This window comes from Pyxicephalus adspersus, chromosome Z (genome assembly GCF_032062135.1).
Source record: "Pyxicephalus adspersus chromosome Z, UCB_Pads_2.0, whole genome shotgun sequence".
In the NCBI taxonomy this organism is placed as follows: domain Eukaryota; kingdom Metazoa; phylum Chordata; class Amphibia; order Anura; family Pyxicephalidae; genus Pyxicephalus; species Pyxicephalus adspersus.
Genome location: NC_092871.1, coordinates 77,014,496 through 77,302,853, shown reverse-complemented (window position 1 = coordinate 77,302,853; position 288,358 = coordinate 77,014,496). Strand labels below are relative to the sequence as shown.

Sequence of the window (288,358 nt, the reverse complement as noted above, 5' to 3'; positions counted from 1 at the left end):
TCATTTGAGTATGAATTTGTTCTTGTGGGCAGCATGAACCTTTATATGAGGCATACTATGATAGGACATTAAAATGTACCAGAAATGGTATTGGAGTACAGAACACTCCATCCCTTTGTATCCTTACTGTGTTCTTTTTTTAATGATTTATTTATAACATAACTGTTTTCTGCAGTAACCATAAAAACATCAAAGGATGATGAAAGTCTTCCTCCCACACACCCAGCCTGTCCGTATTGCAAGAGTAAAAATGGATCTGATAATGCTCCAAGAACTGGTAATTTTATTTTAGGATCTAGAAATGTACATCTTGCTTGCTATAGAAAGAGGTTTCATAAGAGATTAGTAAATGTGCATCTGTTCTAGAATGAGATTATTTGTTGTCTGTAATTATATTATTACAAAAGTCATAAATGTACAAAAGAAAACTAAAGGATATTTTACAAAAGGATAAATATATCATTTTTTTAAAAAGGTAAAGGTTGGTGAGCAAAGGTGAGCGGGGTTTAGGCGTACAAATTACTTATGAGCAAGAACTGATATAAAAGGGACTAAGTAGATGTTGCTGAACTTAGATCACATATATATATATATATATATATATATATATATATATATATATATATAATTACTTATAATGAAGAGCTATAGGAATGCCTGAATGGAAGTTGGCAAGCAGAGGTTAGCAGAAACTGTAAAAGTTGAGCAGAGGTTTAAGCAGTATAAATAAGGGAGCATACAGATATAGGAGGGGGGCTCAAAAAGGGTTGGGGAGCAGAGGTGAACGGGGATCAGGGAGTATAAATCACTTCTAAGGAGAGATATAAGAGAGAAAAGGTTGTGGAGCAGAGAAAAACAGGGTTTACTGATTAATATTTACTGAAAAGCCAGACTTCAGCTAAAGGAAGGACTAAATAGAGGTTGGTAAGCAGAGGTTACCAGGGTTTAGGGAGTATAAATTAATGATCAAGGACATTACATAGGTATAAGTAGGGTGCAGATATTAGTTAGGGTTTAATAGAGGATGTTGTACCAGAGGTGAGATGGGATCTGAAGTATAATTTAATTATAAGGAACAGTACAGCTTTAAGAGGATTGGGGAACAGAGATGAGCAGGGATCCAAGATTAATAATTACTTATTAGGGATAGTGTAATCTGTGATGCGGTGGTGAATGGAAATTGCTGGGCAGAGGTAAACATTTATTAGAGAAGTTCCCCAAAACAGGACACCAATCAATTTTTTTCATGTTTGTGTTTGTTAAAGAAGAACTCCAAATTCATCCATTTTATTGAAAACAAATGTTATCTTTGCTGAGATGTTATTGATGTTGGTTTCATAGTGCTTTAAAATACAACTGCTGCTATGAAACAAGAAAAATGCTGTTTATTGATTTTGAAGCAATTTCACGATCAATTGTACCTCAGCAGATGTAAGTATTGTTAATATATCCATTCATTAAAAAGCTGAACTTTAGGATCATGCATACATGCATACATGCATACATACATAATAAAAAAAATTCAGTTGCACTGTGGTGGGGAAAAAAATTAATGCATTTTTTTTTGGCCTGGAACATATAGGAATGAAAATGAGAAGATTTTGACACAACACAAAATGCACAGCAAAACGGGAATGAGCTGTAAACAGAAATTGATTCTGTAGTGGTTTTGTGTGACTAGCTATGCAGGGACACCTACAGGCAATATTGTAAATTACATATGGATGAAAGTGCATTAACCTCCCTAGCTGTCTAATTCCCTCCAAACATCCATCCAAAAAGCAGTACAATTTTTTGCATGGAAATTTATTTTTCATTGTAGGCTGTAATTCTTAGGCATAACTCACTGATATTTAATACTTTTAATAATAAACTTTAAAAAACAAAACACAAAAATCTGTTAAAAAAAAAACATGTAATGTAACTTTACAGTAGCTTGTATACTACATATAATATAATTATATATATATTTTATGAATACTTCTTTGTACTGGACTCAATACAGCTATTTTGTATTGAATCCAATACAAAGTTATTTGAATTTCCCGCCGATCCTCCCGCCCGCAGCGACGCATGTACTGACGTCACCGGGCAACCCCCGTACATCTCGTCCCTGCAAAACGGGTGTCGGCGCTCGTTTTGAAGTGTTACCACCTTGTGCCGCACTCTCCACAGTATAAAAAATAGAACCTGTATTTAGGAAAACAAAAGCTGTCACTGCTGACCTTCTTTTAAAAAAATTAATAGTCGGATGTCTCTAGCTTGAATGTTTTTTTTTTTCAAAATCACTCACAGAAACTGGAACAGCATAACAACCAGGCAACTAGCATTTCCAAAAAGAGACCATACTGGCAGCCAATGCATTTCTGTCAGCTTCCTTTATTAAATAGATTTTACATCCAGAGTCCCCTAAAAGGAAAAAAGTGCTTGAACACAACAACTCAATAAAATATTAGTTTTGAATGGACTGATTCTTGAAAGCAAACCTTGCATGAAAAGGTCCACAATTGTATATATTACCAGTATATTTATATATATATATATATATATATATATATATATCTTTTTTCAATATTTTTTTCTGATTTCTTTTTCCTACAGGAATAATTAATGGTGAAAACAAGCATCATCGAAGGCACCAACATTACCAGCACTGGTATATGAGTCATCCACCTCCAGTCAACTACTTACCCAGTCCACTGGTGCCTTACAGCCCTCCTGTCATGTAAGTTATTCATTTCATGACTGATCACAGTGCCATGACAATCACAATGACATTTAAAAAACCTTTTACATGCACTCTTTTGTACATGCTGTTCTTTATCACAAAGCAGCATGTGGTAAACTATTTTAAGATTGAAAACTTCTTACTTCAGCTTCTAGAAAAGGTTTGGAAAATATCACTGTTCCAGCTCCTGCTGGGTTTGCTTTTAGGTATGAATCTTTTTAATTTAAATTTTATCTACATCAGAACTAAGTTTTTTTTTCCGTACATGTATCTGTATCTGTAAGTGTAGAAGTTGTTTCACAGGCCAGCTGTAATAAAGCAGTAATGCAGGAGGACAGTCCACTTTGCTCATGCAGCAAGTGTCATATTTTGGACAATTCTGTCATTTTAAAAATAGTATTGTTTAAGAGCAAAAACTGAAGTTGCCAAAAATCTCTTGAACCTCCTCAAAAAAGGGGTTAAGCTTTGTGCTCATCATCATGTTACATCATACCAATTCACAATCCACCCAACAACAGAACCCTTATTCACCACCTAGGATCCCACATTCGAGAGATCACAGGTCGTGAGAATTATCCTCTATGAAAAAGATGGGCTCTTAGTATACACAGTTTGGGATCTATGATGTACATCATAGGAATTTATTTCCAGTATTCTTTGCTATTTGTCTACACTCAATTTCTCTTGTCTTGTAGCAGTATATAATCTGCAGTGTGAGATACCAAAGGCACTGCCAGTCTGAGAACCATAATGAGACAGGGATAGCATGAGCAAATCATTCTGTACCGAATTTCAAATTACACTGGCAGCTTGCTAACAGGAAGAGAGAATAGAAGGATAGACAGCTTATCAATGTATTGCCACATTACCAATCCAAAAGATATGGGCAGCACGGTGGCTCAGGGGTTAGCACTCCGGCCTTTGCAGCACTAGGTCCCAGGTTCAATTACCAGCTAGGACATTATCTGCATGGAGTTTGCAGGTTCTCCCCGTGTCTGCGTGGGTTTCCTCCGGGTACTCTGGTTTCCTCCCACATCCCAAAAACATGCAGTTAGGTTAACTGGCTTCCCCCTAACAATTGACCTTAGACTACATTAATCACATATGACTATGGTAGGGAAATTAGATTGTGAGCTCCTTTGAGGGACAGTTAGTGACACGACTATGGACTTTGTACAGCGCTGCGTAATATGATGGTGCTATATAAATACTGTACAATAATAATAATATGGTGATACATTGTCAGTATAAAAAATGAGGGGGGTGAGGTGAGCAAGCTGCACTCCTTAACATGCACTTGCTGCTGGAGTGGAAGAAGTTTGGTAATAAAGCAAAACTAAACCCAAGGACAATATTGTAGTATATTGTAGCTCACCAGTTCTTGGATGTGATGACCAAAAATAAACATATTTATGTCCAGCCTGGGTAGCAACCATGGCTTCCTCTATAGATAGTGGGGAGTACACAGCAGAAGCTGTGTTATTTACAAGATCACCAGTTAAAAATAAAGGAAAAAAGTGCTAACCTAAGAACTACAACTCTAAGGAACTGGGAAGCTGCAGTATATTACATTTTAATTTTTTTGCTTAGATGTGCAAAAAACTATACTCAGCCATCCTGCCCTGGGCCTTCAGGTCTCAGTAGACCAGCAATTCTTGAACACCTAATCCAGAATTTTAGATTTTTCAGGCTAATCCCATTCATTCAAAACTTTCCTTTCAGTTTTTCTCTGCCACGTCAGCTTTCTCATGACCATTGAGAAGAAACTTCTGTTAGGAAAGGAGCAAAAAAATCTGTGGGTGGATGAGACTGACTTGATTTTTTCACTGGTACTAGTTATCTAACCAAGTTCATTAAATGTATTTCAATGTGTTTTGTATATGTACTGACCAGTCTTTCCTCTCTTCAGATACAGCACTCCACCTGGCATTTATGTTCCCGTTGGGTATAATGTTGCTGACATGCGGTCTTCATTCTCTGTGGCTCCTTTCCCTAATTCAGACATCTTAGAACTGGATGACTTAAGCTACCCTTTGAGCCGGGCATTAGAGGCAGCCAAAAAACTGAAAACAACCAGCAAACGAATGTGCCAATCTCTGACCACAGAACTCAGCATGCAACGTAGTGTTCGCACTTCCTGTCTCTTCTGAGAATCAGAAGATTCCTACATAAATATTAATTTGCACAATCCTGAATAATAGCTGTGAATGAATATTGTAGCTGGAGTTATTTCCTTAAAGGGTACCTTTGTGTGTTTTTCAGATAAAGCCCCGGTGCAGTAAGTTACTGATTTACTATAGAAAGCATTCCTCTTGCCATAAGCTAGTACTGTGCGCTGGAAATAAATACAGAAGGGACAGGTGCCAGGACAAAGATGGAAGGTGGCAGATTTTGTTCCAGTCCATCACTCTCTTTGAATCTTACACAAACCATAACCCTCTTCATCCTAACATCAGCACCTTTCCTTTTTCTGCAGGGTCTGACAATGCCCTACATATATAGGACACCTTCACATGCAGTGGATTCTTTTGTGACAAAAATGTATATCCATGCCTTTTTTGAGCCACCCATTAGAGAGATCTTGTATTCAAATGTAATGTTAAGGAAATTCTGTCAGGTCTCCAAAAGGGACTTTGTGTCCTGGTCAAAGCAACCATGTAAGCTGCACCTCCCAGACCCCAGGGTTTGTGCGAGTCAGTTTTGAACTTAAGTTAGTCAACGTCTTTAGCTTTAAAGACCATTGCAGGGCTGGCAGGTTAACTTCAGGATAACAAATTTCTATGCAATTTAGTTAGGGTTTGTTAAAGCGCACAGGGATTTGCTACACTGTGCTGTCCAATGCTGCCCAGTACAGATCCATTGCAGTAGAAAACAGTATACATTCAGCTTTCCATAGGCCCATTTTCACTAGCAATCATCCCTTCCAGTGCTGCTGGCTCAAAATTTCTCCCTAGCGTTCCTAGTTCCAGTAGGGTCACTGTTGCACACTAATCGGTTAAAGACTTAGTAGTGACATAGGAGGGTCGGAGGAGGAAACTAGCATCAGAAAACACAGGTATCTGGCACACCTGGACGTAGGGAATGCCCAAGAAACAAATCAGAATGATGAGGGTTCATGTTGTCTTTAGGTCTCTCAACAGAAACACCACTTCTTCTCACATCTCTACTAAAATTCTAAGCCTGGCTGTAAGGTTGACTTACTGCAATCATTTAAGCTGATAAGACATAGAAATTGCAAAGGACTTCAGATTTTTCTGATTGTCCTAATTGTTCTTTACTTCAGATTTAGAAGACCCTAGCAACACATCAACTAGCATTTTTAGAAGTAGGTGAGTAATCCCCTCCTTCCATATTCTTCTCATAAGTGATTCCCAGTGACCACTATTTTAAATGAGCACATATAACAGCACACTGAACTACTCACCTATAATGTAATAACTTCTGGAGGGTCCAACCACTCTGACACATTTCAGACTAAATGGGCTTAGTCATAAATGGCCCTGAATGCTGCCAAATGCAGTAAATTGCAAAAAAAATGTAGTGCGGGCTTCATTTTTTAACATACACCACATGGCAAAAAAGGTTGTGTTGCAGTGCATTGGTAAGGTATGTTTAGAGTGCCATTAACAACAATTGGCATCCTAGCATACTCTGTGCTGTGCACTGCAGAACAATAGGTTAACACACATGCTTCCACATGGACATTGCATAAATGCCATGAATTAGGAACATACTCTTTCAGGAGGATTGCAGTGACATCCCCTGTATTGCTCTTTAACTTGCACATCCTGAAAATAAAGGGCTATATAAAGAACAAATATTCAGACAAGGACTCTCTTTATAAACTCTTCCAATCGATAAACATAATACCATTGTCTTAGGTACTATACAGTTTTTACAATACATTTTGGCACATTCGGTACATGGTACATTTTGGATATTTATTAGTCTAGTTTTTTTACCCTTATGATTTTTCTTTCTTAACTAAAGCACTGATCTTACTTGGATAACTAAAATGCTTTTGTATTTTTCTGTATTTATATTTTTGTATACACATTTTGGTATGATTTTTAAAAACTGTAATAATTTATGTTTGTGTGTTTGAGGAATAGATCTTACAGGAAACCTAGAGAATGCAATGAAATTTTCTTTTGGCTGCTAGAACTGTTCTATCTTTAATATTTTGAATAGGATTTGAATAGACCATTGGACCATTCTGTTGTTCTGCAGCAAAAAACATATTTTTAAATGATGACCATACAGTATGCAATATTTTCTGTAGATTAGACAATACATTCAATAAAAATCTAACAAAAATATTTTGAAAATGGGGCCACTGCTGATCGATGTTTGATCAATAAGTCAATCATTGATTAGAAAATTCCTGTTCTTTGCAAGTGTCACCATAAACCTCCCTATGACAGGCAAATAAAAATCAGCCAGGAGCATTTCCAGCAGCTGATGGTAGTGCTGCATTATTTATTACAAAACATCATTGCCTTTCTGAACAGGGGAAAGCATGATTTGCAATGTTTGATTGGGCTGGTTGATGGGTGCGTGGTGGGTATACCAAGTAAGCGATCAACATATGTCCTTTTTGATTATGTTTTTTGTTTGTCCAGTAATGAGTGACAACTTTTGTTGCCATGATGACTTTCATAATATTTAATGTATTTATTGCTAAAATGCTGCAGTTGATTTAGTTTGACTTTTCAGATTATGTGATTTTTAGTTGATATACAAATCTTACATGCACTCTCCCACTCTTCCCCATTAATAAAAGATTACACTTTTTAACTATCTGTGAATTTTTCAGGATGGCAGCTTTTACCAGGAACCATATTTGTGTGTGTGTACGATGATGCTTCCTTTTTTGTGAATGAACAAAAATTTAGAGCTATATTTTTCTCATTTGGTTCTTATTAATAAAATAAAAGTTTTTTTCAAATCATGCCTATTTTCAGTAATTGTTTCTAAAAGTAATACATTATAGAGTAAACCAGTAAACAGTAAGTGTACATTACTTGGAGTCTGATGTTAAAAGTCAAAACATCCTTTTAACACAATTAACCCTTTTTTTCCTGAACCTCATTCCCTGAAATCAGACAAAAAACTGACATCCAACAGCTTGAGCCTGTTCACATGAATGTGTTTACACATCTCAAGACTTATTACATGTGTTGGTGCTCCATGTAATTTATTTTTTTACTGGCACCCCAAACACGCCTTTCTAGTGTGCTGCAGCACCACTGTGCTTTGCTGTACACTAATCTTTAAAAGAGCATTAAGCGTGGTAGTGCACTAGGCAACCCATTTAAATATTGACTGCTCTGTCACACTTACCTCCTGCTCGCTAAAGCGCAGGCACTTCTGCGCATGCGGGCAGTTTTGAGCCCTGGCACGCCTACTCTTCCAAGTTTTATCAGTATCACCCATCCCGCTGCCAATCAGAAAATAGTCTCTTAAATAAATAAAAGCGTGAAAAGGCATACAATTTTACAGAAATAGTCATATCCAGTAACTCGAGAAAACATATAGCATGCCACGTAATGATAAATGGAAAAGAGAAATAAATTGTATACGTACATAACAAGGGAGGTGGGAAGCCCCCCTAGAAACATCATAGGCTGGGTCCAGTGCTAGGTTAAAATCACCCCCCACTATCAAAACTCCTTCTGCAAACATATCAGCAACCTCAAGAAACTCCTCCAAAAAGGACACTAGAAAATAGACTCTTAATCGCCCTTGGCTATTTAGCTAACTCGGACACAGCACTCAACGTTCGTGCAAAATGTCTCCAATAGTGCTGAGCCCTCTAGCTCTGCTGGATCATTTCCTCTACGCCTGCTGTTTAGTGCTTTCCCTGTCTAGCTCTTGTGTTAACCCCTTGTTGCCCAGACTGTTCCTTTGTGTTATTATAGTGTTCCTCTGTGTCTGTGGTAGCCCTCGTGTCACCTGTGTCTCTTTCCTGGATTTCTGGATCTTGACCCCTGGCTTTGTTCCTGACCTTTCTTGCTTGCTGCCTGCTTCAACCCCAGCCTTTTTCTTGATCATTCTCCTGCCTAGTGATTTGGTACTGTGTATCATGCTGCCCACCCTGGTGTGCTCAAGGACTGCAACCTGGCAGCAGCCAGCAATGCAACATCCTCACCACTAGAGGGGAACACCTGGTTACTGGGCCCATTCACTGGGCTCACACCATTATTGTGCTAGCTATAGCGCCCCCTAGAGGCTCTGTCTCCACAAGCATGATATGCCCTAACACAACACAAGGGGTAGCACACCACCATAAGGGAAACTTAACAAACAATTTGTGTTAAGGGAAAAATTATAACAAAACAAAAAATAACATACGTAGTAGATCTCTGCAATACATGGACAAATTCTGTATTTTATCCCCATACAGACCTCACAGGTGCAGATAAATATGTGCTGATGCGCCAGAAATTCACTCCCAAAGGGTAACTGTACTTCCAAAATAAAGTACAGATATGCATTGCCCCATCTGTATTTTGGAAATAGCAGTCCTTATCTGAGATGTGCCCCAATATAGATATACTTACTATGACCAATGTCCTTTCCATTTGCAAACAATCAATCAATGTTCTACATTCTGCTCAAGGATCCCCATAGAACACCTGCAGCTGGGTCTGCTTTCATGTAGAAAGTAGATCTGGAGCATTATTTACAAAGGAGGACTATAGCCAAGTTTCCAGTGAGATTTACTTCATTGTTGAAGTAAGAATATTTACGTCAGTGTTTTCCAACCTTTTTTGAGCCACAGCATTTTTTTTTACATTGAACAAATCCTGCGGCACACCACAAATCAAAAATGTTACAAAATGCCACTCTGTAGCTAATTCTCTTGTCACTACAGCACAGACACTCGACAATTGTAATTGGATAATTTCCCACGGTACACCTAAAGATCTCTCACACTAGTGTGCCGCAACACAGTGGTTAAAAAAGAGTGCTTCAACTAACGGCATATGCCAGATAGGGAGTGCCATTGACATTTCTTAAAACAACTACACATAAAAACGTGAGCAGGCAGAGAGAGTAAAGCCTTTTTTTCTATTTTCTTCTAATTTTTATTGGTAATCAACAAATTGACATATACATCAAAACTTTCAAATAAGGTGCATAAAATCTAGCATAAAAACATAATAAAATGTAAAGTGCACATTTACAGTGAAGTGTACAAAGAAACAATAAAAAAAGCAATAAACCACAATTATAGTCTTCACTATGTGCAGGTGAAACATAGTTAACAAGTAACCTCCAATACTGTGCAGGTAAGCACCATTTGGGTTTCATTGGTTCCCAGATTTTAGAAAATGATATCTGTTTGAAAAGAAAAAGAGTGAAAAAGGAAAGAGAGAATTATTATTATTATTATTATTATTAAACAGGATTTATATAGCACCAACATATTACGCAGCGCTGTACATTAAATAGGGATTGCAAATGACAGACTAATACAGACAGTGATAGGAGGCTGAAGAGCCGCATGTTGCAGACCCCTGCACTAGAACATTGCATCTGATCTCCTATGTTAAAAAACAAAAAAAACCAACATGTCTTATTTCAATAGACATGGAAAAGGTATTTGATAGGGTCAACTGGCAGTTCTTAGATTTAACTCTCCAACAGATCAGTCTAGGCCCCGAGCTCTGCTCTAAGATTTTGTCCCTATATGCTGCTCCTGCAGCTAGGGTACTGGTTAATGGCTACCAATCCAAAACCCTTGCTATATCCAATGGGACCAGACAGGGTTGCCCACTTTCTCTCCTCCTCTTTGCCCTGGTAATGGAACATCTGGCAGTGGCTATACGCCATAACCCCTTGAGCATACAACCCCCTACCAATCACCACAAAATGGCCCTGTATGCAGATGATATCCTTCTGTATGTGACCCAACCCCTTATCACCCTTCCTTAATTGTTCCAGGAGTTTCGTAGATTTGGCCTCCATAGTAATTTTAACTGTAATCTATCTAAAATGGAAGCCCTTAACATTAATCTACCCCAACCTCTTGCCACTCAAGTCTATATAAATTTTCCTTTTAAATTGAGCTCCACTCATAATATTTACCTGGGTATAGCAGTCCCTTCAGACCTAGCTAAACTGTATCACCTTAATTATGCTCAGGAGCCTTCAGAAAGATCTTGCTCATTGGAAAAACCTCACTATATCCTGGTACGGGAGGATGAATGTATTGAAGATGGATTCATTACCCAAATTCCGTTACATCTTCCAGTCAGTTCCCAGCTCCCCACCTAAAAGTTTTTTCACACGATTCGCTCTCTCTGCTCCAAATTCATATGGGATGGTCAAAGACCGAGAGTGAATAATGCTTCTTTTTGCAGACTTAAACATGTAGTTGGCATGGAAATACCAAACTTTATCATTCAGCAGTTTTGCTCACGAGAGTAATAGAGTAGACTCAAACTTTCTATCTTAGCTGAGCAAGACTTATCTCTATTGGACCTTAGGTCACTAGCTTGGTTGCCCTCTACAACTCCTGGACAATATTCCCTAACTCCCCTCTCATCAGAGCCACCCTAAAAATATGGCACTCAACATATGGGCATTTCTCCTTGTCAGCTTAACCATCTCCGTTTTTCAACAATCCTAGTTTGCCCATGGGACTCCATACTAAATACTTAGGGGGGCTTCTGGTTCCAGTGCCTCATGGGAGAGTAACGGAACTCAGAGGCTCCTGTTCACCCGGAGGAAAATCACGTCTCTGCTCCATCACAGCGCACTGCTGACTTGCTGAAATACTTCCCCACATACAGAACTGTGATCTGGATGGAGAAATATTTAGACAAACCATCACGAGAGGACCCTTTCATGGATGCATCAGTATCCCCTCCCAGGTGAGTACTAGACACAGCCAGACCTACTTCTGACCATGCACCCATAGCAGATGTAGTGGCAGTTGTACTTAAACCTACACTGCAAGAAGCCATAGACTCCGCAATAGGGAAAGGCATTCAATCCCTGGGACATGAAATCAGGGATTACTCCCGCAGGCTGGATGCAGTGGAGGAAAGAATCTCCTCCATGGAGGATGATGCGATTCAAACTTCAACCAGGATAATGTCACTAGAGAGTTGGGTTGGCAGTTTAATGGAGAAGCTAGATGACATGGAGAACAGGTCACGCAGGAATAACTTGAGGATTATTGGGATACCGGAAGTGGTTAAACCGAGCAAACTCTGTGCTAACACACTTCCAGATCTTTTGGGCCTGCAACAGGCTTGCATAGTAGAATGGGCACACCGCATGGGTCCACCACGCAAAGAAGGCAATGCACCTCATTCGGTGATAGTAAAATATCTGGACTATGCAAATAAGAACCCAGTTCTTCAAGCTTTTAGAGTAAACAGGAATAATTCTTTGGAGGGGGCACCCTTACATATTTTTGCGGATTACTCAGCAGAAGTCTCATGCAAAAGGAAGCAATTTCAATCCTTGTTCTCTCGGGTGTATCAACGACTGATCAGGTTTACCCTGGCCTACCTGGCAACACTACACTTGACAAGGAAGGTGAACAACCTCTTAAATCTCTGCTCAAGCTGCTGAGGATTTTGTGAAGGATCATTTGACCACCCCACAGAGAGAAATGACCCCGGCAGAAGCTGATCGAGCCTCTTCATCTGAATCCTCAACAATGCCTCCCAGAAATTAGTTCACAATCACCGAAGAAAGCAACTAAAGGAGCCTTGCTGTGGAAGACTGTCTGCCATAGGAGGGTTAAAACCCGACAAAAGAGCAGAAAAGGTGTTCCCGTCTATTATTCATTATTTAAAGCCAGTTGCTTACACATTTTTTATTATTTCTGTGCAATCTGACAGCCTGCAGACATAGAACCAGCAGATGCTACTTTGTGATACGTTACCTGATGCCCTCTGGGTGTGAGCCCGCTTTTGTGATTCCCCTTTCTACCCTGGATTATCCCACCCCTTTTGTGTTTATTTTGCTTTTGTTTTGGACATCTCTTCACAGTTATGGACATCACCTATCAAATAAGCAGATTAAAAGCTTGTGCCAAGGTTGGGACTGGGACTGCCCACACTCTCGTATTCCTGTTCCCAAGAATCTGATGGACCCTGATTTATTGACGTGCCTTACTGGGCCTCATTATACTGTGATGTCTCTAATGAATGTCTGGAGATCCTCATAGGTAGAGTCTGGAGTACAGTAGTTCATATGCATATATTCTCCTGGAATATAAGGTCCCCTAACAAGCGAATGGCGGTCCTCAGGCATCTAAAACGCCTGGGGGCTGACATTGCACAGCTTTAGGAGACACACCTGGGACAGGAAGATTTCTCCAGAATGCATAGATTATGGGTGGGCGGGGTCCTGGGATCCCCAGCTGTGGGGAGAAAGGCGGGGGTCCTGATCTTATTACCTAGAAACCTACAAAGAAACCTACCTGCTGTGCCACTACAAGATAAGGTAGTGGGGTACGCAGTGACGAGGAGGGTAGATTTGTGAAACTTCATCTCACACTGGGTGACGCCACGTACACTATCGTCAATGTGTACACCCCAAACTCCCCAGGGAACCCCTTTTTTTGTGCTGGCTGCAGAGTGGGTGGCTGGGTCTTTTTTTGATGCTATATCGTGGCTATCTTAAACAAGGGACAGGTGGATCAATTTACCTATTTCAGATGTTGAAATAAACAAGGCAACATCCCAAATGGCTAATGGCAAGGCTCCGGGCCCCAATGGCCTCACATCTGAATTTTATAAAATATTGAAGGAGGAAGTGGTAAAAGACCTGGGCCACTTATATAACCATATGTGAGAATCCAGTATATACCTACCATCCGACAGGGAATCGTATATAAAAGTCCTTCCTAAAAATGGGAAGGATCTGCGAGACCCAGCAGCATACCGGCCTATATCACTAATTAAGCTTGATGCCAAACATTTATCTAAAATCATTTGGCCAGTTTTTTACCCTGGTTAATATCTCAGGTGGGATTTGTCTGTGGTAGATCAGCCACAAACAATATGTGCAGGGTACTATATCCACAGCAGGATATAGCGATTATTAGTATCAACGCGGAAAAGGCGTTCAATACCTTGGATGTCAGATGGCTTTTCATATTGTTACAGAATATTGGAATGCAGGGCCAATTGCTCTTCTTCCTCTTCTAAAGACCATGTACAGTAACCCTCAAGCCAGGGTTCACACCCCTGGTTTTCTTTCCAAGCCTATACCACTTCAGAAGGGAATGTGGATATAGAAGGGAATGCGTCAGGGTTGTCCCCTGTCCCATTTTCTTTTTAATTTAGCACCAGAAACTTTGGTGTGACATATAGAGTCCACCCCTGAACTCCATGGTATTCGCATGAGCAAGGTAGAATTGCGCTCAGCATTTTTTGCTGATGATATATTATTATTCACCTCTGCTCTCACCACAGATCTAACTCAAATTGAGGAATTTTATTAGGAATTTGAAGGGTTAGCGGGTCTCAAGAATAACTTCACCAAAAGCGAGATATTGCCACTAACCGCATTGCAAAATAGAGATTGGTTGACCCAAAGTTGTTCAAGGTGGCTAATAAATATATATAACCTATTTAGGTATTAAGATAGGGAAAAATACCTCTTTTGTTTATAAATTGAACTATCCACCGTTGTTTCAAAAAATACAGCAGGAACTAATAATGTGGGGGAATCTGCCGCTTTATTTTTTTGGTAGATGACATTTAATAAAAATGGTCTCTTTTGCCAGGCTGTTATATCCCCTGCAAACTGTACAAATATTGCTTCCACATAGGGATACTACAATGCTACAGAAAGCTTTTACTAAATCAAACGTCCCAGAGTTTCCTTAACCAAATTGTTTTTGCCAGTGGCTGAGGGAGGGATAAGTTTTTCTAACATACGGCTCTGCAATTTATCCAGTCTGTTCCATCACGTGGATCATTGACTGGATAATGGGTGCATCTCATCACTCCAACAATAAGTTGGAAAGGGCTCTGGCCCACTCGTGGGATTTGACCACTGTTCTCCACTGTCCATTCTCCAAACTACCCACGGACATAAAACAAAATATTGTCATAAGGGACAAAATTATGACCTGGAGAAATGTAAGGAAAAAACTGGTTCTGCCCTGTGGGTTTTCAATACATTTGCTATTTTGCAGAAACCCACTCTTCCCCCAGGGCCAAGAATATAGGGCTATTCAGGACTTGGAAGAAGAGGGGGTTGTCCTAGGTGGGAGATTTCTGCATACGAGATAATGGGAAACCATATTCTTTAAGCTCCCTGATATCCAGACACAAGTTACCTTCCATGGCTGGTCACCCACTCTTTTATATTCAACTAAAAAAGTAGTGTGAGGTACACGATTTTGACAGACTACTGACGCTGTCTTCAATGTCAATATCCTATGTGTACAAAAGTCTTTAAAATTTGTAAAACAAACCTCTATCTTGTTCCAATATAAGGGAATGGCAGAGGAAGTTTAATGTCGGGCCTAATAGACAAAAGAGTGAATGGTTATCTAACAGAAAGAAAGACCACGGTTACTGGAGAGCCCCAATTCAAGATCATGCACAGGGCCCATAAAGTCTGTAGGCCATGGACTGCTGCAGCAGACCAAAACCTCAGGGAGCTTACAGGATGTCTGAAGTGCAACCGGGACATGGCTTTTATCATAGTTAAGGGGCTTGTACATATATCACTAATTTTTGGGAGAAAACGCTAAAGTTTCTAAAACAAGTAGTGGGTATACCTCTTCCACTATGCCCAGTAATGTGCATATTTAGTGATTGGTCCACAATGTGGGAGGTGGGCTTGGGGAAGTGAAGGATGGGTAGACATTAACCTATTAGCAGCAAGATGGGTCATTATGATTTAATGGATTGAATCCAAGCCTCCAACACTGGAGATGGTCAGGTCGTCTCACCTAACGATGTTCCATAGGGATATAATGGAGGCCAAACAAGGGGAAGATAAACACAAATCTAAGTTTTTGAATAAATGGTTCTGCTTCATTGACAAGGCTCTACCAAGCCCAGAAAGGGAGGAGGTTGCGTCCTACTTTCAGCACTCATACTGGTACAATTAAAATGTGATTGACAAAAACACAGCGACGTCCATGCCATAAATGGACACTAGTATCGATGAAAGGGTTGGCACCTCGCTCCCCCCACATGCGGTGATCTATGTCCAAGTAAATGGGATAGCCCGCCACTATACATAACTAGATTTAAAACAGGGAAATCGGGGACACGACTGCTCCGACTGACAGTCACGTCCAAATACAATGGCGATGGTCTAATGTATTATTGGGTATGTTTCTATTATTTAGGAGATGTCCTAAATGTGGAAACATAAAAAAAAATACTTAGGGGGATACTCAAGAGAAGACTGGCCTCAAGCCAGACAATTCCTTTTACCTAATTTTAATTTTACCCCTTTTCCCGAAGTAGGTTTGCTCTCTGTATATCCTGAGTTCTCACCTCTCCGAAGAGGGCTCTACTAGGTCATCTTCTAGCTGCTGCCCACCAGCTTATCCCACTTATTTGGAAGCAAACATCCTCACCCTCTCTAGCTCTTTAGGTATTGAAAGTAAACAAAATTATGAGCATGGAGGAAATCAGGGCTTTTGATAATGATTGTATGGACAAAATTACATCTTGTTGGGCTTGTTGGGAGCCTTACAGCACATCTTCTAAGCTGAACCTGAAACTCGGTTCCTCTTCCCATACTGGTTGCTCACCAATTCCAGTGCTATTATAGGTTTACTCAATTTGACTTAGGAAACAGTGTTCCTCTCCCTTCCCAGCTCACTCCCCCCCACCCCTGGGCTAGTACAATATGTTTAACTGTTGGCACTGTACGTAGGTTCTCACCTATTAGGATGCACCATTTGTGACAGCTGCTGGATGAAATTTAAGTTACAATTAGAAATAAAAAATTTCCCCTTAGGGTGTAAATCCACTTTATTTAGGAAAATAAATGCCCTCTGGGTGATTTCTGTACATTGCAGAGATATGAAAAGACTTTGTTGCAAATTCCTATCTTTTTTTTGTCTGAAGAAATTGCATCACCATGTCCTTGACCGATTTCTGAATGTGAGAGTCTGCTATACGTATACCCACCTGAACAGATCCTGTCCTAATGAGGAGAGCTGAAATGTCTGTATCACTTTAGCAGACAAACCTTAAGGAAGTATTCACCAAAACCTGACCTTTTTATTAACTTGTGCAGATTTGCAAGAAAATCAATAAGCCAAGCACAGAAGTAGGAAATTCCTTTTCTAGGGACATTCTGCATACAATGTGTAGAACCTCACTAAGTTGTTGTACTGTATTTTTATGTAATAAAATAGGTAAATAGGTTTTTTCCCTTTATTTTTTTTTAATATATTTGCTAACACATTGGGTTGATTCACCTAATTAAGTGAATTATCACTCTGCAGGGATATTTTCCTAAGTGAGTGAAGTTCAGCTCTGCTGTCAATCAGCTATTCAAAAACATTTTTTTCACATTTAATTGCACATAGTTGGAAATTATTTGCAAAGTGAGTTTTATTCCTGGTATCATCCAATTGGGCCTGATTTATTAAAGCTCTTCAAGACTGGAGAAGATAGGATATCACATGAGAACCTGGGTGATATAATAATAATAATACTATTATTAAAACGGGATTTATATAGCACCAACATATTACTTAACACTGTACACTAAATCATGTCCTATTATTTGGCAAGTGTTTTCAAAATCCTGCACCTTATCCATTCAAGGTTTACTAGATCTCCCAGCATTACTCATGATAGTCTATCTTCTCCAGCCTTGGAGAGCTTTGATAAATAAAGGCCCCATGTATCTGTCATAAAGAAAAAGAAAAGAAAGTAAGAACAGGATAGGGAAATCTGTGTCACAGGGATGGGTCTGCATATCCTGCTATTTTGGAGAAACATAACACTAAATTTAATAGTGTATAAAGAGAAGCCAAGGCCTCTAGAGGTATTGAAATTGAGTCTTCCAATAATGTATAAGATTCATCAGAAACTCCAGTCATACAACACAGCAAAATTCTTGGGCAAATTCCTTAATAGAGGAGACTATAGACATCTTCCAGTGTCTTGGTGTGACCACTCTTGCTGGAGAATCAAGAATCGAGCAATATTCATTTAACAAGTAAATTATGTCTTATGAGAGATTCCCAAAGTAGAAATAGGACCAGCCTCTTTGGAGATTGGATTGGCCAGGACCAGCCTCTTGGTAAATTGGATTGGTCAGGACCAGCCCCTTGGTAAATTGGATTGGCCAGGGCCAGCCCCTTGGGAAATTGGATTTGTCAGGACCAGCCCCTTGGGAAATTGGATTGGTCAGGACCAGCCTTTTGGGAGATTAGGTTGGCCAGGACCAGCCTCTTGGGAGATTGGATTGGCTGTGATTCAATGATATACAGAAAAGATGAGCTCCCAGAAGAGCTCTGTCTCTTAGCAGCTCTAACACACAAGAAGAACATATAAACATAATTTTTTTATACCAGTACGTTTTGTATACCAGTAAGGTAAGATTTTTCCTTTGAATTATTTTTTTAGCATATTAATATGTGAAAAGGTGTGTGATACAAAAAACATGTTCTTTAAGACAATGTCCACTATTCATTGTGGCCACCTATCATTAAAAAAACTACCACATTTTATGTGATGCACTTACCTGCGCCCCAAGAAGTTGTCCTTACAATAAAAGGACGGAGTAGTTTTGGTTATCTTGGTACATATTTTCCAAATGTGCATACTTGCTGTTATCATTACAAATAGGTTGTGCTCTGCATGTTTTATTGTTGACTCATTTGAAGACTGAGACATATTGTGCAAAAACACCTCAAACTGGTCAGGAACACCCAAAATCTACAAAACTACAGTATAGGCAAAATCTATAATGAAGGTTTTGCCTTTGCAATTTGTAACAACACAAACAGCATCTTTGTTTGTTTGTTTTTTTAATTGCCGCTGATCAGGAACCATGAGCGTTACTGAGTGGACTGTACAGGTGCATATCAGACTACTGGAAACTGGGACCATTGTCCAACAAAGATTTCAAGTATGCTGCAGGGAATTTTAGCAAAAGCTGCACCACACTAGAGAGACTGACACAACCTTTAGGCCAGTTCTGTCCAGCCAATTTGATCTGAACACTAATTTGGTAAAATTATCTAAAGTCAAACTGAAAATAATTCTTCCACTGTCCATTTTTTTGCATTTTTGATTATGGACAGATTAGATGTGTTGGTAAACATTAATCAAAACACACAGTTTGCCATGTTTATGACCTGAGCCAATCTAAATGGGGACTACATGTTTGGATAGTCGGAATATTGTACAATGTATGAGTATTATGAGTACAATATGTGTATGTATTGTACAATGTATGAGTTGTGTATTTTGTCTTCTAACCAAAAAGAGTTGCAGGCCCAGAAGAACTTGACACAGAACCTATGGGAAATGTCCAGGTGCAAGGCCATGATGAGGAAAAGTATGATTTGTGTAAAACACAGCTTATTGATCATTAAGTGATCACTTAATTCATGGGCCTCATACAAGTTTCTCCTATATTTAACACAACTTATAGGTATAAATATTTGTAATAATTATAAATGTATACACACTAAAGTGGTGAACACTAAGAAAGACTTCTGTCATCACAGGTGACATTATTTAATGAAGTTTAAAACCACTTTCTCTGTATTATTGTCATATAAGGGACTTTTTACATAAACACTGATTACCGTGCATCTTTAAATCTCTTTATTACTTGCAGGCAAAATGACAAACTGTTTCACAGAACAAATATTACAAGAAATAAAGGAGTGAGACTGAGGACTCCATCAACTCATCTAAAATTTAAAACTGATTTACTGTTTATTTTATATTGATTACTCACTCAGAAGTCAACCACTTCCAAAGCAGAAGAGCAAGCAAGAAGTGACTTTTTATCTTTTATGTCCACTAAAACACAAACAGTGAAGAAGATTTGAGACTTGAGATTTGAGATATGTGGTAATGTGATGTTGTCCTAGCTTCCTGTCCCCCAACAGACCAAGGAACTATAACCTCATGTCATTTTACAATTTGTATCTTCAGGATTATATTTTGTAAAAGGAACATTGCAGGTACATTCATTCAATTCCTTCTAGTGTTTTCTCATCAAGCCAGTCTGTTACATATGTGAAATTTAAATTACCCATATGAGGTCTCAGGTTGAACCCAGGCTTTTTGGTGACCTTGGTCTCACTCCTGCTTTCAATAAACATAAATATCTCTTCATATATTATATATATATATACGACAGAACTAAATTCAGACATTTAGTTCGCTACACACAGTAAGGATGCAAGCATTCATTTCCAAGAAGTGGGGCAGGACAAGCTCACTCAGATACAGAAACACGCATTTCCAGAACAGTTAACAAATCAGTAGGGAAGTCAAAAGCTTAGGAAAAACTGCAGGGGCATAAATGGTCTTGTAAGCTACATAAATATAAGCCATTTGTGTAAATGTGAACGAGGAAAGCATGTTCTAGACAGTGTAAAGACAAAAACTAAAGTGATTGAGATGCATGGCATCACCAGATTCTTACCCCATCAAAAGTTGTGCTTTTTTAATATGGGGAAAGCTACAGGCCCTAATGTCCTGCCATATTCCTGCACGTCCAGTGAAAACATATTATCAAAGTGCATTGTGGGAAAAACAAAAGTAAATATAAACTAAGCAATGTAAAGAGTAGCAATATCTGGATACAGATAACATGCTACAAAGTTCTGGCTGAAAAGCAATGCCAATAATGCAATACAGAAAACTCAAAATACGAATGCCTGATTATGCACACATCCAGGCTAATGCTGCATGTTAAATAGTCTATAATCCAAAAACACACAATCCAGAATGCACTGGGATCATTACACATTCCAGGACAAACAGACAGAATACAACCTCCACTATGCAGGGCTCACAGGAAAAAAAGGGGAGAGGTGTACAAAATGGCTGACGTTACATCCATGCCATAATGTAAAGCCTCAGTCTGAGGCCATGAATTAGCATTGGTTTAAAGGGGAGTTGGATTGAAGGGACTCCCTTTCTGCTGGTGGGGCAAAGGATAAACTGAAGATATATCTTCAGCAGCCAGTAGTCAGGTTGGGAGGGGTAAAATAAGAAGGTTTGGGGGAAAGATAGGCTACAACATCTTAGGGAGACAGGGGAAATCTAACTGCTGATTTCATCATCTGTCTTATTCATTCTCTTCAGAGCGTCCAGAAGTTTTTGAGGGGTGAGGATGTGAGTAGAGCCTGCAACACAACAGAGGAAAAAAAGAAAAGAGAATAAAGGTAGATAAGTATGCAATGATGGGGACATCTTATGTATTATCCACAGACACTATTCTTTTGCATACATGTTTCCTAAGTCAATGCATTAAAAGGTTTACCTCTGACAAAAATATTTGGATTAAAAAGCAACTGCTTCTAAATTTATACCTCCAATTTAGATTAAAGAATAATAACTTGAAACCTCTATTTTTATCAAATGCTGAGTATTTTATTTAAGGGTACAATTTTAGAACAATGTGAAAGATCAGTCCTAAGAACTGCAAAATTCAGAAAAAATAGCTTCAAAGACTTCCTCTAGGCCAATGGGCCTGATGAGGCATGTCAAATCACAGGTAAAAAAAAAATGGTTCACCGATGGTAACGAAGAGCAAGTGGGTGCCATTTTGTACAAAAAAACAGTCAACACCTTTGGAGGTCTCACATTACCTCCTCATGAATGTTTAATCAGACACTGAGACTTGGGACTGCTATAGCTTCTTCAAGTCAAAATCAAGATATCAGTACTAAAGTTCCAGAATTGGATGTTATATGAGATCTATATTAGTATAACCTGAAGTAGGGGGTTGTATACAACCCCTCAAGAGGAGCTGTTTCTTGGTGGAATTGTAAAATCACATTAGGACTGGATTTTTTGTACAAACTTATATGGTGCTCTTCGTTTTCTCTTTTTTTTAATTTAAGGGTAAATCTACCCCAATTGGTGACCAGATTAAATTACCCTGTCCAGTACAGTTCCCAGACCAGCCTACCTGCCGCAACCATTAAACAAAGATCTCCCTCCCTCTGTTTAACTCTCTATTATCTATTGCATCCTAAATTATACTATAATTCTATTTTATGTATTACCACAAGCAATTGATTGTGATCAGGGGCAGACATAGGGATGTACAATGCGTGCCAGTGCACAGAAGCCCTGGATCCTCCTATACCAACCTGGCATAGGGACTGTTGGCTACATCTGCCACTGAGACTAGTAAATTACTTTTGCAAATGATCATTGCAAGTGTATGTATTGGCCAAAAATATTTATTTTAGTTTTGGATAGAGCAGAGAAAAGTTAAATCCTCTGCTTGATTATTTTTTCTACATGTGTACCAATGGGAAAATGTATCTTTAATTCCTGTACTGTGGACACAATAGAGGTTAGAGGAAATCTCTCAGAATAAAGGGCATTGCCCCCTTTTATTAGTTTTGAATTTCCTCTTCATTTCTGTCTCAGCGACAATAGTCATTAGGATAAAATGAATGGTGAATCTCCCTAATGAGGACAGGTAAAGGTGGCATTACAGCTTGGACAGAGGGTCTTACCTTTCTCCTACACTATCCAAATATACATTAAAATTTGAAATAAAAAACTCTGCATTGAGAAACAGTTAAAAGAACCAAACCGTACACTCTAACAGTTGTCATAATTTAAAGATAAAGAACTAGTCCCAAGTAGAACAAATAGTAGCCAATCACAGGCTGCAAATGACTGATCAATATATCAAACACTTTTATTATCATTTTCATGTTAGTGGGCCAAGTATTTCATCGGAATTTGGTAAGATTTATAAATACATATATTGTTCTAATTGGGACCAAAATGTAGAACATCCTAATTAAATGTATATCACCCATAAACATACAGAAGAAATCACACAGCTTTCCCAAAATCCCCAGCATGCAATGTCCTCTTGGATGCCCCTCCCGACTCCCCCACCAGTTCAAAAACTGCCTGGGGCTCATTTAATAACATGTATTTAAGTACAACATTGACAATTTCATAGAGAAACTGGTGTAAAACGCTAAATACTGGGTCATTTCTAAAGGTCAAAGAGTGTACGTGTTGTCAATGCAACCACATTCCAGCTCGAAAATATCTGGTGCAGGTTATAAAATAGCATAAAGTATTTGATATTTGGTTGCTGTGAACAATACAGACACTTCATTCTTGCAAGATCTTTGATTATGTAGAGCCAATTGGTTATTCATCCTTCTTGCTAATGTTGTCCTTAAATCCATGGAATTGTTCCAGTGGTGTCCCACCATCCCACCCCCCATTATTAATGCTTGCTGAGCAGGAATCTGTGACATGCACAGATCCCATGAACGAGCAGTAAACGTAAAAAGTGACTCGCATGTGGAGTGGCCCAGTCCCTGCCCGGGGAGAGAAGGGGTTAACAAGACAGTTTTTTTTTTTTGGTATAATGCCAAACAATTGTTTTCAATTGATACCTTTTAAATCATCTTCATTAATATTATATTTGGAATTGATAATAATACAGCTGTACCCAACCAGGTCTTTGTCACCTAGCAGTAATTTGCAGGGGGCCCATAACTGAAAAGCAGACATTTTGTGCAGGGCCATGAGTTTGGCCTATCTATTCGCACCTAGTGGAGGATATGGAGATTTTGCCACCTCTTGCCTTGTACTTATATGTCAGTGGTTTTTTCATATAGATAAGCAGGTTCATGGCCATGCACAAAATGTGTATGTTACAGTAAATAAGTCATGGGTACACAGGTATTGGATGGACTGCTGTAACATTAACCCATTCTCCACCATAGCAAGGTAAGAGTGCGTATTTCTTGATTTGATTTGTGCATCATGACTTCATGCAACCAGTGGCAATGGTGGCCACCCTTCATGTAATTTATTGTTAAAGAGATAGTGGTGGGGCCAACAGGTGAGCCGCTTGCAGAACTATAAGCTTGAAAATGTTTGTCCCTTGATGAATATGACAAGAGGATATGGATGGATAAGGGATGAAGAGGAATATGTAATGATAGATGAGTTGTTAAGTCTTGTATTTTAAGTATGTGACAACAGCATTTTCTAGTAAATCTGGTATTTTACTTTGTTACATCTAATATTATGTCTAGATAGATACATTAAATAATAATAGATAAGTAATAACAGTAAATACAGCAATCACTATAGGCTGATGGTCCCTAGGGGCTGCTATGACCTTAATATGGGGCCTTCTGTCTCTTCTTTACTGCAGCAATACATACACCTTCATAATCTTTTTATTGGCTTTCAGTGGTTTTAATGCTCTGAATGTTGCTATATTACAAAGTATTTAGGCCTATGGCAAATTTGTGTGGGGCTTCAATAAATTTGTGTACTTTGCCCAGAAAATGATATATCTCTGAAAAGTGCCCATAGGCAATGGTACCTACAGCTGGGATGTATCATACCATCATATCATACCAGTTGAGATGTATATGGCGTACAGTTTTTAGCCTTCAAATAAACAAACAGCAGAAGGCATTATTGGCATAATGAAGCATGTGTCATTGAGCTCTGATTTGGAGTCAGCACCCTGAGCTAAGCTAAGTAGCTTTTCCATATAATTATTATTACCACATGCATTTGTTTATTCTCGAGATTTTTAATCATCAAGATGAGTGCAAAATGCATCAATTTTGTGAGCATTTTTAACATTTTATTATGACTACATTTTTACAGAAAACTTTTCTTTGCTACAAGGCTAAAGAACTAAGACTGGTTGAGAAAGCTATTGCGGATAAGGCACCAGGTCTACTGTAAATGCTTTGCACATCCTTTAAAATAAAAGAAAATTTTGAAAGCCTGAGAAACGTGTATTGGCCTTTCACCTAATAGATGGCTATCTGTTTTAAACACTAAATACAAGTCATCTAATGACAAGGAATGTCAGAAGACATTCCTTGTCATTAGATTTCCGGCACAGGTCTGCATCTATGGTAGATTATATCTAGACTGATATCAATACAAATTAAATCAGGAGTGTGTGCTGAATATGCATAACATATGGTCAAATACCTTATGTATGGCCAAGATATCAGTAATCACACTGCATCTTAGCATCCATACCATGTCTATGGTCAACTTTTAAACTTTGGGGTATATAGAGAAACCATTGCTGAAAGAAATGTTAATTGCTTTTGATGGCTTCCTTCTGAAAAATGCTGCTAAGATGTCATGTTGATCCTCTGAGGTACAGAAATGTGCCAGACCAAATGTTAAGGGATTTTGCAGAAAATATTATATTCTGTTCATCAGAGCCAAAATTTGCTGGTAACAGCCTCAGTCCTAAATAGGTAAAAATTATAACCTTACTATTACCTATTAAATATTGAATCCGTTCATGTTGGTACCATCCCGACTTCTACAAGCAATTTTAAGGTCTGATAAAAAGCCTCCAAAATGTCTTGGATTGTTATTTTGACATTTTATAAAATAAACATTTTATGGTCCCCCAGCATTTGGTTTGGCGTGTTTTTGGTACTCAGGGATTCCCTAGAGGCCTCTTTATATCTTGACTGGTAATCTATATTTGGATTCAGAGCTGCCTATATTACCTCATAATAATCCTCTATCTGTCTCTGTGACTTTATACAACATGTATAAATAAACAAACACTACTTTAAAGATAAGGGTCACCATAAAAGTCACACAACTAGCATCTTTAGAAGGGGTCAGCCATGTTAATAAACACCGTTGCTTCAGCCTAGGATTTCTTTATTCTAAATAATAAATACGAATTTGGATGTTGATGATTTGATGTCCAGAAGAAGTGTGGAAAAGATGAACAATCATGATGGATATAGGATGATGAAGGAAAAACTGACATCAGTCAGGGGAAGGAATGTAATGATGAAGAAAATGTTACACAGGGTCATAATACAACAACAGAAAATAAAGTTGAGTCATATATTGATCATGGGGTGACATGATCAGCTAGAGACAACAGGACACATTTTCAATTTTTCCTAGAATGAAATTTACAACAGAAATAAAAACCAGCAAGCATTTTCCTATTGTTAAAACGAGAGAAATGAATCAGTGACATCCGAGCTGAGGGTGAGTGGGGCAGAGATATCCACAAAGGGTGGGGGTTTGGGGGTTATTAAAGTCTCTCTTTACTTTTATTAGTCCCAGCTCGTTAGACCTCACTCCATGATGGGAGACGGGTCCTCGAATGACACCCGACTGCTGTCTCGGAAGTCTGGGTGTCTGAGGTCTCCAAGAAATTTGATGGGTGTTAATATGTGAGTGGAACCTGTGAGAGAAGAGAGGGGGGCTGACAAAGGCCTAAGACGGACAGGTAGGAGCAGTACAGGGAAAAAGAGAGGGGATTGTTAAAGGGCTAATGCAGAGAATAGGCATGCGGAAGAGAGGCATGGTAAAGAAACACAAAAAAAAACAAGAAAGTAGCAAATAAAGTGGCACAGATAAGAAAGGTAATACACCAATGCTGAGGACAAAATGCAAAAATTGGCCTTACTTATAGACCAATAGCGGGAATGGTGGAATAAAACAAGGTGAGGGTAAATAAAAGAATGACAAAGAAAGAGAAAAATATTCTTAGGAAAGTTTATGAAAGTTGAGTCGGCAAGGCTGTGGTTTGTTGTTTGCACATTAAAAGAATAATAAGAACAAGCAAAGGCAAGTATGAGCAGGTATGAGGAAGCATACAGGACAATGAGCCAGGAGAATGGTGCAACGGTGAAAGAAGAAAAAGTATCTGGATGACAACTGAGATGGAAGAAGAAAAAAATTGGAATGGGGGTGCTGGGAAAAAAAAGTAGAGCGGTGGTGGAGGCAAAAAAAGGAGTTATAGGGAGGCTTGCACAAAAGCAGAACACACAAGGGAATTTAAAGAAGAAGACTGAAGAAAAAAGAATGCTGGAACAACACAGAAAGACAAGTGAAAGAAGAAGAAGCACAGGGAAGTCTGGGACTGAAGCAAAAAAGAGGCTGACACATAAAATGGGACGTAAGCGTAAGAAAGAGATGCAAGTTAGGTTGGGACAGAAGGTGTACGCAGAGAAGGTGGCTAACATAGAAGAGGAAACACAGAAAGGAAACTTAGATGGAGAAAGACAGAGGGAGGCAAAAACCAGGCAGCAAAATTGGATGTCAGATAGAAAGAGGAGATACAAAAGGGATCTGAAACAAAACAAAAAAAAACTAAGGAGGCTGAGCGAAAATGAGCAAGCAGAAATGAGGCTGAGTAAGAAGTATGAAGCAAATAGGTGGATGAATACTGAGAAGAGTGAACTAGAGGAATAAAGCACAGAGGATGATGAGAAAGTGAAATGAAACACAAGAAGGCTAAGACAGTGCCAGAGGATGAAACCTCAGCAGAGGTTGAAGAAAAAGGAGAAAGTTGCATACATTCACAAAAATGTGCCATAAATATTAATATAACTATATTCGATCATTAAGGTTATTCTTAAATACTATTATGAAACAGAAAAAAAAGAACACTTTTAGGAACCTACGAATAATTTTACTGTCCTTAACATGAAAATATGTTTTATAATTAACACTGTGTTTAAAAAAATGCTGTATCATACATAGAAAAACAGGACAGAGTCTCTTTAGAGAAAACATTCTAGATAAAAATGCCTTTGCTGCAAATAATGACATTTTTCAGAAGTTGTTAGTCCTGTGGCTCTGATGCTGACTGCTCTGCCTCATAAGTTCAGTCAATGGCTGACAAAATGATCAGTTGGATCTGTCCTATGGTTCAACTCATCCTCACCTCATAATTGTAAGGGCAGATTATAGTGCACATGTTTAATGTTTTTTGAAGGTCTATTAGTTTTCAATAGATAAATTACTGTTGGGAAATACAATCAGACTGGTCAGTGGAGAACAATATTAGTAGTGGAGCTGCTCTGAATAATCATGAAGAAACTATTTTTCCTTAATAAGCTAGAGGAATGCTAAAACCAGCAGAACATCATTAACTTCTGAAAGAAGGTGGAAATAGGAGCACATGTATTCTTTTTTATTCAAAGTGCAGAAAAAAAGTATGGTTTAAACACAGTGTGGTTTCCTTGTAATCATATTATGAAAAAAAAAATCTTTGCACATTGGTGTGAATGGAATCCTTTGAAACAGGGAATTAGGAATCAAAGAAAGAAGACTTAAAGTTCACAATGAGAAAAAAAATTCACAACATAACAGACAGAGATGCTGCACTGCATGACTTACATAAATGAAGATTTAATTGGATGTGATATAGATTAGTAGTGAAAAAAGGGAAAGCTCAGAAAAGACAGACTGACAAGAGACAGCGGAAGACAAAACTCTTAACAACAAAGACAGAAAGAGACATTAGACTTACACTTCTCTAGGGGTGAAAAAACTGTACCAAATTTAAATTTGTTTGAGAATTTTTTTTTTAACTATTTACCAATACATAAATGTGGTTGTGTTTATATACTGCTGTCAATGTTTCATCAATGTGAACATTCTCTTGTGGTAATTGTCTAGCACAGCCAATGCAAATTTCAGGAAGCATTTTATTAATTATTATTGTAGTTAACAATTTTGGCTAGTATTATAACTGAGGAAACTATGTAACAGTTTTGTCACCGCAGGAAAAATGTCGGCCTTATAAAGAAACAGTGATAGCAGACAGGCGATTTAAGATTATATTCACCAGAAACACACACATTTATTTTACAAGGCAGCACGGAGGTGCAGCTAAAATTGCCATAACACACAGCAGCTGGTCAAATTTATTGTACTGTAGTCACAGCATTTGGTAACCATTGTTGCTCTGGGTGTCAGCACTCTACTTTCTGCCTTATTAAACAACCCACACAGACTTCAATCATACAGACATAAAGGCAATTCTAACATAAATCACACTAACAAACATTGATATACATGAACACAAAACAAACACTCATTCTACGAATACAGACACACATCTCTACTGGGCTACAAAGGAAAGAGTCAACCTTGCACACAGCAGCCACTTTTCATCTGTCATCCTTCTACCAGAAGTTGAATAATGATAGATGGAATCTGATTTGCTGTGGAGGGCTACTCATACACAATACAGAAATTTGGTCTTTTAGCACACAACGCTAAAAGGCCAAACTGTACTCCCTATGAACTTAGCAGCAAAACAGATCCTGTTCTTAATTCAATCCCTCTTGCTGAACCATCTAAGGTGGCCACCTGCCTACCCCTTTGTACCCCTTTGTACCTTGTTTCAGTTTTTAACATAAAGTTCAAAGTAGAACTAAATACAACTGAATTCAGTGCTTAGCAAGGAATATGCGCAAATAATGGCCAGCAGGTATGGTAATGGGGCCTTCTTCACTGGTAATGCAGCAAAAAGAGCTCATAGCTTCTTTATAGTTGTTTATTCACTAATAAACAATGAGTTTAGTCATGAACAATGGAAAGCTAAGTTTTGATAAACTTTGATTAACTATTTTCCTACTTTCTTATCTCTGCAAAAGTATGCTTGGTATCCACCAACCAAGAGCACCTTCATGTTTGTCTAGTACACTTGGGACCTAAACTATCTTTCCTCTATTATCTTAGTTTACTGTTCTTTAGACTGGTTGTGGCACCTAATGATGGTCAGGACATCAACTTAAAGAAGCCACAAGAACAGAAATAAAATCAATCTACCAGGTAAACCTTAAAATTACATTAAAAAAAGGAGAAAGAATGAACTTTTTGTGACTGCTGAACACTGCCAACTACCTGGTAGGAAAGGTTATGCTTTGACGAGCAGCTCAGTACATCATACCAATTTACTTACACATTACATGAAACACTCAAGCTGCACCAGGCACTCATTTCAATAGTTTGTCCTGGCAGAACTTGTCTTGGTATTAAGATCTGAGTGTTACCCAAACACCTAAATCTTAGTTCACATATGTGTTTGGTATTCCTTGTTCCTAGCACCTGGAGGGATGTAACCTAAAGGGCGCTGGACTGCACCAGTTATACAAGCTTAATAAACTGTGCAAAGGACAACATTATCTCAATAAACTGGACCTTGAAAGGTTCAAAATTACTCTGGGATAAAACCAAAAGAATTTTAACAAATTATTCTTTGGTCCAGCTTTTCATTGTAGCCCCATCACACTGCATGCCAGGAGCCTTCTCTCCTGAAATAGCAGATGATGAATATATCCTATAGGAAGCCTCAAATGGGTTATACACTTCTTTTAAGAGCCCAAACACTCACACACAAATTTCTTTTAACCTTACCAAAACTATGTAATATGAAGACAAACCTAAACACTGAATGTATTTTGTATCCAATCAGACAGGCCATTTTACAACAAACGTGTTAGTAGATCTAAAGATGATTGCACAGTCAGATTACACAGAGCATAGACACATTAAAACAAACAGCAATGAATGTAAACTCACAATCAAACACACCCATAAACTGATGGATAAAGGAACATTTGGAATGAAAGAGACATATCTACACAAAATATAGGGAGTCATAAAAACACACATACAAAACATTTCAAGTACAATAGACAATTATACATAACGGAAAACAGACATGTAAATTATGATGGATACATACACACACATACGCACAGAATAAAGTATTTTTCTCCACATCCCATAAGCAGATACCAGTAAACAGCCCTCTGCATTTCGGGTAATTTATGCTTACGTCACTCACCTATAAGGACCTCCCATTTGCCATTGGCCTGAGATACCTCATATGCACAGCGCATCTCACTGAAAGCCACGCCGCCAAGGATGAAGATGATCAGACGTGGACCAGCTCGGTACTCTCCTGGAGCCTTATTCTTGTGCCAGTGTCCATAGCGGGCACTGAGGATAGAATGGTTAACAAGTTATGACATTCATATTTCCCATTACTAAGAAGAATATATTTTAGTATTGACTGTTATATAACAGCAAGGGGTATCCTGGTAAAATCATTGCCTCATTTTTTGAAATTTGTTCAGAAGCAAAAGCAATAAAACCTCACTAGGTCCTTCTTAACCTTTTAATCCAGGAGGAACCCTTTGACACCATGAGATTATCAGTTCTTACATAGCTTTCCACCATACCTGCAACTGTACCAATACACGAACTATCACACATATCATTATCTGATATAACCATACCACTAAAGGGCTGGGGTTATTCCATCATCTGAAATGATGTAAAAAAAAGTCCATAATGTCACCCATCTTTCTCCCTTTGAAGCACAGCTGGTAAGGTAAATGTAATTGCTAGCAAGACACTAGCAACTAATCGTGATTGCTCCCTGAAGGTAGACTAAGGGATTCCACCAACATCATATTATTTTATGTTTGTGCCAAGGGTTTCTGTTACTGTAACTACATAATCCCATATCTCCAATGTAATCTTCTTTTTACAATAAAAGTCATTTTTGCTTAAATTTCTCAGTTTGCATCATAAATCTGTTCATGCAAACATGTTAGTACCCAGCAAACCTATCACATCATAGCATAGCAAATCTATATTCTCTGGAGTGCAACACTTTTACAGTTAGAAAGGCAGGCAACAAAAAATACATTTAGAATACAAGTGCTTTTTCACCCCCTTTCATTCCACTCACCGGTCCCTTTATTAGGTACACCTGTTCAACTACATTCAGTATACCCTGTTTAGTATGCATTTAAGCATGCAGACATTGTCAAGAAAACTTGCTGAAGTTCAATCCAAGTATAATTGAGAAAAAATGAGATATAGGTGATTTTAAATGTAGCATGGTGTTTAGTGCAAGGAAGCTGGTCTGAGCTTTTCGGAAACTGCTAATCTTCTTGGATTTTCAGACACTAAAATCTCAATAAAGGGGAAATATCCAGTAAGTGGCAGTTCTCTGGGCGACAATGCCTGTTGATGCCAGGGTTCAGAGGGGAAGGGTCAGACTGGTTTAGGCTGATGGAAAGGCAACAGTAACCTAAATTCATATTCATTACAAATGAGGTATCTAACAGAGGATCTCTGAACACACAACATATTGAACATTGAAGTCCAGAGATCACACTGGTAGCTACTTCTATCAGCTAAGAACAGGCACTTGAGGCTACAATTTGCACAGGCTCACTAAATTGTACAAGAAAAGACTTGAAAAAAGTTGCACTAATGAGTTCTAATTTCTGCTAGAACATTTAGATAGAAGAGTCAGAATTAGGGGTCAACAACATGAAAGCATGGTCCTTCCTGTATTTTTAATTTTAGTTCAGGCTGGTGATTTAATGGTAGTGATGGGGGGCATTTTCATAGCACAATTTGGGTCCCTTAGTACTGAATGTGCATCGTATAAATGCCACAGCCTCCCTTAGTATTGTTGATGACCATGTCCATCTTCTGATGGCTACTTTCAACAAAATAACTAAAAAGGCTTGAACCTACCAACGAGGCCACTGTACTCAAATTGCCCCCACAGTCACCAGACACAATGCAATTGAGCACCTTTGGGATGTGGTAGAACTGGAGATTCACATCATGGATGTGCAGCTGACAAATCTGCAGCAACCGTGTGATGCTTTCATGATAATATAGACCAAAATCACTAAGAAATGTTTCCCGGTCTGCCTAATCTATGCCAAAAAGAATTACAACAGCTCTGAAGGGGAAGGGGGCTCAACCCAATACTAGCAAGGCACATCTAACAAAGTGGCCAGTGAGTGTAGAAGTTACTTACCATATGTTGCAAATATGTTTACATTTTGTAGTTTTTGCACTCCTTCATTATCCTGTAATGCTAAACCCAATTTTTTTTCATATACAAATTATTATTATGGACCAACCTCACAGCTGTTGTACTAAAGGAAGCAGAGGAGCGTGTAGAGATGTATGGATAGTGTTTTGTGTCCAGCTTGTCATCAATGGTATCCTGAATTAAACAGAATTACAGTAAGAAAAGGGCAAAGAAAAGAATACTGTACATAGAAAAGAATACCGTACGGACAAAACCTAAAAAATAATGAAAAAAACAACATGAAGATAAAGAAAATTAAATATTGCACATCTAAACTTGTTTCCTAAAATTTTATGGTGATTGGCACCTTCAAAACATGTGTGCTGCAACACAACACAGCACAATGAATATTGTCATCCATTGCACTGGTATTAAATGCAGAATGCTTCATTTTCAAATGTGTTATGCGTTCTGGCAATTCATGGAAACTCTTCCAATGCCATTAAGCACTATTCTACCTTTTGAATATGACCTAACTTGAGAAAAATAAGCTGATTTCTGTTAAGTGTACTAGTCTGGTTTAAATGCTGAAACACAGGTTTTAATACTTTATGGGTCACTGTACTTAGGGACTTCTTAGGTATGTATTTACTGGGGAGGTAGCAGGACCCAAAACAAGAGAATACCTGTGGCTGATGTGTGCTGCACTAATCAACAGGGCAGTGGTGTGACTATTTTTAACTTTTCAACCTGTATAGCATACTTATCCTTTAAGCATGTTTTCAATTCCTTATTTTACTAGATTGTAAGCTTGTGCAAAGTGAGCGTTTGATGTAACCCAAAGTATCCAAAGGAGCTGCTGTCAGACAGATTTAGGGTAATGAAATCCAGCAAAAGCATATATACTCACTTCCATTATATCTTTGACAACTGGAGTCCATCGAGACAACTGATAGGTTTGCTCACTGATTCTCTCCTTTCGGTCTGGTTTGCTCCTGCGGCGAAGTGTGGACTAAAGATTGAGCAAATTATTATCTTTTGTAATTATTGTAGGTTAAGTTATAGGTAAAAAAATAAAACAATTTCAATATTCTGATGTGATTTGTCTGTATTTAAAAATATTCAAAAATTATTCAGAAAAAAGCCATTGATAAAGTCATGCCCAAGTTATGCTTTTATCAATGTGAAGAAGAATCACAATGTGCAACATGCAGCATTGGTTTGTGCACGGCTTATTTATGCCCCATAGTTGGGATAGATTTGAGTCAAAGACTACGCGTTGATATACCTACATCAGTAATGATAGGAACTCCTAAATGACCCATATTGGTGATGATCTCACTGTCTTCTGGTGGAATCTGGGCATGCTGGATCAGCTTATTTAAATTCTCTTCAGTAATTCCTGATTGGGAGAGAAAAGGTACAAATTTATCCAGTTAAGTAAACTATACAGGAGACAATGGAGAATGCTGAACCAACATCAGATTTTGCAATACACATGAGAATGATCTGGCACCTTTATAAATAGGTATAAACTGCAGCAAAGAACTTAAATATGTGTTGTAGTATGTATGTTTCATAACAAATGGTTTATTATGTGAGGGTTCTTTGTTTAAAGTACTCATAAGTACACATTGATTTCAATTGACAGACCAGTATGTTGCGAGCATGTGTCTCAATCATTCCCAGGTTCTTCCCCATTCATATGGAGTCTTCTAGGAGTTTAACTGGTGTTATTCTTGTAATCTTAAATAACTATCAGCTAATGTTGTGTATTAAAGCAAAGGGACATCTGGTGTGTATGCAAGAGGTGGAACACACATTACCTGGCCATAATATGTAGGCTTGAAAAATAGGGAAAGCAAGTTGTTGTCAAGCCTTTGGACCATTGAATATTTATATTCTGGGTATGAGTGGGAAGAACACTTGCTGAGGATAGGTCACTCATTTGGGCAGAGCTAAGGGAACTGATAAAGGACAACTGTTGGTAGCTAAAAAGAGAGTCAAGTAGCCCTACAATATAGCACGTAGGACAAAGGTGTTCAGGAATAGAAATTATTCACCCTCTACACAACCACAGGGGGAACAGAAACCAGACCATTTACATGGCTGGGGTTGAAATCCAGAAAGGATCTATCCATTTTGCTGTTCTGATTGAACCCTTAAGTGAAGTACTTCTCTGCAGGAGTTTATTCCCCTGTGTGATTGTGTGAGGGTACAACGTTCTTGAAGAACCCTGGTACATTTACACATACTGTATTAATTCTGTATGCATTGCAATATTTGGCAGAGGGGAGAAAAATATGCATTACAAATATTCCCCTAGCCCTTCACTTACCATTCTTAAGGAAGATATAAAGGAGAATGATGCGAATTTTATCATATGTACTGACATTTCCATCCAGGAGAATGGGGACAATTGCCCTCATTGGATCTTTAATCTTCTCTCCCTCTGCATCTGTGCCCATAGCGAGATCCTGAGAAATAATCAGACAATAATATAGGACTGCCCTTCATCCACAACTACTACACATTGGAATAAATAGAATAATGTTATGCTAATAGCATAAAACACTGTTTTTAATTTTACTATGATTTTGGTAGTTTCCTGTAACAGGACTACAATAAAGTAGAGAAGCTGTGACTGCAAAAGAACTTATAAGTTCAGACCAGGAATGCTGACTTGATTGGTGTTTTAACTTATCAGCAATGTGTTTACATTACAATATATTATATTTAAGAAAAAAAAAATTAATTGACTAGTTTACTAATCATTAGATGTGGTAGCTACATATTTATTCTAATTTTTTAAGTTTTTTTTCTGTCCAGGGATGACAGCTCCTATTTATGTATCCGGAAAGCTGTATCATTGTTCTCTAGGTCATAATGTGTACTAAAAATACAGAACACCTCCCATTTTACTATCTTTATAATATAGGAGGGCGGTCTGTAATTTATTTTGGCAGCCATTCGTATTTCTGTCAATACAGGTTTCTCTAAAAAAGAAGAATCCATACCGACTGTTATTAAAACTTTTTGGTGTGACTCCCATTTTATTCTTGCACTGGGCTCCTGGTTGTGACACCTGAAATTTGACATTGTGTCTCACCTGTTCCACACGACAGAGTTTATCCACAGTTCCCTGGTAATGCTTCATGCAGTCCTCAGCCAGGTGTAGGTGAGTGGAATACTGCAGAGAAATCACTCTCTTTACTAATTACATAATAGCAATGCAAATGTTCACAGACAAGGCCTGACAGACCTGGAAAGTATCAGTTATCACTAAGAAGCTTTTAAAACTAAGTTATCCGCACTGATGAATCAAAAATTACCATTTCTGGCTCTAACAGAGGTAAGTTTGTCCACCAATGGAGATTTTAGGAATGTGTGGATAGGGGGAATTTGCACCCTGGTTTAATACCTAAAAGATGTTTGATTAAGTCCTGGGTAGAAATTCTTCACCATTCAGACATTATTCAGGGGGGCACCGGCATTTAGCTATTTGCTTCTGTTCAAATCTGCAACCACAATACATGGCATTGACCGACATTGCACCTCATAGATACTGTGTAACCAAATGTCTATAGTCACAAAGGAAAGTAATGCTGGAATATTTATCCGTCACTACCATAAATTGGCCTTGCCCCCAAGGTGAACAGTTCTCTTCTTGCAACTTTAGGGCTGTAAATTATATAGAATGTACTAATTGGATTAACTACATCACCTTAAATTGGGAGTAGTAGTGTTACAGTACTTTGAGAATCAGTTCCATCTACTAGCATACTAAAAAGATTGCTGTCTTCTGACTATACTACAGTATGTCCACAGATCAGATCCAGTGCAGTAGTAGTAAGTATTTTACCATGGACATGAAATGTATTTAGAGGTCATTAGTAATTTCATCTTCATCTGGGAGGAAGATTAGTAGTGTTGACTATACTATGAACATAGATCAGCGCATTAATTGAAAAGTTGCTAGTCCACTCATTTTACAATGAGCATGGAATAGATATGGTGCTATAGCAAGGAGACTGCCATAACTGTTTATTATAATTTGAACATGGATCAGTAGAACCAAGATTGCAATGATTACAATAAACATGGATCAAGTCTGGTGCAGCATTAGTGAGATTGTTCTGTTTCTGGCTGTGCAATGAGGATGGATCAAATCCGGTGCAGAAGTAGTGAGATTGCTGTCTTCTGACTGTGCTATGAGTATGGATCAGATCAGATTCAGTGCAGTATTCAAATTTCTATGTCTCATGTCTGTTCTATGAAAATGGATCAGATTTGGTGCAGTAGTAATCAGACTGCTATGTATTCTCACTGTACTGTGAGCATGGATCACATCTGATGTAGCAGTAGTGGGTCTGATATTTCCTCTGGCTGTGCTAGAGGAATGGGTCTGACCCGGTGCAACTATAAATTTCTATTTTTTACTGCACTGTTAGCATGAATCAGAAACAAATGCTGTTGTACATAGATTTGTACTGTATGTATTTTGCCTGTACTTTGGGCAAAGATCAGATTCAGTGCAGCAGCACTGAGATGTCTTAACTCGATGCTAAGAAGTGATATATTCTTTAATATTGCTGCTCACCTTGCTTAGCTCTTTCTGATACTGTGGCATCTTCTTTAGCATTTGAGAAAGATCCCTCATGGTTGTCTAGTACAGAGAGAATAAAACCCATTATCACTTCTGTGGTCATGTTAGTTACCTTGTCGTGTGATTATAAATCTGTAAGAAGAGTTAGTTACCTTGTCTCCTGTGTTCATCCTCTTACTGGAAGAAAAATCCTTCAGAGAGCGAGTCACCTCTCTAGAATTTAAATAAATGTATTATTTAAATAAGTTTAAATTCATTTAAACAAAATAGTAAATCCTACTGAGGTCTGTAAACAATGTTACTTCTCTTTTTAATAGACTATTTATTAGCATTATGTGGGGTAGTAATATTTTTCTCTTTCTCAATACCAATAACAAAGCAACATTTCCTTAACACCCAGGGCAAAATATAGAGGATGAATTTGCCCAGGGCATACAGAGACAGCAATACAAATCCGACAGGGTCTCTAAAGGCCCACACAGGTGCCAGATAAATGTCATCTATAACTAGAGATGAGCGAATTTCTCAAAAATTCGATTCGGCCGGTTCGCCAAATTTTTTGAAAAGATTCGATCCGAATTTATTTGCGGCGAATTGCGTTAAAAAACGGCTATTAACGGTAATTTCGGCTATTTCGAGGTTGCTGTGCTGTACTTCTACTATGTATTCTTGGATAAAGTTTCCCTATCCAAGAATACAGGGCACTACATGGGATGAATGGGAACCCATTCATCCCCTGTAGTGCCCTGTATTCTTGGATTGAGAAACTCTATCTAAGAATACATAGTACAGCGCTGCAACATCAATCGCTGTTGCCGTGCTTTGTTTTTACTATTTATTCTTAGATAGAGTTTCTCTATCTAAGAATACAGGTCAAGTCCCCATTCATCACTTGTAGTGCCTGGACATTGCAGTAGAACTGCAGAGGTCATCTGCAGTTCAGTTTCCCACTGTGACAAGATGTGGGAAACTGAACTGCAGATGACCTCTGCAGTTCTACTACAATCTCTGAGCACTACAGGGGATGAATGGGAAATTGTCCCCATTCATCACCTTTAGTGCCCTGTATTCTTAGATAGAGAAACTCTAAGAATACATATCAGAAGAACAGCAAGGCAACAGCGATTGCTGTTGCAGCACTGTAGTATATATTCTTAGATAGAGTTTCTCTATCTAAGAATACAGAGCTATACAGGGGATGAATGGGGACTTGTGCCCATTCATCACCTTTGGTGCCCTGTATTCTTAGATAGAGAAACTCTATCTAAGAATACATATTAGAAGCACAGCACGGCAACAGCGATTGCTGTTGCAGTGCTGTACTATATATTCTTAGATAGAGTTTCTTTATCTAAGAATACAGGGCACTAAAAGTGATGAATGGGGACAAGTCCCCATTCATCCCCTCGAGTGTCCAGAGATCGTAGTGGAATCTCTACAGTCCTGCCACGAGTAGCCGACATTTTCGGAAAAATTGTGATTTGTTACCACGAATCGCGAGGAAATTCGGATTCGTTGTGAATCAAATTTTTCCGGAAATTTTTTTTACACTTCGTCAGTGGAATTCGTCCACTTTGTCCACTTCGATTTGCTAATCTCTATTTATAACAAATGATTACCAACCCATTATCAGATATTTGTTCACTCAAAAAATTGACCAATGATGTAAACAGATGATGAGCAGATCTACAATAATTCTCTGGTGACACAATAATACAGCTATTTGGTTTGAATACTTGTCGACTAGGAATCATTCTTTCTGAAAAGCTATTATCTAGCATCTGTAGTTTGAGGGTATGTACACAGGCTAGGTTTTTGTAGTCCAAAATAATTAGTTATGGTTGTCTCCAATGAAAATTTATTAAGAGTTCAGGTGTCCCCTAACGTTGTGGTGGATGTTTTAAGTTCTCTGTGGTGTTGTATCACTAATACCAACGCCATTGAAAACTCTCTCATTGTGCTCATTGAAGAAAACAAACTGCTCACCAAAAAGAAATCGGTGTGTACTTATGCAAGAAAATACTCAGATCACCAACATCTGCCCCCCACCCGCCCCAAGTCATTGGAAAGATTTTCTTGCATGAAACCGGTCCATGGTGCAAAAACTGAATTAAAACTGTTCATTTAATGCATTTATCTGAAAACATGTAAAAGGCCCTTTATTCCTCTTTTCTCTAGAGCAGGAGTGTCAAACTCAAAAACACAGAGAGCTGAAATTAAAATTTTAGATGTCGGGGGCCAAACTTGAAAGGTATTGAAAAAATTGAGGAACTTTACTACTTCATCCATAACTAACAAAAACAAACCCCTCTACACACACTTTAGGGTTGAAAAAAAATAATTTCTATCTATCTATGCAGCCTGTGTGTTGTTCATCCTCTCACATCACAAGTTTGTCTGACACTAAATATTACACTATGCATTCTCTAATGGATTGAAACAAACACAATGCCCCTGGTAGTCAGGCACCATGTGATCATTGTCTAGGCTTTGTGTCACATGATGGGTGTACAGGAATAATGTCAACCTATTGCATGTATTAAAAATGATGATGTGGGGCGTGTCCAGCGGATGGCGGTGTAGGACGCATATCTCCTGAGCTCTCTGTTATCCCAGGGAATCCACTACACTTTTCAGCACACTATTGCCTCACTAGTACCCCCAGATGGGTCCCAAAGGAAGGGAGACCCACTGGAATAAACCCGCTGGCAGCGGGAGCGCAGCAGGCATGCTAGCCGGTTTGTTTTCTGCCAGCATCCGCTCTATAAAGGAACAGGCCGCAAAGCCACGGCCTCTAGTATATCTAGCAGCCGCAACTGAAGCAACAAGAGCGCAGCCGCATGGCAAGCTGACCAGCAGCTTCTCAACAGCTATAGCTGCTACTGGGTTTATATTAGAGACTCACATTCATACAGGTAATATCCCTAACTCCCCAGTTCAGAGCCCGACCACCCCTGCTGCTATGGAAAAGGTATCTCTCTCATCTTAGGGCTTTACCTACTAGACAAGACTTGGAGCAAAGTATAGATAGGGTGGAGGCAAGTTAGAGTTCCAGGCTATGCAGCAGTCTATACAGCAAGTTACAGATACCACGCTTACGTTACAAATAGCCTATTCTGGCCTTACTACTCAGATGGCAACTCACAGTACCATATTGGAAAGTCATGAAGCTCAACTTAATATGGTATTTCTACTCCAAGATGATGCAGAAAATCGTAACAGGCGTAATAATATCCACATAAGGGGGCTCCCAGAATCTGTCCCTAACTCGGGTCTTCATTCTGCAGTCTGTTCTACCTTTGCCTCACTGTTAGGATCACCTCCAGATGTGAACCTAGAGACTGATAGAGTCCACAGGACATTAGGACCACGGAATAAAGATCCCCAGGGACCAAGCGATGTGCTTTGCAGGATCCATATTTATAGGACTAAAGAAAAAATAATGTGCAAAGCTAGAAATGCAGAACCTATTGAATATGCAGGTGCACGCCTTCAATTGCTCTTAGATTTGTCCAAGTTTACATTGGATCAACGGCGAGCCCTTAAGCCTCTACTTGCGCTTCTGAAACTAAGAAACATACCCTATAGATGGGGCTATCCATTTCACCTAATTATATGCAAAGGGGGCAAAAATCAAATCCGTCGATCCCCTATAGATATTTCTCAGTTATTGATCGATCCACAGCTTCTTCCTGTTCTGTAACGGAATGGCCATCAGCAATGCCTTACTTACATAGAAGCCCTTCTGCTATCTCTACCTACCCTGTGCAACATCTTTCACCTTCTACATCTTGTATACCTCTAGAAGTTGCAGCAGATCATATGGCTGGCACTAGCCTTCAGCAAGAATCACCTCCTTCATGACATCTTTAAATCCTGCTGAAGACATCTTAATTTTATTTTGGACAATTGGTTCCAGTATTGGTAGATGTCTATTTTTTTGATATCTGTATAATCTTTTCTTTGGTTCCTTAATATATTCACTGACATCCTAGAAACCTGGTAGGACTATGAGTGGGCATTTCAACTGCCGATATATTGTATAAATATTATTGAGGATGCCAGTGAATAGTTGTTATGTAGTATGCCTCATCCTCTTCCCCTTCATGCTTTGGTGGGCCTAGGCTCACTGGATTCAGGTGCATGATGGGGTGGAGCTGATTAGTATATACCTACCTATTTAAATGTCCCGGAAGTTCCTTTTGGAACCTTGATTTTATCTATGTTGCTCCATATTGGAGTTTTTCTAATTTCTTGGTCTTACATTGATGCTGCTCATACGTTATATTATGCTGGTTTGATAATTTTTTCTTTTTTTGTATATATTTGATCTCACGGATTCCCCCGGGTAGTATCAGATTTGATTGCTCATTTCCTCCCACCACAGACTGACACTTTCCCCCACTTAGGTCTACCGTTTATACCTAACAGTAGCTTGGGACTTTTTGACCCCACTTTAGTTTTCACTCCACACGCGAGAAGTTAGCCCGTCTCGTCTGTCTGGTGACTCTTTTCTACTTCCCTTATCCTTGTGTTGCCACCCACTACATAAACCCAATATTTGAAATTTCGATCTCTCAACACCAAGAGCCTTAATAGTCCCAACAAACGCTCTCAATTACTATATGCCCAACACAAAGCTAGAATACGAATACTATTTTATCAGGAAACTCATTTCCAGATAAATTGGATTCCATCTCTTTGTAATAGTTATTATGCTACTTGGTTCCACAGTTCTAACCCTAATTCTAAAATGAAAGGAGCCTCTATAGCATTTCATAAATTGCTACCAGTTCAAATTATAGATACCCATTCTGACCCACAGGGCAGATATTTAATCCTTAAAATTTCCGTATGGAATAGGAAGTTTACTAACGCCTCTTTTTATGCAACTAATCAGCAACCTACAATGGCCATTACTCAATATTTGGAAATTTTAAAAGGAGTAGCTGAAGGCACTATCATAGTGGGAGGCGATTTAAACTTTGCACTTGACCCCCGGCTTGATACATTCCCTGGGAAAACCTCCATCTCCTACTCTAAATGGAATTCTTTTCGATCCAAACTGCATGAGCTTATGTTGATAGACAATTGGCGTACACTTCACCCAACCACTAGGGTCTATACTTTTTATTCCCATTTGCACTTGATGTATTCCTGCATTGACTATATATTAGTGAGTCAACCAGCAATTGATTGGCATCCAACTGCCTCTGGCAGTTTGCACCTGCTACATGTATCTCCTCTATACAGACTCCCACCGGTAACCTGACATCTATTTCCAAAGATATTTTACAGATCTTTTATAATTATTACTCTAACTTATATCAACTAAATCTGGACCCAATACCACTGTCCACTCTAGAGCAATATATGTTGGAACTGGCCCTTCCAGAACTAAATTCAGAGGCAATACCTTTTCTAGAATCTCTGTTTACTGAAAGGAGGTTAGTGCGGCGATAAAAGCAACCCCAAGTCCAGTACCTGATGGATTTATCCCTCGATTTTATAAGATACATGCTCTTTCTTTGGTTCCTTTTTTGACTAGGGTGTACTCTTCCATATCGGCTAACTCTCCTTTTCCACCACAAAGCCTTGAAGCACATATTAGTGCTATTCCTAAACCAGGCAAGGATCATACTGTATGTTGTAACTATAGACCTATATCCCTGATAAATGTGGATGTTAAATTGTTTTCTAAAATGATTGCAAATAGGTTATCTCATTATATGCCATTTTTAATTCATAAGGATCAAACAGGATTTAAATATGGGAGAGAGGCGAGGTATAATACTATTATAACTATTCTATTGTCTCAATATGCTCGTGCCACCCACACCCCTGTGTGCCTACTCTCGGTGGACGTGGAGAAAGCCTTTGACAGTTGGCAATTCCTGTGCTTTTTACTATGACAAGTAGGCCTTGGTCCCACTATGATGGCAAGAATATCAGCACTTTATTCCTTACCAAGGGCCCGAGTAAGACTTAATGGTGCTCTGTCTAATTATTTTCATATTCAGAATGGAAGAAGACAAGGGTGCCCTCTCTCCCCCATTGCTCTATGCTTTGGTAATGGAGCATCTGGCTGTTGCTTTACGCCACAACCCAGATGTTGGAGGGATAATGCTGGGTGACTCACATTATAAATTGTCATTATATGCAGATGATCTGCTTCTTTATATTTCATTGCCTCATATTGCAATTCCCACTATTTTATCAGAGTTCGAGAAATTTAGCTCCTTGAGTAACTTTAAGGTTAATCATTCAAAATCTGAGATCCTTAATATTAATCTTGATACTAGTCATATGTCATCTCTTGATTAGTCATATGTCATCTCAGAGTAAATACTTCTTTTAAAATATGCAAAGAGGCGATTAAATGTTTCGGTGTGATGATAACCTCCAATCCCTCTAATTTATTCACTTACAATTACTCCCCACTTTATAGTAAACTGCAATCTGAACTTCAGAAATACTCCTCTTTACCGTTAGGTTGGTTTGCAAGGGTCAATACTCTTAAAATGGATATTCTTCCAAAGTTATTGTACTCGTTCCAAACAGTATCAATTTTCATACCAGCCAATTATTTCCGTAAATTAAATAGTCTAGTTACATAGTAGGTTAGGTTAAAAAAAGACATCAGTCCATCAGGTTCAACCACTAGGGAAAGAAACATATCCCAGATTTAAAACCCTTTAAGACATAGTTGGTCCAGAGGAAGGCAAAAAAAACCCTGGTACAATTTGCTTCAACAGGGGAAAAAATTCCTTCGTGATTCCTTGAGGCAATCGGATGTTCCCTGGATCAACAGTCTCTGTTATTATTACTTTAAAGCCTTAATACCCAGTTATATTCTGAGCTTCTAGAAAATCATCCAGCTTTTTCTTAAAGCAATCTATAGTAGTTGCTGAAACTACTTCCTGAGGGAGCCGATTCCACATTTTCACAGCCCTTACAGTGAAGAATCCCTTCCTTACTCGGAGCTTAAACTTCTTTTCCTCCAGACGCAAAGAGAGCCCTCTTGTCCTATGTAATGCTAATCTCTCCTCAAAGCTGAGCTCCTCCATTCCTTTTATTAATTTAGTTGCCCTTCTCTGCACTCTCTCCAATTCCACAATGTCTTTTTTGTGAACTGGTGACCAAAACTGGACTGCATATTCCAGATGTGGTCTGACCAATGCTTTGTACAGGGGCAGGATTATGTCTCCTTCTCTGCAGTTTATTCTAATACAAGAAAGTACTTTACTAGCTTTACATATTGCAGCTTGGCATTGCATGCTGGTAATAAGTCTATGATCTACCAGAATCCCCAGATCCTTTTCCATTTCTGACTCCCCCAAATGTATTCCCCCTAGACAGTATGAAGCATGCATGTTGTTAGCTCCCAAGTGCATAACTTTACATTTATCTATAATAAATGTCATTTGCCACTTGGCTGCCCAATCAAACAGTACATCCAGGTCTGCTTGTAGATTATAGACATCTTGTATGGACTTAATTCCATTACATAGTTTGGTGTCATCTGCAAACATAGAAATGGTACTTTTAATCCCAAACTCATCATCATTTATAAAGATGTTAAACAGTAAAGGTCCCAACACTGAACCCTAGGGTACACCACTAATAACCTTAGACCATTCAGAGTATGAATCATTATTTACAAATCTCTGGATGCGATCTTTAAGCCAGTTCTTTATCCATTTACAGATTGACTTTTCTAAACCTATCAACCCTACCTTGCATATTAATCGTCTGTGGAGTACAGTGTCACGTGCTTTAGCAAAGTCCAAGTACACTATATCAACTGCTATTCCACTGTCTACCTGTTTACTTACTTCCTCATAAAAAGAGAGTTTTGTTTGTTTGACAACTTCTGTCTTTCTTGAAGCCATGCTGACTATCACTTATAATATTATTTTCTAGCAGAAACTCCTCTATGTGGCTCTTTATCAAACTCTCTAAGACCTTTCCAACTATGGACGTAAACTAACTGGTCTGTAGTTACCTGGTAATGACTCTGCTTCCTTTTTGAAGATAGGAACCACATTGGCCTTACGCCAATCCATCACCACCTTGCCAGTGACTAAAGAGTCTCTAAAAATTATAAATAATGGCTTTGAAATAACTGAGCTCAGCTCTTTGAGGACACATGGATGTAATCCATCAGCTCCTGTTGCTTTGTCAACCCTAATTTTTCCCAGCTGTTTCTCAATCATATCAATTCTGAGCCATTGTGACTCATTTAAGGCAGTGACTTTGCTATTATGAATTTGGACTTGAGCTCTGCCATTTTACTTTGTGTACACAGAGCTTGTGTTTAGTAAATCTGCCTTGTCTTTATCCCCAGTTACCAACCCAGCGAAATCCTTTAAGGGGCCTACATGCTCAGATCTGATCTTTTTGCTATTAATATATTTGAAACATTTTTCAAACAGTTTCAAATGATGAAGGTGATCCTTCATTTTTTTTATTTTTGGAGAGGCCTTTTCTTGTTACTTATGGCTTTTTTAACATCAGCTGTAAGCCACATAGGTTTTAAGTTTAGCCACTTAAACTTATTACCAATTGGAATATATTTTTCAGTTTGCTTTTGTAGAACAGACTTGAAACATTCCCATTTCTGTTCTGTGTTCTTTGAGGGCAATATTGTCTCCCAGTCCAAGTCACAGAGAGCCACCCTTTATAATGTAAAATTATCTCTCGTAAAATTAAATGTTTTTATCTTTCCTATTTTTGCTTCCTGTTTACAGCTTACATTAAATGAAATCATAATATGGTCACAGCTACCCAGATTCTCTTTTATATGCACATTTGTTATAAGCTCTGCATTGTTAGAAAGAACTAGGTCCAGCAGGGTATCATTTCTAGTTGGGGCTTCTATAAACTGTACCATAAAATTATCTTGTATTAAATTCACAAATTTCCTCCTTTTTACTGTTCCTGTAGTGCTATTACTCCAGTCAATGTCAGGGTAGTTGAAATCTCTCATGATTAAAACACTTCCACTTTTTGCTGCTTTTCCTATCTGTGCTAGTAATTGATTTTGTATTTCTTTCTTAGCACTAGAGGGCCTATAGTTAGCCAATTTTTAGGGCGGTCAGGACGCCCCCGGCTGGCATTATATATATTGGCTAAACCAAAGACTAAAGGAGGTGTAGGGGTTCCCCATATTATGTCCTATTATTGGGCATCAATTTTAGTGCATATGGTAAATTGGCTCCATAACAGCATTAGTTTACAGTTTACACATAAACTTGCATTGACGTGTAAAGCCTAGGAAAAAAAACTATAAAATCTTATCTAGATGGTACTGTTGTCCAGTGGATTTACATCGTATTTCCATTCAACAGTCTGATAGATGCTGGCGTTGCCATACACAAAGAGGAACATTACTCCATATATGGCCAAAAGAAAGGACCTTGAGGGCCAGTTTGGCACCCCTGCTCTAGAGGAATTACACTTAGCTAGGTCAACCAAGGAACGTTAGTAAATGCAGGGCTTTGAAAGAGTATTTAGATTAACCCTAAATGGGCAAAAGACAGTTTCAATTTTAGGTCTTATCTAGTATCTGTAGGTGAGAATACTTACTGGGAAACCTCTGCAATGTGTTTGTGACGTAATGTCACCCAAAGATCATCATCTTCATCTAGAAGGACCTCCTTGACTCGCTGTTCTCCTATACCACTTGTTTCATACCTATTAAGAGACAAATATTTTGAAGACCCAAAAGTCATTATAGAAAAGTAGGATTGTTGCTCTATAATCAGATGAAATTTTTGCCATTATGTGCATGTTACCCCCATGATTATGTGGGTTTTCTCCAGATAGACCAGATAATTTCCTCTACACTCCAAAAAATATGCAATTAGGTTTTTTGGCTCCCCAGAATTTGTCCCTGGCATGTGTGAATAGGAAATCTTAGGCTGCAGACAGATGAGTGCAATATGGATGTGTGAAAAAAAAGAATTTATTTAAAATGCCGCATGCATAGCACTATCCACTAACAAAAAGGAAGAAGCAGTGCTGTTTAAAGCGTGGCATGGGATACTTCTGCATGTTGCAGGTCTAATATATATTAATATTATTATTATTTTTAATTTATGTATTTTTGCTGTGCCTTGTAATGTAATGTGAACCTCAAAAGAAGTGTGATTCAGAGCCATGGGAATCCAAAGCAAGATCTTTAAAAACACAGTGACATTTTGTCATGGGTACATTTAGGTAAAAAAAAGTGCTGGTTCCTGGAGTTCTAAACTCCAATAAATTAGGTTTATTGTATCTGATATGTTAACTTTTTATCTTACTTATAAACATCATTCTCCACTGGCAGAAGGTCATAGCTCATGGCCTGGAAAGTGAGTTCATGCAGAACTGGGGAGGCAGGATCAAAACCACGATCCAAGATAATGAGTTGTGAACGAGCCTTGTCTGGACCCTGATATGAAAGAGAAGAGACCAAATATGATTAAATAAGTCCACCGCAATATTTTTTTTACTAGAATACCTAGCGTACACCAGGGCAGCCAAACTCAGATCAAGTTCCATGAAACCCTAAAGTTCCTCGAGTTGTGGCTGAATGGTCTCCAGTTTTATCGTAACAACATATTTCTGTATTCAGAACCATTTGGCAGTCCAGAGCACAGTACTAATGCTCTCTTTACCTGTATGTAAGGGTGGCATTCTAACCATTTTTTAGCAAAGGTTGCCTGAGTTCTGAAAATTATTTTAAGGGTTCCCCAGAATTAAAAGTCTCACCTCCCCCATTGTGGGATCATCAGCCTTGTATGCATCAAGCTTATCTTGGATCAGCTGCGCAAGCATTGCGTTATCCTTGTAATCTCTGCAGGGAAACAAAAGGAGTAATCATCTTACTTATGTAACCAACTACATTTCTATAACAAGTTGCACTACACAGGCTGTGCTACAAAAGCATCAGTCCTTTAGACATACATCTGGGTATTCTATCCTGTTCGAGTACCTATCCGGCTTTTTTTGACCCATTGTAATTCGTTTTTTTACAATGCCTTCGCAGGGGAGGTAGTGTTTGTGAACCTCTATACTGAACTTAATCCCAAAACTAATCTGTTTTTCAAGTGAATTTATAAATAGAAGCTAACCACTCAATCCCATTTAATTCATTTGCTAAATCTTTTTAGTTAACAACTACGACAGACTTTGTTTCCAGGCTGTAAAAACTAAAGGGAGCCTATCATCAGATATATTATTTCATGCATGCCAAGTAATACGTTATGAGTATTTATTACCTCTTAATGATATTTTAGCTTTTCAAAATTGTTTTTTGCACAACAGTATTTATTTTCTAGGTGTGTACTTGATCCCCCTCTCAGTATTTGACCAGCCAGTGTTACTATTTATCATACTCAGACAGCTCTGTCCCTTGATGCTTCTAAAATTGAACACCCAGTTCACTATCACACTAACATCAGTTTCCCTGCTGCTTTAACATTAGATACACTTTTAACCAGTTCCCATTAATTATCAATAATGTTTTTGAAATGATCTATTTAGGTATGTAAATGTATTCACTGATGGCAATTGTATACATGATTTGTTATCAATTAAAAATCTAAACTCCAATGATGATTTTGTTGTAAGATTTACCATTGTATGCAAAAGTAGCCAATGAACCCACTAGCAGGTATTATGTCAGTACATTCATTGTTGACCAAGAAACTTACTGTTGTTTCTCTTCAATAAAGCTTAACAAGTTTTCTTACTTTGTGTCTTAAAGCATCAGTCTCTTCTATCATAGCATATAATACAGCCCCGCTAAGGGCGTCTTTAGGACAACTCAGCAATGTTCAGTTACTGTACATAAAATTAAGATCATCAAGGATGAGGCTTCATAACCACGAGTGCTGTTTATATCTGCATTTATTTCCTTTATTCCTTTTAACTGTATATAGATATCTAGATCCACTTTGTCCTAAGTGGCATGCCTTCCCCAGACAGCACTCCTGTAATAACATACCCACGATAGCGCACAGCCGGATACTCTTTCAAGGTGGCACACAGAGTGGCAAGCTGTTCTGCAAGACGCTCCAAGATCGGGTTTTTCATCTGAGCTTTATGAGGGCTGTAGAAACTATGGAAGGAGTCTGGGTAATCCAGGGAAAACACCTAGAAGTAAAGCACAATAAAAGTCTAGTAAAAAAATATATTAATGTATACTGTATATACATTGAATGGCAAAAAGTATGTGTGCCACCCTCCATATCATTGATCCCAGGTGTTTCCAGTCAGTCAGCTTTCCTTATACTTGATCCCACCAAATTTACTTTAGCTCACTAATGCAGACACACTCTTTGGGCGTGGAACTCCATAATAATGGCCATGGTCTGGAACGTGATATTCAAGGAGCTCTCAGGTGTGGTGGTTGCTGTTAATATGACTTTACAAAACTCTGTAAACTCTGTGTTCATGTAATGAATGTCTTTTCCTTTGTAAGATGTCACTGCTTTGTTCTACTCATGTGTTTTTTTTTCACCAACCCACTCCTTTTTTATCTGGCTACTTTTCATCATCATAAATACTGGCAGAAACAGATTTCAGAGTCCAGTGGAACACTTCTAAAATAGGTCATTTTAAGGGTACCTGCTTTTGCAGTACAGCTAAATTTGTCTTAAAGCTGATCTCCATGCAAACAGCTAAATATACAGATCAAATATATAAAATGCAGTGGTTTTACTTGTGTCCTGAGATTTGCACAGCATAACTAATACGATGACATCAGTAATACATTGTTGTCCTCCATCCACCCCAAGCTTGTTGGTTGAACAGCAGAAGACTGATAAATTTAACCCACTGCTTTCTGTTCCAATCAGCTTGTCCATTGGCAACCCATTTGTATGCAGAACATCTCAATAGCTCCTAGTTCTGTTCTTCCCTTTGCCAGATTGTGAACTACTGTTTAGGGCGCCATGCTCAACCAGCAGTTTTTAGCCACCCATTTTGCATTCCTCATGGTCCTTTTATATAAATATATGTTCATTTTACCCTTGCAGTGAGAAAGGATCCCTACTGCAAGGATGATTTTGCCATTTACCTGGAGTTAAGGTGTATATATGCATGTAAAGCCTCCACTGCCCAAACCATGCCCATGTGATACTCACCTGTGACTCATAGGGAAGGAATGCAATGTTAATTTCAGTCAAGGTCTTGATAACTTTGGATGCTCGTGACTTGACCAGCTCATTAAACAGGCTGTCTGGACAGGCTGTCGGGAGAGATCATGAAAGTATTAATATAATGGCTGAAAAGAAACCAAAGGAAATATGTAAGGAGGCACCAGACTGGGGAGGAGACGGGAGGCTGATATGTTTAGTGTTAGTGATACACTTACAGTCTGTAAAGAAGACGTGTGCAGCTCTGTACTTAGAGGAAGAAGGATCTTTGAAGTCATTGATGAGGGAATGAACAGACTGCAATAAAAGGAAGGAGTGTAAGAAGAAGCAAGATGTACAAGGTGACAAAGAAGGAATAGGAGATTGCCAAAGCAATGTGCACAGGTTGTGAACTTAGCATTAAAATGAATGTATGTAGTAGTTTTGGATAAAGAATGGAAATCTTAAAACCTCTGTCAGTTTATTTTTGCTGCCTTTATATTATTGGTAAAATATTGCTTTTACTTCCTATCCCAAAGGTGCCACAGTAAGTTATAGAAAACCCTATTTCCCAGAGAGGTGTCTACACTACAGATTTCTTCTCACCTTTTCACCACTGTTTTGGGAACATTTTAATTGTTCATATTTCAGCTTATTTTCTTTTTCTGTGACAATTATTCACAGTACAAATATAGAGGTGATTAGAAACCCAGGAAGCAATTTAAGTTCAGAGTCTCCAATCCTTTCTCATTCTTTGTAAAAAGAAAAAGTTTTGCCAAGAGATACACTTTAAAAAGTCAGTAGACCAAAATATATTGATTTACATGAACGATTTCAGGGGACCGCTGTACAGAAGGTATTGACCAAACTCCTTTTGGTCAACAAGCTCCAGTCAAAGCAAGAGTCAAAGAAAAAGACTGTTGTGTTTTTATGTTTCTGTTGGGTTCTACATGCCATTATAAAATACAGTTTATTTTATATATTCAGTTGTTGTTGGAACCTTTAAAATCCATTCTTTTTTATATATAACATAACATGAATCTTATTTGGGACGTGGTACACATTAAGGTCCGGACAACCTACAATGTGGTAAAAACAGCTATTGTGGAGTTGTGTTAAACATATAGGTTCCAGCATGGTCATCCAGATTCAATCTTTCCATCCTAACGAGTCTAAAGTCTGGAAGAAACAAGCAGCCAGAAACTCTGAAATGTCTCATCACCTGTCCTGCAAACTTGTTCCAGGGTAGTGAAGCACCCTGCTTATCTACACATGTGCATGAGTAAATTACTAGACAACAAGTGTGTAACACAAGCTGAATAATAACCAACCAACAGGTATTATATGAGGTATTCTTTACATTAGCTCAGAATGACCAATTTGATAAACATGGTGATATTGGGTGTGGTGTGTGTGGGATGGGATATCTCATAATATGGGGTGTGCCATGCTACACATACCACACACTACTATCAAATATATAATATATATTTGCAATGCAACTGACTGATTTTTATTGCTCTAGATATTAACATTATCAGTGCCAAAACACTTGTTCTAAAGCTACTACCCCTGAGGAAGCCTAACTAGGCGAAACGCGTCGGGTGCAACTATCAACATGACCGTAGTGTTTTGAATTTAGGATATTACAAATATATATATGTTGGGTTGAGCTGGACTATGTCTAGGGGCCTTTTATGGCCATTCTAAGAGCTTGTGGACCATTAACTCTAGACTTGTGTGTTCAACATTAATACAGCTAAGGCTACAAAACTGTATTTCAACACTAGGCAAATTGTTTTTGTAATTCATATTTATTCTTACATCACTAATTTGTTTTGTATGGCAATTGTAATGTAATCTGTCCTTAATACCTGTGAATCGATGTATTACCAACTGTTACATTTAATACAAGTTTTCTTTTTGTGCAAAAAAACCCTGCTTTTTTCTCTCTTATTCTCATTGATCTATTGAATATTAACAGGGTTAGAACCTGAAAAAGCAATAGTCAACAAAGAAAAGAAACCACCATTAAATACATAGGGGTCTATTTATCATTTTCATCCAAGATTTACCTAAATTTACCCAAAGGGTAAATACTTTCATACTGGATTCATTTAAAAAAGCATAGGTAGAATGTAATTATATTATTTATATATATATATATATATATATATATATATATATATATATATTTATATATATATATATATATTATTTTTATTGCATAAAGCTCTAACTGCATTCAATGTAAAAAATGTTTACATTTTGGGGGAAAAACTTTTTTAAATAGGCTTATTAATGATTCAGCTAATCTATTGAATAAACTGAGAAAAGCCAGAAAAATTTTTAATCAGCTTTGAATATATTTGATTGGGGTTATCGGACTTTTACTGCTGTGTCAACTTCCTGTCCAGTGACCACAAATTAAGTGACACAGACAGCAACAAAAACCTGACCGACACAGAACTGGTACCTTTTCAGAAGGTGTGATCAGATACACTGCTTCCAGGCTGGGAAGTGGTTCTCTCCGCTTGTTAATGTCCTCAACAACTGCAACAAAAAATGATTATTCACAAAAAAATACTCACCACATTTCTTATTTTTTTTTAGAACTTTACAATATCCAAAACTATAGTCTTTTGGTAACTTGTATTAATAAATGTGCAAAAATGATCAGCTTTAGATTAAATTTAAAGAAATGCAGAGCAGTACATGTATCTTTTCCTATGATTTTTATGTACAAATTGCTGTATGTACAATAAATAGTATCCTAAATTGCTGTTTGAAATAACAACATAATAAGGTTGATTTACTAAAGGAATGCTGATCGTTCACATAGCAAAGTGAGCAAAATTTTGCCTTTGCAAGGGAAACTTAACTTTAAACATGGCATGAAGTTCTCATTCCAGCTCATTCCAAATGCTCATTCCAGCCTTCCTGTGCAAGGAAACTCTTTCTTTTCTTTCCTCTAATTGGGTATTCTTTGCCAAGTAAATTTTCACCATATTGAAACACTTATGTGAATTATCCATTGGTAAGTGAACAGCCTAAATTTCTTTAGTAAATCAATCACAATGCATCTTCGGTGCTGAAATCTCAATCAGTCATGTCAGCAGTGCCCAGCTATTTTTCTTTTGCTGGACTATAAAACACCTAACCCTCTTCTCATCCCCAAAGCATAGAGATTACCTGTGCTCCAGCAAGGGAGAACTAACCGGAATTGGCAACACAGTTTTTAGAGGCACTGTGTTGGTAATGCCAAATGGTCTCACTGTATGTGAATGTTTGGATTGTACAAATACATCCAGCTACACTCTAATGTTTGGGAACCACTTAGTGGCAATGACAAGAACAAACCTGGACCTGATTCTCACCTATGTTACATGTATTCATGAAGTTTATTGTAAAGCAGCAACTTTTATTGTTTATTGTTGGTGTTTTATCTCCAAGCCCCAACTATTTGTATATAGAATCAACCCTTTCCTATTTCTTACTTGTTATGCCTTCAGTCATTATATCAGTCATCTTGCAGCACGATGATAACATGCGTGTGCTCAGTTGGTCCACCACCAGAACCTGCAAATATACACAGAAAAATAAACATTTGAAGTTGCAAATAAATTAAAAAGTAAAAGAAAGGACGGGACAGTATGTAACCATAGACTGGGCCCCTGTTGTTTTAATGATAAATATAAAATAACATGAGCAAAAAAGGACTTTTCAAATTACTTATGGCATTTATTTCAGCTTTTCTGAGTCACTGATCCGGAACACATGGGTCAGTATTTCTGTAATTATCATTTTTCCCCAGGTCATCGACTCACAAAGTGAGGTTATGAGAGCTAGACACTTAGCATTCTTAGAAGGCCCAATATTCCTCTGCATACCCATTGTGTCCAAAAAGGTTCCATCCATACTTTAGATTTTGATTTTCTACTGTTGCTGGAATTCTGAGTCGCCATGATTAAATACTGCCCCAACCCCTTCCTAATCAGACCAAAGAAAGCTACTTGGAAGAATGGAGAAATATCATTAAGATTGAATATTCAGTCCAGCTGAATGTGACTAATCACTACTAGCTATCAGAGGTGCTACCAATGCAATGTGTAATTTTGTAATACCCCCTCCTTGTAGATTTTAAATTATGTAAAAAATGCAAAGAGAAATTGTGCTGTAAGAGAGTTGCACATTCCTAATGGCTTTCTGGCAAGCATAGAAATTAATGTCAGTGGAATCTTCAATAAACCAAAGAAATACCTGAGTAATTCAACCCAAAATGCCATCTCAAAGCTAAAATATCCACTAAACTGGCCTTTAAATGCCACTGGTTTTCATAAGGCTACTCCAGATTAGATACTACTTTTTCCATTCATCTAACAGAGGCACAGACATAAAACCTTATCAGTTAAATGCACAGGGAGAAAAATATTAAGCTCAATAGCACATATCAATCAGGTATAGCCCTGTGTCCGCTTTCAAATGATGCCATGAGACCAATGTGTGCCATATGACTTCACTGATCCTTCACTGATTCCATGGACAAGGTTTAAAAGGCCAACTAAGAAGGCTGAAAGCTAAGCTGCAGTGAACTTCCCATCTGTGAGATTAAACAGAATAATAATCTATGGGACAATACCTTCCACTCTCCTTTCTTCTTAACCTTCCTGATCACGTCATGCATGATTTCTGCAACAGAAAATTACAATTTTAGTTATACATCATAAAAATGAGCATCTAACGTCAACTTATTTTTCTATACATAATTATGTATAACAAATATAATCAGAAAAATATATAGGGTCATGGTGTAAAACCAAAAAAGGGGTTGAAGAAAGCTAGCAAAACGCGATTGGGTGATTGTTGATTCTTCAAGCCACTTTGCTTCTTGGAAATTTGGTTAGTACTGAACGGTGCACAAAACCGCACTGACCTGGTCATTGAAAAACATGGTCACTGTAAACAGCAAGTCTTTAGAAAGGTGGGGCTACACAAAAAATGTATAAAAGGATCCTCATTGGGATAGGTATGCACACAGAATGAGCAAATGTAAAATGAAAGAAGTGATGGGTGACAAGTTTTAGATTGTAAGCTCTTTTGGGCAGGGTCCTAGATTCCTCCTGTGACATTGTTTGTATCTGTTCTGTCATTTGCAACCCTTATTTAATGTACAACACACAATACCCCTTAGATAGCCCAACAGACACAGATGGGAGCACTGGTTGAATTTGACTGAGAAGCAGCGTATCAAACCAGTAAAATCCAGGGCAATCAAGATGCACAACTGCAAGCAGAATAAATTGGCAATGTAAAGTACATGCCAGCTACTAGGACTACCAGTATGTGCCAGTATTAGAACTGTGCGGACAAATAATACCGGTACAGAGAATCAATATTTAAATAAGGTTTCCAATTTCTAAATTTTTTGGTGAGGTGTCATTTTATTACTATTGGAAAGCTTTTACATACCCCCTACTGATGCAACCAAGGTGTCCAGCTTGTTTGCCCCATCAAACTGTAGATGAATCCATCATCATGGATTCTAAAACCACTGTGGCTGTGCTCAAGTCAAGTTTACTCAACTTTCCTTAAGGTGAGTTTGCACCATTGCCTATTCAGGTTTAGATTTGAGGCAAAGAAGGGTAAAGAGCAAATACTTAACTTCTTTCTGGTTACTACTAAAGCTGCGTACACACGGCAAATTTTTCTCGCCCGATAATCGGTATCGGCCAATTATCGGGCGAAAATCTGCCGTGTGTTTCATGCATCGTGCAGTCTTTTCTCGTTGGAAAGGATCGTGAAAGATCCTTTCCAACGAGAAAAATTGCAGGTGTGTACGCAGCTTAAGTGTATTATTCAGTATGTGGCAAGACAACAAATGCCATAAGCTCCAGCAACAGATCAGTGGGGGGGATAAGTGGGAGATAAGTAACCTTAAGGTAAAGTTCCTTACCCTCTTTGGTCCAAAGATAACATTTAGGCTGTATAAACAAAGTACAGGGTTGTTTTAGGCTATGTACACATGTGCAATATTTGACGTTGCAAAGGATCTTTCACGATCCTTTCCAAAGACAAACGACTGCACGATGCAAGAATGAGCACTGTACATACACCACCGTTCTGCTCTATTGAGAGGGGAGCAAGAGAAGGAGAAAGCGGCACCCCGCTGCACTCTTTCCCCTTTACTTGCATTACGATTCTTCATTGTCCAGCATCCGTGGATCTGCCAGAATTCAGACAATGGACGACAGGCACTGTATACACACCAGATTCTCATCCAATATTAGCCCTGAGCTGAACATACAGAATGGATGGAGTCTGTCCTAAAGGGTATGTTCATTTGTGGGCAGGGCAACACCAACCTTCAGTTTAATCCAAAATCTGCTTGTGTTGCAAATGTGTGAAAAGAGGCATTTTCAGAAGGTGGTAGGTAATGTCTATCAAAGCAGGTTTTTTAAAGTCCATCCTTTCTAACCGCCCTTTGCAATTAATTCTGGCACAGTTGGGCTAAACTGAGGGTTGGCCCTGTCCTGGCCACCAAAGAGCTATGACACATTTAAAAGAACTTTTGCCCATTCAGTCTGTTTTTTAACTGAGAGCTTTTGCTGGATGGCATCTACTTATTTAAAGAAAGATGGATCATTTTTTCCTGACTATTATATGATCATTATAATCATGAAATAATCATGAAATAAAAACAATGGAATACAACGCCCCATAAATAAAACAACCACAGTTAGCTACAGATTCATTGGATATATGTTAATATATGACCTCATTCCAGCACTATTAACTTTCTGTGCTTGGAAAGAAGAAGCTCAACCCTACAATTTAAACACAGCTGGGATTACTGCAGCAATGTTGTATCTATTAATTATCAGAACCAAGCACATTTAAATTCAAAAATGCAAGCTGAAAATAAGTGGAGCTGTTGAAAAGAAAAAATTATATATATATATATATATATATATATATATAGGAACCACTTGGACTAGTATATAGACTAGTATACATATTGGACTAGTAGAATTGCCCATGATTTAAAATTATTAATAATTAATTATTTGATTCAGGAGTTTGTGATCAGTTGAGTTTGTTAGATAAGAATGGTACCTGTGGGTATATGCTGTGCATTTCGACTTGCAAATTCCCAGAATATTAGCATGCATGTCTGTTTGCTTACTGGGGAAGGGAAAGAGAATTTCAATGTCTCACTGGGCTGTGACATATTCCACAATGTACTTTACTATTTTTGTATATTACAAGATTATTGGGTTCAAAACATAACAAAATAAGCTCTTCTCTGCATGGTCCACCCAGCAAAAGCTCATAATTCATAAAGACAGAGAGATGTTTTTCTTTTTTTGTTACAAATTCTGTTACAAAATTCATTGTATTTTTTTAGAGGAAATACAATCACATAATAAAAATATTTCATTAAGAGACATGGCTAAAAAACAATATTACAGAAAAGCATTCTCAGAGTTAAATTTCTATGGAAAAAACACTCCAATCACTACAGTTTTAAAAAGCATTAAATAATCAGGTAACGTCATAAACCAGAAACTGCATATTGGAAGGAAAAATAAAAAGATTTGGCTGGATCAGCCATGGAAAATAGTAAGATTCAAGATGAGACCAACATAAAAAATGGGGAAGAAAAAAAAGGGGTGCTAAAGAGGGAAAGGTAAAAGAACAGGGCAGTGAGCAAATGTGGGTAACATCAAACTGCACAAATGGATTGCTTGCTCAGAGTAAGGCTAGGTACACACGTGCAATGGTTTTGGTGCGATAATCGGCTCAGGGCTGATATTGGATGAGAATCTGGTGTGTGTACAGCGCTCGTTGTCCATCGTCCGAACCACCGTCCTGGCCAATCCACGGATGATGGACGGTGAATGATCGTAATACAAGTGAAGGGGAGAGAGCACAGTGGGGTACATAGAGCTGTATGTACAGCACTCGTTCTTGCATCCTGTAGTCGTTTGTCCTTGGAAAGGATTGTAAAAGATACTTTCAAACAACAATTGTTGAACGTGTGCACTTAACCTAAGCATTGGAAGACACAGAGCACCATAAACTTAAACCCTAAGCAAATCCACTGTAATTGACCATATATTTCTGCTAAAAATTCAGTATGTTTCTCATTGATAAACACATCATGGATAAAACATCCTTGCTAAAGTTTGCTTATCAATTCTAAAAACAGGAGTGCTTCCCATGGATTAGGTTCTAAATTGAGGTTTAGAAACAACGTAACAATATTTTGCACAGAATCTCACATTTGCAAGGAATGTTGTAGGAGGCCTTGGGGTCTTAAATGAAAATTATATTCATAAAAAAGAAGGATACAGAGATGAGCTGGCAATCTGGGATATTAAAGAAAAGTGCCAGTTCAGAAGAAGAATGCAATACAAAGCAAATACATGTGGCTGCTCAGCAAAAAATGGCCATTATGTATTAATGTTCAGTCAATATTTTGATATACAGTATTGATATTGATCAAAGGTACCCTTGCTTTATTACATTTCTTGTTAAAAAAAATACTTACATTAAATAATAAATTGTGCTTGTTCCTGAATAAATCACAATATGTCAAATGAGGGGCATAGGCACAATTTGCTTGCCATTCTTAAAGTACAAAAACACTTTTAAACTACTTTAGCAAGTTTCCAAATTAAATAATAATGTTTTCCTTTTGCATGCTTTTCCCACTAAATAAGAAACTTTTCTGGAATCCTCAACAATTTTAACAGTTTACATTTGCCCTTTCTGATGACTGACAATCCTATCCACACATCATTAGATTGTAAGCTCTTTTGGGCAGGGTCCATTTCTCCTGTGTCACTGTCTGTATCTGTTTGTCATTTGCAACCCCCATTTAATCGTACAGTGATGTGTAATATGTTCAAAGTATATGTGTAGTATATGTGTAGTATATGTGTAATATGTTCAAAGATGAACCCTAGGATAAGCAAATATTGTCTACATTCATTGTTTGGTGGATTAATGATGATTATGGTGGCTCTTCATAAAGAATAAAAGACATGGATATTGTCAGTGCAGAATATTATTCTGAATTTATTTGGGTTTATTTACGGATCTCCACACCTAAAGCCAAACATTACAGCCCCATATGTTTTCCTGCACTGGTGAACCTTGTGGTGCACAGAACAAAGGAAGACGGCCTATGCAAGTGATTAATTGCTGTGTCCTTTGAGTACAAGCTGATTAACTACTTACAATCTGTCACTGCTGAGGTTGTGAAAGGCTAATAAAACTGTGTTCTAAAGACGTGACTCCACAACAACTGTTTTTTCTGCCATAGCTTGCAACTGATGATCACGATATTTCATTATTTATGGTGATAACAAGTTCTGCAGCACATTGCAGGTCTTCTAGACCCAATCACAATCCCTGGGAGCATACAGTCTATATTTCCTACAATAGTTACACACAGGCTATGCTCATTTTAAATTGGAAGGCAGATGTCTCCCTAAGAACAATGGACGATTCCCTGAATCTTTGGAACCTGGGGCTGACATTGATGTTCTCTACTCCTCAGCCTGTGTGTATAAGGACTCTTTCTCCTAAATCTAGACATACACTATCATTTTTCACTCTCTGATACCAATGGTTTACCTATCCATCAGATTTGTGCAAAACTAGCGTTGCTGTTTTTTGAAGTCCCATCCAACGTTTGTTTTAAATTTAGCAGGGAGTGCTCCTTCAAAATCACCGGCCAATAGGAGTGCTTCTCTTTGTTTATTATAACACTGCAAATTGTAAAGAAATATGGGGGGGTATTTTTTAACAACATGTAATTGAGATCATGGATGTCTGACCGATTCCTGAAACTCAACCTGGATAAAACAGAACTCATCATCATCCCCCCTCAAATTCCAAATCCCCCCCTGACATATATCTAACTGTTAACAACACTGTTATTCGGCCCTCCCCTCAGGCACGTTGTCTTGGTGTCACCTTTGACTCGGCCCTCTCATTTACCCCCCATATTCAGAACATTTCCAGGTCCTGTCACTTTCACCTGTGCAACATCTCCAAAATCCGCCCCTACCTGTCCCCAGAGACCACCAAACTCCTTGTACATGCTCTTATCATCTCTCGCCTGGACTACTGTAACATCCTTCTCGCTGGTATTCCACTAACCCGACTCTCTCCTCTACAATCTATTATGAATGCTGCAGCCAGACTCATCCATCCTTCCCTCCGCTCCTCTTCCGCTACATCTCTTTGTAGTTCTCTTCATTGTCCTCCATTTTACCTTAGAATCAAATTCAAGCTCCTGTGCTTTGCCTTCAAATCCCTCCACAGTTATTGTCCCACTTACATTTCTGACCTGGTAAAAAAATACTCCCCCTGCCGCTCTCACCGCTCCCCCAATGACCTACTAATGACTTCCTCACTCATAACCTCATCACACGCACGGATACAAGACTTCTCTAGAGCTGCCCCAACTCTTTGGTATGGTCTTCCTCATCCTATTCGGCTTGCTCCTACTTTCTGCTCATTTAAAAGAGCGCTCAAAACCCATTTTTTCAAACTTGCCTACCCGGCTTCTTCTGTCATTTGAAACCATCACTACTTCCCACACTACATATCTCCCATCCTTTTGTGTGTGAAATTTCCCCACCTACTAGATTGTAAGCTCTTTGGGGCAGGGTCCTCTCCTCCTGTATCACTGTCTGTATTAGTCTGTCATTTGCAATCCCTATTTAATGTACAGCGCTGCGTAATATCTTGGCGCTATATAAATCCTGTTTATTAATAATAATAATAATAATAATAATATACAATGCTGGTGGTGAATAGGAAGCACTCCCTGTAGTATTCTTGTTTTTACGGTACAAAGTACAAAGCAGTACAAATCACCTTCCGTTCCTACTTGCTCAATCTGCAAAAGAACAGGCATTCCCCATCACAGAACAATCAAGAGTGCCACATTTTAATAGTTTTTTTAAAAGATTAGGTATTCAATCATTTCTAGTATCTATTTTACTAAAATGCTATAGGCCAGCTTAATGCTAAATGCCTAAAAAGAAGCATTCCTGTTTGGAAGAGCATGTTGTCCCCAAGGACTATTTAAGCACCTGTGATTACTGGGCTACATATGGCCACCCTTAAGTAGATTAGTAAACCTTAAAGATCATCTAAACCACACACGAAGAGATGATTGATATATATATATATATATATATATATATATATATATATGGAAAAAAAGCCTAAACATAGAAAGTAATAAAGCTACCATAGTGTTTTTGATTTGTTTTTTTATAACTTTTTACATTGTAACTTTTTACATTTTACTGCTGCAACCACCTCACCATATTTGTGCTAAAAAGAGAACACTAGTATCCTCCATCAGAAGCCTGTTTGATAGTGAGATAACACAGGAGCACAATTGGGAGACAATTGTAAACTTTGTCACCCTTTGAAAGGAAAGGTCTGAACTAGGTGGCAGGATAATCGGACATTATTTAAAAAAAAATAAAAAAAAAATATTTGAAATGACAAAAATAGGATTAAGTTTATGAGATTCTAGTGTGGGTTTACATACAATTTAGGTGCAAATTTATTTGACATGGCAAGCACTTTCAGATTGTATCTTCTGTGTGCAGCTGAGTAAATAAAAGCAGGCATGGTGATATATGGAGGATGACACAGCTGTCTCACATTGCTGGTCTATCATTAACTTCTGCATTTTACATAATTCTGTGAGCATATGTAAGTTTTTGCATTATTTTAAGTAATACCTACTTCTTGCTATGCTATGGTGAAACAAATGTTGCTTCCATCTCCCCTCTAATTTCTAGGCAAGCTAAATCACATGGTGTCTGGCTTTTAAAATCATTGTATTTTACTCATTTAGAGACTACTGACAGGCTACTATTTTGGGGCATGTTTAATAAATTTCACAGTTCTGTTTTTTTTTTTTGTCAACCAAATAAAACCTTGCACCAGTCTTTTATGTTTTTTTTTATTTTTAGGGTAAATTTAAAAAAATGTCCCATCCCCATCATAAAATAGCAGCAAGTAATGCCAGCCAGTATCCCTATGACAAAAAGGCAGTGGGTGTAGACCCTTTGTTATGTTGCCACAGCCCTTTAGCTTTGGGGGTGCACTTTGAGATGATCCCCCCTCCCCCCCAAAAAAAATGGTATGTGAAGCATAGGTGTCTTGCTAGCATTCGCAGTACTGACTGCAGGCCCAGATTTGGTAGTACAGCTAAGTCAAATCTTTCAGGTCCCTTCCCATGAGACTTAGCTTTGATAAATGGCATGCACATGGGTGCTCAAAGCTTACAAGTACCACCTACTCTAGGGGAGTACATTTGGGTAATGCTAGGAAAACACTATGCAAAGGATTTTTCAATTGTAGTTCCAAATTATTTCAACCTTTTCTTGCAAACTATAAGTATTTGATGGACCATCCGCTTGTTCAATATCTGATCTGCATTACAATTCCAAAACCATCATATCATATCACATCATATTTTTAAATACACTAATTTGCATTAATTGGTTTGCCGATCAATTAACATACAAAAACTTTGCACAATATACGGTTAGCTTAAGTCAAAGATGGAGAAGGATCCATGTTCTAGGGTAGATTGCAGACTTAAAGAGGAACTAAACTCAAAAACGGCCAAAACAAAAAAAAATACACTTACTTTTAATCCCACAGCGTAGTAAATCGGTCCGGAGGTCTCTTCCATCAGGTCCTGCTTCGTCCCAGTATCCATCTTCGAGCCGGTGCTCCAGTCGCCGCCATCTTCTCCTCTTCTTCCGAGTTCTTCTTACTATGTCACCCGACCCAGGCGCGAAATTGGGTGACATAGTTAGGGAAAAAACTTGCTGCTGAGATCAGCTTTTTTTAGCGCTTTTGATGAAAGGGCTTCTTCGGGCATGCGCAGAAGGAGCACCCAAGAGCCTCCGGGGAGGTATTCCGGGAGGCTTTGTGCTCCCATTCATTCTTGATCACAAATTAGGGGGCGTTGCGGCACCCTTTTTTTAAAAAAAAGACTGTTGCACTTAAAAAAAAAACCTTTATGTAAAGTGAAATTCTGAGTTTAGGTACGCTTTATTAACAGCATGCAATGTCAATTTGCAGCATCTGGAATGAGCATGATATATATATATTATTTTTTTTGCTTTCTATTGAATCAAATACAGGTATACAATTCTGTGGATGGAAGGTTCCCAATTCGTTTTTTTTTCTCTTTTGGTGAAACTTGACTGACATTTTAATAATTAGGATAACTACCTTGTTGTATATGTATGTAAAAATCTAAATTCAAGATACTGCTTTATGTGATCAAAGAGCTTTGGAACAAAAAAGAAAATATGCCCTTTATTATTCCTAACATATAGTCTTGTCTTTTAGATGTGCACACAAAGGAGATTTCTGAATTGATACATCCTCTCCTCAAACTGAAACATAAGCTTTGTGGTTCTTAAACCTTTCCCGACCACAAATATACCTACCTTAATAACTAACACTAAATCCCCAATAAACCGTTAACAACACAATCCTACATTCTGTAGATTTATATTTGGTGAAACGTATAGATTTTTTTTCTTTTTTTAGATCTTACAATGAAATACCCTTAAATCAAATCAAAGGTTAAAGCTGGTGATTCAACATACTGAGGTCTGCTCAAAAGTGAAATTAATAGCTAAAATGTGATTGCTCTGCCTGCCCTTAGATAGCAAGGTCATGCGCAGTATCAGGAGGAGCACGTGTCCAAAAAGCACTGCGTCTGTAACAAGAACATTACCCGACCAGATAACATCTAAGTTGGATTCAATAATTGAAAAACAGATTATTTACTGTGTTTGTTGGACCACGCACTGAATTAGAGGCTGTATATTTTTTAAATATATGTATTGAATGTATGCAGACAAAATATTTTTTTCTCTTGCTTGCAAAAAAATGCAAACAGCAATGCTATAGAAATAGTTTCCCCTTAGCAGCTGCCAATGAAGTCTTTATATGATATCATTTCACAATTGTGTGCCAAATTCCACCCATCAACCTAATTCATTTGCAACTTTCAGCCTAAACAGTATTATATTTAGGTCAACATTTTTCTTTAGGTCTTGCATATTTTTTTATATAGAACATGGGCTATTTAAACCACATTACCATGAGTTCCTTTACTAATGCAGACTACAAATACAATATAGTATGCTGACCACTGTTTTTTAGGAAAATCAATCTATCAATCAACTTTATATCAAAATCGATGCATGAATAATTCCTTATTGACTCCTTATAAATGATTGAAAAGAATAGTGATATACTACTATACTATAATTCCACCCAATCATTCTTGCAATGAAGCTCACCTGATGCAACTGTCAATTTACATACATAGGTTGATTTTCCATATACATTTTGATCATCATATTTTACTGACTATGAATGATATATTTATTTCTAAATTTAATTGCCCAAAAGCAATCAAGATCAAGAATAAAGTCCAAAAACCTTATTTGATGAAGTCAAAACAATTTCTGTACATTGAACAAGTATCTGTTTTTTGAAATTTGTAGATTAAATCTGTTTGGGTGCATTTTGGAGCATGTATACATAAGCTTACACTCATTCACTGAGAGATTGATTGGGTGAAATTGATTTGGGTGGATCAATGTAAATATTGATCAATTAAAAAGAATCAATACTAACGAATTAATCGTGCATCAATTGTGGTGTGTGGTAGAATGATTGATTGATTTTTGATCTATAGTTAATATTTTTATCAAACAAATTGACTGAATTGAAAATCAATGGAACTGAAGTTGATCCATTTGTCTCAGGATTCTGTTTGCCAGCTCACATCACATTTTGTTTAGATTAAAGCTATAAATCCCTTTTTAAATACTTTTTTTTATAATTCTGTGGGCTTGTAAATAAATATATATATATATATACATATTTAAATAAATATATATATATATATATATATATATATATATATAAGAACCTAAGGGACACAACTGGTCAACCCCATGTTGTATCATTTGACATTATATATTGTCCTTTTCAGGTTTTACTATTGGGTTAATTGGATTTTTAACTAGAATCAGCTATACATAGACTTGCAATGAGGACATTAGATTGTAAGCTCTGATGGTATGTAGTGCTATTTAACAAATACAATATAAATACATTAAAGCATTAAAATAATAAATTGTATCTAAACCCAAACCCTGTGAAGTTGAATATTGTTAGAAAGGCAGTATGTACACCTAACAAGGGTAGTGTTTTTAATAAAATAACAATTTAAAATTCTATTTCTGTCACTTCCTTTTCCAGGTTGACAACACCCACCCACTGCCTTACCATTCAGAATTGGCCTTGGCACCCTGATGTGCGCATTATTAATGTCCAGTAGCTCTGACATATTACGCAGCGCTGTACAAAATCCATAGTCATGTCACTAGCTGTCCCTCAAAGGAGCTCACAATCTAAAGTCCCTACCTTATTTCAATACCACAGTCTAGGGTTACATTTTTTCGGGGGGAAGCCAATTAACCTAACCCCATGTTTTTGGAATGTGGGAGAAAACGGCATTTCCTTTGCAGGACTTCACTTTTAGATGCAGGATGTGCCTAAAACCTGGTCAGGTAATGGGAGGAGGAGAAGGAGGGTGATGTCAGCGGAAGTGACATGCTCTATCAACTGACTGCGTTGTTAAAGAAAATCAAAAAAATGGTCATATATTTGCTATCTAAAGCACAAAAATCATTTGTTTTTTTTGCGATTCAAAATCATTTTGTAAATCTTATTTTTCATTTTTTTATTTATAAAAAAATTTACTTTTCTGCTTGTATTTTATTTTTTTTTATAATGAGTTTGCATATGTTCAACAGCAGTTCTACAATATTTTAAAAACAATTACAAATTACAAATACTAAAAACAATACAAATATTTTATTTAAAGGTAAAACATTACAAACACATTAGGGTTTATTTTCCAAAGGAGCCTAGGCTGTTAACATTCCATAATGAAATATCCCCTCGCATGTGACATTTCACTTAGCTTTGTAAATTAAATAAAGCTTTGCTGACTTTAACATTCAATCATGTGCAAGTAGAAATACTAATTTTGTTTAAATTTTTTTTTTATTTTTTTTAAAGAATTCCTTTTACATGATTGGGTATTCTTTGCAGCGTGCATTTTCCCCATGTTCACTATGCTACGTGAAATATCCTTTGCAAAGTAATATTTCACCTTGGTAAATCAACAGATAAGATTTATTTAATAAATCAGCCCCATTGTATAAGCTCTTTTGGAAAAAAAAATATATATGATAAATTATATCAGTATGTAGCAGCAGCATCTTCTCTGTATTGACACATATTATCTACAAAATGGCCATTAATGTGCTGCTGTCTGTTTTGGATACTTCACAATACCCTCATTAGACTCAATGAAGAATGCTGGGGGTCAGCATATGCTATATTCCTATATCCTCATAGCTGCTCCTTATGACCTCCACCTATGAATACCATAAAATTGCCTATGTAACACGCTTTCGTCACCTAATAAATTATGTACTGGGACATCTGTTCAGCATGCATCATATGTCACACTGTGTCCACCTACACAAAACACACACATATTTAACAATTCTGTTGAATGAATCCAAGTGTGTGTATTATGTATAAAATGATCAATGTATAAATATATTGTATATTATTATATACACATCTACACAAAGCTATGTACTATAAGAATGCCCTATTTTAATCTATGTATGCAACTGTACTGATGCAATGTACACGAAGATTTGTACTATACAAATGCCCTGTTAGATTATATTTATGCAACTGTACTGATACATTGTACATGAAGATTTGTACTTTAAGAATCCCCTATTAAAATATATATATGCAACTGTATTGATGCAATGTACATAAGGATATGTATTATAACAATCCCCTATTATAATTTATGTAGGCAATTGTGCTGATACAATGTACATGAAGATTTGTATTATACAAATGCCCTGTTAAAATATATGTATGCAACTGTATTGATGCAATGTACATAAGGATATGTATTATAATAATCCCCTATTATAATTTATGTAGGCAATTGTACTGATACAAAATACATGAAGATTTGTACTATATGAATGCCCCATTAAAATATATGTATGCAATTGTACTGATACAATATACATGAAGATTTGTACTATACGAATACTATGTTATATTATATGTATGCAACTGCACTGGAGATTTGTACTATACAAATGCCCTAATAAAATATATATGCAGCCATACTGATGCAATACTGATACATAAGAATATGTATTATAAGAATGCCCTATTATAATTTTTTTGTATGTAACTGTACTGATGCAATGGTCTACATCTATATATCTTTAATGCATGGCATTGCAACTATCCACATCATGTACCATCTACAACCATTTCAGAAACCAAAAATTGATGCAGAATAAGCCACCCAGGTATAAATAATTCTACCTATATCCCAACATTATCTTGCAATGTCCTCCACAGACAGAGGTTAAATAACAAAGGGCCAATTGTGACCCCTTTGTGCAGTGATTGCGATGGAAGTAATTACCCCCAGGGGGAATGGGTGAGGGGTATTGAAAGGGTTAATAGGGTGATGTGTGAAGACAGATAATAAAAATGACAAGCTATACTGATGCTGTGACTAGGAGAGGCAATATGGTGAAAAAAAGGTGGAGCTAGGGGGTTATGATTAATGATGCCAGTATGTTACTAGAAGCTGCTACTATATAGAAATACTATCATTCCTTCTTTTATTAATGGAATAAATATGCCCTGGCTGCAGATAGATAGGTGTATTGCAGAGGAAGATGGAGAAGAAAGGATGGGGTGATAGTAGGAGGGAGGAGTAGAGAGATGATTGATGTTGCAGCATGTCATGGGGTATATCTGGCTTGATTTAGGGGTGTTTGCTCAATAGATGGGGTACCAGCTAATAAATGCATTTGCTAGCATAAAGCAAAAAGACTGATGATGGCACAGAATGCAGGGATGCAGCTGGTGCATGATGCAGCCATATATCCGCAGGAGCCAGGGAGGGGTCTTATACACAGACATGCACATCACCCATAAATAGGACATTAGGGGGTTACCCCATTTTTTTATAAGCACAGGATTTATCTTACTTTCTCCCACCACTGCTTTGAGTCCGCTTGGTGCCATTCTGACCCGGTCCAAGAGCTAAATCCGATCCAGGAGCTTGCTAGAGAGGAGAGAGATCTGCTGTCAGCTGACTGCAGGGGAGAGGGAGGAGAGACTGCTCAGGGAGGAGGATGATGAGGATGATGAAGAGGAGGAGGAGAGAAGGGAGAGGATGGGGATCACATCAGCTGACCACACAAGAGGAAGAAAAAGCATCATAAAGGGAGGGGGATGCTGCAGGAGAAAGCATTAGGGTGGGGTGACATATTGGATCAGGTGTCACCAGGACCCTTCTGTCCTGCCATTTCCTTCTGTCTCCTCTTGCAGCAAATTGTCTATATTTATAAATAGATTTCTATAGGAAAAATTAAAGCTAGGTACACACAATAATTATCAAAAAACAACCAATCAACAATTATGCACGATTATATTTAAACCATCGTAGTGTGCACGATTCTGTACATGCTGTAGCGATACGATCGTTCAAATATATAGATTGCTCATATATTATAAGTTTGCTCTATTATAACTTATGTATGCAATTGTATTGATGCAATGTACATAAGGATATGTAATATAAGATTGCTCTCTTATAATTTATGTATGCAATTGTATTGTATGCAATTTCCTTCTGTCTCCTCTTGCAGCAAATTGTCTATATTTATAAATAGATTTCTATAGGAAAAATTAACGCTAGGTACACACAATAATTATCAAAAAACAACCGATCAACGATTATGCACGATTATATTTAAACCATCATATTGTGCACAATTCTGTACATGCTGTAACGGTACGATCGTTCAAATATAATCCACCAATAGTGTACACACGCTAGATACGAATATGCATGGAGTGACATGTAAAGGAGAAAGTGTATTGCAGACACATGCACCATCACAGAACGACCGTACACTGATAGCGAACGAACGTCGGCCAATTAGATCCGCCGTGACGGGCGTTCATTTCCACAATTCATTTGTGAATGATCCTTTTTTGTGAATGATTTTCGGATGATCGGTTGTATGTGTGTCGTTTTTAAAGATAAATATTGGAAGTGTGTACGCAGCTATAGACACATTCCACTGAAAACCTTTTATAGTACGCTTACACATTCACCATTACCTGTTGGCTTTACTGTGTTTAAATACAGGGGAGCCACATACCCTGATAGCAAAGAGATAACAATAAAAACAAGATACAAGCCAGGGTATTTGTTTTTTGTGGCAGTGTATTTGTTTTGGGTTTAAATACAATTTTTTTTCTCAAAACCATTTGTGAGCCCAAATCCTCTTTCTACCTAAATGTTTAACATTCACCATTACACTTCAATTCCTCAATTATCATAATGCAGAGGACTTTTCACCAGAACACCCTGCAATGGCATTCAAATGTTCATTTATTTACAAATAGCTGAAAGTCTGGTGTGTAGCATTATAAATAATGTATATTATGAAATAAATACTATATATATACATACATACATAGGAGATTTTGGATAGGTAATGCACACAATGGGCTCTAATTATAAAGCAGTTAATCTGACATGTAGGAGAATAAATTACAGCCGTTGAAACACATGGACCTGGAAGATTCTTCGCCAGGAAATCCTTCAAATTCACTTAATAGAACCTGATATGATTTGTATGTTAGCCAGGGGAGATGATACCGGAAATAATTTACACTTTATCTTGCTTTAGGAAACAAATTAGCCAGACATTTTTTTTTGTTATTTAGGGATCTGCAATTTTGTATGTTCTGTTTTGTTCTATATACAGTTTGTCTTTTTTCGGAACACACTTCTTATTTCTAAATGTTTAAATCCGAGCTCCAGGCTTATAAAAGTAAATTAAACCATTTCCACTGACCTCCAGTTAAGGTATCTATCCAATCAATCTCGACCTTCTTATAACTAACTGGTTTTGGGGGTCTCCGGCTTTATTTACTATATTCACAACTCACACTGGGAAAAATTCTTCTTACAATGCTGGCCAGTGGGAAGAATGTCACCCTTACAGATAGCCAAAAAGATCAATGGTGTCAATTAAATTGACATGAGAGGCACAAATTGTTCTTTTCTTCCAAGGGCTGGACAGGAAGCCTGGTTAAGAAACACTGCTCTAGACCAGGGATCAGCAACCTTTACTATCAAAGGAGCCATTTTGCCTCCTCTTCCACTAAAGAAAAACAGTCTGGAGCCGCAAAACATAACACAGTTTATAAACTTATAAAAGTTTTAATATTTTTTTAATTTTACCTGTTACAACAAGTGTGCATGTGTAGGCCCCCATCAGAGATCTCCCCGCAGCAGCCGAAGGGAGCCACAACAAGGAGGCTGAAGAGCCGCATGCGGCTCCAGAGCCGCAGGTTGCAGACCCCTGCTCTAGACCATAAGAGCCCTATAGCGCCCAGTGTTCTACTCTTCTAATAATATAATTAGGTAAAGTGTAATGTAATAGCTACAAATTTACAATATATACTAATACATAAAAGTAAAACCAAAACAAAATTTGTGTCCTAGATGTTCTTCCTTGTGATGTAAGGAAGGCAGCCTGTTTAGCTGTGATATTGCCAATGGTAAGTGACAGACTGTGACTGTTAGCCGGTCTCTGAAAAGAAATAATAAAACATTTTTTGTGTGGGACAGGCAGTGAAAATGTTATTTTTTAGGATAAACTCCAGCTTTACGTCAGCATTGCAACACCCTTTTTTTTTTTTTTTTTTTTTGTTAGGCACCAAATCTGTAATTTCAAAAAGAAAAAAAGTGTAAATGTACATTTAACAACATCTTCTACAAAGAGAAAATGCAGATCTTTGCTTCTGAAAATACCAACTGCTTGACAGTCAGGCTGATCCAATGGCTTCAGCAAATGACCCAGATAGCCAGAAAATATGCATTTTTCAAAAGAGCTATACAATGTCTAGGCCAAACTCAGTGGAAATCTTTGCAACATCATTTTCTCTTGGTGACTAAACATCACATCAATGTGCCAGTATACAAAATACAAACTGACAGTTTACTGAAATGTTTCACACCTTTTGCTTGGGTGTGAACTTATCAGATATCTACCCACTGTGAATAAATTGTGGGTCCCAATTGTTCTGGTTCATTGAGAATGAATAACTTTGTGACATGGCTGGCTACCCAAAGGTTAACCTGCCCCCTGTATGTCCTGCCGGTACATGCTTTGGGAGATGTTATAGACACACAAAGAAAGGAAGAGGTAGCAGCATACATGCCAAAGATAGCAGGAAAAAAAGCTGAAGCTACATTAGCTTTGAATTTGCAGCTAGTTGACCCTTGAAACTGTTCTAAAACGTATAAAAGGATTGTAAGAGTTTAGTTAAATAGACATAGCTATGTGCTATGCCCAGTAGGAGCCCTTTTATTAATAAGAGAAAAAAATTGGCGATCTCACACGTGCCCAGTGAGATCGTCCAGTTTTTTCCCAATCTACGTCACCCAATCTCGCGTCTGCGGAGTGCAGAAAAACAATGCAAGAGAGGAGAAGGTGGCGGCACCTTGCACTCCCTCTGCGCCGGGCCAGAGACGGATACCGGGACGACACAGGACCTGATGGAGGAGACCTCTCGATGGATAGACTGATCTGCGGGATTGAAGGTAAGTGTGATTTTATTGTTTTGGGTGAGTTTTGGGTTTACTTCTTCTTGGGCTTACTTGATTTTACTGCACGTGGCGAGCTTTTCACAGTGTGCATTATATTATGCAGCAAGTCAGACAAAGCCTGATTTTGATTGGAAGACATTCTGCATCATTCAGACCAGTGGTGCCCAATCCTTTTTTTATCTGTTGGCTGCTGTTGATATTAGGATACAACTCGCAGGCCACAATGCAAACAAACAAATGTAAGCAAATGTAAAGATAATTGTTTAAAACTAGAATAGTTTTAAGTTAAAATGAAATTAAATTGAAATGTTTCTAGTTACCGTAATGTACAGCAACAAATAAAAGAAATGACAAATCAAGAATCTCTGCAATGGATACTTCCAGAGAAATGCAATTCATGTGACAAATAGCCAAGGGGTACATTTTCTTACTACTACATCTTATGGGCCCTACATCTCCCCGCTCCTGAGAAATCAGGGTTCACAGAAGATAAGCGGAAAGCTATGCGTGAGAGGGTAGCACGGTATTATAGATATAGTTTTTCTTATCTTGTGATGTCACTGCAGCAGGACAATTTTATGGGGAGCAGCCACAAGAGTCCCCCACTTATGCAACATTGTATTATACCTACAGCTCCCTTTTCAGGATAAATGGAGATTCAAAGAACATAAGCGGACATTTTCACACTGCCAATATGTGTACATATACATACATACTGTACATATGTAACAGGGCACCATGGTATGGTAGGAGTGATAAAATTGTAGTGGAGGAGGGAGGGAGGGTTTACATTCCCCTTTCTCTACTGATAAAGAGAAATTTCCCTTTTCTTACAGAGAAATTGGGGTTCATAGAGAGTAAAGTGAAAGCTTTGCGTGTGACAGGGTAGCATAATATGATGTATATAACATTTTAATAGGGAAGGGGGGCAAAAGGTATTTCCTAGTGGCTCCCTCATTTCCAGTTGCCAATTTTTCTCTGTTCCAGAGAAATTGGGGTTCAGAGAAGGTAAGTGGCTAGATTTATGTAACAGGCAGCTCGCCAGTAGCTCACTTCCTCACACCGCAGGGACTGCAGGTGGCAGTGAGAGGTACTGAGCCTCTCCCCTGAGCCAGGGTTCCATGGCATGAGGAAGGGGTAACCGCACCGCAACCTCACCACCAGTCCTAAAGCAGCTTTGAAGTTATGTGAACTTTAAGGGGCACTACATCATTGCCATGAGGGTAGCCCCAGGGGGTCTCCAACATGCAAACTCAATTTGGGGACCATAGTCTTTAAATAGCCCCCTTCTTGTGAAAAAATCCCTGATTGTTGTTAGGATTTTATGCTTGTGACCCTATATCTGGCAACATATTATGTTTAGAGGGCTTACATTTAGTTTAGTAGCAGCTCTTAGGGTCCCATGTGTACCCTGAAAAATTCACATTTCTATGATAATCAGTGTAGGAGATATGAAGCTTTATACATGGAGATAATGACAGCTGCATGGACACAGACACAGCTCTCATGCTGCTGCTGGGATTATCCCACAGTACATGGAGGGCGGGTAGCAGCTCCCTCTGCTGGCAGCATGATCTTATTGGCAAACAAAGGAAATGTGAGTGCCCCATCCCGTGCAAGACAACAGAGGGAGCGAAGAGGGAATTGTGAGAGGGCCGGATAAGACAGCTCTGGCTATAGGTTGGGCACCTTTGAGTTAGACCTTTTCTCCCCAGCCTGACTGTCCCTGGTCTACCCTTTTTATTAATTGGATTTCAATTCTTTTGATTATGAAGATGCAGCATCACAGGAAGCTATATAGTAGTACCCCATCAACAATTTCCACCAGCCATTATCTTTTTGCAACGCATGGATATAGTGGTGTTGTCACTTGATCTAAAATCAAGTATTTAATCAAAAAACAGAAAAATTTATTACAAAGAACCCACATGTAACATTACTATGCTGAGCTAACCTTAATTGTTTATCATGTACTATTGTATATTTTTATTCATCATTGCACATCCATGCATCTTGGTATTTTGAAATATTGTGCGGAATATGTCCCCCTACCCCCCCCCCCCCCTTTTTTGTTGTTCTGTATTATGTATCCCCTTTAAGAATCAAAATACAATAAAATATTTGAAAAAAAAAAAGTTTTTTTTTTAATTAAATCATCATTGTAATAGGGAAGAAAAAATAAAATCAGGCAATGCAAAATGCTAGCAGCTATATACATGGGGCTTTGGAGTTTGGATTTAAGTATGTCTAAAGCTTTGTTTTTGTTATTTATTTTATTTTTATTTTTTTTTGTTCCAGTATAGAGGAAGGTTAAAACTGTTTTGTAGAAAATATGAGGAAAGATCTTCAAAGTGATGTAAATCCATTTGAAAGTTGTTACCAGACAACAACCAGTGTCTCTCATCATCAATCATTAGGTCTTCTCAGTAAGTAATATTTGGTAAATTTTTTGCACATGTAAGGTCTCCTGCCAATGGGACCCAGGTCAGAGTGATATCCAGCCTCATGGTGCCTGCATACATCTAGTCCCAGCATTACCCAACAGAGCCGGGAAGAGTGAGGCAGCAGTGTAAAGCTGCGTACACACGTCCAATAATTATTGTTGGGAACGACCGACCAACGACCGATTGGCCAAAAATAGTTCTAAAAAAAATGATCAACGACACCGACGAACGAGGATAGTCATTGGAAATGAACAACCGGCACGGCGGATATGATTGGACGACGATCATTTACCATCCATCCTGTGTACTGTCGTTCAGTGATCGTGCATGTTCTGAGCATGCGCAATGAACGAACGTTCTGTACAGGTGCTTCACTGTATTGTGTTTATGTGTGTGTATATATATATATATATATATATATATAAATAAATATCTATTCTCTTTCTCTCTCTCTCTCTCTCTCTCTCTTTATATATATATCTATATATATATATATATATATATATATATATATATATATATATCATTCAAATTATCGTCATTATCTGCATGTACAGGATCGGTGCTATACGATCATTCAAAGATATCGTGCAGGATCGTTGGTCGTTCGTTTACCAACGATAATTATTGGAAGTGTGTGCGTAGCTTAAGACTTGTCATTTTTTTCCTTTTGTCATATTCGTGTAGCGGGCAGCACGATGGCTCAGTAGTTAGCACTCTGGCCTTTTTAGCGCTAGGTCCCAGGAATGAATCTTGGCCAGGACACTGCATGGAGTTTGCAGGTTCTCTCTGTGTTTGTGGGTTTCCTTTGGGTATTCTGGTTTTCTCCCACATCCCAAAAACATGCAAACTGACCTTAGACTGTAATAAAGACACATGACTATGGCAGGGACATTAGATTGTGAGCTCCTTTAAGGGACAGCTAGTGACATGACTAAGACTATGTACAGCGCTGCTTGATATGTGGGCGCTATATAAATACTGTGTAACAATAAAAATAGTGACAAAACAGCTACAATTATTCCCTGGGATATCATCAATCTTGCAAAATTGTGCTGCTGGGAGTTGGGTTCCTACTGACCTAGACACTCCCAGAACTACATATCCCAAGATGTATGTGGACAGGCTCTTGGGAGTCAAAGCAGCAGCATTGTTTGGCTAGGAAAGAAATCAATGTGTGTGTGTGGACAGGACAGAAATATCACTGACTGAGAAGCATTGACTAAGAAGGATACATGTCAGACCTCAACAGGAGAATAAGCAGTAGTTAAAAGGAAAGGTATATATTTTCTTTAAATGATATTTGTTGAGGTTTGCACAGACAAAAATAGTACTGTAATAAAAAGGTTTATAACTGTTGAAATGACATAGTATCCATCTGACCTGTTCCACAGCAAGCACAAATATGTGCTTCTATGGAGCACTCCTGTTTAAGGGAAAAAAAAACATTGTAAGCACATTTTTTTTACCCCTTCTTATATACTTAGGGTCATTTACGACCCGTTTTCATTATTTAAATGAATATTTAAAGTACCACAAAAATTTGTTTATTGCATCAAGGTTTTTTTACTTTGTCAGGATCCTCTATGTAAACAAAATAAAACAAAATTATTCAATTTCACTAAATTATAAAATGCTGTGGTGAAAATGAATGCCTTTGTGTTGTTTATGGTCAGTTTCGACCCGGTTATAATATAAAATTGTATAACAATAATTAGTGCCAAAACTGAAATCATACACACACTAAAATCTGACTGTCAGCTCTCAGTCACAGAACATCACACTAACAGCCAGCCCTCTCCTCTGCCTCCTCTATTCAGGGCTTATCTCTCAGGCTTCTGTAGCTAAACAGACAGAACAAACAGGCATTCCAGACATAGAAGGTACTATTCAGTTAGTCTTGTTACTTGCAAAGCACACATCTCCTATTTGCAGATTGCAAAAATGCATAGAAGATATACAAAAACGTGAAATTATGGATTATATCTTGAATGAAAATAGGACAGAGGATGCAGACCAGCATAGCGATACTGATGAACAAATTTCTGAGAAACGAAGACGACGCAGAGTATCAACCAAAATTTACAGACACATCTGATGAGTTTGATGAGGAGGCCACCACTGCTGAAGCTGCTTTAATTCCTGCTGCAATATACAGATCCAAAATTGGTTACATCTGTTGGAGTTCAGTACCTCCTGATGTACATGGCAAACAAGCTGCTGAAAATGTCATCAAAATGACCCCTGGGATCACAAGGTTTGCTGTGACTAGAGTAAGTGACATCAAGACATCAAAAAAAAAGTCATAATTTCTATGACAAACCTTAGAAAAAAAAGTCCATGGGGACATGTGGAATGACATTGATGAGGAATGCCTGAATGCTTATATTGGTGTTCTTCTTCTTGCTGGAGTGTACAGATTCTGTAATGAGGTCACTCATAGTCTCTGGGACGCGTCATCAGGCAGAACAAATTTCCGGTCAACGTCACTTCCGACCTTTTGAAAGATATCAAGAGTCCTCAGATTTGACACTAGAGCTACTAGAGTAAAAGCTCACAATCTTGCTCCCATCAGGGATGTCTGGGGGAGATGGGTGCAGCTCCTTCCACTTATGTTTCACCCTAGGCCTCAGGTGACAGTAGATTAACTTTTTTGTCTCTTTCCGTGGAAAATGCTCCTTCCGGCAATACATGCCCAGTAAGCCAGGAAAATATGGAATAAAAATCTGGGCAGCCTGTGATGTAAAAACAAGCTATGTGTGGAATCTACACATTTACACCTGCAAGTGGTATCCCAGAGAAAAAACAAGGAAATTGTGTAGTCCTCAATATGAATACTGGACTGCGGGGTCACAATGTCACGTGTGACGATTTTTTTTACCAGCTATGACCTTGGACATAAACTTCTCAGGAGGAAACTTACCATGATAGGCACAATGAGAAAAAATAAACCTGAGCTGCCAATCAAAATTTTGCAGGTGAAGGGCAGGGCACTAATTTCTTCAAAATTTGCATTTACAGACACCACCACTGTTGTTTTATATTGTCCAAACCGGAAGTGTGATACCGATGTTCACTTTTCACAAAGATGCAGCAAAAGTGTCCTCAAGAACTGACAGAAAGCCCATACTTATCCTGGATTACAATAAAAACAAAAGAGGAGTGGACAACCTGGACAAGCCTAATACCACCTACACTTGTCAGTGAATGACCAGGAGATGGCCAATGGTTGTATTTTATAACATCTTAGATGTGTCTGCGTACAATGCCTTTGTGTTGTGGACCCACATCCACCTGGGGTGCAACTCAACCAAAAATAACAAGGGGAGAATGTTTCTTGAAGAGCTAGGAAATTCCCTCATTAAGGTGCACATTACGCAGAAACAGGTTCCCCGATACCCAGTCACTGCGGCCTTTGTCAGACAGCTGCAGAGCTCGCCAAGCACTCCGTCCATGTCATCAACAACACAAAGAGCATCAGCGGCATCATCCTCAGCCTGCCCTGCCTAGGCATCAACCAGCACAGCCACAACTCCATTGAATCAACCTGATTCTAAAAGAAAGAGGTGTCAGGTCTGCCCTAACAATAAGGACAGGAAGACAAACACATTGTGCTTCCACTGCAAAACATATTTATGCAAAGAACACACTAAAAGTTTCACTTTTTGTCACACATGCATCTAAACACACACAGACATGCATGTACTTGCACAAAGAATTTCAATTGTTTTGACTTACTTGATTGGTTGTTGTTTGTTAAACTTTGCAAATCTACATTTTGTATTAATACTTGTTCTGCTTTTCTATTTTTGAAAGAAAAAAAAACTTTTTTTTTGCCTTTTGTTGATGTAAATATATATGGTAAAAATTGTCCGGTACCACTTTAGATGTTACTATAGGTAATAATATTAACATAAAAAGTAATAAAAAAACAACTATTTAAGAGATGTGTTTTAATACCCCTTAGTAATAGTCTGGTAACATAACAACCTTTTATTTACTTAATATAATATAATATAATTCTCTTGAGGTCATTTTACCATTTTTTTTATTAAAAAAGAGATGTATGCTATGGAAGAAAGACCAAGGGGGTCACAACAAAAATATTAAAACCAATTTTTTCATGGATAAGCAAGCCTAACAAGGTAACCAAGAGCTAAGGAACAAATTGGATGAAAAATAATTGTGTTGAAGGAATTTATGGCGGATTTAAGACACGGGTCAAAACCGACAATTTAACATCAAGGATAGTAACAGTAAGCTAAGTATATAGGAAGGCTAATGCAGAAAGCACAGAGGATGTCCCCAAGGCAATAAAACAGACTTACCTGCGTGTTTCCAAACTTTTCTTTATTGTACACAGAGCTGCACATGCGCAGCTCATTGTATAATACTGGCATACTAGGCTGCTGGGAGTTATTGAACTCCTGTGCGCATGAGCGAGAGCTACATCATTCCTGGCCAGTCAATCAAGATTGCCAGAGACTCCAAACCTGGGAGTACACCAGGTAAAGATGTCAGCAAATGAACAAAGAGAGGCGAGTTTAGTTGAAAAATTGCAAACAGGCAGGTTTATTTCATTCCTGAAAAGATATAGTCTGTCCCTTCTGCAATAAAGAATCTATCTGCTTGCTGGACGATAAAATGAGATGATATAGGGCAGTGGTCACCAACCGGTGGTCAGTGAGAAAATTTTGGTGGCACGCGGCTCTGGCTGGTGCGCACCTGAGCGGGGTCAATAAAAGGACATGCCAGAACCACGGACCATGTCTCCCGTACAGATCGCAGGCTCAGGTATGTGGGTGGGTTGTATCTCTGGAAAGGGCAGTGCCTGTGATGGGAGAGTGGGCAGGTTCTGGCATCATGACATCACTTTCTTCCCCTTTGAGTGACACGCGCATGCATCTATCTTCACCAGTCCTGTTGAGCTTTAATAAATCAGGCCCAGCGTGTGAGGTCCAGATATCCACCAGACCCAAGAATGGTCACATATAATAAAACTCTGGCTTCCTGAGCAGCAGCATTATAAAATTAAATGCATACAAATGCTCATTTTTCAGGAATAGCTGTACACACACATAGGTACGGTTATCTTTGTTACCACCCAAAGTACATCAAAATAAATTGGACCCCCCATCTAGGATGTCTGGAAGAAACTTCCCCCAGAGTGACGTCATGATACCAGAACCCGCCCACTCCCCCATCATAGGTCTGGGCCTGCGATGGGATAGTGGGCAGGTTGTGTTTAGAAAGACACCCCACATACCACCCTGAGCCAGCGATCGGTAAGGAGGATGTGGTCCACAGCCCAACCCAGTAGGGTCCTTTTCCTGACCCCACAGGGAGTGGACCGGCCAGAGCCACAGACCACCAAGGACTTCTTTGTAAAAAAAAAAAAGTGTGGGAACGTGTGTCCACTCCTGAAAAAAGTAAGGGCACAGTGTTCCCACTCGTGCCCGCCCACCACACCCCTGGTCTGGATACAGAGATCAGAGATCCGCTGCGGCCTAGCGCCCCACCACACTGGCACTTGTGATGCAATTTCCTGTATACTCTAAAAAGGTTTAAATTACGAGGTGGGGCTTCTGTAACCAGGGAAGGGGATTCTGCTAGCCAAGGAGGGGCTATTAGCACAGCAACTGATCTGCCTCTGACATTAGAAGCTCCGCCTCCTAGCGCCTTTAGGTAGACAGGAAGTGACATCACCATTGTTTACAATTGCATCTACCAGGTGAGTTAGACCGCAGTGGCCAGGTCTCTGTATCTGAATATTCACAATTTAGTGTTTTGTTTGCACTTTGGTGGGTAAACAGATAAGCATATCTATAAATGTAAGTAAAGCTATACTCCAGGCAAACCCCTGAACACTCACAAAAATGTGTATATTACAAATGTTTTACCTACTTTTTCTGGTTTAAGTCAGGCCCAGTACACTCATACAAGAAAAGATGGACATCTGCAGCGTACACATCTGGTCATATAACCGTTTTAACCAAATCTTCATATGCACATGGACTTTTAAGGTAACTTTTCATTTATTTCACATTCTGGTACAAAGGTTTTTATTAAAATGTTAAATAAAATAATAGACAATTGTGCCATCAGTGCAAAGAATCATCAATAAAACAGTACAAAAGTATAAATCAAATATAAAACAAATAAGTACAAAACTTGTGCGATCAACACAGTGACATTGCTAGCCATTTAACAGTACAAAAAAACAAAACAATAAAAGAATATTTTTTTTTGTTTAAAAAAGATACTCACATCGTTTAACACACAATAAAAAAAGGAAAATAAACAGAACAAAAAAAGGGAGAAATAAAAAGGAAGTCATGTTGCCCCTATATGTAAGTACATTTCAAATAGGAAAAAGAGAGAAGGTTCTTGGAGATGGCAAAGTAATCCAACCACGGTTGCCAAACAGCTAAAAATTTTAATGAGTATTGTTAATAATAGCAGTAATGTTTTCATTAACCATAGTACTATTTTTACATTTCTTTACTTCTGAAAAATTCAGAGAAGTTTTCCAAGCATAAGCTATAGTTTGTTTAGTTGCCATAAATAATGTGCATAATGAGAATGGCGTTGATATTTCATGTCAACTCCATGTTTCTCCTTAAGGTAATCAAAAGTATGTATCCCTGAACAAGATAGCATAGAACATACTGTAGTAAGGTTATGTTGAATCCACCATAAATAATCTAGTTCATTCACATTCTACATCAATGTTTTAATACAATTATAATTTATTCTAACATTAAAACATGGGATATATCCTTTTGTCGTTAACAAGTATATAAACATACAAGCAAAGTCTCAATTATGCCACATTTCACAGCTTCTGTTTCTGCAGGAGTTATGAGACTGGCATCAAAAATCAAAAAATAAATCTCATCTGTTTAAAAGACCATTTGGAACATTTGCAGTGAAATGGTCAAATATTGGAATTCTTCTAATGGAGCAAAATGGGCATCAGTTGTTTCCACAGCTAACCCTGAATTTTGCTTTAATGGCATAATGGAGGAGTCAGACAGGATACATTCCTCCAACATCCCCCTATAATTAAATGTTGTCATTCTGTTTCACTATAAAGTGTTTTTTTTTTTTATAATGTAAAAATATTTTTTTTGAGGTTTAAACAGTGGTAATACATACAGGGGGGAATAATAATTGTCATACAAAAACTTCAAGTTACAACTAACAGTACATTTGCAATATACATTTAGGCGCTTAACCAAACAATTACCATCCTACAAGTCAGGTCCAAATATTAGAACTCTATAGGAGGGTCATTTTCCAGTACTCTCCCCAGGAACCTTGTGGTGTGATGGAAACAATTGTACAGTTTTATTTTTGTGGGAGAATTGAGTGTGGCAATAAAGCTCTTCCATGTTTCAAAGAAAAATTGTGTTTTTGATTCTTTATGTATGCCCATTCCATTTTAAATAACTCTTGCAATTTAACCAGAAATAGACGTATTGTTGGGGGGGGAGGGGGGTAGTATCCATCCAACAATGTAATATGGTTTTCTTGGCCACACTCCTCTAGAAAAATGACAAACCTGAACTTTCCACAATCCCAAAAATCACCCATTCAGGGGTGTAGAAGTCTAGAAGTTTATTATAGATATAATTCACTAATTGGCCCCAGAAGCGTTTATTACTCAGACATTCCCACAAGTTCTAAAAAAAAGGCTCCACATTTAAAACAGTTATCTCCATCAGAGAGGCCCATGAAATTGGCCCAATTAGGGGAAATAAAATTATTTTGTAAAAGACGAAAAAACATCTATCGGTAATGGGTCACTGGTATCGCTTTCCAGGATACTCTATACAGCTGCAAGATCTTTGCAACCGGTAGATTGGGGAAATGCTTCTGTCACTTTGCCATCCCCATTTTAGTTGTAGAATAATCGAAATCAGTTCGTAAAAAATCACTGAGTTTAGAGATAGCTTTAGAAGAAATGGGAGGAGTCAGTAGCATAGTATCTTGGCGGGATACATCGATCAAGTGGGGATAAAGTCCTGGCTACTTTTGCAGCATAGACCAGTGTTTGAATAAGTGGAAAAATACTGTTTGCCATAAAGGGGAATCTCCTTCTCAACTCCGAAAAGGAGTAAAGCCTTATGATTATTAGGATTAATCAACATCCTCAATGAGACGAGCCCCCTCGCAGCCTAATCAGCAAGTACAGGAGAGGAGAGCCCATGGGCAAATTCCCTGTTACCCTCCAGTGGGAGGAACAGAGAAGAGTGTGCATTAAGGGATTCTGCTTTACAAAAGAAACTCCATAGCTGCCATTGTGAAAAAAGTAAAGGATTGTTTTGGACCTCCACAGGGAGGAGCTCCCTATGGGTAGGTAAAATGGCCAATGGATTCCAAGGAGGGAGGACACAATGAAAAATCTACCTGTAGATTTGTGAAGAAAAAGGTGCCGTGTATCCAATCTTTTAATATGCGCAATAGTGCTGCTTGGATATATTGGGCCACATCTGGCAAATTTAAGCCTCCATTTCTCATTGTCTGTTGCAGAATTACTCCTGGCCACAATATTGTCTACCTCCCCAAATAAAGGTCCTAAACAGATAATTTATGTGTCTTAGGTCAAAAATATTGGAAGAGTTTGAAGTTAAAATAAAAGTCTTGGAAACATGTCCATTTTACTCAAAGATACCATCTTAATCAAAGTGAGGGAAGCCCAAATTTTAAAATCCTTTTTGATGGAGTTAACATCTTGCTCAAAGTTAGGATTGTAAATTTTTGCCGGATTTTTGGGGATTAGTAAACCTAGGTATCTGAAATGGGATTTTGCTCACTGAAATGGAGCTCCAAGCAGGTTTATGTTTGGGGAAAAGAAAGAGTGCCACAGTTTATAGTATATCCCGACACCTTTTGGAATACTTCAAAAGGGTGAATGATACCAGGAAGGGAGTTTTTAGGGTTTAAGATGAACAGAAGTACATCATCCGCAAATGCTATCAATTTAATTTCTGTGAGACCAAATTTTATCCCAGCAAATTTCGATCCTCCTCCATAAAGCGCAATATTTGGTCCAGGGCTAAATTAAATGGTAGTGGAGACGGGGCAGATCTGTCATGTTCCACTATTCATTAATATGGGCTGAGAGAGCTGGTTATTCACTATTAAATGTGTGGTAGGGTGAATATATAAAAATTTGGCATAAGAAAATGGGTACCAAAACCTTTATGTGCCAACAATGAGTAGTAGATAAGGCCAGTATTTTATCAAACCTTATTTCAGCATCGAGACTTAAAAGCACATGGTTTTTGTTGTATGGCAGAGCGGTGGCCGCTTTGGCTATTCTTATCCCGATAGAAGTATGTCAATTTTTAATGAATCCCAATTGATGGTTAGTTAACAATGAAGGTAACATCAGCTGTATTTGACTGGCCATAATTTTTGCCATCACTTTATAATCTGTGTTAAGCAATACAATTGACGTAAATGAGACGGGGTATTCAGCATCCTTATATGGCTTAGGCATCAATGAAGTATGAGCTTGAGTAGAGGTGGGAAATTAAATCTGGTTTTCCAAAACACCAATATATTTGTCTAACAGTAGAGGAGAAATATATGTTTCTAATGGTTTAAAGAATTCAGCTGGCAATCCATCATGACCCGTAGTTTTCCCCAGCGGGAGGGACTTGATAGTCTTTGCTACTTTGTTTCGTATTGGTGCATTAGGTTGCTCTTGTTACGATAGCGATAAGGTTGGCAATTTAGTCCATTGTAAAAAGGCCTCTATATCAGCCCCCGCCGGGGAATGTGCCGAGTAAATTTGTGTGTAGTAGTTTTCAAAAAAAGCCAGAATTTCCGCCTGGGTGGAGCATTTGGAGGGCAGAAAGATTTGCTTCCGATCTATCTACATCTGGATTTTGTGCCATATTAAAATCACCTCTGATAATTAAATTGGGGTAATCCCCAGACAAAAGCAGTTCCGAGAGTTCCGAGAAGTGAAAGAAAAATTGGGCATTAGGACCATTAGGAGCTTGAAGGTTAAGGAGTGAATAAATAGTACCTTGGATCTTCACCTTCACCAAAACATATCGGGATCTTGGATCCACTTGTGTCTCTATTAGTTGATAAGTCAGGGTTTTCCGGAAAAACTATAGCCACACCTCTTTTTTTCTTAGCATAGGAAGAAGTAATCATTTCTCAACCCAAGATTTAGGGAGACGTAAAGTGGTGGAAAGAATGCAAATGAGTAGTCACCTTGAGACGCCTAATAGGGTGAATAAGGCCTCCTACATTCCAAGAAACTGACTTGAGTTCACTCTGAACAACTGGGGGGAAGTCATACTGGATCACATAAAAGACTTTAGACACACGACCCAGGCTATCCCATCCGCACAATACATTTTGTAGTAGCAAGCACACCAAATATTCAGCAAAACAACCCAATACTAAATTGGGAGTACCAATGAAACATGACCCCTAAAACATATATCAATAATTCGCCAAATGCAATGCACTGTAAATCATTTTTCAATTTTAAGTAAATTTAGAACTGTACTATCTTTCCCTGGGTAAAGGAAGGCACTAAGCTTAAAAGACCTGAGAAAATACAAAGCAATATGTATTCATTAAAATTGTAAACATTGGAACCAATTATGATGTAGAGGCGAGTGGATCCAAGGTGGCAAGGCTTTTAAAACAGACGTATAGAAAACCCCTTGTCCACCGCCTTGTAAACAGAACCATTGTAAAGCACATGTATACCATCCTGAAAAGAATAAGGAAAAATATTCAAATTAATATTATAAACTTTTGCAAATTTTCTTGAGATTGCATAACCCACATAACATTGTAAATCCTGCATACAATCAGGTAACATTGAATCCTTAAAATCAGAGTCACAATTCATACTCTCCATCCATTGGTGATGGTGAAAGTAGTTCTTGCAGGCGCGGCAGTGCAGAGTCAGGGTCCTCCAAAATAAAAGTAGTCCCATTGACTGTGGCTTTCAATTTAGCCAGGTACAATAGGGCGAAACAGATTTTATTAGCAATAAGATATTTGCAAGCAGGAGAAAACGCCATTAGCTGTTGTGTGACTGAGGCTGATCTTGTATCCATTAATCTGTAGGGATCCAGATTTTTTGTACGCAGAAAGGTAAAGTTGTTTATCCAGGCCTGGTGTTAGAAGCATTATTTTCTGGACAAATATGGTGAATGCGCTTAAACATACGAGAAGAAAGCAGGTCCAAATGAAGCGGACGCATGAGGTCCAATGTGACAAATTTTAGCAGATCCGGGTATTTAATTATTTCCAGTATCCCCAGGAAATGTACGTTAGAGCAGCGATTACGATTCTCAAGATCCTGATATTTCTCTGCTATTGACACAAGCTGAGTGACTTGTAGAGAGATGGTGGACTGTTGTGACAGCATTTGATCTTCTAAGTCACTAACGCTCTGCTCCAGCTCAGTCATGCGTGTGGTATTACTGGAACTTTGCTGCAGGGCCAGATCAATTGAGGCTTGTAGTGTATTACATTTTTTGTCAAAGGAAGGTGAGAAAAGGTTAAAGACCCCCTGTGTTGTAGAAAAGGAGGGATGTTGTGACCCTGTTATCGCTGGTCCACCTGCAGGTATATATATGGATAATGGAAATAGATCATGTCCATGATCAGGAGTGTCATGTTCTGGAGAGCATGCCATTCCCTTAGTTTTGTTGTGTTTCCTCATGTTTTTTTGAGTTGAATGGGTCATGTACTTGTACATCCCCTGAAGTACAGTTTCTCTGAAGGGGAACAGGTGTACGTCCCTTTTTGGAGTACTGGCCAAAGAGTTGCCACAAAATATACAATGCGATGTGATGCAGTAGGGAAAGTTAAGTAAATAAAGCAGAGATGTAGGTTGGCACCAAATTAAAAGTATGGCAGGATCCTCCAGTCAGAATGACCACATGGCATCCAAAAGGCATCTCGCCGGCACAAGTGCTGTTTTGGAGGAATTTGAAAGCAGCAATAGCGATTTGGAGTCCCTTGTGAAATTGAGGGATAGTGATTCACCAGGAAATTTGTCATCAGACAGCAAAAGTGAACCATGATTCTCGACCTGAGGTCAGTGCTGTGCGCACATGGTGCTCTACTGACCTTGATGCGGACCAGACAGCACCGCCAAGATTTCCATTTACCGGCGCACCTGGGATGAAAATTGCCGCTCTTAGTGTTTGCTAACTTTTTGACATTTCTTGCTAATTTTGTTTTTTTATGCAAACATATATGCTGCTCTGTGTTTGCTAACATATTACTTGCAACCTTCACCACAATATAAAGAACATATGCTAAAATACCTTTTTTATTTTGTTTTATGCAGGTACGCTGGACAACAACAAAGTGCTCCACACCTGAGGTTTGCAAGAAGCAGAAAGTGGGAACCTGTGACCAAGGAAGACATTTGGGTGTTTTGGGGCTTGGTGGGGTATCAGGGAGTTGTGGGAAAACCTGTGCAGAAGTGGTACTGGTCCAAGAATAAAGTGATTGCCCCTCCATTCTTTGGCACAGTCATGCCAGAATACCTAAATACCTTTTCCCTCATCATGAAGTACCTGCACTTTGCAAACAATGAAGAATTTGATGAGACTACCCACCCTGCACCAAAACTCAAGAAAATTTGGGAAGTGTCCCAGATGATTCTACAAAATTTCCAGCAAACCTATGTGCCAAAAAGAAATGTCAGCATTGACGAAAGTCTAATGGCTTACAAGGGGAGGCTCAGCTACGGTAGGTGCAGTACATTACGTCAAAGAGAGCATGATTTGGTGTGAAGACCTATATGCTGTGCGAAACCTCATCTGGCTACATTTGGAATACGGTGCTGTACACTGGAAGGGATACAGTTTACCCCAGATACAGCCATTATGGATTGGCAACATCTTCAGTGCTATCCCTCATTGAGCCATTGCTAGGTCAGGACTATTGTGTCATAACTGACAATTTCTACACCTCTCCTGAGCTTTATGAGTTCTTTCTGCAACACAGAACAGATGCCTATGGAACCGTTAGGGCTAACCAGCGCAAACTGCCATCAATGTTTGCAAAAGGGAAGCTGAAGACAGGAGAAATGGTTGCCTGGCAGAAAGGCAAAATGATGGCCCTAAGATGGCGTGACAAGAAAGATGTGTGCCTGATGAGTACCGTCCATGATGCCTCCACCATTCTGGTACACACAAAACGTGGGAAAGAAGTGATGAAGCCACAGGTGGTGACTGACTACAACAACACCATGGGAGGTGTTGACAGAGCTGACCAAGCGATGACATTCTACCCAGCGATGAGGAAACAGCAAAGGAAGTACTACAAGAAGATTTTCAGGCATCTAGTTGAGCAGTGCCTATGGAATGCCTACGTTCTGTACAAAAAAAATAGTCAGAGGCCTGTAAATCATTCAGACTTAATTTTGCAAGTTTCCAAATCCATAGTCAAGAACCACCAAACATCATCAGTGGCTATGAAAAGACCTGGACGTCGTGCTTCCACCGTTGTCAACCCAGAACGCCTGACCAGTCGTCACGTCACTGAATACATCCCACCAACCCAGAAAAAGGCGGCACCTACAAGGATGTGCGTGGTTTGCTGCTCAAAGACCGATGACAGAGGAAGGAAGAAACGCAAGGAAACCAGGTTCTACTGTCCTGACTGTGATGTTGGGCTTTGTGCAGCACCCTGCTTCAAAATCTACCACACCCGGGATGTTTACTAAAAATTAAAATATTTTTTTTTCTAAAATCTGCATTTAATTTATATTATTATTTATCAATAATATTGCACCCTTGTTTGGAAAATTTCAGTGGGAAATTTTTGATAAAATAGTTTTTTTTTTTAATATTACATTGTTGTGGTCTATTATTTCTTTTTTTTTTTAATTATGAGTTATAAATATTTATTATAATATAATTTATGATTATAATATAATAAATAAATATAATTATCATACCCGGGAGTTAATCCTAAGAATTACAGGCCCAAAATATAAACAAAAATTTCTATGCAAAAAAAATAGGATCACTTTTTGCATAAAAAAACTGACAGAATTAGAACGCTAGGGGGGTTAAAGACATATGACTATGGTAGGGCCATTAGATTATGAGCTCCTTTGAGGGACAGCTAGGTATAGGTGGTGGTATAGAATCTAGTTCATACACTTAATAGAGGCTTTTGTGGAGGATTGATTGTATGTGTTGCTTCTTTGCAAACAGAAACGCTGCTTCTGTTTAAATACGTGTCTCATCTGGTAATGATGATGATATTTTCCTTAGGTAGGAAATCCATAGTTCCTCAGAATGGAGCAAAGTGTTTGTGTTTCTTATATTTAACTGCAGTACAACATTCTGTGGTGCTGTGGAGAGCTGTGGAATAGAACCATGTTGTAACCATAACAAAATGGGGGGGGGGGGTTGGATATACATGACAATTGTGTACAAAATACAGGTAAAAAGCAATAAAAAAAATAAGCAAAACAATGTGGGACTTTCAAGGCTGCAAAATTACATTGTATATATGTTTTAAAGGTTTTACAGTTTAATTAAAATTTGTACAGTAAAACAATTATATTTATTCTATCTATAAACATACATCAGCATCAACTTTCACCATTATGGTGTGATTCAGTACAAATGTGAACTCTAGTTGGTATATTTCTCTCTACGCGTTTCACAGAAAACCAGTCCACTCCCTCAGGAGATTTATTCTTATTTGCTCTCCTCTTCCTATATGGCACAGGACACACCAAAGGGGTTCCTTCATTTGGCCACAGAGCAAGGCAATGTGGGATCACCAAACAATGATATATCACAGCACTTAGCTTCCAATCTCCTATAGTACTTATATCAATAGACAGTGTAGGCATTACTGCTCAGATTATGCTTAATAAGCCAGCCGCTCGCACATCCATCTTATCATCTGAGAGATGATATCATCATCATCAAAAAGTGGAGAAGACATTCCCAAAGGTACCTTTTTTAGCCCCCAACCCCCTGAGCTATACTTACTCAGATCTTACTGCCAAGGCCAACAACATTCTTTACATTCTTTGGCCAGCTTTTTGATCTGACCTCAGTCTCACAAAGTTCAGCCGAATAGACCTCTATAATATGGGTAGATGGATAAAGATAATGCCAGACTGTAAACTGGTGGAATTTCCATTTTGATTTCTCCAAAGAGTAATGAATAAACAGCGAACACGCCTACCTTGGAGGTACTGTTACCCTTTTCTTTTAAAAATGTTTAATCATACAGGTTTACTGTTATAGCAGTCGTTCAGTAAAAGAGGAATGTAACATCAAAATTATAAAACATTCCACAAACCCAGACTGCATGAAAGTATTTAAAAATGGTGCTAATTACAGATGAACACCTTATCTTCCTTAAAGTGGGCTTTGCATGAAAAAAAAGCATGGACAGAGCTGAATAGTACCATGGGAATAAATTTTAATGCAAGGGTCCCAGGGACCCTGGCATTTGTTAAAACCCGTAGGCCATATTGTTGCCGGAGCCCCTGCCACTTACTTTTTCATTGCCACTTTGATTGCCAGTGTAACACAGAGAAAGGAGGTAAATTGTGATTTCATATGTAGGTGTCTAAATAAATTTCACTAGAAGCATATGTTTTCCTGTCCCCTGGTGCACAGAGTGCAAAACCATGTTGGAAGATAGAGAAACCCATGGTGGCTGTCCAGGGAGAAAGTCCTTCACTTACCAGCCAGAGGAGAGGGATTGAAGGGTAGGGGGAAGCATAAGAGTAATAAGCACACAGTAGGGGGAAGCACAGAAGATAAACTGCTTGGGGTTAAGGTTTTTATTGAGCTTAGATCAGTGTGTGTGTGTGATAGTGTACAGTATGTATATTAGTATGCATTTATTTTTGTATGTTAAAGGAGTGTACCTATCACTGCAGTGCCTGAAATTGCATCTCCTGCACATCCAAAACCCACTGATTTCTAGTTATGTCTTTGTATAAAACATACATAAATCCTGGGTTAGGTAGCCAAAATCTTGTAAGGAGATATTTTTGCAACATCTGCTTGGTTTGGTGTACTCTGTATTATCTTGGATTCCATTCCAACAGGATGATGTTGTCACTGGCTACACTAAAGAAAGTGAGTATATTATCTACCATTTTTCTCCTTTTTTTATGTTCTATGCAGTGATTTGGCAAGGGGGCATAATAGCAGACTACAAAAGTTTACCTTGCATTCCAATGCACAGTAACACTCCGGGAGCCTAGACTTGCTGGAGGTAGCTGAAACCCCCAATGCGTATTTGCACCAAGGCCGACAGAAGAACGAATTACAAATGCCTATTTCATTTTAAAACTAGCACAGAAAAGGTGCAGGTGCATGGGCAAGTCACATAAAATAAATACCAGCACACTTTTCTGCTAGTCCGCACCAAATATCAAATATACCTGTTTCAACATTTAGGTTAAAAGTAGCAGGGGTTATTTGAATTGCAAGTTTGCAAAATTTGGTAAACCTTTACTGATGTGTAAATACCCTTCTGCAGAATGATCAAATGGATATCAAAGTCGGATAATCCAGAGGACAACCAAGGAACAAGCCTGGAGCACAGTGGATGTCCAAGGTGGGCAGCTACAACCGTCATGCCTCAGCAGGTAACCAAGGGGTTAGTGAAACTGGTGATAACTGTGCACCTGCAAGTCACTTCACAAAGTAGGATGTAATTAGAAGCAGGTGGTGTCTGCTGTAGATAAATCAGTGCAGACAGTGCAAACGCAGTGACTTCTCTGCCATAATTACAATTCTTCCTAATGCCAAGGGGATTTACTACAACCTCATTCTGCTTTAATCCATCTCTGCATATAAACTGTCTTTTTTTTTCTAGTATCAAACAACATAACCTGTTAGTTCCATCTGTTTTCCAGCATTGTTCCTCTCCAGCACCAGCTCTTGGCCATCCAAAAACTTTTACACCAAGTGAGTTTCTGAGATTAAATTTCAACAGACAACCCTTTTATGTAAGGTAACACTTCTGTTGTTTTTATTTTTTTAGGTGCAACACCTTTTTTAAAAAAAAAGAGGGTACAGCACTGCTCCCTAATTCCCGATTGCCTAAGCAATTGAGAATGAATAGAGAGCAAAGCCTCCCAGGATACCTTCGTCACGCATCCCGGTAGGCTCTTGGGTGCTCATTCCGCACATGCCCAAGCATCTCGGGCATGCGCAGAACGAACCTTTTTTGCATGCGCAGTGAGATCGGCATTTTTTTTTTCATCCTACATCACCCGATCTCTCGCCTGGGTAGGGTGACGTGGGATGAAGAGCTATGAAGAAGAGGAGATGACAATGCCGGACCAAATGCAAGACACCTCTGGATGGGTTAGATTGCCCTGCTGGAAGTGTATTTTTTTGCACTTTTGAATTTAGTTCCTCTTTTAGGCTTATACACTGCATAAAGGGTTAGAGGCGGTAGGTTGACATATCTATCTATGGACTATCATGGGAGAAACAAACCTGGAATGGATGTCCTAAAATCATTTGCCTTTAGTTGCCAAATGTTTTCAATTCTGAACCAGATCAATCCAGGATTGCTGGATCACCCAGGTTCTCCAATGTAAGTCTATCTTCTCCAGTCCTAGAGAGCTTTGATAAATCAGAACCATAGTTTTGATGTTAACATAAGGTCATAGAAGGGGAGGGGCAGGAGGTAAAAATGGGAGAAAACCACTTAAAGAAAGGCATCTGAACCCACATGCAGGTTTTTCCTTTTTCTCATAAAACAATGAATCCGCTTTTTCCTATTTTGACGCCTTAGCCTATTGGTTTGTGAGGTCACCCTTCAGTGATGAATAGAGAGGCTCCAGTGGTGATGCAGGTAGCATAAACTGTATAAAAAGTAGCCCATATCCCTGGGTTTACCTTTCCTTTTGATGTGAAGATATCTGTACAAGAAATTCATAGTCAACTTTCTGTTTCATCCATAGTTGTCCATAGTATCTCAGGGGATCAATTGTGTCTTTGAGAGATGAAGATAGTGGGAAAGTTTGATTAATTTAGTGAAATAAAAAATAGGCATGGCTTACACCACTTAGGCAACATAAATGCTGCGTGCCTTTACTTGGGAAAACTATAAGTGGGTTATATTTATTACAGATCAACAATTACTTTTCTGCATTTTTTATAATTTTGCCTTGATATGTGCAAACCAAAGCAAGATGTTCACTTTACTACCAGGCCTAGAATCAGCTTATTCTAATCTTCTCACCTGTATTCACTGGTGGTTGGGGTATGCACTATCTCCATTAAATTCTGCATGACAAATAGGCTGTTCAGCCATATAATCCAACACCGTGACATACGGTAGAAAAAGATTCCTAAATCCCCTGCTTTTACAGGGTTTCATTTAACACTCCTGTGGGTGAGCAATATTGACAGTAATTCTGGAGCAAAAGAAAACAAGTAGGATAGAGTTCAGCATGAGCCTATTGCCCAGTATAGGCATAACACAAGATTAATCTAACACCCCTTAAATGCAATGTTTATGAGACATTGAGAAATTTTGCTGGTGTCACAAGTATAAAAAAAAGTTGACAGGGGAATGTCAAACCAGATTTCACATAGGTGGTGCTAATGCTTCATCTACTCTTGGTTTAGAGGCATTGAAAATATGAAATATGAAATATCCCAGGTTTTTATATGCATATTAAAAATTGTGACAAAATGGAAGTCAGAGAGGCACAGATCTCATCCTATCACCATTTTTTCTAGGCGTTAGTGTGCATGAAATAATAAAATGTGACACTAGAGGGAGGCAGAGCTCAGCTAGTTATTTTGCTGGTGACACAATTACTAAAGACTGGCTTCAAGCCATGGTTGCCAGGCTGCACTATATTTAGAATATTAAGCTGCTTAGTAAGAACAAAAATGATATAAACCACAAACAAGCTCTTCCTCAGCCTAACCCACATGGTTTAGTAGAAGAGACTCAAGATGCAATATTAACACAATACCTCCTTTGATCTACTGACATTCCATCAGACAGGTAGTTCAAGAGAAAATATTTTAGAGCAGTCATAGGAACCTTGTGGCTCTGCAGTATGGATATGTTTGCTGCAGACAACACATGACTGGGGTAGTGCGGTTCCCACGACCCCACTCGTTTTGTCCTTTACCCCCCCCCCCCCCTTTACTCAATCCTCCACCCCAACCAATACTTACCCCTCTCTTTATACTTACATCACCTTTTATTCCACCTTTTGCTTGCCAACCTCCCCCTTTAGCCCTAATTACCCCATCAAAACACAAACACCTTCTTGGACTTAAAATTGGCTGGCAAGCAGCCGTTTATTTATACACAACAAATATTTAACATAACATTTGCATAAATAACCATAAATACATAATAACCATAGGTGATTTTTATAACCATAAATAACATAAATAACCTTGATAACCTTTATAACTATAAATACCTATAAATAACTATAAATAACTTTGAATAATAACCTTTCATTAACCCCCAACAAATCAAAATTATTAACACCCCCCCAAACTTTTAGACTATCCTTTTAGTCTACTTTCTTGAGTTATTTACCCAGGCTGCAGGTCTTGGAAGGTAAAGCCCGCCTCCAGTTGCAACAGTTGCAACCCACCATGACCACCATTATGGCCTCTAGGCCCAACCCTGCCTCAGGGGCCCACCCAAAACAACTTAAATGGGCACTCCACCATCCAGGATGCCCCTTCACCAGCAAATTACCACAGGGCACTTACCTTCCCCCAGATCCCAACCGCCACAGCGCCCAAGGGTGACCTCTCATCCTTGAGCGCCCCTCCACACACAAAGGGCCCGTTGCACCCCATCCTGCAGGCCCAAGAACCAAATTTAGTGACTATGGCGTTCAAGTGCACGCCATCCCGGTACAGATACCGCCAAGTCTCCTCCTCCAACTCCCTATGCCTCACTACCACACCCCCATTCCTCGCCACAAATCTACCCACCTCTTGATTGACCTTGATTCTACCTCTGTTGATTCCTTCAACCGACCTTGCATTCCACCAAGTGGTCCTCCCAATTATATCCGACCACACTATCAGCATGCCAGGAAACCTGCAATCTCCAAAAATCTATTCCCACATCTTGGATCAGCTCCCTTATAGCTCAGTTCCCCAGGTCGTTACCTCTTGCATGCACCACTAACACATTGAAAGGCCTATCCAGCGCTGCAAATTTTCTGACCTCAAGAACCACCCGAACCATTCCGGCAATCTAGATCCATCTCACCATGGTTGCCGTCCACCCTGACCTCGGCTCTCCGGGCACCCCACCACACATAAGAATGTCCGAGGATCCACACCAAGCCTGATTCACCACCTGGAAGTACAAACAAACTGTGCCAGCTCATAGTTCACAACAATTAACCATCCCCTCCCAATTAACCATCTAACGCCCAATTCTTTTGATCACTGACTCCCCCACACCCCACCTTGCCGCCTCTGTGGCCGCCCCTATCCTAAAAGAATGGGATGAATAATCTTTTTTCTGCACCCCTGGCCTCCCCAAACCCTGTCGAAAAACTGCCACAAATTGAAAGCGTGACAAAAACTGCCCATTTCCATGAACCAAAAGAGGACCTTCTCCTTGCGGTCTAATCTTTAGAAATTCCTCCAATGGTTGCACCGGACAAACCCCTAAGCCATGCAAAGGAAAGAGTTCTACCAATTAACCTTTCCCAAATTGATCAGTCTTAGACTTCCTAATCCTCAAACTCACCTTGTCCGGACAGAGAACCACATCCTCTACCAAGATCCCCCCTGGTCGATCCTTGGACGGGCTCACCAGCTCTCCTACCCTCATGGCCCCAAAGAAAGCTGTAACAAAGGCAGCCCTAAACAGTAAAACTTCATATGTCCCAAAACACTTTTTTTCCATTTTCCCCACAAAACCATGTAATTCATGTAACTCAAAGGATACTGGCCTCCTACTATCCTGTACACTCTTACCCTTTATATATCCTTTAAGAGCTTGCTGCACCAGGAATGTCTTGGTTACATCTATCATCCTCCTGAACTTAAAACCAAAAGCCAAACCAGCCACCAATCTAATCACCACCGCCACTTATGCACCTTCAGCAAATTTCTTAGCAAAAAGACACAACACCCCTTGAACTTGCGACCCCTTAACATCCACTTCTAACTGTGTCTGCAATGTCATCCACTCCCTCCATACCGATTCGTATGCCCTCCAAGTCCATTAACTCACGACCGTCGAATGAACCCCCCTGATAATCCCCTGCAATCCCCCACAGATTCTTTGGGCACTGATGACCGCATTGCTCCGCCTCTGGTGCCAACACGCGAAACCTTTCCCACTCTAAACGAGACAAAGCGTCGGCCACACCATTAAAAACCCCTGGAATATGTCTTGCAAATATGAATACATTATATTCCATGCACCTAAACACCAAATGTCCCAACAACCGCACTGCAGGCCCGGATGAAATTGAAAAATTATTGCTGGCCTGCACACCCCCAGATTTTCACAGTAGAATTGAACTTTTTTGTTGGCAAACTCCCTCCCCCACAGTTCCATCGACAACACAATAGGAAACAATTCTAAAACTATCAAATTCTTAACCAAACCTTCGTCCGGCCAAACCCCCGTGCACCATTTTTCCCCAAAATAAGCCCAAAAACCAGCTCCTCCTGCTCCATCAGTAAACAACTCTAAATCCACCGCGTCAACCGGCCCTTCCAGCCACAAGGCCTTCCCATTGAACTTCTCTAAAAAGGTGTCCCACAGAGGCCCCCGGCACAGGCATGGCCTCCCTAGCCAAGGCCTCACTGCAATCAGACAGGGGGCTGCACTCACTGCCAGCCACAGCCCGCTCACCTGAACTCCACCTGTGAGATTCCTCCCTGACTTGGCGCTGCCTGGGCAGATCCACACCCGGCAGCCCGGCCAGGAGGGTCCCAAGAGTGGCTCCCATAATGGCGCTGAGTTCTGTTAAAGGGTTCTGGACTCAGGCGCACCAGGGGCCTAACCCTCCGAGGCCTAACTCTTCAAAGCTAACTGCTGAGGGACCCCCAACTGTACCTCCTACTGCTTTAGCAACCCTGGCCTGCAGCCAAGCTTCATCCTGTTAGGCCACTGCATCCCTAAGCTAACCCATTAATGTGTCAAAAGACTCTATTAGTCCTACCTGGGTACTTCCCTAATTTTCTTCTTGTAAAAACTGTGACGACTTTTGTCACAGCCCTCCTATATCTGTGCCCTTACTCCACCCCCCTTTGCCCCATTTATTTCCTCGCTGGGCAGCCCCTTACACCCCTGTCATAAAGGCCCTGCTCCTATCTTGCTATGGGCCTTTCTAATGTCTGATTAGCCATCAAGGAAATGGGAAAAAGCAAAGATATCAAATAGTTTGCATATTCATGAAACCAAAGCAATTATTACGTTTGCATTTTAAATAAAATTTAAACTTTTAGAATTACTTCTTTGGCATGCATTGTTCACTTCTACATTTACAAATGCCCTTTACATGGTTGTGATTAAATATTTAAATTATTTTCTGAATTACTGAGCCAGAATAAATATGCAGATCTTTCCAATATCACTTGCTACATGCTTGTTTCGGGTAAAAAAACAAAAACAAGCAGCTACCATTTATTAGTAGGTGTGCAATGGTAAATATTATTGTTTTATAACAGATTTCATTTAAATCTATTTAGTTAGGTATTTGTTGTAATATATTGCCTATGGCCATGAGCCTGTGGTCAGATGGCTGTGTTGCGTTAATGCATACATACTAAGTGGCTTTATGGAAAAGCAACCTATTTTGTTTGAACAAAGTGGCGCAAATGTACCACAATGCAGATCAAAACGACATAAATGAATTCAGCTTTCTAATCATTAAAATATATTTATTCTTTTTTTTAATGCAAACAGTGTACATTTCTAAATTTGTATCATCAGTCAATTATATACTATCAATCATATACTTGAGCACCCTCCACCCCCTGCTGCACATGCACAGCCGAGTGCTATCATAAGAGTCCAGGGGCAAAGGAAAAAGAGGAATTAGAGATGGTGCCAGAAAGAAAAAGGGGGCACAGAGGTGACCAAGTGGTGGGAAAGAAACAGAAGAATGCAATATATTGCTGAACTGCACTGTCTTATATGTATTATACTCTATGTAAACCTTATTATCAGTAACTTTTTTGGGTGTAATCATAGATCATGTTCCTCCCTAGGGGCCCCTTAGCATTTTTTTCCAATGCAATACACTACAAAGCACCGTTGTTTTTATATGCTAGCTGGGTCCGTGTTTTTCAAGCAGGGTTTCTTCAAAAATTGCTAGGGGGTTCTTTGAGCAATGAGCAGTTTGTGACTCTCAGGTCAGTTTAACTGACATTAACGATCTTTTAGGTTGTCTTTAAGAGTGGCATTCTTCCCACAGTCCAGCTTAAGAGGCATTCGGGCTGATTTAACCCCCTAGCGTTCTAATTCTGTTTTTTGATGCAAAAAATGATACAATTTTTTTTTCATAGAAATTTGTTGTTTATATTGTGGTATGATAATTATATTTATTTAATTATATAAAATATATTAAATTATTATAAAACACGGTAATCTGCTTTTAAATTTCCCACCCGGCCATGCCCCCTAACGTACAGACACCATTGAAACAGCCGGAATCACTTGGATCGCCGCTGGTTTGCAGGGTGCAGGTAAGAGGGGCTTTTTTTCTTACCCCGAGTGTAACTCCGCATTACTGCTTTTTGCTTTAAAAATCCACTCCGGATTACCGCTAGGAGGGTTAATAAAGCAGCACTGCAGAGAATACACTTTCATCAGTTTAGCAGGGTGATCCAGCAAACCTGGAATGGATTACTTCAAAGTTATTTGATATTTGCTAGCAAATGTTTTGAATCCTGAACCAGATCCATTCCAGGTTTCAACCAGCTTCACTGATGAAAGTGTATCTTCCCCAGCCTTGGAGAGCTTTATTAAATCAGACCCATCACATCCTCATCACACTGTGAGCTGTGGATATAGTAAATATAGCAGGGGTTCCTGGAAGACCTTAAAGGTATTTCAAGGGTTCCCCCATGTTAAAAAGGTCAAGAAACACTGAGCTAGGTGAAATGGGTGCCATTTAAACTGAATAACACCAGAACACATTTTAATGTTTTCAAGTATTTTTTTGCTTTTGTGTTAATCACTTTGCTGTTTTTTTGTGTTTTCAGCTACTTCTGTGATTCATATGATTCTGTCAGACAGAATAACAATGAGAATAGAAACCATTTTCTCTTTAATATTTTATATGTTGCAGTTTATTCTACCAATTTTCGTGTGGGATGCCAGCAATTAATATGTGTAGGGATATTTATTATCATTCTATTTGATGTAGCACCTTGCTCTGAATTTGATGCAGTAAAGTTATGTAAGATTTGCTTGGTATGTAGATGATCATCTAATTGGATATATATGGTGAAGGGTGTAACAAAATTGATTACAGGATGTAATGAACACGTTCGAAGTATAATTAAACCCTTGGCAAAACCTTGATGTCTGTTTTAATACTGATTAAATTGTAACAAGCTTTTCTAAATCAATGTGTTACCTACGTTTGTGCCTTAAAAGCTTCAGGTTATGCAGTTTCTTCTTCCAGCACCTCATGGTGGCCACATCCTACATGGCAATGCAAGCCCCCAACTGATGATGACATGGTGCCAGCTTTTCCATGGGGTTATTCCATGGACATATTTTCTAAAGGTATAAGTTTGAGACTACAGCCTGCAGACCAAAATTAAAAGCAAACAGCTTGCAGTGACAGTGCTGGTATGGTTGTCAATCTATAACACAATGTTACAATGTGTCATTGGTCACCAGGTCAAAATCAATACCAATCATTAAAAAAAGACTACTTATGCAGCTACCACATCTAGGGACTTAAGCTTATCTCTTTGTTACTCTATATGCTCTCTTTGCATTTTCCTTGCACTACATCACACCTTATTGGCTCCATTGGCTTCTTCCTCCCCTCTCTGGGCTCTGTTGCACATTTAAGCAGAAGAGGCCAACATTGGATCAAATACAGATGTTTACACTTCCATTTCAAACGTTTCATTGAATTATATAGTTTTATCAAATGACTGCAGTTTTGTGCCCTTTACATGTGCCTGTTCTGTTCAGTTTTACATTTTTCCAGTTTGGGCCTACAGACATGAAAAGTTATGTTGTGCTTTCATGTAAAGATCATGGTATTTAGTGCTGTTTGCTCATGTAAGTGTTTTTAAACAAAATATCTGGAACTCTGAACTCTGAATCTGAAACAAAATATCTGGAACTTATGAACAAAAAATTCATAAAATAAATAAAATGGACTTATATTTTAAAATGCAATTCACACAAAGTAGATTTTACATTCATTCCCAAAACACAAACGTACTGGTCTCAGAGGGTCTATAGCTGTCTTTCTCTAAAGATGGCCAAAGATTTCCTTGAACGCTACCATGTACAATTTGGGAGATGGCTGTGAAGGACAAAGGTCATTTTAGTGAAAAAGTTCACTTTATCTGATGTTAGGTTTGCATTAACCATAGTGTGAGATTCACTAAATATGGAGGCTGTTAGCACAGATTATATAATGCATGAACAACATACATAGAGCCATAAGGACATGGTGTCACAGACAGATGTATGGATGTATATTGGGATGTACTGGAAAAAAGAGAAAACCTAATGCAATAATTTTAGTGGTGTACTTATACAGCTGTCTTTGGTGTACTCACTTTGCCATAATACTTGAGTTTATATGTTACAGTCCAGATGGATATAGTAAATGATTACCTCTGCAATAACAAATACTCATGTTTGCTAAGCCCATAGAGAACTATAGTGTACAGCTGTGTGACTCTGGTAAAGCCAATATGTCCTGTCACCCCCCTCCTTCTATAATGTTTCTGGAGCCCTACCAAAATTATTATTTTCACTACCCTAATATAAAGCACTAAACAGCCCACAAAAAAACACAATTCAAAACTAGCATTTCAAGAAGCAGACTCGCTTTCCTGGAATAATAAAAGGAAAAACAGATTTAGCACACTTCTAATCTGTTAATTTGTAGGGCAGAGAAGCTTTACAACTCATTGGATATTATGACACTGAACACTCTAACAATGATGTTTCAGAGACAGTTGCAAAAGAACCAAGGTCCATTGGGTAAATTGAATTTATTGTTTACTGACCCCGAACAATGGTTACATGAATCCCAAGGAGATTGCCCAACAATGTAATTCTTTTATTCACTCATCAGTCATTTTGCTGAGAAATGTAATTTTATGACTTTATGCAACTATTTTGATGATATGTGTACAAAATATGTTTCCAATAATCCTCATAGAATAGTATGTATACCTATAGCTTTAGTCATGTATGGTAGGTAGTAAATTACATCATCTTTTGTCGCAAAGGCAAGCAGACTCCAATACATACTGTGGTTATTATTATTACACATTGTAGTTCCTAACAAACTTAAATTTGGAGAGATAGTCCCTCTTTAAGAAGCAAATACCTGCCCCCTTTTCCTCTTCTGCTGACCTTATGTTTGATATGGATATTTGTTAAAAAATAAAATATTTAGTTACTGTGAGCTTGCTTTAGAGGATTTATTTTTAAACAAAATACAAAGCAAATCTTAGTGCAGCTGGGGAACTAGATCCCTCTGTGGCTAATAATACAGTAAAACACAAAGTCCTTTTCATAAACAAAAGTCTGCTAGCTTACTTGTCAACTTTTCATCTTGAACTCCTTTCCCCCTCAAGTATTAAAAAGCTACTGATCTCTCAGCAGTCTCTTACTGATTCTCTAAAATAGAGCACCTGTACTCTTTTAGTACGACTAAGACCCGGATATAGACCGATATAGGCCAAGGAACCCTCCCAACTCGTCCTTGGTCATCTCCATGGCTCCAAAACTGGCTTATCCTAAAAGCCAACTGTCTTGCAGGCTACCATATAGTTTTTCTAGAGCCCTTAACAGACAAAGCGCCTTAGCCTGGGCACTATATACACGCCATCCAAGACCTGCCCAGCCAAGCCATGGGACACCCTGTCACGCTACCTAAAATGTCTATGAAAGCCTTATTCTGTTATCAAAAACTTCAACATATATATTCCTCAATAGCTACAGAGGATAGATGCACAATGTGTGCAATAATGACTTTGCAGACCAAGTTATCCCCTTGTAAAGGTAGCAGTAATATCATCACTGTGCTGCACATATCCTGTGCTGAAAGCAGAGCTGTTGTAGGGTTCTTTTTCAGAAAACTAAGGCATCTTACACTGTATGCTGTAATTTTTGTCACTAGAAACGATCTTTCATGATCGTTTCCAGCATAAAAGATCAATAGATGTATGAACAAGCACTGTACACACAGCACCGTTCTGTTCTATGGAGAGGGGAAGGGGGAGAATGACAGAGCAGCACCCCGGCTCTCCTTCCATCACTTGTATAGCAGTTATTTCCTCATCGGTCATTCTTGGATCTATCAAGCCGTTGTACACTTGGGTGACAGCAGCCACTGTGCACATGTCAGATTCTCACCTGAGATGGACAAGATTATATCAGGATAGAATCATCTGACATTTATTATAGATAAATGTAAAGTTATGCACTTGGGAGCTAACAACATGCATGCGTCATACTGTCTAGGGGGAATACATTGGAGGAAGCAGAAATGGAAAAGGATCTGGGGGTTCTGGTAGATCATAGACTTAATACCAGCATGCAATGCCAAGCTGCAATATCTAAAGCTAGTAAAGTACTTTCTTGTAATAAAAGAGGAATAGACTGCAGAGATGGAGACATTATCCTGCCCCTGTACAAAACATTGGTCAGACCTCACCTGGAATATATAGTCCACCTTTGGGCACCAGTTCACAAAAAGGACACACGGAGAGAGTGCAGAGAAGGGCAACTAAACTAAAAAAAGGAATGGAGGAGCTCAGCTATGAGGAGAGATTAGCTGAACTAAATCTATTAAGGGGGGATATGATCACCCTGTATAAATATATAAACGGTCCATATAGAGAACTCTCTTCCGAAATATTCACTTTGAGATCATTACAAAGAATAAAAGGGCACTCTTTGTGTCCAGTGATAAGGAAGGGATTCTTCACCGTAAGTTCTGTGAAAATGTGGAATCGGCTCCCTCAGTAAGTAGTTTCAGCAACTACTATAGATTGCTTTAAGAAAAAGCTAGATGATTTCCAGAAGTGCAGATTATAAAGTGGGATTTTTACTATGAAGTAAAGATAACAGGGACTGTTGATCCAGAGAACATCTGATTGTCTCCTGGAATTTTTTTCCCCTGTTGAAGGAAATTGTACCAGAGTTTTTTTGCCTTCCTCTAGACGAACTATGTCCATAGGGTTTTATATCTGGGATATGTTTATTTTACTAGTGGTTGAACTTGATGGATTTATGTCTTTTTTCAACCTGAAAAACTATGTACTATGTAAGTATGTGTACATAGCCATAGTTCGGGGGTGGATACAAGAGTCACTGGTCTTGACTACATTAAGTTTCTGCACAAAAAAAAAGTCTCATGCTGAAATACTGTGCATTTCTAAAAAAAAAAATCAGACCAAGCAATTTTTTTATTATTAATAAAGAGGATTTTTATAGTGCCAACATGAGGAAGACCATTCCAGAGAGTTGGGGCAGCTCCAGAAAAGTCCTGGAGCCATGCGTGTGATGAAGTTATAAGTAAGGAAGTCATTAGTAGGCCATTGGAGGAGCAGAGAGAGCAGCTAGGGGAGTATTTTTCTACCAGGTCAGAAAGGTAAGTGGGACAAGAACTGTGGAGGGATTTGAAGGCAAAGCACAGGAGCTTGAATTTGATTCTAAGGTGAAATGGAAATCAATGGAGAGAACTACAAAGAGATGCAGCAGAAGAGGAGCGGTGGGAAGGATGGAGGAGTCTGGCGGCAGCATTCATAATAGATTGTAGAGGAGAGAGTCGGGTTAGTGGAATACCAGAGAGGAGGAGGTTGCGTAGGTGAAAGTGACAAGACCTAGAAATTTTCTGAATATGGGGTAAAAATGAAGGGGAGGGCCGAATAACAGTGTTGTTAACAGTTAGGAATGTGTCAGGGGGAGATTTGGAATTTGAGGGGGGGAGATGATGAGTTCTGTTTTATCCAGGTTGAGTTTCAGGAATCGGTCAGACATCCATGATGAGATGACTGACAGGCAGCAAGAACCCTTATCCAGGACTGAGGGAGACAGGTCAGGGGTGGACAGATAAATTTGGGTGTCATCAGCATACAGATGGTACTGTATGCCAAAGGAGGATATGAGACTACCCAGAGAGGAGGTGTACAGAGAAAAGAGAACCGGTCCAAGGACTGACCCTTGGGGAACACCAACAGGGAGGAGAGTGGGCGAGAAGGAGTTACCATTGAAAGAAACTTGAAAGGAGCGGTCAGACAGATAGGAAGCAAGCCAAGAGAGAGCAGTGTCACAGATACCAATGGAGTGCATGATTTGTATTAGAAGTGGGTGTTCAACAGTGTCAGAAGAAAGATCAAGAAGGAGCAGGGAAAAGTTGCCTTGAGACTTAGCTCTGATGAGGTCATTGGCCACTTTAGTAAGGGCTGTTTTGGTGGAATGGGCAGCTTGAAATCCAGACTGGAGAGGGTCAAGGAGAGACTTGGTGCTCAGGTAATCGGAGAGTCTTTTGTTGACAGGTGCTCAAGTTTGGAAACGTATGGGAGAAGGGAGATAGGACGGTAGCTAGAAGGGTAGGGAGGGGTCTAGTGAGGGTTTCTTCAGGATAGGGAGAATTATGGCATGTTTGAACATAGAGGGGTATATACCAGTGGAAAGGGAGAGGTTGAATAGTTCAGTTAGGGTGAGGGTCAGGGAGGAGGAATGGGCACGGAGTAGATCAAAGGGAATTGGGTCAATTGGACAGGTAGTAGATGGAAATCATGGGAGAAGAGAGGGGACTTCATCCACAGTAGCAGGGCTGAGGGAGGCCAGTGATGTTTTACAGGTGGAAGGGGTGGGTATGGTTGGAGTGGCTCGGTGGGCAGAGACATCATGTCTGATTTTGTCTATTTTATCTCTGAAGGAGGTGGCAATGTTTTGGGCAGAGAAGGTAGTTGTGGGAGGAGCAGGTGTGTGATTTAGGTGGGAGACAATTGTTGAGAAGAGGCTGCGTGGATTGGAAGCTTGGGAGGAAATGACACCTGAGAAAAAATTTTGCTTGGTGACAGTGAGCTCAGTGTTAAAATTTTGTAGCTTTGCTTTGTAGTTTATGAAGTCAGCACTGAGGCCAGATTTCCTCTACTTGCACTACCTGCACGAACAGTCTTTTGTAGCTGTTGGGATTGATTGTTGTGCCAGGGATGGGGGTTAGCAGGACGTGGGTAACGGAAGGTGGCAGGAGCAACTATTTCAAAAGCCAGAAAAAGAGTATGGTTGGACCAAGTGGCAGCTGTATCCGGAGATGTGATTTTAGAGAGGGTTGGTTTAAGGGACGTGAGGCAGTTTGAGAATAGGTTGTGGTCAAGGTTACGGATATCTCTCTGCCATTGACTAGGTCTGGGATGTGGCAAAGGGGGGCAAGAGTTTGATAGGTTAAAGGTGTTAAGGTTGTGATCAGAAAGGGGAAATAGCAAGTTGTCAAGTAGGGTGAGGTTGCAAAGTTTGGAAAATACCAGGTCTAAAGTGTGTCCAGCGATGTGTGTGAGGACGTTTATGTTCTGTGTGAGTACAAAGGAGGAGGTAATGGATGGTGTATTCAAACTCCTGTACAGTGTTTGCAAATGGCTTTAAAATACTAACAACTCAGTTTCTATTGAGGCTATAAATGTGAACATTTTTCTTGTGTCTTGAACAAGTGGTACCAATTCAAGTTTATGCTGGCAGCCGGGGCGACCACATCCCATATGCCAGCAGTATTCCCAACAAAGAGCTGGTGCCATACGCACAAAAAGCGCAAAAATTATTCATCTCCAGCCCAGGATATGTTAGGGTTTATACAACAGAGACTTTTGGCCCCAGCACCACAGATCCTACAGAATCCACAGGTGAGTTGCGCTACATAAAAGATGTGTTGCAATGCAATGTAGGTGCGTTCAGGGTGTAATTGTTAAATGCCAAATGCTACAGCACACACAGTATACAGCAATAATAGACTTTGTGGTGCAGACAATCCCTTACTACTCCTTGTACAGAGATAATTGTTACAATGGAGCTTCCTCCACTCTCACATTTGTTTGACCATATCCAGAGGCAGATATTTAGTTTCATGTCAAGGACCCTCAGAAAATGAGCCTCAGCTAAAAAGTTTGCCTAAATTTGCAACCGATACTGAAACTATGGCTAAATATAGGAGAGTAAATATTTAAAAGTATCACGTTAATTATAGATCATAAATGCACTTATTTGATCATCATGTCACAATTTGTTCAATCAAGGTCATGAATGATAATAAAGTATTTGCTTAAACAATTGTATGAATTGTCTCATGAATAATTTAATGAAATGTTACAGTTCTTACATAAGATTATATCCTTGTAGATTAGGGCAGACATATTGTGATTGATTTGCTATCCATATACTATGCAATAAAATTTATGAATACATGCAGAAAAAGATGGCACATTGTCAGTTGCAAATGATCAATTAGTAAAATAATGATAAAGTAATATTGATCAAATATTAGTTATAGTTTAGTTTAGTATAGTGTATGCCTAACTCTTTTCAGATTTATGGTGGAAAAGCACACAGTTAGCAGCTCCCAGCCACATATAAACTGCAGCTATATGCGGAGTAGTGGAAAACTGCAGATCAACACATTAGAATGCATTACACGTGTGTTTGCATTAGCAGTGCAATTCTTCTACTAGTGGAGGAAAAGCAACCACATAGCCAGAAGCAATAGGCTGCTTCTAGCAACCATGTCGCAACCCCACCGTAATGTAAATAGTTTCCATCCACTTTCATATAGCTGAATGAACTCATGGCACTGGATTTGTTGTAGTACGACACTGCAGTTTACCATCAGACTGAAAGGGGCCTAAAGGCATTTTTAAATTTTAAATTTTTTAAAAAAGTTTGCACAAGACAAACAAGTTCAATTCCCAATTAAAACCATATCTAATAATTTAGTTTTAAATGAATCACAGATTGATACATTACACATTATGATTCCTAAATGTACAGAATATACAGTATACCTGTTGATCTGCCAGAATTTTAGTGATCTTCTAACCCACTATTTGAACTGACAACACACCACCTTTGAAATAATTTTCTGAAGTAATGTGCACAATTACCTTTTTATTTTTCATAAATTATTGTTTTCAGCTTTTTTCTCCCCTCTTTGCTTTTGATCAATCCCAGCTACTTTCGGCATACTTAATGTGTGTTGAACAGACACTTCTGGTCACTTCCAGGGTCAACTGTGACAAAGTAAAAAAAGTAGCACAAATTGTAGTCAGTTGTCACCCCATAGGAGGAAGTGTCTGATCAATGACCTTCATGCCATGGAAGTGAAAATGTGATCTTTAAAACTACGTAAAAAATTGAGATGTGCTCTGAAAACTAGAAGGGTGTTTGAAATAAACACATGATAGGTTAACAATGACTTCCTTACTAAATCAGCTTCATGGTTCAAAGTCAGGTGGTCATGTGCAAGATAAAAGAAGCATCGTTGAAGGTCTGAAGGAAAGAAAAGGCAAGCACCCATACTGCACCAGGTTCTTCCCCTCTTGTGTGCAATTTGAAGAGCTATATACATTATCAACCAACCTTTCTTAACCTTTTTACCATGGGGGAAGACTTGAATTAACAGCTCACTTTGTATTAGCTTGGTGGTCAGTGGGAATGCCTCCTATGTTGCTAACCAGTGGAAAAGCTGCCACCCTTACAAATAGCCTTAAAAATAATTGGTGTCACATAAACGGACCTGAGAGGTAAAAATGCTCATTGCTCAAGGAACCCCCAGCAACCTCTGGAAGAACCCTAGGGTTCCATAAAACCCTGGTAGAGAAACACTGCAATAGACATTAGACTGAACTTACTTTAACTTTTTTCAACTTTGAAATAGCAACACCCTGCTAAAAAAATATTATAGTATATCAACAATTCTAGATGTAACAATATATAATAGAATGTGAAACAGGCATCTGGTTCTTCTAGATGCTGAAGATTGTAAAGATACTAAAGGACGATGATTGTCAGAAGATTGTTGCACAATCATTTGTAATTTTTTCCAGTGACAGATAAACGAACGAGCGCAGTACACAAAGCACTGTTCTGTTCTATGGAGAGGTGGGGGAAGACTGGTCAGAAGCGCCCCGCTGTGCTCTGCTCGCTAGGAGGGAACGAGGTCATTCCTGATCGTTCAGTTATCTACCAGGGGGAGAACCACTATACAAATATCAGAATGGACGTACTCTCACATTTGTATGTAGCTTTAAACACTGTGTACTTTTAAAGCTAATCTGTGGGGTAATACTTGACTGGGGCACAGCAGAGGAAGCCATGAACTTCACCTTCCCCAATCTAACCCAACGTTCCATTAAAACAATAGTCAACACCATTTGTTGGATTAAATTGGCCATAGCAGCTCATTATACTTTTTATATACATCAACATATGTACAACACCAAACAACATTTTCAATGACAGCCTTCTATTCCACCAGCCATTGCTTTTCTTTTTAGGTCCATGAAACAATTCCTCCCATCCTAATCCTTTTTACCAAATACCTCCGCTCACTACCCAGGCCCCCAGCCACTATCACACCGCCTCGGGGACAATTAGCATATAAGCCCTTTTAACACCTAGCCCCCACAACAACCAAGTGTCGTGGAGGACCACCACCGAAAAAGAGCCCATACCCTGATTCCCTTTCTTCCCGAACCTTAACCCATTCATGGACCTAGTAAAAAACCGCCCCGCTGCTATGACAAATATCCAAGCCGTACCTCTAAAACAAGGAGGGAGGGTGGGAGTTGCTTGTTCCCAGAATAATTGCCTGCCCCACCCCTTGTGCACCTTTTTTATATCATGCCCACCACTCCTCCCTGCACCAGTAACCCCCCAATCATAAAAGGTTATTCTTTCACTTTTTTTTTGTATGTATATATATATATTATTTTTTAAATTTCCCGCACTTTCTTTTTCCAGCTCTCTCTCCCTCAAGGCCCAAGTCTTCCTCTGTTTACATGAAATGTCCTTCTTTGGGAGTCCACATTCTGAACAAATTGACATGCATACTATCTATTGGATTTTCAATGGTGGGGTCCTCTTAGGATACCAAAATAGATACAGAACTAGTAACATCAGTGCAAAGGGGACATAAGGAGAGTGGAAGATGTATTTGGATTTATAATACTAAATATATTTAGCAGAAATGGCACTGGTATAGGCACCCCTAAAGTGGATTTAGTCAAGCATAGATTTTATTTTTCACGGTAAAATAAAAACTGAAGATTGGTTGGTGGGGGTGGTTGTTTAATTTTTGCACAGAGATGGGTTTTAAGCACTATTTTAATTAGCAATTTTTTGAATAAGATCTAACTAAGCACAAACAAGTTTAAAAGTAGGTCACCAACAACAACTCAATAACTCATGTCTTGCTTGATCACATTTTTATATCACATCTCAAAGAAACTCAGGGCAATCTCTTCTGTCAGCATAGCAACAATGTAAACATGACTAATGGGCGTATGACTCATCTGATGAGGAAACCTCAATGAGACAGCAGAGTACAATGCAAAGCTTTCTTTGCCATGGGGTATTTTAGTGATGTGTGATTTGTTTCATGTAAAGTACAAAATGATCTTTTTTAACTTTTAACTTTATCAGCATATTTGCATAAAGTTGGTCAATGGCAATATGGCTATTTAATGTTTGAAGACAATCATAGGTGCATAATTGATTCAAATTTTCCTACAAAATAGCACAAAGATATAAATAATGGCAGGGATGCTGCAAGGGTGCTGAAAGACCTTGGGCAGACAAGGTTCCGACCTTGACTGAAATGCTAAAGGTCCCTGAGATTGTGTGTTACCTAAAATCAAAAAAGGGATCAAGTTAACATCAAAAATACATTCTTTGCAGATAACAGCCAAAAATTAGGCAAGTGTGTTGGTCAGTGTGGAGGTCTACCGAATGGGTTTGTCGTTTGAGGTTTTATTGACCCTTTAAGGAAATTGGGTAGGGATGTTTTTGTTCCTCATTAAATTGCTTGCTTTTCACTTTTGGATAATTTAGTAAAATTTTTTCTTCTCCTTTTCTGCTGCACCTTCCAACAATCATAACAGCAACAAACCTTTATCAACAACAGAAAACCTTCTTTCACACTTAACACCAGCTATTTGGAAAACATGACAGAGCTTTGTCATCCTGTAGCAGAAAGTGCCTGAACAGGGACCTGAGCTTATGATCCCTACATATGTAATGTGTACAAAATACTCAGCCTATGTATGTTATGATGTGGTTTAACTTCCCCTGAATTGCTATATGGGGAGAGGCATGTATAAACTTCTGTGATGTAAATAAAATGCAAAAAAAAGATTCAACTGCTGTGAAAGTCCCATGTTTTGATATTTTTGATACCATATTTGAACCCTTTGAGGGATGGTGGCAGTCTCAGCCTTGAAATCAGGCTAAACAATACCTAGGGACCTGAGCTTACAAACATATAGAAACAAATATACTTTAGTAATTACACTAACATGTTAAATGTTATATAAAATTATAATAAATGTGTTTAGATCCACTTTGTGTTTTTTTAAATGATATACATTTGCTCACATAGGGAGTCCTTATATCTTTTTTAGCCTCACTACAAGCAATTCTAATTTCTGAGATATTTTATGTATCCTAAAATATCTGAATGAATGCCTCTTTCATGTAAAAGGGAGTATCATGTTTAAATAAATAATATGTGACAAGCTTATTGCTATTCTTGTTGGTTGATACCTATATTGGATTTTATTACATTATACTCAGTATCAGTGTTTACCAATGACAGACACGCAGGTCAGGTATTCATGTAATCCTCTGCTGATGTAATATAAGGAGGATCCATCTAACACCACAACCCCAGAATAGCAGCAACACAGACAAAGGAAGCTTAGAACTGAATATTAAAGGTAGGTTTCTTGTGGATCAAGGTCAATGTGAGCTTGGTGTCCTATGTCAGAGAAGTTGATTGTTTTAGTATAAAAAAGCCAAGGAACTTGCCTGTGACCCCCTCCTTGTGCTGTGGCTCTCTTCACTAACTGTAATCCCAGTTGGTGACCAGTTACCCTTTTTTCCCTACTGCAATTGACCTGGAGTAACCCCCTCTCATACCCGAGATGTATACTGACATGAACTACACAGCCACATAATGCAAATATTTTCATAGTCTCCTAATAAATTCTTCTTTTTCCCTAACCACGCTTGATTAGTCCACTGCTACAGACCTCAATAACACTCAATAGAGATCGCCCCCTAAAAGTTTATGGCTATAACTTTAGGAAAGGGAAATCTTGGCTAGAGGCAGTCAGAATTCATAAAGGCTGCAAACTTCTGATTACCCAGACATTACACTATGACCCTTAATAGAGTTGACCCCATAGATGTCTTTGGATATTCATTGTGCAGCTATAACCCGGAGGAAAGGTAGATCTTGGCTAGAGGTGGTCAAGATTGTTGGACAGCAAACCTCTGATTCACTCAGGCATTACATTATTACCCTCAAAATCATAGGGGTGCATAAGAACAAACATGATGTCAGTGGTCCACAGGCTTAAGCAGAGCAGTCACAATTTTGCTACAAGGCCCACTGATTTCTTGTTACACCCCTGGATTCACAAAAGTATGTATCCTGGTGATGGGTGGAAGTTACTTAAACTTGGGAAAAAAGTATACCTGCACTGACTTTCCTCTGTTTTAGTAGTTTAGTGGTTAGGTTTGTATAACAGTCAGAGGTCATAAGAATTAGCTTCATTGTTAGTATTATAGCATATTGAAACATTAAGAATTTGTGAAAAGAAAAAAGAGCTTTTTAGTGGGGTTACCAGAATTACAAGTGCCAAATTAATCGAAAATACCAAGCCTTACTATTTCATACCATATACCATATTTCAACAATTTCTATTGCCTTTCCAAGGCATTTTCTCATTTTTAAACCATTCTCTGTAACCCTATATATGGTTGTGTGTCAAAATCCCAGCAGATCATTAGTTTCTTCAATACTTATACCAGCCCGCCTAGAATCACCAACCATGTCTCATTCAAAATCACCTAAATCATCTTTCTTCACCATTCTGATTCTCAGTTTGAACTTTAGCAGGTAGTCTTGATAATATCTACATGTCTAAATGCATTGAATTGCTACCATGAGATTATCCTATTAGATATTTATGTTAACAAGTATTTGAACAGGTAAAGTGGCCAGTGAATGTATATATAATAACCACCATTTTCTTTTAGTTTTCTGGAATTTAAAAGATGCTCAGAATGTTTAAAATGTAAAATAAAATAAAAAGTTGTGATTTACCCTTGTTCTTTAAGCCTCCCAGATAAACTCTTGTGCAACTGCCTTTATAAATCAGATGGTAACAACTTAAATGGAGTTTGTGCAATTAGCTTTGCATAGTCTTTGAAAAAAATATATCTGGTTCTGAATTCCCTTGAAATTAGTTTGATAAAGAACATATTTGAACAAAGCTATCCAACATGTCTGGGATAAAATAACAACAATTGGACTTAAAAAAGAAAATCAAACTTTGAATATGCTCCAAAGCACTGTTCAATCCATTATTAAATATGGAAAGCATATGGCAAAGTTGCAACTTTCCATGGAGAAGGCATCTATGAAAGTGTAGTTGTAACCAAAGTTACAGAGGGGTAATGGATATTCAGCCAACACAAGTCTGATTTGCTCCATTAACTTGTCACGGTAAAAAATATGTTGTACCTTCTGTGGTAAATGTTTCACTGAACCCAACTTTTACCAAAATGTACACATTTTTACATAGAAGTCAATTAGAAAAATGTATGTATTATGGGTAAAAGTTTATTAACACATTTTATTATTAAATACAAAGTGCAAACTGTATACATTTTGGGTAAACGGTGGGTAAATCTTGGTACAACATTTATAAATAGACCTTAATGCGTTAAGGATGCTTTGAAGATCAAATTAAAGAATCTCACTTTATTTTCGGGGAAGTTGTTCCATTACAAAATGTAGAAAGTTTGAGGTAAGGGAATGCTTACAGGTCAACTAAAGTCAAAAGTTAAAAAAGAAAGCCCATCTGCAAATAATGAAAAACAAAATAAGGCCATCCATCTTCGATGTTAAAAAGAAATTTTGACCAAGCAAAACTAACCATCTACATATTCCTATACGGTCCCCCCCACACACACACACACACACACACATGTCATCCTGGACCAACAATTGTCACCCATTTTCTGTGAGCTATGGGAGTCCTGGACACACCTCCTGGAATACATCATCACAATGGCCTATAAAGACCTCACGAACCACTAAATTTACAGGCCTTGGACCACACATGCACAGGGAGCCGTGTGTCACTCAAAGGGGAAGAAACTACCCCCATAGTGACATCATGATTCCAGAACCTGCCTACTCCCCGATCCCAGGCTGAGACCAGAGACACAACCTGCCAACCGCCTTTGAGCCTGCGATCCATACAGGAGACATGGTCTGTGGCTCTGGCCAGTGCACTCCCCAAGCGGGGTCCTTCTCCTGACCGGCTAGAGCTGCGGACCACCAAAATTTTCTCGCAGACCACAGGTTGGGGACCAATGCTGTACAGTATTCCGAACCCCCACCATCAGAGGTATGAAGTAAAACATGGCTGAACAGGTAGGAATACTGTTTTTTTTTAAATTGGAGGGGGGCCACAAGGTCTGACATCGAACTGGGAAATGCCCAAGCAATTAAAGATGCCCTTCAAATGTGCCTTTCTTAATAGCTAGTAGTGTTAATGCATAAAACAGAATAAGACAAGTGAAAAGTTGCTAGAAAATGAACCAACATTGCAGTGCTGTGCAAAGACAGTGCAGAGGACCAGTGAAACAATGCATCTTCTGCACCTCATCATGTGTTTTTACAGAACAAAAAGCACATGGCAGACATTTATGTAGCAGCGTCATATCATACAGCCGAATGCAGGGGACATATAGAGCAATGTAAAAGAAACTAAGAACACTGTTTCAACAATAGCATTCAATCTAAATCCATATTGTACTAGTATGGTTATAGTAAAATACAATATGGTTGGATGCTGAATTTTAACACTCTTACCCATATTGCTTAACAAATAATTCTATTTCTACATATAAAATTGCAAATATTGTTTTGCATATTTGCTTCTTCCTCCAGGACACAACTTCAGATTACACATTTGGATGGGGACCAGTTTCTATAATGCATATCAGTGACATCTTACCCTTGTATTAAGTATTTCTAAAACCAGACAGCAAAGAGAGAGCGATCAATGTCATTTAACTCAGTGTTTCTCAACCATGAATCTGTGGAAGCCTTGGATCCCTCCAGAAGTTACTAGGGGTTCATTGAGCAATGAGCAATTTGGGTCTCTCAGGTTTATTTAACTGACACCAATGATCATTTTGGCACTCTCTAAGGGTGACATTTTTTTACCACTGGCCAGCAGAGTAATAGGGCTTTTTCACACTGACTACCACACTAATGTCCTGTGAGTTGTAAATATATTATTTTAGAAGGTTTTCCCTATGGACTTGAAAGTTCTTTCAAAGTTGAGAAACCCTGGCCCTGATTTATTAAAGTTCTCCAAGGCTGGAGAGAATACACTTTCACCAGTGAAGCTGGGTGATCCAGCAAATTTGGAATGGATCTGGTCTGAACATTTGCTAACAAATACCTAATGACTTTTAGAAAATCCACTCCAGATTTTCTGTATCACCCAGCTTCATTGATGAAAGTGTATTCTCTCCAGCCTTGGAGAACTTTAATAAATCAGGGCCACTGTCCCAACTGAACAAATTCAGCTATTCTAGACTGCAGACTTTACAAATTACTTTGCCTCAATATCCTTCCTAGTGAGGTCCCTCTTCCACCCCTGGCCCCATGGCAGTTGCATGTACCATGTACCAGTTGCAAGTATCGTTGCACCTATTACCTGCCTACCTGCACCCATAACCTTCACTTCGGCCCAACCCCCTAAAGCTAAATATAAACACTAGATTTAGCTGGAAAATTATCTTTCGTGATTGATTCCAGTGACAATAAAATGAACAAATGCCATACAGACAGTGCTGCTCAGTTCTATGAAGAGGGGAGGATGAGCAGGAGGGGACTTTACTGTGTCCCCTGCCAGAGGAAGTCCCCCAGTAATTTGTCAGGCGGCCTCTGTGTACACATTAGATCTCGCCCAATTGTTCGTCTTGGGCGACAGTTATCTAGTGCGTGTATGTGACTTTACAAACAAACCCACTGAAAAGTGTACCCATCCATGGCCTGAGATGTGACAAGAAGCAATATCCATGTAGCCTAATAAGGTTGTCAATGACAGACATTGATGGGGTGCTTGAGACACATTGTATACCAACTGACACATAACTCACCCCAAGTTACAGTATAGTGTGCAAGAGTGCTGCACTAACAGTAACTACCCCTTCAAAATATTTATCTATGCCATCTGTGACTATTCTTTCATCAGTTAAATTGATAAAGAAGGCCAAAAAAACAATCCTAGGTCCTTTGGCCCAGGCTCAGAATATTTGATAGCATAGATCATAATGTACGATTTTGTAATTTTTCCTCTGCAAAGTTCCAAAGTTAATAAAGTGGTATTTCCAAGCCACGCCTCATAAATAATGACTGCCTGCGTTGTTGCCTTGCTGTCACCAGAAAACATGCCGCTATAGAGCTGCTTTTACTAAAAATAAATTGATCGTATGATGCAGACACAGCCGCTTGCCAGATTCCCTTATTTAGAATAATGTTTTGTAGAGAATATTAGCCTTTCCCTTTTTTACTTTTGCATTGCTTCTCATAAGACATGCTGAAATAAGGAATTTAGTGGTTGGGGCTATCCTAATGGTTACCATTAAAGGGGCTGTCTGTAAAATACTCATTTTATGAGCTGATCTGACCCCTTTTCACAGTTAGCTGTAATCAGAAAGCCAGCCCTTCATTTCAGTTATTTACCTTTGCACAAGCAGACTACAGCCAATTATTTTAAAGATAAATTTGGTGCAGCTATGAAAGACAAATATGCAGCTGTATGCATTAAACCATTACATTTACTATCATACGCACATTTTTATTGTGAGTAGTCCATAAACATAAATTTGACCTGGTATTAACCTATTTTAGTTCCTTTTCAGCAGGGCTTAAACTGGAAAATGGATAAGCAACACACACAGACAATCAATAGTGCTGCAGTGCTCATGTGCAAACAAGGAGCATGCTGATAGAAGGAAAGAGCAGAAGGGCAAGGAGACAAGCTAATTGGGCACTTCTGGAGACAAAAAAAATACAAAACTTAACTTTTCAATGTTCTTTCCAGCAACTACTGTAACAAACTGGGTCAGTAGCATTTAAATCTTCTCACAGTGTGCATTGTATCACCATTTGCTTTTATTTTAGCCGGCACTTCTGGGGTACTACTGCCATTCACAGCTAACATAGCTGCTGATAGCAGTAAAAAAAGGACAGAGCAGGACCTTGTTTTTTTAAACATAAAACACAGATTTACACATACATACAAGGAGAAATCAAATACTGAGCTTTCTCCCACTGGTCCAACCACTAGATACCCTTCTAATATAGAGAAATCACTTAAAGAAGTATTATTCAGAAACCGACTATTTCAGGAGTGCTGATTTCTGGAGCATATACACACTTGCCCCACTAAAGACCTACTGATACTGGGTCAATGCAGAGGGCAGGTTCCCAAGTAAAGCCAATGCACCTGCAAAAGCATCCAGTGAGTGACTTTGCTTTTCACGGAATACAGCTACAACCTTACTAAGGTTTGAGCGAGCAAGAATATTAAATTAGATCTTGCGGCGAATCGGGACTTTCTCACTTACCGAAAATGTAAGCGAGAACGGCCTTCTGATACGCCGAAAGGTCGAGCTCTCGTCGAACAGGAGGATTTCCGGGGCTGCATCATCAGGAGAATCCTCTGTGATCCCCGGGCACTAGAGGTTAATTTACCTCCAGTGCTCCGGGGATCGCACACTCTTCTCAATGAATGCAGCCACATCTGCAATCACTGAGAAGATGGTCAGCACAGGAGAACCTCCTGACATTGTAATAAAAGAATCTCTTACAAATTATACATTTGTATCTGTAAGAAATGTATCATTTGTAAGAGATACTTATATTACAACATCAGGAGGTTCTCCTTTGCCGGGCATCTTCTCAATGATTGCAGCTGTGGCTGCATTCATTGAGAATAGTGTGCGACCCCTGGGTCACTAGAGGTTAATTAACCTCTAGTGCCGGGATCGCAAACAGGAGGATTCCCAGGGAATCCTGTGAATCCCCTGTGAATCCTCCTTTTATAATTTCCTTGATATTCCAAAGGTTTTGCGAAACTGGTTCCCCTAAATGTTGCAGAACCATCAGAAGTTCGAGGAAATGCTTGCAAGAACGCCAGAGGCATTCTCGCTCATCCATAAACCTTAGCACTGAACGACAAATACAAGGAAAACATGTGTTGGTAATAACATAGGAAACCTCTCCAAATGGCAGGTAAGTATTTGGTTGCTCTTTTTACACTTCACATATTGTAGGCAGCTTTAGATTAGTCTGATCTAAAGTCAGTTTATTTTTTTAACATATTAATAAATACATCTGACTGGTTCTAAACTATTTAAATATAATACATCCACTGTAATTTAAATATTTGTATTTTCGTTCTTTTAAATATCAAAGCAGAAGAAGAAAGGGAAAGATGGGCTTTTAGGGCATAAGTGAAAAAAATGTATTTGTGTTTTGTTTTATATAGAGTCTAGTTTGTCCTATTTCCAACATAACACTCCTAGTCTATATGTGAGAAAACAACATGACAGAAAGTGTTGACTAAGCAATTATAAATATATATCTCTCAAAAGTTTGAGCTTATCTCATGTCCCGACACTGTTCGTCAGATTGGCTTCTTCAGGGGATTATTGAGATTGTGACAAGTGGATGCATTGAAAGTAAAATGACCAAAAAAGTTTGATGCTTAAAAACAACGGTAAAGCTGCGTACACACTGCCAATTTTTGTCGTTGGAAAGGATCTTTCACGATCCTTTCCAACGACAAGGGAGTGCACGATGCATGAACAGTGCTGTACATACAGCACCGTTTATGCTCTATGGAGAGGGGAGGGGGAGAGCGACGGAGCGGCACCCTGCTGCGCGCTCTCCCCTTCACTTTCATTACGATCGGCTGTCGTCCATCGTCCGTGGATCCGGCAGGTCGGTCGTCCGGACGATGGACGACACCGACTGTACACACGGCAGATTTTCGCCCGATAATTGGCCGATGCCGATTATCGGGCGATAAAAATCTGACGTGTGTACGTAGCTTAAGAGTATCAAGGAAATATCCACATTGGAATGGTCCTAGATCCTTGAGATTTTTAGTACTGGTGCTTGATATAAATAGGTTTATAAATCCCTGGAATATTAGGAGAATATAGAATTAGTGTAAGTAATAAGGTACTTTGAAAAAAAGGGAGTTGTTTAGATACTGGATAATGTGTGTACATCCTGGTATTTATTCATGGTTGAATGGAGGGTTAGTCCTTCACTAATAGATAATGTGCCCCTAGAGTGTAGGCAACAGATGTTGTAGTAGGATAAAATAGGTGTCACTCCTATCTAGGAAAGTGCTTTTTCGTTGGTGGTTAGTGGTAAAGGACAGGGCGCCGGCACCCAGTCTCAAGGAGATGTTCTTTTGCTAAATAATTTCAAATGGGTTTCATTAGGTCCCTAAAATCTAGTTTACAACATATAAGAAATTTCCTATTCGTCTCGTTCATTTTGTATTCCAAATGACTTTGTACCACATGCACAGTAACAACTGCAGTACGGCTTCAAGTAGTTGACCCTGTTTTTCAGCTCAAGCACTAACTTTCTGTTCCCTTTCTTCATCAGCACATAGTTTGTCTGCAGTCCAATGGGTGTTATCCATCCATTACACAGGCCCCAATGTATTTTATCTGGAGCTGATCCAGTTCTCTGTTAGTTAAAGGAGTGGATGGCATGACCAGGACATTTTTTTCTCGCAGAAGCTGTTTGTGTTTCAAAACAAATTTAATGCAGTTTTGGAAGTAGATCCTACATGGGGAAGAAACAAAAATTAAAGTACCACTATGGGCAAGCCATAGCATGAGGCCACCATGTACCCTATGCAGTACCTTCCAGATGAGGCAGATATTGGAATCCATGACACTATACCTTGCTTGTTAAACACATTTAAGCACCATTTTTTAAGGATTGCCTTAAAGCTAAACTCCAGTTTACCTGCAGCTTTGTATACCAAAGTCACTTACTCTTTTTTCGTGGCACACTGCAAGCATCTAACAATATACATATACATACAAACTTCCATAAGTCAGAGAGAGCCTATTTCCTTTCATGGCTGGAGGCGTCAGGAGGTCATCAAACACTATCTTGCATTAACCTCCCAAGCCCCTTTATTTTATTGGAAATCAGATATTCCATCATGGAGAATCAACATCACATTTGAGCTATACCAAGGTGCATTACCTGTTTGCATTACTTATGCAAATACAGCCTAAATATGCCCACTCTCCCAGAATGACATTCACCCATCAAGTAATTTTAGATATTTGCACAAATGTTCCAAATGCCAGCCAACAATATACATTGGAGACCTCTAGAGACAATGACAGAGGCAGGGTGCTGTGACTTCTACCATCAGTCATATTGTGGTGGCCTCTTCTGGAAAGAACCCTTGACCTCATATAAGTAAAGATTTACTGCAGTAAACAGCAAAACCTTTATTTCTAGTTTTGGACACGGTATAAAAAAATTAGATCAATTTTCTTTCTAGTCTGTGTCTCCAGATTACCATTATCATTATTTATCAAGAAAGTATTCTGCATTTTAGAGTTGTCACAAAAGAGGTGATGTCATACCTTCTTATAGGAATAACTGTTCTGATGACTACTGTTTAGCATGTTTAGCATGCCTAAGCAGTGTCCTAAAAGATTTACCATATATTTGGAATTCTTCCTGAAATAATAACGTGTACTTGATGCATTGATTCACTAATGCATTGAGCTACAAAAACTACAACATAGGTGTTGTTGTCTCTCAATAGAAACTGTTAATCCAGGTACGGTAACATCCAATTTTTTTTCCCTGTTGGAGTGAACCAGGGTTTTTGCTTTCCTCTGGACCAACTATGTCTATAAGGATTTTATCTGGGATATGTTTATTTCCCTAGTGGTTAAACTTGATGGAACTTATGTATTTTTGTCAGCCTATGTAGCTATAACTATGATATCACTACTGTGCTAATTACTGTATTCCCTGCTGGAGATAGAATGATACAGGAGAACCTGCAGTGTATGAGATTTCATGTTTCTGTATCATTTATCCGATGGACCTATGCTTTTTGCCCTTCTTGTTGTTTCTTAATCATTACCAATCATCAAATTACTATTTAGGGGTTGCAGCACTGGCATGCTGCAAAAAGGCTCTACTTCTACGAAGGTGCCTGTCTTTGCTTACATTTTTAGGCACCATTGCCTCCATCACAACCTGACAGTTGCACTACCTAAAATCCCAATTTTCAAATCTCAGTGTGCCCCATAGACTCCTATGATGTGTCAATGCCTGTTACAAAAGACACTCAGGAGATGGGGAACATAAATCTCTGGGGCTCAGCTGTGCAGAAATGGGCAGGCGAAATTAAAATGTTGACTGTGGAAATGTGGCTGTATGAATATTGTAACAGGTCACTGCTCTGGGATTACATTACGCCAGCCAATCACTATTGAATTTTTTCCATCACTACATTCAAATATTGATTTACTTTTTTGAATATCCCAACCTATTTTTGGGCAAAATGGCAATAATCGATTTGCCAAGGATTTTGTTTTTGGTTAGCTATCGTATTGATTTTGAACCTACTTTTTGTGTCAAGATGGTGGGTTGCATACTTGTAGTCGATTGCAAAGGTTTGATTTAAATCAGTCATATTTACTATTGTAATATTGATCAAAAACATTATCAAATGGGCCAGGGAAGGATGGTCTGCTTTTGTTCACAGGGTTTGGCAGGAAGGATAACTGTTCTTTATATAAAAATTATATTTTATTTTCGTTAAAAGAAGTGAATTTTTTTCTACAGGAAAAACATACATGGCATCCCCCTGAAAAAATTCTGGGGGATTTTGGGGTTTTAGAATGTAAAACATTGATCAATATTGCCATATAGTGATATAGAAGGTTATTATAGTCTATATATAGTATATATACTCTAATATTTTCAATGATTCATATTTGGTTTACATGGTGGTTTTAAAAATATTTGCCTGAAGCTTCTCTTTAAACATGGCAAATGGGTCAATATATTTTCAAATAAAGTTTAAAATATAGAACAATGCTTGCTGATAATACTACAATACTTAGATTGATTTTGGGTAATCAGTATACTGTGTTATCTTAGAATTATCTTGCTGTAGACTCAATGTTGTCTTCTGGTTGTCTATCTCTGCAGTGTATCTCAGTAGAAATGTAACATTACATTCTTAAAAGTCGTTAGCCAAGGCTGTGATGTCACTCATTTCTGCCCTAGGTTCTCAGACTTCATTCCTAACATTCTCCTTCGTCCATCTCATAGTATTTGTTTCTGAACTCTCTGAGCGTCACCAGCATACCTCCTACTCCATCTATATCCACCCTGTTGCTTTGACTTAACATAACAGGTTTGCTGGGGTTTTTGTAAATAAAACATTATCATAAAAATGTAATGTTTAGGAGATTAAAAACCAAAGTTGTATACTTGTACCATCATACAACATGCACACGTAACCTTTTCTGTTTTTTGTAGGCAACGTGATTCTTCCAAAGCTTATAAATTCTGTGCCCTGGAAGCACAATAAATCCTATGCTGAAAATCAAATACAGACACACATTAACTAACTTAACAAGTCCCAAGGAATTATTAGTATTATTATTTTTATTATTTATAAACAGGATTTATATAGCGCCAACATATTACACAGCGCTTTACATTAAATAGGGGTTGAAAATGACAGACTAATACAGACAGTGATACTGGAGGAGAGGACGAAGGCATCCTAAAATGTTTTATGTACTTTGGATAACTCTACCCAGAACACTTAAAAAATTCTCCTTGGTTTAATAGGTCATCCCTATTGTACACATCCAATTTCCCTCTTGATGATGATGAATGCTCGTGCCATGTTTATGGGACTGGCCTACTGCCTCTGCACAGAGGACCCGGTTATTTTGGGTTAGCTAGAAGACAAGGTGCAGAAAAGGGAAAAGGCCGGGTAGGCAATGAGGCATGTGTGACGACAGCACATAGCACAGGTAGGAGAGCTGGCTAAAGATGGAGCAGAGTTCCTCATTTAAGGACCGACCACTTCCATGCAATCTGATATTGGTATTCTGAAAGGGGCAAAAGGTATGGTTGGGCAGGGGAAGGGATAGTTGGGGGCCCATTAATCTTGTCCTAGGTACCCCAATATCTAATAAGGCTTTTCTCAATTGTCCATTTTTTGGTCTGGCGTGAGGACCTCTATGAAAAATGTAATTTTTACTACAAAAAATAGTTTTACTATGCTAAAACTTTATCTAGCCTTTGAATGATTCCATTTGTTTTTAGAAAAGCTGGTATGAAATGAAAACTAGTAGAAATAGGCAGTTGTGGTTAGTCAATTTTGTCCTATTCATTCGTCATGGTCCTTATAAATAGTAGCATGGCCAGGGTGTGTCCTTTGCCTTCACACTTTGGTCTCTAATGTGTCCCTTTTTCACATCCCAGAAAGCCGGAAAGTAATAATATAATTTAGTGCAACAAAAGCATCATTCACTTGGTGGCAAAGATATGTACTTTGAATCAGAAGAGACTGCTTAATGAAAAATGCATCAATGGAAAAGTTTAAATTATACTCAACCTACCCCTGTCATCCTGCAGCACCTAGCATGATATCCCCATCCCTCTCCATTCTTGTGAAATGCAGAGCCACCAAAAACCTTGCATGAAGATGCTCTTGCAATACACTCACGCAGGCTTGTGGGAGCTCATTTAGTTTTGGCAGCCACAGGGAGATTGTGCATCCAATTTGAGATGAAGATAGTGATCAGGCAGGTGGGTATGTTTTATTGCAGTGAGAACATTGCCTGTCTCTTTCTGCAATAAAGCCCTGCCTGGTCGCAGATTTTCACTTTAAGTGACTTCTTGAATGATTTTGCATGCTCTTCATCCCATGGCAATGTGCCTGGAAGGATCTGCCAATCTGCCATTTTTCAATAAAAAGTCATGTCTCCAACAAATGAGGAGGAGATTCCGTACATTATATGAAAGGTTGATCTCCATTCCTCAATATAACGTCATATCCCCAACAAATGAGGAGGAGATACCGTACACCATATGAAAGGTCCATCTCCATTTCTCAATAAAACCTCATGTGCCCAACAAATGAGGAGGAGATACTGTACTGAATATGAAAGGTCCATCTCCATTCCTCAATATAACGTCATGTCCTACACCATATGAAAGGTCCATCTCAATTCCTCAATATAACGTCATGTCCCCAACAAATGAGGAGGAGATACTGTACACCATATGAAAGGTCTATCTCCATTGCTCAATATAACGTTATGTCCCCAACAAATGAGGAGGAGATACTGTACACCATATGAAAGGTCTATCTCCATTGCTCAATATAACGTTATGTCTCCAACAAATGAGGAGGGGATATCATTCCTAGATACGGGCAAGGTAAAAAAAATTACTGTAAGGTCTGGTATGTTGGCAATTAGTTTTCCAAGTATTATAAATTATTGCCTTGTTTTCATGTTTTTTTTTTTATCCTTTTTTGAATCCCAGTGCTGCTGATCCTCTGCAGCCAATTTGGCTTCACAGCATTTATCAACGTGATTTCTTGTCTGATCATGACAGCAGTAGACCATGACTGTGTAATGTGAGTAGAAAACGCCACTTGTAGTCAGAAGACTACAAATCTCAAACTGCCAAAACATAGGAAATTATATTTTTAGTGATAAGAGAGTCAAATCTTTACTTTCTTAAAGTGCAACAGGCAACTTGCCACTGGTATCCATTACTTCTGTGTATGATGGGTATTGCCAGTTTGGTGCCCTGGTTTCTTTATCACAACAAGACAAAGTTGTAACACACAGCTGGGGTGCAGATATCCAGCACAACCAGAAATCATATATTAGCAGACCCTGTAGCTCATCAGAACCCAGGGACAGTCATTCTTGGCATGTACAAAAGTGAACTTACTTCACTGATCCAGTAAATATCCATAACCAGTGTTTTATTCATAAATCTGAGCATTAGGAATTGATTTTTTAGTTTATCCACATTTGGCATTTCACAAACTTAAATTGGAATTAGAGAATCGTCCACTGGAGGGCGTGTTTTATTTTAAAAATACCAGTTAGGAAAGTTGAATTCGCAAAAGTATTACAGAATATATTACTTTCAGGGACTATGTCACTAAGTAAAGTACTTGTACATAAGTGCAGAAGTTTATGTTAAAGAAACATGTTTCCCCTGAGCATAGTAGTGTCAGGATACATGTTACAGATCAACAGAAAATTTCTGCTTTATGCTATTCTCTGGTAGTTGGTGGGGAGTTTAGAGTGTTAAAAATGTTAAAAACCCATCAAAAATTATCATTACCGGTATGTGTTACATTATATATTACATGTTTTACAATAAGTTGACAAAGTTCATTTTTTATGGTCAGTCAATTGAAGAATAATTTTAATATCTGGCAAGAAATCTGCTTCCTTGCTGTGGAGGGAGGGTGGGGGGTTCAGATCGGAGCCCATCTGCACCCCCCATAACAAAGTCTAAATGATCAAAGGCTGGCTATACACCAAGCATTTACCTGAATGTTTCAGAGACATGAACATTGGGGCCCTGATTGAGACCTGGCCTGATTCACCCCAAAACAGGGTAAATCATAGAGATTGTCTTTTTTACATGGTTTTGGCTAAATCGAATCAGCAAGGCAGATTCTTGGCAGGGCTTTCCTAAAATATTCTCTGCAGCTGGTTTTCTATTCTTTGGGTAATATCTGAGGTTCCTATTATTGGGGGTACAAGAGATTTGGTAATATTATTGTTATTTATGTGTATGGTTCAAGAGCCTCAATCTAATTGGTTACTTGTTTTTTTTAGGCTTGTATGCCAACCAGCATTTCGAATTATAGCATTTAACATGACCTTCAATGACCTACTAATGACTTCCTCACCCATAACCTCATCACATGTACGGCTCCAAGACTTTTCTAGAGCTGCCCCGACTCTTTGAGTCTTCCTCCTCCTATTCTGTTTATTTAAAAGAGTTCCTGAAACCCATCTTTTCGAACTTACCTACCCGTCTGTTTCTAAAAATCGTCACTACTCACCCACCATTCCATATCTCCCCTCCTATTGTGTGATACTTCACCCACCTTCTAGATTGTAAGCTCTTTGGGGCAGAGTCCTCTCCTCCTCCTGTGTCCTGTGTCTGTCCTCTGCAACCCCTATTTAATGTACAGCGCTGCGTAATATGTTGGTGCTATATAAATCCTGTTTATTAATATTAATAATAAAAATAATTTAACATGTGTTTGTCATGTGACTGCAGTCCCTTCCTATGGTGGTACTGTTTAACTTATATGAGGGTATAAAAGATTGATTTGTGATAACTTTTAGATTTTTGAATATAATAAAGAGAGATGGTTCTGAGTCCTTAGCTTAGAGACGAGTCCATAATATGTTTTATGTTTTCAGATATAGATGTCAGTATAACAGACCATTGCTGTTTTTGTTTTACTGAACATTCAAAAGTATTGTTCTCAAATCTCATAATAGAATTTACTAATTTTCTTCTGTGCTGGCTGATAGATCATTTATTTATAAATATATGGGAAAACTCCTAGATTGTAAACTCTGCCAACTACAAGCCCATCACAAATTTAAACTGAAGCTTATTCTGCTTTTATTTGTCCTCCTTGGTTCTTCTTTCCTCGTTGTCATTGTGCTATATAAATGCCTAAATAAAATGTTGATGTTTTATTACACGTTTGATTTTATACCTATTGACACATGGCACTTGCCATAGTTAGCGAAAAACTTACCTTGAGGGCTATATTCAGATGGGCAGTGAGGTTGAAGTGTGGTTACCACTTCTCATGCCAGTGAATTGCTGCTTTGGGGGAAATGCAGCCCAATAGGGAATGAATGTTGCTGTCGATTCTGCAAATGCTGATTGTTTATGAACCAAAGTTTTAGTACAAGAGTTGGCCCTGGATTACTTGTTCTCACCTCAAGTCTAAACCTGCCCTTAGTTTGTCCTCCAGCAATGACAGATACACGTCCGCCATTGCTGCCATCCTCTCAGCCTCCTTTTATGGGCCAGCGTTTGCTTTCTTCGGCTATTGGGTGTCCATTGATGGTGCAGATAATAAATAATTCTGGCGCTGGGCTGGACTCAGCAATTTACAGCAGAAAAAATAATGATAGCAAACAACTATTTGCAGTGGAAAAAAATCTCAGGCTACTTTTTAGGCACCCATGACCCTCTATTATTGAAAAAGTCAGCGCACCGTCAGGGGTCACCGTCTGCATTTTACTGACCTTTCTAATAGGCTGTGTACACATAGCTCGATTTGTAGCTCTGATCCAATATAATGATCAATTCAAAGTGAATCTGAATTGAATTTGGAGATTAAACGCTGTGCGATGTGTATGAAAGATCATACAAATCTGACCCGGAGCTCCCACCTGTCCTTGGGTTTCCCCCCATTCCCACCCCACATGGTATGAGATGGGCAGAATATATGTGCGCTTAGTTTTTTGAACTTTTGATTCGGTGGATCTGCCACAAAAAATTGGGGGTCTCATTGATCCAAGGGACATTGTTGTATAGGGCCCGGAGGGGACAATGCGATCGGCCTGACCTATGGGGACACAAATCACCCCACTGCTCTCCCCAAATACATGTCATGGTTTCCAGGGTCCAGGCTGCTCCCTCACAGGACCCCTTCGAACCTTTAATGACCTTTTCTCCAAGGTGAGCAGAGAAATCGGAAAGATACAAAAAGTGTTTGTGGAGAGGAACAGGGAGGGGAGAGGAGCTGGAGGAGTGGAAGCTGAGGGAGGAGGCCGAGGGTGAGAGAGGAGACACGGCTGGGTGTGTCACACTGACCGAGGAGAAGCCCGACACACACACACACACAGGATCCCCACAGGAGGTACAGGCCGGGTGTCAGGGGCTGGGGAGCCTTTCTATGCTGTGTGTCACATGGCTGTGTAGTGTGTGCTGTGTGTGTATATGCTGTGTGTATTGTGTGTGTGGAGTGTGTGCTATGTATTGTGTGCTGTGTGTATGTCATGTGTGTGTATAATATGTGTGTGTATTGTGTGCTGTGTGTAGTATATGTGTGTGTTGTGTGCTTTGTGTATTATGTGTGTATTATGCATTATGTGTGTATTGTGTGTGTGGGGCGCACAGGACGGAGAGTTACTAAGTTGCCATCCCTAATCCATTCTGTACAGAGAGAGAAGGAGAGGATGAGGATGAGGAAAAGATCAGCAAAATCACAGCACAGCCAGAGAAAGGGAACTGTACACGGGGCAGGGAGAGATGAGGGAGGCCGTGTATGGGGCAAATACCCAGCAGGGAGAACAGTTGGGGCAGACAAGCAGAAACTGCAGACCAGGGGTACAGAATAAGGAGACTGGAGGCTGCAGAGAGGGCAGACAGAGGGCAATGGAGGCTGCGGAGAGGGCAGACAGAGGGCAATGGAGGCTGCGGAGAGGGCAGACAGAGGGAGAGGGGCATGGAGGCTGCGGAGAGGGCAGACAGAGGGGCATGGAGGCTGCGGAGAGGGCAGACAGAGGGGCATGGAGGCTGCGGAGAGGGCAGATAGAGGGGCATGGAAGCTGAGGATGGGGTAGATACTGAGGTGGGAGGTGAATGCTACGAATGGGGCAGGCATGGAGGCTGTAGACTGGTGGGCAGAGGGACATGGAGGCAGCAGACAAGGCAGGCAGAGGGGAAGCTGTGGCTGGGGTAGATACCTATGTGGGAAGTGGAGGCTGTGGACAGTACAGACCGAGGGGCATGGGGGATGTGGATGGGGTAGATACTGAGGTGGGTGCTGCAGGCAGAGGGGCATGGGGGATGTGGATGGGGTAGATACTGGGTGGGTGCTGCAGGCAGAGGGGCATGGGGGATGTGGATGGGGTAGATACTGAGGTGGGTGCTGCAGGCAGAGGGGCATGAAAGCTGCGACCAGGGAAGGCAATGAGAGGAGATAGAGGCTGAGAGAGGAGAATTGGGCTGTCAGGGTGTGGAGGTCAGACACATTCTGCTCTCAGTTTGTCTCTCTGGGAAGCAGCCAGACCAGTCTGCCCCCTCCTTCCCAAATCTATTACTCAGCCCAATAACAACAACTCACTTTAACCCAATACTTTGTTTTGTTGTATTCCTGTCCCGTTTTCCTGGGTCTGTGTTTGGTTTGGATAATTTATGAACACAAGTCCCTGGTTTTATGAACTGATCAAGGTTACCAATCATTTCCTGAATTTCTGAATTCCTTTCTTGATGGGAAAAGCTTTTATAAAGTCACAGGAAAGACAAAAGTAATAAATGTATGTGAGGAGATAGAGGTTATGTCACCTGTATGGGTCTGCACTTTGCAGCCTCCAGATATCAGAAGCATACTTTTGATATATTGCCTCACCCCATGGAAGCCAGCAAGCCTCCAACCATCTGTATTGGTTATATTTTGGAGAAACTAAAATCTTTATATTGATACTTGTATTCATTTACCTGCCATTTAGTTTATAAATCATAAAACTCATCTTATTCAAACTTGCCCAATTCTTTTTAAGCAACGTTCAGGTTTCCTCTGCACACTTTTCTCCATTGGCTGTCCTACAGGCAGTCCCAATGGACTCCCCTGCATTTTCTGATGGGAACCTGTGCTGTACTATTAAGAATGTAAAAGTTAGGATGACGATGGTCTTACTTTGAAGCAGTGGTAGACAAGGCACCCACAATAGTGGGTCCCTTATCAGAACTGATCTGGGGCCCTTCTGGGAGTGTCTGTTGGAATGAGTAGGGTCCAGGGCCCTTGTGCAGCTTCACATTTTGCAACTCCCAATGCCAGCCCGTTTTGACATTATTCAAAATGCTTTTCAGGCACTGTACTGTGCATACTGATCACTTCTTGGGTTAGTTTTATGAGTCACTTCTTTGCAGAGATAAACTTTAAGATGCAGAATGAATTTACAGTCCGCATTGTAAAAGTCCATGCTGCTTCCTGATCCGCTAGGACAGGTGTGTCAATCTCAAATACAAGAGGGCCGAAATTAAAAACTTAGACCAAGTCCAGGGCCAAACTTGAAATTTATTGAAAAAATTGAGGAAGTTTACTACTTCATTCATAACTAACAAAAACAAACCCCTCTGCATACACTTTAGGGTTGAAAAGACTCATTTCTATCAATCTTTGCAGCCTGTGTGTTGTACATCTTCTCACATCACAAGTTTGTCTGACACTAAATATTACACTTATGCACTCTCTAATGGATTGAAACAAACACCATGCCACTGGTAGTCAGGCACCATGTGATCATTGCCTAGGCTTTGTGTCACATGATGGGTGTACAGCAATAATGTCTTTGTATTGCATGTATTGAAAATGATGATGTGAGGTGGTAACGCGGGCAGGCAGGCCAGATGTAGTTCATTTTCGGAAGTCTTTGGGGGGACCCAAAAAAAGGACCTTGAGAGCCAGATTTGGCCCTCGGGCCAGAGTTTGACAGCCACTGCTCTAGGGCTATGTGCACACTATAATAGATGTGCTTGCTGTGTGTCAAGCTATGTATACACAAATTCACGTGTATAGCCGTACTCCAATGTCATTCACCCATTGTCCTAGTGTATTAGTGATTGAGTTCTGGTGACTGCTCAGTGTAGTGCATTCTCCAGTCATTGGAAATGATGAAAAATGATAATTTCAAGCAACAGGAATCTGTTGCATATATTACATTTTACTGCATTGCATACCACCTGCACAGTTCTCCCTTTGTGGTGCTGATTCCAGGTATTGCATTGGCCAGAAATTCCTACAGCAATGCATTGTAGCTCACAAAGTGACATCCACAGCCTGTTGCATGCCCCTTGCTTTTCCAAAAAGTACACTGAAGAATCTTCCCATGTGGTGTTCATCACACATACAAATATTCTTTGGAATTTGTATATGTTTGGGTTGCAGTGGGAGGTTGACAACAAATAGTATGCATGCTGGGACTTGTAGTTTAAGCATGACTGAAGAGATGTTGCAGAAGAATGCATAAGATAACTGCAGGCAGGTGGCTGACAATGTATTCTTAAAAGATTTTTGTTACATACACTACGTTTGCATGGTCTCTGCACGTGCTGTGAACTGTGGCCCCGACTTTATCTTTATGAAAACAATAGAGAACAATTAGGGGGAATTGATTGAATATTTTAGTCTGGCCCAACATTTTCTTTTACTCATTGATTTTTACACCTATGTAGTAAAGTACCACTGGAGAAGAAAGCATGCTGTGCTGCATTCCAGTGTGTTTGCGTGTGTGTGTGTTTTGTTTTTTGTTGTTTTTGCAATCCGTGCACTTTTTTGACATAAAGACATGCACTAAAGCAACTCCTTTCAATGTAAAAAATGTGACTTGTAGGCTCTTCAAAAGTAGACTCCTAACACCTCTTGGGCGGTGGCTGCCTGATTTTGTGCTCTTTAAGAGTTGTGATGGTTGAAGAATTCTTAGCATGTGATACAATTCTGTCTGTGACATTGTGGCCCACAAAAGCAACTTTACTGGGACAGGTGTCAGACACACTTCCAGATGTTTTTTCCACCCCATATCCCTTAAAAAAGAATAAAATTAGGCCCTGCCACCTGCAAGGGAGGTATGTGTTGAGTCACTTTAGCAATAGCCTCATTTTAAAAAAAATTTTTTTTTTAGGGGGAAGAGTTGTTTTAGGACCATTGAGATCATTGCACTCATGGAAAACACACGTTTTAAGTCACAGCAATGTGCTTTACCATAATGCATAGGTGTGCACAGTTTTGTCTTTCTGCCCATTATTGTTGAAAACACGGACACCTGAGGATATCTTGCACGTGTTCCTAGAAATTTTTTTCAGCCGGGTAGTGAGGAAGCTGTAGCTGGGTGGTCAAAAAGCTGTTATTCATTCAGAACACATGGCAGGGTAGTCAGGAGTGCTGGGCGGAACACCTGGGGAAAAGCCTCTGGGGGGATTTTATATATATATATATATATATATATATATATATATATATATATATATATATATATATATAAATTTGTAATAATTATACACAGCTTTAAAGTACAGGTATGCTACGAATATACAGAATAAGCCTTCAGTAAGGTACCAGGTATCATACAATGTCAGCAGATTCCAGTGATGTATAATCACCTGGATCCTCAAAGTACTGTATACATTATGTGCAAATACCTACTTTTGGACTATAAGTTGTGCAAAGATTTAGGCATGCTTAGCCTAAATGGAATGCTTGAGCCAGCGAGGGGCTTTAAAAAAAAAAGTCAGTCATTCTAATTAATTTGCAACAGATTTATTCTAATCTGTATTCTTTTTAAGTCACTGCTAGATAGAGCTAGAGAGATGAGCAGCACGGTGGCTCAGAGGTTAGCCCTTTGGCCTTTGCAGCGCTAGGTCCCGGGTTTGAATGTCAGCCAGAACTCTATATGCGTGGAGTTTGCTGGTTCTCCCCGTGTTTGCATGTTTTTTTTTTTTCAGGTACTTTGGTTTCTTCCCACATTCCAAAAACATGCACTTAAGTTTTTTGGCTTCCCTCAAATTGCCCTTACACTATAATAAAGACATATGACTATGGTAGGGACATTAGATTGTGAGCCCCTTTGAGGGACAGCTAGTGATATGACTATGGACTTTGTATAGCGCTGCGTAATATGTCGACGCTGTATAAATACTGTGTAATAATAAGTAAAAGTCTGATAAGGAAAACTAATGCAGCCGTCACATCTAAGGACTAAGCGGCAATGTACTAAATATTTGCTCTTGGGTTTAGATACACTTGAATTCTATCAAGTGCAGAAATAAACAAACTAAATCCTCACGGAAGGCTCTCTGATCCACTTGAATTTTGTAGCCAAACCTCTTCTCATATTTCTGTTCCTCTCTTTGTTGGAAGCCGATGCTGTTACATATTTGTGGCTACTTTCGATGGTCAATGCTTTATTTCTGTTTATGAAGTAGAGGCATGTTTCTGTACTCTAACTAAAACTGTGCTATTTCCTGTTGGCACGTCCTCATACCAGCTGTTTTTCCTATCAGTGACTTCCTTACTCTTTTTCTATTGAACGCCTCTGGTTGTGCTCTCATGCCATCTTTTTGTCTTCACTACCATGACAACTTGCGTCTCCATCGCCGTCCCTGACTGATCCCTCCTTCTTTTCTCACTCTAAAAATCGGTGCTGCCTCTAAATCTCAGCTTTCTCTTCCTTGTAGGACCTGCTGAGCTCTCTGCAAGGCCATGGGGGATGCTATATCAAGTCACCTGGATGAAAGCAGACGCCAGAACATCGCAGGTAAGGCTCCGCAACTCCGTTTACATCTATGTGTTTTTGTTCAACATTATCGGGTCCCTAGCAGAACATCTACTACCGGGTTGCTGCAGAGTATTTTTCCTGTTTGTGCGCTATCTTCAATTAAACAACATATGTCAGTGTGTGTGTGGGTGATTGTGCCTTGTAGAACATCTTTCCAGAGGGAAGGAGTGGGTGCTGGCTTATTTCATGCAGTGTTTGGCAGCCTTTGCTGCATAACAGGTGCCTACATGCACAAGGATCTCTTCTGTATTCAGGGCACTGCAATCACAGCGAAGCATTAGATTCAAAGGATTTAGATATTCAAAAAGTTTGGGTGCGTCTGGTAAAATTACATGTTTTGTTGATTTTATAGGTGAAAAGTATATGAAACCTCTCCAAGAAACTTACCTAAGCATGACGTGTTCCTGCAGATTTCAATACACACTTTGTATTTGTTTCATTTAACTATACTTTTTTAAAAGTCTTATACAGATGTCAAAGATGTAATATGTGAAACCTGACCTACAAATTTTTCTAAACTAGAAGTGTTTTTAAAGGTTGGGTGGCTTTAAGGCTCACACGGACAGTTGTGGAATGGATATAGCTGCATGCAATCGTGGCCATCTGTCAGAATATTATTATTATTAATAAACAGGATTTATATAGCGCCAACATATTACACACACATGCAGTAAATACAACCAGATGCTGCTTTGCATGATCCATGGCGGGCAGTTTACATATATCTTATAGTCACCTATCAAAACCGCCTCTGAATCTCATACTTTTTAACTGATTGGCAGTTGGCAACTGTCTGCTAAATACCCAGGAGCCTTTCGTGTGGATTTGGCATCAGAAAAAAAATGGAGACTGCAGTTTTCATAATGTATTTATATGGTGCTAACATTATGCAGCACTTTAGAGACCAAAATCATGCCACTTACTGTTCTTTAGAGGAGCTCACAGTCTAATGTCCTTGTCAGGATCAAAGTCTAATGTCCTTCACACAGTTTAAGGCTAGTTTTAGGGAACCTAATTAAACTATAAGTATGATGTGGGAGGAAACTAGAGTGGTTTGAGGAAATCTATGCAAGCTACAAACTTTGTTCAGATCCTAGATTCAAACCCAGGACCATAGTATTCCTGAGAGTCTTAGCCTCTGAGCCACTATGCTGCCACCGGGTTCTTATTTAGGGAAAGAGGAGAATAATATAAAGAACATGAATAATATAAAGAATATGTATATAGATATACATAGATATAGATCACCCCACCAGGTGATAACTCACCTTCTTCAGCTGTAGTGGATTTCTGAATTGTTTACATATTGAACTGTAAAAGTCTGGTGCCATGCTGCCTTCTCCTATGCTAGATAGTATTTTCCTGGGGATCAAGGGTGCTAACAAAGGGATGCTAAGCACATTTTAGAGAGTTTGTGAACTTGCCTTTAATTTTTTTTCTACAGTTTACTCTTTTAATTTTTACTTGGAAAAACATTAAAAGATGTGTTTTGGCAGGTAGCACATGAATTGGTAAATCCATCAATAAATGTTTTTCCGCACAGGTCTACCTGTTTAATGATAAGTGATCGTATCTCAGATCTCTCTTCTTGCTCCTAGGATCTGTGTAATATAACATACCTACCTCTCTGGAGATTTCTGCTGGCACCTCACAGTGACCCTTTAAAATTACAGACACATGTGCAGCCATAACTTTACCTACTTTGTGGTTGTAAAGTCTGTCCGCAACTTATCAAATCACTTGTCATCTCATGTCAAAGTATATTTGTAGAAATAATATGAAATGGGTAGAAACCACCTCTAGGTGCTGTATGTGCTGGCCATTCCGGTTTAATGATCAGGTTTGTGTAATAGACTTACTACGAATGCCTACACATAGCTTCAGTTTACTAATATATCATCTTTTATTTAAAAAACAACCATATATCATACAGCTTACATTGTTACATTTGTTTTATAAGTGCAAACATACATGTTGACCTGTTGGTCAGAAATTCAAAGATTAGATATCTCTAAAGGTGACTGTTTACAAAATTTCTGAATAATGGCTCTTTATATTTGTTGGGTTTTAAAAAATAAACAAAAGGGGCCTAAAGGCCATGTCATACCTGTGATCTTAGTCCTGGACACTAATTACCAGGATCAGGATGAAATTGCATGTCACCTAATTGGTGACACGTTGCTAGCAGTCATGCTCGGCAGCATTCAGGACAAAGAAGAAATTTCAAAGATTTCTGCTGGTGATGTGCAGCAACGTCATTCATCTTACATTAGCCTTACAAAATATTCTCCCAATATTTCCCAATATTTTGGTAGTTTAGAAGATTGCAGTTATTGAACTGTGTAGGAGTGTACAGTAACTTTTGTGGGAAACAAAAGGGACACATACTAATCTTGACAGGGAACTGGAAGGTGAGTGAAACTTTGGAGCAAGAAGCTACAAGAAAAGTGATAGTTCTTCAATGAGGTCATAGAGGGTCATGTAACTATCTGTTTGGTTTATGGCTGTTATTTCCTAACCAACTAAGTGATACCTTATAGAGTGGAGCGGAATAATAACTAGGTTGGATCTTTATGATGACTTAGAATTTACCCTAAAAGGAGGAACTTTTCTATTGAGCTGGAAATAGGATGGAAAAAAGAACTGCTCATGTATCTTATACTATAGCCTATATGTGACCTTGTAATAAGATGTCTGTATTTAATATATCAGCCACCTAGCGTTCTATTTATAAGGCAGTGAATCTGAAACCTATCACATTCACTGAAACATATCCTGGGGGAGACTCTTCCTTTGGGTTCAGTGGAACCCTGGTTGGAAAACACTTCCTTGGGAATAATCAGTTCTATTTAGATCTATTGGCAAAAGGTTCATGTGAGCTGCTAATCCTATCCAGCAAACATTAATATTGTGTTGTAGTCAGTCATTTGAATTATTTGCAACTGATTTACTGTAAGTCACTGATAGATAGCACCAGATAGATGGGCAGCACGGTGGCTCAGTGGTTAGCCCTCTGGCCTTTGCAGCGCTAAGTCACAGTTTTAAATCTTAGCCAGTAAACTATCTGCATGGAGTTTGCAGGTTCTCCCATGTCTGTTGGTTTCCTCCGGGTACTCTGGTTTCCTTCCACATTCCAAAAACATGCAGTTAGGTTAATTAGCTTCCCCCTAAACTGACCTTAGACTGTAATAAAGACATATGACTATGGTAGAGACATTAGATTGTGAGCTCCTTTGAGGGACAGCTGGTGACATGATTATGGACTTTGTGCAGCGCTGCGTAATATGTCAGTGATATACAAATACTGTGTGTAATCTTAGAAAGTATTTCAGTAGACAGAGGGAATGCATTGACCAGAGTCTATGCAGTGTAGCTTTCATCTTTCCCTCTTCTTGTGTCACCAGTCATATTCTGACTTCTAAGGCAGATATTATTATTATTATCGACTGTGGGAAACATCCTAGAACTGCCTCTTTTTCTCTTGTGTAAGAGACAGCAAGGCGTGTGCAATGGGTGTGTTTGGGAATAGATCTTTTGCACCACAAGCATGGGTTCTTAGATCAAGCAGGGAAGAAAATGGAGGTAGACCGGTAAACATTTAGTTTTGGGAGATGGCTCTATAGAAGTCCGTGACCGCTTACAGGTGTGGGCAAAGTTTTAGTTGGACATTTCATAGCAAATGGACGTTTTTCCACATGCCTTTTTTTTACACTATTTAGTAGGATATATATTTCACAGTTCTCTTGTAGTTCAGTATTTGTCACAGACCCTTCTATTCTTCAATAGGCAAACCTTGGCTAAGTATTTTTATTGTGGAGAATACCAGTAAACACCCAAAGGTGGGAGGCAACACCCAGAACACCCAGTTAGACAAAACAGAGCTGGGAATTGTTAGGAAGATCTCAGTCTGGGAGTATCTAACACATACATCAAACCGGAGGCTGACTAAGCCAACCAACCCCTGACTATAACTAAAATACTACTTCGGGGCGTGCCTAATAACAGGAATTTGCTTCCTGTAAAAGAGCATTTTAGTAAGTAATTTAAATAATTTGTAACCTTCAGTTGTGCCAGATTGTAGTAATATGCTAATTTTGATGAGTTTAGGATTGTCGTTGGAAATAAACGACCGTCACGGCGGATCTGATTGGGTGACGATCGTTCACTATCTATCATGTGTACAGTCGTTCAGTGATCATGCATATTTCTGGAATACACTTTCTCCTTTACACATCACTCCCTGCATCGTTCAAACGATTGTATCTAGCGTTTGTACACTATTGGGGGATTATATTTGAACGATCGTATTGTTACAGCATGTACAGAATCGTGCACAATATGATCGTTCAAATATATTCGTGCATAATTATTGATCAGTCGTAATCGTTTGCTTTCTAATGACAGTTAGCTTAGGGCTACGTACACACGTGCAATAGTTCTCGTCCGATAATCACCTCAGGGTGATATTGGACGAGAATCCGGCATGTGTACAGTGTTCATCTGAACAACCGTCCTGGCGGATTCACGGACAAGAGAGAGAGCGCATTGGGGTGCTGCTTCATCGTTCTCCTCCTCCCCTCTCCATAGAGCAGAACGGTGCTGTGGGTAAAGCGCTTGTTCATACATCATTTAGTCATTTGTTGTTGGAAACAATCATGAAAGATCAATTATAATTAATAATTAGACAATTATTACATATGTGTACCCAGCCTTACATTGCTCCCAGCGATCTCAGACGCCTCCACTGTGACAATGCGCCTCTCCGAAGATACAGTACAGTGAGTGAGTGTTGTCACCCTAACACAAGACGTGTTACTGGTTAAAAAAAGAAAAAAAGACTGTAAAAAAGAAAATTAATGCAAATCTATCACCATTAAAGCTGCAATATATTACATTTGTTAAAATGCAAGAAAAAAAAAAATAATATCTAATAAAATTGTGCTGTAAAACCACCCACATTCCTTCAGATCCTTAATGATACAGAGAAGTGACTTTGAAAACTTGCTGATGAAATCCTTTCCCAGAATGGATGTGGCTTTATTCTATTGCAGATTATGTATTGGCTATAGGAGGGTGAGAAGGGAAAAAAGCATTTAAGTACCACGTAGTCACAAAGATTTTAGAAGAAGGGAGGGGGAGACAAAGCCAGACATTTCCACGGGTTAGGGCAGGATGCAGAGGACGGAAATTCCAGGGTATGGATGGGATGGGGGAGGTGATTGTATTTGTATATACTAAATGAAAGTCTTGGGATTCCCTGCGCTGTTACCCCTTATTACATGCCATGCCAGAAAAAAACGACTAAATAAGCAGCTTGAAATTTTGTAGAACATTTGTAGAGGCAGGCATATTATAGTGAAAATTGAATATATATAAAAAAATCATTCTTGCCTATCAACTAAAAGCAGAAAGATCGAAATACTAACTGGAACAGTTTGAGAAATGAAAAAGAAATTGCTAGCTGAAGTAATATAGAGAGAACCAATCTCCATGTATGTACACACGTCAGATGATTCTTGTCCAATTATCACCTCGGGGCTAGTATCAGATGAGAATCTGTGCAGCGGCAGTCTGACGTCTTTCATGGATCTGTCTTGGCGGATCCACGAATGATGAAAGACCGTAAAACAAGTGGAGAGAGCACAGCGGGGTGCCACTTGCTCATTCTGCCTCCTCCCCTCTGCATAGAACAGGACGGTGTTGTATGTACAGTGCATTGCAGTCTTTTGTCGTTGGAAAGGATCGTGAAAGGACAAAAATCTAACGTGTGTTTGCAGCCTCTAATTCCCCCGCTACTCCCTGAGGTTCCTGCAAGCTGACCATTACAGGACACAGTAGTGACAAGCAGGTTAGGTTATGTCAGTGACTTCAATCCTTTTGAAGCCAGTGGATTAAAATATTAGACAACTAATAATTTTCCCCATGTGCCACCATTACAAAGGAACTTTCAGGTTTGCACTGCATGCTTTGTTTTCTGTAACAGTCCCAACAATACTTACCTGTCCTGCTCCGAAAATATGGCTCCATGTTGTACCCCTTACTTCTTGGAATCTGAACTATCCACAACCATTCTAAATGCTGGTGGGGTGATGAAATACAGGGTGCAACATATTCAATAATCATAAAAAAAGAAGAAAAAAAAAGTGTCCCCCTCCCCCTCCGCAGGACAGCATATTTCAAACATAAATAAGTATGTGTTCCCCTCATTCAAAATGCTATGAACCCTTGCATGGCACATGGAAGCCCCAATGCAATGTGCTTGGTCATTTCCCTGGACCTTAGCTTGTATGCAATGTCAGCCTCTGTTTCTTGTGGATCATACATGCTATTGTTTGGAAAACATGGCCTGTATTTATTTATTTTTTTAAGGACTAGGAAAAGGACTAATGTAGGACAATGTGCTACCAGTTTAAGGGTAAGCTTTACTGATATAAATAAAGAATAAAAAGTTTACATATTAGTCCTTAGAGTATTTTACTATCTGTTTTAAGATGTGGTGGCTGCATTAGTTTTCTTTTTACATGCTTTTATTTTTTACACACCTTTTCTTCATAACATAGCGGTGTTGATTAGTTCAAGTAACCTAAGTAGGGCAAATAGTAAGGTTGAGATAAAATTGCAAAGTGCACAGGACAGCCCTGGGAATCAATATTAATATTAAATAGGATTTATATAGCGCCAACAGTATGCAGCACTGTACATTAAATAGGGGTTGCAAATGACAGACAGGCACAGACAGTGACACAGGAGGAGGAGAGGACTCTGCCCCAAAGAGCTTACAATAATATTATTATTACACAGAATTTATATAGCGGCAACATATTATGCAGCGCTGTACAATAAATTGGGGATGCAAATGACAGACGGATACAGACAGTGACACAGGAGGAGAGGACCCTGCCCCGAAGAGCTACATTATTATTATTACACAGTATTTATATAGCGCCAACATATTACACAGGGCTGTCCATTAAATAGGGGTTGCAAATGACAGACAGATACAGACAGTGACACAGGAGGAGGAGAGGACCCTGCCCCAAAGAGCTTACAATCTAGGAGGTGAGGGAAGGGAGATATGGAGTGGTGGGAAGTAGGGAGGGTTTCAAAAGACAGAAGAAGACGGAATCTGTCAGGAATAATTTTTTTTACACTTATTAGGCAGTTATAAGCAAAGGTTTCCAATGATATATTTACCAGACTAAAAGGAAGCAGGAGTGACAAGTTGATGGTAAAAGTTTATCCTTCAGCATGAACCTGCTAGGACTAAAATGTCTGAACTCCTATCCTGTATTCCTGTTCTAGGTCAGTGACTTCCTAGGTTGTAGAGCCAGTATAAGAATGATAGAATCTGATAATGTTGTACCTCTTAAGGAATGCCGGTCAGAGATATTTTTATCTTGTGTCCAGTCACTACCCACATGGATTCCTTTTTGTCACAATGACGAAAATATGACTGAAGTTACTATGGAAACCTTATGAGCAAGACGGTTCTGTAGCTTTACAGGTATCTGTTGAATGTTTTGCGTTCATTCTTTTTTCTTCTTCAAAGATCCTTGTCACCTCAGTTAAAGGAAACGTAACTGATTTAAAATAATGAATGTATATATTTTTATATATCAGGAAGTTTTACAAATATTGACATTAAACTCCTTTATTTTCAATATAGTTTATCCGTCACACACTTCAGAAATTCAAGCAGAATAAAAGACTACATTACATTTTAACAATTTCACATACAGAACTAGAGTATCATATTTTATGTTATTATTAAATGTATTTATACCAGGAACAAAAAAAGTAATATATTGCTGCTTACCAAGTTTTAGTGGTAGTGATTGTATTAGTTTTTTTTATTATTATTATTATTTTCACCTGCTTATTTATAATATAACCCATTTCCTAAAATTTATTACATCCGAAGTCATAAATATGTTCATCTGCATCAGTGTTCCTCCAGAGGTTGCTAGGGGTTCCTCGACGCCAATGATCTTTTTGGGTATCTATAAAGGTGACATTCTTCTCAATATCCAGCAACACAAAAGAAATTTTTCCTATTGATCTCTGGCTTTGGATTTAGTAATTAAATTAGGAGTTCCTTTAAGCGGAACTGAACCCAAAATAAAAAAACACACTTGCCTTTAATCCCGCAGATCAGTCTTTCCATTGGGAGGTTTCTTCATTTGGGTCCCGCACCATCCTGGTGTCCATCTTCAGCCAAGCGCCAATGAAGCGCCGGGCGCTGACATCTTCTCTCCTTGCATCACCGGATTTGCAATTTTTCTTTTCATTGATGAAATGGCTCCTTCTGCACATGCCCCGATCTTTGCCAGCCAAGAGCCTCCTGGGATGGGTGACGTAGGTATCCTGATGGCGGCGAGCAAGTCAGAAAGGGGAGGTGCTGCATCCCCTTTTTTTTGGAGTTTCAAAAAAATGAACAAAATTTTTACTTTAAATAAAAGGGTTGTCTACCCTTTTATGTAAAGTAAAGATTCTGAGTTGAGGTATGCTTTGGGACCGAAAAGTTATTTCTGGGGTTTCCCCCTTGTTCAAAAGGTTAAGAATGTCAGATGTACATATTCTCCTTTTTTGGGGGGAAAATAGATGATTGCTGCTCAAGGGAGAGAACACTTAGAATGGTTTTTATTTTTCGTAGGTTTAAATAATGGGCAAAGAAACCTTATTTATATGATTAAGTATCAGGACACTAAAAGGTGTTATACAAATGTATTTTCATGGTGATCCATGGAATGGAAAACTTTTGTAAAAATGAAGCTAGACATTGAAGTAACTAAATTGTAATTGCATTGCAGCTGAATAGGTGATTCTTGCCTAGCTGATTGCCAGTTATCAGCATTTGTTCATTATTAAAGAGCTATCCTGGTTTATCTATATGCAAGACATCAGGTTAAAATGAGGGAATTAGCCGAGTTCCAAAGAGATTAAATGTTGTGCTAATTTATACATTTATCTGAATAGAAATTCAGTATAATTTAGTATGTTAAGTTGGACAAGTCTGCAAAAAAAGATTTCCTGCACATGTTGCTCTTGACCAACTGATCACACTAATTTTCTGCTTTTTGGAAGTTCCTACACACAAGCGACGATGGTTTGCCCTTCTGATCACCAGTCAGAAAGGAAGTGATTACAATTCTAATTGGATATGAGCAATCTTTCTTTCATGTGACATCATTTGGCGAATACTGATAGAAAGTTCACAAAATATCAGATCTGTCCACCTCCAAAACAAAAACCCATTATTGGCCATCCGCTGATTTCTCTTTGGACTTACTTCAGATCCTATATTTTAATTGATCCAGCAGTGTAAATTAGCTTATGTGTGTTAGGCTTTAAAACAAACTAAGTTTCAAAATCAAAGCCAGATATGACAAACACCTAAAATGATTAATATTAAAGTACAGGCTGCAAAATAAACACAGAACAGAACCAGCACTTCTGTAACCGCCATCTCCACAAACTATGTACCATGAGCTTTAAAGCAATCATATAAAAACAACCTTGATATTCCATGCATTGTGTATACAGTATACAGTAACTATTGTTCTCTGATACATCTCAGGCTGGGTGATACTGCAAGCCTGGTTTGGAATATACAATACATGTTACATTGAATTAAATGTTGGCGCACTGCATATGTGATGCAATGTAGTCCCTGTCCATTCAAAATATACCAATTCTTTTAGCCATGTAGTTCTGCACATAATCCCATTTCTTTTTATTTGCCCACACCCTTCATTTCTCTGGCACTTTCTCCCATTTCCTTTTGAACTTTTTCTTCTTATTGCCTAATTTGTGCTCGTTGAAGCAGTCTGCTTCTCCCAGACAAGCCAGAAAATACAAATATTTATACACAAGGTCTATATGTGGGCTCCAAACAGGAATGTTATCTGAACCTCACAGATTTCCAGGGACACACCTGTAGACATTTTGCAGTCAGGGACAACTTTGTTAAACAGGGACAGTCCTTGGGGTAAAGTATGTTGACATACATAATGTGGAGTCTTGTCCCTGGATGCCTGTGTTTGCAAATCTGGAAGTGGCTGCTCAATTGCTTTTCAGTCACTGGTATTGCTGATAATGCAGATTAAGTGTAAAGCTACGTACACACGTCAGATTTTTATCGCCCGATAATCGGCATCGGCCAATTATCGGGCAAAAATCTGCCGTGTGTACAGTCGGTGTCGTCCATCGTCCGGACGACCGACCTGCCGGATCCACGGACGATGGACGACAGCCGATCCTAATGAAAGGGAAGGGGGAGAGCGCGCAGCAGGGTGCTGATCCGTCGCTCTCCCCCTCCCCTCTCCATAGAGCATGAACGGTGCTGTATGTACAGCACCGTTCATTTATCGTGCACTCCCTTGTCGTTGGAAAGGATTGTGAAAGATCCTTTCCAACGACAAAAATTGGAAGTGTGTACGCAGCTTTAGTGATTCCAGTTGGTGGTGTGTTTAAGATATTGCAGATTAGAGAGATGATCCACAGATTGAGGTGATGAGGGTGATGTCATTCTTAAAATCAACCTGTTGGGTTGTAACCGTTTTGAAACCAACCCCCCTCCTTCTAAAGTACATGTATCAAAATATACCCCTTTCCCTCCCCACCTGACAAGAGAGCATTTTTTTTCTCTTAAAATCAGTAAGCCTTATATTTGTATTATTACACAGTATTGTTTAGAGCGAAAACATATTGCGCATCACTTTACAAAGTCCACAGTCATGTCACTTGCTGTCCCTCACAATCTAATGTCCCTATTATAGTCTTATGTCTTTCATACAGTCTAAGGTCAATTTTGGGTCAATCGACCTAACTGTTTTTGGAATGTGGGAGGAAACTGGAGGAAACCCACGCAAACACAGGGAGAACCTGCAAACTCCATACAGATAGTGTCCTAGCAAAGGCTAGCGCTGCAAAGGCCAGAGTGCTAACCACTGTGCCTCCATGCTGCCAATGACTCACCCAACCAAATACCTTTGGGCTAGCCCATTTTCATTTTTATTTCTAATACTGATCCATGAAAATGTTTCAGATATTTTGGAAATTGGAAATAAATTCAACAGCAGAAGAGACAGTTTTATTGTTGTAGTTTAGACTTGCTATTACATGGACATACAACATGATATTTGTTCACCCCATACTCAAAATGATGCCATGTTTTAGGACAAAACCCAACCAGGTAATCAAACTAATTGGTGTAGAAGTGTTGCCACAGAAAGTGATAGGACTACCAGTTGACAATAAAGGAGAAAAGCCAAGAAAAAGAAAACTAATGCAGCCACTGCAACTAAGGAATGGAAAACTTTAATATATTACCTTTTGTTCTCTATTAGACTTTGGAGAAAGAAGTTATAAAAGGAGTGAGTCATTTTATTTTTTCAAGGTCTTTTATTTTATAATTGAAGCTTTATAAACTGTCTTTAGGCAACGGGTGTGCGTTTTAGGCTTGAATATGGGTTAGGTATGCAGATAAACTTCAAACAGGTGACTTAACAAGCATGCAGAGGAACCTCATTTTTGCTATTAGTCACAACCTTGTCCTTGAGGTCATTACAGATTGCCGCTAGCCATTGTAACTATGTAACTAGTAAACTGCATACCTGGACTGAGAATTCAGCTCATGCTTTCTTGCTACCCGTCAGTTATTTTGCTTCATTTTAATATTGATTTTAAAATGTATACCAGATAAAGTCATCTTGCTATGGAAAAAAATTCAGGTTCACTGTATACAATTCCACACCCTTTCCTTTTAGAACTGTGGGTTATTGATCAGACATATACATGGGCATTCATGCCTTATATCCAGACACTGCTCCAGTATATGTTGGTTTCTGCCAGTGAAAAGGTTAAGCTGTGGTGCCGGTGTTTGGTGTAAACTGGTTATGTTTGTTTTGTAAGTCCTTCAGATATTTGGAGGAGGTGACGTCCTGGGACCTGCCTGTCACATGTTCCCTTGTACAGAACGTCACAATGACATCTCTGTTACATACAGAAGCCCCGTTCTGTGTATGTTTGGGGTAAGAAAAAGATGAAGACATTCAGGGGAGTGGTGGATGCACTTGGTAATAAAAGTGACTTTCACCTGGAGCTAGCAGTGAAGGTATGAGAAGAGGTGGGAGACAGCTTTTAGAGTTAGTAATATGAGAAGGTAAAACATAAAAAAAGACTTGCAGTGTACAGTAAACTAAATCCTGAAACAAGCGATTCCTTTTAGAATTTCTGCACTAATATGCCATTGGCCAGGGGAGGCGTATATACAGATTTAGACACTTGAGATCTGTCATGGAAAGAGAACATGGGTTGTAAAGTGCTCCTTTCCTGGCAATCCCTGGTCTTGCTGCTTCTATATGGCTAACTCAGAACAAGTAAGCTGCAGGTAACGTCAGAATCCCTGATCAGCATGCTTACATGTGAATGGTTGGAAGAAGTAAGTTATAGCTAAATTACACAGCAACAATTTACTGTAAAGCTAGCCTTCACCCAGCCCCTAGATGCAGAAAAATAATAACTCTGCAAAGGAGCAAAATGCTTTACTTTGCACTAAGCAGCACTGGGTAGCTTTTCTACAAAATTATTCAGTTTTTCGGCTGTGCAAGCTTACAGTTGCACCAGTGACCTGTCTTCAGCATTGACTCACTTTCCAGTCCTCAGTCACATATCCATTGCCAGTCTGCTAGTAACCATGTTCCAAACTGCAAACGCCTGGCCTACAGGGAATGCTGAGCAACTAAAAGAAAACCTTATCTAGGCTGTGACATACTTGTGGCCAAACACACCACCCAAAAATTATTGCCAGCACTAACCAATGACTTCTGTTGATATTGGTGAATTTTCCTAGGGAGCACCAATTCTCAGATATTAGGGTCCTAGTGAGCTGCTCCTGTTTTGTGTGTAGAAGTGGAAGAAACAACTAGATTGGCTGCCAATTGCAAAGATAGTGATTAACATAGAGAGAGGAAAATAGGAGAGTTGCCAATGAGACAGGGGGAATGTTAATATTATGTTTTCTGAAAGAGCCAACTTACCCAGCACTTTACACAGTTCATAGTCATGTTACTAAATGTTGCTTGGAAGAACTCATCATTTAATGCCAAGACTTTTCTAGAGCTCCTACTCTGCTTGCTCCTACTTTTTGCTCATTTAAAAGAGCCCTCAAAACTCACTTGCCTACCTGTCTTTTGAAACCGCCACTATTTCCCACCACAACATATTGTAGTGGTCTTCGGCATTGTACAGATTGTAAGCTCTTCGGGACAGGATCCGCTCTTCGGGACAGGGTCCTCCCCTCCTGTGTCACTGTCTGTCATTTGCAACCCCTATTTAATATACAGCGCTGCGTAATATGTTGGCGCTATATAAATCCTGTTTATTATAAATTATTAAACATGTGTTTGTCATGTTACTGCAGTCCGTTCCTATGGTGGTACTGTTTAACTTATGTAAGGCTTGATCTACACGGACGTTTTCCCCAGCGTTTAACCTAAGGCTTTAAAGCCCATGTATGAAATTCCCATGCATTCCAATAGGCAAATCTACACCAGGGCGTTTCCTTGAGGCACGTTTAAGAGCATTATCTATAACGTTGCTTGCAAAGTTTAAAAAATTAAAATGCGTGTTAACTCTTCTATTGATTTCAATGGGGCGTTTTCACACGTTTATAAGCACTTTAAAGGTAAACGCATTAAAAACACAGGAAAAATGTGGCATAGACGTTTTTCAGTGTTTTAAAGGCAAGCTTTAAAACGCTAATAAAAGTACATATAAATGCAGTAGGAATATTTACATGCGTTTTGAAAAATGTCTGTATAGACCCAGCCTTAGGGTGTAAAAGATTTATTTGTTCTTCATAGTCAAAGGTTAATTTTACCTAGTAGTATGCTTTTGGGTTGTGGGGTCAAGCAAATTCACAAAAAACATACAATGGGAATGCATAAAGAACATGCAAGGATAAGAAGGGCTTATATTTCCATTTTGAAGGAGGGGGAGAAGCCATCTATTAGCAGCTTGACTAAAGCTGCGTACACACGTCAGATTTTTCTCGCCCGATAATCGGCATCGGCAAGATATCGGGCAAGAATCTGGCGTGTGTACAGTTGTCGTCGTTCATCGTCCGTGGATCCGTCCTGGCGGATCCACGAACGATGAACGACGAGCGATCCCAATGCAAGGAAAGGGGGAGAGCGCGCAGCAGGGTGCCGCTTCGTCGTTCTCCCCCTCCCCTCTGCATAGAGCAGAACAGAGCTGCATGTACAGCACCGTTCATGCATCGTGTAGTCCTTTGTCGTTGGAAAGGATTGTGAAAGATCCTTTCCAACGACAAGAATTGCACGTGTGTACGCAGCTTAAGTCCTGAAGCTTCAATGTAATGAATAAACTTTGCTGAGGAACTACTGTAGTGCCGGATGAAGAGGAGTGACCTCTGGAGTAGCTATTAAGATGATTGGGAAATAAGTCCTAAAATGCTAACTATTCGTTTGGTAAACATAGGATCGGAGCAGGAATTTAGCTAGCTACTGAGAAACTATGCAAACTGCCATTGCTGAACTTTCTATTTGAAAATGCTAATTGAGTCTTTAGAGTCACTGATCCAAAACAGTTTCAATGTTATTAGTTGCTTTAGTTGTCCAGTTCAGTGACAGATTATTGAAAAGACCAGAGATGGCATTGTAAGCAGCAAGAAGCAGCCCAAGGAACCAATCAGTTGTGCTAAAGTGCATGCTAATAGTAGGAGGAAGCCAAATAATAAATGAACTTATCAGTGTGATTTTTCTGCTTTTTATTGTCCAAGTCACAGAGTGGAGTAGAGAAAAGGCACATGTAGTTGTTACTGAACTGCATGAAAGAATATATCAGATCTTCAGACAGGATTCTGCTGTGATTGGATGGACAGAAATACAAATCCTTTGCCAGGGTAACTGCTCCCCGGTATGCATTCCATCTGTGAATGTAGAGTTCACCTTTAAAGTTCCTATAGCACTGAAAGAGATGATAAATTGGACTTTTTGCAGGATTCCTATACCTCAAAGTATACTATAAATAGCAAACAAAATTTAAACACAGCACAAGGTAATATATAGTTAGTGTAATCGGGAGGGCTTTAATAATAACAGGAAATGATCTAAGGAGTGGTTGTGAGAAGGTAACAGCAAGTTTAGGGATTATTGGTTGTAATGACATTGATCTAGTGAGTGGGACATACAAAGGCATCCAGAATCGGTGTGGGAGGAAATCTAGGAAGTGATTATGGTAAAAATGATGCACTCTCAGCTCAGAGATCAATTTTTACGCTGAGATTTCGGAAGAACATTGCATTTTTTCCCCCCAGGGTTGGGTGTGCTTATTAATTGAGGGCTGTCATCATTTTAATGAGCGGGTGTGTGGTTGATTATTGGCACAGAGAGTGCTTTTCATCTCTGCCTGACAGGATTCAGGGTGGAGAGCTTATCTTGGCTCAGCGTTTATTTGTTTTCCTCATGGTCTGGTTGGGTAAGATTCCTGATCTGCTTGTATTATTCGGGCAGCTATGATAGAGGGACTCCCTAATTCTTATTCCCAGCTTTGTGGAAAGACTAGCGCAGAAAAGTGGAGCCATTGGCCACAGTATCCATTCCAATTTTACACCTACCTGTCTATGGCCAAATAAAGAGTTGTATTTAAAAATGTGAAGAGCACAAAAATATTCTGAACTTTTAAAAAACTTAATTGCCACAAAATTTTATGTTTAAAAAAAATGGGAACAGATCTTCTTTGACTAAAAGTCAAGTATTCTACCCATTAAATGGCGACTGGGAATTCTATTCACTTACCATTCTCCTCTTTTTCAAGTGGTGAACATTAATAGTCCCCATGGATCTTAAAGGGCCCTAAATCAAACATAAATAATACAAAAAAATGCTTTCCTATTGATTGGGCAGAATGTTGATTGAAAATATTTTAAATCCATTAATTGAAAATCATATTGCACCAGGGTAATACCGATTGAACAAATGGATAGTACATTGAATATAGTCGATAGAAAATAATCAGTTAGTATGTTGATCATTACATTGGTGGAAAATACCAAAGTAAAATTGCCTAGTGTATGAAATATGCATTTGTTTATATTGTGAGCTGTAGCTTTGAGGATAATATAGCTGACTAGTGTCATTGAAACCCAAAGGGCTCTATTTATAAAACATGGAATCTTACATTCCCTAGTGGGAATCAATTACTGCCGTTGAAACACATGGACCTGGAAGATTCTCCCAAGGTAATGTTTGAGAGAATATTTGTTCCCAGTTTTAAAAATAGTACCCAATCTACAAGTTTGCTGTTTGATTATTAAGGGAACTATGAACTAATAATTCAGCTAATTTAGAAAGGTGAGGTCAAAACACCTAAACAGGAGCTGGAAAGTTTCTTCCATAAGTGCTGCCTTTATAGTACAGGTTCACTTTATATCACTCTGGTCAATTAGAGCACAGAAGTAGCACTGTGTTACCACCAAGTTCTGTTTTCTGGCCCTAAATATTCTAAAGTAACAATATTCACCCATCCAGAAATAATCAGCAGAAACATTATTGTCATTACAACTTTAGTAATAAAGTTTAAATTCATTTGATCTGGAGTTCTCATTTAGGCATTATGTCATTGCCCAGCAGTAATTTTCACACCTATTTCAGGAATCTAGGAAGGCAAATCCACTGTGGCGCAACACATACATGAGCTGTTTCATCCTGTTCATTGCATATATTATCAGTGACTTGTAGAAAAGGGCAAATAAAGGGCGAAGCTGCTACAAAAAAAAAAATCCATTGCTGTCAAATGTGCACATGAAGCAGTAGACACTTGTGACTGCCTCTGCATTGCATTAGGTTGTTTGGTGCCAATTAACAGAAGCAGTGCAAATATTCTTTTTGGTTATCCAATTGTATGAAAAAAAAATAAGTAAATAGAAATTTGCATTACACACGATTGTTCCCATGCTGCAGTTTCAATTACAAGTCACCTCCACGTGACTGTACAGTAAAAGAAGCAGCGTACTTGTGAGCTAACTTCTGTCACCCATTCCTATCAGCACACTCCCTGCACTGCAGCATATCTGATTGGCTCCTGGTGCTGCTTTACACTTCCTTTCTGATCTCGCCTGCTCATACTGTATGGTAGATTGCAAGAGGCTGACACAGAGTCACATTTTAAATGTAATTATATAGTATACATGACTACAGCTACATTGGACTTAAGCTGCGTACACACTTCTAATAATTATCGTTGGAAACGAACCAATGACGCCGACGAACGAGGATTGTCATTGGAAATGAACTACGTCACAGTGGATCTGATTGGCCGACGATCCTTCACTATCTATCGTGTGATCGTGGATGTTTCTGCAATACACTTTCTCCTTTACATATCACTCCCTGCATCGTTAAAACAATTGTATCTAGCATGTGTACATTACTGGTGGATTATATTTGAACGATCATATTGTTACAGATTGTACAGAATTGTGCACAATATGATCGTTTGAATATAATCGTGCATAATCGTTGATCGGTCATAATCGTTTGTTTTCTAACAATAATTATTGGAAGTGTGTAGATAGCTTTACTCTTGGTGCTGAAACAAAACTGCACACAGTAACACTGCTCCAGAGTGAATGTCCCCAGGTAATTTATTCAGTGAGGTTTATGCTCTAGGCGTTGCTTGGTTTTCAGAAATAAAAGCACTCTGTGTAAGTTGTTCTTTTGGGCCTTGTTCATGATCTACTGCCCACAATCTATAGCAGCAGTTGCCAACCTTTCGGACCTCATGGACTACTAAATTCATCATTTTAAATCCCGTGGACCGTTAATATGAATTTTTTAACAAGATACATTTGTACAATAAGGCTGGGTCTACACGGACAGTTTTAAAAACGCATGTTAGCGTTTGTACCACGTTTATATGCCTTTTTATGCACTTTTGCAAGCGTGTTAAAGCTTGTCTTAAAACGCTAGAAACTCTTATAAACGCCGGTGACATGTTTTACCGCACTTTGTCATTATTTTGCATAAGCGTTTATAAAAGTTTAACTTTTAACCTTTTCAGGGAATGAGTACAAGGATACATAAAATCCCTTAATCATTCCCTGAAAGGATAAAAATATATGTAAAAAATACTGCGCCTGCTTTGTTTTTCTGTCTCTAGTATAGTGAGAAAAATTTCTCACAAACCACTGGTTGGCAACCACAGATCTATATCATTTCAAATAGGATTTTCTGGGGTTTATACTTGGACAAGCTAGGGTGATGTAAATTTCCAGGCTTGCCATAAACTAGGACTACCTTGTTGTTTTGCTGTTTTTACAAAAGCTGTATTTTCTTTATTTAATCTAGCTGCAATAAAACCTCATGGAAGCGATTAATTTATGGTATGCAAAGAGTTTATGCACTTTGATGCTTGTAGATAAAAGACAGAATGTCTTCAAAATGTACAAAAATGCCAACTGATACCTTTCTTCAGAATTTGTGCTGAATGTAACTGAAAGTGAAAGAATCACCTGTTCAGTCAAGCGTAATGATGTTTCACATTTATGTTTTACAGTGAACTTGTATTTTTTTCCATACGGGTTATTGGTGCAGATTGATCATTATCTTCTGGCTTCTGTTGCAGGCACTCACCTTTCCCCCGTTACTCTATTTACACACTTGAACCCTGCAAAACAGCATTTTAGGTACAGGGAAGCATGTGTCCTTGTAGGATAAGAAGCCATGCACCAGCCCTAAATGCTGTCACTTTAGGGTTGAATCATAATGTGCCACAGTTTGCTTTGGCACAAAGCACCACACAGTCTTTCTTGTTGTCCCAACATAGAAAAAAGGGCCGCATAATACTAGTGTGTTGTGGTGACACAAAGGTTTCTTTGCAGAAACACATGCATTAGCAACACACAAAACGTGTTGTTGCGCAGGGTTGCCATTTGTTCCTCATGACACGCAAAGAACAGGCATTAGTTGCTGGTGCAGTGTGCTATGTTGGGCAGACGATTTCAATGAATAGGTTACCCTAACGCAAAGCAAATCGCAATGCACAGCATTTTTTTAAAAGAAGGATGGGTAAGACTGGAAGCAAGTCATGTGTGCTGACCAACCATGTGCTGATAGGGAGAAAGTAGATGACCGAATCAAATGACCAACTGCCCACTCATCAGGCTATGGTTATTTTTCAGCTAGAACTCCACTAAGGCTACAAATAGATGATTCTTGTCCGATAATCGGCTCAGGACTGATATCAGATGAGAATTTGGCATGTGTACAGTGCTCGTCATCCCCTGTCCGAACAACCATCCTAGCGGATCCATGGACGATGAACGATCGTAATGCAGGTGAAGGGGAGAGAGAGCATCGGGGTGCCGCTCTGTCATTCTTCCTCTCCGAAACTTACTGCTTTCAATTCATTTCAACCTTGATTGGAAGTATAATATTTTTCCTTCTGTACCCAGCCTTAGATGCTACACTTTATTGGAAACCAAAGACGTGATTTTCTGTTCTGTTGGAAAACATCCCCTGGATGTGATCAAAAATTGTTATAGATGTGGGGTGCAAATGGCTGTCTGCCTATAAGATGTGGATAGTTAGATATTACTGACCTCTGAATGCTTTTCTTTAAGTCTGCTGGTCTCTAGCCTATCACCACCTATGTACATGATGATCAGGGATATTATTCACACCTCAACAGATCATACTTTTTAATGCTGGGTGCCACTTTATAAAATGGTTCTTATGGACATCCGACATGTTGATACGGGATGTTTATGTAAAAATATCCTTGCTGTGCTCATTGCTAGGCAGTCAGGTAAGGGTTACCAAACTCCAAATTATACAAGACAATGAAGACAGGTTTGGGCGTGTAACAAAAGCCTGTGGCAAACCATTCTCCTAACTGCAAAGAGACACAAAACACACCACAATGGGGTTACTTTACCATGACAAGACCATTCATCCTTATAACTTGAATAGTTTGCCTTCTGCAGTTATTTATCTGGGTTCATGTTTGCTTCTTCTCTTCTCATGCTTGAACTCTGCCCTTTGCAGGTTGGTAACTTTGGGCATGGAGCGCCTCACCAACACATATATTAGTCATAAAGTTAAATAAAACACACCTATGCTGCTAGTGTATAAATAAATGCAGGAGTTGACTTTCATCCGGAGGAGTGTTTCTCATATCTTATGTTGTGTTTTTCAATTTTGTGCACATGAGACTCAATGAGGCTGGTCCAGGTCCCTTGGATTTGATTTTAGGAGGGGATAGCCAATTTTCTTACAATTTGTTAGAAGGCAAAATCAAATGACAAAAGAATTATCACACATTGCGATTTTAGAGCTTGTTATGAAATCCCTTGTTATGAACACCCTGCTTCACTTATTGAAAACTGGAAAGCAAGGTGGTTGACCCTGTCATTATTGATAGTAGTGGTTCAGATGTAAGAAAAGGATATCACTGCATTCACATTACTCTGCCTAGAAATTGTGTTCATAGGGTGCATTCTAATCATCCAGTGAAATGGTGCATACACTGGGCAAAGCCATAAACTAATGGCCGTCTTTGTCTTTAAATTAGAACATACACCTTGAAGGGTTATTATCCTCAGCGCCTGGGCTAAGGTGCATGCATATATTTTACAATGCCATGCAACGCACTATTTGTGCCATTGGAGCTCTGTACTTATAGTAGCACATTGGATAAATGGTGGGAGTTTACTTCCAAAAAAGCTAGTTGTGTTGTTTTTTTTCAGGTTTCTCCCTTTCATTTTCACTAGGTAATCCTGTTAATAGCACACCTTTATCCCTTCGTGTCTATGCTATTTTCCTCATTGTATCAAGAGGGAAGCCATGGTTGTCACACAGACTAGACTTCAAATAAATATACCTGTGTTCCATTTGCATCACCATGGTGGACGTATTATTACTTTACACAAATAATGTTTTATGGCGTCAACAACACTGCATTTCAAAAAAATCACTATACTTGCTGAAAATGTTCTTAGCCTGAAAAGCAAAAATTGATGCAACCACCATATCTAAAGACTAGCAAGCTGCAATATAAAACATTTTTATTTTTGGGTTTGAAGATGCATTCAATTTAGATTCTTTTACAGTAATCTTCTTGCAGTATTTTCAATGAATGTTCCACGATGTTTTGCATAACTTCTGGAATGTTTCACACTTAGAATTCAGGAAGGATATAAGCGTCTTTTTATATTTTTATGATCCATAGAAACCATGGTCTTCCCCCACCTAAACACCATTTGTCAGGAAGTGACTTCACTTGATGACTAACAAAGTGACTCCTTGTGGTTCTGTGGAATGAGGAACCACAGATTGTTGTGCTGAGGAACCATGCATTCCCTCATTGTGGCTGGCAGACAGGCACTCCTTAATTCCTAGGTTTTCTGGGCATTGACTCGATAGGTTTCCTGGGAAATCCGGCTTGGTGTGTTATTATTACATTGTGTATTTGTGTTGGCGTGTCTTGTTTGTTTTGTACATCTTTGTTTATCAGTATGATTTACTGTGGTTTAGTGATCCATGCATTGGATAAAGAATGTCAGAAAAGAAATTGTTTTGCTGACCTAGCTAGTTGGCAGGCTGTTGTGTTTAAGCTTCAATCTTTCACTAACCCAGGACAAGGTATAGATACGTTAATCACTTTAATCTAACTTTTCTCTACATCTCATTTGTCACAGGTCTATTCCAGGTTAGTGACTCAAGTATTGAAGTTAGCCACAGTTTCCCATCATGCATTTATGAAGCTGAAGAAGAATTTACTTATATTACCTTCTCTGGCACTTTTTTTTCCTCTTCATTAACTTGTGAATGGCAATTAATTATGGATGTATGGATGTATTTTCCAATCCTGTTCTGTTCTGTTCAAGATTGAATGGGAGTGCACAGTCTTCCAGGATACCTACGTCACGCATCCCGGAAGGCTTTGGTTGTTCCTTCCGAGCATGCCCTAAACTCAGACATCCACAGAAAGGGCATTTTTTCTATTAAGGGAAAGAGATACCGATCTCACGTAAGCGCAGTGGGCTACGTCTTCTTCTTGGCACGTCACCCGTCACTGCACAGGTGCGAGATCGGGTGACGTGCCAAGAAGACGGAAGAGTAGATAGAAGATGTCAGTACCCAGTGCTTCCTCAGGGCCAGGAGGAAGAGGAATTCCAGGACAACTCAGGACCAGATCGCGGGAAGGACCAGTGCCATCAAGTGTGTTTTTTTTTTGTTTTCAGTTTACTTACGCTTTAAGCGGACAATAGTCCCTATTTTATGGAGAATTTCTCCCACTTTTTGCTGTATCTCCAGAAGAGATTTCTTTGTTAGACGGAGTCTGAAATGAACTAACAGGAGCTTTAACTCCTTTCCTTAGCCAAACCAAAAAAAGCAAGTTTTGGCTTTTCATTCACCTGCATTCAAATGCCTGCACAGGAGCACATTCCCTGCAGGTTTAGGAGAACCAGGGATTGCAGGGTTTTCAACCAACACTGAGCTACAAGTGCACAGCTCAGCAAAATTTGATGACAGGGCAGCCAACAGATAGCTAAGAGCATTAGGGACATCTTCTGCAATAACATTAAAGACTTCTGCCCCACTACACAAATTCCACCCCCATCTTTCCCTGCCTGAATATGGTTCTTTATGAAGAGCACGGTGCCAATTTCAGATGTTGTTTGCTTCATTGGTCTTTAGCTAGACAAGCTGGTAGGTTGGTTTACTCTGCAGCTCTCTAAACTCCAGTAATAAAGTTAAAACTACTGTATTACACCCAAGTTTGTGACCTTGATGAAATCTTGCCAAAAAAACTTGATCAGCTGGATTGTATTGAAATAGCAAATGTAATCCAAAATTTGAGGCATGCTGGGAAATTTGCTGATTAACAAAAGATGTACCCTAATTTCCATAACACCATATGGAGTTGTGGGACACCTAGTTGGATAATAGTAAGCAGATGAAGTGCAATATATGACATAGCCTACAACATATATTTAAATAAATAATACTTGTGTTTTATACAGCCTTATGCTTTAAACAAACCTTTATAGGTGGCATGTGATGGATCACCTAAAAATCTCTTATGGTTTCTTCTTGGTGACATGCTATTGTGATATGTCCTGGTTCTGGGTATGTTGGAAACAGGTCACTAAATTTTTATACTTTACAAGATAAATTTAGACCTATAGGGTCTGATTTAATAAAGCGCTCCAAGACTGAAGAGGATTTACAGTGAAGCTGGGTGGTCCAGCAAACCTGGAAGTCATTAGATATTTGTTAGCAAATGTTTTCAACCCTGGACCAGATCCATTCCAGGTTTGCTGGATTACCCAGCTTCACTGACAAAAGTGTATCCTCTCCAGCCTTGAAGATCTTCTATAAATCAGGACCATAGCGAGAGAGCAAAACCTCATACAGGCTTTTTGTGGACGTGTAGGCCTTTGTGTTTGAAATCCAAGATCCCCCCCCATTGCAGTCCTATCTATATCACACCATCAAAGTCCCCTCTGCAAAGTCAAAAAACAAAAGATTGAACAAAGAGAGCTGTATGGATGTACACATGGTAGGGAATTGCTGATTTGTTTCACAGGGGAAGGTTTTAGGCAAATGCTTTGGTATTTAAATTGTGTGTTTGGCTTCTAATTCTGTTTTTAAATGGAGTACTAGTTATTTATTACTACATTAATACATTGTATTTTTTTATTATGCAAGTTACGGTAAGTAGCTAGGTTTATATTGGTATAATCCATTTTCATTTTCTATACAGCAGAGCTCGGACTAAAAGAATCAGGGGTGCATCTAGGAGTTGAGCTTTAAACTAGTCCCGTCTGTTCCCATTAAAATGCTCTGACAACTGAGAAAACTTTTATAATAGACTGGTCAGAAGCTCATTAGAAGTTTTCTTTAAAGTGTGCAAGTTAATGCAAAAAGGATTTTCAGAATACTTTGACATTCTTCTCAAACCTCTTGAAATTCTTCTGAACTCATTGACTCACCCAAGATTTTTTGAAAATATTGCCTGAAGTAACCCTTCACAAAATGTTTGCCTACAGATAAAAAAAATACCTCTTAATTGTAGCAGTAAAGGCAGGGCAAGAAGACCTTCAGTTATGGCATTTATCTGTTTGGCTAGCTTATACTGTTTATCAGCCTCTTGACATTTTTATCCAAAGGGTAAATTTTTTAGTTTTGAAATAAACAACTTATAGTAAAACTTATAAACTTATATTGCATGCAGGCTCCCTGCTTCTGATTTTTCCCCCATTCCCCCCATTCAATGTTCTTTCTGCACCTTATCTTTGTAGGGGGGTGGCCATCTTGGCATAGGAGCAGGGCTTTGTTTCCTATGCCCCCCTGATAACCAGTGATCTGCTGACCAATGGGGAAATAATCAAACAGTAACATGGGTGCAGCTATTAGTTATTTTATTGAATTTTAATAATACTGAGTTGATTATTCCTGATTGCTTCTGAAAATGATAGTTGCTTGCCACTGAATCAGCATGACAGCTCGGCAAGTAGCATTTTCAGAGGAAGGTCAGCGGCGACAGTCTTCAATGTTTATCTAATGATAACTTTCCCATGTTGAGGAAACTGTATAGCTTTTGGTGGAGGTAAAAAAAATAGATGTTTAATGCTGTGTCATTGGTCTGTCTGTCTGATACTACTTTTTTATTTGCACTAGCTGTTAAAGAGACCCTGTCACCAACTTTAAAAATCAGGTAAGGGCTTGCAAATAAAACAAGCATTTTAAATGCTTACTTGAAGCACTTTTATTTTCCATAATTATTAGAAAAGCAAATAATAGATTGGGGAAACCTATATATCTACGTTCACATAGTACCCTTTTCCTGCATCTAACATATACTGTAGGTGTAAATACCAGTAAAAATGGTGCCCAGTCCCCCCGCCACTACATCCTCTGCATTAGCAGGAGCTCAATTCCAGAATATAATGACACCATGACAATTGGAAATAGAAAGATGTTGTAATGGTCTCTCTGGGTTTTTGTTAACAAAAATCTACATTTCATGTGGATGGAAAACAGCAAACTTTCTTTCTGAATATATCTAGTGTGCATTCGTGAACTTGACCTGATATCAGCTTTTAAGTAGTGTCTGTGGAGCAGCGGAATGTTAAGAGTGAGGGGTAATTCTAGTGGCAAATAAAGAGTAGCTACATACACATGTGGCAACAAGGAACATGTCGAGAGGAGCAAAATCGGTGTAAAGGGGGTGAACTACTTTGTACCTTGCAATTATAGACAGGAGGCAAGGAGGTGACCAAGCTCCTATGGGCAGCACGGTGGCTCAGAGGTTAGCACGGATCTAGGCCAGGACACTATTTGCATGGAGTTTTCAAGTTCTCTCTGTGTTTGTGTGGGTCTCCTCTTGGTACTCCAGTTTTCCTCCCACATTCCAAAAAACATGCAGTTAGGGTAATTGGCTTCCCCCTGAAATTGACCTTAGACTGTATTAAAGACTTATGACTATGGTAGGGACATTAGATTGTGAGCTCCTTTGTGGGACAACTAGTCATATGACTTTAACTATGTACAGCGCTCCGTAAGATGTCAGTGCTACATGAATACTGTGTAATAATAAAAATTCCTGCAGCAGAAAAAAGTCACCAGGCTGACTGTAAAGTTTGCCAGTACCATGTACCAGAACTGGATAGACATAAAGACAAATCAGGTTTGACTCCTACAGTTTATACTTTATAATTCTGTATTCGGGTGTGTTTAGCTTAAAACTTGACACATCATCAAACGCTTACCTGCCCAATGCCACCAATTACACTTCCTACATTAGACAGATATATACAGGCTTTCATTATCTGGACCATACCAAAGGCACACTGCCTGATAAAATGTGCTAAGGAGAAGCAATACCTAGACCTGGGGTCGGCAAAGTTTTATGGCCACTGGGCCATTTATGGGGTGGGCGGGAGCACACTAGGCCAGACCCGCCCTAATGGCCCCGCCCACCAACAGGGAAGGGTTTTACCTTCAGGGAGCTTTCCCTATTTACCCTGTTGGCGGAAATATCAACGCCAGCCGGGGTAAAAAAGCAACTGCAAGTGGGCGGCACCGGAGCTCCGGTGGCTCCAGAGCTCCAGCGGCTCTGGCAGTTCCTCACGCCCCCTGGCTGATCTGCCGGGTTTCCAGCCGGCATTAGGCTGGATTGGCCAGGAGCGAACTACCAGCTAGGCCGTATCTGGCATAAAGGCCGGATTTGCCGACCCCTGACCTAAACTGTCCTAAAATAATCACTTTTATGTATCCATGAACAATGTGGGAACTGTAAAGGAGTACAGTGTAAGATTTCTGCATGTTTTATACCACATAGAATCCTTGCTCTTTGCGACCTTTCAGTTACAGGTTCACATTCTTTGCATATTTGTTACACTACATCCATTTTACCTGTCTACATGCTTAAATAAATCTTGTAAGCAACTGTGTAAAATACCTTTTTACAAATACAAAATGAAATCTATACAGTCTATTAAAACTGTCTGGTTTTCAACATTCTAAAATTTAGAAATCGAGAAAACTTTATGACTGAAATACTGATTGGCTGTAAAAACATTGATTAATTTGAGTCAGTTGACAGTTATTGGGAAATGGCCACAATGTAAACATGTAAAAAAAAGTACTATAACTTCTGAAAATCTCTGATGATCATGGTAGGTGAATATACGGAAAACATGCAATGGGTTACCAACATTTGCAGATTTTGTAACCAGTTCAAAATACAGCAATACATTTTTTAAATAGAGCCGCAAAAAAAGAAGAAAAAATCGAATGTTTAATAGTGGCACACCTAATGTGCAAATAGATTATCTCTGTAAATAATAACAGTGTGTCATAGTGACAGACCTACAGGGAACTAAATTATAGAAATAAAATCCTCCAGGCAGCTGTGATTTCAAATATTCAAGCACAAAATGTCAATGCTTAGTGTTCAAAGGCAATCTGAAACATGAGTTGGGTAACAAATGCCACAATATGTGGTTAATATATAAGGATTTGTTATATTATGGGAGCAGCAAATAGGCAGTGTTAAGTATATGTGAACAACAAAGGCATAACAATAGATAAGCAATGGTAACAACAAGCAGACAAATGAGCAATTGTAACATGATATGACCAACTAGCCAAACCCTGCTGCAGCCAAAAAATAACATTAAAACCTACCCAAGCAAAAACTGCCAACTGCAACTTTTCCTATTTTCCTCAACAAACCACCTTTGGTACAGAACATTTTCAAAACTTGCTGTTTAGTCTGAAAGGGCTGCATTATTTTTCATGGTTTATCTGACTGAGATCCAAACCCTTTTTTAAATGAGACCGTTCATATATATATATAAATATATATATATATATATATATATATATATATATACATATATGTACATATTACTGCAGCTTTTTGCAAACTTGAAAGATTTATATAGCGCCAACATATTACACAGCACAACTAAAATATACGGCATACGTCAACTGTTGTAGTTGCCAGGATATTTGCAATACTTTCTGGTCAGTCTTGTGATTTACACATCCTTGCCACACTGACAGCAGGCAGACAATATTCTGCTCCAGATTTGCAGATTCCTACGGCATTTGTCTGCTCATGGGGCTATGAATGAGCATCTTTCATCACACAACTCAGGTTCCCCTTGCTTGTAACCTCTGTTTACTAAAACTGCTCTGCCTCCAGCTCTTGTTACTGAACATATCAAGGCCAATGTACCAAAACAGAGATTCTTCACTAAGTAAATCGTGTAAATGATCACCTGAATTGTGCAGTCATGTGAAAAGCAAACTCCTTTTTTCTTATGTCATCTGCACATTGTTGGGTAGTCAAATCAAGCAGAAACTTGCTTCTTTTATGATTGCTTATTGAAGTAAATATTCACACATACTGTGTGAAGATACTCAGATTTTTTTTTTTTTTAGTAAATTGGCCTTTCTTTTTTCAATGCATTGAACAATTGCATAAAGGCTTACTTACATTATAAAACTTTACATTCCCAGCCTGAAATTTGTTGTGCAGAGGATTGTGGTCAAAAAATATAAAGAATTTATGGGTACTTGTCTTTTAATCAGGAATTCAGGTCTAAAATGGAACTAAACCCACAATATTTACCTATCCCTGTTTCGTCGCAGTGTGCCACTATTTTTCTTCATCTTATATCTTCTTTATCTTTCCTGAAGGTGATTTTTGTATATTTTATAGTGCCATCATATTGTGCAGCGCAGTCCATTGTCATGTCACTAGCTGTCCCTCAAAGCGGCTCACAATCCAATGTTCCTACCATAGTCATATGTCTTTATTATAGTCTAAGGTCAATTTTTGGGGGAAGCCAATTACCCTAGCTGCATGTTTTTGGATTGTGGGAGAAAACCAGAGTACCCGAAGCAAGCACAGGAAGGACCTGCAAACTCCATGCAGATAATGTCCTGGCTGAGATTCCAACCTGGGACCTAGCGTTGCAAAGGCCGGAGTGCTAACCACTGAGCCACCATGCTGCCTATGCCAGGATGACGTAACTCCTGGGCAGGGGTGTAGAATTTTATTTAACTCTGTTATGCGCAGGAGTGGCCAGAATTGTTCGGGTTCTCTGGCAACAAACTTTGAGATGCACATCCACAAAATTTGACAGCTGGGTGGTGATCAGGTAGGTAAGAACAGTATTGCAGAAGAGACATCGCCTCTCACTTTTTGCAACAACCACCTGCCTAAATCGTAAATTTGCAAAGTGGCACTTTAGTTCCACTCTAACTGGTTCTAGGCTATTGCAGACAATATTGCAATCGTCATTGATAAATGTGATGTAACAACTTGTTACCATGTATTTTTGCTCTGATGTGCCTTAAAATATGTCCCTTTTGCAGCCTTCTATGAGTGGATTTTGCAATTAGCTGTCTTTGTTGTTTTTATGTGGTTTAAAGCCTAAGAGCCGACCATCTTTTAAACTATTTTCTATTCTATATAACTATATTCCATAGGTGAACAGTTTGCAGTTTCCATATGCTAATACCACTCCATGCTTGTTAAAATAGTTTTTTATTTTTATTTTTTAATCAGAGTTGTACTAAACATAATAGCTTTCCATTTCAATAAACAATGTTATTTAATAATGTCTCACACAGTGTTTTTGTCTTGTGTGCTTTTCAAACATGATGATTGCCAATACTGATGTATGGCCCAGACACCTTAGCTGATTGCACTAGTCTATACCTATTAAAAGGCAGCACAGCTGGAAAAATCACTGAACTGTTCTGATTTGTAAGCCATGTAGGCTTGAGAAGAATCCAAAAATGGACATGTATATTTGTTTTGTGCTGTCGGCCTGAATGTCAACACAGATTTGCAATGAAACAACACTATAACCACTAAAGTACATGCCATGCTTATGAACAGGGAGGTTCTGTCTGCTCTATAGCCCTGCACTTGTGTGTATTTCCTTCAGTGCTGCCTTCCCTGTACAGTCTGTATTCCCTGTAATCTGTCTGACCTGAAAGGTTTATATTCTCTATCTTGCTGCTGGACCTGCAACGTGTATATTCCTCATACCGCTGATGGATTCATACTATGTATATTCCCTTTCCTGCTTCTGAACTTGCATGTGTCTATCCCCTGTTCTGCTGCTTGACCTGCACCATCTATATTCCCCGCCCTGCTGCCTTACCTGCACCGTGTCCATTCCCTGCCCTGCTGCCTTACCTGCACCGTGTATATTCCCTGCACTGCTGCCTGACCTGCACTGTGCATATTCCATGCCCTGCAGCCTGCCCTGCACTGTGTCCATTCCCTGCCCTGCTGCCTGACCTGTGCAGTGTATATTCCTCACTTCGCTGTCTGACCTGCACTGTGCATATTCCCTGCCCTGCTGCCTTACCTGCACCGTGTATATTTCCTATCCTGCTGCCTGACCTGCATCGTGTATATTCCCCACCCTGCTGCCTGAGCTGCACCGTGTATATTCCCTGCCCTGCTGCCTTACCTGCACCGTGTATATTTCCTATCCTGCTGCCTGACCTGCATCGTGTATATTCCCCACCCTGCTTCCTGACCTGCACGGTGTATATTCCCTGCCCTGCTGCCTTACCTGCACGGTGTATATTCCCCACCCTGCTGCCTGACCTGCACCGTGCATATTCCCCGCCCTGCTGCCTGACCTGCACCATGTATATTCACTGCCCTGCACAGTGTATATTCCCCACCCTGCTGCCTGACCTGCACCGTGTATATTCACTGCCCTGCTGCCTGACCTGCACCATGTATATTCCCTGCCCTGCTGCCTGACCTGCACTTTGCATATTCCCCGCCCTGCTGCCTGACCTGCACCGTGTATATTCCCCGCCCTGCTGCCTGACCTGCACCGTGTATATTCACTGCCCTGCTGCCTGACCTGCACCGTGTATATTCCCTGCACTGCTGCCTGACCTGCACCGTTCCCTATCCTGCTGCTGGGCTTGCACCGTGTCCATTTCCTGTACTGCTGCCTGGCCGGCACTGTGTACATTCCTTGTTCTGTATCTTTTTTTACCATGTTCACAAAAATAGGTAGAACCAAAAAATGGAGCAAAAGAAGAAACCTTCTGACTACTGTAGTTACTATCAATATGCTTAAGGAGTAAAATAGTTGTACATGAACCTCCAAGGTAAAAATCTAGAAGCAAGGGAAAATATTAACCATTAACACTGTAAACATACAGAAAAAATATGAAAGTAATAATCGTCATTTAGCTCAATTTATATTGACGAGTAAAATTTGAATGCAATGTTATAACATAGATTAGTCTAGTAATACATCTTCATTGTTTTCTGGCATAGACCTTTTTCTTGTTGAGCTGGCTTATTTTGATATAAAAATTATTCAGTTTTATGCTTGGATTCTAATCAATCTAAAAATAAAAATCTTTGTAATAACCAGATTGCACAAAGCTAATGTATCATCAAAGCACAGTGATGTGTGTGTCTGTATTTTACATTAGTGTAGTCCTTCCTGTAGATTGGCTGGTCATGGGACTTTGAGCAGATGTCCGCATGATTCAGATGGGGATGTTGGTGAATCACACTTAGCTCGGTGAACCTCCTCCTTCCTGCTTCATTCATACCCCTTACCACAAAAAAAACATCTATCAATCTATCTAGACACTTTGAGATTTCTTCTCATTGTTCCTTTTGATTGATTTTGCAAGCAATATCACAATAGATTGGAATCAATCTTCAATCAACCACTTGTTTTGTAATTGATCTGAATTGTAATCGATTTCACCATGATATATCTAATCAAAGTATTGATAACACAAAAGGTGGGTTCTATGCCAATGCAACCAGAGAAAAAAAAATTAATACAACACAGTATTTTAACAGCGCCGGCATAATAAGCAGGGCTTTGCAAAGTCCATACTCATGTCACATCAAAGGGGCTCATAATGGCCCTACCTCAGTCATATGTCTTAAAAACAGTCCAAGGTCAATAACTAAGGTGTCTTGTAATGTGGGAGGAATCCTGTATGTCCATAGGAAACCCCCACAATTGGCAAGAACCTGCAAACTCCATGCAGATAGTGCCCTGGCGATGCAAAGGCCAGAGAGCTAACCTCTAAGCCACCATGCTGCCCTTGATTTCTTTTCAATTACCATTCTGTCAAAATATAAATGTTTGTACCATTTCTCAGGTTATTAATTATTTTTAAAGTAAGTAATCTCGATTCCAGGTAAATTTATTAAGTACAATTTAAAAGTTCATATGGGTACTAAATAGTCAAACAACTTGCCAAAAGTTTTATTTTTTTATATACTTGCCCAAGCAGAAACCTGGTCTTGAAAGTCCAATTCATTTACTTCACTACATGGGGACACATTCCTTTTCTGCTCATAGGACAGTAAAGGAGTACAGTAGTAGTAAACTATAGCTATAGTTAACTTCACTGAATATACATTCCTTCGCAGGAGATCTTTATATAGCTTTCTGCTTGAGCCAGTAGTTGTGAGTTAAAAGACTGAGCCAGGTTTTATATCTTTTTATTTTATGATCAAAATGCATTTTTTTTGCAATAACAAACTATATCTGATGCTCATAAAAACATCTTCATGAGTAAAGTATGTTGGTTGCTAAGCAGTATGGTGCATACACATGGGGGTTTGATTGGAGTTTGTCTGAACTTATTGTGTTTTGGTAAGTTTCCTGCAGCTTTTTCTTAGAATATGAAACACACTGGCAGACGAATTGATTTCTTCCTGAACTACCCAGGTATGCAAGACAATGAGCTTTTTTTCCAAGATTAATCATTGATAAGATCTGCATATTTTGATAAATAAATGCTGCAAATAAAGTAGTGTATGTAACGCACTGTGTCTGCCTTCCATAGCAGATATATTTTTTGCTTATCTTCAAAGAGGAACAAAATGTTGGAAGCTGTGCCTAAAGAGCGTAATTATTGCCTGTGGTTTCCTTGCATCTGTTTTTTCTTCTCCACTACCATGAAAAGTATTACTGTCTCTGTAAGGTAGCGAGAAAGGGTTTTGCTTCCACAGGCCAGTGATGTCCCCTTTATTTTATGACTAATGTGGGGATTATTAAACATAAGTAACAGATGTGCAGAAGGCACAGAGTGAATAAAGCTAATGGGTGATCTCAGGTTCGATTCCTGGGCAGGGCACTATCTGCATGGAGTTTGCAGGTTCCCCCTGTGTCTGCGTGAGTTTCCTCCGGGTACTCCTCCCACATCCCCAAAAAAACATGCAGTTAGGGTAATCTCCCCAAAAAATGAACTTAGACTACAATAGTGACATATGACTATAGTAGGGACATTAGTTTGTGAGCCTCATTGAGGGACAGCTAGTGACATGACTATGGACTTTGTACAGCGCTGCATAATATGATGGTGCTAAACAAACACTGTGTAATAATAAAGGCAAGATCTTTTGGAGCTTTTGGAGTTCACTCAGAAATAAACCTGCTATACTCACCCCTTTTTCCATCGCTGCCATCTTTCCTCTTCTCTTCCTGGATGCGATCTCCATACATTTGGTTCGGCCAGGTAAAGATGATGTAACTCTTATGCAGGAGTTCATTTAGTCCCAGCAAGTTTAGGCAAAACTGGGAATGCTAGGTGTCCTGGCAATCAACACTGAGTTGCCCATGCACAGCTCAGAAAATTTGACATTTTGACAGTGTGATCGGGCAGGTAAGGATTATTGCAGAACGGACAACTTTCTTGAGACTAACTTTTTCAAAGTGAAACTTTTGTTTTGCTTTCAGGTCTATTTAATTAATCAGATATGTCCAGCCTGAGGGTACACATTCCAATAATTACTACAGCTACAACTGTATAAGTGGGGGGTTTCATTGTGTTTTCACAAAACTCCAGATCAGGACATTCGAATAAAACTTGCATACTTCTAACACCAAGTAATATGGACAACCTGTATTAGTCCCTGTGAAAGTTTATACATTTTTCTCACACTGATGAGAGATGAGCTGCATATTCTACTCTTCAATGTTTCACTCTGACTGTGATTATGTTCTCATAGGAGACATTGTGAGCTCATTGCGAAAAGTTTCAATTGCAAGCAGTGCTATAAAGCTTCTTCGAGGAGTTCAAACTTTTAGATCTTTTCACACTTCTGTGTTACCATACCTCAGTGCACAACGAAACACACCTGCTCTAGCTTTGACAAGGCAGCACACAGAATAACCACATCTGTGTATTGTTGAAGGCTTTAGAGCAGGTTTGTTTTATTGTACTGTATTTGTTTGTGTTGGGTGTGCCACTTAAAATCAATGACAATGTACATATTATTATTAATAGAGCGGAAGTAAACCCAAAACAAAAAAAACACCCCTTCAATCCCGCCAAGCAGTCTGTCTGTCGGGAGGTTTCTTCCATTGGGTCCCGCCGCGTCATCCCAGTATCCGTCTTCGGCCCGGCTCAGAGGGAGTGCCGGGCGCCGACATCTTCTTTCGGGCTCTTCTTCCTGCGCCACCTGATCACGCACTGTGCAAGCACAAGAACAGGCGATATAGATGGGAAAAAAATGCCGATCTCACTGCAAATGCATGTTATGGGCAATTTTCTATTGTTGAAAAGGGCTCCTTCCGCGCATCCCTGAGTTGCTTGGGCATGCACAGAAGTAGCAGCCAAGAGCCTCTCGGGATGTTTAACGTAGATTAAAGGGGCGATGCTGCACCTTTTTTTTTAGGTTTTACTTTAAATAAAAGGGTTGTCTACCCTTCTATGTAAAGTCCAAATTTTAAGTTTAAGTGCGCTTTAAACAGGATTTTTATCCAGCGCCAACATATTACCCAGCGCTGTATATTAAATAGGGGTTGGAAATGCCAGACAGATACAGTCAGTGACACAGGAGGAGGAGAGGACCCTGCCCAGAAGAGCTTACAATCTAGGAGGTGGGGGAATAGCGCATATTACCGCACATTGCAGTAACTCCCTTTAAACATAGGTTTACAATTGTGTTTAATCAATGCAAAGGTGTAAATTGCTTCTTTAATTTATTTTCAGTTTTTAGTGTTCCCACCTATGTTTGGTTCTTGCTAATTGCATGGATGATTGTGGAAACAAATTTAAATATTTCCATTTTTAAAAGTAGAATGAAAAAAATACTTTGAATATTTGTGTTTTTATTACTTTAGCTGTCTGGTTAGTCTGTTACAGTGAATTCTGCCAAAAAAAAAAAAAAAAAAAACAAAGCTAAATATATTTGGCTATTTTTAATACATTTACACTCCTAAACATAGCCATAATGAAGGTCTTTGAATCTTCATATTGTATGGTCAACAAAATGATGAGAGCTGGCTCCGTCTGTTTAAATCTTATGTATAATTCTTTTTTTTTCTTTTATCACTGCAGTTGAACTCTCAGGATATCTAATCGTTCATTTTCAAAGTCTGGTAACCTCTAGCAAGCAATAAAGAATAATTTTTCAGCCATCTGGGTAAATAAATACGGGGTGCTATAGGCGATTGCCTTTTTCCCTTTAGGCTTTTAAAGTAAATAGACCTAAACAAGTTGATGGGTGAAAAAAAGCAACTTAAGTTTCTACATCAGCCATATACAAGAAATTTTGTTTTTTCTTTGGGAGCAATTGCATTATGGGCCTGACTTTCCGGCTTGGGTTGTGCATTTTGGGTGTCATGAGATCTTAAGGAATATTCTGCCTATTTTCATATGTCTCAGGGATATCCCTGGGGGTACACTGGTAGACCTTTGTTTTATCGCTTAGCTCCAACATAAACAGAATGAAAGATGGAACGATTTCCGCTGTCCTAGTGAAGACATCAGCAAACACATTAGTGGATTTATTTTGTTAGATGTTGTGGTTTAAAGTGAATAAAAGCAATCGGTTTTTAGGAGTTGGAAGCCAACTGTGGACAGATGTATAACATATAACAGATTGTAAACCTGTAAACATTTCATGTAAAGTCTTGTGATATCTGAAGGTCTTTCTCATGTTTCTATTAAGGGATGGAAGTACGGTACATGGGCCAAATTTTGCATTTAAGCATTACTTGCCCAGATCAGCTGAGGGGTTTGCTGTTGTAGGAGTTAGTAGGTGAGGATAATGAGCACCTCTTGGTACAAAATTACTTTTTCCTATCCCAACATAGGCAATTTATGTTTTTAACATAAACCACGTGTTGCATTTTCATGGTAATACTCACTGCATGGGTCTTGCATTACTCATACACAAACTGAATCGAGATTGCATTGTGTCCTAGTTTTGAGGTAGTTTAAAAAATGAATGCAGAAGTCTCAGCAGCAGTTTTAACGGCTAAGAGTAAATAATTGTCCCAATTATGATCTTTTCCAGTTATTTAGCCTCCTAAAGAAGTACAAGGTCACCTTAATCCTCACTTTTCTGGTAAAAGCGAGTCTTGGGACTTGGAACACTTTGCACATTACAGGTGCATATTTCATCCTTGCCAGGGAATTAAGCTATCTATATAGTTTATAAAATATAAAAGTTCTCACACGAACATATTAAATGGTGAGAAATTTACTTGTTTACAATGTACTCATGCAGGAACGAGTCTCAGCATAAATCAATAAGGTGGTGATGTACACATGGTGAAAGTTTTTTTCCAGTGTTGGCAAGAAGAAAATGAAACTCATCACAACTTGTTGAAGTTTTCCAAAAATGAAAAGCTTTTATTGGTCTGATACTCGCCCCTGCATGCTTGGATTGTACTTACTCACCAACTTTTCTATCATACATTTTACCTTGGAAAGTCTGAATCCTTTTACCACAGAAAGATTGTTTCCAACTTTGTTAATAAAAAAATAGGCTGATCAGACTGGTTGGCAGAGGTGACTCAAATCAAAAGGAGGAATATGTTTTTTTCCCTACAGGTACAGATGAATTAAAAAATATAATAAAACCTCCCAATTTAAATACCCAACTACCATAATATACATTTCCTAATTTCCCCTTCAAAGATAAATGGCTCTACAGGAGGAACTTCAATTCCTTCTTTTTTCATTTTATATTTTCCTTCCTCTCTTTGTTTCTCTGTTCCATCCTTGTGTCCTTGTGAGTGACAAAACCCTAGAATGCATCGGTTTTCATATAAGACAGACTGCTAACAGGATAATTACTGATAATTTGCAGATGACTTCCCAGACTCAGTAAAAAGGTCCACAGATCCTTAGATGCTCCTGCCAATTTATACAGAAATATCATTTGTTTAGGTCTGTCATTTTACATAAGACGTTCTGCTTTCTAGAAAATGTAAATACTTTGCTCATATAACGGCATCCCCTTGTATCCACTCTTCTTGCCTTTTCAAATTTCTTGAAAAAGTTGCAGCAAAATCTCAATGTTAAAAAAAAGTCAACAATGTTCTTCTAAAATGGCTGTAGTGAATGAGCATTGCAGAGAACATGAGCACGCAGATCACTCCACCATAATAGGATGTTTTAAAGCAGAACTATAAGGTGAACATAAGAGAACCACGTTGAATTCACATTTTTATGTTGTGCATAAATCTGTAAATCTATTAGCCTCCGATTACCCAGTCTAGCAGTACTCAAAATAGAGTTCTCCTTTATCGTTCAGTCATGGCTTTTTTGACCAAGCTTGAAGCAACATACTAGTAGCTCCTATATGACAGTCTGCACATTTCCTAGATCCTATGACTTTGTGATGGTAAATCCACCATGTGTCCTACACACCCCTTAACTTTCCCAGAACTGCAGATCATACTGAAAAGGTTTCAACAGTGGCAGTGCCTTCAGTCCAGAAAGTAGTGGGCATCGCTAGGTGTGGTCAGGTGATAAGTATCAACAATGACAATTATGATAGTCACAACCCCCATGCAACATTTTATTAACCTACTGTAGTTCAAGTAGGTGTCTCATGAAAGTGACAACCCTGCTTTGAATTCATGAACAGTGCAGAAGTATTGTCACAGGAAACTGTATCAGGTGGACATACCTGGTAGGATCAACAGGTATTTGTGAGACTTTGCAGGGTCACTATGAGCAAACTACACCAAACTCTTACCATTAGGTCCTGCAGAGTTTATATTAGTTCTACTTCAGTGCAACAAGGAAGATTAAGAAACTGGGTGAATGTTGAGCCGAGTTTTCCCCAGCCCCTTTTAGCTGGGTGCACCACCCAGAATTTTATTGTGACCCAACTCTTCAGTAACCACTCAAAAACAGCCGGGTGGTTACTGAAGAGCTGGGTCACAATACAGGGGCTGCCACCCACCTACAATTTCTTCCCACCTGGCTTAAAAATATTTCTGGATTTACCACTGTTGAGAGAGGCTGAACAGATATATGTATCTTTTTGTTGGTGATAAATTATACATACATCAATTTAAACTGTGTATTTACTTTCATATCTGGATTTATTTTTTATTTTTTTGCATTAGCCCCCCAGCATTTACCTAAAGGGACAATTACTTTTTTTAGGTGAACTGATTCTTTTTTTTTTTCTTTTTTTTTTTTTAATAAATATTCATTTGTTATATTATGTACTCATGCAACATTCATGTATGATTCAATAATGTTCCCAAGATGCATGCAATGAGCTTCTATGAGAAGACGTCTACTTTAGCAAAGATTAGGTCTCATCTTCCTTTGCATACATTCTGCATCTGAAAATGGTTCCTTGTGATAGATGAGGTCTGTGTAATGCTGCATTGTATATAATAAGATCCTTTTTACAGCAAATAGCTTAGTGGTTAGCACTCTGGCCTTTGCAGTGCTAGGTCCCAGGTGCAAATCTCGGCCAGGACACTATCTGCGTGGAGTTTCCATGTTTTCCCCGTGGCTGTGTGGGTTTCCTCCGGGTACTCCGGTTTCCTCCCACATTCCAAAAACATGCAGCTTCCCCCCAAAAAAACAAACCTTAGACTATATTAAAGACATATGACTAAAGAAGGGACATTAGATTATGAGCCCCTTTGAGGGACAGCTAGTGACATGACTATGGACTTTGTACAGCGCTGCATAATATGTTGCCAATATATAAATACTGGATAATAAAAAATCCTTTTAATTCTTGTCACCATAACTTATATAAAACCTGGGTGGGGCGTAGATGTTTGTTTCCCTGTTCTTTGAAGCTTAAGTCTGCTTTCCATATGTACAAACACTGGGGGAATTTTAGGATGTGGTTCTTGTATAAATTATATTGTCTGTGTGTGTTAATCTAGAATTTGCTTCAGACCTTCTTCTCACTCCCAGAATTGTGGTGCTAAAACTGTGACCTAAGCACAAACTTTATTTTGAATGTATCTAATTTTGCTTTGATCTACCCAAAATTATTTTTGTACCATTTATTACCAATTGAGTTATGTTTTGTATGTACAAAAGGTTTCCTAATGAACTGTATATTTTGAAGGTTTCTGTAAAATGTGTGTGAACATCTTTTGTTTTTAATGTCTTATTTCATAAATTAAGCATTTCTGCTACAAAATCTTTTTAACTGTTGTCAGCTCTGCTTGGGTTTTCCTCCACGGGACTACAGAAAACTTCACCCATATACTTTGTATTAGTTGCTATGAGTTAGTGTACTTTTGTACATTTATTTTACAAATAACCCTGTGTGCCTGTTATAATTATGATCCTTTAATAGAAACTGTCCTGTGGCCATTTACTGTTAAAAATAAATGCATGCAATTTTTGTGTCAGATACAAAATTAGATTATCTAAATTACCCAGAAAAAGCAGAGATCTCCTCAGGCATGGGATGTCCATCCATGATTACCTTCCACACAATGTGCATGTGACTTGCACGTGTAACTATAGTACAAGCGCCATATCACTTTGTGTCTTATTTGAAGAATTAAATAGCTTTTAATGTTTCCGTAGCTAGCCGATATATTGTATGAATCAGTCTGGCTGTAAAGATTATTCTTCTTTGAATTACCCTAGTTATTTACAAACGTCTGACGTCAGAAGCATGATGGTGTTGTTTGACCCAAGGGTTTTCAAAGCTTGTTTTGCATGCATTTATAATCTGAACTATTTAACAAACCATGAACATTGGATGAATGTGCATGTCCTTGTTTATGAAGAAGAAATGATGCAAGCCATGGGTGGAAGTACCATGCTTCTAGAAGCAGAAGGGGCCCCTGAAATTTAGGAGACAATATACATATGATGTGAGCCAGGGAGACATTTGGTCCCGTGCTGCTGTCACTTTGACCTGTATCCAAAACAGGGGCCCTTTGTCAACTATATCCACCACTGGACTATGCTTGAACTAATCTTGAGGTTAATGGATGATAGACCTCCATTCTCTCTGGGTCCTCTGGATCCGCCAGGTTAGCACTCTGGCCTTTGTAGCGCTAGGTCCTAGGTTTGAATCCCAGCCAGGACACTATCTGCATGGAGTTTGCAGGTTCTCCCAAGGTCTGCGTGGGTTTCCTCCAGGTACTCCAGTTTCCTCCCACATCCCAAAAACATGCAGTTAGGGTAATTGTCTTCCCCCTAGACCTTAGACTATATTAATGACATATGACTATAGTAGGGACATTAGAGTGTGAGCTCCTTTGAGGGACAGTTAGTGACATGACTATGGACTTTGTACAGCGCTGCATAATATGATGGCGCTATATAAATACTGTGTAATAATAATAATAATAATAATAAAATGATAGCATTTGACCAGGAAAATGTATTCCAATTTCTGGACAGGAAACACTGGGAGCATCTACGGATATAGGATCATTGCTTGCTATAACCAAATATGTCAAGGAGCATGCCCTTCACTAGGGCTCTCCCCAAAATTTACATAAAAATTCAATTCAAATTTTTTAGCACTCCATTTATTAAGAATGATTTTTCCTTCTGCCATTAGGCCAATTCTGTCTCTGGTGTTTCACTCTCAATAGGCAAGGTTGGTACCGTACTATAAGTTTTCAAGCTGTCCCTTTGTATGCATATCCATAGACAGGGTGACGGTAACCCTCCCCTGCCTTTTTTATTGCTTACAAAATTCCTAATATTGCAGGGGTGAGCAAGGAAAATAACCAATCCAGTCATACAATGATCAGGTTTACTCAGACTGCATGACCTTGGCACTAACTCAGTAAGAGGAAGAACCTATAGAAATAATGCTATTTATGACTTTAGAAAAAAGATTGTGATTTACCTGGAAGAGAGGTCCATTTTAGGTTCTATAGGTTGTCATATATAAAGCATTTTCAGGCCTATTGCGTCTCTCGCTTAAACGGCAACATATGTGGATATGTCACTATTTTTTAGAACCCAGGCATAGATTCCTGGGGTGTGGCACTGTAAAAAGCTGAATGTGTCACACAGATGTAAGTGCTGACTCTTCTAGATCTTGAAGATGGTGTAATCCATGCAAACTTAAAATTAACCATGTATACTATTGGCTTGTAAGCAAATCTAATTTTTACATCTGCAAAAAGCAAAAATCCAGTTTTACATTGTTGGTAATAAAACCAAAAGGAGATATGAAAGTCTCCACCAAATCTGGCTCATCAAATGTATTCTTTACATGAATGCAAGCAGTGTAAGTACATGAATTTTACTGTACAGCCTCTTGAAGTCCCTACACAGCAGAGCTAGCACTAAGGTTACGTACACACATGCAATAATTGTCCAATGACTGCACACTGCATGAACAAGCGCTGTACATACAGCACCTATGGAGAGGGAAAGGGGAGAACGGCGGAGCGGCACCCCACTGTGCACTCTTTCCTTCACTTGCATTACAGTCGTTTGTAGTCAATCGTCCATGGATCCGCCAGGACAATCGCTCGGATGACGAGCACTGTACACACGCCAGATTCTGGTTCGATGTCAGCCCTGAGACGATTATCGAACGCGAACCTTTGCACATGTGTATGTAGCCTAGGACTAAAGCTACGTAAACACGTCCAATGGTTTGTGCCCGATATTCGGCTCAGGGATGATATTGGACGAGAATCTGGCGTGTGTACAGCACCTGTCGTCCAAACGACCGTCCTGGTGGATCCACAGACGATAGACAATGAACGATCCTAATGCAAGTGAAGGAAGGGGAAGAGTGTGCAGCGGAGTGCCGCTCCGTCACTCTTCCCCTCCCCTCTGCATAGAGCAGAACGGTGCTGTATGTACAGCACTCGTTCATGCATCGTGCAGTTTTTTCACAATCCTTTGCAACGACAATAATTGCACGTATGTACCCAGCTTTGAAGAGAAGCAGCACAGGAAGGTGCATGCTGAAAATTGAAGATGCGGCGTGATAGATGAGCTCATTATTGTGTCGTTTGACCTCCACTGTCTAGTCACAGGTGGAGTTGGCCTCATGTCAATATGTATACCAGTATCTGTAGATTGAAAACTGAGTAAATGTGAGTCATGGTTGGGTTATTTGCACTGTGAGTCATGGTACATTAAAGACTGTTCATTGATAAGTAATAAACTTATCAGAGACATAGGGTGGTGGATGGCATTTATACATGAACAGTCATAGAACTATGTATTTTTAATAATCCTGAGACTGTATCTTTAGCACAATGACGCACAGAGCAAAATTACATAGTGCGATCTAGTACTTCATTATCGATGGCTACAAAATATAAAACATATTTTACAGCTTGGTAGTAAGGTAAAAGGGAAATTTAAAGGTTATTGAATAAAGCAACTGGAAGACATACCTAAACTGTGTGACCATATGGGCCCCAGCAGGGTGTAGATGCAGTAAAGAATGTTTGTGAAGTGGTGGAAAACTATGCAAAAGAATAAAATGAACTATCCACTGTGGTGTTTCTCAACCGGTATTCCTTGGAACCCTAGTGTTCTTTTAGTGGGTGATATTTTTGGCTATCTGTAAGGATGACGTTCTGCACACTTGCCAGCAATGTTAGATACATTCTTTCTACTGACCCCCACACTATTGTTCTGTGAGCTGTGGCTATTGTCAGGGGTTCCCCAAGACCTGAAAGTTTTTTTGAGGGTTCCCCTATGTTAAAAAGGTTAGCTCTACTCACTACAGAAGGGCCCTTTAGGTCCGGGAGCTAATCCTTAGCTGCAGCTTCAATTATCTACAGATTGTGCTAAGATTATAACATTCTAAATGCCAAGCTTACCATGGACATTGCTGGGGGTGTAGATATGATACAAATGTCTTCACAATCTTGAGTCATGAGTAAGGCTAGGTACACGTCAGATGATTCTCGTCTAATTATCGCTTCAGGGCTAGAATCGGACGAGAATCTGATGTGTGTACAGCGCTTATCTGACGTCATTCATGGATCTGTCCTGGCGGATCCATAAACGAGGAATAGTTGCGAATGGTTCATATCAACCTGTGGAAAAACAAATATATATATCTGTCAATGGCTGTATAACTGTGAATGCCATGCATTCATTACTTGGTATGTCTCAGACTGAAAGAGACATGGACATATTAATGTAGAGGTCCTGGGTAATTGCGTTGTTTATAGTTTACAAAGTCAAATCTACAATGAAACAAAAGAATAAAAATAAACGACATTCTGACTTTATTACATCAGCATTGTTTCCTCTTGAATAGCTAGGAATAGTTCCCAACTTTTCATCACTTAGGCCTTGCCCTTTTAGGGGTCTTTGCGTGGATTGTGTGTTTTGGAGCACAGAGGAAAGGCCTAGTTATCAATATTTACATGGAGTGGCACCAGTGGAATGTGAGTGTTTTCTGCCAGGAACTGTTTGACATTTAGCTGTGGAGGTTCTGGAAATAACACTACAGTGGTGGGAAAATCATTTAATGTGTATATATTTCTATTTGTCCCCTGCAATAAATGATTGTTTGCTGGCTCCCACAATGTCACTGGCTTATTTTCAAGAAAAGGAGAAATATGCCACAGCAGTGCTTTCTTCTGCTTTTCTCTAGATTTTCATCAGGGGTAGTAGCTTTATACAGAAATCTAGATGCCTCTTTCAGGGGTCATCGTTGGCTTAGTGATGGGAGATATAAACAGCTCATTTGCTAGGCTTTTTTTTTTTTAATGTGTGTGTTTTTAATACCAAGATTGTCCCCTTATTGGAGCTGCGATTCACATATTACTAATACATAAAACATGTCCTTTTCTCTCATTGCTGATAGATGGGAGGTATCTAACGCTATGTACACACGTGCAATAATTCTTGTCGAATGACTAACGACAGATCAACTATTATCACATTTATTTGAACAATCGTATAGTGCACGATTCTGTACAAGCTGTAATGATAGGATATTCAAATATAATCCACCAATAATGTACACAGACGATTCAGGAAGTGACGTGTATTGGAGGAAGTGATGTTCATGAAATAACGGTGTGTGTGTGTATATATATTTATATATATATATATATATATATATATATATATATATACACACATATATTTATTTATTTATAAAGAAATATATACACATACACAGTTATGATGCCTTTGTGTGTTGCAACGTTCGCGGTGCATGCATCCTTCGCAGCACAATCCACGATCACTGCATTGTAGATATCAAACTATTGTCGCCCAAACAGATATGCCAGGATGGTCGTTTGTTTCCAGCGACATTCATCGGTGTTGGCCGGTTAATAATTATCGACCGATCAGTCAATAATCGTTCGTTTTTTAACAACAATTATTTCATATCTGTATGTAGTTTAACACATCATGTGTTGTCAAACATTTTACTAGCGATAGTAATATCACCTATTACAATGCCAGGTTCAGAAGCACTAAGGCTTTGTCTACACGGATGATTTCCACAGCGTTTAACCTGAAGCTTTTGAAGCCCGTGTTTGAAATTCCCATGCATTCCAATGGGCTAATCTACACATTGCTTGCAACGTTTAAAAAAATTTTAACTGCTGGGTTAGTGCTGGAAAACGCCAAAAAATGCAGGTAAAAGCTTCCATTGATTTTTTGATGTTTTTAAGCACTTAAAACATAAGCGCGTTAAAAACTTGGGAAGACGCAAAAAATAAATCAGAAAACTGCGGCATAGGCTTTTTCCAGCATTTTAAAGGAAAGCTTAAAAATGCTAATAAAAATGCATAAAAACTCAAATAAATAAAATGAGAACGTTTACATGCGATTTTAAAAAATGTCCTTGTAGACCCAGCCTAAGATGCCTCGGTTTAGGAATATGCCTAAAAAGAGGCTTCAGATGTCCGACTGTTTACATTGTAATACTTTCATCCTGCAAAAAAAATTCACCTATTACCATTTGTATCCAAACTGGAAAAAATTATAAATCCAGATTTACAAGATCAAAAACCAGGTGAGCAAGTCTGAACCAAGAATAAACAAATTCATAAATCAGTCCTTCCCCTTGCTGATACTAGGTCCAATTCGGGTACTTGTTCCACATACACCATTTGCATTTGTCAGCAGCAGAGTTTAATTCTGCTTTATTGAATAACGATCTGCGTTATTTGGGTATTTTGCATTGGCCTAAACCTCAGCATTTAAAGTCCCGCATTTCAAATATTTGAATCTTTTTTAAAAGGTATTGCATAACTGCTTGGGTGTATATGACACATTGTGTGCAAAGTAATAAAATCCTGGAAGTCTTTCAGCTGTTCATGGGAAGCGATGAGTCACAAAGGTTTTAGTTAGTATTGTCTTTCTTTTCTGAAATCATCAGTGATGGCCAGCACTGTGTGGACAGGAAAAGGAACAGAACACCTGTAGTGAGTTCCAGTACGCGGATGATACCAGTCAGCAGTGCACATTGCATGGACCTGAGTCGCTTAGCTGCTCACAGGATTAGCGTGTTTCTGCATACATGAGACAAAAAATAATCCCCTGTGAGCTCTACTCACACATCATTACAGACTTCACATTCAGTGATTATTCAGTTTATTCTAGACTGTAATTACAGGCATATGAACACAAGTGTCAATAATGTTCCCTTCCTCAACTTCCAATAAGTCCATCAATTTGCAGCAATTTTTTTCCTACCATAAACTAGTTTATCATTTTTAATTTAGCTGCCCTGACTCACCCGTGTGTTATTTGGATAGAACCCACAGTGACAGCTTTATAATGTAAGGCCAAAAGCTATGGCACCCAGCAGAAACCACTGGAATTAGGGTCACACATATCCAAAGATGGACCCCAGTATGTCAGAGCCTGCAGTTTGCGTGCCTCTGTGATGTACCACCAATTAGCTACATAAAATTCTTTTGGCTGCACAGACACAGCATACAGACTGCTCCTATTCAGGACCCAGACACTACCACATTTTCTAAACTTAATATTGTTACACTTGAAACACATGAACATAAAATGATACCCTAATATTTGATGGATAAAATATACAGGAACGGGGACCTTCTGGCATAAACATGCATAAATAAGCACCACATGTGCTCTTTTATTTACCCTCCATACAACTACTGTCTGGCCATAGCACCTTGCAAAACCCTGTCTTCTTAGATACTGAACTATACTACATCAAAAACCGTCCAAACCATAAAATGTCCAAACCATACCCCTGAGGAAGCCAATCCAGGCGAAACGCATTGGGTCAAAACAGACAAACATGGTTACAATCATATGAAGTTTTATGTATAGTTTGGATATCCTAAATCCATGACAACATAATAGGCCTGGGATTCATCAATGCATTAACTTTAATTATGTATGAATAAGTTGTATGAATACAATAAGTATTACTTTAGCCATCAAACCCCTTCTGTTATCTTTCTTTCTTTACAAAAGTATATCCTAGCAATATCTAAGGGATGGCTACCAACGCAAAATCTTTTTTGAATTGTTTACATAAAAATGTGTTTACCACCCCATCTCATGTTTTGTTTTTTTAATGGAAGTATTCTTAATTCTAAAAAAACAGCTGTTTAGTTCAGTTGTCTTAGTGGGTTTGGTTTTGGGGTATTTGGCTCCCCCTCCCCAAAAAAATGCTATCCAGCCATGTTGATGACATACGACTATGGTAGACACATTAGATGGTGAGGGTAACTAACACGATTACGAGCTTATAACGTGTGGCAAAAGGTCAGTGCTATATAAATAGTAGGTAATAATAATATATTATTATTATTACTATTATCCAGTATTTATAGCACCAGCATATTATGTAGCGCTGTACAAAGTCCATAGTCATGTCACTAACTGTCCCTCAAAGGGGCTCACAATCTAATGTCCTTACCATAGCCATAAGTCATTAATAAACACAGTCTAAGGTCAACTTTTGGGAGGAAGCCAATTATTCTAACTGCATGTTTTTGGGAATTATTAACCTTTTTTTGATTTATCACATAAGTGGGACCTCCAAAGCTTTAATAGTGGCAGTTTTTACTACTGCAAAAAACGCTACTTATGTTGTGATATGTTAGCCTAATTTTATGCAACATCCTACCATGAACCCCGACTACATAATAATTTTAGGCCTCCAGGGGTGGGAATTGTTCTTGACATCCAATGTTTACAGAAAGGTATTGAAGAATGCTGGGTGTCATTCAATACAAAAGTGGGGTGGCCACTAGCAGAGACATGAGGGATGGCTGTGGAGAAGATGAATGGTACTACCTAAACCATCTTCTGGCCAGGACAATGTTAATGTCTCTATCATGAATTCTTGAAATTATTTACATGATCTAACTTTTGGCCTCGCTTTGAAAAAGTGGGCTCGTTCTTAACCACCTATTTTTTTTTTTTGCAGAGCATACAAGGAAACTCTTAGGAGAGTTTGGGAAGATATATGAGGAGCAGTATGGAGTGGCGTTGTTCAATAGCGTACGCTATGAGATTGAAGGGAATGGAGGACCGCAGACACAGCTACTACATCGGAAGGTAGGAGATTGTTCACATCAGTCACACTGGATCACTCCGGGGGCCAGTAATTAGCAAGACAGAGTTTGTACATCCACACATTTGAAGCAGAACAAAGTTATTTATTCAGTATTTTAATTGTAACTAATATGTGTTCCTCCAATGGTAAATGAAGTTTATATTTTATCAAAAGTGAACATTTTATTCTGCAATTTGTCCCGTTTATTATAATGAATCTGTTTTCTGATACAGCTATACTTGCAAATGAAAAGTACAAAATAAACTAAAGCAATTTAAATATTTGTGAAATATAATATACATTTATAAAAAAGCTGAACTACAAAAGTAATTTAAAGGAGCTGAGAAAAAATGGGTTAAAATCTACAAAATCAACACTGGTAGAGCTGTTTTCCCAGTGTAATCTGTTGGACTGAGGATCAAATGATACAGAGAGGCTTCTGCTTCAGCTGCCCCCTAACACAGTGAGGTAGGGATCTCTTCTACATTTGCAGCCTAGAAATAGACATTAGAATTAATTTTCAAGAGAGGTTCACGTTCTATTCAGCCACATTTAATTGTGAGGCCTTGTATTAGCAAGGGCATGGATGTAAACCATTTTATCTGGGTTGGGGATGGTGGCATAAAACTAAGGTGACATGGGTTAAGAATGTCATGGTATACAATTTGAACATATCCTTTTTTTTCTTTATAAACGCCAAGTGACAATTGTTGTACCAAAAATTCATACATCATCACTAAAAAAGGAATGCTTTTAAAAAGATATTTGCAGCATTTAGAACTTTGGGTGGATAGGGGATGATGAAAATGATGTTCTGTAAATGTGTTGGAAGGTCTGTAGGGGGCAATAAAGAAAAACAAGAACCAAAGAATTAAAGACTAAATCATTATTTTCCTTTTTTTTTTTTTTCTCTCACAGACACCACTTAAGGACCGTGTGATTTTTTCTGGAAACCTGTTCCAATATATGGAGGATACTAAAAAATGGAGGAACCGCTTTTGCCTAGTTCCTCATCACTATAGCCCAGTGCTGTATGAGAACAAAATTGTAAGTGTCTTGCAAAGTCTTAACTTTGATTCCCCGAGTTGCTCTTAGAAAACACTCATTTGTGTTTTGTCTTTTTAGGCTTACGAGCGTGGCCTACAGCCACGCGCTGGTATCAACTGTGCTGGGTACAAAGTGTTAACCTCCCAAGAGCAGTATGCTGAATTGCTTAATAATATGATTCCAGGTACGTACACCATAACTGACTGTTGCTTAACTTACTTAACTCACCGCCAATGTGAACAAGACCCTAAAGCATACTTACATGGAGAGGTTATGATAACTGTCATTACTGACCAGGTTTCAAAATACACAGTTTGGTCAGTTTGTCAGGTGTTCTTTTCTTCTGCCTGTGATACCTTGACCCAAAATGGGAATGCAGCTCAGGTGTTCAGCTAAATGCCACACAAAATGGCCATATACATACTTGTTCCAGATTTGTGATTGACACTACTAAAAAACAAAAGATCAGCTTTACATCTAAGCAATTCTTTACAATGAATTCTGCAATATAAGTGTACATGTTTTAGTGTAGATCTTCTATAAAGTGAACCTGTGTGGCTAAAAATAAGAAAGCTACCACTGACTTATTTTTACAAATTTCAAATGCATCACAAATTTGGAATTGACATACAATAATTGATGTCGGAAAACTTGCTATGTATCCTTGTTCCAGGTTGGTGACTCATTAACATAGAACAAGTATAAAGGCCTGGAAGTATTATTACCACCCCCACCAAGCTTCCACCTTTTAAAAACAAGTTTTAAATGGCTCATTCCATATCTAAATGCTAATTGGTGTATATATTCTGATTTTGGGGGTTAGAGAGCAGTTATTTTAGTGCATAGTCACACAAAGTTGTTTTAGCCTTGCAGGAGCTCCAGTTAGCAAATTGGTTCACTAGCTTTCCATCATTGGATTACATTGATCAAGGGGTGAGATGTAAGATCAATTCTTGAGCGGTTCCTTAAACATACAATCACTGAAAATGTGGCCTGGCCTTAAATGAGCAGCCACCGAATGCTAATGTTTTATGCAGTGCAGACTTGTCTTTCAGTTTTGAAGGATAAAAAGTTGACTGTAGATTTTGACAGGTCTAACTGCTATTGGCCTCTTCAAAACATATAATTATCCCTCTTATTGCTGTTTAAATCACTTGGTGGATTGATCCGTGACTACAGAACTACTTAAATTTCCATAGAAAGTACTTTGAACTGTATGAGACATGAGCCCAGACTTTGACATTTCTATCTCCTAATGCAGGTTAAATTGGACCACACAAACAATCTAATTGTTAGGAGGGTATTTTGGGTCGAAATAACACTGTGTCTTTTATGTTCCTCCTCCAGGTGGCAAAGTGAAGACTAACAGCGCTCCCATGAAATGTGCCACTGAGTTCCCCATTATTCTCTGGCACCCGTTCTGCCGGCATTACCATTTCTGTGTGATGACTGAACGTGAGCAAGAGAGATGGAGCGCAGTCTTCCTGGACTGTGTTCGTCACTGCAACAATGGTATGCAAGGGACCATGGCGGCAGGGGAAGCTGGGGAAAATATTAGCATTATACTATAGCAATCATGGGCAAAAGAATAATTAAAATTAAATGTAAAAACTATGCAAAGTGTTTGGAGATTTACAGGAAAGCTTAGCACTAAACATGTAGTCTTCCTCAACACTAGAATTATCTGATATCTCTGGATTTGTAGCTATTCTCTTGAAAAGTATCAAAACACTGATATAGTTATATATTCTTTAAAGAATTTGCAAAGTGTATTTTTTATCTGGAGAAAAGTCAAACTCTTTGTTATGTTTAATTTTCTCCTTTTGGAAAGATTCACACCTTTACCTGTCATGGTGGCCATTGTCAAAGACTGAGAAACTTAGGAAAAGTCCTATATTGTCCTCCCCCCCCCCCCCCAAAAAAAAAAAACAATCTTTATATTTACACCTGCGTTTAAAAATATATATAGTATATTGGCCTTCTTTAGTCCTCTGTAAGACAGCGCACAGAGGGTTTGCCATCGCTAGGAGCTAGTGATAATGCTGACAGGAAGAGAGAATGGAGTGAGTAGAGGGATGTGCAGCAGTCTATTCAGAAAGCAGAGGCTATTATCTGGACATTCTGTTGAATGGTAGTCGAGGATCAGGCGGTGCTGTTTGGCAGAAGGTCCTGCCAAACTTAGGCTGCATACATGTGCAATAATTGTCTTTGGAAAGAATCTCTCACAATCCTTTTCAACTACAAATGACTGCACGATGCATGAACGAGTGCTGTACATAAAGCACCTTTCTGCCTTATGGAGAGGGGAAGGAAGAAGGAGTAGCACCCCGCTGTGCTCTCTCACAGTTTACTCCAGTATTCTGTATTTGTTCCATTTTACAGATCACAAATAAATCTAACTTCCCAAGAGATGGCATTTTGAAAAACGAGAAGGTTTAGTAAATCAGGACAGATCACTCATATATGTACAGTAGTTTTTGCTATCAGTGCAGCCTTGTCTGCATTGTTCTTGCATTCTTTGGCAAGTACACATGTGCAATAATTATTGTTGTAAATGATCTTTCACAATCCTTTCCAACGACAAAAGACTGCACAATGCATGAACAAGCACTATACATACAGCACCATTATTCTCTATAGAGAGAGGAGGGCGAGAATGATGGAGCAGCACCCCGCTGCGCTCTCTCCCCTTCACTTTTATTACCATCGTTCCTCATCTGTGGATCCGCCAGGATGGACGTATGGATGACGAGTGCTGTGCACACGCCAGGTTCTCATCTGATATCAGCCCTGAGTAAATTATCTGACAAGAACCATTGCACTTGTGTACGTAGCCTAAAGCTGCGTACGGGGGAAAAGTGCTAGGTCTTATTTTCGGGGTAGGTCTTATTTTCGGGGAAACACGGTACATGGCTGTGCAGAATGGCAGACTATGTGCAAATCATAAGAATAGCTGTACAGAATTAAAATGGCAGGTAAATAAATATTAATTCTACTAAAGCTAGCATTTAGCTGTTGCCTGCCCTCTATTAACCCTGTAAAAATTTGTTTATTATAAGAACACTAAACACACCCTGGATGACCTTCCCCCAGTGATGGCCCTGCCCATGAATTACACAGCATTCATAAATTAATATATTATATACATACTTAGCGTACAAATATTCAACACACTAACACTCAAACCTATCAATTTAAAAACACCTATTAACTACTTTATTAATGTAAACATGCCTCTGCATAGATTACTACTAGGAGGTTAAGGTTCCTACAAATGAAAAGTGGTCGCTGGGGGTTTAAGGGCATGATTTTGAGATTGGTAAATAATGAGTTGACGTGTTTGATCTCAGGTAAAAAGTGTGGTTTTGTTGTTTTTCCCTGCTAGGTATCCCAGAGGATTCTCGTGTGGAATCTGCCGCATTCACAGACTCTGTGAGATTTTTCAGGCAAGCACGAGACCAATATGGAACATGGGACATGCTTTGTGGTAATCAAGTACAGGTAAGTTTTTAGTGTTCCATTTAAAACTTTTATTGTAGTTACATCACTGGCTATATTTTTAAAAGGTTATAACGTCTGTTTATTTGTAAAGAAAATAACCTGATGCAAACTGAAAAGTACAATAATTGTCATGAAATACTAGTTAAATTTTGATTGGTTTGTCTTACTAACAAACAAACAAACCTATAGTGCTAAGCCAGGGGGTCTGGTGATTCACCTAATGTGTAAGGACACTGGTAAATAATTCCTTTTTCTCTCATCTCAAAGTTGAACTATCATACCTTGTTTGTTTACAACCTTCTAAAAAAAACTTTTTTTTTGCTGTGCCTGCCCAGTAACTTTTCATAGACTTCTATGGGAAAGTCTTCTTCTCAGTGTCCTCAACCCATATATATTTTATAGTAAGCTACTACTCATGCTTGGCCAGTGCACCAAAGCTTTTCAGGCAACGAAATAGGCTAAAAGTTGCAGGATTAAAGAAAGCCATGCATATGGGCAGCGTAGAGTGGGAAAGGCAAAAAGCATAAATGGAGTTTGGGTAAAAGTATGCATATACTTCAATGTTAATAGGACTTACTATGAAAACGTATTGGATTGAGGATGGGCTACTGGCTGGACATAAGGAGGAAAAGTGGATTTTACACACTTTTTCCTTTTAATTTCCTTTTGAAGGATGTTCATCAAAGGATTGATTGTGGAACACTGGTCAACAAACATTTTTTTGCCAAACAGATGGAAGTCATTTTAGGTTATGTTTGATGCACAGATTTCAAATATGGTATTGGTTTTGCTAGATTGGCTTTAGTTTTTTAAATATTGACCTCAATAATAACTTCTTGAAAACTAATGAAACATGAAAAGTAAGCAAAATTAAACTAGATATGCCTACATATACAAAATTTAATTTTTGAAATACTTAATGTCCATATATTCTATATTCAGTATATTTACAGAACTAATCACAAAGAAGTCATTGAAAAACTTTGTATGATTTCCTTTTATGTTGATGATCAGGACAATCACGCTGAAGGCTCCAGCAGTAGTCTGCCATCATGTGTCTATCCCATCTGCCCTGATACCTTTCTTCCATCACCTTTATATCTTGATGGAGCCTCTCCCCTTGTTCCTCACTGAAATCACCAAGGTTTTCTGGAAATTTTTGCAAATGGCTATGGAGATAGTGTATCTTTTTGCTCAAAGTAGCACCCAAACTTTTAAAGTTTAAGAGCAAGTTTTGTACCAGTTCTTCATATTTTGTGCTTTATTGTTACCCAAGAATTTCTTGGCAACCATGACATGGCTGTACCAGGCAGAAGCTTCAGTATCAGTCATGTAACTTTGTGAAATTTGAATCATCTATCAGTTTCTGAATCTGGGGTCCATCAAAGATTCCTGCTTTTAATTTTTCAGTACTCAATTCAGGGAAGAATCTACAAATGTATTTGAAGTAATCACCGTCCTTGTTCACAGCTCTAACAAATTGCTTCATTATTGCCAACTTTATGTGGAGGGAGAATGATTTTTTCTTTGTCAACCATTGATCGTTAATGATGTTGGCTGCACCTTTTTTCATGTTTTCTCTTGGAGGCCATGTCACTTTTTTGCTTGATTATCCCACAAGCAGATGAAACATGGGTACTTTGTGTATCCACTTTGCTGTCTAAGTAGGAAGTTCACCATTTTCAAATCAACACATATGGACCATTGGTGTTCATGATAGCAAAGCTTTTGTAAGACCATTTGGATATTTTTATATTCTTCTTTAAGTTTTTTTGAGTGACCAATTGGAAGTGATGCATAGCAGTTGCCATTATGCAGTAAAACAGATTTCAAACTTGGAGTGTAACTGTCTATGAAAAGCTGCCAGTCTTCTGCTCGGTATTCTGGTACTCCCATATGGGCTAGTAGTCCAGGGATGTTACAACAGTACACAAAGTCTCCATCTTCACTGAAATATGGTAGGAGTGTCACCTCTATTGTCCTATAAACCGTTATTTTAACTTCCGGTCTCAGACAGTTCTTTTCTTTTGGCTTGGATGCTAACAGTTCCGATGCTTGTTTTGACAGAATTAGGTCACGTATTAAATTGTTAAGCTCTTCTTGAGAGAACTGCTGGTTTGATGAAACACTTCCTTCATATTCACTTCCACTGCTAACTCCTGGATTACACTGCCTGTATATCCTCCATGTCAGATACAGGAATATCATGGAGTGTACTGAACACTGCTATGGGAACATTAGCACCATGCGGCACAGGTCGTCTTGCTGATTCCAAATCAGGGTACTCCCACTTGTTTTTCTTGTAATGATTGAAACCTTTTACATTCACTGCACAGAAATAACAACCATTATGATGATTTTTGGGCTCTCTCTATACAATAGGTTCACCAAATTTCAAACGTTTCAATTTTCTATTTTTCCACTCTCTTAGCACTCTACACAAGTTTTGCATACCATATGGGAGCCCAATACTTATCTTGGTCCCCTAGTTTATTACCAAAATATGCAAGATATGCTTGTTTCACCAATTCTGTAATATTTCTTCTATGTTTTTGCTGAGAATATTCACCACAAATGTAGCAAAATAAATTTAAACAACTTCTTCTTGAAAAACTAATATTTCTGTAAAAAAAAGGAAATGTATGAATAAAAAGAAGGCAAATGAAAGTTTCATGAAAATAATGCTACATTTAATATATAAAATGAAAAACATGGCTGTATGTAAAGATTGATAATATTATGCTGTGTTAACATTTGTTGTTGGAAAAATCATCTATTCCAATTCCTGTATCACAAGAACTAGAGCCAATTCAGTGAAACTGATGTCATTTCTAGATTCAGCAGACCTAAAATACACTAAATTTATAGAAAAATCCTTGGCATTTTTTTTTGTTGAGCTGTGTAATCAGCCATGTATACCTGTTTTCTTCGCTTATGAGCATTTTAAACAGCCAATAGCTCACATGGATTCCATATTTGAGGGGTATCTAAACCCCAAAAGTAACATTTTGCAGTGTGCTGGTACTTTTATGTGGAAGCTGCCTTTGTATTTTCAGTCTAAGAATTTTCAGGGAATACGGAATACCCATGTAATATGTTGGCACTATATAAATCCTGTTTATTAATATTAATAATTACTATTTTTATTTATATATATATTAGGTGAACCTTTAAGTAGTTATCCCATTTACCAAAGGGCATATTTATCAAGATGTGGATGTGACTTTTCAAAAAACACATACATCAGAAAAATTCCCTTGCAGGGAATGATTAGTGAATATCAGATTAACTGATTAACAAATACCCTGGCACAGGTCTTTCTCACTCTATCCAAAATAAATTTCCCACTTTTGGATGATCAACTGTACATGTACTAAACTGTTCCGCTATATATTTGAACAGGTTCTCACCAACCTGGTTATGGATGAAATCATTCCTGATCTGAAGAACACCATTGGTCCCAGAATCCGAGGAAAACCTCAGGAGCGTCAGAGGACCTGGCTGCTGGTGAGTGTTGGGGAGATCCCCTGGGGAGCACAGTGCATAAATTTGGTTCAGTGCACAGCCAAACCAAAAAGATTAAAAAGGTCTCTTATTTCAATGCAGTAGGAAATTGCTATAAACCATATTCACAAATGTTTACTTAAACTTTTCAGGAACCTATTAGACATGTGGAGATTCGACACCCCCTTTGTTCTGTTTCAACGTGTAACAGACTTCCTGTGTGAAAGTCAATGGACGGAAACAGCAGGCAAATTATCACAGACTCCTGTGACTGATGATAGCAGACAATGAACTAAACACAGCCACTTAAATTTCATACGGTTCAATATAAAACAAAATGCTGCCCTAAAGTCTGAAATTCAAGTACATGGATTACAGAAAGTTTCGCATATGTGCATGGCAACACCTAATGCACCAATTTTTGAAGTGGTGATCAGATAAATGATTGCAACTTTATTAACACTTAAATCCAACTCTCTCATAAGTATTGATTTAAAAACAGGCAATTAGATTTTGTAAGGTGGCTTTCAGTGTTTTGATTGGTGTATCCTATTTATACTAAATTGATGTAATTCAATTTACTCAAATAGAGTAACTGATTGCAATAATTGGAAGTGGTGTACATGACTCGTTCACAGGTACTACAGAGATCAGAAGTATTTAAAAGAAACACCAATGATCTCCATTATGACCTTGCCTAAGGTGCAGCACGGTGGCTCAGTGGTTAGCACTCTGGCCTTTGCAACGCTAGGTCCCAGATTCGAATCTCGGCCAGGACACTACCTGCATAGTTCTCCCTGTGTTTGTGTGTGTTTCCTCCGGGTACTCCAGTTTCCTCCCACATTCCAAAAACATGCAGTTAGGTTAATTGGCTTACCCCCAAAAATTGACCTTAGACTATAATAAAGACATATGACTATGGTAGGGACATTAGATTGTGAGCTCCTTTGAGGGACAACTAGTGACATGACTATGGATTTGTACAGGGCTGCCTAATATGTTGGGGCTTTATAAACACTGTGTAATAATTAAAACAATAATAAAATGGTAGAAATATTGGATTGTGAGCCCCTTAGAGGGACAGATATTGACATGACTAAGGACCTTCTAAAGTTTGTCGTTGCTATATAAATACTGTGTAATAATAATATTAAGGTGGGGGAACACTATATGGCAGTCTGTAAAGTAACAGTCATGCTGGTAACCGCTTTATAAAATTGATGGTAATAGTAAAATGCACAGTATTTAATTGTGATGATCATGTCAGCTGATCACTAGTTTTATATTTTAGGTGAACATGATCGTGGTGCTCTAACCCTTCACAACCTGAGTTTTGCTTTCCTATTTATAGCTACATTAGAATAATGACACACAACTGTTGTCCACACAACTATGTGATAAAACAAATGTTTCCATATAGCAAATGATTGTAGAAGTTATTGATTAGTTTTCATTTCTAATTTGCTTTTGAACAGTTTTGCAAAACCAAGATAAAAGCAATTAGATAAACTGCAATTATTCCAATAGTTTGCAATCCAGTTGCAAGGTATGCAGTCGCTTTAAATGTTTAAAGGTGGTGAGAAGAACTTAGGTTACCATACAGCAATAGTGGCAACCAGGGTCACCAAGGGACTCCAGTGCAAGACCAAATATTGCCCCATCCACCTTTTCCAATCAGCTACTGCTCAATAAAAAATAATGTATTAGTTGATTGAGAGCCACATAGAAGTTTGCAGTGTCCAAGTCAATGTGTCAGCATCTAGATGACCCACATTTAGTTTATTGACACCTAGGTCCAAGAGGACCCTTGTGCAGGTGCTCATTGTATGTCCACCTCTGCAATTTAAAGTAAACAAGTTAAAATCTGAAAGTAGTCCCTGAAAAAAAACTTGATAGGTGGCAATCTTGCTGCTTATCAAACTACAGAGAGCTGCAAATTTAAACATGTAAGAAGGCAAAATGTCTTTTTACCTATCTATCTCATGGAGTCTTCTAGGGATAGGCTAACTAATGTTATAACTGCAGTCGGCAGTGCATGGTTTTCAAGCATACCAAATGCTGACAAATGTTTTTTGAATCTGATTGTTATATATATATATATATATATATATATATATATATATATATATATAAATAAATATAAATATATGCAAAATATATCCTGCAAAATAGTAAACCAATGGGCATCTAAAACTATCATCTTTCATCCGATTTCCTGTGACTTTCCATGATATCTCTGTGTGTTCTACAAAAATGCAGCAGTTATCATATCTCTGCACAAGGCAGGGTGAGATAACGGAAAACTGCTTCAGGCTAGCGCTGTTCTGAAGACTTGCACTTAATTTGAATTAAATTTGTATATAGAAGAAAACCCAAGTCATATATGAAATGTGCTATGGAAACGATAGAACCAGTCAATAAGTGAAATCCCCTCTGGCTAATTTATGTACGTTGCAAGGATTGTAACAATCATTGTTGCAGCTTCTTACCTTTTTCTGTTCAGAAGAAAGAGCCGTTGTTTCACTATGTTTTTTGCAAAATGATTCCTGAATAGGAGTCTCAATTGAAGTCACCTGGTGCACTTTGTGATGTATTCTGATGAGGAAATTTGCAATGACTGCATCCCTTCAAAAGCAGTTAACTCTTTAAGGACATCTCACGAAAACTGAATTGCCCATTGCAGGATATGTCTAAAATGTAAACTTGTTTCGTAGTAAAAACATCAGAAAATTGGTGAGCCAATCACACAAGTACGATTTTACGTTTCTAGAGGCATTCCATACCCCAAATTTGTGTAGAACAACCTACAGGTTGCCATATTGCATTGATTCTTTTTAATTGTTTTTCGAAAATTACAACAGCCGTAGATTTAAATGGATAGGTTTATTAAAATTAAATTACAAAATGGCTTGTGCAGCAATTGAATATGCTATATCAGGGGTTCTCAAACTTCAGTCCTCGGTGACATTAGTCACCAACACAAATCAAAAGTTAATCTATCTACCAGTTCACCAAACCATCTCCAATTAATTGTATTTTGCAAGGATTTCCTGAGAACTTAAAACCATTTTTAGGGTTCTTCCGGGGGCAAACATATATAGAAAGGCCAGCCTAAATAATAAGAAAGATTCTGATAATAAGTTTTATACTTTTGTAAATAAACCATAAACATTACATCCATAAAAATATTATTATAGGTTTCGTTTTTTTCATCAGCTTGTACATTTATCTTTACAAGCACATAAGATGTTCTTGTCTTTCCTCCAGATTTCAGACACTGTGTATCGGATGGTGTATGAGCAGACCCGTATCTTCTATGAAGGCCTTGAAAAATGTTGCAGCGACAAAAGAGCAGAGATGGAAAGTCAGATCAGAACGGATATGGATCAGATCATTGCCTGTAAGGAGCACGTGTCCAACAAAATCCGAGGTAAAGTAAAATAATAATAATACTGAATAATAGTTTTCAATGTGCAACCAACAGAGAAGCTGTAAGTTACAGGACCGTGGGCCCTGCATATGCACACACAAAAACTACATTTCCACTTTTTAAGCACTATACCTCTCTGTTTAAACACTATGAAGAATGTTGCACATCACTGAAAATTCTGTTTTTCTTTTGGTAATATTGAGTTTAGCCACTCACTCTGCTAAATCACACAAATCTATAACAAGGAGGGGTTGTTGCAATAATTACATGGGCATTTTCTATTTTGTAATTATATGTTGCGCCTTCTGCACAGTGGTTGCCAACCTTTTTGAACCTAGGGACCTATAAACAACTAAACCCCGGACCAAGCATGCACGGGAGCCATTTGTCACTCAAAGGGGAAGAAACTTCCCCCAGCGTGATGTCATAATGCCAAATCAAGCCCACTCCCCCATCGCGGGTCTGAGCCTGTGATGGGAAAGTGGTGGGTTGTGCTCCGGCCAGAGCCTCCCTCCCAGCGGGGTCCATCTCCTGACTCTGCTGGGGGTGAACCGGCCCGAGCCGCGGACCACTAACATTTTCTGGCAAATTTTTTTGTGGAATGCCGGTTGGTGACCTTTGCCCTAAGATATATAGACAAATGTGTACAGATTTCCATACATTGTATTGAACCGTGCTTCTCTGTATCTTAGAAGCCCTATATTGTTTTTTGTGACACATGGGGGCATTTCTAAGCAATTTAAAAAAAGCAAAATTAGGTTTCCAGGAGGCTCAACGTTGAGGAATGAAAAGTCATACCAAATGGCACCTGGCAGTTTGCAATGTGTAGGTAATATTATTTAAACCTGGCACATGAGGTATAATGGATGTACTTTAACTTCTTTTCTAAATTATGTTCCTGTGCTGTTTACTTAGTAAATATTATGCAGAGAAGTCATCTTTCAAGCTCATTCGGTATAGCATTGCAGGGAGCATTAACTCTTTGTGACCAGCAAGTCATTGTCATAGGATATTGGTATTAGTACAGTTTATTTTGAATATGCCTCAGAATAATATTATATTCTTCATCTCCCAGCTGCTGTGTTGCCAAAAGCAGAGTTGTGCGTGAGGAACCATGTCCAGTCCCACATCCCATCTATACTGGAGGCACTAATGGGTCCAACCAGCCAAGGCTTCTCTGAGGTTCGGGAACTAATCTTCACAGAGGCCACTGACATGAACAAGAACTTGGTGAATGAGGGAGGACGGGACAAATTAGGAGAGGTAAGTGTGAACAGGATAACTGGCACTTCCAAATAATCAATAAATATCCCTCAGCAGATTGGCCTAGGCTATGTTTTTAGATGCCAACCTTTTGACAGGTAGTAGCATAGCATTTAGCCATATCTATAAGTTTTTTAAAGTTATTGTAGATATATACAAGCAACGCAAGGTATGTACATTGCATGTCTGCAGCAGCAACCTCTATAGTGTTGTACGGAGATTCTTTTTCAATAAGATTCTTTGTTTTCTATCAAAAGAACATCTAAGGAGTCAAAGCTATTCACAACATTTTTATTATATATAGGGCCTAACAACTGATTCAATATAACAGAATACAATTCTTTCCCTAGCACATGGAGAAGATCTCACAGCTGGCTTATCATCCAGTAAAAATGCAGCAATGCCATGGGAAAATGGATCATCTGAATCTTGAAGGACTGCAGCAAAGGTTTGACGTGGGAAGTGCATCCATATTCAAGCAGCGGGCACAGATCCTCATGAGGGAGGTGAGGAATGAAAATACTTTTTATGTTCAGCAACATAACTGTAATTTTTCAGTTTGCTTCTGGTTGTTTGATTCAGAAATATGGGATAATAGCGCCTCTTAGTGGCTCTTTTGTACATAACAAGCCATTATTGCTCTTGTGTAAAAGATGACATTTTAAAAGGGACTGATATGGTAGTTTTCTTCTCCTAGCTATTTTCTGTAATTGCTTGGTGATAGGTTTGCTCTTGAAATGACTAGCGTACATTTTTTGTATGCTGTTTTACCTGCTTAGTAAATTAAGTTCAGTCCACACAGTGGTCCATAAATGTGTATATAAACAAAAAATATAATGTATTGCAGTTTGCCAGTCCCTGGAAAGCCTGGGCTTTTATCAGTTTGATTGTGAATTGTCTTTTTTTTTTTTAATGGTACATTTTGTATCTTTGCAGCTCACAGACAATGCAGTGTACACATTTGAACAGTTGCTGCACCAGGAGCTAAACAAGTCAGAAGGCGACGAGCATCTGTGCAGAGACATCCAACGTATACTAGAACGCGTTCTCAAGGTGAGACAATACCTAAAGAAAGGCTGCACAGTGGATGGGGGTACAATGAGTCAATTTGTCTTTGTTGCTAATTTAAAAATGTAATAAGCACTACCAGCAAAGAAATCAGTTTATACTTACCTGTCCCACGTATTTCTTTTAGGGGATGAAGCCTGTTGTGATGGTAAAACCATTCCTCTTTCAAAATATTATCTTTGCATGACCAGCCCAGGGGTTAGGTACATGGATAATGTTTGCACCTGAGCTGACTTTTTTCCTATACCTAAATGCAACTCATAAGCACCTGAAAGCACATATTGTTACTATTATCATTAGTTGCAATATCTTTGGGATTACTAAAAAAAATGTAAAAAATTTGTTTGCTTTTTCTCACTCATTATGGGTTTATTTCATTGGAATCTAAGACCAAACAAGTGAAATGATAGTTATCAAAGTCAAACTATTTGATGCCAATAACTATAACAGTTAAAGAAAATACACAATTAAGGTCATTCTTACCTAAAAGAGCATCTGAGAAATCTACAGTTAGGTCCATAAGACAGAGACATCTTTTTTCTATATTTGGTTCTGTACATTACCACAATTATTTAAAATGAAACAACTCAGATGTAATTGAACTGCAGACTTTCAGCTTTAATTCAGTGGGTTGAACAAAAAGATTGCATAAAAATGTGAGGTACTAAAGCCTTTTTTGCACAATCACTTCTTTTCTGGGGCTTGACAGTTCACTCAAAGGCTATTTCATGGGCAATTCCTTTGTTATGTCATTATCAATTAAGCAGATGTTCCACCATCACTCGAAAAGGCATGAGGACATTTCAACCAATCTTGCTACACATATGACTCATGTGAGTGCACCTGTCATCTTTGTACAGCGCTGTGCTATATGTCAGAGCTATATTTGGATGAAACGCATTGACATATTTCATTCAAACTTGCTAGACATATGACTGACTCTATAGGTCAGAGAGAGAGAGGTGTGTGTGTGTGTGTGTGTGTGAGAGTGTGATTCACAGTGTGCATTTTGCTTAACACCATAGCTTTATTTAAATCCTTTTCCTGTATAATATTAGATTGCAATAAATAAATACCCCGGGCAACGCCGGGTAATCAGCTAGTAAACAAATAAAATAAAACAATGGGATGAGAATTGGTATTTGCGGAGTGGGGTGACTGTTGTAATGATGGAAACAATACTGAAGCGTACGTCTCGACAATGGTTGCCGCATACAACTTAAAGAGAAGCTAAAAAAAAAACTGCCAAAAAAAAAAAAAAAAACATTTACCTTCAATCCCGCAGGGCACTCCGATCCATCCGGGGGTGTCTTGCCTCAGGTCCTGCTTTGTCCCAGGGCCAGTGTTCCGGGCGCTGCCATTTTCGTCTCTTCTTCCTACGTCACCCAACCCAGGTGAAAGATCAGGTGACGTACGTAGGTTGTAAAAAAAATTGTCCATCTCACTGCGCATGCCTGAGATCAGCATTTTTTTTCCCTTTTTAGGAATAGGCTACTTTTGCGCATGCCCGAGATGCTCGGGTATACGCAGAATGAGCATCCAAGAGGGTTGTCTACCCTTTTATGTAAAGTGAAATTTCTGAGTTTAGGTACGCTTTAAGACTACACTGACCTAACACTTAACCTCCATTGTCTTTAGTACAGTTTGTAAATTTAATGCAATATACACGTGAAAATTGTCATTCAGAATAAAAGAACCTATTTGAATATTTTTTTTGTTTTATTATTAATAAAACATAAAAATTGCAAATAATGTCCAAATTTTTCTTTGGACCACCAAAATTTTAACATCATACCATATTGCCACATATTATTAAAAAATGCATATGATAACTAATTCCTGCTAATATCCTAATTCTGCCATATCTTTCAGAAATATGACTATGATAGCAGCAGTGTCCGCAAGAAGTTTTTTCAAGAAGCATTACTACAGATTATCATCCCTTTCCTGCTGAAGAAGTTGGCTCCTACCTGCAAATCGGTAAGTGTTCATATCATATTACTTGCATGTTTAACTATGCTTTAATTGTTATAAATGCTGCAAGCTCATAAAAATACTTGGTGATCTGCCAGGAATCAAGTAAGTGTACTACCTCCTGTAGTAAGGTGACAATCCTTTCTTTGCTGCACTTAAAGTGAACTAAAAAAAAAAACTTGTGATTCAGCCAGGTGTTTATGGACAGGCAGCATCCCTTCTGCAAAAACTGTTCTTACCTGTCTTATCGCTGTTAAATTTCACAGAATTGTATTAGCAGGTTTCCCCATTAATCCCTACTACCTACCCTTGCATGTGTCAGGACCAAATGAATTCCTGCACACCTAGGCGGGAGTTACTTTATCCTGGCTCAGCAAATCAAGCTGGCCAAAGATCAGGATACAGAATGAAAGAAGGGAGAAGATGGCGGCTCTGACAGGTGAGTATCGATGGATTTAGTTCTACTTTAAATCCCAGACAGTGTTCTCAGCCTTGTTCACATCTGCTGGTCTATAGAACACTCCGTCCTTATTGCAGCAGCAGAAGTATTTAGAAAGAGAAAATTCAAGCAGGGCTGACAAGCCTGCTTGAGATTTCAGTGCAGTAGAAGCTGGGTTGTAAACGCAATACACAAAGTTTGTTGCTTTGCCAGAAATCCGTGGATCTCCTGGTATTTTTCTGTACTTCGAGAATTTTTTAAGGAGAAAAGTTTGGAAAAAATATACTAAGTATTTTTTTAATACTGTAAATCTACATTGTAAGATGATATTGATGGTGAAATAACATTTTGGACCATACACATCAATTCTTGCCACTCATAACCAGCTTATTTATTTTATACTTCTAGAAACATAATGGTAAGAACTTGGTTGGATGTAATAAGTAACTAGAATTGCTGCGTCTGTGGGGACCTGTAAATGTAAATTCAAATTGTAGGATTGCATTCTAGTACTTTAGTCCTCTGCTCTTACTCTGGTCTTGGCATTGTTACTTACAGGAGTTACCTCGATACCAGGAACTGATATTTGAGGAGCTGTCACGGTTTGTCCTGGTTGAAAACACGTATGAAGAGGTTGTGCTGCAGACTGTGATGAGGGACATTGTGCAAGGTAAGAAAGAGGTGGAGGGGCTGCAGGGAGAATAAACTTCATACATAATGTAATATTTTTATGTAGGGCTTTCACCTCCTACAGCTCTGTACGAAGTTGGAGCTAAAGGCAGAGAAAAGAGCTTACAGAAGTGAATAAGCTGTATGTAAGGCACCAATGCAAAGATGGGAGAAGTAATGGTGATGATTGGTGACTGAATACTGTGCATTTAGCTCAAACTGTATGACTGACTATGAATTTGGGTATTAAGTTTGTGTTTAAAGAGTTAGAGTCAGCTGAAAATGAAATTCCAGAGTGGGGAAGAAAATTTGTGAGGGAAAGTGCCGGCATGGAAAATGGAACATCATTTACTCAAAACAGTGTTTGGAAATTAGTAGGATATGTATGGTAAGAACAGAGTGATGAGATCTTTGTAGGTTAGATTTAGATTTCTGAAAAATACAATGGTGATACTGAAGGAAAGCAGCTGCATTTGGAAGAGTAACAAGATGATAAACAAAGCAAACAGCAGAAATACATTGTATTTAAACCCAAAAGCCCATATGTACATCTACTTACCAGTCCTCAGATATGGTACCTGTATTAGTTTCTCCTCCACCCCTTTATTTTTATCTTGTCATTCGGTCAGTCTATGGTGTGTTATCATTGCTGCCATAGAACAGCACAACAACAAAACATTCTCCTATCTATACTATGAGAGGTTATTCTCATATTTAGCTGGGAACAATGCTAACTACTGGTAAAAAAATACATAACTGATAAGATTGCAGCCAAAAAGTTTGTTGGTTTATGACAATTATTGTTGGTTTATCTCTAACACGGGTGTATTTTTTTTTTTTTTTTTAAGAGATTACAGACAGTGGTTAATACGTAGTGTCAGCTTCTCCAAAAAAACAATTTCCTGATATTTGTATATTAATATGTTCTTTTTTGCTTTCTCATCATTGTAGCGGTAAAAGATGCTGCTACCCAGAGAAAACATAACTTGTTCCGGGACAGTATGGTGATGCATAACAGTGATCCAAACCTTCACCTCCTCGAAGATGAGCCCCCCATTAATTGGACCGAAGACTATTCCAACAATACTGAAGCTTCTGGAGGCCGGCATGGCAGATCTCGCCAAGTGGTATCCCTTATTCAGGATGATGATGCTCCTGAATATCTGGAATCATGCCAGGAGGCCCCTGCTAATGAGAATATTCCTGAAGAGCCAGAGTCCAGTGATGTTGGCGCAATACGAAGCATGCTTGTCAAAGAGTTTGATGTTGAGGTTCCAGTCACAGATACCACAAAGACCCCAGAACATGAAGACGCAGCACAGGCTTCGAAACATGCACTGCCTGAGGAACAGGAGATACAAGTCACTCAGTCGCATACAGAACAGATGAAGCCCAATGATCCTCAGGCTCAGAAGAATACAGCATTTAGTGGACATCTTGAGGATGATGTGGATCACACAATGGCACCTACCACCACAGATGTATTTCCAGAAAGAGAATTGGTACAGAATTACCAAAGGGTTTCAGATAATATTGAACAAGAAGTCCATGGTGATCCGGAAGAGGAACCACAGCATTCGTTGGCACGAGAACATTTGAGCACAGATGATCATCCAACTGAGGAGCAGCCGCATGCAGAGCCCGATAACGAGGCAGCCAATGATGATTTATCCATACAATATGTAAGCCATAGACACCATCAAGTAGAAGAAGAGCAGAAGCAACCATTGTCACAGGACAAAACTATCTATCCAGATATATTGCCACCAGAGGTTACTACTTCTCATGTCATTCCTTCAGAAGAGGAAAACCAGCCAAAAGTGCTCGAGTCTTCCACAACACATGTGGTACATTCCACCCCAGATAGTGGATTCCAATCCCCCATGAGTGAGGAGGAGGAAGATGGTGAAGGTTACAGGGAATCTCATGTGCCAGCTCCACAAAAAAAAGATGAGGTCATTACCCAGTTCTGAGGACAGACACAATGGGTACTAACCTTTTATTATGAACTATTGGAGGGTAGAAGCAAAGTCAGAATCTCCCTCCTTTTGGCGAAAAAAAAACAATTTATTTAAATGTTTTTTGGCTCTGCAACCCTTCCCACCCCAACCTTTGCTATGCCAATGCTGGAGTTTTATACTTTACCCTATGACATAAATGCACAGGGTTTAAAAATGCCACAAACATCACTTTATCTCACCATCGTCCCCTACCAGCATTGTGTAAAATCCCCCACACTACCTAACTCATTAGTGCTGAGCTTGTGCAAGTTGTATCCCCAGAGCTTTAATGTGCAATGTAACTATTCCTGTCACAAAGCTTCCAATACTGCCACTAAAACATTAACAATTTTGTCTCTCCTCCTAGGACCCACACCCATATGCACACTGCTTTGTGTAACATTTAGCGCACTGCAATGAGACACAAACACTAACCCAAAGACACAGCACTGAGGTTACCTTCAGTGGAGAATTTCACTGAGCAGACCCTACAGGCTCCTTTGCATGCATGTGACGTATCCTGTGTGTTTTGGTGTCATGGGCTCATTCTCATACAAGGTTTCTCTATATTGTTGATATGCTATTTATGTTAGCCTGCTAAACATCACTTTTTATCCATCTGTTTCCCTATAAGAAAATATTCACACTCATTCAGATATGTACCACCATCTAAAACCTATCAGTAGCCAATGGCTTTACTTTGATATCCAATTAGGCAGTCATTTATGAATATATGACTAAGGACCTAGCTCTAGATTCATGCAAGCCTACCTAAGTATATTAAAAAACACAAACTTAATTTCATGCAGTTTAACTAAGCTGAGCCCTATGTTGCTGTAACTGGCCTTTTGGTAAGGCATCTGGTATGAATGACCCTTGAGGATCTTACATTCTATTGCAGACCTTCTGAACTTTTTTTTTATCCCTAAACTTTTTGAGTGTCGTATCCCACCGCTTCTCCCCAGCTAAAACCAATTCATTAAGAATTAGTAAAAAAAAAAAAAAAACTACCCCTTACATTAAAGTTTGGCATTTTGCGCTGTTCTTAAAGAGCCAGCAGTTGAACATTTTACAGCAGTGAGCGGTATGACGCTGCTCACTGCCACCCCCAATCTATTTGGATGGATGGGTGTAGTGTATCACCCAAGGAAGCAGTTCCAACATGTGAGGAAGCAGTAATTGCACCACTACCTCCCCATCAGGCTGAACGCCTAAAGATGAGCACAAAGCTACAAAGGAAAATAAGAAAACATAATTCCAACATTTAATTTGTTTAAGAGGTGTAAATATTAGTATGTGGTGGCTACTTAAAGCAGAACTAAACTGAAAACAAAAAAAATTACACTTGCCTTTAATCCCGCAGATCCCTCGATGGCGTTGGTCCTTCCGACGACTTGGTCCCACGTCGACCTGGAATACCTCTTCGTCCCGGCGCTGAGGAAGCGCCGGACGCTGCCATCTTCTTTCTTCACTCCCATCTTCTTCTTTTCTTCCTGGCACGTTACTCGATCTCGCACTGTGCAGGTGTAAGATCGGGTGACGTACCCGCTGTAAAGGGGGAAGAAAAAAAGAGAGCCGATCTCACTGCGCATGCGTGGTATTGGCATCTCTTTCCCTTAGTAGAAAAAATGCCCCTTCTACGCATGCCTGAGATTGGGGCATGTGCAGAAGGAGCACCCAGAGCCTCCCGGGATGCATAAGGTGGGTATCCTGGGAGTCTCTGCACTCCCATTCAGTCTTAATCGCTGTGGCGATCAAGACTGAAAGGGGAGGTGCTGCAAAAAAGGGTGCAAAAACATTTTTGCTTTACATATAAGGGTTTTCTACCCTTTCATGCAAAGTGAAAATGTTGAGTTTAGGTACGCTTTAAGTAGCAGTTCTGTGGACACACGGGGTATCCAGAATGGATCAAAATTTCTAAGTGTAGAGAGAATGTTATTTTTCTCTAGGGAACTACTTCACGACTGGAAACGTCACTTAAAATTCCCCCAAGTTTAATCCACATGTCAGTGTATGACAGACAGATCAGGAGAAGCTCTGCAGCTTTATTTGTATAAGTTTTACATTCCGTCAGTGTTACTGGTTTGGTGTGCACAGGGTTCACCATATAAACCTGACACTTACATGGCTTTTGATTTGCTGTGTTTAAAGCTGTACATTCCAAATGTGTGTGTGTAAGATTACAAATTTCTGCGTGTGACTGAACAGAATGTGGGAGCGGTTCTCATCTTCACTCCATATACAACCTTGAGGCAACCTCATTTTCTGAAACCAAACAAGTGCCTTCTCTAGCCCAGTGCAAACCTGCATCTTCCCTCCCAAATATATATTTTATTAAAACTTTTAAATGTTTTAAATAATAAAAAAAATGCTTCTCTAATTAATAATAAATAAACTTTATTGTAAGAAACCTGGAGTTTTATCTGGAACAATTCTTTATATTTTACAAGTATTTTTACACATTTAAATTCATTTAGCAAATGAAAGCGTTACATTGGACAACCATATGTCTGCTTACGCTCTCTGGGCCTGTCCTACTCCACAAATTACCTAGTCTTAGGTTGGTGAAAAAAAATATATACATACTTTTTTTTTTAAACTTTTACAGTAGGTAATTTAGGAATAAGTCCCAGAGAGTGTAAGCAGTCTTTCCGTTCTGATGGATGGTCAACTTCAATATTCCATAATAAACCACTTAAATACAATTAGTTACTTATGCAAAGCACTTCTATCTGCTAGTTTTTGTAATAGTTCAATTTCATGATATAAAAATACAAAAAATACTACAGCAGACTTTTCATATTTCTTTATAAAAGTAATACAAGGGACTTCAAAAGATAACCAGATTTCAAAATTAGCCATTTGTAACAAATCCATATGGATTGTACCTGAGACTATGCAGCATACCAAGGTAATTCACCATTATATTTCTTGTTTTCTTCATAAACTTTTAACCACATTGTGATTGCAGTTTGGAGCGGTGCACATCTAGCAGCTCACTGTGACAGCAGAAATGAAAACCTAGGTGGAGTTAGTTGCAACAAAATTGACATTTACATGACACAAGGAAAGGCTATGGCTGGCACAATCCCTTAAACCAGCAGAACCTCTGAATTCTGGGCAGTGACAACTGGGCATCTAAGGTTTACAGGGCAGCATTGTATTTCTCCTCCCTTTTAAGTAAACCTGTGCAAATAAAAATGTAGAAGCAATCATCCTGATCATGGGTTTACATAACTACCAACTGAGCATCTGCCTTGGAACAAGTACGCAGTCAGTAAAGTCTGATCTCCAGATTCTGCACATTTAATCACATAAGACTAACTGGTAAGTAACACTAGAAAAATGTTTTTAGTCCTTTGGCCTGCAACAATCAAAAGTAGTCGGCCAATCCTTTCTTTTTCAGAGTTTAACTTTACAGGAAACATGGGAGCTGCCAATGTTGACCTTGCTTTTATATCTCACAGTACAGTTCCTTGTGTACAGAACCGTGTCATGCGAGATCTATGGGCCCTTCCTTTCCTGACCTCCTGAAAATGACAGCTGTAACCCTTGTTACTGTTGACCTAAAGTGGAACTAAAAATAATCAGGCAGATTACTATTGTAGAAAGCGACAGGTGACGTCCCTTCTGCAATATTAATTCTTACCTGCCTGATGGCTGTGAACTGTCAAAAAAAGGTTTCCAGGATACCCACCATTCTATCTTCCTCTGCGCTTGCTGGGACTGAATGAACTTCCACACCTCTGTGAGAGTTATGTCATCCTGGCATGGCCAATCTAGATGGCCAAAGGTTGCAAGGAGAAGGTGAAAAAGGAAGATGGCGGTGAGGGTACGAGGACAGGTGGGTATAGCAGGGTTTAGTTCCACTTGAACTCTGAAGCATTTCTATTAGTAAAGAAGCAACAAGTATTTTCAGTGCACATACAGGTGACAACTAATCAATGAAAGGATCATAACTGGGACCGCCATACTGACATGCAACATTTTTTTTCAGAGAGAAACCTTTGACTTCCCTGATAAACAAACCTAATTTCACTGACAAAGTATTTATAACGGAAGATTGAAAAATAGTCAAAATATTTGTAATGCAATGGAAGACCATATATTTCTTTGCAAACTAGTTTACTTTAAAGGTTATCGATAACCAGACTATGGTCATTTGAGTGGTTACATATTCTCAAAACATAGCAAATGTGCTTCAAAAGCAAGCCCTCATTACCCTCCATGGGCACTGCGGAGCAATTCAGCCACCAATTTTATAGCAGAAGCACTAAAGTTGTGCAGCTACACTGACCCTGCTCTGCTTCCTAGAGCTTCTTCTCTAGATATTATAAATTATTGTAACAAGTAGGGCAACAAGTATTGCCAAATTGAGGGCTTTTGCTGTAAAATCGCAGGGTCAATTGCTCAAAAATTCACATCATTATTATTCCAATATTTAAATGCCCATTGCCTGGTCAGGTATGTGTGTAAAACATGCCATGACCATTGATATAAATCCATTGCCACAAATAGGTTAGATGCCTAAAAACCATTGAAAACAGAAGAGAGCATGTGCAAATATGTTTGCAAGTGGACTTATTTAACTATAAAGAATTGGCAATCAATCAAAAGCCTGAGATCACCTCCATATCTCTACACGACTTACATGACCTTTATGTGTGTATGGAGACCATACTGGACCGCATAAATTACTTTTTGCAGTGTATAACAAAAGATTCTTCAAATCACACTTCTACTGTTGTGTAGGCAGGTCTACATGTGAGGCAAACAACATTGCAATGTACACAAAACATAATGTCAAATGAGAAAAGCTGCCTATCTGAGGTGTCCCCCAACTTACAGCTGTGCAATTTAACTCCTCAACCCAAATGTTGGTTTGGCCAGTTAATCGGGATTCTTATAATTAAAGGATGCATAGAAGTGTAACCCCATGGTAGGGGGGTGTTCAGTTCAGGGACACATGTATAACCTGAGGTATTTGGAAGAAAGGTTCCCCAGTGATCTGTGCAAACAGTATCTGGATGACATGTTCACTTCTCTGTATGCTTTCCATTGACAGGTTTCTACAGACTGTGGGGCTTTGGGTATTTAGCAATGAGGGGGAAAGCCAAGTAATACCCAAGAGCAGATCCGATGATAACAGATATGAAAATGGCGGAGTTGTAGGTCATGACACACAACATCAGAACATATCCAAGGAAAACTTGTGATGTGTGCAGCAGAGCCAACGTGGAGTGCAGGACCCACCACCTGTGTGTAAAGAGAAGAGGGGTTAGAAGGACGGCAATCACTCTATACATAAAAAAGACTAAAGGGAAGTGTTAAAGTTTGGTCACTCGGCAGGAAGTGAGAAGAATCTCTTCAAAGAGGACATAGTGAAATTACTTCAACCACTGAGAAAAATATGTAGTCCGTCACTAATAATCTTGATAATATGGCTCAACCCAGACATTTTTTTAAGCTGTGTGGGAAGAAATTGTAGATGGGTGGAAACCCCTGAATTGTGACCCAACTCATCAGTAAGCCCCCCAAAACAGCCAGGTGGTACACCCAGCCAAAAGGGTCTAGGGAGAACAATGATTCAGAGTCACTGACCTGAAACAAGTATGCGGTCAAACAAAATCAGAATTCCTGATCTGCATGCTTGCTCTGGATTAATGACCAATGCCAGGAAATCTACATGATATCTGGACAAATTATGTGTTAAGGATATCAGATATGGTAACCACTGTATTTCTCTAAGCCCAGGTCTCCTGCTGCAGCTATTTGTTATTTTAATTCTTAAAAAACTCACACACACACTTTGTCATGCAGAATTAAAAAAAAAGGTTGCTTATTTTTTTTTACTCTATATTTGCACAACTACTTATCAAACCTTTAGTGAAAAACAGAATAAATTTACTGTTTTGTTGTAAAATATCAGATAGGTGATTTGTCAAGCCATTTGATGCAAACCATAGGGCTAAAAACTGTTTGCGCTTATGAAATAGCAGACAAGTACAATACACAATACTGCCCCATAGGTGACACTTTAAAAATCAGTTTAGTGTTATCCATCATCAATGACCCCAAATGCATTACTCCCACACCCAGGTGCTCAGCAATATTAGGCTATTGTTGCTTACAAATGTATGTGTAAGCTGGTAATATTATTTTTTTGCTTTTACAATTATATTTTTTTTTTTACTTCACTTTACTAATATCAAAAGCTGGTGACAAGTCCCCTGCATTATATTATTTTCCTGCACTGTCCCTCTAGATAGAAATTAATCAGCTCCTGTCGTGTGACAGACATGAATCCCAGAAAAAGCCTGGAAATCCCTTCTGCAGCAAACAAAAGTGAATGGGTGGCTTTACAGCCACTTTAATCACTTTTACATAAATACATAGTGCATGCAGATAACATTTCAAATATGCAGCTGAAAGCTTATTCTTTCAAAGATATGTGTGTGGTTGAAGTCCATGGTTGGGTTGGAAAAAAACAAGAAAAAAAAAATAATTAGAACATCTCTGCAACACACCTTTCCTATTTGTTCCTCTCCACATACAAACATTTTTTTCTTTCACAGATAATGCTGCTTGCTGTCTGACTCAAGAACCTGTGCACAAACTGTATGTAGGGAAATGGCTCTTAGGAGGTGTAGCACTGGGGGTGTTCCAAAGTAAAAAAACAAAACAGTAGAACTCCGGCAAAAATTTAACAAACCTGCCGATTACGTAGAGAGAGTAATAAATACTGTTTCTCAAAATAGAAATAAAGTTAAAGGAACACAAAAATTGTTTGTGCTGATCTACAACCTCTAATTCTGCTACACAGCAATGGTAACATAAAAGATAATTTAAGAAAAACTATTTATTTTCTATATTTTTTATTTTTCAATATAACAAAAGAAGAAAACAAACAAAAGAAAGATAAAAAGATGGCAAAAAAAAAAAAATTAAAACTGAACAAAAAGAAGGGTAACAACAAAAATAACATTAGCAGTAAACCATATGGCATAAAATTTAAGCTTATATAATCAAAATGCAAACCAAAAAAAAAAAAAAAAAAAGGGGGGGGGGGGGGGGGGAGGGAGGGGTTCGGTCAATACCAGAACAAGTCAAGACAACTGATATCTGTGAGCAGCATACAAAGCTTAGAGCGAATCCTTGTCATCTAGATCAGTGGTAACCAACCTTTCGGACCACTAAATGCACAAATTGCGGACTGAGCATGCACGGGGAGCCGTGTGTCAATCAAAAGGGAAGAAACTTCCCGCAGGGTGACGTCATGATGCCAGAATCCACCCAGTCTCCCATTGCAGGCTCAGACCCGCTTGCTAAATTCTGGGCGACAGTAGCGCATGGCTGTGGACACAACAAATAATTTGTGTCCAGAGCTGCAAAACGCTAAAGTTTTATCGGTTGGCGACTGCTGATACAGAAAGACATCAGTAATTTACTATGGGGGGAGGAACCGGTACATTGACTATATATGCAGGTAGGAGATAACAGGTAGGCCTCCCATGGCTCCCAGATTGTAGTGAATTTATTAACTCAGTCATGCACCCTGGCTGTGAGGTGTTCCATTACCTGCACATCCTTAATTCGATCCTACAGATCTGAGATTCCCAGGGGGAAGTTGATTTCCAATGTCTTGATATGAGGCATTTAGTCAAAACATGGGAAGCCAATTTTTTGCTAAGTTTGGAGAGGTTTTGTACGGGCAGGCCCAATAGTTATGTGACATTATCCATGGTTATCTGGATTACTATTATTACACATTTATATAGCGTCAACATATTACATAGCGCTGTACAAAGTCCATAGTCATGTCACTAGCTGTCCCTCACAATCTAAATAACACAGTCTAAGGTCAATTTTGGGGGGGAAGCAAATTACCCTAACTACATGTTTTTGGAATGTGGGAGGAAACCGGAGTACCTGGAAGAAATCTACGTGAACACGGAGAGAACCTGCAAACTCCATGCAGATAACGTCCTGGCCGAGATTCGATCCTAGGACCCAGCGCTGCAAAGGCCAGAGTACTAACCCCTGAGCCACCATTCTGCCAACCACTGAGCCACTACATTGCCCACAAATCCCAAATATTCCCTACAACAGGTCTATTGATGAGTTTCCAGTAAGGAGTTAAGATTGGGCATGTCCAGAATATATGGACCCAAAAGTAGTCATACGTATTTATTAGTTTATTCTATTGTGTGTCCAACATAAAAGTACACTAAAATGGCATTTCTGCAAATGTAATTTTTTTTCCATTTTTATGCATTTTTTTGCTATGCAAAATTACAAATAAAAATAACTGACGGAAAAAAAATATTTTTGCAACAACTGTTGCATGATCTTTTTTGCTGTCTGTCTTCAGGTCTCTGAGGCTTATATGAAGTCTGAGAGGATGTAAATTATGTCCCTTCTTACCCCTGAGGAAGCCAAGCTGTCTGGCCAAACATGTTGGGTAAAATCTAAATAAAGGCTGCAATCCCTATATTTGGATGTTTACCCGTTTCTTTTTTCACATCAATTTGGGCATAGCAATAAGTCCCGACTAACCTGATAGTAGGATACATTTTGTCTAGTGCCATCCAGTGGTCAATGTACTATTGCACTATTGTATTATTACCCCATTGTATCTCCTCACTATTGTTTATTATGTATGCCAGGGGTCGGCAAAGTTTTATGGCCACTTGACCATTTATAGGGTGGGAGCACACTAGGCCGGACCCGCCCTAATGGCTCTGCCCACCACCAGGGAACGCCCCCTGAAGTGATATCCCTCTCGTCTGTATGCATTGCTTCAGGGAGCTTCCCTAATTACCACCGCGGCGGAAGTATCAACACCGGCCGCTGTATATAGGGGAGCAACTGCAAGGGCGCAGCACCAGAGCTCCAGCAGCTCTGGTAGTTCCTAACACCCCCTGGCCGATCCGCCAGCAACCCGCGGCTCTGGCCAGCATTAGGCTGGATCGGCCAGGGGGTGTTAGGTCAGAACGAACTACCGGCTAGGCTGTATCTGGCCTAAAGGCCGGAGTTTGCCGACCCTTGATGTATGCCATTAATACATAGTAAAATTACTCTTTGTCACGGTACCTAATGAAAATCTCTTTTAGTGTTCTTTATTCCATTCCTAGGTTTGTTTTCTGGGGTGTATAAAGTCACCATTTACTCGTTGAACCTAAGTGAAGGACCTTCCCACCCAAAATAGTTTTACCTGACGAATAGGACTAAAGTGAAGAATATATATGCTTTATATATATTTAATAACATTATGATTCTCTAAGGAGCTAAAGCACTTGAGGAGGCACTTTGGCAGGCAAGTCTGCATTCATGTACAATTGTGCAGTGCATACTTGCACAATATGGCAAAACCCTGAGCAGTGAAAAGTTCAAACTCAAAGCCAATTGGGAGGATAGGCCAGCAGTTTTGAAGTTGGAAAATACATTCTATCATCCCTGTAAGGCCAGCACAGATTTCAATATATTTAGTGTATTTTAGGTCTGCTAAATCCAGAAATGACATCAGTTACATTGAATTGCCTCTAGTTCTGGTGTCACAGGAATAGGAATAGATGATTTTACCAACAACAAATGTTAACACAGCATAATACTAGACAAGGAAATGATAGAAAAATTATTAATTATAAAAGTGATGGAAGAAAGGTATCAGGGCAGATGGGATAGACACATAATAGCAGACTACTGCTGGAGGTTTCAATGTGATTGTCCTGATCATCAACAAAAAAGGAAATCATACAAACAGTTTTTTAATGACTTATTTTTGATTAGTTCTGTAAATATACTGAATAAAGAATATATGGACATTAAGTATTTAAAAAATGTAATTTTGTATACGTAGGCATATCTAGTTTAATTTTGCTTAATTTTCACGTTTCTTTAGTTTTCTATGAGGTTATTATTGAGGTCATTATTTCAAAAACTAGAGCCAATCCAGCAAAACCAATACCATATCTGCAATCTGTACATCAAACATACCCTAAAATGACTTCCATCTGTTTGGCAAGAAAATGTTTGTTGACCAGTGTAATAAGTGTGCCGTCCTCTCATCTCAATTGCATTTAGAATAGCACAGAAGGTAGTTATAAGTATCAAGTGTTTTATCTATATCCTGAAGGTTTCTGTAAAAATGCTTTTTTAAAGCACTAAGGATGTCCTAATAAAAGCAAAGCAAGAAAGAGAAGGAAAACCAAAAAGACAGATAGAAGCTACCGGTATATAAAATCAGTATTGTATTCTACGGTTGAGTTTTACTTCAGATTTACATTCTTTTCTGAAACTGGGGTAACACAAGTCATTCTAAAAATGCTGTTATGGAAATGGGCACAAAAACTGCGCTACAGCACATCACTGTCCTGCATTAAAAATGTCAGATATTTATTTTGAATAGGTTGAAGCATAATGTGAAGGAACCCTCAAAATAAACTTGAGGATGCTATTTGTTTGGTAACAATGCAGACTTTCTTTCTTTAATATTTTATGAGCCAATGACCTAGAACAAGTACACAGATCAAGATAAACCCTATCCACATATTCATTCCTGGTCAGGGAAAAAAAAAAACAGAATTCATGACAGTCTGCAACCTGAATGGTCATCAGCATCAGACTCCATATTTCTTTAACCACCTGGGCGTTACACTGATGTCTAGATTTCTGTACCAAAAGCGGTACACTGTTTTTCATGAAATTTTTTTTTTAAATTGTAGACCTGTAACTTACAGAAATATGTCCGAACCCACATAAATATATTTTCTATTATTTTGTATTGGATTGGATACAGGACTTTGTATTAAATCCAATACAAAATGAGAACAAAATTCAAACTCTCATTATGTTTTGGATTGAATACAAACTCCTGTATCCAATCCAATACAAAATGAGCGTTTGAACGGTTTTCTCCGCCAGCAGGCTTCTTGTTTCAGAGATCACCCGGCGCTGGAACGAGAACGACGCTGGATGATCAGCGGGACCAGGTAAGATGCCGGCCGGCTTCTTACCGGTCTCGCTGGTATAGGAGAAGGCACCCGACGCTGGAGAGGGAGATCGACGCTGGTACACGAACACGACGCTGGATGAGCACAGCGGGACCAGGTAAGTGAGGATTTTAATATAGGGAGAAAAGTTTGGGGTTAACGAAAATTGCAACTTTTTTTAGCCCGTACCAAGGTCGGGCTTAACGGTTGGGAGGTTAAAGTACGTTTCCTGTAAATAAACAGCCCTGATAACATATGGAATGCACTGAAACAGGCCTAGGACAGTATAGGACTTACCGGCAGGTAGAGGAAGTGTATCTGACAGGTGGAGATACCAAAAGCTCATGGTTCTCCCCAGGGTACAAAGGCTCATTTGCCAGAAGTGTGTCAGAGTTTGCAGAAATATTAGCTTCAGAGTCAGATATCAGTGATGGCGACTGAGAGGCATCAGGACTTAGTGGCAGAGTCGCCAGGACCCTGGTTAGAAGGTTGGACTTTAACACCTTGGATAGCTCATAAAGGACAGTGAGCAGCAGGACCACCACACATGAAATCAGAAGACCTGGGGAAACAATAAAATGTCATTTATATTCATTCTAAACTTGAACCCAACTAATGTTGTTTATTTATTGTTTACTAGCACAATGTTTCTTAGGCTTTCTGTAAAGGCACATAAATACAGGTAGAACCTGGGTTACATACGGGATAGGGACTGTAGGTTTGTTCTTACCCTCATAGGCAAGTGTAGTCCATAGAGATGACTTTGTCAAGGCAAAAACAATACAAAATGATCCGAGTCAGCAGAAGCAGAGAGCACATGAAGTTATCAACTCACAAGGCTTCTAGGATGGTTGATACCAGTGCTCAACCCAGGATTTTTTTTTAACCGGGTGGGAAGAAATTTGAGGTGGTTAATGAAGTTCCGGGTGGTGCACCCAGCTAAATGGGGCTGGGGAGAACACTGGTTGATACAGTTTTAATGGTATATTTAACAGACCAAATGAATGCAAATACATTTAGGCTGCTTACACACGTTAGGCTTTTGTAGTTGGAAAGGATCTTTCATGACGCTTTCCAACGACAAAAGACTGAAAGATGCATGAATGAGCGCTGTACATACATCATCGTTCTGCTCTATGACTGTCTCCTTCACTAGTATTGCAGTCATTCATGGATCTGCCAGGATGGATCCATGAACATTGTCGGACAAGCATTGTACACATGCCAGATTGTCGTCTGATACTAGCCCTAGCACTTAAAGGGAATGTACTGTTACCACAACACTGAATACAGACACATTTATGTACCATATTGGACCTCAAAACCCCACCTCAAGAGACCATTGGAAAACAAATGTAATTCTATACTACATATAAAAGAGAGAGATCCTGTACAGCTTAGGTTGATCTCTATCTTTCTTGAGTCTATTTCCTTCTATCATCACACAGAGGAAGTGATTCATAAACTTGTGACACTACTACTCCTTATGAGGGAAAAATGGGGAATTATTTTTCAAAACAAATTATACCATAAAGATTTTTTCAATTAATACTGTTCTGAATTAGTAAGGAGATTGACTGTACACATATAATAAAAGAAAAGCCCAGCAAGTGCTATGAGGAGCTCAAAATAACCTCTGTAAAAACTGAATATCAGTAGGAGATAGGTTGCACAGACACTAGGATCTGTATTGTGGCACAATGGAATAGGTTTGTCTACCCTTGCATACCCAAAATGACCTACATTATACAGGTAGTCCCCGGGTTAAGGACATCCGACATATGGACTCCTAGATACGAACCGGGCTTCTCCGCTCGCTGTGTGCAGCAAAGGGGGGAGGGGCGGTTTGAATGACTTGCAGAAGAAACTTTTTGCTAAACACAGCTGAGGTTGTGGGTGATCTTAGGGGGTGTGCTCTTTCTGCAGTTCTTGTAAAGCTGCGTACACACTTCCAATAATTATTGTTGTAAAGGAACAACGAATGACCGTTCGGCTGAAAATCGTTCACAAAAAAAGTGACCAACTACGCCAATGAACGAGGATTGTAATTGGAAACGAACGACTGTCAAGGCGGATCTGATTGGCTGACCATTGTTCGCTATCTATCATGTGTACAGTTGTTCAGTGATCGTGCATGTTTCTGCAATACACTTTCTCATTTACATGTCACTCCCTGCATTGTTCAAACGATTGTATCTAGCTTGTGTACACCATTGGTGGGTTGTATTTTGAACAATCGTATCTTTACAGCATGTACGATCGTTCAAATATAATCGTGCATAATCGTTGATCGGTCGTAATAGTTCATTTTCTAATGATAACTATTGGAAGTGTGTACCTAGCTTAAGTCTTTAATGACCAAGACAAACTCTGTAGTCATTTCTTTTTGCATATCAAAGCACAGCTTGCTCCAGATGATAGTCTACCGTAGGCTCTATAAAGCTTTTATTTTGCTTTGTTTGCGATTAACTCACAGTGAGGATTTAATACAGTAACTGACACCACATTGCCTAATAATATGTTGAGACAAACATCTGTCCTAATTGCATTTATTAAAATAATGTACCTGTTCCAACTTACATACAAATTCAACTTAAGAACAAACCTACAGTCCCTATCCCGTATGTAACCTGGGGAAGACATTTTAATTCAATGCCAATAAAAAGTTACACTACCTGTTAGTGTCTGGACTGTCCAGATATCAAATAGCAGGGTCACATGATCCGAGAAAGCAAAATGCATCTGTAAAAAATGAAAAGAAAGGGGGAAAAAAGTTTTACACATTAATCTATACATAATGTATGTAAAGCAACTTTTTTTAGTTTCAATAAGTTTTTAATAAAACTTATTAATTCAACTTACACACACATATATGTATATATATACACACACACATAATATACAGAAAAATAAAGACTGAAAATGCAATTGAAACAGTATATTTCAGCATAACCATATGGCCCTTAGCATCAATATCCTCCCAAAACTTAAAGATCCAGGTTCCTATTCGGTATGGGTGGGAAATAACAAAATAACATATCCTGGGACCCCTGGGAACACCAGGAAACGCAAAACACCACCAACAAAAAATAGGGGGAAAAAGAAGGGATGAGGGGTAAAGTTGGCAAAAATACAACTCCTAAAATCTTATTCTAATTCATGGTTGAACAATTATATAAATAGAAAGGAACTATTCCAGTCCATGGAGATATATTTAATCCATGGAGTCCAGACCTTCTGGATTTTGGGCAGGGAATTTAAGTATGGCCCACATTTTTTTCATTTACTAAAATTCAGGCCATTTTGTTTTAGTCCATTTTGAGTAAGCCCCACCCTTCAATGGTTCATTTAATGTTGAGAATGCAATGGAAGCAAGCACTTCTTGCAGCACCAAGCTTTCATTCTCATGGATGGTGGTCCTTCACAGACTATAGCAGTGGTCCCCAACCTTTTTGATGTCATGGACCACTAAATTTACAGACTGCGCATATGCGAGAGCCGTGCGTCACCCAAAGGGGAAGAAACTTCTTCCAGAGTGATGTCATGATGCCAGAACCCACCCATTCTGCTATGGTAGGGCTGAGCTTGCAATGGGAGAGTGGGTGGGTTGTGTCCAGAGATACAGCCCGCCCATTGCCCTGAGCCTGCAATCCATATTGAGGAACATGGTCCGTGGCTCTGCCCGGTGCGGCCCCCCAGCGGGCCGCCAGAGCCCCGGACCACCAAAATTTTCTCTGGTTGGTCAGCATGCACAATGTAGGAGCGGCTGGATTGAATTATAAGGGAGAGCTTTGAGGGTTCATCTACGTCCAGGGGTATTGTATAAGAAGAACTGTCTACCAAATGTGCAAAGGAACAAGCCAAGAATTTCAACTTCCTCCCCCTCTAGCTGGAACAAATTACAATACGCCTTAATTTACTTTTATGGTATAATCTAGACATACAATGTAACTAATTTTTTATAAACCCGTATTTGTTATATTATATTGTAATATGAATCTCACTGTTTGTAAATACTGCTACTGTACAAATAAATTATTGTGAAAATGTTAAATCATTGTTCCCTTACAAACCTAATAAAATAATTATGGTATCTAAACTATTTATATATCTATATTACTGGTCAGTCAGTAATTTATATATATTCTATAAAAAATTCAGGGATTCTCTATGACCTGAAAATTATTTCCACGGTTCATCCCTAGTAAAAGGGCAATCTAAAGCTGCAATTTATGGCTTGTGGCTGTGTTTTCTCTGGGTCACTGGTCGCCATCCACAGACTCGGGCTGATAGCAGATGACTTGTAAGGAATACAGGATGATGCAGATTAGAACAGGCGGTCGGCAACCAGTGGTCCGTGATATAACTTTGGTGGTCCACAGAAAAGTTTGGACATTATTTGCAATTTTTATGTTGTATTCAATAAATTCTTATGTTCTTAATGACAATTTTCGCCTTTATGTTGCACTAAATTCACGAACTGTACTAAAGACAGAAGAACAAGGGAGGCGCAGCGTGACGTCAGTGTAGTGTTAAGTTGTATGAGACAACCGTTACCGAGCCGTACGCTTCAGTATTGTTTCCACCATTACAACAGTCACCCCGCTCCGCCAATACCGATTCTCATCCCATTGTTTTACTTTATTTGTTTATTTCTCAGATGATCTTTTAGGTAAGTATGACCTTACCTGTGTATTTTCTTTACCTGTTATATTTAATGGCATCAAATAGTTTGACTTTGATAAGTATCTTTTCTTGTTTGGTCTTAGATTCAAATGAAATAAACCCATAATGAGTGAGAAAAAGCAAACAAATATTTTGCATTTCTTTTGTAATACCAAATAATAATAATAATGATAATAGTAACAATAGTAATACTTCACTTAACCGAGAGCTGATCAATAAATCAGAGCCTCCACAGTCCTTGTCAGCACCATTAGGAAGATCAATATTTTACAAATGTCTTTATCTTTAAAAAAAAAATTCATATTATTGGTCCACAGGATATAAAATTATGAATTTAGTGGTCCGTGAGGCCTGAATAGTTGGCTACCATTGGTTTGCTGCACTAACATCACTTGCTGCTTCTATAATAAATATCAATGAATTATGAACCAGCAGGCGTATCTGTGCATTGATTGACAGCACAGACATCTATGGGGAACTAGAGTCATTAACAGTAATTCCTCATTATTGTTTGTGCTTTCAATCACAATTCTGCATGGCAGCATGTGCAAGGGTGAGGATTATACAAAACTAAATCTAAAAAGTAAAAAAATACAAACAGGCAGGTTCATTTTTTGCAGAAAAGACAGGCTCTTCTCAGCGCCCTCTTGTATATATATTATATATGCTACTGTATAGTTACATTACATTTATTTATTTTTTTAACAGATTGATGTGTTTTTTATTTAAAGGTTATTATTAAATATTGGACATATTTTGGTGAATTTTGCCTAAAAAGTGTAGCCTACAATGTATAATAAATTTCCATGCAAAAAAAAGTAACACTTTTTGCATGGAAATTCAGAAAGAATTAGAACGCTAGAGGGGTTAAGGACACAATTATTAACTTCTGAAGCAAGCTGTGCTTTGATATGCAAAAAGAAACAACTGCAGAGTTTGTCTTTAAGGAGTTGAGGTTGCAGCAAATATTTCATCTTTTTTCACTTTAAAAAAAAAAAAAAAAGAACCTGTCAGGATGGAGGTGTCACTGCCAACATGTTTTTATTATAAAAACTCCAGGGATGATTTCCTGACCTTTCCCTTACTACTACGTGACCTTGAAAAAAAGCATATTAGGCACTTTTACTTGCTGCATGCTTATTCTAGGCTAGCAACTCAGGATACAAAATAGAGACAGTCAGGCAATCTCCAAGATTGTAAACTCCTCAGGACAGGGTCATCTCGTCCTCCTGTCTGACATTTGCAACCCCTATTTAATGTACAGCGCTGCATAATATGTTGGCGCTATATAAATCCCATTTAAAAATATTAATCTGTGTTTGTAGAAGGAGTCGAGCTGAGGTTTGCAGGTAAAGGCAAAGGATATGTATGAAGGACTTTAAATCCTTACTTGCAGCTTTTTGCTTTCCGGAAATTATTTTTAATTCATCCACAATGTGCTTTTGATGACTCTGTAGGTGTCTCTATGCTGGCCCAGCTGTTCTGCCTCTCCCTAACACTTAATGAAGTTGCCAGAAAAGGAGTGAAAGGCTGACCACTGTCGATTTTGCATCCAAAATAGCAAGGGGGCAGCAGCATGTGACTATATACTGCCATATGGTCATGTGACTACGTACTGCCATATGGTCATGTGACTACCTACTGCCAAATGGTCATTTTACTACAAAGTGCTGGGGTGACATATTTACCCTGACAAGCCAACACAAATAAACTGCGTGACAAGCTCACACACAGCACTTTACCCTGGACCAGAGGGGCCCCATATGTAAGGGCCCCATATGTCAGCTCACTTATAAAGGACTTCCTAAACTCTTCCAAGAAACTTAGTACATGAATCCACGAAGTGTCCCAAGAAACAAGCTTTGTAAATGATAAACTTGTAGCCCGGGCAATACGCTAGGGCTCAGTCCCTGACAAGCCAGGGGTTAGTATAACACAGAGACACTTACCTGCATTGCACCGGCACTTCCCACCTACACTGCCAGCTTGATCAGCTGACTGCGCGATGTATTCTGGGAAGAGGGAGGAGATGGAAGGTGTGGGCGGAAGTAGAACTGGAAAGGGAACAGAGTAAGGGCACGGCGGTGGGCGGGGTTGTGTTGGTTGCCGAGACAACGAAAACTACCTTCATTTTATTTAGGATTGTAAAGTAAATACATGGGGCTGTGAAATTTTCTCATTAAAATAGAGGTTTTTCATATGTTAGTTTATTATAATAAAATTTATCTGAAGCACATTTTTTTTCTTTTTCTGTTTGGGTTAATACACCAGTCAGGTGTATCCAATTGCTGTCTAAGGGATTTACCCTCTAATAATATTAAACAGGATTTATATAGCACCAACGCAGCATATGACGTAGCGCTGTACAACAAATAGGGTTTTGCAAATGACAGATACAGACTGACACAGGAGGAGGAGAGGACCCTGCCTAGAAGAGCTTACAATCTACTTATCCACATATATACAATATATATACATTATTTGGCCATGATATTGGTCGGAATGTTGTCTTCTGCTGTTGTACTCTTATTGCAGCTTTGTTAAGGTAGACTCCAATGAAGGTCACTAAACCAGCAATAATAAACCAATGTAACGCTAAGTAGAGGCTGCTTTCCGAATGAATAATACAAGCAAATGTTCAAACCAAAGCATGAGTCTGGCAAACACTAAAAAACTAACAATTGCCACAGACACTGACAAAATGTTTTATTTACATACTTGTCTATGTAACAAGAAACAGCTTTTATTACTTACTTTGTCATCAATGGCAAATTTCTTTCAAGAACAGTGGCTGGAAAGCTTGCGGCCATTGCAGACTCAAGCTGCGTTCACACATGCAATAATTATCGTTGGAAACAAACGACTAATGACTGTTCGTCCGATAATCATTAATAAAAAAAGTGCACAACGACACGATGAACGAGGATTGTCGCTGGAAACGAACGACCGCCTGGAGGGTTTGATTGGACGACGATCGTTCAATATCTATTGTGTGTACGGTCGTTCAGTAATCGTAGGTGTTTCTGCAATACACTTTCTCCTTTACATGTCACTTCTTGCATCAATCAAACGATCGTATCTAGCGTGTGTACATTATTGGTGGATTATATTTGAACGATGGTATCGTTACAGCATGTACAGAACTGTGCACAATATGATCATTCAAAATAATAGTGCATAATCGTTAGTCGTTTGTTTTCTAATGACAATTATTGCACGTGTGTACCTAGCTTTACGTTAAGTACACACATGCAATAATTGTCCTTGGAAAGGATCTTTCACGATCCTTTCCAACGTCAAACAACTGCAGGATGCATGAACTAGCTCTATACATACAGCACCGCTCTGTGGATTGGGGAGGGGGAGAAGGATGGAGTAACACCCCACTGCTCTCTCTCCTTCACTTTCATTTCTATTGTTTGCCATCCATGGATCCACCAGGACAGTCGTTCGGACAATGGACCAAGAGCACTGTACACACGCCATATATGTGTACTCATACACGGCCATACACACCCCTTGTCCGTTAATCGGCTCAGGGCTGATATCGGTTGAGAATCTTGAGTGTGTGCAGTGCTCGTCATCCGAAAGGCCATCCTGGAATTGAAGGGGAAGGAGCGCAGTGGGGTGCTGCTTTGTCGTTTTTCCCCTCCCTCTCCATAAAGCAGAAAGGTTTTGTATGTACAGAACTTGTTTATGCATCTTGCAGTCATTTGCACAATTGTTGCACGTGTTTGCTTAGCCTTACGGTTGATTCAGCGTGCTAACAGAGAGAGAAGAGAAGAGAAGAGAAGAGAAGAGAAGAGAAGAGAACAGCCCGAGTTCCAGACAGAGAGTTTCATAGAAGTAGACAAAAGGCCAAAAAAGGTATTTAATGCAGTTATATAGATTCCTGTAGTTTAATAGTGATTGGGACTGTCTGCTGAACCTCTCATGTGTTTGCTTACAGTTCCACCAGTATCATTACCATCACCAGCACCAGTATCAGTATCATTACCAGAAGAGGATCAGAGGGAAGGATGGATGAGTCTGGCTGCAGCATTCATAATAGATTGTAGAGGAGAGAGTCGGGTTAGTGGAATACCAGGTAGGAGGACTGTACCTGTACGCTGTACCTGAACTGTTAGTGCATTACAAGCAAACACATTTAACTTTGTTGCAGTTTGCTGCTCCTGTGTGCAATACCACAGCTTGTTATGCACCTAGGAGCAGCAACCTGTGCAGTTTTCAACCACAGGTACAGAGGTGCACAGTGTTAAAACATGTGCAGCTCCAAACACATCTGGAGTGGCATGATGCACTGGACCATCTTATGGACATTTTCAAAACAAGCTGAGGTTCCTTTTTTGGCATCTGTGTAAATTTTGCCTTACTGAAAATATATTTTTTTGTTGTAATGAGTATACATATGTAGATGATCAGGTTTTTAGAATGTAATTGGGGGGGGGGGGGGCACTTACTGGTCATGAGTGATATTTTTATTAGTGGATGTCTAGCCAAAATTTTCTTTTGGGGTAAAGGTATAAAATCCCTATCGGGCTATTTTTTGCAGTTTGCAACCCACTAGAGAGATTTACCTTCTCTTCCTGTCATAAAGTTACAACAGGAAATGTGAGGACATCGAAGAGCCTTTCCGTAACATTCTGGCTGGTGTTCATTAGGTGACAGACCCAGGACACAGCAAGCCACAACACATGTGGGGCACTGGGGCTGCACAGTAGAAGGGCAGGATCAATACTTTTTAATGTCATTCTTGATATTTTTCGCTTTTAGACAAGCACCATACCATACCGGCACTTGCTTGTTTCCAGAACTTAGGTATGCATAAAATGGTGACTGGTGGTGCACAGACTGACAGGCAACCAGGGTACACCCTGGGCACACAGGGCCAGAGGAATGAAAAGAGTTTGACAAGATACCAAAGGGCTAGAAGGTGGGTCCAGGTATATAAGTGAGTCTGAGGCGGCCACATTCATTGAGAATATCCCTGGGACTAGAGGTTAAATAACCACTATTGCCGGAGATCACACATCTTCTCAATAAATGCGGCTCGAGGCGGCCGTATTCATTAGGAATATCCCTGGGACCAGAGGTTAATTAACCTCTAGTGCCCCGAGAATCGCAAACAGGAGAATTTTCTGTGAATCCTCCTCTTAACATTTCCCTGATCTTCTGAAGGTTGTGCAAAATCGGTTCGCCGAAATTTCGCGAAACCGTCTGAAGTTCGAGGAAATTTCCACGAGAATGCCGGAGGCGTTCTTGCTCATCCCTAGTAAGAAACAGAAAATCAGAAACCACACACCCAGGCAAGTGCACACCACAATATGGCTATGTTTGAGTGCAACTTTATGCAAGTACTGGCTAATCAGGGTGCAAGGTCACTGTGGGGTGAGCCATCTCAGCTAAATGGGATGTATTGTCAGGAGAGACATTGACAAGCACGTAGGCATGAATGCCAGTGGCGGCAGCTGCTGACATTGTGGTAGGCGCTTTTCCTGAAAAAGTCATATTTGATAATCATAATATTAAAATGTATTGGATAGGAAAATGTTCCATGAAGCATTTGTTACCTGCAATTATTTTGGTGGCAGGTTCTTTTTAAGATTGTTTACAGAAGCAGGAACAATGAGGAATTTTTATAAGGTTTTAAGTACACGAAAGTCAATGATGTCCCTGAGACTTTTCTAAATTCTCATTTACCGAAGTTCAAGCAGAGATGCCTGTATAGGATTCATGAACAGCCATAGTGTACACTGCTGTGCCTAAAAAACATCTATGGACATAGTTAAATCTAGTGTATATAATCCACATTTATCATATTATTTATTAAAATACCTTAAACCCAAGTTATAGCTCGGTGCTTTAGGAGACAATAGCAAACTCTAGAGTTATGCTACTGGATAGTTTAGAGCTTTGTCATTCCCACCCAACAGATGAAGGCTCACAAATGTTCAGAACATTCATCCATACTGAATATTCACACAGTTCCTTTGTTGATGCTCCAGTGAGTAGATTAAAAATGAGTGATATGGAGTTTTATCTAATCTGATAATTCTCCTCCCACCCATCAGTTCATATCTGAATCATACATCAACATGGGTATATTGGTAGGCTCCCTAGATCCAGTGCCATCAGCTGCAGAAGAAAGAAAATTTTCAAAGAAGAGTCGGAGGGTCTTTATAGTGTGAATTCCAAATACTGCTTCGACCACAACACCAGGTACAAACAGATAGAGCTCAATGTTTCAAACCCTCTAATATATTTTTAAAATATTTGTATTCATGGTATTTTTTGTCATTTCTCTTACCCCTGGTTTTGTACTGACTGTAAAAAATGATATAAAATCCAAAAAGTCAATAACTCATGTTAAAATGTATGGAACCAATGTGAGTATATAAAGTGTGTGTATATATATATATATATATACATATATATATATATATATATATATATATATATATATATATATATATATATATATATGACAGCAAGATAGCAATACAATTTATACTTTTATTTTAACTTGATTCAATACTCACAAATTTTTCCAATAATTTAAGGAGTGTAAATGGTAACAATGGTAACACTAAAATGTGTTTGGGCATAGGTTATAATGTGGTAAATGCCATGGGACAGTATGGTAGTACATAGGTAAACGTTTGGGATTCAGTTTCCACCTGTATTCAGCTTTTGTTCCATATGCTATTCACACTCTACACATAGTTACATAGTTTTATAGTAAAGTAAGTCAGGTTGAAAAAAGACATAAGTCCATCAAGATAAACCACTAGGGAAATAAATATCCCAGTTATAAAAAGTGTTACTATATAAACTGATCCAAGCCTGTGTGTAGTACGTATGATTGTAGAAGGGATCATAGCCTTTAAGCTGCTTTGAGGGCAGTGAATCCATGCACATTGAGGTGCTGAAAATGCATTTGTTGGATACCAATGAATAAAATAAACAGAAATTATTGATAATGTTCAATTTGATAGGAGCATGCATTGTTTGCCATCTTCTGCACCAGCAATATTCGAATTATTAAATCCAAGTTAAATGTGAAGGACCTTGTTTTCTTGATCAAAAAGAGCTGGACAGTTGAAATCACTACATAAAACTCATAGCACATAATGTTACAGTTGTTTCAACAAGAAAATGTGTTATTATATTGATCTTTGATCTAACCGGACCCCAACCCTACATCTGTTACTGGAATCATTTAGAGGCTGGTGTAAAACCAAAAATGCATAATAAATTGCAGATTACCAGTCCATAGATCTGCAGATTTTGAAGCTGAGGGCAGAAAAAATATTGGTTTAGTTTTATCCAAAGCGAGTTATAGGTACCTACCAGCCACTCATGCATATCTTGTAGGCCAACAAAAAAATTAGTATAGGTCCAAGTGCTGAAATGTAGTACAGACAGGGACAGGAACAGTAAACTTTGAATGAGATTTGGAACAAGCGTTTGGATAAAGAAAAGTAAACCAAGAGAGGGCAGTGTCATCTAATAGTGTACAGGCTCTGTAGAATGATTTTGCAGTAGAATTCTATGGCCCTTTTAGCTAGTATATAGTATTGTTAGTTGCAAATATTACTGTTAAAGCGTTGGTAAACCCTTCACACAAAATCTAAATTTATCAGTACATACATTGTTTAAAGTATTTCCTTTTTTTTAAAGTTATAACATTAAATTATAGTGATGTATACGTTTGTGACTTCCTTTCATTGAACTTTCAGTCCCATTGTACTGTTCTTGACCTTTTGCAGGTAGTGTTTGTTCTACTGAGCCCTATCACAGCTGCCACATATAGCACATAATCCATTTCTTTATTGGTTTCCCATGGTGGCCACTGTTTACTGCACATAGCATACTGTGCATGCACATACATTTAACTGATTTTTGTAAGCCCTGTCCCAGACAAAGATGGTGTTATAGTCTACTCAGCACACACAATAAAAAAATTTGAAAGCAAAGATAACAAAGACTGATAACAAAACAAAAATATTTGTATTGATAATACAACAAAATAAAAGAAATGTTGTCACAACTCAAAGTACAAACACTGTAATAGCATAGGATAGCAGACCAATTAGCTAGACATAGTATACTCAAAATTGTTAAAGAGTGAGATCAATAACAGCGTCTCATAACACGATGCGTTTCGCCACTTAGGCTTCCTCAGGTGATGCGTAGAAAGCGCTTTACGAAACTGTAAAATAAGACAAAATAACGATGCCTTTAAACAATGGTATACCGCAAAACTATGCAATAAAGTATAATAGCCATATTCAAAAGAAAATTCAAAGTAGCAATTTGTTTAATGTCGTCAAATAACAATTCCAAACTTGTAATTATCAATGTTAGGTGAGCATATTGATTATTTTTTTTATGGTTTGTATGTCATATTACTATGAGAGGGGTAATGTATCAAATAGTGTGTATTTAAAGGTATATTGAAAATGTGTAAAATAGTAATATAGTATATATAGTATATATATAAATAATTCAGCTTATCAATTTAAAAATGTGACACTGGGTAGACAGTGTTGTCAGTCTTCTCAGCTGTCTTATGTGAAATATTAAACAACCTCAACATGTAAAGGAGATGCCAAAAAAAATATGACTTTGTAGGTCACAACACTGATCTTCCAAAGTGTGTGATCCTAGAAGGATTTTTTTTGCTGTGTGTTGCTTCCAGAATACTTAAAAAAAAAGGGCTTCATTTTATCCATACGAATATAATGTAAACATTACGTCAATTTTAGTTATGTTAAGTTTTGACAATAGCTAAGAAAGGAACCATATATAAAACATAGCTTTTATATGCTGTTATTTCAGAAACAGATTGAATTTAATGTGCAGTCTGTGCCATTTGTCCCTCCATACATTCTGTCACCTAACTCTTTTGCCGAGACAAGAAGAAATGTCTATAGAACAGCAGCTGAATCTGTAGAGATCATATATCTGGCCTACAGGAAAACTTGCAACAAAGCAACAGCTGCAATTTAATATGATATGATATAAATAAAGCGGCATATTTGTGAAATTTTTTGCAGGTATTGTGTTGCAAAAATATTTTATGATTCTTAAAAACCTGAAATAGATCTAAGATCAGGTATCAATATGATCATAAGATCAATAATATCAGGTAATAGCTGAAGGTCAGCACTATACCCAGAGATATGTATATATTTGGGCAAAGCTGAACTCCAGGCAGATTTAGGGGGACACATGTTAAACGAATGTTGCATTATAGCAGTCTGTTCATATTCAGTAGAGGAGATGCATGCGGCATCTCCTTTGCTGTCCAGTCAAAGACAAAGGTGGTAATTAGGGAAAGCTATAAAGTTCTTCTGCATTGTACACTGTGGAAAAGTCTTGTAAAGGAATGTAGGATTTGGTTGGTGCAACCCCTACATCAGGAGATCATTGCAAAAATAACATTTCTAAGGCAGATAAAACTATTCAGCCTTAAAGTTTTTAAAGTTTAAAGTTTGATATTCAGCCTTAAAGTTTCTTAGGGGGATGCCTGTCTCCAAAAGCTTTAGGAGCTCCAATGATTAACAATCTTTTGTTGTGTGGATTTGCAGTAAAATACATCATAGCACAATAAAGCATCATATGCAGTTTGGTGCCAATAGAGCGGCACTGCGGTATCCCATAGCACAGTGTGTCTTTTTAGTAGCCTGGGATTGTCGGTGAGGTCTCATTTTGACCAGCCTATGTTTCAGAGTTTGTGAACCAAGAATTTATGTTTTTAAAGCCAAACTTTTTTTGTACATGGTTAGAACCTGTATGAGTTTTACAATGTTGCTGTGTTATGTCTTCATTCAGCTAAGACAAAACACTTAGCAGTGGGTACAAAGCTCTGTTATGTGCCTCTTGAAAAAACAAAAAAGGCTATTTGATCATGTAAATATTGGGCCTGATTTTTTTAAAGCTCTCCAAGGCTGGAGAAGATAGACTATCAATGGTGAACCTAGGTGTTTGTGTACACAGCCTTACACATAACCTTCTTAACCCAAGGGCCAGATGTAGTCAAATCAGTCAAACATTTCTACAAAAACAAGTTCTGTAGATAAGAACATTTGTCAGATTAGCTAAAAGCCCATTAACATACTTATCAGTACTTAAAGCAGAACTCCAGGCTCTATCTGCATGAAGTTTGCAGGTTCTCCCCGTGTTTGCATGGGTTTCCTCTGAGTACTCCGGTTTCCTCCCACATCCCAAAAACATGCAGCTAGGTAATTGGCTTCCCCCCAAAATTGCCCTTAGATCGTATTGAAGACATATGACTATGGTAGGGACATTAGATTGTAAGCTCCTTTGAGGGACAACTAGTGACATGAATATAGACTTTGTACAGCGCTGTGTAATATGTTGGTGCTGTATAAATACTGTAACATAATAATATAGTATTTCCCTTGTCTCTTGTTTGAGTGACACCGGAATAGCAGGAACAGTAAAGTTTTTTTTCATGCTACTACTACAGAGCCACCTAACAGTGAATCTATTTTTTTAACAAATTAAGAACAAAAACATGAATACATGTATTGGGAATAAACAAGTGGATTTGTGTAAACAGTCTTTGTCCTTGTGAACATCTTGTCCTCCTTTCCCCACTTGTTTGGGTGGGAGTGACCAGATTAGGAGAAAGTTGTAGTTGTTGATGCCCAGAGAGGTCATGAGAAAAGGAGAAGCTGGTAATATACAAAATATAAAATCGTTATTATTATTGCATGTTTATAACAGTATAGTATAACAAGGATGTTTGGCCAAAAGCTAGTGGTTATGTAACAATCTGGTTGCCCAGAATTAGGTTTTGACGCTGAAATGTTGTAGATATCTATAAAGCAATGCCAGTTTTTCTTCTTGCCTGAATCTTCCCAGTTAGAAAATATGAACATAGTCACTCTTGTTTAGGACCATTGTACACCTCCAATAAAGATAAGACGTCGTTCTTTAACCCTTCTTGACACTTGTACTCCCACAAACACTTACACACAGAGTATCATGTAACCTGGAAGACTTGTGGCAAAAAAGTTCTATGGGAAGCAGAATTACAGCCTCAAGTCATTTTTGTTGTTAATACTTAAAAAACAAATATCAAAGAGTTGGATAATAGAATTACCATAAGTTTACATGAAGTTCTCTTCGAGTCACAGCAAGAAACTTTCTGAAAGAATATAGAGTGCAGTATAAGTCCACATTGATCATTCAGAATTGTCAGGCAATGTAGCTTGCATGACGGCTATATAAGTCAGTTCAATGAACTGTTTGCTATGACAGCCAGCCCCACTTTAACTTTAATAACCTGACAGCTCTGTGACATTTATTTCCACTAGACAAATCTATATAGGAGCTGCTGCTCGGTCACCTCACATAATATGATGTGATTTCATTATTCCATTTTCATACTTGTAGCTTGTACTTAAATCAGATCTTTTACAGATGAATACATTTGCACGCAATAGTGGGAAATCTACAATATAAGCGAATATAAATATACAGAAGTTAGGGTATTTTCCTATGGTCCTATAAAGTAACAAGGCCCTATGAGGATTTTATAAATCATACAAAACCTATTTTTGGTGTTTATTAAGGCAAATTTGAGAATGGGGTGATAAGTTTACAGAAGAAAGACAATATTATGTTTGCTTTAGGAATTAAAGTGTAATACATCTCTGGAATACACATTTTGCCAAATGTTATCTTTTTAGGCACACTGTAAAAGCAAAAAAATATTTGTTGATGTGACAGTATTATAGTACACCACTACCTTTTTGACAGAATAACACAGCTCTGTATTTCCTGGTGTCACCCATGCCTTCCTCCTTTCTGATGGATTACAAAGAACACACATCCCACTCTTTATTCCCCCATATCCCTTCATTGTGTTTATACAGGGAGTACACCAAGTTATCAGTTTACTGAATTTCTGGCAGAATCCACAAGTAATTAAACAAAGGTTTCCTTTCTAGATCAATTAGACCATGAAAGGGATAATTTGATGGTACTTGATCATCCTGATCACTATGTCCAAAGGGTTATATATCTGGGATACTATATGTTTATTTCTTTAGTGGTTGAGCTTTATTAATATGTCTTTTTTCAACCTGAATTACTAGGCCTGATTTATTAGGGTTCTCCAAGGTGGGAGAGGATACGCTTTCCACAGTGAAGATGGGTGATCCAGCAAACCTGGATCTGATTTCTTAAAAGTCATTTGCTATTTGTTAGCAAATGTTTTCAATCCTGGACCAGATCCATTACAGGTTTGCTAGATCACCCAGCTTCACTCGTGAAAGTGTATCCTCTCCAGTCTTGGGGAGCTTTAAGACATTAGGCCCACTATGTAACTATAGTAAAGGCTGTGTGGGTTTGTAACCAGTCACTCTGCTATCTATTCCCTGAAGAAATAGGTTCGCACACAAATTGCCAATATTGGATACTGGGATAGCCAAACATTGAAAATTTTTAAAGCTAATATTTGTCTGGTTACCTTGTTTGTGTTAAAATGCTTTAAATGATGCTGAATAAAATGTTGGATTTTTAAGTGTACACCTGCTAGCAAACCCTGCTCTGTTACCCCTTTCATGGTCTAGTTCAGGGGTGCTCACAATTTTTTGGCTTGCGAGCTACTTTTAAAATTACCACGTCAAAATGATCTACTGACAATAAAAATTCTAAACATATATTTATTTTTATATATATATATATATATATATATATATTTTTTTTTATATATATATATATGGAGGCTTCTAGGGGCATAGTTCAGTGTTTAATTTATTTCAAAGTAGGCCTACACATGCACACTTGTTGTAACAGGTAAAATTTAAAAAATATTAAAACTTTTAAAAGTTTATAAACTGTGTTATGTTTTGCGGCTCCAGACTGTTTTTCTTTAGTGGAAGAGAAGGCAAAATGGCTCTTTTGATAGTAAAGGTTGCTGACCCTTGGTCTAGTTGATCTAGAAAGGAATCCTTTGTTTAATTTGCATTATTCCCGAAAAAGCAACAGAAAGAAGTAAGAAATCTCTACAAAGTGAAGCGAATTACTCTTCTATGCTAATCATATACTATGCAATATTTTAAGCATTTTTTTTCTTCATTGTTAACAATCATGTTATCATGTTGACCATAATAATACAGATGGATTAACAAACAAGCAGGGGGGGGGGGGCACATGAAATACTTACAGATAATCGTAAAGGAATGATTTGTAAGGTTGATTGTTATATCAATAAAAAAAAATTATAAAGTTTAAAACCTATTACTAAAACAGGTGTTCACATTAGAGGACTTCCTCTGACCTTTTCTGGTGACAGCTGGTAAATGGGTAGATTTCCCATCACTTTGTGTTTCAGTGGCTATAGTAGCCAGGATGAATAAAGACAGGCCTTCAGTACAGAGCACCAACCCAAGCGGCACATTATTACTGGCCACCAAAGTAAGGAGGCACCTTGCACAGTGCATACCACAGACATTCTTTTGACCAATGCACTAAGTTTTGCAGTATATTATATAAACTTGACCAAAGAGATTGTCACATGAGATGCTAGTTGCTAATTAGTCAATTAAAATGTAACTACACCAAAGGTACCCACTGCCCCTCTGCTTCATACCCACCTCTCCCAAAACCAGAAAAATATTTCTCAGCTGCTTTTCCAAATTCTTAAAATCTACAAAATATGCAATCATTACTGTGCCACAAAGCATATGCCACATGTGAAACTATTGCCATTTCATATGCTCTTCTGCACACAGAATATAGACTCCATGAGTCTTAAAGAAGAACATCTTTAAAAATAGCTGGGAACTACTGTGTGACCTGGTTCTGTTGAGATAATGAGCTAATTGTCAATAAGTAATGTACAAAACAAATTACAAAGTGCATCAGTCAGGAATTGTAAAGTGGACAGGAGTTTGTTAGTTTACTTTAAAACAGAGGTCTGTAGAATGAATGCCCCTTACATTGGGGTTATTTTGAAGAAGAATGCTTTAACATTGGTGCCAAATGTTCCAGAAAAGTAGGATGCCTCAGCGCTGGGTACTTTGGGTCCAATATTGTTATTAATATTTCACAGTATTTATATAGCAACAACATATTACGCAGTGCTATACAAAATCCATAGTCATGTGACTAGCTGTCCCTCAAAGAGGCTCACAATCTAATGTCCCTACCATAGTCATATGTCTTTAATACAGTCTATGGTCATTTTTTTGGGGGAAGCCAGCCAAGTAATCTAACTGCGTGCTTTTGGAATGTGGGAGGAAACTGGAGTACACAGAGGAAATCAACGCAAAGATGGTGAGAACCTGCAAACTCCATGCAGATAATGTCCTGGCCAAAATTCAAACCTGGGACCTAGCCTTACAAAGCCCGGAGTGCTAACCACCGTGCTGGCCATACTATTAGTTTTTTTATCTGCATGTGGATGTGGCTGGTGAGAAGGAAAATTACTTAGTCATAGACTCCATTTTGTTTGTAGCCTTCATTTTGTAGCAAAATCATCTGACTGCATTGTGTGGGGTAAACATCCTGAACATCTGGTTGAGCTCATTTTTTGTCAATAGGAACAGTGACAAAGGAAATGGTTCTCTACCTGGGGGGTAGGAGGAGATTGCCTGGACATCAGGGCCATAAATTGTTTAGGACCATCAATCACTGGGGATTCATGAAAGGTCACTTTACACTTCAACCTTTAATTACTTTTCTGAATTTTGTATAAATAGCACAATTTTCGCTAAATTAAATAAATGAGAACAGCAACTCTATGGATATGCTGGTGTCTATTCTCCTATGAAAATTTTAACCTAACAGCTGACATTTCTTTAAGAAATAGATACATTTTTCTTTGACACTGGGCCTAGTTGTCTGTGTTTTGCAACATGGGTCCAACATGGGTCAGGCAACTGGTAAAATCTTTGAGACCACTAGTGGCCTAATCTGACCATAGATGTGTCCCTGCAGCACTTTTTAAGGAGAACCTTTACAAAGCAATCAATCTGCTATTTCTGACGTGGTGTTAGAAAGTTTGCCTGTTTATTTTCTGATCCTCTGCCTTTAATACCCTCTTACCCACTGACTGAATATACAACTCCCGTGTTTATCTAATTGTCATATAGTTACCTAGAGGCTTATTTTATGTGTGACTGAAGCTACCGAACCCAAACAGTCAGCTATACATCCAGAATTTGTTTTTCAAACTGGGGAGGATATGTTATTAGATGGTCTGGATTACTATTTAGGTAAAAACGATTCTGGTTCATTAGTAGAATGATGCAATAGTTTGTGCCCTGCATAAAAAGAGTATGGAATAAAAAAAAAAAATTAAAGCTGCATACACTATTTCTACCTGAGATGGGGAGCTTAAAATAAGAACTCCATTGTGTTTTATCATCTACAACAATTCTTCCAGCCCTTCCATAACTTCATTTACATTAGTAAGGTTGAAAAAAGACATAAGTCTATCAAGTTCAACCACTAGGGAAATAAACATATCCCAGATATAAAACCCTATAGGACATAGTTGGTCCAGAGGAAGGCAAAAACCCTGGTACAATTTGTTTCAACAGGGGAAAACATTCCTTCGGGATTCCATGAAACATTTTATTGTTCCCTGGATCAACAGTCACTGTTATCTTTACTTTAAAGCTTTAAAACCCCAATGGTGATACAAACTTCTCTCCCCCTAGCCTGGAGTTTGCCCTATTGAGCAAAATTGAGATACCATTGCCAAAATATATGAGAACATTTTGTAATTACCTGCTTCTAGCAGACAGAATCATCCTGGCCAGAGCTTGGAAGTCACCTTCAATACCAATGGTCCCATTATCGGTAAAACTAAATTGGATAATGGTGAAGGACAAGCTCACATGTACTATTAAAGAGTAGTACATTCCTCAGCTCAGTCTCCTTCCTTATGTGGACACCCCCCCTCTCAACTACTTCTTTCTTTTATTACTTATTTTTCATTGACAGGTAAAGCAATACTACAGAGACTGCCTTGATTTTTAGAGATATGTTTATTTGATGTTACTTCAATAAATACACTGTAAACCTGATGCGTTCATTATGTTCAAACATTACCTGTTCTTTTCTGTTTTTATATAATTGTGTACAATTTACATTTTCTATTTTGTTGAATAAAAATGTATTGAAATAAATCCTTAATACCCAGTTATATTCTGTGCTAATAGAAAAACATCCAGCTTTTTCCTAAATTGATCTATAGTAGTTTCTTAAACTACTTCCTGAGGGAGCTGATTCCACATTTTCACAGCCCTTACAGTGAAGAATCCCTTCCTTATCCGCAGCTTAAACTTCTTTTCCTCCAGACGCAAAGAGTGCCCTCTTGTCCTTTGTAATGATCTCAAAGTGAATAATGGGGAAGAGAGTTTTCTATATGGACCGTTTATATATTTATACAGGGTGATGATATCCCCCCTATACGTCTCTTCTCAAGGGGGAATAGATTCAGTTCAGCTAATCTCTCCTCATAGCTGAGCTCCTCCATTCCTTTTATTAGTTTAGTTGCCCTTCTCTGCACTTTCTTCCACAATGTCCTTTTTGTGAACTGGTGCCCAAAACTGGCCTGCATATTCCAGATGTGGTCTGACCAATGCTTTGTACAGGGGCAGGAATATGTCTCTATCCCTGCAGTCTATTCCTCTTTTATTACAAGAAAGTAATTTACTAGCTTTAGATATTGCTAAAATATTGCTTTAGATATTGTTAAGTCTATGATTTACCAGTTACCTATTCCCTTGTTAGTTAAGTCACTGGGCCAGCTTCTGGTGCAACTATGCAGCCTGTTCCTCCTGTTCTGTGTTTTCTTTAGTCCCTCACCTACCCCTCCTCAGCACTGTATGCATTGTTTGCAACTGAGAGTCACTACATGAATAGTAGGATGAATTACCCTATAATAGGCAGTAACTATCATGTTATTTTTTCTATTGCCTTGCTTGCCAGTAGAGCTCTAAACGGCCACTGAACGCAACAAGTTTCTGTTTTTAGATAACACAGAATGTTTAGAAGTTCAATGTTAGAAAAAACAGTGGCTTCTAAAAGTATTTGGACCCACTTCACTTTTTAAGTTTTTACATTTTTTAAAGTCTGATGCTACAATTGTTTACTTTTTTTCTGGACCAATATTTACAAACTGTTAATAGAATTTTAGACAATTTATTAAGTTTAAAAAAAATGACATTTACATAAGTACTCAGATTCGCATACATTCTGCATTTCTGTTCCATTCAAATTTCTCTCAACCCTGACCAGTTTCCTAGTCTTTCCTGCTGAAAAATACTCCAACAGCATGATGCTGCCACCACCATGCTTCACTGTTTGGATGATATTGGGCAGGTGATGAGCGATGCCTATTTTTCTCCAGACATATTATTTAGGATTGAGGCCAAACAGTTCAATCTTGGCTTCATCACACAAGAGAATCTTGTTCCTTTTAGTCTGGGAACACGTGTTTCTTTTATTTGTTTAGATGGAGGAGAGCCTTATGTCTAGGCAATCTGCCTCAAGTCTTAAATCAGTGCTGCAGTTATGGTTTTGGAACTTAGTCCCATCTCCACACAGGAGCTTAGTCAAAGTGACCATCAGGTTCTTGCTCAGCTCTCTGCTTAAGACCCTTCTCCCTTCATTGCTGAGTTTGGCAGGATAGCCAATTCTTGGTAGAATCCTGGTTGTGTCAAAATTATTATTTGAGAATTTTGGAGGCAACTGTACTTATGAGAACCTTCAGTGCAGCAGACATTTTGTTCTGTAGCTTTCCCTAAATCTGCTTTACAACAATCCTGTCTCTCATGCAGGCAGTTCCTTGTATTTTTTTTTTTTTTTGCTCTGATTGCAAAAGGTCTGAAAACATATGTTAAACATTATATTTCATTTTTTTCTTTTGAATTTTTTATCTTTGATAAAAGCAGTCAGCAACAAAGTTTTCTTTAAAAGTAAACTATTGCATCATTACAGGTTTTCCATTTTGCACCATTTTTAGGCACCATTGCTGTGGATAAAACTCATTATATTTTGATCCTTTTTTAATGTAGGATAAAGAGATGAAGCCTTCCTTGATGTATATCTCAGTATTATTACTTATCTTTACTCTGTGTGGAATTCACTCATCATTGGGTACAGATGTTCTAAATAATGCTGCTCCAAATCCTGATCTGTTAATAAGAGAACGTCGAGATGAAGAGCCACAATATCCAGGTAAATTTTTCAACTGTCAGTGTGTGATTTTGAATTTTATAAACTTCTGTACATTTGCACAGAGTATGGCGATGGAAATATTTGGTTTACAGTTAGTGCACACAAATCTACCTCTTGCTCAGCCTACACGGTCCTGGGGCCCATTGCAGTGGAAGTGCCTTGGCTGGCTTTCATACTCACTCCTTGGCGGATGTGAGATGGTGTGTCTCAAACATGATGAAGTTGAACCTTCTTGAACACACATGTAAATGTAAGAACACTTCTACTGAAACCTGTCCTAATGGCATTAATATAAATGGTTACTTGGCCAACCACCAATGTATGGGGACACTTAGTTTAGTAGCCGTCAGCTACTAAAAACCAATGTGAAGGAGGACACATTTTCCCAAAGAATACATTGGGCCTGAAATATTAAAGCTCCCCAAGGCTGGAGAGAATACATTTTCAAAAGTGAAGCTAGGTGATCGAGCATACCTGGAATGGATTTCTTCAATCTCATTTGCTATTTGCTAGCAAATGCTTTGAATCCTGGCCCAGAGCCATTCCAGGTTTGTTGGATCACCCAGCTTCACTGGTAAAAGTGTATTCCCTCCAGCCTTGGAAAGCTTTAATAAATCAGGGCCCACGTAAGAGAAGATTCTTCTTCTCACACAAATACAAAAGAGAGACCTACTCATGCTGATAAATAATAGGGAGTAAACTCACTGACACTGGAGTAAGGTAATATAAGGGGTAACTTTATTGAGTACCCCTATAGGGGGTATTTCACACTCTGAACACCAGTAAATCAGGATAACACACACTGTTTACCAATTTAAATATGAGCTCTACTTCCCACAAGGACACTTGCGACACTTGAAAAAGGGCACTTCACTGACTACTAATATAAAACGTCAAATCTCACTCCAGTGTGATACTAATGTACTGGGGAATATTACACTGAGCAACAATGTAAAGGAGATATTCAAAGTAACCACCTATGAAAATGGTGGATTTACAGTGTCCGTTCTGTCCACACTGTATTGTGTTTTAACTCAGTTATTCTATATTCTGTGACCTGGCTATACACCAGATAACAGTCATATTTTGAAAGCCATAATAAGATCTTTGCCTGATAAATAGCCATACGTACTGCATGTCCGCTTGTGTGCCAAGCAAAAACTACTCATCCTGTGTGAACGGAGAAAAATGAATTATGTGTTCTGCTAATGCATATGTAGCGCCCATAAACAATTGGATCTGTGTGAAATGCTTTTTTCATGTATTTATTTATATTTACACACATACAGAAAACAGATTGGCAATGATTGGATCTTAATTTGCCCCAGCATGTTTCTTAGATAATAATATTAATGGTCATTAGTTCATTCATTTGTTATTTTGTCCATTTAAAAGTTCTAAATTATTTTAATAAAATGGTCTGTTTCCTTTTATGAACACACTGAAGCAGATCAAGAACAATGTCCAAGTGTTTATTTGATCTTCACACTTTTTCTAAGATCAGTTATTGTAATCTTTGTCTAACTAATCTTTTAGATGACATCTATGATTCTGGTGAGCAAGATCGCTGGCCAACCCTGGAGGAACTGTCAAAGTACTCAAACAAAAGAAGGTTATCCACCAAAAGAGGAGGAATTGTGAATGGCCCAGTTAGTCTGTATGATCTTCTATCAACAAAACCCAGACCAGTACCAGAAAGGAGGACCATTGATAATCTTAAAGATGCATATGTGGCTGATCTTCTGAAAAGGCATCGCATTCCCCGAAGTCCAAAGCTGACCGCAACAGAGCAAGACAAAGATCAACAAATTCCTGATCGACCCATTTTGAATGAAAGTAGTGACGACCTATCTGGGTGATCCTATTTTCATTTATTTTTCCATTGGTTCTAAGAGGCTCCTATTGCATTCATAGGAGACATTAAAAAAAAACCTGTACCTGGGAAAAAAAAATGTTTTTATTACTCACCCCCTTCTGAAATAGTTAGATGCCTGGATGTATCTGTCCCAATACTTACTAATTTACTTATAGAAACACACATGTGATCAGTGAATTCAGTAAAGTCATAACTCCTGATCCTCATACTTGTTTTAAATCAGGAAGTGTTGTATGGCTTCACAACATAAAACAGCCAAGCAAGTAGCATTCTCATAGGGAGAGTTTAGCAAAGTAGCCTACATTCATTTCAGTAAACCTTCCTTCAAGAATCATGTTTTCAGTATAGTACTATTTAATATTGTGATTCCTTTCAGCTTTCCTTTTCCAAAGTATTACAGATAGAACAATAGAAGCAGATAAACGCCCAGCTTAATATTACCAACATGTTATTGCATGATATATTGGTATAACTAGTGCCATTTATTACTCCTATATATTCTATTTTATTTCTTATTCTGGGAAACATTCTGGAGCTCAAAAGAAATCTACCTCCCGCCAGATTAAAATCAAAATGATCACACAGTGAGAGATTTAGACAGTATGAGGCCTCAGACATGTAGTAGCTTTAGTCTGATTTCTATGTGCTGGCATAGACCCATCTAACATAAATTGCTTGAAAGTACATCCTCGCCTGTGAAGGTAGAAGAGGGTACACAGCTTTGGCCATTTAAGCTATCTTCCTAGTAGTCATGAGCGAGAATCCCTCTGGCATTCTCGTGAAAATTTCCTCGAACTTCCAATGGTTCTGCGAAATTTGAACCCATTTGGCGAAACCATTGGAAGAGGAAATTAAAACAGGAGGATTCCCAGAGCTGCATTCAGCCCTGGGAATCCTCCTGTTTGTGATCCCCAGGGCACTAGAGGTTAAAACCTATAGTGCCTGGGGATCGCAGAGGATTTCCAGGTCTGCATGTTGTTCGGATTTCCAGGTCAATGTTGTTTCCAGATCCGCATGTTGTTCGTGCTATTCGCGCAATCTCTTACAAATGTACATACATTTGTTACAGATACAAATGTATAATTTGTAAGTGATACTTATATTACAATGTCAAGAGGTTCTCCTGTGCTGGGCATCTTCTCAATGATTGCAGCTGTGGCTGTATTCATTGAGAAGAGTGTGCGATCCCCGGGGCACTAGAGGTTGATTATCCTCTAGTGCCCGGGGATCGCAGAGGATTTCCAGGGCTGCATGATGCTGCTCGACCACTCAGTGAATCAGAAGGCCGTTCTCATTTACATTTTCGGTAAGCGAGAAAGGCCTGATTCCCCGCAAGATCAAACTTAATATTCTCACTTGCTCATCCTGACTCCCTAGTTTACCCACTTATCACCCAAGTCACTCACTCTGATCACCAAGGCTACGTACACACGTGCAATAATTGTGGTTGGAAAGGATCTTGCACAATCCTTTCCAATGACAAAAGACTGCATGATGCATGAATGAGTGCTGTACATGCAGCACCATTCTGCTCTATGGAGAGGAGGGGGGAGACGACGGAGGGGCACCCTGCTGCGCTCTCTCCCCTTCACTTGCTTTATGATCATCAGATGACGGACGACGAGCGTTGTACACATGCTGATTATCGGACAAGAACCATTGCACGTGTCTAGGTAGCCTAACACCCCTCCTTCCCACCCTGGTCACCCATGGAAATTACTAAAACCCCCGCCCCCCCCATCACCTGGATTACCTGCCCTATGACACTTGGGTAACAATCAAAAACACTAACATCCCCCTCCTAATTATCTGTGTCAAGCACTCTGTTCTTATCATCTGGGTCAGCCATGGAAATTACTAAAACCATCTTAGGGTGAGTGATTCAAGTGAAAACGGGGTAAACCAGGGGGCCAACTCAAATAGTCAAAGCTGAGTACTGTCTTATACCTTCACAGGTGAGGATACACTTGCAAGCATGTCTGATGGGGCCATGCCAGCACAGACAATACACTCTAAGTAACTACTTAGAGGAGGGCTCCATTTTGTCTAAATCCCTGACTACGTGATAATTTAGGGCCCTAGAATACATCACTTCAAACACATTACCTTCAGGAATTTACTACTCATTCACTACACAGTATATTCCACCCCTTGCTCACAACAGGCCACAGACATTAGAAGTTATCTTTCCAGGTAAACGTTCAGACAGTGTGCAGCTAACCAACATGAGAACACTCACAGACATTTGAATCACTGCCATTAGCTTGCTAGATGACCTTGTTTTTTAACACAATATTATCAAAACTTTTAAAAGCAGAAATCCCACCAAGTAGAATGCAGAATATGCCAGGTAATGCAGCAATGAAGTCTCACAAAATTATGTAATGATCACAGTACTCATCCAAATCTGGCTGAAAAAAAATAAGCCCATGTCTATGGTGTCACTCTAGGGTAGGGGTGTCAAACTCAAATACAAAGAGGGCCAAAATTAAAAACCTAGACAAAGTCGTCGGCCAACCATGAAATTTATTGAAAAAATTGAGGAAGTTTTTCCTTCTCATTAGATATAAACCCTTTCCATATGGAAACAAAGAGGTTTTGCTTCACATTCAATATGTAACAAGCTTATAATAGAGAAGGAGGCATAAAAAATGTAATTTTACTTCTCTATTTGTAGCCTTCTGAGTTAAATTTCAATGGTAACCTTTTTGCACAGGCTAACAATAATAATAACAATATTCTTCTATGAAATTCCAACTATTCAAGTCCATGCCTTAGAGTAGCAAGGAAAAGTACAGCTGCCTTGCTGGAAATGCGGTGCTAAATCGTATGAGTTGCCCACCGCTGGAACTCCCTCTTCATTGAAATAGCACTGCTACTAAAATTCCCGGCATTATGTGCATCTATAAAACAGTCCAATGCGGGGCCACACATAGACAGAGAGCCCGCTGGTCTACAGACTCGAGTGATGCCGGGAATTGTAGTAGTGGTGCTATTTCAATGCATCGCCGGGCCAGCTGCAGTTCATATTTAGGATTCCTTTGGGGGCCAGAGTTTGACAACCTTGCTCTAGGGGGTGGTGTGCTTTGCACAATAGTGGTGTGAGCCCTGAAAAGGACCAAGGTGCAGAATCTAAGCAGCAGCCAGATCTTCTCCAGAGCCTCTAGTGGTGAGGATGTTGCACTGCTGGCACACTAGGGAGGGCAGGATAATGGTACCAAGTCACTAGGCAGGAGAATAGTCTAAGAAGGCTGGAGTCGAGGCAGGCATCAAGGAACAATTGAGAGGTTAGGAACAAAGCCAGGGGTCAAGAACAAGAAATCCAGGCAATAAACACCATTGACACAGGGATCACCACAGACTGGGGGACAAAGGGTTAGCACAGGAGCTGGGCTTGGAAAGCGCTCAATTAACAGACAGGTGTAGAGGAAATGCTCAGCAGTGCTAGGGGACTCAGCACTCAGAGAAATGTTGTACAAACGCAGAGTGCTGTGTCTGAGCCAGCTTAATATCCAAGTGGCTATTTCATGATTGGCCAGGTGGGAAGGGGGGCATACTGATTAAATCTTAAAGAGCTGGCATGCCCAGGCTCAGAGCAGGAGAGAAGCTCCTGCACTTTAGCAAGGAAGATGTATGTATGGCATAAGGCCTGTTTAGGTGTAAGTCAAAAAGGCAAAGTTCTGAATATTTGCTTGGGTATTTGGCCACTTTCCCTTCCCAATGTGGTATAGAAGGTCACCTATATCTTCCCCTATTAGTTGCAGAACCAGGGTAAATTTGATGCCTGTACCCCCCACCCCGCATTCTCCAACACACACACACAAAGGTTTTTTTCTAGGTTTGATGTTACTATGGTATGAATACATATGATGTGTTCTACTCTCTTCTAACATATTAGAATTTCCCATTTAACATCAATAAAAACATCTGTCAGAACCTGGGGGGAATAATATACTCAGGAGTATTTGTAAATCTATAGAAGTTCCCAACTTCTGGGTGATAATCAATGCTGCTATTCCAAAGTTAACCATTTCTAAAATAATGCAAAAAGCCCACTGAGTGCTGTCAAAGCAAATGCTAAAAAAAAAAAAAACAGGTTAGTATACTGTTAACGCACCATCACAAGAACTTTGCAGAGCCCATAGTTTTGTCAATGACCTTTATAGAAAAAACCTCTGTGTTGGCATTTTTGGAGGTTAAATATGTTATATAATGTTGCTATGAGCTAAGAAACATAGTTTAAAATGGTATAAAGTAGATACAATACACATTTGTGCAATTTCTGTTTATGAATATTTACTGTTCAATAAAGTGTTATTTGTGCATGTACACCACCTTGTTTTACTATATGTTGAACCATTGTGTCTCAGCCAGGGTTCTGAAGAACCTTAGTGTTCCTTCCATTGCTGGGGGTTCCATGAACAATGAGCAATTTGTGATTCTCAGGTCAGTTTAAGTACCACCAATTATCTTTTTGGCTTTCTGTAAGGGTGACATTCTTTCCACTGGTCAGGAATGTAAGAGGAATTCTTCACACTGACTATCATGCTAATGTACTGCTAGTTGTGCATGTAGTCATTATGGCAAAAAGATATGAAAGGTTGAGTCACTGCTTACATTATTTTAAAATTACTTGAAAAGCCATTTATTATAGCTGCCATGTCTGACTGATGTGTGTGCCTCTCTATTAATATTAATCAATTTGTAAAGTTTAGTGTGTGTCATCAAAGGAATTAATGGATTATAGCCAAGGTCTTCCTTAAGCGTATGAATGTTCAACAACTACTGTGCCAAATATTCCAGTCACTCACATATCGCACATAGTGACAACTCTGGCACATGCTGAATGGAACACAATACTACATGATGCAGAAACAGGCGACCCATTTGGCACAAGTAAATGCCTGGAGCTTGAATGGATATGAGATACATGCAATTCCTTTACAAGTGCCAACTTGGCATCCTGTAATCATATCTCCATTTCAGTAAGGATAAAGAATTCAAAATATAGTAGTAATGTTCTTGTAGTACAAAAAAATCATTGCATTGACTAGAGTTTTTCATTAAACAAGCTGTTGGAATGTATATAGGTCCTAACTGTTCCTATTTTTGAAGGACACTACCATTTGTATGTATTAGGCAAAGTAGGTAAACATAGATATAATTGTTTTTTTGTGTAACTTTTGTCATTCATGTAACTGTCACAGTCCTAAAAGTAAATATGTCACCACTGTGGATTACTGAAATGTTGCAAAGAGCAATATTGCTTCACCATCATAGTATCCTGTAGCAATCAGATCTGTGTTTTCATTAGTGTAAAACAAAAATCAATAAATGCTTGCTGACTATTGTAGGTTACTGCACTTTGCATAATATGGCCTAGTTTATACAGGGCTCAATATGTGAACCCTTGTCTGTAGGGTATCGGGCACAGCAGGAATTTGCATTGCATTAAGCAGTGTACCTGTACGAAGTCCACTTAAGCTGGCCTTGGAATTACTAGAGCCCCCCAGAACCCCAAAGTAATGCACTTGTGGATTACTGGTGGCGGCATGCTGTAGCCTATCTCGTGTAGACCAACCGAGGATTAGGGTTCCCCGCAGTGCAAATGGAAACCAGCTATTTGGCCATTCGCTATGGTCTTTAGCCTATGCACTTTACTGTAGGCTAGCATGGCCACCCTTTACGGTAATGGAAAAATAGTAAAGTGCATGAGATAAGTGACCTCAATCACAAAAAAGGTTGGTATCGGCATTGCGGAGCACTCTAGATTTCAGAGGTCCTTTGGTGGTCTGTGGGGCATTGGTTACAAAGATCAAGCACATGCAGACGGCAAATGGCAAATTACAATTTGTTTACCTTTTGCAGGTTTACTTTAAATGTTACAACAAATATATTAAAAATGAGCTGTTAGCACACACTGCCTGATCCTTGCTGGAAGTTTGTTTAAATGTCATCATTTAAAATGGGACCACACAACCACGCAGTTGTTTTACCTTTGGCAAAAGATGGATATTTATGTCCATCCAATTCTAAGAGTTTTAATGCCTAGGCACATAGGAGAGCCAGACTGGTGACCTGACATTTTCCTTTGCAATTAAAGGACATAGCAATGTAACTTTCTTGTCCCCAACCTATAATTGGATAATTGGGGAATGGAAGAACACTTACTGTTTAACTCATCATTTTCCTGTGACTGATTTTTTATTTTGTGACCTGCAACATCCTCATGTACAGAAAACAGTGCATGCTTTTGATAGGCCACAAAATGAGGGAGGAAGGTAGAAGACCTCAGGAACATTTGAACTTTTACAGTTTCTCTGCAGGTTGATATAACAACATCATAGATAGGCAAAAAGGTTCGACCTCTTGAATTCAATAGTGCAGTTTATAGTCTTTTATAGAGTTGGTAAAATGCAGCCTGTGGCCCTTGGAGTTCTTTTTACAACTGCAAAATAGTATATATATATATATATATATATATATATAAACAAAATATTTTTTTCATTTTTTATATTAAAAATGTTGTCCCTGAACTCCAGTCTAGTGATTTTGCCAGGGTTAAAGGGATGTTAAAATATATATGTTATCTGCTGCAGACAGATGAAAGCTATTGCTTAGTGACCTGATTGTAATAATTACTTTGTGGCAGGATGCAGTGAAGCTTATTTACTGGAAAAGGTTTAACTTTTAATTAGGTGAAAATTCACACATTTTTTTATTTATCCAATTACAAAAAGCAAAATTCTGATCACTTTGAATACCCAAAAAGTTCATGTGCTTATCCCATGATTGGATAATTGAAGCAAAAAAAAAAAATTTTGAAGATTCTTAACTTTAGTAAATCAGCTCAACCTGGAAGGCTAGGGTAGTGGAAGATTTGCATCATTCGTTTGTGAACACAGCAGGTAACTTAACAGGCACTATATGATTGTGTGATGTCTCTGAGTTAGCCTTTCCAGTCCCTGAAGCTGGCAGTAATACTGGATAATTCCTGAATAAAGATTGTTCTGTCCTTCTAGGGTAAAACAAATGCATTTTCAAGGCCGTGCTTGGATCTTTAAGACATGATAAATACTTGTTAGTATAAAGCTCAATAGTTCAATAGTTTTGCAATTGCTCTGAGAGAGAGAGGGGGGGGGGGGGGGGGTAAGCAGGAAGTGCCCCCCCCATATTATTATAGTAAATACCAGCTCTAAAAACATTTTGTGATGAAACATGACAATTACCAATATTGTGGGGTACCTAGTGCTAGTTTTACACCTGAGAAAACCACAAACGATTATTTTGTGCAAAGCAGATCTGGCAACCGTACAAAGCTTTACATGAAACATGCAACTTAATATCTAATATTACATTTGAGGCTAGGTTTTCTTTAAAGATGGCCATATACTATGCAAACGTTTCAGTTAGATGATAAACATTGAATGGGTTGAAAGTGCATCTATAATATTTTGACATAATTAAAAATGTATTGGACAAGAAGTTTTTTTTAGGATCAGTATTGTAATAATATAAAAATCATCCAATTGAAAAAGTACGTCTGTAATATTTGGATATAATTCAAAAATATTTGAACAAGGAGGTTTTTTTTTTGGATTAGCATCATATTAATATAAAAAAGCATACGATTGAAAAAGTACACCTGTAATATTTGGACATAGTAATTAAACATTTATTGAATTAAATTTTTTTTTTTAGGATTAGTATTGTATTATTATTATTATTATTATTATTATTATTAATAATAAACATGATTTATATAGTGCCAACATATTAGGCAGCTCTGTACATTAAATTGTATTATTAAAAAAGGCATATGATGAATCAATTGAAAAACTGCATCCATATTATTTCCACATAATTAAAAATTTATTGGAAAAGAAGTTTTTTTTAGGATTAGTATTGCATTAATATAAAACGCGATTGAAAAATTGCATCCATAGTTATTGGACACAATTAAAAATGTTTTGGACAAGAAGTTTTTTTTTTTAGGATTAGTATTGTATTAATAAAAAAAGGCATATGATGAGTTGATTGAAAAATTGCATCTGTAGTATTTGGACATAATAATTAAAAATTTATTAGACAAGGAGATTTTTTTTCAGGATCAGTAATGTAATAATATAAAAAGCATCCAACTGAAAAAGTGCATCTGAAATAATTGGACATAATATTTAAACATTTATTGGACAAGAAGTTTTAGGGGATTAGTATTGTATTATTATAAAATGCATGTGATGAATCCAATACAAAATTGCATCTGTAATATTTGGACATAATTAAAAATTATTTGGACAAGGAGTTTTTTTGCATCATATTAATATAAAAAGCATACATTTGATAAAGTACATAATAATGAAAAAATATTTAAGGATCAGTATTATATTAATAGAAAAAGCAAAGTGCAAAGTATTTGTATCCCACCCACATGAATACAGCTGCAGGCAGTGTATGTGTTGAATTAGTGCCCAGGGAAAACAAAGGAGAACTGTGTGAATATCTGGGCAGCTGGTCATAGCTTCCACAGTTCACATACACTGCAAGCAGAAGTAAACAATAAGGCCTGCCTAGTCTCTGAGCTGTGTGAAGGTGATTTTACAGGCTGTATATGACATGCATAGCATGATGATGGGGTGACAGCAGACATCAATGAAGACCACTCTCCTCCTCCCCTCCGTGTGATCTCATTTCCTCCAGTAGGGAGAGAGGGCGGCTCTCTATAAGACCGGCCCAGTGGACTGATCTTCAAGCACTGCTCAGGTTGCAAAGGAACATCATCAGCATGGACACCTACCAGAAACCCGAAGACAAAGATCTGCAGGCCCTGAAGGACGTTGCCAACCGGCTGAGGATCAATTCCATCAAAGCAACATGTGCTTCCAACTCGGGGTAAGGTTTTAAAAGGGCCTGATCAATTCTAGCGATCCCTGTGTCCCTCCCCACGTGGGTATCAGATTCCCTAAATTATTTTATCTTGGCATCTATTATTGAAGCATGCGGTGTGGCTGGTGGCATACCTACCACGTGCAGGTTTAAATCCCCCCTGACACGTGACCACGTGCAGGTTTAAATCCCCCCTGACACGTGGGCATTGATCTATCTCATCTTCTGCCTACATCAATGTCTGTAAATTTTGGATTCATCTTTTTCTCGTTTTACTAGGTGTTAGGCCGACCTGATTACAGGGCATTAGTATTGTATCCATGTCATGTGTAGGCCTCAGTCAAAGCAGCATTATGGTCGAAGGAAATGATCTGCAGACTCTTAGAACCCTCCCATTAGTATTGGATATCTTCAGAAGAGATTGCCATGTGTTCATTTATAAACTGTACATTCTATCTCTGCAGCAGGTCAGAAAATAAATAGGAATCCCTCCTGCATCAAACAGAATTCTGATATAAGGAAAAATGCTAATCATATACCGTGCCATGTTCTGGTATTCCTCATTGATCTAATGATGATCAAATCAATCCATTACATTCAACTCATTGTACCATCCAAGTGGTAAATAATATGTATTAATATTGATGATCATGATAAAGTTTTCCCTAGTTGATAGTAAATTGATTTTTTTGGGCTAAATATTATTCAGAATTGATTAAAAAAGGCACTGATTTAATAGATGTGCGTGATCGTTTGCAGTGTATGGGCCAGCATTTGTCAGCTGGCTATTCACCAGGTCAGAATCTGTTTTTTTATAGGGCAGCATGGTGGCTCAGTGGTTAGCACTCTGGTCTTTGCAGTGCTAGGTCCCAGGTTTGAATCTCAGCCAGGAAATTATCTGCATGGAGATTGTAGGTTCTTCCCATGTGTCTGAGTTTCCTCCGGGTACTCCATTTTTCTCCCACATTCCAAAAACATGCAGTTAGGTTAATTGGCTTCCCCCCAAAATGAGCTTCAACTGTTTTAATCGCATATGACTATTGTAGGGATATTAAAATCTCCTTTGACATAACTATGGACTTTGTACAACACTGCATAATATGTGCTATATAAATACTGTGTAATAGTTTAGTTCCTAAAAACACAGTTGTAAGATTTCATATTTGTGCCCATAAGCTAAGACCACATGGCTGGCTTTGAATGGGTGGGTTTAAAACACCCAACAGTTTTTTAGGAATTTTTCAGCTTGGGGTAGGCCTTTACTCTCATTGCTCCACCCCTTCACTTCTCCCACATCCTAATCTGTGTGTGAGCCAGAACTAATGTGCTGCTGAAAGATGATCTCGTGGTCACTGGGATGAGCACAATGGTGCTTTAGGACATTTTACCCTTGAAGGCCTGACCATTATTTTTTTTAATACACAGCATTTATATATAGCACCATCATAATATGCAGCGCTGTACAAATTCTAATGTCCTTACCATAGTCATATGTCAAATATTGTAGTCTAAGGTCAATTTAGGAGGAAGCCAATTAATCTAACTGCATGTTTTTGAGATGTGGGAGGAAACCTACGCAAACATGGGGAGAACCTGCAAACTCCATGCAGATACTGCAAAGGCCAAAGTGCTAAACCCTGAGCCATGTGCTTCCCCATTGTCTATAGTAATTTCTGTCAGGAGCTTGGGTCTGTGACCTTTAAACTCCAAAAACCAAATAGCTCTGACTTTAGAGAGAGACTTTGGATTTGAAAAGTTAAATTTTAGCCAAGGTCAGCATGAATTCCAATTGTGTGCTTTCCTTCACTCCTTGTACTAAAAGTCCATGTTTCTACGTCAAAAAATGAAAGGAAATTTCACTAATGAAGTCCCAGATAGCCAAAAACCCAGACGTGTTCTAATACTTACCCCAAAAATAAAACCGCCTCATTTAAATACTAGTAAACCCTTTTTCTTTTTTATAGTAGTAATGTGGCCACTATCCTTGTTCTCCCACTGCACTCGCTAAGATGTGGATGGAGGGAAGAGGCTTTATTATTATTAAACAGGATTTATATAGCGCCAACATATTATAAAAAAAGCGCTGCTTTTTATGAGACTTTTTTTTTTGTCCTTGCCAAGTGTCTTCATGTGAATTTATATGTGTGTATGTTAAATTTTTTTTTTATTTTTTTTATTTTTTTTTATTGCTAGCTTTCAATCAAAATGTGTTGCACTGCAGTAGTAGCAAACAAGCTTTGCAAAAAGTAAACTATGCATGCACTTCCAAGAAATGTACTACTACTGTGGTGACGGCTAACAGGCTTTTCCAATAACTTGCTGACTTTTTGCCAAGACTGAGAAGGTGTTTGGGAAGATCTCTATATAAAAAAAAAAAAAAAAAAAAGCACAGCCTAAGCAAGGATGAGTTTCAGCCATTTCCATCTGTGAAAGTTTTGTTACAAGTGCACTTCACTTACCCCTGCAGGTTGAATTCCTCTCTGGACAGGGGTGAGGTGAGGATAGTCATGTGCTGTACATGTCTGCTACTAATCTGGCAGGCGTGATATTTGGCATGTTTCTACTTCCAGCATATCTGTCTAGACAGGCAGAATTTGTCTGTAGGGATCTCCCCATCAGACTGCAGGGTAAGAGGTGTTCTCAAGCTTTCATTTTACACTTAGACCTGGTTTCACTTAAGGTTGAGGCCGCATGGTGAGGAATCCACAGCATGTACAAGCTGTACTTTGCTTAGTTTTCATAAATACAGTGCACTGCAGGTTTGACACTAGGTAATATCACATGCTTGACCTTTGCAAATCCATATACAGTGCATTTTAGTCTTTTGTGATGGGATGTTGGGAAGGGGGTAGAATTGCTGTAGCAGCAGAGACCATGCCTTACTCTGATGAATAGGCAATAACCAGCATGGATCAGGCCAGAGTGTCCACTGGGTTACAATTTTCAAGCTTTAGAAATCAATAGGAGATTACTGTGCAGCCAGATTTACATCCCCTACAATCCTCACCTGATTGGTCTGTTTTTGGGTTGATTTTAACTAGGCATGTGGACCTGTACCAGTACTTTAGTCACTAACTTCTATAATGCTAAATGTGCTTTGCTCCTTGTGACAGGCATCCCACATCCTGCTGCAGTGCAGCCGAAATTATGTCTGTACTCTTCTTTAACGCCATGAGATACGACGCAGCTGACCCTGGCAACGCCAACAATGACCGTTTTGTTCTCTCAAAGGTAAGGATGATGGGGTAAGGACTTATTATCAAGACAAAAAGATGGTCAGAAGAGATGGAATTTTCTGTCAAATACAAATGAAGATTGTACATAAAGTGATAAAGAGACATTACACAACATAACACCTCCCAAAATGGGAATGGGAAAATTTGCATGCACAGACAGGGCAGTGTTCTCCCCAGCCCCTTTTAGCTGGGCGCACCACCTGGCACTTTTCAGCAACCACCCAGTTTTTTTTAGGTGGTTACTAATGAGTTGGGTCACAATACAGGGCCACCACCCACCTACAATCTGGGTTGAGCACTGCAGGGGTTATGGAACTTCTATTAGGGGCCCAGTCACACCTGTGTGTTAAGGTGTTTTGCGGTAACCCCGAGCCACACTCTGGGTGGAATTTCTAGGGAGTTTAAAAGTCCTACCTGGTTCCCAAGTTCCACCAGTGCCTGTGGTGTCCTCCAGCAATGCCCAGCATCTTCTTCCCCGGGCATCTGTGTAACCTGGTCAGTATTCTCCCCAGCCCCTTTTAGCTGGGTGCACCAGCTGGCACATTTCAGTAATCACCCGGCTGTTTTTGGGTGGTTACAAAACAGTTGGGTCATAATGCAGGAGCTGCCACCCGCCTAAAATTTCTTCCCACCCAGCTTAAAAGAAATTCTGGGTTGAGCACTGCTGGCAGTGGGTCCCTGGTGTGTGAACGTTGGGGAAGCAGATGCTGGATGGTATCTGCTTGTGAGTGTGTGGCTGGAGGGGGAGACCAGGTGGGAAATTTGAAAAACAAAATATTTTTTAATGTACCACTTATCTATATATAATGTGGGGGTGGTCTCCCTGTGTAGGCACAGACTGCAAATTATTTTTACTACTAGCCAGAAAAAAAAAATGGGTGCCTTGTAAAGTTTATTTATTCATCAGAGTTTTTTCTCCCCAGGGTCATGCTGCTCCCATACTTTATGCTGCATGGGTTGAAGCTGGATTTGTTAAGGAATCTGATCTTCTTAACCTGAGAAAAATAGACTGTGATTTGGAAGGCCATCCTACACCGGTAATGTTCACAGCTTTATATCCAATGTTCATAAAATAAAGAGATAATGGGTTTCTTGCATACATAATCTATGGGTTTTAGGTGAAATGAGACTAGTTACACCTCAGAGCTCTGCCCCTATCCCTGCTATTAGGAAAAGGCTGACTTTTTACCTACCTCTGTGTCTACCTTTATATTGCTTACAGTATTGGTTCTCCTTAAAACGGAGCTAAACCAACCAATTATATTCAAAAGAAAAGCTAAATTTTTAAAATCCAGAGAACCATCTGAGATACTCAGAAGGTGTTTTGGTGTACATGACCTCCTTTTTATTTGCATTAAGCAGGTTATGTTTTTATAGAATTGTATCAGAATGTAATACTGTTCTGAAAGCTTCACAAGCCAGTAAATGCCCACCTTTAAGTTATTTTCTGTAGTGTCTTCATTTATGGTGTTCCTGCTTGTGGATGGGGAGTATGGTACATATAGGGCATGTCTGGTGAGAACTGCTACAGTTGCCAGAGTAATTACATCAGCTCTTACCTGAACATGTATACCTCTGATGCGTGGTATTATAGCTGACAGTAGCAACAGCAGATTTGAAAATGAGCCAAGATGGACCCCATCTTAAGTGAATAAGATGTTTTAATTCTGATCCAAGGCTGTGGTCTTCTTTCGCTTTAAAGACAAAAGTACTGATGTTAGCCTTTAAAGGATTGCAAAAAAGGCTTGTCCAACATAAGATACCTAGAATACAACTGTGCCTGGCCAGCAATTTTTACGGGAAAGTAATACTAATGTAGGAACAAATTGCCTATTACTTGATCAGGGCTTCCTGATTGTGTGCAGTTCTTAGCACCTGATTGGTTATGCATTAGGCTTGATAAACTGCAAACCTTAAACTTTGTATTTAAGTTTGGCTGTGGTTGGGTGTGTACTCAACTGATAAAATGTAAAGTACACCATGTACAATATTTAAATTACATTTGTATATTATAATTCTTTGTGTCATACTTGGCAATCACATTGGTGTGCTTTAAGCACTGGGGCAAAAAATGTCATTTCATTCAGCAAATTGTTTGTGATAATTTTTTATTTCTTAAAACACATACTTTGTGCAGCTGTGATGTTAAAATTATTGCATAATAATTACAGAAATTACCGTTCGTGGATGTTGCTACTGGCTCTCTTGGCCAAGGCTTAGGAGCATCCTGCGGCATGGCGTACACTGGAAAATACTTTGACAAGGCCAGGTATGTATACTTTTACAACAACCCATACGTGCCTAAATAATGGGTATAAGACATGTGTAATAGAACAGTCTTTTGGTCCAGGATGGTGCTAAAAAAAAATACTTTGAATACATGGGGTGTGTGTATTTATATAATAGTCATGTTCCAGTTGTATGCTAGTGATGCAGCTGTTGCTGTAGTTTTACTGCTCTCCAAGAAGTGGGACTGTAGTCATTGACAATGTCTCTTGTTATGGATGATCTAACAAAAACTTTAGTATATTAAATGGTACAAACAATCCTCTTTTTTTATTTTCTAGTTAGATGAGCCATTTGTCTGCTTAAAATATATTTTGTATAATTTCTTACCACCTAAGTCATCTTTTCTTTTCAGTTACCGCGTTTATTGCCTGCTGGGTGATGGCGAGTCTTCTGAAGGTGCTGTATGGGAAGCCATGGCCTTTGCCTCTCATTACCATCTAGACAACCTGGTGGCCATTTTTGATGTGAACCGTCTGGGTCAGAGTGAAGCTGCTCCTCTCCAGCACCAGACTGACATCTACAAAAAAAGATGTGAAGCTTTTGGGTAACTGCACCTTTGTAAACAATAAAAGCTGTGATGGAGTAATCATGTTAAAACACGACCTTATTGCTTTTAAAATGGTAACATTTTAAGAAACTGAGCAGCATGGTTTGATCCCTGCCTTGGTCTTTTTGTTATGACTGGGAAAAGGGAGATCAGGATGATCTCTCTGGCAGCCCGAACTGTACTACAGGGTCCAGATCACAGCAAACTGTTTCAATAACAACATAAACTCCCATTTCCCAAGAAATATATGAAAAACACACGCAAGACAGTGGAGGGAGGCAGTTTTTAAAAGGCTTGTTTAAATGAAATTCACAGTCAAAGGTTTATTACATGATTAATATTAACAGCTGTTATTCATTATGGAACTTGGTGACTTTAGGTCCTCTCCTGATGGCTAACCTCTACCCCATTTTGTTCACAGATGGAACACCTATGTAGTTGATGGTCATGATGTCGCAGAATTGTGCTATGCCCTGTGGCAGGCAGCCAATGCAAAAGATAAACCCACTGCCATCATTGCCAAAACCTACAAAGGAAAAGGGATTTCAGGTAAGGTTCTGGACTGTTTTATATATTCATTAATTTATATAAATCTATGTGTCTGTGTGTGTGTGTGTGGCCCCTACTACTATTCTTATTCTTTTCCAGGTGTGGAAAATCAAGATAATTGGCATGGAAAGCCGATGCCTAAAGACAAGGTAGAGTCAATTATTAACGAGATTCAGAATCAGATCAAGAGCAACAAAAACGTGACTCCATTGCCACCTATTCGAGATGTTCCTGAGGTCAGCATTGCCAACATTACAATGCCCACTCCTCCCAGTTACAAAGTTGGAGACAAGGTGAGTTCATTAGTGGGGAAAATAAGACAATCCTTTTTCAATTTAACGTACACTCGGTCATATCTTACGTCCTGTACTTTGCATGCCTTGGTAGTCTAGTGTTGGTAGGGTAGTCTAGTGTTGGTAGGGTTGCCAGTGCTGCTCACAGCTTGCAAGCTGGTAATGTCTGCCTATATTTCAATAGATAGATATCTTTTTTTGCATCATAACATCTCAAACTCAAGGCATGTTCAGACCTGCAGTAAAATTAGGCTCTAATGCTGCAAAAGATCTGTAAAAAAATGAATGAGTCGGTTTATTATGCAATCGACAGGAGGCGGCAGCATTACCTTGCTGTGATTCACACTTTTGGAGCTTCTGTGATTGGCTGCCTCTGCAGACTTCAATGGAAAGTGCTTAGAACTGCTTAAAAACTGGCCAGAAGTTTAGGAGTTTTTCAGAGCAGTTTTTTTGACACCTGCAAAGTGTTCCCTCCCATTGCTCAAAAGAGTCCTAGGTGACAACAATGGCTGCACCCCTAGACATAGCAGAGCTGATTAAGTTAAACCTAATCTTTTCCTTCCAGAGGTGTTACACAAATCTCTGACCCTTCATATGCAAAGGTGTGTGAGTGTCATATTCATGGGGGGGGGTGTAGTCTTTTTGGGTGGTATCCCAGATGAGGAGCAAAAGGCTGTTGTGTGCATTGGTAGCCCAGATCAGCAACAAAGCGCAACCAGGTGCATTGGTAGGCCAGATGAGGTACAGAAGGGCAGCCGGGTGCACTGTTAGGTTGGATGAGATACAAAACTGCAGCCGGGTGCTTGGCTAAGCCAGATGAGAACCAAAAGAGCCACTGGGTGCATTTTTGGGCATTTTGGGTGTGGCAGGCTTATTTGATATCTTGAAACCCACTTTAATAAATGGGTCACCAGATGTCTGCCCAACAACACCCTGGGAATGTGTAGAGGAAGTAGAGTCGTAATATCGTTACCTTTATAGCACCAGCTTTTGGAAACGACCAAAAACAACTGTTTAAGCATGTAAAAGCTAGTGTTTTTAGCCTGTAATTGCTCTGAGGTCTGGCTCTGCAGAGTAGGCAGTTGGAAGCAGTAAATGCTGCGTTACGCTAATGCAGGTCTTAACATAGCCTTAAGTGAAAATGCAACAGTGGACCCATGGGTGTCATGCTAGGTTATTGTGTACATGAATGTACACAAAATTACTTGTCCCAGCACATGCTAGTACCTCTGTTATTAAGGTGCAATTTAGGTTATAGGATCATTACTCCTTGTTATCCAATGGTCTTTAGTAAGAGAATGTGTGACCTGAAAAAAGTAAATCCCTGCTTTACTGATCTGTGTATCAGTGGAGGCAGCAATGGTTGTTTAAAGCTACTTAACATTATTTATTTCCACTGTTTAGATTGCAACACGCAAAGCTTATGGTTTGGCTCTCGCTAAACTGGGAAACGCAAACAGCAGGGTTATCGCCCTTGATGGAGACACAAAAAACTCCACTTTCTCTGAGATTTTTAGGAATGAGCATCCTGACCGCTTCATAGAGTGCTTCATTGCAGAGCAGAATATGGTAAGAACTTTTATTGTTTTAGATCGTGTGTGTGTTTTTCAGTTGTAGTTGATCAGACAGTAAATGTCTAATCAGTCAGCTGGATTCTAAATATACAGGTAAGAGTTTGGGTTTGGACAGATAGGGATGCCCCCTAGTGCTAAACATATTGTACTGAAAGGTGACAAACCTGTTAGAAAATATATTTATATCTTCTGCAAGATCTGTATGCAAATGTTATTTTAACATTGGGGCAAGCTTGTGGAGTCAGGAATATGAAAGTTTTACAGTTGCAAAATATTGAATGTGTATGCTCTGGCACAGAAAAGTGTCCATATAGATTTAACTTCTGTTCTTGAATTTATAAAACACGGAAGAGGGTCTTTACCAAACTTAGGTCTTACCTTTAGTGCTTTTATTTAATTCTTCTTTGTAAAGAAGTTTGGTCCAGCTGAGTTGACTTTCTCCATCCTCTTTCATCCCGGTTGGAAGAGGTCTTCTAATATGTGGAAGCTTCCACATATTAGAAGGAAGTGTGGAAACAAAAAATGGGCCAGCTTGCCTTAAAAAAAAAAAAAAATGCCAGTTGTCTTATATTCTTTAAAAGTGTTTTAGTGTTGCATAATTCTGGTCTTGTAGCTAAACTTCATGGCTGCTAGGCTTGTCACTGGGCCCTAGATTATCCTTACCTTGAAGTTTCAGTCTCTGGACCTGCTGATGAGATATACCTGGAAGTTAAAACATTTTGCGGGGTAGTCTATATGTAACAAATCGGGATGACAATGACTCATTATGTTAGGGTTTGCGATGGCATAAATCCATGTTCTCTAATTTTGTTTTTTACAGGTTAGCGTGGCTATGGGTTGTGCAACACGCAATCGAACTGTGGCTTTTGCCAGCACATTTGCTGCTTTCCTCTCTAGAGCATATGATCACATTCGTATGGGAGCCATTTCTCAGTCCAATGTTAACCTGTGTGGCTCACACTGTGGTGTTTCTATTGGTGAGTTGTCTATTTTTCCTTCTATCTTTAGACCTTTTTGGATAATGGTTGCTGGCACCATAACATCTTGTAAACTCAAGGTTGCATTAGCACAATTTTTGTGTGGCAATCTGCCAGAATATTGCAAAGATCAGTGTATCAGTACATCCAAGATTGATTGCAAACTTGTTTTTCATTGTTAGGTGAGGATGGTCCTTCTCAGATGGCTTTGGAGGATATTGCAATGTTCCGTGCTATTCCATCCTGCACAGTTTTCTATCCCAGTGATGGCGTTTCCACAGAATATGCAGTCAGTCTGGCTGCCAACACTCCAGTAAGTGTCATTTGGGCATTCGAGTGCTATGCTACTGTAGCCAGTAACACAATCTTTGATCTGCATACAATAAACAGAAATTGTTGTTTGGAGCAGTTTGTTGGTGCTACCTTTGTTTACTATGTATACTATAATCTTGCACTTTTTTATTTTTTTTAGGGAATATGTTTTATTAGGACCAGCAGACCAGATACTGCAATCATCTACTCTCCTGAGGAAAAGTTTGAAATTGGACAAGCAAAGGTAAACTAGCATTAACTCCTAGTGTTGATGGGTTTTGTGTGTTGATTGGGGTGTTTGATTTGAGACGTGGGTGATCTTTCCTTAAAATGACCAGTGATCAGACTTGATTGATCTAATGATTAGCAGCTTGGCTGACTGCTCCTTTCGGAAACAGGTGGGGGGGGCTAACATTTCTGGCTTTGTATATAAATTAAGTCATTATATAAATTCCATTAAATCTGAGTTTATAGGCCCTTAACCTTCCTATGATCTTATAAAGGTTGTACGTCAAAGCGATTCCGACAGGGTGACTGTGATTGGAGCTGGTGTGACATTACATGAGGCGCTGGCAGCAGCAGATGAGCTTGCCAAACAAGGTTAGTTCTTCATTATTTTGCTTGCTAATTTTAACTTTCAATTTCCACCATCGGCTCATCTAGACATGGTGAGATTGTGTAGGTCTAAGCCCTGATCAATTAACACTCAATGATTTTCCACTGTGTGAGAACCTGCCAACAATCAAATATACTAATCCTGACTTGCATCCGTGGAAGTGTGCATGTTTATGTGCCTTGAGCTTGATTGATGGAAACAGTCATATGGGTGTCAAGATACTTGGAACTGAATAAATCAACTTTTAAGCCTGGTCAAAGTTCCCTAATAGCCTGCTAAATCTGTTCTGCAAAGACACTGCCTGGTCATGAAAAGAACTATCTTGGTTGAGTGCACATCGGAATGTCATTGAATTAATATGGTTTTGGATTTCAATTCACTTGGTAAAACACAGGTCAATCCTTCCAAAATGCAGCATACAGGACCCAAGGCAATACATGAAATGTATTGCCTCCTGTCCACATTCTAGAAACGACATTCAGCTCAAACAAAGTTTTAAGTCAATGTGGGTGGTGGAACAGCTGTTTGCAAATGGCTCCTGGCACTTTGCCAACCACTCTGCAGCCCCAACCAGTTTCCATGCATGATGAAATGCATCACTTGTCTTTTTATTTGGGTTAAACAAAATTGGCAAAGTGAATTGTTAGAGGTGAGATGTTAACGTCCACCCAATTGTGTGCAAATGTGTTTTTTTTTTTTGTTTTTGTTTGTTTTTCTCATGTGATTTGGATGTTCTCTGTAAAATGTGATTCCATCATTCACTAAGCGAATTTTGAGTTAGAATCCTCTTAAACACTTTCAGTAAACTAACCCCAATGACTTGAAACAATTTTATGCCTGTGCTTACTGATAACTGTATTGGGACAAGCTAATCTCTTCTGTCTGTATTTGCTTGGTGGACTATTAATCTGTGGCTGTATTATTGTGGTTAAACAGTTGTACCAAGCTTCAACCGCAGGCCATTTAGACCCTTTCAAGTTCTGGCTACCCTATTTTACATTTCCCTTTAAAACCCATAAAGCATAAAGGCAAAATGGCTACAATGCAAATGTGACAGACTTTCAGTGCAATGTATATGTGGGGGCACCCCATTTACAGCATACATTGTGGTAAAGAAGTAATGCAAAGGACTGGAAAAGTGCAATTGGCTCATGATGCAGGATTTTTATCCTGTGTATTTTCTTTTTCCCCTGAAGCTCATCATGTGTTCTGTTTTGTTTTTAGGCATCAATATCAGAGTGATTGATCCATTCACCATTAAACCTTTGGATGCTGCTACAATTATATGCAGTGGCAGAGCTACAGGTGGTCATATCATTACTGTGGAGGATCATTACAAAGAAGGTAAGATCTTGGTTCAGCTTGCCTTATATCGGTCAGATATGTTTTGGGTTCAATTGGAAGAACTTGGAACTTGCGTTTTTGTGTCCTCTGTGTTAAGAGCTCTTGAAGCTAAATCATCCAAATTAGGTTAATGTGCACTATAACTGAAAGTGTGGCAATGCTTAAATAAAATAAACTTACCAATCAAAAGACCACATTGGCTTCTTGATTGGCTAGGGAGTGTGGGTGAAATGCCAGGTCAGTAGTAAAATGAATCTAAACTGACAATCGGTGTCACTAAGGGGACTGAGCTTCTACTGCAAGTAAGTGAGAATAGAGATCTGGTGAGTTTAGGACCACTTTAAGTAACTTGACTATGTCTAGTATTTCTTGCTTGCTGGTGATAAGCTTGTACCAGCTTCCAATGTGTTATTTAGCTAATCGTTTGGTCCAGACAGCATAGACAAAGAAATGACCCTCTGCACAATGCTATGCATCCTTACATATTTCTAGCAAACTTTAATACATTGCATGCTGAAGCTGGCCTGCATTAATGTGATTCTCCAGGAACAATAATTGCAATAGGAGAACAGGTATCCTCAACAATTTTCAAGAAATGTAGTAAAGGTGTATAGTGGCATGCACATTATCTTTGTCAACAGAACTATAAGCACTTTTGCTGGGTAAAACTGATCACCTCTGTATCTGGTTTCAAGCAGTTTGCCTGAAGTTGTTTGATGCAGGTCCTTGAACTTTCTTTTAGACTTTTGAGTGCAGTTTATGCAGGTTTTGTTTAGTAACATTTGTAAAAGCTGCAGGAATAGGCAACAAATATCTGAGTTTGGCATATAATATAATGTAGCTTGTAGCAATACCTTTTTAAAATTATATTTTCTTTTTTCAGGGGGTATCGGGGAAGCTGTAGCAGCAGCCTTGGCTGGAGAGCCTGGATTCATCCTTCAAAGTCTGGCAGTCAGAGGGGTTCCTCGTAGTGGAAAGCCTACGGAGTTACTAGAAACATTCGGCATCAGTGCCAAATGCATTGTTGAAGCTGTAAAGTCTACCTTTGCAAATTAATGGAATTACAAGTGCTACAGAACACTCTGAGAATAGAAAAGTAGAGTAGCTGATTTGTTGCACAAATCTTTAAGGAAAACATGAACAGAAGTAGACAAAGGCTGTTGCTGCTATCTGATCTAATGGTTTCTCAAAATACTAGCTGTCTAATGTGTTCACACTAGATGTATACAGGTCAGAAGGAAGGTAAATAAAGCTTCTAATATTTATACTAGTAATTCATTCTAATAGTACTAAGACTGTTAGACATGCATAATGGCCAGCTATCTTTTTCAGAAGGGTGGGTTGCAAGTGGCAGCCTTTATTTTATTCTATATTCTATACATGTTTTTCTATGAAGCATAGTTACTGATTCCATATATTCCACTGGACTCTCAACATTACCATTCCTGTTCTGCTACTTATGTGCTACCATGTTGACCGTGTACTGACCATCTTTAAAGTTCCATTCCATAACTTGTCTTTGGCTTTCAATTTCCAAGTGCTTAATAAAAAGACTCATTTGACTATTGTGGTCTAATTTGATGTGAGGCAAAAATTATAAATCCAATTGTGGGACTACAAAGTACAATAACCTGCCGAGCAGGAACCCCGAGTCACACTCAGGGTAGCTACACCAATGTAAAACAATAGTAAACGGAGCCTTACCTGATCTGCTAGCGTCTTTCTCCGTGACTCACGTCTTCTCGGTTCCTCCGCCTGGTGTCCTCTGCATCCGATTAGCCACGGTGGAGTTCCCAGTGAAGTTGGTGCGTGCAGATGTTCTGTTCGAAGCAGGGTGGGAAATTCAAATCTATTTGTATTGCATTCAATACAAAATAACTGTATTGAATGCAGTACAGTGGACCTATATGTGTAAAAGCAGTACATTGTCTTTTATGAACATTTATTTTACAGTATAATATAGTATGAGTATAGTTTTTTAATTTCTTATTTTGACATTATTTTGTTTCAAACTTTAATATACTCCTACTGTTATACTGTAAAATAAATTTTCATGAAAACCAATGTACGGCTTTTAGACATATAAATCCAGACAGAAATTAACCGCCCAGGAGGTTAATATGTAAGAGAAACTTTTTATGGTGTAGTCTTAAAAATAATTTATGAAGGTGTAGTGTACTAACCAAAAGCTGTGAGTGAACTGTTTTAAGGGAATCCCTCATCATTGAGAGTGGAATACCCTATTTTCCGGTGTACAAGACGACTTTTTAACCCCGAAAAATCTATGACAAAGTCAGGGGTCGTCTTGTACGCCGGGTACCAGTACTTACCTGCAGCGTCCGGTGTCCCCGCGAGTCCCCTCTCTGGTCTGGCGCACTGGAACGCGCCTGGATTGGCTCTGCACTGGAACGCGCCTGGATTGGCTCTGCACTGGAACGCGCCTGGATTGGCTCTGCACTGGAACGCGCCCATTCATTAAAGGAACGCGCCCATTCATTAAAGGAACGCGCCCATTCATTAAAGGAACGCGCCCATTCATTAAAGGAACGCGCCCATTCATTACTTCGAACTAGTGTACAGTTCTTTCTGCCTCTCAGTTCTCACACAATAGTGAGATCTGACAGGCAGAAGGAACAGTACAATACTGGGCATATAACACGACCCCCAAATGATTGGTTAGAGTGGGGGGTCGTCTTATACGCCCAGTCGCCTTATACACCGGAAAATACGGTAATTTAATATGCTTTGGTTGGTCTTCCCTGGTACCACAACTCCTCTTTTCAATCCACATCATTTTGGATTGACATGGAGCTAACCATGAGCAATGTGCGTATGAGCTGTACCTCTATGACTAAAAGGGCTTGAAACCAGTTGATGATTTAAAAAACCAGCAGACTGTCTAGCCAGGCCATTCGGTGTGTTTTGTCTCTAATGCATACTGTGAAACATTTTCAAAACATTTAGGGTAAGCATTTTTAGTATAAATGAGCATATGGCAGGCTGAAGTTTGTGTGTGTGTGTGTGTATACACAAAAGTTTGAGTTTGAATAATTTGAGTTTGAAAAAGACCGAGGCTTACTGTTAAACAAAAAATGAGCAAATTTCCTAAAAATAAAAAAAGTCTGAAATTTTGGGTGTGACCAGGAAATTTACGAGTCAGCTTCAGAATGTTTTTTAGGCATTTACAAATTATCATGACCTCCCACAGCGTAGAACGGTGATTTTATTTGACAAATATTTTGTCAAAGGAGAATTTTAGTTTATAGGCCACAGTTACTCAAATAACCACTCCTTAAAAACAAAGGAATCACTAAAGGCACAATATACACCTAACCCTGAAGTAGATGGCCTACAGCACCAGGAGACCATAATGCATGCTACTCCAAACAGCCAAGAACATTCAGCTGCAGCTACAATTTGCACAGGCTCATCAAAATTTGATAAGAGGAGTCTATATTGTACCTGTTCAGCACCATGAAAGATGATAGAACCATAAAAATTTAATTTATTATGGCCCAAATCAATATTTTTACTAATTAAGAGGCTATAAACAGCTTTGCCTGCCATTCCTCCTTCCCAAAAAAACAAATTTTTTTGCCACTGTACAGCATTCTGGGATATGGAAAGACTTGTATCGTACATGTACATACGTATGACGGTAAAGTTTCAGAGGATCAATCACCCCCAACATTCAGTAACTAAGTATAGCTATTTTTTCCCACCGCAAGGGTCATTTTCTCACTTAACCCAAGGTTTAGTGACTGCCCCCACCCAGTGTCCTAAAGACTGCTGTGAGATTTGATGGGAAGAGGTTATTATGAGACTCAGAGGACAAGTATACTCATGTAGGTTCAAGCTTGTAGTCCAAAATTGGACCTTCTTGGAGTGTGACATATGTCTGCTATATGGGATAGAAGCATCAAGAGTTTGTACTAAAATTAATGTAAATAGTTACACAAATACCAGGAACACTACATTTTAAAAATGTGTTAAAATTACCATTTCTCAGGGACCATTAGGTACACACGGGCTGTATGATCTAGTTTCTGGGCCTCATTTTCTAAGTAGTAACAATATTTTTGAAGGCAAACTGCAGCATCACTGTACATAAAAGTCTTTATTGAGAACCACCAATCTATATTTAAGTTTATTTTATAGAAGCTACAGGAATATACTCTGGGACCTCTTTGTGGCATATCTGTGTAACGTACATGCTACCACAGGGATCCCGTGTCTGAAAGCTGTTACATTACCACAACCTACACCATCCTACTACACAGATACAACTGTCAGAAAGGTTTTTGGAGGTTTATATTTTTTACTTAGTATACAACTGATCTAGTATAGAGGGATAATACGTATAGATATATTGGTGGGGAGGTGATATTTTTTAATAGGGTTAGATTGCACTTTGTTGTTTAGGCAGTGCTTGTCTATACTAGGGCTGTCCAACTTTTAAGGTCCACATGAACATTTTTGAATTCTTGTTCCAAAAGTTAAAAAAATATCAAAATTAAGTATGTTTTAACAAGGATGAAATAGTTTTGTTTTACATTCTGGTGTGTAAAGGTAAAAACTCACTGCATTGCTTTACTATCAGAAAGGTAGTTTTAAAGTACTGTGCAGCAAGCTATAACACATGAGAAAAAAATACAAAAAAAGTATACATTAAAGATTGCAAAAAAAAAACCCTATGCCCAGTGTTCTTTCTCCAATACCACCCCTACCCCCCATCTCCCCACCCCGCCACTACCACACACACTTTTTAAATTATTTGTATGGAAATAATCAAACCAAACTGATTTAATATTTTTTTTCAATAATTTTTTATATAAATAAAAATACAAAAACAATACATTCTTAGGTATAATGATATTGAATATTTTTGGATATTAAAGCATTGTATGACTCACTATCAATAAAAAACAAACCAATTAAGACCAGAGAAGAGGGTAAGACCACTAGGTGTGATGTCCTATAAATCCCTGAGAGTAATGCTCTTCTAGAAATTCAGAATAACCATCTCACATGATTTCCCCTATCTAACAAACCCAGGGAATAGCAGTCGATGTGGAAATAATTCTTCAAGAAGAACTAGAACAGCGAAGAGCAAAGTACAGAAGTAACTACGTTAAATAGGAAACAGATAGGGAAGGAAACGTCAAAACATGAGGAAATGGAAATTATGTTGGACAGAGTCCTGCCCAAAACAATGAATTCTAAATTAACTTTATAAAATGTAGTCATGTAATAAAGTCCTCTCTATGTGATTCTTATTCAAGTACCATAAGTAAGAGGGTTTAAACATAATGCCTAAACTCTAGATAAGAAAACAATTCTAAAGTGTGTACTGCAAGTGCCAATTTCAGGAAAAGAAAATGTACAGAACTGAATAGTGAGGTCCCTAACCCTGCAAAAGCCATTGGAAATCCACCAGTGGAAGCGCAAAGGATCTTCAAATCCGGGTGGAAATAATGGGTTGTTAAAGGTGGTGAAGGGTGTGTGTGAAAACATTAATTTCCCAGAATATTTGACATCATCCTACATTCGCTTTTCGAAAAAAAAGGAGGAGCCAAAGAAAAATATCAATGACTATAAGAGATCCCACACTGGGGAGTTCAAGAAGGCATGGTGGGCTGCCAAGAGGGCCAGTTGGGCTTAACTTGAACTACCAAGCGCTTCTAAACTTTGGGCAAATATAATACCTGTCTAGCAACCCTAGGCCTCTAGCATTTCTCAATAAACTTCAAAAAGGTCCACTGGAGTGGCTGAAAAATATGTGATAGTATTGGAAGTGGGCAAACCCAAAAAAGATAAAAAAATAGGGGAAGAGTAATCATCTTCAAGGAAGATATTGTCCCAAACCATGAAACCTGATAATCCCTTACATGACTTTAGAGTGGAAACTGTTGTTCATAGTGGGAAGGCATAGTTGGCTTTGTAGTTAAATTGATTTAATGTATCATATATCATTATTTATCTATTTTTGCTAACAAAAAAGCTTTTTTACACTTTAGATTCATGGGAGTTAGAATATTAGCAATGTACCCTTAAATAAAAGATTATATGATTGTTTAATCTGATCATTACACGGACCTCAGATTTACATGCTGTTATTCCATGCAGTCGCCCAGATAAAAACACCTTCAAACAATGATAACAATTTCTGTTATGATTTCCATTTTCTAAGGCTTATTAATTCTGAACTTTACAAGGCACTTTAACTCAATTAAACTGACATAAAGGAATGTCATAAACTTCACTGCTCTGAAGAGACATAAGCAGCTGAACAAACACACAGAAGACTGGTGATTTCACATTTGTATATGGACTACAAGCACTTGCTGTATTCAGAGTTCGTGTATTATTAAAAATTATTATATTTAATAAACAGGATTTATATAGCGCCAACATATTACTCAGGGCTGCACATTAAAAAGGGGTTGCAAATGACAGTGACACAAGAGAAGACCTAGACCTGATTGGCTTACACCAGCAAATTTCCCCATTGCAGCACATATTTTCTTTTATCACTGTGTAAAGCTTATTTTATCCACAGACTGATTCTTTGGTTAGATTTTAATATATTCATATCTGAAATATATCCCCCTTTCTAAACGAATATATATACTATAGTTTTGTGAGTAATAAGCTTTAGGTATTAGCAATTCACGTAATAAATATAATACCTTTTTATGGTTCCATATTAGTTTACAGAAATTGACAATGACACTGCATGTTTCATTGGTGTGGCAAATACAGCATACACAGGCATCTACTTTTTATTGGGAAAAAGCAAGTCTTTCAAAGACACTTGTTCCATATCAGACACATAAAAAGGACCCAAGTCCCATCATTTCAAAGGTTGCTAGGGGTTCCTCAGGCAATAGGCAGATTTTTTTACTCTCCAGTCTGTTTAACATCCACCAATGTTCTTTTTGGCTATCTGTAAGGGTGGCATTATTCCTACTGACCAGCAATCTAAGACACATTCTTCCTACTGACCACCACACTAATATACTGTGAGCTGTGTATATAGTATTATAGCAGGGATTCCTGGAGGATCTAAAAGTTATTTCAAGGGTTCCCCCATGTTAAAAAGGTTGAGAAACACTGCTTTTTGATTAGTTTGTACACAAGACTACCTAATTTAGATGACAAAGTCATGTTTGGCTGTGTGTCTCTAGTCTGCTGCTGTCAGGGGTAACAGTCACTTAAGCTGATCAGAAAAACCATCCCCAAATGTTACTGTCCCTTCTGAACTTAAATTTCAATATAGCTTTCTGCAGCAGTCAGAGAGTTTACCTTGAGGTTTTTGGGATTATCCTGCACAATTAAAATATATTGAAATAATCTTTACTTGTGTTGCCTGCATTAGTTTATTTTTCTTTTATCAAAATTGGTTTTCCTTTTTTTCAATTCCTGCCTTACAAGATTAATTCACCATTCTGTATCAAAAATATGGGAGGAATACAGAACCTCATTATTATTATTATTATTAATAATAAGAAAAATGGAAAGAGTAGAAAAGACTGGGGTTTTTTAGATGAAAGTAAGACTGTAATAAAATATCAATTGAGTATGCAATCAATATTGAAATTAGGATTCAAATACATTCATATGAGGAAGGACAAAAAAAAATTGTCATTGCTATGATGCCTGTTAACTATAGATAAACAGCTGGGAAAGCTCAATAAGCAGAAAACTGTCTCAATCCCAACGCGTTTTGCTAATATTCGGATATAGTGAGTGCATAATATAGTTGGTGAAAAGAATAACTTTTCTCAGGCAAGAAGAAGTAAACCAGAAACTGCCCTTACACAATTAATATTAGGTAATCATGGAATGATCTAAGGAGCTAATAATAATAAAGCAAAGTCATCCGGTTAGTAGAGAGACAGGCTACAGGCGTGTGTGTCTGCAGGCAGTGAGAGAGGGGATTATTAATATTATTATTATTGTTATTATTATTATTAGCACCAACATATTACGTAGAACTGTACATTAAAGAGGGATTCCTTTTCTTTTGACCAAAACAGGATCGGTTCTTTGGTCCTCATTGGAACAACATAAGTGATATTATTCAACAAAGAGCATTAAGCACACATGAAGTTATAAACTTGCTGAGTTTCTGGAATAAATAACAGGTATTTTTTTTAACTTATTGAACGGATTTAACAAAACAAACATTTCTGTGATCTATAAATGTGCAGTGGTCCTTTTTTCTTCCTTTTTTCTTTTCCTCTTAAAAGTAACAGTATGGCTATGCTGCAGCTATATCACTGCTTTTTAATTGAGCCTCCACCTCTTGTTGTATTAGTCTAACACATGCATAAGAGAACCATGAGAAAAGACTGCTTTACATTTGACTAGAAGCAAACTTTTTTTTATTTATATGACAATGGTCACCAGGACAGATCGAGAAGTGAATCTTCCTAGCTGAGACGACATATACAGCAATAAAAATCTGGAAGTAAGATAAAAATCTAAAACTAAAAGTAAAAAAGTTTTGGCTATAGATACACTCTAAGGATTTCCCCTTCCCCCGAGACTCGGGGAATCAGAGACACTTTATCCAATAAGTATGTGAATGTAAATAGCAAACGCCAGCTGTCCTTGCTCCTCTTAAGAGAGTACAACATACTAGTTTTTATTTTTTTTTTTTTTTCAAAATGTTTTTATTAATTTTTTCAAATATACAGAGACAAGTAAACAAGCAAAACCAGTAGGGTAACATGACACAAAAAAAAAGGGGGGGGCACAAACCATTTTAAACAAAAAAAAGAAAAAAATCAGCCAATGGAGTCCATAAATAAAACTATGAATTATGAGTCAGAAATATTAGTGATGTACCAAGTGGAATATCTGAATGGTTCAAGAATTGACGTGCATTCTGAGCTGGTGAATGCGTAGAGTAAAAAGTGGTACCATTGCTGCCAAACAACATACTAGTTTTAATAAAGTCAAACTTGTCTGTTTGCTCTTTTCCAAGCTGAGCCTCCCAAAAGACGCCAGCTGATGTTTCAAAGACCCCACGGGTAGCGTGATTATCTTCAAAATAAAGTATAAACCATTTGAACCAGGTACAATTTATCCATACACTGAAATGAGTAAAAGTGTCCAAGTTTGATTCATGAAGGATCCCATAAACATTCTTTGAAGAGCCCCATTTAAATCTGTGGAAGAAAAATCTTCCACTTAAAGGATCAAATGCTCTTATTATTCTAATTTTCCGATGATGAAATATATTGTAACTAGTACTGCTTACATATAATTTAGTCATAATAATATAAGAAGTACTGGATTCTAAATATATCAAGAACATTAGGTCAGAAGAGAAAAAAGCCTGAGAACATTTGATTGTAAGAGAAAATAAAATAACAATTTAGAATAAATGTCCTCATAAATTATTCTAAATTGATTTAGCAAATGTTAGGGATGTTGGACAAACCTAAATTTCATCCCTATCTATAAACATGGTTTACATCAATACAGAAAATAATACATCTGGTCAACCCCAGCACTAGTTTTTCTTAAAACTATAGTAATTGTTTGCAAATACTAAAAACAGCTGATTACCAGTTTCCACATGCCAAGATGGGCCAGTCTGGGATGTCAGATGCAATATTAAGATATCTATATTGATAAAGCCAAAATTATCTCAGCTAGGGACAATTCAGGTCTATGCCTACCCTTACCATACCATGCCAAATAATTGATCCAGTAGGTGTATTGTTCATGATTCAGCAGGAGGATTAGTATTGTTGAAGCAAGAATTGTACAAACATACATGTTTGCATTGGACATACATGCACACTTTATTTCTGCAGTAGAGAGAGAGAGAGGCAGCATCCTGCTGACTCCCCCATGTCTGCTAAGTTCAGGAAAACCAACAGCAACCAACGAGGAAATATCTATACTGGCCAATTCACTTACCACCCAAAAAGGTGTGGCCAAAGAGTGACAGGGCAGACATACAGACAAATGTGATTTGACCGTAAATGGGCAGAATCTTAAGTGTTTACATACCTATAGATAACTTTTCAAATATAACTCTGGCCAGCTAAATGTCATTTGCTGAAAGCCCACTGTTCTACACATTAGGGATGATAACATTGGAATCTGCCTTCTTCTCTATTAGAAATCTAAGAAATCTAATCTAAGTGAATGAGATATTTACAGTAACAAACATCAAACATATAACTGTTATTAAGTCCTTGTGGATTATGTGTTGTGGCATAACACACTTGTGCTCACCATGTGTTTTTCCCATCTTGGGAAACAGGTCACTTGATAATGTTCGCGTGTACCAGCTAGTATATCCCTGACTCAGTGGGTTATCCCTTACATGCTATAATGAGAAAAACAGAGACAGTTTTCCCTTAACCCATGATGGTCTAGCGCTGTGCTCCAGGAGAAAAAGTAAAAGCTTTGGATGAAGTAAATATATTTAGCTCATGGTTTTGTAAAATAAATACATGAATCCTAGAAGTGCTTCAGGAGTAAGGAGATCTGCTTAACCTAACATCTGATAACATCGTTACAACTTTCCAAACCCCAATTAAACTTTAAAGGGATGTTCTCAAATGTACGTATCACACTTAATTATACAGGAGTGAAGGGCAAAGGGAGTCTAGCACCTCAGAAATCACATCCGTGTTATGAATCACTTTGCTGGATATGAATTTTAATACATCCAAAACAGTTTGCTTTCCAGGTACACATATGTCCTGCTACTAAACAACTACTACCCTTAGTATATTCCTAGGTGGTTTTTCTGGTAAATAATTGTAGAATGTAATGAAAAAAAGGCAATTTATAAAAGGGTATACAGTCTGCCAAAAAGTAGGCATTATTTATAAACAATCATGTCTTTTTTAAGTCTGATACATTTATAAAACTGTCGATCAGCTGAAATCCCCTAACCAACAATTATAATGCCAATATCAAGTGGCCACAATGTAAGGCTATGGCTGCTGAAGTAAATGGTTACTTCATTCAAGTGAATATGAGCTTCTGATCAAATTTAGACAATAGAAACTAATGCCGCTATGTGTTAATAAGATTCAATGTTTTTTGCTTTATTGTTCTCATGTATGTTTGTTTATTTTTCTTTGAAAACTTAATAAAACTGATTGACACAAAAATTTAGGCAATAGATCACCGGTTGGCTCAAAGGATCATCTATCTATCTATCTATCTATCTATCTATCTATCTATCTATCTATCTATCTATCTATCTATCTATCTATCTGTCTGTCTATCTATGCTAAAAAAATATATAAACATAATATATATAATATATATAATGCTTATACTAAAAAAATCACTGTACAATCTACAATATCTGAACAACCCAGGTAGAACTACAAAGAACTACATAATTAATTGTGTTTGAACAGTTAAAATTCATTTTTAGCCTAAGGTCCTGTCCAGATGTTAGATTACTGTCCCTGAAAATAATCTTTTGTGATGCCTTCCAGTGAAAGGAACAAGAACTGTTCATACAGCACTGGTCAGTTCTATAGAAGGAACGGTGAAGAAAGAGCAAGTGGAACCCCACTGCATTGTCCAACATTGGGAAGTACAGTTGCTGTCCCTGCTCACCATTTATTGATCTATAACAACTTGATTTGACTTGAATTCACAAACAACGTTGGGGTACCGCTTTACACATGCTGCATTACTGTTGCCTGATATGAACCATCACGATTGTCTCAGATTATAATAATCTATCTTTTGTATGTATTTTAAGACTGGTCAACTGATGCTTCCAAATTTGAATAATGCTTGTGAACACTGAGGTCTTATAGAAATTGAAAACAAACATTTTAGATGGTCACAATCACCTACTATATTAAAGGGGTCCTCGACCCCCCATCTGCCGTCTGACAGGTGGGCCGCGGCTCTGGCCGGTGCACCCCCCCAGTGGGGTCAGGAGAAGGTCCCTGCTTGGGGATGGTGCACTGGCCAGAGCCACAGACCACGTCTGCTGTAAGCATCGCAGGCTCACGGCAGGGGGCGGGTTGTGTCTTTCGACTCAACCCACCCACTCTCCTATGGTAGGCTCAGACCTGTGATTGGGGAGTGGGCGGGTTCTGGCATTATGACATCATAGTGGGGAGGTTCCTTGCCCTTTGAGTGACACATAGCTCTCTGCACATGCGTAGTCGGGAGTCCATGAGATTAGTGGTCCGTGAGCTCCAAAAGGTTGGGGACCACTGCTATAATCCATATGCCAATTCTAACTTTCTCTGAACAATCTAAATTGTAAGTAACCTGTTAATTTTAAGTAACCTGAATTGGCAGAAATTATTGGGACATAGTAGTATGGTATTTATTATTGCCTATGAAAATAATATATATTAATATTTACCATACAAGTATGTCCCAATAATTTCCGCCAATTCAGGTTACTTATAATTAACAGGTTACTTACAATTAACATTGTTCAGAGTATCCCGCATGTGTTCACTATTATTACCTATATATTCTATTGTTATTATATCAAGTTTAACAATATTTATATTTGTTTTTGTTACCTATACACTGACATTATGTATTTAATATGAACCTAGATAATGTCGAACAAATGTGTTCAACCTTGCTAAGCGTAGCGTAACCTCTGAATAAGCCTAAACCGGGCGAAACGCATTGGGTATCGTCATACGTATGCGACACGATTTAAAATATGTTATATATTCCTGACAGAAGTTTATTGTCTAGTGCCCAATCTGGGCCTGTTTGTTAATGATCTGGCCATGTTGATCCAAACTTTATTGTCACTATTGTTATGTATTATGAGAATTAATCATTATTACAATTTATATATTTTTTTGCTACAAAAAATACCTAAAAGCTTAAATGATAATATATTTTCATAAGTTATAAATATTATTTAAACAATCAACAAAGATCACCTCCTTGACAATTACTTTTTGATGGACATCCTGACCAAATATAATTTTAAAATAATTGATAAAAAATCATATTTTTCACAGATTCAAATGTTTATTTCAATCAATTATCTAAAAATTGCATAATGTGTGGCTAACTTAACAGGGGTGCAAACAGCAATAAAATCCCAAGATGGGTTCAAACACCTCAGCCTGTCATACTAGTCTTTATTGGTGACCAAAAGTGGCTGTGCTAAAACACAATAATCATACATGGTCCACTGGTATCACTATAACAAATCTGTCCTAATATATGGCATGCAGCAAATCTGAAAAGCAGTCAAGAAGTTTATGGTACAATATGCTTTAGAGAACTAATTTCAATACATTGGAATTTATGTCTGCCCTGTACCTTAGTCTTTATATTATCTGATAACATGTGATTATTAATGCATACCATTTTTGCAGATAAACAGCAATTTGTTTTTTATTTCTAAAATGTTAGGGTTTCCTTCTTATTTAAATTTTATTTATTTGTGTAGAGTTAGTTTACAAATGTATAAATCTTTCTACAAACCTATTCTGCTAATCATTCTATAATATATTATATATAATATATTTTTATGATATTCTTTACTTTCTATGATTTAAGAATATAATATATTTTTATGATATTATAGTTCTATAATGTAACTAGCTAATATTTCTGTCTCACATTATTTCTTACATGATGTATAGTGGCTGGATTCAATGTAAATGAGTCTGGTGGCAAGCTGTCCATATTAGACAGGAACAGTTGCACAGGACCCAGGCTCAATTATGCTGGTTATTTTTACCCAGGATGAGCCTACAATTGGGACTTGCTGCTCACTTAAGGAAATATGAAGAGCATTCCTTATCTGGAGACAGCTGAGTAGGCAAAGAAGAAGGTTATAAAAGCCTGCTGGGGGTCCTCAGTTAGTTACTGCTGGTGGTAAGTACTGAGCATCACTGACCAGACCTTGTCTAAGAGAACTTGCAGACTGGCTTGACTTTACAAGACTTGCTTATTAACTTTTATTATCCAAATCAATATTTTCTCTTTAGAATTGACAAGCATTGGATTTTAACAATATCTTTACTTTATATAACTTAAATATTATATTTATGCACAATATTGTAGATTTTGAATGCTGTTCTTGAATTATTAATGACAAAAAATATTTTCATTTTTAGACAAATTTGTAAATTACTTAACTGGACAATACTGAAAGCAAAATAGTTTTTATAGTAATTACATTTTAAAATAGTTTCAGAAGTACTCAGCCTTTCTCTTTTTTTTCATTTTCAGGGGGCTAGTCGAAATATTTTCCATCATTGTCTGAAATAAAATGTAAGTATTTGGGGTTTTAGAAACAAAATGGTAAACCAGATAAGAAATAATGGCATGCTTAATAGAAATATGTATTTGTTGCTATGACATTTAATGTCAGATTATGTGATTACCTTTCATTGCCAAATGTATATAAGGGAGCAACTAATAACAAGGTTTCCTTTTTCATTCTAAAATACTAAGTAGTTGCTAATGTTAAACTGTTCATCGAAAATAGGGGCAATTTGACATGCAGACAAATGATCATCTGGCATTCAGATGTATCTGTATGCATTTCACCTGCTCCTTCGCGTAATTTAAGTGGGAACCTTGGCAAGAGCAATCCTGTTTATGTGACAGCTAAGAGCTTGCGTCTCTGAAGAGAACAATAGTGATTGAATAAAATATTAACTTGTCTGATCACTATTTTCTCCCAGTAGCCTATGGAAAGCTTATGGAAGCACCATGGAAATATGTTAATCAATCTATCATCCTATGTCTGAGGCTAATGTACACACATGTAGACAAATATCGCCAGGGCTTGCTTATCTCAGATGGGAGTCTGACGTGTACAGTGGTTGCCTGACGTCGTTCATGCATTTGTCGGGATGAATCTATGAACGACTGATCGGGAACAACAGCAATGCAAGTCATAGGAGAGCACAGGTGAACAGAACAGGCTCTGTGCGTACACCATTCGTTTAATCATCTGTCACTCTCTGTCCCTGGAAAGGATCATGAAAGATAGTTTCCAGCATTAAAATGTATGTAGGCAGCTGAAGGTTACAGTTTATTGGAAAAGGGTGGGAAGACCCAAAGCTGGGCGTTACTGAACTGCTCATATTTTCCTTTTTTTTTTAAAAGGAAGTCCACTTTAATAATAACTGTTGATTGTGATAGAGTTGCATTATTGTATACTTTTTAGAAGATTAAGAAAAATTTTGATAAACTGTATACTGAAGAAGCATTGATGATGATTTGATGCACACGCTATGCTTAGGCACTATGTAGACCTAATTTACGTGAAATGTTTCAATGAGTGCTTGGAGTGCATCTCTAATTTCCTTTAATTATTCCTTAAACTTTTGTTCCAAAAGAGTGTACCAAAGGGCTCTTTTTGCACTTTCACACTTTGCCCCACATTGATCTAAACGCTGTATTCCATGTTTAGACCATGGCATTCCCCCTTGTAGTGCAGCAGTCTGGATGTAGACATAAATGAGTAAAAGTACAGCAACATTTTTGGTTTCAGTTTTGCATAAAGAATGGAGGGTTTAGCACCTAAATCAAGTTTTACTACTATGTGTGTCCCTGATGGGAAGATTCAGCCTTTTTATATGTCGTGGTGATCGTTATCATTTTGATGGGAAAGATCCATAGTGAGACACTGACTTGAACAAAAGGGACAGAAAAGCTAAATGTATAAGGGTTTTAACCATTCACTAATCTAAAACTTTTTTAAAAAGATTTGACTTTGAGTTTATTAAATAGAGCTTCATGCAGTAAGTAGGATGCATGAGGTCCACAAAATACCTATGTCATGCTAAATTTCATTGTGTGTAAAAAATTAGTGTGAGGGTATTACTGTGAATAAGAGGACATATGTTTAATGTGTGTGTTTTGGTCTTTTAAAAAATACATCACTCCAAATGTTTATGTTATAGAAAGCAGAAACCATGGGTGATGGAGACATGGCCGTTTTTGGTGCGGCTGCACCATTCCTTCGTAAAACTGATAAGGAAAGACTGGAGGCTCAGAACAAACCTTTTGATGCCAAAAACACCTGCTTCGTGGATGATCCAAAGGAACTCTACGTAAAAGGTTTAGTCACTGCTCGCGAAAATGAAAAAGTCACAGTCAAGACAGACGATGGGAGGGTAATGATCATAGTTAAAATTGTATACAATATACTGGTTTTGAGGTTATATTGCACATTCTAAATGATGTTTGTTAATATTCTAGACTGTAACAGTCAAAGAGAGCCAAGTTTACCCCCAGAATCCTCCAAAGTTCGATAAAATTGAAGATATGGCAATGTTGACTCACCTGAATGAAGCTTCTGTGTTGTATAACCTCAAGGAGCGTTACGCAGCCTGGATGATCTACGTAAGTCCTACTAAATATTTGTTCAGTTCAAAGTGCCCAGGTACATTAAAAGGAAGTTTATTTTGTGTAAAGAATGCAAATTCACATATACTTATGTCACTACATTTCTATAAATACATTTTACACTCAATACTAACTTCAGGACTGCATTACTAAAAAGAATATAAAAAATGGAGATGGAGTTTAATATTTCCTTAGACTTACCTAATAATTCTAACAGTGGAGTAAACTTCAAATATAGTGCAAATTACCTTTTAAAAGTAAAGGCATCTATTTTTTTTTAAACTTTGGAACTGTAAAATTTAAGTTTCAACTTAAAGAATTAAAAACACCATAGAAATGAGATCCAAAAATGACTGCATAAATACTATTTATTCATATTCTACAACACTTCTGAAGTTTGTTAATTTACAAGTCTGAATAAATTACAGACATACTCTGGGCTCTTCTGCGTCACTGTCAACCCCTACAAGTGGCTGCCAGTGTACAACCCTGAGGTGGTTGCTGGCTACAGAGGGAAGAAGCGTATGGAAGCCCCACCACACATCTTCTCCATCTCTGATAACGCTTATCAGTTTATGCTTACAGGTAACAGACTTGTTCTTTTCTGAATGTTTGTTGGATACCGTATCAACCAGCAGCTTGACACTAAGCAGCCAAGACAGTACTTCATTGGTGTATTGGATATTGCTGGATTTGAAATCTTTGATGTAAGTTAAATAATTTGAGTGTTGTCTTTCAAAGTAGATCTAGGTATTTTTTTCTCATTTCTTTATTTTATATACAGTTCAATAGCTTGGAACAGCTCTGCATTAACTTCACCAATGAGAAGTTGCAGCAATTCTTTAACCACCACATGTTCGTCTTGGAACAAGAGGAATACAAGAAGGAAGGTATTGATTGGGAGTTTATTGACTTTGGTATGGACTTGGCTGCCTGCATTGAGCTTATTGAAAAGGTAATTCCCCGTTTTTTGTTTAGATTTTATGTTAAATTTTACTGTTATGTAAAACAAACTGCATTTATGTTTCATTTCGTTACTGAACAACTCCTACTACTGTTATTAGCCTATGGGCATCTTCTCCATCCTTGAAGAGGAATGCATGTTCCCCAAGGCCACTGACACATCCTTCAAGAACAAGCTGTATGAACAACATCTTGGCAAGTGCAAGAACTTTGAGAAGCCCAAACCTGGCAAAGGAAAGGCTGAGGCTCACTTTTCACTTGTGCACTATGCTGGTACTGTGGATTACAACATTAGTGGCTGGCTGGACAAGAATAAGGATCCATTGAATGAATCTGTCATTCAGCTGTACCAGAAATCCTCAATGAAACTACTGTCTTTCCTGTACTCCAGTTACAATGCTACTGATGGTAGGTTCTTTGGCCTCTCGTCAGCTTGAGGAGAAGGAATCCCTAATCTCCCAGCTTTCCAGAGGAAAGCAAGGCTTCACACAACAAGTTGAAGAACTTAAGAGACAGCTTGAAGAAGAAACAAAGGTGCTTTAATGTTGCCTTCACAACCATAGTAGTACAGAAAAAATGTGTTTGATTGTAAAACAAAGCCCTTTTTGTACATTCCAGGCCAAGAATGCCCTTGCCCATGCCTTACAATCTTCACGCCATGATAATGACTTGCTCCGTGAGCAATATGAAGAAGAACAAGAAGCCAAGGCTGAATTCCAGCGTGCTTTGTCCAAAGCTAATGGTGAAGTTGCCCAGTGGAGGACAAAATATGAAACTGATGCCATTCAACGAACAGAGGAGCTGGAAGAGGCAAAGTATGTTCATATTTATGAAATCTAATTAATGTGTAAATTCTGAAAAATTACAGAAAGATAGTCAACTGTTTTTATATCTTTCCACTCCTTACAGAAAGAAGTTGGCACAGCGTTTGCAGGATGCCGAGGAACAAGTGGAGGCTGTGAACTCCAAGTGTGCCTCTTTGGAAAAAACCAAGCAGAGGTTGCAGGCTGAGGTTGAAGATCTGATGATCGATGTAGAGAGAGCAAATAGCGCAGCAGCTGCTCTTGACAAAAAACAGAGGAACTTTGATAAGGTAAATGTGCAGACATTCAACAACTATAATAACATTGAATTATTTGAATGTGGATTATAAACATATCCATGATTCAGGTCCTGGCAGAATGGAAGCAGAAGTATGAGGAGGGTCAAGCTGAACTAGAGGCTACACAGAAAGAGGCTCGTAGCCTGAGCACTGAGATCTTCAAATTGAGAAACTCATATGAAGAATCTCTGGAGCATGTTGAAACCCTGAAACGTGAAAACAAGAACTTGCAACGTAGGTTTTTTTTAATATTTTTAATAAGCTTCTGATTTTGTCTTCTAGGGAAATCTATGTATAATTACTTTAGAAGTAATATGCTTTCCACTGATCTGTCATGACATTTAATTGTGATTTATGTGTAGCAAATTATCAAAACTGAAGGTTGTGAGTTCAGCTTTGCAATGATTCCTTGGTTTGACAATTTCAGAGGAGATCTCGGATCTGACTGAACAGATTGGAGAAACTGGAAAGTCCATTAATGAACTGGAAAAGGCCAGGAAGCAGGTTGAGCAAGAAAAGAGCGACCTTCAGGCTGCACTGGAGGAAGCTGAGGTATAACTGAAATGGCTAAAATATCATGCATTGGTTTTATTTTTGGCATGAAATTTCAAAGTGGAAATAGTCCCTAATTGTTATTATGTTCCTTTAATAAAGGGATCATTGGAACATGAAGAAGCCAAGATTCTCCGCATCCAGCTTGAGCTGAACCAGGTCAAGGGTGAGGTAGACAGGAAAATTGCAGAGAAGGATGAGGAGATTGAACAGCTGAAGAGAAACAGCCAGAGAGCTATCGACACCTTGCAGAGCACACTGGACTCTGAAATCAGGAGCAGAAATGATGCTCTGAGACTAAAGAAGAAGATGGAAGGAGATTTGAATGAGCTTGAGATTCAGCTCAGCCATTCTAACCGTCAGGCTGCAGAGGCACAGAAACAGCTAAGAAATGTGCAGGCGCAACTAAAGGTATTAAAGCAATGTAACAGCATCACTGTAGTGGGGTTCTAGTTTTTATTAGATACAAATATATATCTTTTGTGATCTAGGATGCCCAGCTCCAGTTGGATGATGCTGTGAGGGGACAGGAGGACCTGAAGGAACAGGTTGCTGTAATCGAACGCAGAAATACTCTGCAACAAGCTGAGATTGAAGAAATCAGGTCTGCTCTGGAACAGACAGAGAGATCACGCAAGATTGCAGAACAGGAACTTCTGGATGCCAGTGAACGTCTCCAGCTCCTGCACTCACAGGTAGGATCTGTTCCTCACTATCACTAAGAATATGCTTATTTTTTTGTAATCTGCAGTATATAATACATTTTTTTACTCTAGAACACCAGTCTTATCAATAGCAAGAAGAAGCTGGAAAGTGACATTTCTCATATTCAAAATGAAGTAGAAGAAGCTATCCAGGAAGCCAGAAATGCTGAAGAAAAAGCCAAGAAGGCCATCACTGATGTATGTAATCTGTCCTAAAAATAACAGCTGACATATGAGTCAACATATATGCTTTTTTACAATGATAACTTATTTACTTACTTACATGCTTACTTAACTTTCTGATTTATTCAAGGCTGCTCTTATGGCAGAAGAGCTGAAGAAGGAACAAGACACCAGTGCCCACTTAGAGAGGATGAAGAAGAACCTTGAACAGACTGTAAAGGACCTGCAACATCGCCTGGATGAAGCTGAACAGTTGGCATTGAAGGGTGGCAAGAAACAGCTCCAAAAACTGGAATCCAGAGTAATTACATTGCATATGGTCTTGCTGGAAAATGTTCACTAATTTACTTTACTTAGGAAAAGATAGCTAATAACTGAAATATTTTCTACAGGTACATGAACTGGAGAATGAGTTGGACAATGAACAGAAACGTGGTGTGGAGGCAGTGAAAGGTGTTCGCAAATATGAGAGGAGAGTGAAAGAACTGACCTACCAGGTAAATAGTAGAAAAAGAAAGGGATAGTTTCAACATATAGAAGTATAATTTATAATTATACGACTATAGGTTTAAAATAAGTAATTATGATTATAACCACAATATACTTGATTTTAGCTTAGAAACTTCTTAAATATAATATATAATTATTTTAATTGACAGCTGGTTATATTGAAAAAAACATGTAGTCTATATTCAAGGGTAACATTATTTTCTTATGCAGACTGAGGAAGACAGGAAGAACATCCTGAGACTCCAGGACCTGGTTGACAAACTTCAATTGAAGGTCAAGGCCTACAAGAGACAGGCTGAGGAATCTGTAAGTCATATTTAAAGGGAAAAGCTTTAATTGTTTATAAGGTTTTTGGGTGGCTTTCCTAGTTAGAAATTAGACTTGACTAATGGTGCTTTCTATCTGTTTTCTCTCAGGAGGAACAAGCCAATGCCCATCTGAGCCGATTCAGAAAGGTCCAACATGAGCTTGAAGAAGCTGAGGAGAGAGCTGACATTGCTGAATCCCAAGTAAACAAGCTCAGGGCAAAGAGCCGTGACATTGGTGGAAAGGTGAGTTATCACTGTTTCTCTTTATATTTATTTAATTATGCATTTGTCTATAAACCTATCAATAGTTCTTGTACAGCAGTTATCATCTCTCATAATAATTCTAAAAGAAACAGTAAACTATACAGCAACATGTCCTGATTTTGTGATTGTGTTAGAAAGTAGTAACATACCAGCCTAACTAACATGCTAAAATATAATTACATTTATATCATACCAAACTAAAATGTGTGTATGTATTTCTCTATCATCAGAAAGAAAGCGAAGAATGAAGAGCGTGAATGACTACAGACTGAGGAACTCTCAAAATGGGACTTTCTTAATCTGAGACCTACCCCCTCCCCTTATTTAAATAAATTTCATACTTGATGCTTGTAAAAATTTGTTGTGTCAATATTTTATAGACAATCATTCACTAAAAAAAAGATTTACATACCTTCCAAAGTATATTTGTAGTTGCCTGGTATATATCAAACAATTAACAAAGTTCTTCTAATCACTACTGTATCTACAAAAAAATCATTTATCACAACTATGTTTTAATACCACAAACAGACAAATGATATTACTGTTAAATAAATGTGAAAAAACATTTTTAAATTAATGCCCACTCTTATCTATGTAAGGAACTCTCAGTATTACAAAAAAAATGGCAAGCAATTTGGCTGATTAAATACCAAATATAATCCAGTAAAATCATGCCTCAAGTATAATTGTTGGAAATAAGTAAAACTCTGACAGCTATCACAGTTTGACAGTGGGAGGTGGGTGTTCACCAGCTGAAACATGTGGAGCACTTCTTGGACAGTCACATAAATGCTATGGAGTACACACAGTACAGTAAATTCATGATAAATGAAGAGGATTGATCTCCTTGTAATGGTTAGATTCCAGATACAATATTCTTCCAGAATTTTGAATATTTCCAGTCTGATCAGGTTTAACTTTCCAAGTTGCTAGACTTCCTTATAGCCTTTACCATCATGAATAGCAGGCTCTTTCCAATGAACTTGCATGTCCTATGCTGCTGCATGCAATCTGAGTCACCCCTTTTATCACCCAGCACACTCCAATATGTATGAAGACAATTTGTGGGCCAATATACAGATATTAATTAATAATAAATTAATATCATAAATTTGTAAGTTTGTTCCACACGAAAGAATAGCCCCAATGGATAATCAAAGAGGAGTGGACTCCAATTTGAAGGGGGAAGAGAAAAAGGGAGGGAGTGGAAAGCCAGGCTTTTGAAGGGCAAACAAAGTAAAATTTAAAAACATTTTATTGTTCCAACATAATTTAAAAGATTAAGAGCTGTGTCTCTATAAATGAATCCTACGCTAACATATAACTTCTAGTTTCACAAAAAAAAGCAATATGGTTTAGTATCATACTGGGTTAGCTAGATGGTGGTAAGGTATCCGACCAAACGCCTTTCACCTAAACTTGGCTTCCTCAGGGGTATTGTGGTATGTGGGTGAATTGTGGGCAGCTATCCAAAAAGTGTTTTGTTGTCTTTCACCACTATTTGATTGCCCTACTATTTTAAGAAGGAGTTATAAAATGGAACCACATCTTTTTCAGAATTGTACAATCGTAACCTTCCAAAAATGGAAACATTTTTATGGGACTTTTTAGGCCCCTTAATTTAAAATGTTCATTCTCCTGGAAGTATTAATTTATTGAAAATCAACAACAACAATTTAACAACAACACAACTATAACATTATACATTGTGATATTGTACAATTATTACCACACCCCTTCTGTTCTTATGACATGATGGTACATGATGATGTTTTATGATCATTGATTCACCTATCTTGATGCATTTTACAGTTACTTTTTCTGCTCCTCCAGAAAAACTCTTCATTGAGAATTTTATTACAAATGGAACTTTGCAGGTTGTCATATTTTCCCTTTAATTCAGTACTTAAGTACTTAACCTCCCTGGCAGTATTCCCGAGTGTGGCTTGGGGTGAATTTTCTATAACAAAAGCGGTAACCCTGCGGAATTGCCAGGGAGATTAAAAATCCAATCGGGTTTCCACGTTCCAGTGGCATCCTCCAGCGGTGCCCACAGTGTAGTCCAGTGATGCCCGTCTTCTTCTTCCACCCAGCGATGCAGGCCAGGAATCTGTGTACCCTGGCGATGCCTGGCCAGAACCTGTGTCCCCGGCATGTGAACATTAGGGACGCGAGACCAGGGGAAGCAGATGCCATCCGGGCATCTGCTTGCGAATGTGTGGCTAGAGGGCAGGATCGTGCGGCTGGGAGGCGGAACCAGGTGTGAAATTTATAATACTAAGTATTTTTTATTTTTACATTTAAAAATACTTTAGGTATTTATACTGCCAGAGAGGTTAAGCAATATAACTGTGAAATCCATCAAGATAGGTTAATCATGTCCTGATTTACATATCTTAAATAACACAGGAGGTACATGAGTACCACAGGAGCTTTTCACAGGAGGGACTTAAACTTCCACAGGAGGTAGTTAGGTTTACAGGTGGTACTTAAACAAGAAAACATTGTTGGTAACATATGATGTATAGGAAACTCCATCCTGACACCCTTCACTCAATGAGGAGACTCACATCGCCTATTTTTTTATGTCCTTTTCTCGTGTTTAAAAGGTGGGGTCCTGTCATTTTCCAAAAAATAATACTTACACTGAAAGGGGCTGCGGCTGCAGACCTCTCTCTCTTGGCTTCAAATACCCAGTTTACTTCTTATCATCAGGTACCAGTTCCTATGTATTTGCTCTTCTGTAGAGTATTGTCATGAATAAGGGGGGGGGGGGGGGGGGGGGGGGGGGTAGGAACACCAGAAGGATAAAGACAAGGTACAAGGCCTTAGAAGGCTAGGGAGAGGGAAACGGTCACCACCTATGGACACCTTAACCTAGCCCTGACTCTTGTCAGTATGAATATCCCCTGATGGTGGGAATATTCATACACTGGAACCTAGGCCCTAGTAGCCCTGAATTGCCCTAGGAATAGTGACAGGGTTTGAGACTACTGGTTCCTTCCCAGATGAATGAACCAGCCTCTCGCTGAGGCCTAGTAACAACAAGCACAAAAGAACAACAAAACACCAAGAGCAGTACAACTTATCTTAAACAGAAAATGGAGGAGCAGGAACTCTGGAGAGGACACACCAGCTCTTCCACATCCAAGTAGTGAATATCAACCGCATAGCATGAAGTATGAGGCCAGACTAAAATGAGGAGCAGTAATGACCACCAGCTGCAGCTGATACAAGGGGTGTGGTCAATACAAACAACAACACAGAAACAAGTGAAAACAAAGAAACTGTCAGATAACCTCACATGCAGCTTGTCTCACAGATCTTCTAACCTCAGCGGAGCGGACCGTGACAGGTATTTCTTGTACTCTTTGGGCCTGATTTATCAACCGAGCGTGCGTAATCTCGCCACGAGTTTATACACGCCGACAGATTTCCACAAGCCAGAGCTGGAGTCAAGTGCTAGTACACTCACCTTCACTTGCCAGATGGATTTTGGCTTTGATAAATGAGCAATGGGGTTGAGATTACGCCAATTAAGGCGATTAGTTTGCAGCTGTGCGATTAGGGAGGATCACAATAGTATGAATGTAAAAACAAATGTAAAAACAAAAAAGGTTCGATCAACCATTTTTGATTTGCTTTAAATTTTATTCTAGTTTGGCCATTTCCCTCACTAAGCTACATCTAATTTCTTAGAATGTAACAGGGGTTAATAACTCGCAAAAGTGGACAAAAAAGTTTCCTTATGTTGTTTCCTACAAGAAACACATTGGAAAGAAGGTGACAAAGCCACTTTGTGGGATACGGGGGTGATGTTTGCCACCACTTACAGAACTAAAAATAGGGAGTAGCTATCTTATTTCATAAGCATTTGGCGTGAAAATCCTGTGGGTTAAAACTGAAGAGGAGAGTAAAATTGGTAGTCCTGGACTTGTAGGGAATGGTTTATTCTTTGTGTTCTGTAGCCTACTGGAAACTCCTTGCAGTGGCAGGGTGTAATGCTACATTCTAGCACTGGATCACAAATTCTACAGATGGGGCAACAAAGTAGGATCTTTATTTGCCAAATTACCAAAATCCCCTGGCTCCAGGGTATGTATTCTCACCCCCTATCAACAATCCATGCACAATTATGCCTGATATTTGAGGAATTTATAGACAGCTATATACAACCTTCCCAGCCAGGACGGCTGAGGATAGAGAGGCACTGAGTAGACTGAAGAGCCAATAAAAGAATAATAAAACACCAGATGGTTTCTCCACAGGTTTCTATAAAAGCGAAGAGGTCACACTCCCTATTGAATGAGGTTTATACAGCACTTGGTACACCTTTCCCTGATTTTAATGATGCTTACAGTTATTTACTTCCTAAGGCAGGTAGAGACCCCACTCTCCTGTCCTGGTATAGGCCGATTTCATGCCTCGATTGTGACTTTACAGTGATTTTTCCTGTCTCTGTTTACAAAACATCAGCTGGGAATTATACGAGGAAGCATTTAGCAGTGGGAGTTCATATGGCAATAGCGACAGTAATAGCACCAGGGACCAATGCTCCCAAGTCTATGTTGTTGGGACTAGACGCCGAAAAGGTGTTTGACATAATGGAATGGTCTCTTTTGAATGCTATTTTTGCACAATGAGCATTCGGGCAAATTTTCACTTCATACATCCAATATATATATAGGTCTCCTGTAACAAAACTTTTCATCAATGGCGCTCTATCTAGCCTGAAACTGATGACAGGGAGGTCCATTATTCATAATTTTTCAACTTAACCCTTGACCCCTTGCTATATTTCCTGGAACTACCATTGGAGTTTGAAGGTATTCTTATCAGCAAAAAAGAGAGTCAAAATTACTGAATTTGCAGATGATCTGCTTTTACATATAACTAAACTAAAACGCAGTATAGAACAGTATCAGAATATGCAATCAACTTAGAGAAATCGAAGGCTTTATATTTACATAAATGTATTAGGCCTAGTTTGAGCCATAAGTACCCATTTGTGTGGTTTAAGGGCCACTTGAAGAATTTAGGAGTGCTGAACCCTAATAAGCCTGCAAAGCTTTACAGATTTAACATTCCTCCCCTGTGGCGCTCAGTCAGGGAGCAGCTACAAAGATGGGCTCATTTAAAGCTTTCATATATTGGTCCAATTAGTTTAATTAGGATGGTTGTCTTTAACAAAATCCTACACTCGGCAGGAGCCGCATGTCACTCAAAGGGGAAGAAACTACCCCCATAGTGACGTCATGATGCCAGAACCCGTCCACTCTCCCATCGCAGGCTCAGTTCAGAGACACAACACACCCACCGCCCTGAGCCTGCAATCCGTACAGGAGACATGGTCCACAGTTCGAGCCGTGGACCACCAACATTTTCTAACAGTTGGCGACTGCTGTACTATACTATTGACATTTATACAACTATAACATTTTAATTTAGCCGTAGTTTTCTTGTAAATGCTGTTGCCCATTGCAGCTAATCAAAATTCATCTAAAGTCAGTCAAGTTAACAATGCCTTAGCATTGGTTGCTGTTGGTTACAGCACTCAGAGATAAACTTGTTTACAGAATAGGACTACATGTAGAGGACAGTGCCACTGGTCTATTTGATTTCTCCACCTCCAGTGCTAAAATACCATAGTGCTCCCTAATCTTAACCCCAAATAACCCTTCTTGATGCCTAACCTAACCAGCCCTTCCCAGTGCCTAAACATAATCCCTTCCTGCCCAGCGGCTTATCCCACCACCACCCTGCGCCTTGTTCTTAACCTACTACAAGTTTCTTACCTTCCAGGGACCAAAATATGATGGGTAGAAAAATATGTTACAACACCACTGATAGAAGTGCCAGCCATGCTGTAAGCACCCAATAAGGGAAGATCTAGTCATGCTTCTTTCTACCGCCTGCTGTAACACCATCACAATTAATAGCCATATCACCAGCCACAAATCAGCCAGTCACCTCCATATCTTCCCATCAACCCAACCTCCTCCATTTGCTCACTACCAGTTCTCCCCAAGACCACTAGTTGTAACTAGTTGTAACGTTTCCAACTTTTCAAACTGACCAGAGTTTTTGTTTTCAGCTGGATGGGGCTAAGCTATAGCCAGGCAGTCAAAGGTGGAGCGGGGGCAGCACGCAACCAATTTAGTGCTCCTGGTTGTTTGTGTCATGGTGTCCACGCTTTTAATTGTAATGCTTTTAATTGTGGTAAATGTTTTTTTCTTAAAACATGGACCACAACAATCACTGAACACATTGGTGGTATTTTGAAAAGGAGACATGAAGAAAAGCACATTGTCTACCATTTTTTTTGCATGGTCAGGACTTTATTTTGTCACATACAGTATGTTACATCTTCAGTCTAGTGTATCTGTGTCTAGAATAGCTATCTTCATGGACCCAACTGAATAAACCCTTGAGCAATTTACATATCAACACGTTTGCCAAAACTCCTCTTCTTCTTGTCTCCTATTGAAATATAGATTAAACTTCTAGGGCTGGCAACTGACCTATACATTACAGCAGGGGGTGTGAAAATCTGGCCCGGGGGCCAAATCTGGCCCCCAACACCCGTTTTTTTAGCCCCCAAAGGAATCCTAAATATGAACTGCAGCTGGCCCGCCGCTGCATTGAAATAGCCCCGCTTCTATAATTCCTGGCATCACTTCACATCACTTGCGTCTATAGACCAGTGGGCTCTCTGCCTATGCGTGGCCCCACATTGGACTGTTTATTAGATGCAAATAATGCCGGGAATTTTAGTAGCAGCGCTATTTCAATGAAGAGGGAGTTTCAGCGGCGGGCCACTCATAAGTTTTAGCCCTGCATTGGCCGCGTCTGGCATTTCCAGCACTCCCCCTCAGCTGTGCTTTTCCTTGCTACTCCAAGGCATGGATTTGAATGGTTGGATTTTCATAGAAGAATATTGATATTATTATTGTTAGCCCGTGCAATAAGATTACCATTGAAATTTAACTCAGAAGGCTAAAAAAAAGAGAGAGAGGCATAAGATTTTTTCCTAAATAAAATTAAAAAAAAATATATGCCTCTTTCTATATTATAGGCTTGTCCGGGATTGAATATGAAGCAAAACCTCTTTGTTTCTATATGAAAAGGGTTTATATGTAATGAGAAGGAAACATTTCTTAAATGTTTTCAATAAAATAAGATTGGCATGCGACTTTGTCTACGTTTTAATTTTGGCCCTCTGTGTATTTGAGTTTGACACCCCATTGAAGGAAGCTGTATACACTTGTACCTCATGTATTTTTATAAACAATTAAAAACAAGTAGCAATAGTTTTTTATACACCACGCAAAGTAATCTCAATGCATTAGTTTATATCCACACTATACATTACACATAGTGTAATATCTGAAGATTTTTGATCAAAATGCAAATATTTTATTTTTCTATTTCTGAAATGTTAAACTGTATTTTTTTAAGTCATATTTAATCATGTAAATAGTTATTTTCACATGCATAAATCTATCTATAAACCTATTCTACTAATGTTCTATATTAAACCTAGCTAATGTTTTTCTCTCAGTACATTTGAGAAAGGCATTACATATCTGTAAGACAGTATTCATGTTGACATGTAAAAAATCATGTACAGACACATTCTTGACATGATGTATAGTGGCTGGATTCAATGTAAATGAGTCTGGTGGCAAGCTGTCCATATTAGACAGGAACAGTTGCACAGGATCCAGGCTCAATTATGCTGGTTATTTTTACCCAGGATGAGCCTACAATTGGGACTTGCTGCTCACTTAAGGAAATATGAAGAGGATTCCTTATCTGGAGACAGCTGAGGCAAAGAACAAGGTTAAATAAGACTGCTGGGGTCCTCAGTTAGTTACTGCTGGTGGTAAGTACCAAGCATCACTGACCAGATCTTGTCTAGGAGACTTTAAAACTTAAAAAATACTTAAAACTTAAAAAACTTAAAACAAACAGAACTTAAAACATACTGACTTTATAGGACTTGCTTAAATACAGGGAATTTAGTTTATCCAAATCAATATTTTCTCCTTAAACTGGACAAGTAATGCTTTTTATACATTTATTTAATATATACTTTTGTCATATAATGCCTACCTTTATGTTGATAATTTCACTGATTTAACATATGTTATATTAATGTACAAAAATGGCTTCATAAATACGTTTTGAATGCTATTCCTAATTAGTTAATGAAGAAAGTATTACAGTTTTACAATTACTTGACTGGACAATACTAATAGCAAAACAGTTTTATAGCAGTTAGTTTTTAAATGATCTCAGAGTTACTCAGCCTTTTTCATGATTTTATTTTCAGGGGGTTAGTCGAAAATTTTTCATCATTGTCTGAGGTAAAATGTAAGTATTCTTGGTTTTTAAAAATGTAATGGTTAAACAGAGCAAAGAAAGACAAAAGCAAAATTTTCTGATATTAAGGGATCTATTTAGAAAACAATGTATGGCTTCAAATGTGATTGTTTTGTTATGTATTATGTTTCTTTATTTAGAATTACATTTATTATATTATACTTTTTAGAACATTAGGGAAAATATTGATAAACTGCAGACTGAAGAAGGATGATTTGATGCACAAGCTGTGATCCGGTACTATGCCGACTTAATTTATGTGAAGTGTTTAAAGGAGTGCTTGTTGTCTTTTTTAGATCCTGCTAAGCATTTGTTAAACTCTCAGTCTAAAATACTTTACTCAGGGGCTCAGTGTGTACTTTCATAATTTGCTGATTCCTGTATTTCATTTTTAGACTATGGCAATCTGTTTGTATTCCAGCCCCTGGGATGCAGACTTAAAATGTATGCATAGGCAAACTTTTATTTTTAGCTTTGCATAAAGCAGGGAGGGATTTGAACCCAAATAAAGTTTGTACTGTTTGTGTCCCTGATGTGGAGATTCATCATTTCTATTTGGCTTGTTTTCAATAACCCCATGATGGAAAATAAAAATCTACAATTATAGGGGTTTTACTCATTCACTACATTTACTAGTATCTAAAATGTTAACACAAAGTCTTGACTATAAGAACATTTTTTTACAAGATGTAGGTCATGCATGCAAGCGTATTTGGGGCCACCTAATTTTATTAGCATTTTTATTGGGTATTAGCATTATGATATTACCTGAAAGTTATTTATTCCCTGGAAAAGTGTCCATAGAACATTCTTAGAGTATTCAGCTGCAAAATGATGTAAGAAAATGTAGCCATTTATTAAACGGAGCCTTATAAAGTTTAAATCCTTAAGGAGCAAGTAGGATGGAAAAGGCCCCAAAAATACCCATGCTAAATTTTACTGTACATAATAAAATAGTGTGAGGGTATTACTGTGTATGAGAAGACATATGTTTAATGTGTGTGTTTTGGTCTTTTAAAAAATACAATCACTACAAATTTGAATGTTATAGAAAGCAGAAATCATGGGTGATGGAGACATGGCTGTTTTTGGTGCGGCTGCACCATTCCTTCGTAAAACTGATAAGGAAAGACTGGAGGCTCAGAACAAACCTTTTGATGCCAAAAACACCTGCTTCGTGGATGATCCAAAGGAACTCTACGTAAAAGGTTTAGTCACTGCTCGCGAAAATGAAAAAGTCACAGTCAAGACAGACGATGGGAGGGTAATGATCATAGTTAAAATTGTATACAATATACTGGTTTTGAGGTTATATTGCACATTCTAAATGATGTTTGTTAATATTCTAGACTGTAACAGTCAAAGAGAGCCAAGTTTACCCCCAGAATCCTCCAAAGTTCGATAAAATTGAAGATATGGCAATGTTGACTCACCTGAATGAAGCTTCTGTGTTGTATAACCTCAAGGAGCGTTACGCAGCCTGGATGATCTACGTAAGTCCTACTAAATATTTGTTCAGTTCAAAGTGCCCAGGTACATTAAAAGGAAGTTTATTTTGTGTAAAGAATGCAAATTCACATATACTTATGTCACTACATTTCTATAAATACATTTTACACTCAATACTAACTTCAGGACTGCATTACTAAAAAGAATATAAAAAATGGAGATGGAGTTTAATATTTCCTTAGACTTACCTAATAATTCTAACAGTGGAGTAAACTTCAAATATAGTGCAAATTACCTTTTAAAAGTAAAGGCATCTATTTTTTTTTAAACTTTGGAACTGTAAAATTTAAGTTTCAACTTAAAGAATTAAAAACACCATAGAAATGAGATCCAAAAATGACTGCATAAATACTATTTATTCATATTCTACAACACTTCTGAAGTTTGTTAATTTACAAGTCTGAATAAATTACAGACATACTCTGGGCTCTTCTGCGTCACTGTCAACCCCTACAAGTGGCTGCCAGTGTACAACCCTGAGGTGGTTGCTGGCTACAGAGGGAAGAAGCGTATGGAAGCCCCACCACACATCTTCTCCATCTCTGATAACGCTTATCAGTTTATGCTTACAGGTAACAGACTTGTTCTTTTCTGAATGTTTGTTAGATATGTTCAGTAGTAATGTACATGGCTTAAATCACATTTATATTTAACAGATCGTGAAAATCAGTCTGTCCTGATCACTGGAGAATCTGGTGCGGGAAAGACTGTCAACACCAAGCGTGTCATCCAGTATTTTGCAACAATTGCAGCTATTGGTGACTCTGGGAAGAAGAAGGAGTCCAGCAACAGCATGCAGGTAAACTATAGCTGAAATACAAATAATAACAGGACTTATTGGTATTTTACCTCCTAACATTTATTGCAATGCATACTGCCTCTTATAAACTACCAGAATATCTATTCAACCATTTTAATGAATACAATATTATATAAATCAATATTGTAGGTTTATTTCAACATGTATGTAGTAGCGAAACTCTGGCTTGTCATTTTTGCTAAGAAAACACCTGTACAGTATACAGAATGCATCTGAATGCAAAATTCTGTCTTTATTTTTTCAGGGTAATCTGGAAGATCAAATCATTCAAGCTAACCCTCTGCTGGAAGCCTTTGGTAATGCCAAGACTGTGAGGAATGACAACTCCTCTCGTTTTGTAAGTACAAGTGAAATCTATGCGGTCATCGGTCACTCAACGTTTTTATAACATTGGAAAAAGCTTTTAAATCTTTTCATTTCACGTTTAGGGTAAATTCATCAGAATCCACTTTGGTACAACTGGGAAACTGGCATCAGCTGATATTGAAACATGTAAGAACCTGATCCCTGAAGTTCTTTCTTTTTTTGATGTTTCTAACATTTGTTTAATACCTGTTACTATGTAATTTTACAGATCTGCTGGAAAAGTCTAGAGTAACATTCCAGCTTTCAGCTGAAAGAAGCTACCACATCTTCTACCAGATCTTGACAAACAAGAAACCAGAGATTGTTGGTAAGCAATAAGTTGTTTTTTATTCCCGTACAAGGAGTTCGGATACTTATTGCTTTTTATATACATTTCAGTATGTTTTGTAGTATTTATCATGTTTATTATGGCCATACCTTTTTATTTTATTATAAATGTATTGTCCGGATTTGTTTGTTTTTAGAGATGCTTCTATTGACCACCAATCCATACGATTACCCCTCTATCAGCCAGGGTGAGATTGCTGTTAAGAGTATTGATGATGAAGAGGAGTTTATTGCCACTGATGTAAGTAGTTGAAATCTTCCACAAGAGAAAAACAACAATTTTTAAATTTTCCTTTTTCTAATTTTGAAGCAGAATTTACTGCATGTATTAATAGAACCAAATTCTACTTTCTAAAACAGACTGCCATTGACATCCTGGGATTCAACGCAGATGAAAAGGTCGGCATTTACAAGTTAACTGGTGCTGTCATGCATCACGGAAACATGAAGTTCAAGCAGAAGCAGAGGGAGGAGCAGGCTGAACCTGAGGGATCTGAGGGTATGACAAATACCTTTACTTTTTACCTTGATTATGTACACTTTCATCTATAAAGCTAATGTTTTTGTATTATGTATATCTTACCTCCAGTGGCTGACAAGATTGCTTATTTGATGGGTCTGAACTCTGCTGATTTGCTAAAGGCTTTGTGCTACCCAAGAGTAAAAGTTGGCAATGAGTTTGTCACCAAGGGACAAACTGTGCCACAGGTATGATAAAGAAAATTAAACAAACAAAAATATAAATATACATTTCAAATATGTATATAGCAAATGGTTTTGCTCTCCACTTTAGGTTTACAACTCTGTCGGTGCCCTTACTAAATCAGTCTTTGAGAAACTCTTCTTGTGGATGGTCACCCGTATCAACCAGCAGCTTGACACTAAGCAGCCAAGACAGTAC

General features: G+C 38.6%; 7 protein-coding genes and 1 long non-coding RNA gene across 16 annotated transcripts in view; 6 read left to right on the top strand and 2 right to left on the bottom strand.

The window, feature by feature from the left end:
• The window catches only part of AKNA (AT-hook transcription factor), a 49,652-nt gene extending 41,973 nt beyond the window's left edge, over positions 1 to 7,679 (top strand). For all 8 annotated transcript variants that reach the window (XM_072431284.1, XM_072431285.1, XM_072431280.1 and 5 more), the window contains exons 20-22: positions 176 to 277; positions 2,602 to 2,725; positions 4,638 to 7,679. In XM_072431284.1, the coding sequence (XP_072287385.1) occupies positions 176 to 277; positions 2,602 to 2,725; positions 4,638 to 4,878 (467 nt within the window). In that variant the 3' untranslated portion in view covers positions 4,879 to 7,679. The remainder of the gene's footprint in view (positions 1 to 175; positions 278 to 2,601; positions 2,726 to 4,637) is intronic.
• Positions 7,680 to 19,509: 11,830 nt separating this feature from the next.
• Positions 19,510 to 68,615, bottom strand: STXBP1 (syntaxin binding protein 1). 2 transcript variants are annotated; one of them, XM_072429463.1, is made up of 20 exons: positions 68,467 to 68,615; positions 54,906 to 54,955; positions 53,764 to 53,845; positions 52,743 to 52,819; positions 50,506 to 50,584; positions 50,276 to 50,379; positions 49,135 to 49,283; positions 47,898 to 47,982; positions 47,447 to 47,577; positions 46,731 to 46,838; positions 37,295 to 37,355; positions 37,137 to 37,202; positions 35,646 to 35,726; positions 34,875 to 35,013; positions 33,829 to 33,938; positions 33,447 to 33,548; positions 32,646 to 32,731; positions 30,536 to 30,690; positions 25,996 to 26,131; positions 19,510 to 21,062 (listed from the first exon to the last, which is right to left on the bottom strand). In XM_072429463.1, exons 1-19 carry the CDS (start codon positions 68,501 to 68,503, stop codon positions 26,022 to 26,024), a joined length of 1,812 nt encoding a protein of 603 aa, XP_072285564.1. In that variant the 5' UTR covers positions 68,504 to 68,615; the 3' UTR covers positions 19,510 to 21,062; positions 25,996 to 26,021. The 2 variants fall into 2 exon arrangements, with proteins under 2 accessions (XP_072285564.1, XP_072285565.1); XM_072429464.1 differs by lacking the exon at positions 25,996 to 26,131.
• Positions 68,616 to 126,946: 58,331 nt separating this feature from the next.
• On the top strand, positions 126,947 to 201,108 carry LOC140344199 (protein Niban 2-like). The gene is made up of 15 exons (XM_072431192.1): positions 126,947 to 127,068; positions 132,387 to 132,466; positions 179,675 to 179,805; positions 180,722 to 180,850; positions 180,929 to 181,034; positions 182,198 to 182,362; positions 184,236 to 184,351; positions 187,754 to 187,858; positions 191,123 to 191,285; positions 192,361 to 192,548; positions 192,899 to 193,054; positions 193,485 to 193,601; positions 195,489 to 195,596; positions 196,588 to 196,699; positions 197,650 to 201,108. Exons 2-15 carry the CDS (start codon positions 132,412 to 132,414, stop codon positions 198,669 to 198,671), a joined length of 2,673 nt encoding a protein of 890 aa, XP_072287293.1. The 5' UTR covers positions 126,947 to 127,068; positions 132,387 to 132,411; the 3' UTR covers positions 198,672 to 201,108.
• SLC31A2 (solute carrier family 31 member 2) lies at positions 201,079 to 216,462 on the bottom strand. Its single transcript, XM_072431193.1, has 4 exons — positions 216,325 to 216,462; positions 212,365 to 212,431; positions 209,987 to 210,251; positions 201,079 to 203,954 (listed from the first exon to the last, which is right to left on the bottom strand). Exons 1-4 carry the CDS (start codon positions 216,328 to 216,330, stop codon positions 203,768 to 203,770), a joined length of 525 nt encoding a protein of 174 aa, XP_072287294.1. The 5' UTR covers positions 216,331 to 216,462; the 3' UTR covers positions 201,079 to 203,767.
• Positions 216,463 to 220,475: 4,013 nt separating this feature from the next.
• LOC140343353 (uncharacterized) lies at positions 220,476 to 234,204 on the top strand. The gene is made up of 3 exons (XR_011923301.1): positions 220,476 to 220,594; positions 232,444 to 232,606; positions 234,143 to 234,204. It is a non-coding gene; the product is annotated as an uncharacterized lncRNA (long non-coding RNA).
• An 8,859-nt stretch (positions 234,205 to 243,063) lies between these two features.
• Positions 243,064 to 256,668, top strand: LOC140343403 (transketolase-like protein 2). The gene is made up of 14 exons (XM_072430074.1): positions 243,064 to 243,374; positions 246,482 to 246,599; positions 247,528 to 247,641; positions 248,776 to 248,873; positions 249,246 to 249,437; positions 249,862 to 249,989; positions 250,089 to 250,282; positions 251,687 to 251,851; positions 252,677 to 252,833; positions 253,016 to 253,146; positions 253,306 to 253,389; positions 253,649 to 253,745; positions 254,986 to 255,105; positions 255,989 to 256,668. Exons 1-14 carry the CDS (start codon positions 243,268 to 243,270, stop codon positions 256,159 to 256,161), a joined length of 1,878 nt encoding a protein of 625 aa, XP_072286175.1. The 5' UTR covers positions 243,064 to 243,267; the 3' UTR covers positions 256,162 to 256,668.
• Positions 256,669 to 269,330: 12,662 nt separating this feature from the next.
• On the top strand, positions 269,331 to 276,417 carry LOC140344431 (myosin-4-like). Its single transcript, XM_072431548.1, is given in 20 exon segments — positions 269,331 to 269,373; positions 271,017 to 271,229; positions 271,315 to 271,458; positions 271,890 to 272,046; positions 272,089 to 272,168; positions 272,246 to 272,416; positions 272,526 to 272,839; positions 272,841 to 272,958; positions 273,043 to 273,239; positions 273,334 to 273,517; positions 273,595 to 273,760; positions 273,954 to 274,078; positions 274,181 to 274,489; positions 274,570 to 274,773; positions 274,855 to 274,980; positions 275,096 to 275,266; positions 275,358 to 275,462; positions 275,686 to 275,781; positions 275,892 to 276,026; positions 276,278 to 276,417. Coding segments are annotated over 19 exon segments (3,021 nt in total). The 5' UTR covers positions 269,331 to 269,373; positions 271,017 to 271,028; the 3' UTR covers positions 276,296 to 276,417.
• Positions 276,418 to 284,386: 7,969 nt separating this feature from the next.
• Positions 284,387 to 288,358, top strand: part of LOC140344430 (myosin-13-like) — a 12,255-nt gene continuing 8,283 nt past the window's right edge. The window contains exons 1-12 of the mRNA XM_072431547.1: positions 284,387 to 284,426; positions 285,487 to 285,699; positions 285,785 to 285,928; positions 286,360 to 286,516; positions 286,601 to 286,743; positions 287,009 to 287,101; positions 287,193 to 287,256; positions 287,339 to 287,437; positions 287,595 to 287,698; positions 287,818 to 287,956; positions 288,047 to 288,165; positions 288,251 to 288,358. The exon at positions 288,251 to 288,358 is cut by the window's right edge and continues 42 nt beyond it. Of these exons, the coding sequence (XP_072287648.1) occupies positions 285,499 to 285,699; positions 285,785 to 285,928; positions 286,360 to 286,516; positions 286,601 to 286,743; positions 287,009 to 287,101; positions 287,193 to 287,256; positions 287,339 to 287,437; positions 287,595 to 287,698; positions 287,818 to 287,956; positions 288,047 to 288,165; positions 288,251 to 288,358 (1,371 nt within the window). The 5' untranslated portion in view covers positions 284,387 to 284,426; positions 285,487 to 285,498. The remainder of the gene's footprint in view (positions 284,427 to 285,486; positions 285,700 to 285,784; positions 285,929 to 286,359; positions 286,517 to 286,600; positions 286,744 to 287,008; positions 287,102 to 287,192; positions 287,257 to 287,338; positions 287,438 to 287,594; positions 287,699 to 287,817; positions 287,957 to 288,046; positions 288,166 to 288,250) is intronic.

Excerpts from the sequence above, each read along its gene's own strand:
- LOC140343403 (XM_072430074.1), top strand. The coding sequence starts at position 243,268 with ATGGACACCTACCAGAAACCCGAAGACAAAGATCTGCAGGCCCTGAAG. Across the intron at positions 246,600-247,527 it reads ACCGTTTTGTTCTCTCAAAG|GGTCATGCTGCTCCCATACT; the intron begins GTAAGGATGATG and ends TTTTCTCCCCAG. Across the intron at positions 255,106-255,988 it reads GGAGGATCATTACAAAGAAG|GGGGTATCGGGGAAGCTGTA; the intron begins GTAAGATCTTGG and ends TTCTTTTTTCAG.
- STXBP1 (XM_072429463.1), bottom strand. The coding sequence starts at position 68,503 with ATGGCACCAAGCGGACTCAAAGCAGTGGTGGGAGAAA. Across the intron at positions 47,983-49,134 it reads CCGGCTGTGCGCTATCGTGG|AGATTACAAGGATAACGCAA; the intron begins GTATGTTATTAC and ends GTTTCCCTGCAG. Across the intron at positions 33,549-33,828 it reads GAGTTCCTATCATTACTGAT|TCCACACTTCGCCGCAGGAG; the intron begins GTAGGTATATCA and ends CTCAATCTTTAG.
- SLC31A2 (XM_072431193.1), bottom strand. Across the intron at positions 210,252-212,364 it reads GACAGTCCAGACACTAACAG|GTCTTCTGATTTCATGTGTG; the intron begins GTAGTGTAACTT and ends TTGTTTCCCCAG. Across the intron at positions 203,955-209,986 it reads TACACTTCCTCTACCTGCCG|GTGGTGGGTCCTGCACTCCA; the intron begins GTAAGTCCTATA and ends CTTTACACACAG.
- LOC140344199 (XM_072431192.1), top strand. The coding sequence starts at position 132,412 with ATGGGGGATGCTATATCAAGTCACCTGGATGAAAGCAGACGCCAGAAC. Across the intron at positions 179,806-180,721 it reads CACAGCTACTACATCGGAAG|ACACCACTTAAGGACCGTGT; the intron begins GTAGGAGATTGT and ends TTTCTCTCACAG. Across the intron at positions 180,851-180,928 it reads TGCTGTATGAGAACAAAATT|GCTTACGAGCGTGGCCTACA; the intron begins GTAAGTGTCTTG and ends TTGTCTTTTTAG.